At 37.7% G+C, this 260764-nt stretch overlaps 10 protein-coding genes across 18 annotated transcripts; 3 read left to right on the top strand and 7 right to left on the bottom strand.

The window, feature by feature from the left end:
* Positions 1-33354: 33354 nt before the first annotated feature.
* On the top strand, positions 33355-159693 carry igsf3 (immunoglobulin superfamily, member 3). Its single transcript, XM_043249536.1, has 9 exons — positions 33355-34443; positions 62896-63276; positions 110680-111099; positions 117883-118269; positions 123710-124117; positions 131699-132106; positions 152734-153144; positions 155906-156328; positions 156698-159693. The coding sequence occupies exons 1-9, from the start codon at positions 34404-34406 to the stop codon at positions 156946-156948; spliced, it is 3129 nt and encodes a 1042-aa protein (XP_043105471.1). The 5' UTR covers positions 33355-34403; the 3' UTR covers positions 156949-159693.
* A 7731-nt stretch (positions 159694-167424) lies between these two features.
* On the top strand, positions 167425-178544 carry ttf2 (transcription termination factor, RNA polymerase II). Of its 3 annotated transcripts, none has more exons than XM_043249501.1 (23): positions 167425-167667; positions 167855-167966; positions 168121-168207; positions 168639-168708; positions 168795-169754; positions 169893-170013; positions 170640-170819; positions 170921-171078; positions 171504-171585; positions 172489-172587; positions 172737-172887; positions 173080-173185; positions 173315-173496; positions 174025-174178; positions 174387-174478; positions 174577-174656; positions 175401-175537; positions 175618-175788; positions 176155-176207; positions 176475-176628; positions 176767-176849; positions 177947-178021; positions 178225-178544. In XM_043249501.1, the coding sequence occupies exons 1-23, from the start codon at positions 167640-167642 to the stop codon at positions 178367-178369; spliced, it is 3480 nt and encodes a 1159-aa protein (XP_043105436.1). In that variant the 5' UTR covers positions 167425-167639; the 3' UTR covers positions 178370-178544. The 3 variants fall into 3 exon arrangements, with proteins under 3 accessions (XP_043105436.1, XP_043105437.1, XP_043105438.1); XM_043249503.1 differs by having other exon boundaries at positions 167651-167667; positions 168036-168207; XM_043249502.1 differs by lacking the exon at positions 168121-168207.
* A 27-nt stretch (positions 178545-178571) lies between these two features.
* prmt2 (protein arginine methyltransferase 2) lies at positions 178572-183291 on the bottom strand. Its single transcript, XM_043249505.1, is given in 10 exon segments — positions 178572-179940; positions 180031-180193; positions 180334-180470; positions 180560-180689; positions 181016-181191; positions 181486-181650; positions 182380-182459; positions 182462-182540; positions 182658-182831; positions 183100-183291. Coding segments are annotated over 10 exon segments (1251 nt in total). The 5' UTR covers positions 183214-183291; the 3' UTR covers positions 178572-179907.
* Positions 183292-184321: 1030 nt separating this feature from the next.
* LOC122351877 (UDP-glucuronosyltransferase-like) lies at positions 184322-208333 on the bottom strand. Of its 4 annotated transcripts, none has more exons than XM_043249259.1 (5): positions 207303-208333; positions 185900-186031; positions 185715-185802; positions 185350-185569; positions 184322-185091 (listed from the first exon to the last, which is right to left on the bottom strand). In XM_043249259.1, exons 1-5 carry the CDS (start codon positions 208155-208157, stop codon positions 184812-184814), a joined length of 1575 nt encoding a protein of 524 aa, XP_043105194.1. In that variant the 5' UTR covers positions 208158-208333; the 3' UTR covers positions 184322-184811. The 4 variants fall into 4 exon arrangements, with proteins under 4 accessions (XP_043105194.1, XP_043105195.1, XP_043105196.1 ...); XM_043249260.1 differs by lacking the exon at positions 207303-208333 and adding an exon at positions 203831-204926; XM_043249261.1 differs by lacking the exon at positions 207303-208333 and adding an exon at positions 189067-190503.
* LOC122351878 (UDP-glucuronosyltransferase 1A1-like) lies at positions 186038-194250 on the bottom strand. Its single transcript, XM_043249262.1, has 2 exons — positions 190498-194250; positions 186038-186738 (listed from the first exon to the last, which is right to left on the bottom strand). The coding sequence occupies exon 1, from the start codon at positions 191538-191540 to the stop codon at positions 190503-190505; it is 1038 nt and encodes a 345-aa protein (XP_043105197.1). The 5' UTR covers positions 191541-194250; the 3' UTR covers positions 186038-186738; positions 190498-190502.
* On the bottom strand, positions 195913-197570 carry LOC122351881 (UDP-glucuronosyltransferase 1A1-like). The gene has a single exon (XM_043249265.1). The coding sequence runs from the start codon at positions 197497-197499 to the stop codon at positions 196618-196620; it is 882 nt and encodes a 293-aa protein (XP_043105200.1). The 5' UTR covers positions 197500-197570; the 3' UTR covers positions 195913-196617.
* Positions 197622-199556, bottom strand: LOC122351879 (UDP-glucuronosyltransferase 1A1-like). The gene has a single exon (XM_043249263.1). It carries the CDS (start codon positions 199127-199129, stop codon positions 198092-198094), a length of 1038 nt encoding a protein of 345 aa, XP_043105198.1. The 5' UTR covers positions 199130-199556; the 3' UTR covers positions 197622-198091.
* LOC122351880 (UDP-glucuronosyltransferase 1A5-like) lies at positions 200236-203794 on the bottom strand. Its single transcript, XM_043249264.1, has one exon. The coding sequence runs from the start codon at positions 202881-202883 to the stop codon at positions 201993-201995; it is 891 nt and encodes a 296-aa protein (XP_043105199.1). The 5' UTR covers positions 202884-203794; the 3' UTR covers positions 200236-201992.
* A 2446-nt stretch (positions 208334-210779) lies between the features above and the next one.
* On the top strand, positions 210780-225928 carry nxph2a (neurexophilin 2a). Of its 2 annotated transcripts, XM_043248972.1 has the most exons (4): positions 210780-211266; positions 211367-211510; positions 222169-222922; positions 225174-225928. In XM_043248972.1, exons 2-4 carry the CDS (start codon positions 211466-211468, stop codon positions 225263-225265), a joined length of 891 nt encoding a protein of 296 aa, XP_043104907.1. In that variant the 5' UTR covers positions 210780-211266; positions 211367-211465; the 3' UTR covers positions 225266-225928. The 2 variants fall into 2 exon arrangements, with proteins under 2 accessions (XP_043104907.1, XP_043104908.1); XM_043248973.1 differs by lacking the exon at positions 225174-225928 and having other exon boundaries at positions 210781-211266; positions 222169-225098.
* A 272-nt stretch (positions 225929-226200) lies between these two features.
* On the bottom strand, positions 226201-234961 carry spopla (speckle type BTB/POZ protein like a). Of its 3 annotated transcripts, XM_043248969.1 has the most exons (13): positions 234804-234961; positions 234013-234139; positions 233267-233403; positions 232331-232452; positions 232105-232256; positions 231832-231959; positions 230393-230570; positions 229904-229959; positions 229692-229814; positions 228312-228362; positions 228094-228236; positions 227942-227995; positions 226201-227464 (listed from the first exon to the last, which is right to left on the bottom strand). In XM_043248969.1, the coding sequence occupies exons 3-13, from the start codon at positions 233342-233344 to the stop codon at positions 227320-227322; spliced, it is 1230 nt and encodes a 409-aa protein (XP_043104904.1). In that variant the 5' UTR covers positions 233345-233403; positions 234013-234139; positions 234804-234961; the 3' UTR covers positions 226201-227319. The 3 variants fall into 3 exon arrangements, with proteins under 3 accessions (XP_043104904.1, XP_043104906.1, XP_043104905.1); XM_043248971.1 differs by lacking the exon at positions 228312-228362; XM_043248970.1 differs by lacking the exon at positions 234013-234139.
* Between the last annotated feature and the right edge of the window lie 25803 nt (positions 234962-260764).

The raw sequence follows: 260764 nt of genomic DNA, 5'->3' as shown, positions 1-260764 counted from the left end.
TGGCATGTTATTCTTACAGTTTTCTTTCTTTCACAGGTCATGCAACAGGGTGTCCGCTGCCATTGAGATGATGGGAATGCTAATTGACATCTCTCCTTGTATAGCAGGCATATTATAAAGTATAACCAGCCAAGTCCTCAAAAAGCTTATGAACCAGTTGACAAGCAAACATTCTCTTTTCAGCTTAATTAAAGAAAATTCACAACTTAAAAGACACAGAAATGCAGATATACAGAGGTACAGGAGGCAGTATTCAGAAAAAGTCACCTATCTCTCTTGGCACTGTACTCTGTTCTTCTCTATCTCCAAAGACGACACATGCACACAAGCATGAAATCAAAGCTCATTCTCTCTCATCTTTTCTCAAGGCCTTGATCCTTTTTCAGTTTTTCACTCACATACTGCCTCGCTTCCTTTATTTTCTCTCTCTGCCTATGATTTCACCCATATATTTCTTTCTATTCTCTTTTCCCTCCAAATCACGTCGCTCCTCTCTGTCATATTTGCTTTATTTCCTCTAGGAATATCCGCAACAGAATTTGCAGATAATTCGCTAAATCGGTCACATTTTATCACAGCATTTGATGCATTAATATATTCTTTGTTTAAATATACATCTAAAAACCTTGTGACTGATTGGACATCTTTGTGAGTTGTAACTGAGCACAAAGCAGTAATATATGCAAAAGCATTTGCAAAATCCGGCCTATTGCATAATGTTCTGCTGTCTTCACAGTATATTTACAGAAAGTCTAAAAAAAGCTCTCTTTCTCTCTTTCACACACTCCTCTTCACACCTGCATCTACACATTAACACAGGTCATTATCACTTATCTTTCTTCTCTGTTTCCTCTTGCATTTTCCTCTCTGCCAGTAAAAATCTTGCTTTTTATTTCCAGCTACATTTTGAAAGCATTTCCTTCATTTTGCCACCAAACACTCATGCGCCCTGTTTAGCTTCACCAATTTCTTAAATCTTTTGCAAAGACAGTCTAGCATCCCCTGAGACACAGCTTGCTGGTAAAATTGAAAAAAATAAAATCACAGAAAAACAAAAACTCTGCGTGCAACAACATCAGAAAGTAGTTTGTAAGTTTCAGTCAAGTATACATAGTGTTGGTTAGTGCGACATGCCCTTGTTCTATCTACCTGGCGTGATCAAACTCTGAAATATTTCTATGCTCAGTAACAAAACTCTCTCAATTAAACTTGCAGGAACTTATTTGATGAATTGTAAGGAATGTATTTTTCTTTCTTTTTCCTCTGCTTTCATGACATCTAGTATGTATCCATCCATTTAATCGTACAAATTTCATATTTACACGTGTGTTGGCAGTGAGTGCACACAACCACCCTGTAATGATAAAACCCTCCTTTGAAATCCCCACAGATAATAAGTAGAATCTGTAAAATGTGACATCACTTTTTCAGGCCCTGCCCACAACTGTTGACAGACACTGGCATATTAACACAGAGAGCCTGCCCAGAGAGAGAGCTAGTTATACAATTTATCTTCATGCGTTCAGGTAAGAAATGTCTTCTGAAGCTAGGAATGATATTCAGTCCAGAGCAGTGAGGATTTTCAACCTAAAATCAATGTCAACTGACATCTGTATTGGTTAACAATTTCACATTGATATTAGGCGTTGAATTTACGATTAGTTTTGGTCACTCAACATTGTAATCAAAATATAAAATATCACGTTGATGTTTATTGTCCCTGCTGGTATATTTGGCTGCTGATAGATCTAATATAAACATAAAATTACACCTTCACTGATTGTTTTTCACACTTGATCTTGTATCTTTAATACATTTGATAGTTTAAACATACTAAGATAGAGAAAGTTTAGTACTCATATGCCATGTGATGGCGCTACTTTCTGAGCATGCTTCAGATATGTGTGATCAGGAAAACATGCGAGAAAATTAACATTTTAGTACGATAGACTTGATGATTAAAACTAAAAATATGCACATATGTAAGATAAATTTGTAAAGGTATCAGCTCTATTCTGGAAAGAGGGTAGGAGTCAGAGCTCATTTGCAATTTAAAGAGACATGCAAGAAAACAGTGTGTTTCTTGTTCCATCTAAAATAGGCCTTTTCATATAATATATTAAAATATCAAATTACATATAATAAATGATCTGTGGAGTATGAGCTAGAAGCATTTTAGACACATTTTGGGTCACGATATCTTTGACTTGGAAAAGGGGGCATAAAATATTACTGTTAAAGTAATAACTGAAAATATGTGCTAATGTAGCATTTTTGAGATGGAAAAGCTCATTTCAGTTCCTAACATGCTTTGTACAGTTCTGAAAGAGAATGTTGCAGTTTTGAGGGTTACCATTGTGGATCTTGGACTGAAATAATTAGAAGATTGGTCTGTTTGTTGGTTCACTCAAAGAGAAATTTGCCAATACAGCGAAAAAAGTCTTGTTATCTTTTGTGCTTCTTGCCGACATATCACATACTATCCTTGCTTTTGCTGCTTGTAAAAGAAAATTGCATTTACCATGGAACCACAATCAATTAAGTTCCAGACAAAGAATCATGTATTTCTTTTCCAGAATGTTCATCGGAAAGTCTTCCCAGAAGAATGGAAGCTTTTAGGGATGTTCCTCTCAGGGGATGATGGGAAGGATAAGATACTAATCAGCTAATGAGGCCCAGGAACATCCAGGGGCTGTTACCGTGACAAGCTTCTTCCAAGGAGCCAGAGGCCTTTCCAAAAGACATTTGCATTACACTCCATATCTATGCTCATGTAAACTCTTATTCTTCCTCTTTCTTTTTCAATCCCCTCTTTTTCCTGTAAATGTGCCACTTCCTGTATGTGTAAATGAATGCATGTGCGTGAATCACTAGCCTTGTAAACCTTTTATAGCAGTTGATTCAGACTGTTTGCAGGGCAAGATCCGTAAGAAAGCATTTTTGTAGCCTTTATTGCTTGCTTTTTTTAAGCATTAAAAACCTTTGTTGGATTTTCACTAATTTACTCCAGTTGGTAGTAAATTAATAGGTAAACACATTGACTTAAACACGCAATTTTGAAGAAAAGTTCAAATCTTAATTACAGTTCCACTGTTGCGGTCTCGCATCTTGGGTCATGCTGTACAGTAACTATCGCGAAACCTTAGCGGGAAAAGTTTTAAATAATGATTTGTATGAACTAGTCAAGTTTTTATTCACAGTCTGACGATGTATTAGGTAGGAGAACAGTGTGTTAACTAATCAGCTTGCACTCTGCAGATTTGGCCTATTTTTTTTTCCAACTGGCACTTAACACTGAATAATGTGCATTCACTGGTTGAATTACAGAACATGTCCGAGCTTCTCTCAGCCATCGAACGTGAGCACACTAATGCGTTTCTGCTAATGAATGCGAGTTCCTAGCATCTTTGGTCACTTTGTTATCTCATGGTAGTTGCTGTGCAATAAATTAGTAGGAGTAAAATTAATGCTGTTTTGTGGCCAAGTGCAACATACAGTATTAAAGTGTCAGACACAAATTAATAATTCTCATTCCGACCTGCAAGAGTTGTTAGCAATTTAAAAATAGTGCGGCCATCACTTCCTGCAGTGTTATTCACTCTGACAGGACGGTATTGCTGTGCTTTCCACTGGCAGTGGTATTAGTGTATGTACTTGCTTTTAAACAGTGTTTGCCTGTAAAATAAACTATAGATTTTTATGAAAAATCCAAACTTCAGCACTTGTCCTTCCTGACAGCTTCATAATGGGAATATTGATTAATGCATGTGAATGTAATTATGTTTGATCTTTATTTGTGCTTTTAAGCACAGACCGGCTGGTTTAATTTGAATACAGACCATAGAAGAATTTCTTTGCTGACAAAACGGTTCCCAACCTTTTTCAAATGCGGCAAGGACATTCTATTATAAGGTCATCATGAATCATTGTCAGCCTCTCTGCTGTGTGTGTCGTCCTACTGACTATTCTGTGAAAAATTAATATTACAATTAATAATCTTGCTATGGTCTCAGGGTATATATATTAAGTGTAACGACACACGTACCGTGTATTGAAGGGTTCACAGGCATTTCCCAAATCAAAGTGATCATCCTTTTCCCCTCGTTAGTGGACACTTTAGAGTAGAGTGTGTGTCAATTTTTAGTGGTTAGGAATGCACTTGTCAAAAGGAACGATGTAATTTCACACAATCTTCAGCTGGTATGTTCCCATGACAACGCAGTCAGCAGATTCACTAAGGGGCACCTGCATAAAAAAATAATTTTTATATTTATATTTTATAAATTTATTATTTTTATACCTATTCGTTTAACAAGGGAAAAGGATGATCACTTTGCCCGTGAATCGCTCAATATACTTATTGTTAACAAGTTACTGATTCAAACCAATCATTTTTATGCATATAAATACACAAACATATATTATATATTTTGAAAATATGTACATGTATATACATTTATATAGACTCCACTCCAAAAGTATTGGGACAGTGAGGCCAATTCCTTTATTTTTGACCGAAAATATTTGTGTTTGATGAATATCATACAAGAGATTTACATGCCAGCTTTTATTTAATTTAACTTAGAAGATATCACATTTTGTTTGAACTCACCCATTTTTCATGTAAGCAAAAGTATTGTAACTGAATTAAAATGTTAGTTGTAAATCCTTTGCTTTTAATAACTGCATGAAGCCTGTGTGACCCACTGACATCACCAAACTTTTGCATTCTTCTTTGTGATGCTTTTCCAGGCTTTCAGCTCTTTCAGTTGTTGTTTGTTTCTATTGTCTATAGGGTTTAAGTCTGGAGATTGACTTGGCCAGTCTAAAACCTCCCCACTTCTTGCTCCCGATGAAATCCTTTGTTGTTTTGGGTCATTATCTTGCTGCATGATGAAGAATCTTCCAATAAGTTTAGTTGCATCTTTCTTTAAATTGGCTGCCAAAATCTTTAGACTTCTGAGTTCATTTTCCTACTGCCAACTGTGTTACATCATCAGTGAAGATTAATGAGACCGTCCCACAAGAAGCCATGCGAGCCCAAACAATGACGTTACCTCAAGTGTGCCTAAATGAGCTCGTATGCTTGAGATCATGAGCTGATCCAAACTTTCCATCACTTTGGTAAAGGTTAATCTTTGTCTCATCAGTCTATAAAACTTTGTCCCGGAATTTTTAAAGGCTCATCTCTGTACTTTTCTGGAAAATCCCAGCCTGGCCTTCCTGTTCTTCTTGCTAATGAGTGGTTTGCATCTTCTGGTGTAGTCTCTGTACTTGTGATCATGAACAGTAGGTTGCGATACCTTTACTCCTGCCCTCTGGAGCTTGTGTCTGATCTCACTTACAGTTGTTTAAGGGGTTTTCCTGACAGCTCTCACAGTGTTTCTGTCATCAACTGCAGTTGTTTTCCTTGGTCTGCCTATTCGATGTCTGTTACTTAGTACACCAGTAGCTTATGTCTTCTTCAGGACACTCCAAATGGTTAAAATTGCTATGGCCAATGTGTGCAATGGCTCTGATTGATTTTCCTTCTTCTCTCAGCTTCACAATTGCTTGTTTTTCACTCATAGACAGCTCTCTAGTTTTCATGTTGCTATAACTATAAATGCAGTTTGAACAGGCAAAAATCTAAGCGTATTTATATATACATAATAAATTTACACAGTGCACACTCATACATTATGTGTTGATGTTCGTGATGTAATTAATCATGATTTAATCATTTAGACAGCAGTATAATTTCATTATATTATTTCATTTTCTCATACTCAGTTTAAATCTTTAATTTAATTTCATTTATATAATGATCACTGATGGATAATTTAATATAATTTGTATGTGTGTGTATATATATATATACCTTTGCTCACTGATTTCATTTCATTTTATACAAATCATTTTAAATTAATTTAACAATTAAATTTTTTTCTGTTTATTTGAAGCCAGTGCATTTCAATATCAACAACTGCTGTAATTCAAGACCTAGAGAAATAGACCAAAACATTTTAAAACTCTGGAAAACTATTAAAACGAGTATAATATTTACAGTATATAAAATACAGTATAATATTTCCAGGGCATTCAGTTGAACATATGAGGATATGTCTGCCCTGTTCAGGATGGATATATAATTACTGGAACCTAAAACGTAAAAAAAATTGTCACTGTCACTGTATATAAAGTGAAATCTTCTCCATACAGCTCCAAAGTTGCGCTATAAGCTTTTCAAATTCTTACTCTCTAGGCAGGTGTAGCTGGTAATATGAGCTTTGCGGGCTTGTGTAACAGCACGACCATTCTGCCCAAACAGCAGCCAATTAGCAGATTGTAGATGTTTCATGATGGAGTACAACACAAAACAGGACAGCAGCGAGAAGCATTGCTTAGCAACTATAAGTCAAGACACTGGGCAACCGGCAACATAATGGACACGTTTCATTTTTTCATCAGTTTGCAGGCCTGTATGTTCAACAATCTCCATCAGTGGGGACATTTAGCTTCTCCCAAGTTATGTTGTTTTGGTATCTGGTATCATTATTGTCATACTTCATTGTGGAATTACTCAAATATGTCTTCAATAAATCATTTTGCATCCCTGTCAGACAAATAACAGTGACAGATACACAGAGAGCGGATGAATTAGTAATGAGGAGACATACGGTACAAATGCTCTGGGATTTTCAAGCATATAATTTTATGCGGCACCCGGCGAGGGAGCCACTTTGACGGCAGACGCTTGGGATGGCTGGCACAAATATTGTTGAAGCAATGGCATCGCGAACAAATTTGCACATAAGAGTTACTCGCATTTTTTGTGAAGGACAGACAAAATTCATTTTTGTTGACATTTGTACTACACAATACTAGGCTACATAACTTAATAGAGTTAGCTTTCCACAAAACATGTCATATTACAATAAATATGTCACATTATAGTGGAAATGTTTTGTGTGTACCAAGAACACAAAAGTGAAAATGTCATTTAGCACAGAGCAAGAGCAATCTTTGGGTATTACTGGAAAGCATTAGGCTAGTTTAAACAATATTGCATCCAGTAGCGCTAAGAAAGCTTAACTTTTTTTTTTTTTTTAAACGGCACATTGTATCAGTCATAGACAAGATAAATATATCAACCACTCAATCTAAAAAGTCTTAACACCCAATGCTCTTATCTGAAGACAGCTCACACATTCACCTGCACTGCTCAGTATTAATAATGGAATCGCAGGGAAGAAATGCCACAGTCAATATGACATTTTCCCTTAATGCTCCTAGGCGAAGTTTTTTACGTGAGAGCAAAACCCAGCACAAGACAAGCCGTCTGCACTTATCACACAGCTAATGACAAAACATTTGTACCAGTGTGGCAAAATTTGGTTTTGTCCTGTTTATCTCTGTCAGCTTGACATTTTCACCTCAGAGTGTTTCTTTAAGTCTCTCTTTTTTAATGACATTGCAAGACAAGCATTTCTAGAGGCACGCGATCGTCTCGGCTTGTTTTCCTATCTCTGAAAAACAGCTTCTTTAATTCATCCCATGCCTCGATTCGTTGTTAACGCTCCGACATGTTCGACAGTGACAGGTGCTAGCAACGGATCCACTGAGCTGATGACTTCATTAAATCAATTAAACCCGTCACTGGGTCGCTTCATTGCCATCCACGCGCTCGCTGCACCAATTAGTTTCTCTCTCTTGGTGTTTTTGAGCACACGTCTCCCGTTTGCCACAGTGCTGCTCCACAATTAGCGACCAAACAAACAAGATCTTGCAGCTTCAAGACAGCATCAAGCTCTTAGTTTGTGGCTCAGTGAGAGCTTTGTGTGGGCGGATATTAGACTTGCTGCAATCTGTGATTACAACAAATTATTCAATTATCATAACTGAAACATACTGTATATGCAACCACCCTGAGCTGAAGCGGCTAGTTCGTAAACGCAATGGTGAAAAGATAAACCTTTTATGGATTGCTCCTCCTAAGATTTATAATCGTTGGGTCTCAAGACCAGATTGCACCTCTTTCTTCAACAACATCTGAACCTTGGTCAGCTGCTTGAATGATAATTATTGAATAAATACAATGACACAGTTTAAACTTTATGTACTAATATGTACTGTACCTACTAATAAGTTACTATCCCCCAGTTACAGCTTTTGTAGCATTTTTTTATAGTGTGCAATATTAATTCAAATAAAAAGCTCAGCTCTTTGACAGAAAAAATAACTTTCTTAACCACTAAGTAAATGTTTAATTTTGTCAGATTTTTCTGTTAAAACTTGAAAACAACATAATAAGACTAATAGTAAAAATATATATTCATACAATATATCTTATACTAATTATTATAATTATTATAATTGCATTTTAAGTGCCTTCTCAAATTGTTATCATTATGTTATAAATCACAAATATTGCCAAATTGTATTGTGCTGAATTAAAAGTATATATACAAAAAATATATAGAATATTCAAAATAAATATATTTAAGATTGAAAAAAAGCCAAAGTAAGTTGTTTTAATTATATATTTTGGCTGAAGAAAAAAAAATATATATATTGACTTGTTCATTTATGGATTGGCCTGGCTGATGTGGAGTCTGAATATCAAGCTCAATCTCAGTGCAGTTGTGGTCACGACTGATGAGACCTGAGGTGGCTATCATCAATCCGTGGCTGATGAGTGATGAGAGGAGACATCTGCTTCTCATGTTCATCCTCTCACCCACATCTGGCTGACATTCAGACCGGCACAGCTTGCTGTCACACACCATCAAAGGCCCGTGGACACTGACAGCGTGTGACATGCAAGAACAAAGACAGCCAAGTGCTTCATACTGTACATCCTCGGAGCGAGATACAGAGTTCACAGGATCAGCGTTGGAAACTGTTTTCAAAGACCATTTCAGAATGCACTCTGAAATTGTTTTATATGGCAGGTTTCTAGGGAACCCTCCTCAGGGGGCCAGACCTGCACACTCACTCCAGCCAACCTGACGCTCAGTCATAAAGCAGCATACTAAATCCTTATACTACAGTCCAAATGAAGAAGATAAACTCCACTATATGGCCATCATCAACAAATCTCAGTGTGTTCTGGTACTCTTTGCCAGAGCCGTCATGCCCACTCAAAAAATTTTGCTCCAATTGGATTTTGAATGCAGTTTCCAAAAAAAAAAAAAAAAAGGCTCATATTTTTTACGTTTCAAACAATCACACAGACATTATTAAAATGTGCAGTGTTGCACATCATCAGCTTTAAATTCAAATCTGCGTTCAGTCGTGTTTTTACAGCTGCACATTTTAACAATTCACACACGATTCCGATGAGCTTATGAATACAATGACCAGATGAGTAGGAAACATGAAAATGCTTTGTTCAGTATGTGCGTTCGCTGAAGGAATTCTGCTCTCTGATGATTTTTAAACAGAACAAATAAGCTATATATAGCTTATATCTATATAGTTTTTGGTGCAAAAAGTGGGAACGTCTGTCTGTAGTCAAAGAAAGGTTCATCTGGTGAGAAAACCCCTTAAATTAGCACCTACATCAGAAAAGGCTTTTGCACCGTTTTAAGAACCCAGTAGCCGACAGGGTGGTTTAGTAACCAATTTTCCCCTCAGACAGTTTTCCTGGTTGCATTCACACCAGCAGCAGGACCTCTGAAACAGCCGACAGTGATGTCTTTATTCATGGCTTTTTTATATACCGTATGTGTAAACAGGGTTGGACCATAAAACTGAAAGACCTGGCTTAAGACAACAATAATTTATTATTATGGTATGGGACCTCCTTTTATGGCCAGTACAGCAATAATTTGTCTTGGAAATGACAGATACAAGTCCTGCACAGTGACCAAAGGGATTTTGAGTCATTACTTTTGCAGGACAGTAGTGAGATCACAACATGATGCTGGTATAAGAAAGTATTTTTTTGACTCACTCTTCCAAATCAACCCAAAGTGGCTCAATGATGTTGAAATCCGGTGACTGTGAAGGTCATGGGAGATGTTAAACTTCATTTTCATGTCCATCAAAACACTGTCACTAGTCTTGCTGTGTGTATTGGTGCACTATCTTCCTGAAACACAGCACCACCTTCTGGGTCCAATGTTTGAACTATTGGGAGCACATGATCCTCCAGAATGGTTCGGTAGTCATTGGGGCCTAGAGAATGCCATGATATTGCAGCCCAAACCATCACTAATCCACCCCGTGCTTCACTCAACAGTCCGGGCGATAAGCTTCTGTAACTCTCCCAGGAATAGACAGTAAAGTTGGACTCATCAGAGAACAGTACAAGTTTCACATTGTCCACAGCCCAAGATTTCTCTTGCTAGCACCACTGAAACCGACATTCAGTATTGGCACGAATCACCAAAGGTTTGGCTATTGCAGCCCGGCCATGTTTATCGAGCTCCTGACTAACAGTTTTGGTGCACATTTAGTTCTGCAGTGAGTTAGGCAGCTCTGTTGTTATGTGTTTTTTTTGGTTACGGTCTATGTTATCATCCGAACACCCCTTTTAGACAGCTTCCTCTTGTGTCTACAGTTACTCCTATTGGATGTGGTTTATCCTTCATGGTGGTATGCTGACATTACCCTGGATACCGTGTCTATCGATACAACACTTGCTGTCCTGGTCACAGGTGCACCAGTGAGACACACACCAACAATTTGTCCTTTTTTGAACTTTGTCTCACATTATGTTGTGTCCATTGCAATATTTTATGTACTGTGCCATGATTCCTCCAACACTATTGGTCAGTGTTTCGGTTTCATTGCCCAAGCCCTGTATATATACGCTGACGTCACTATTGGCTGCTTCAGGGTTCCTGGGGCTTTTGGGGTTATTGCTAGTTTTGCTTGGTAGTTGCAATTTACAATCTGCAATCTGAATATGCAGTGATCAGCACACCTCAAACTTATATCTCTGTGGATTCACTTTGCAGATAAACTTATTTTTAGATGAGAGCTTAAATCATCCCTGAATTCTAGTTTCATTGGAAGCTTTGAAAACAGCTTGTTCGGCCAGTCAAACACTGTTAGTTTTATTAAGTCATAATCAATGTTGAGAAATACTGAGCATGACAACACGATGTGGTTCATTATTCCTGGTTACAGTCTCCTTGAGCTGGCTTCTGGTGTTCAGGTGTGATGTGCCAAAAGGAGATCTGGTGGATCTGAGCCACTGCACTGGGATATTGCACTTTAAAACGCTAAAAGCTGACTTTTTAAAATGTAGTTTATGGAAAAATTATTTTCACTCATTCGGAAATGCCGTTTGAGATATTTGTAATTGGCAACCTCTGACATTAGGTTTTGTATTTCTCCTGGCTAAACTACAAGACTACTAATCCACTCATAGTTGTGACAAATCTGTGTATGCAAATGGTAAAGAATAAAATGGAAGCAAATGGAAAAACTCAAGAATGTTTCAGTGATTTGTCATCCACCTCATTACAGCATGTTCCGTTTCTGTGCATTTCATTTTGTATAATGGACTTAGTCACAGACCAATGGGTGGGCTTAGTCACTCTAAATGTATCCTGGCCAGTCTCTTGTTATAGATTTGAAACATTTCCTTGCAGTAATCACCATAGATGCCTGTTCTCCACTGTTACAGCCCTCTGACTTTAGCCCTGTTTGGATGGGTCTCATTTTCTCAGAGGAGGTTAGGTTCATTTTTATTTTACAGAACATCTCTTTGTTTTTCCTCAGCCTTTTTGATAACCTCCTAATATCGTCTGAATCAGCATGTGCATTCCATATTCATAATTGCAGCAAAATAGTAGTTTGGTAAACCATGTTGTTCTACAGAATGAAGAAAATCATACATGTTTGGAAACAACATGTAAATGACGATAGAATTTTAATTAGAGTGAACTGTCTGTCCATCCTTTCATAGGCTATAAAGTTGTAAAAGGACAGGATCACCGGGTTAGAAATGATCATTTATCCCAGAATGATGTATCCTAACAACATCTTATTGGGATATAAACGTCATTAACCTGTACTTTTTAGCTGCTGAAAAGAGATCAATATTCTTTATAGAGATATCATCACAAATATCACCAAAGAGACACACAATCAATCGACAAACAGAGCTCTAAAGAAACATTTAGAATTTGAATTCTCTCTAACAAATCTGACTCTGACTCTACATTTTTGTTGCATTCAGTGCCAAGAGAAACATCGACCTTTATTTTACTGCATCTTAGTAAAAACATTGAATCCTCGAGGAGCATCTGTGGAGATGCATCCATTTCCATCAATTAAAACATAATATTTAAAACGACACACACATCAAGCATGTTCAGTTTTGTGCAGCTGCTTACACGTGTTCGAAAAAAATAAATAATGAGTTATGTAGATTATTTACATCTCATCCATCACTTCTTTGTGGCATCACCGCTGTTTGACGTTATTTACACAAGACTGACTTTTTCAGTCATGGGAATACAACACTCCGCTGCAGTATTGTCTTATTGCCAGCAATTGAACTGTCATCTGTGAAGCTGTTTATTGATTCTCTCTGTGACCTACAGTGAGAGAGTTTACGCATGATCTGTCACTGCTCAGGTGAAAGATTTCAGTTTGCAACACCAGAAAGAAAAAAACTGCTTCCTGAGGGAGGTGCTAGGCTTCTGTTTCTGTTTCAGATTTGCAGGAGCTTTTATGTCAACTGTGTGAAGGTATCTGATACAGTGTTTTACACTTTTGCTCTACACATTAACAAATGCACACATAGCATTTTGAAACGCAAGTGTGTTATTTAATTTAATGTTAAAATACAGCACTTTACACTATTATAAAAAAGTTATTTTGAGAGTGTTTTTATGATTAACATTTGTCTAAAATATGTATCTTATGCCTATTTAGGCTACATTTATGTGATCAAAATACAGTAAAAAATATTTTTGTTAAATGTTATTGCAATTAAAGAAAAAAAACAGATTTCTATTTAAACATATTCTAGGGCACGATAAATGTATCAGTAAAGACATGTTACTGTAATAAACTTGTGCATTTTACATAATGAGGGACCAGTTTTATTAACCTTAAACTAAAACCAAAAACAAATGTAAAATAAAGTACAATAATTAGCTAGGTGCAATTAATGAAATTACAATGAAAATATTATAATAAATAAAATTGTATAGATGCAACAATTATGTTAAGAAATAATACTAGTTTAAACAATATTAATTAAAAAATAGAATTAAATGAAAAACTACAAACTGACTAAAAATGGCAAGGTTATGATTAAAATGGGACATGTAGAGTTAAGTTAAACAGTTTAGCTTCATTTATATTATGTTTCTCTCTTTTATCATTTTATTTTGTTTTACGTGGTTAATAACGTTACCATTTCTATTTTAAAAGAAAAGTTATTCTTTTGAACTTCTGTTTTGAACACTGACATTAATAAGAAAACACTGCTAATTTTGAATGCGTATTATTGTGAAAAAAATGTGTTTTTAGCAAGTCCAAACATGCTAATTAGCTAAACCTGACTCCCCTGTGCCAAAACAGCAACTTTGGCTCAACCAACGATGCACATTTTAAGCTGGGATGAACTGTTCTCGTGTGTGCCTCCAAGAAAACCTATTTATAACAATCATATTTTTACAAATAACAAGCAAGGGAATGTGGGACAAAGAGAAAAAAGGTCGTAACCTCTGTAATCAGCCTGAGAGTGTCCGTGTGGTTACCAGGTTATTGTCATCCTTTTGTTGCAGATATTAAAGCTAACATCCACATGACCTGAGCTAGCGTCGCTGCTCTAAGGGTGTGTATACAGTGGCAGCCAGCAGACACAGACTACAGGGGATAAAGGCAGTTCTTTTCACACTTAGTAAAATCTGATAGATGTTAGTATGTGCCCCTGTGGAGATCTCCATGGTAACTGTTAGCATTGAGCTTGCCGAGCTTAACTGGCGGCCACTGTGAGAGCTCTGCTGTGGATCTAAAATAGTGTGTGCCAAAGTCTGAGTCACAACTGAGTCACAACTCAGTCCTCCCTCACTGGCCTTTGAGTACACCGACATGTCTTTCTCCCCACACTGTGATCTACACACCTCACCCATCAAGCGCTCTGCAGGACCTGCGGGGCACAATACGCCGCTCTGCCTCCTTCTTCCCACATCTCTAAACACACACTTTTCCTGTGGAGTGAATCATCTGTTTATTCTAATGTTCTGTGATATAGCATAGGTTTGGAAGAGACAGGCAAGTTAAACAAATATATTAAGCGTGAGTTATATATGCCTGCATTTATATAATGACGTTTTTAAGCTTTTTTTTAGGAACAGGACGGAGCAGGGACCTGTTACAAGAGTGCTTTGCCTTTTTAACCTTCCTAAAATACTTTGTGCATAGGATTGAATTGGTGTGTTTACGTACACTGCGGTGCATAGTAATCATTATTGATGTATGAGATCATAAACTTGTGCATTTTACATAATGAGAGACCAGGGCCAAAGATGCATGTACTAAATTAGTTGCAAAGCAACATTTCAGATTTTTATTTAGCTTAAATTGATGTACTCAAACTGTAATTGATAAAAAACTGCATAGTTAAAAATGTTATATTAGAAACGATTGCATAGATATAGTAGCAAATTATTTTAAGGAAATAAAAATGTCAAAGCACAATAAAATGACAGTTAAAATGGAACGTAGTGAAACATTTAGATAAACATTGTACAACTTTAATTCATGGCAGTGTTTAATTAAACTGATTAAAAGCAATGATTTACTTGAATACATTTATTCTGAATTCATAACACACTAAAGGTTAATTCAGTTGTAATTTGCATCTTACGAAACACACTGAAATATTGTTTTCAGTGTACATGTAAATTACTGATAAATTAAAATATAAAGGAACAAATTAATTAAATTAATCATTGATAAATTGTTAGCTTCTATGGTTTTGTACCTCAATGTTCGGAGAGTATACTCAAAACGGTTTTTCATTGGTTTTTCAGTGGCTCTTTGGAGAGGTTAAGGTGCTATGTAGCATTGTTACAGTATAAAGAACCGGTAGAGCGCCTGCATGGTTCTTCAGCGGTTCTTTGGGGGTGGTAAATGTGCTATACAGCACCACTTGCCATATAAAGAAGCCATAAAGCCAGCCATTACATTTTTAACTATGTTTGCACTTGGATGGGATTAATGCAAAACACAAATCCCAAATATGGGTTAGTGTACTTGGTTATACCTCACTTCATTATACTTCAAATTTCATTATTGCAGAACAATATGCAATCTTTTTTTATTTAATGAACACAAAATAAACAAGAAGAAGAAGTTATACCGGAACCTCAAGTATACTTCAATACTTTGCACGCCTAAATGGGCAGAACTTTTCTACATGAGTCATCATTTTCTATAATGAAGCTTGTACATTAAGTTATTTTGATGCTTCGATTTACTGGGTTTGAATGCTATTTAATATTCATTTGAAACTCTTTACAGTATATTCAAACTTTCTATACTGAGAGAGTGCATTTTTGTCACCTCACAAGATATGACACGTGACTTATGTAAGGCTACTTTTAAGTTTTTGTGGGTGCTTTTTTAAGGAATATGTTTTGTGAGTTTGTTATTACATTATTGAGTAAATTATTCCTATTGTTGTTACAGATGCTTCTGGAATCAAAAGGAAATGTGTTTGAGTATTAAACCATCAGCGCATTGTCAAGACCGATGAAAAGAGCTCTTGTTAACATTTTATGACACATAACAGACATGAGTAGGCCACATTTCCATATTTAAGATTACTGATTGTCATGCGTAACTTTTTGAATGTTAATATTTGTTATTTGCCTAATAATAATTTAGAAGTCTGTGTACTCTTTCTAGTAGGGCTGCCCTCGACTATATTCATTTATTTATTTTTTTACATTTTATTGGCCCACATTTTTTTACATTTAACTACTCCAATAGGTTAATGCTAGAGAGAATAACAAAAGCATCAGGGAACATCTGCGTGTAATGAAGGAAGAAGGAACATTAGTCCAAACCTGGAAAGCCTCAACGGAAGGATGGCATAAAATGCTATAGTAAATGTCTAAATATAGCAATGAGCAGACTTTATATGAATTTCTGTTTATTATTACCGTCCAAAATGCATACAGCAGTATGTTAATTGCCTTCTTATTTCATTTTATTGATTATTAGAGTTATGACTGTATTTTAACACATCTTTCCTCCTTTTCCTTCCAGCTGGTTTATCGATGGTATTAAATTATTACACAACTAATGGTTCTGTGTAACACACATTGACAAATATGTTAATATTCTTTCCTATTTTAAAAAATATGTGCTGTACCGTACCAAAAGAGGTTTCCCTATAATAACAAGATGTACCTATAATTATGGTTCTACATATCAATATTTGACAAAGGTGATTACGGACCAAAAAACCTCATTTGGTGGTACTTTTCTTTAGAGTGTATAAGCGTGGTATTCACATATTGCATTTTCTACAAGGTTGTATGCAAAAGACAACATGTGAAAAAAAAACCACCACAGATGAATGTTTGAGCAGGAGATATATGATCTATTGTAACCAGGTTGTGAACTTTCAAGGCTGGAGTGTGTGGTTAACGTTGGGGAAGGAAGGAGTGACAGCTCTCCTCCCCGATGCCTCTTTCAGGCTGAGCTGCTGTCATGGTGACTGACTCCTCTGTGTGCTCTACACCTGAGACGACTTAAGCATTGAGAAGAGAGAGAGAGAGAGAGAGAGAGAGAGAGAGAGAGAGAGAGAGAGAGAAAGAGAGAGAGAGAGAGACAGAGAATGAGGGAGGGCTGACCTGCCACACACACACACACACACACACACACACACAATATACTGTAAGCTATTAATGCTCCAGCTCTTGAGCAGCTCTGAAGAGATGTATGCTGTGTGTATTAATGCTCAGAGGTGACTGACACCGGCCCTCCCTCTCATCTCTGAGCATCATAAATATGCTTTAAGCATAAGCCTCTGTCATAACTGTCACTTGTCTAACTAATTATCACCAAACACATTCATTTTGCCTTACTTCATTTGCATGACGCATGCGTTACCAAAAATACATATGAATATCTTTGCTAATTACACACATTTATACACTTACCTAAATGTCAGAGGTGTATGTCATCTTCAATATAAAGCTCATTGTGTTCATCAGGAATAAATTCTAAGAGTTCTGAGTTTATATAAAATAGGTTATATTATGTGTGTTATATAATCTGACCACATGCTGTATGGCCCATTATGTAGCCAATATATAAATAACTGTGAGAAATAATTTAGTAGAGAAATGAGTAACGTCTTGGCAGAATATTGCCAGTACCTGCTTGTTTACACAAGTTAACACAACGCTATGTTATGAATAATTCAAAATACAGGTAAAACACCTGTAAAAATAAATCAGTAAAGAAAATTGCCTCATATTAACACTTATTTTCACTAACTTTTATTACACAACACTTTTTCAACATAGGAGAAAATATTTCCCATATCGTTTGTCATTGACATCAAATTCCACTGTTTTTGGCACAAGCTTTTCTGTCACTTGGTAAAAGCAGCCAAATGATACAGATGCCAGCAGACATGTTGCGCATAATACAATATTCACATTCTGAGGATCTGACTCAGATTTTCTATGTACAGTATGTCAGTTTATAACTAAGAATGTCCACAAAGACAATTGTTTTTCCCATGGTTTTCTGATTTGCATTGACTTCTATTAAATTTAAACTGAGCTAATGATACTTTGTTTTTCTTTCTTTTCCTTTTAAGAATGCACCATATAATTGTAAAACTCTTTTTTTTTATACTTCGATTACACATCATCTCCCATCTCCCATCATCTAATGCTCACTTTGTTAATCTTTAAAAGCACAGCAGTTTAATAACTTCAGCCTATCGAATTGAATATTACCATACGGTAATTAATAATATTTTGATATTATAATATTAATGACAATGATATTGATGGATAAAATCACATTTAAAATGGTTGATTTGATTTATTTATTTTTATAAAATGTATTTAGATATATAAAGTTTTTGTATTTGTAAATGCACATTCAGATCCTAGCCTACAAACCTTTTTTCTTTTTGATATTAAGTGTCACAAGGTGAACATTGTGTGTGTTTTTTTGTGTGTGTGTGTTTCCCTGGCTGTGTTCCTGTCCATTTTTCATGCCCTTCACTTACTAACTTCTCCGTCTCATTTAGGCCTATTCAGATGTACATCATCGATTACATTGCATGAGTGAACGCTACTGGCAGAATCCTTAGCATAGGCTGAACTGGAACATCCTAAACCCTTATCACTTAGAATCCGCTATAGAGTTGGTTCCCTCTCAGTCAGTCACTATGGCGTTACGTCATTTGACTGACATCAAGGGGTCCCATCTGGAAACCCAATCACCTCTGAACTGAATAAAAATTGGTGACGGAATTAGCATGCCAAGCCACTCCCCCGTACATACGGGTTATATAAGATGGCGTGCAATCACTTATTCAGATTTTCTGCTTCAGAGCCGATTGCATGCATGAACTCAGAAAAAAAGGTACAAATTTGAACCAAAGGAGGTACAAACCTGGGGCAGTACTTTTTAAGGGTACAGACCGGTGAACTTTCCCTTTAAGGAATCCTAGAAACACCTTGAATCAGTTAGTTAAAGCATGCATTGGGCCAGTTAACTGAAATAACTGAAGAAAAGAAGAGTTCATTATAATTATTGGTAATTCTTGTTTGTGATTGTATAAAATAACAATTTCCACAGTATTTAAGTATTTTACACGACCATAGTTATTCGAGCATGCCCATGATGAACAGGCTTCTCTCGTGCACTATGGAGCTATATGTCCAATATAGAGCTAGGGCTATTGTAAGGTAAAATGTAAGATGTTCAGTAAAAAAAAGACGAAAAGTCATTGAATGTCATTGTTTACTCACCTTCATGTCCTGCCAAATCCATAAGACTTTACTTTCTTTCCAAAACACATAAAGATCTTTTGAATGAAATCTGTCAGATTTCCGTTCCTCCACTCACTGTCCTCACAGCTGCCACTTTGATGCTTTAAAATTCATAAAAATAGTACAACTAATCCATTTGAACAGAGCAGCTTACTCTTCAACTTTTCTGAAGAGACTCAATCACTTTATATGATGAAAAAACTGAACTTAGTCTTTTATTCACATATAAACATTGAACAATTGAATATCAATCATACTTGCTTGACACATGAGAACAAACTTCAGTGTTTTTGTGGAAGCTCAAACTCAATGTATAACACAAAAATAAATCTTATTTTTTAAATTATTTTGTTTACCATATCTGATGTGTGTACTTATATATGTTTATATGTGAAAGCATAAATTCAATCTGATTTAATCTGGGTCATAGAGACTCCATGGCTGTGTAGTCTAGCAGCAAGTGAGACCTGAGAATCAAAATCAGGAATATTTTGCTGGGTCATCCCCCACGGACTTCCAACTTCTCCAAACATTGCCCTGTGGAACTCCCCTGAGAGCTGATGCCAGACCGTCCCGCAGCAGACCAAGTGTTTTTTTGTGGGGGCTCCAGAAGAGGATAAGATGTATATTGCTGCCTCAGAGTAGAGGCTGTCATCTTCTTCAGCTGACGAGGATGCTGCACAGCTCCACCCAGCGGCAGCTGCTCAGTTGGAGTCAGAGAGTTGATAACAATGCAGCTTCAGGCCGCCAAGAGCATTGGGCTGGAGGTACATTCCCTGCATTCTCCCGATTGTTCCAGGTCCAGCTAACTTGAGACCCCAACCTGGTTATGTGTCCAAGGTTTCCACCACTCCTTTTCAGGATCAGGTGGTGAACTTGCAAGCGCTGCCCCTGGAGGAAGCAGCATTGCGGCCCTTGCATTGTTGAGTCCCATTCGCACATTGCGCTTTTACGTGGATCGCACCCAGAGTTTCAGGAACTCAGAGCAGCTCTTTGTCTTCTTTGGGGGACAGCAGAAGGGGAATGTTGTCTCCAAACAGAGGTTGGCTCATGGGTGGTGGATGCCATTACATTGGCGTACCAGTCCCAAGGTGAGCTGTGCCCCCTAGGAGTGAGGGCTCATTCCACTTGGATTGTTGCCTCCTCCTGGGCACAGAAACATGGTGTTTCGCTAGCAGATATATGTAGAGCTGCAGGCTGATGTAACATCATAGTGACTGACTGAAAGGGAACATCTCAGTTGTGTTACCCTCGTTCCCTGAAGGAGGGAACAGAGACATTATGTCCCTTTTGACACTTGAACTGCACTGAATTGTTGGGTGTGACTCGGCTCCTCAGCTTAAACCAGAATGAGTGGTTGCACACAGCCATCTTATATATCCATATTTATAAGGTAGTGGCTTGGCATGGAAATTCCATTTGCTAATTTTCATTGGCCTTTTCGTCTAAGCTTACTATTTCTGCAGTATCCAGTATGTAAGCTGTGCATAGCATGCAAATCTTCTGTATGCATGAAATACCTGGATGGTCTAACTAATTTGCCAGAATCTGCTAAATGTAACTCAAGTCCACTGAAATCAGTACAGAAGCTGTGTTCGAAATGCCATACAACTACAATAAATTGCACATAATTCTACATAAAATTGTACTTTAGCACGTTTCCGATCAAGTCAAATGATGTCACCTTTATCTGTACAACGCTTTATACAGTATTGATTATTTCAAACATATTAATTAATGATAATCCTAAGATTGCAGTATTATAACAAAGAAATAAAATATAGAAATTACAATAATACTGTTAATATTAATGAAGTGATCGACCAGTGTTCAATCTGCCTTTTGTCAAAATCATGCTATTTCTTTTCCCCATCACATACAAGATCAAAAAATTGTCAATATTTGAAAAGAGGAAATAAAAAGCCTCCTTTATAATACAGTGATTAATAATGCTTAGATGTAGGTTTTTGGCCCAACAATTTGGCATTCATCTAATAAAATGTACATGATAATTTACACTCAATGAGCACATTCGTTGGTAGGGGAAACAGCCTCAACAGCTGTGCTGAATAAATGTTTGTGTTCTCATTTGACAATTAAGCATATTTCTCTGAAACATTAGTTGCATATTGTATACTGTTTCACACACTATTCCTTAAAACATAGTTGGCAGTATACACTGTATTCTGGGCAGTAAGCAAGTATGCCATTTCGAACCATTATTCAGTCTTGGTTTGTCAGGTTTCTTCAACGTATGTGTTTTTCCAGCCTTCCCTGTGTGGATTACTTACGTGGATTAATTAAAGACTTCATCTTTGTGCATGTTCATTCAACACAGTAGCTTATACGTGACATTAAGAAGTTATTTATTTTTCTATAAAGCTGTTCACCTCCCCCACGTGTACGCACACGCACATCTTTGACTCAAATTGGCTCATTTATCTTTGACTTTGATGTATCTCCTGAGACCCGGACATGTAATATGGGAATGATTTTGAATGACATCTATTTCATAATCAACGATTGAAAAAAAATGAAAGACAGACCCCAGCTGGCATGTGGCTCTCATGAATGTTTGTGATGTAATATGTATTAGACGACACAAAACAGCATATGTATTGTACCTGCATTAGACAAGATTATGATTTATTTATTTACCCGTTTCATCTTCAACAACAGTTTTGCTTTGTGTATCACCATGTTGTTTGTCTAAAAGGATTTTGGAGTTTTGCATTTGGCCGTACGGAGTGAATTTTGGACAGTTCTGCCCAAAGTGACATGATTGTTGACCAGGACACTGCATTATGGATGAGAAACAGCCACTTATTTCTCCCTGAGCAACCTCTTCCTGTCTGTCTCTCGTTCTTCTTCCTCTCTTTCCTCTGTGAGTTGCTAAGTGCATTATACAATTGTCGAGAGTGAGGGGAACAGAAAGAAGATGGGAATGTGACTGCGAGTGAGTGGGAGAGAGCCAGAACTTTGAAAAGAGAGAAAGAGAGAGAGAGAGAGAGAAAGAAAGAAGGAGAGAGGGGCACACTGTGTCATCCCTTGTGACGAGCTCTCACACATGCACACAAACACCGCTAGTGAGAACACTAGCTCAGTGTGAACCGAAATCTCTACCAAATAAATCCGGCCTGTGAAATTGCCAAGCACCTGAGAAAGTCAATGAAAGTCATTACTAGTCCACCTGGCCAGAACACAGTCTGTCTCCCTGAGTTATTATGCCTTTTTTTGTCCTCTGTGTAGTTTCTTATATCATATAGCTTATGATACGTGCTAGCGGAACACATTGATTCGGTGGCAAGAGACGTCAGAAGTATTTCTGTTTATAGAAAATCAGTATACTTTTTTTTTTTCTGGTGCGCTTTGATGAGATCTTTAGTTTGAAATTATGTCTCTTTCTAAAACCCAAACGCTTGAGTGTTTGATTACAGCATGTTGTTTGTGCTTGCCTTTGTAGAACTTTATTTTAGTACCCAGTAAGCCCACATGCATACGGAAGACAGCGAATTGAAGAGCGTCTTAACACTTTAATTAAAAAGTACAAACACATGATAAACATCTTAAGAACAGATGTAGCACATCTTAAAACCACATGCAGTGGCACTTTAAACTGGATATAAGTATACATTTTACAACTTTAAACACTTTCTTCTTTTTCACTTTAAAAATTTTAAAAAAGTCTTTTTACTGTAACAATCAATTAAATGTCCCATTATTTATTTAAGTTTTTCATCGATATAGTAAGGGACGTACCATCTAACCATGTTTTTAACTTAGCATTTTTACAGCCATTTGCTGTTAAATTTCCACTTGGTTTTGCTCTGTGTGTTTGCTGATGATTTACAATTTAGTTTCCGTTCAGTCATTTTGACATCATTTACTCACCCTCGTGTCATTACAGTCTTTTGTGACTTTGTACAAACCTTGTGTAACTAAACGTTCAAATAAAGTTCATGCAGGTTTCGGAATGATATGAGGACGATTACATTTTGACATTTTACCCCATTAAAAGGATAGTTCATCCAAAAATATTAATTATCCCACGAATTACCCACCCTCAAGCCATCCTAGGTGTATATAACTCTTCATTCAGATAAATACATTGGGCGTTGTTGTATAAAAAAATGTCTTGCCTCTTCCCAGCTTTATATTGGCAGTGAATGGGGTTTCAGATAAAGTCTAATAAAAGTGCAGAAATGTATCATAAAAATTGCTCCACACAGCTCCGGGGTGTTAATAAAGCCCTTCTGAAGTGAATCCATGCATTTTTGCAAGAAAAATGTCCTTCTTTAAAAACTTTATAAACTGTAATGTCTTGCTAACTGTCGCATATGCATTCATGAGAGAGTGGTGTTCCAGGGGAAGACGTAGGATGCTGGGGCAAATCCAAAAGTAATACATAAAAAACTGGACAGAGCAAAAACAAAACACTGGTCACTAAATAAGGCTTTGTAAAGAAAAATGGCAGAGAATTTATAATGTTTTTTTCATGAAAACAAACCCCATTTCAACCCATTAGCCCTTCCCCTTTTCCCTAGCCCTCTGTTTGGTAAGGATGTTTAGATTTTCTTTTCGTTGGAGGGGTAGGGGTAAGGGGAAGTGCCAGAAACCCCTTCAAATGAAGATTTTTCAGGAGCACACTACAAACGAAAGGGTATGATTTTTCCTTAGCATAACCCGGCTACAGCAGCAACATGGCTGCATAAATGCATAAATGTAAGCATTATTGACATTAATAAAGATTTGAATGAAAAGTAATCATTTGTTATGTTTTATTCTATTGTGTTCAAACTGCGGTCGTGTTATTCAAAGAAATATCTGCAAAAAATTGCTAAGGTTTGCTAACATTAAACCATTAACATTACTGACTGCATGATATAGTGGAACAACATATCTTCATGTTTTTTTTCAGGGGACGATTACATCCATAGACATTCACATTCCCTTTTCTGAAATATTCCGAGGGAGAGAGAGAGAGGTTGCGTGTATGTGCGTCTCTCTTCACAATTTTATCCTGTCGTTGCAGGATAATATAATGAAGCAATTCGGTATTTCAGTATTTAAATAAAGTGGGGCAGAACTCACAAATGGTTGGTGCAACTCTACCCAGGCACGTAGATGAGGCCGCCATGTTGAAACGGTGAACTTGATGTCATTTATCATACTATAGATTCACACAGAGTCGTTAACCAGTTGTCTGCAGGATTGTGGTATCTTTTGAATATTCATTGATTACTATGGCGAATGACGTCAACTCAGACCGCTACAATATGGCGGACGATTTGCGTAAAGCAGCCCATGAAAACAGCCACTAATGAGTTGTATATATATATATATATATATATATATATATATATATATATATATATATATATATATATATATATATATATATATATGTCTATGCACATTCATACAGACAGTATTCTAAACTCAACTGTGAGCTGTGTGAACGAGACATTTCGAGACTGTAAAAAAGAAATATGGTTGTTGATCCCTGTTGACAGTTAGTGGAAGATAGAAATTTAGTTTAATTTAAGTTTTCAATATAGACATTCTTCTTACGAAACACAAGCAAACAAAACCCACATTTATTCACAATTACCACTAGAGCAATGTGGAACAGTTTTTATTCTGGATTTAAACACATTTTTTTTTACTTCATCTTAAACCCCATTCACTGCCATTACAAAGCTTGGAAGAGAGTTTACCTCCAGAAGAAGTATGTCCAGTATATGATGTTCATGTATAAACATGTATTTTTAATTTCATTTATTTAATTAAAAAAAATAATAATTCTTTGTTTTATTTTTTTTAATTTAATTTCCTTTTATGTAAAGCACTTTGAATTACCATTATGTATGACATGTGCTCTATAAATAAACTCGCCTTGCCTTAATGCACAATGCACATACCTATGACATCACAAATTTGCATTTTTGTAGTGTACATAAAGACAATAATGTTTTGGTTTTCAAAACTGTTTTTAAAAGTTTGCATTTTCGGGCTCAGGTTTAGTTGACAACTGCGCTGTGTAAATGCCTCATAATGTCCATTAGAAATCTGTTCACCTTTTTTGTGGATCCCAAAATATCTAAATATATCCTTTCAAGTTCCATTGAAAAAAAAACTAACTGCACACGGGTTTGAAACAAAATGAGGGTGAGTAAAAAATAAAGGAATTATTCTTTCAAGTGAATTTTGCTCACTATAACACATTAATCATCAGCACTCAACCCTTCCTTTCTCCCCGCTCAGCACTCTGCTTTTCATCCTTCTCTGTTTCCTCCTCCACCACTTCACCTCCACTGCGTGTCCCAAACCAGCCCACTGTTTTCACACCCTCTCAAGCTCGAAAAAACAATTACATAACTCACTGTTGCTCAATAGAGCTGATGCCACTGCTGTGAAACGTACAGCACCGGGCATGCAGCGGGAGTGATTAAACTTCAGCGTGTTCATCAGCTCCGAGGCTGTGTCTGTGCCAGCCTGTGGCCGCTCCGGCAGCTGCCCGGGATCGTCGGGTGACGAGTGATTGGCGTTGTGCTCAGAACAGGTGGGCTCGGTGTGCAGCTGGACCCCTCGTCATCAAACCCCGCTTGATGAGAGCAAACAATTCATGGCAGCGACTTCTGGAGGACAACGCGAACCCAGCAGGAAAAAAAAAAAAAGAGATGGTAGCAGCTGAACTGTTAATGATGATGATGATAATGACAATGTTGAAAATGCATGTGGCTACAGCTGGGATGTGGACAAAAACGCTGAATGTGTCAACTACAATGAGTCACAAATTCATTTAAGCTTTGAGCTGCAGTGTGTTTTTGTTTGCTGAAGGATAGTTTAGAAATGTAGAGTGAGTTATCTCCTCCGCTCTCTTTCTACAGCCCACTTGTGTGGTGATGAGCATCCTCTTTAGAAGTCGGAGGCTGTTTCTGAAACCTGCCTTCACAGGAAACATAGAGGTAGGGAGGCATTAAGGCACATCCAAATCCAAAACACTGACGTTTCCTTTCCTGTCTATTACATCACACAATCCTGTGTAGCAGATACTGTTGAGTATAAGTATAAAATTATACTGTTTAAGTATAAAAATGCTGTCGGGTGGAATACTTTAAAGAATTAAACGCCCATTTTTTGCAGAGTATCTATTTACAGTGAAAATAGACATCTTATTGGCTATTACACTAACTCCGCCCACCATTTTCTGCTCGAGACAGATTAAATAACACATTACACCAAACTGTAGTGGTGGAGAGTATAGACAGTGGTTCGAATTTTTCCTCTCATTTCAGTACATTTCATTTAGAGATGATTCTCCTATTTGTTTTCACTGCGCTAGGAATTGAGGTAAAGGTCTATGCGTTACAAATAGCTTTAAAAAACGTTATAATACGTTGTATCATCTCATGAATATTAATAAGAACATTTATAACATTTACTTATTTGTGATTACAGCCTTTAAGATTATGATCATTTATAACACGATTCATCCACTTAAGTTACAATGGATTATATTTTGCATGGTTATAATGCATTATAAGTCCCATATCTTGCCATTTTACTTAAAGTGGACAAACATGACTTGTATACCTCTTATAAGTAATAACGATTACAATACTATCTTTTTTAATCAGTCATAAGATCTCATATCAGATCGGATGAAGTAACTGAGCACAATAACTGTTGCACTGGACTGCAATTCCCATCATCCATTGCACTGACGACACACACGCCTGACTGACTCGCTTGTTTCTCTGACTTCTCACTGGTTTCCTCTTAAATACGTGTTTGCCATGATTTTGACCATGTTTTGCAAGAAAAGCCTGCAAATGGATCCAAACGCTTCCTCTGTTCCTTCCGTTACAGAATATGTAATATGGCACATTTGTTTTAAACACTTTTTATATATATGCACTGTGCAGCACTTAAATAATGTGAAAATATGATATAGTCCGTTATAAACGAAGTAGATTTTCTATGGTGTCCATTGTGTGTTTAAATAATAAAGTTATAATCCCAAATATGTAAATGTTATAATGTATCATAATTGTTTTTATTTTTATTCATGAGATGTTATAACACATAAGGTTTTGTATGATGCATTATGCGTTCAATATAAAGTCTTAAGGATACACTTGTGTTATAAATATGGACTTCATAGAAAGTGTTACCAAAAAAGAAATTCGTGCTATCCTCACTTTGATCGAATTGGATCTGTACAGTTCTTTTTTGCACAGAAAAGCATGCACAAATCTGCCAACCTTTACCATTAATGTAATGATTATGAAGTTGCAAAGCAGCTCATCACAATGATCACCTTTATTATAGAGCGAGTCACAGATTACCAAGATTTAATAAATGGAAAGAACAAAGACCGTGTCTGATGACCCTGCTGTCATGAGAATAAAAGCCTGCATTAGAAAAGACTTACTGGGGAATGAATCTTCATGGATTGCACTTACCCTGGACCAATTTACATTCACCATTCACAAAGCACTTTAAAGCACAGAACATTTTCCTTTTTGTTTGATTGTTTTCACTCAGAAATCATCATTCAGAAATAAGCATCAAGTTATCACATGTCATATTTATGGGGGATGATTCTAATTCATATGTATACTCTAAATAGTACTTTATACAACCGGTATGCAACCTGTTTACTTTTTTTATGGGTGGACCATAACATAATGATATTTTCAAATTCACATCATACAAATTAATGCTAAATAGCCACCTCATAAAATAGCTGTGTTCAGGATGGTAAAATCTGCAGCTCGTGTGAACGTCTTTATGAGAGAAAAGAAGAGTAGAAAAGAGTCATTTTATATTAATACTTTACATTAAAAGTCTCTCTGATGAATAATTGATTCAAAGAAAAATGTAGCAGTTTGACATTCCTGTGTACTAATGAATCGGTGTATTATCTTTGTCTTGTTATACCCTTTAGTCAGAGTATGTAGCTGCACTCTTTTATGATAGCCACGCTTCATACAGTTGTCTTTTTGCTGTTTATTTTTGTCTCCGCATCTCTTTTTTCAGCAGACACCGTGAAAACTCATATAAGCATATTCAAATATGAGTCCATTTTCACAGTCTCTCCTTCACATGTACGCTGATATGCAAGTAAAGATGCGTCAAATCATTCACACATAAACATCCTTCACATAAACTGATATAAGACAACATTATACATAAAACGCAACAGACTTTAACACGAATTAAGGCCATGCATATAAAGTAACTCTCGTCAGGCTGTATACCATCTGCTTTTCTCTGCCTTCATGTTGGTTCAACCCATAATGCAACGGTCCCGCGCACGACATGTGACCTGTTACTCTTCAAGAGTGCATCTTTTTTAACAAACCCCTACCTTTAAACATTTCAAAGGAGCACCTTTACTGCTTGTGACTTTGAATGCCGCGTTCATACATTTAGTCAAGTATTTTTAAACAACAAATGAAGTCACGAGTTTCTAACATAATCAAACATCTCTGACATTTACAGGGCACGTGAGTACAAGTTTGCAGGCAAACCCATTCTAGTGTACACTTGTTCATGGAAAGTACATCATTTTTAGTCTGACAGGAATATCTACCATTTGTTATAATCGTGTTTGTGACGAAAACCAAGTCTCTGTGAAAAATGACATCTAGTTTTTCTCATTTATCTCTCTTTGGTTCCTATAATAATTCACTACAGGTCCTGGCAACATTATCGAAATGAAGACAGTTTTGTTGGACATCTGAGGCGGTGTGTCTGGTTTATCCTGTCAGAATCTCCCTGGGTCCTCACAAGCTGTCATACTCCTCTTTGTTACATCCATTTACACATCAGCTCCTTCAGGAGTTGTAACAAAGAGGGATTTCTCGCTCTCCAGGTCGTATATTCACCCATCACACAGCCTGGACAGTCTGTGGAAGATGAGGAAGAATTGGCTCTCCAATGACAATCACATTGTCATGTCAGAATGTTCTCATATCCTGTTTCATTAAACTCTGATTTTGGTTATAAGAGATATTACACTGTCAGGTCCTATTGACCTTGCCGTTCTGTTGTCGGAGCTGCTCATATTAGAAAAAAGAAGGCAGAGGAGAGGGAAAAAATAACAAAAAGCACGTTTTCTCATTCTTACAGCTCATTAATACGAGCTTTTCATCTCTGAAGAGTTATTCCCTCACCAAAGCCCTTTTTGCACTGGATGTCATGTTTTATTCAAATAGGCTCCGCATAAGACATGAGTAAAGTTAACACAATATAATGAAATATTCAATAATTCTTTTGTTTTCCATCGCTTCCTCTTTCCGATAGACTCTACATGTCTGGCTTCTTAACGTCTCTCAGTTGGTCTGGAATTAGTACTTTCAGCCAGACCGCATGTTTTTGCTGCTCATAGCTTTTTGTCATATAAGGCATATACTGTACGAGAGAATGAAAACGACACACGGCGGTTGGTATTGCATGCAAAAGTGTGAACATATTTGATTGTTTCCTATTTAAAATAGCAAAATAATTACTGTCATTAGCAGCAATAATAAAGCAAAGCCACTTTGGGTGACTTGGGGTATTTATCAACCCCAACTGTGAAAACAAAATTGCTTCAGACGTAATTATTGTCCCAAATTTGTTTTTGATACAATCTGCTAAAAAGAGAGCATTCAACCAATGCGGCACATTACATCCCCTTGCACTTTAATTACTGTGATGATGATGATGGTTTAGTGTTTCAGTTGGGCTCTCAACGCTACTCCCCAGTGTTATTTTGGGTATGCATCAGGCACTTCATTACGGATGCTTCAAAATACAAGCCTTTCTATTTGCAAGAGGAGCCTGTGCTGAACATCAGCTCAAAGGAATATTGAATTTGCACAATTTTCATGAATTTTTTACCTTTTTTTCCACACAATCACATCCATATTTGTAGAAAGGTAGATAATTAATCTAATAGTATGATTACAATAAAAAAACAATAAACATAAAAACAAATATGCATGCCAAATTAAGGGTAAACTATATTAAACGTAAAAACAAAATTCATTTGCAGCAAGGATCAGGGTGGTTTGTACTGACACAATATATACAATAATACACACAAATTATGGATTTTTATTTATGCATTTATTTTTTACAAAGATATTGATAGATGAACTGGAATCATTATTATGATGTTTTTACTGGCTGACGGCACCCATTCACTGCAGAGGATACATTGGTGAGTAAGTGATGTAATGCAAAATTTCTCTAAATGTGATGAAGAAACATTTCATCTTCATCTCGAACGGCATGTCATTTTTTTTAGCACATTGTTTTTTATTATGGGTGTGAAATTTTCCTTTAATGCATTCCAATGTTTGATCTACTGGTTATTTTAGTAGTTGATGTCTAACGTAAAAGTGCGCCCTAGTTGAGAAGTGGATTCGCTTGCAGACATCTTTTATAATTCGTGAACTTATTTTACCCAGTTGTAGTGACTACAGATATAAGCAATTTTATATTCATATGTGTATGTGTGTGTGTTTTGTTTAACACTTGTTATGCGTGTGCGTGTTTTTCTTTGCATATGTGTGTGTGTGTTTGTGTTTGTGATTGTTCACACTGGAAGAGATGAAGGGAAAGAGAAAAACTGCTCTCACATTTTAGCTCAGTATCCCTTATGAGCTCCCAAAAGAGCCCCAGAGACACGGCAAATGGAGGAAATGAATGATTTATTTACTTTTTGAATGCGCTGCAAAATATGCAAACGTCAGATGAAAAGCCTAAGCAAATCTATCTCCCCGAGGCAACAACACAGTGTTAAGTTGCTCCTTGAAGTCGTCATAAAGCTTTAAAAACTGACCATGAAACCATTTTTCCTTTCCTCATTATGGGACTCGAAACTATTAAACAGATGCCTCACTTGTGCATTTTACATATGAGGTTTGGAAATGGATTTAAGTAGATGAACTGCTTTCATAAGTAAGGTAATATAAGGTATCTGAAAGTGCCTCAAGTTGCAATCTGTCATTGAAAATGTTCTGTATGTTTCTGGTTTAACAGGCCTGTCAATGGTGAGGCTTTGTGTAACGGATACAACCAAAAACAGAATTTAACAAATATATAAACAGCTGTTGAACATTCAGAAAACCACCCAAAAATTTCAGATACTACTTAAGGGCACGCTCAGTTTTACACATGAATGAATATCAAAATATAAAAAATATCATTACAACTCCAGCGAAAAGCAGTTTTAGTTTCCATGCGAGAACTGCCGCATGTGGGTCGAGATCACATGACCTGCCAAATACTACCGTATAAATGGAAATGGCCCTGTTGTACGTAAATAGGATGTATTAACGGGAATTTTGGCTGGTACTAAAAAGAGTTTTATTGTAAGGATGCCATTTTATGAATAATTTTGGTTCCTCAAAGAAACAGATTTTTTTGGTCTAATATTTTTGTTTATGGACAACCATCAATGCCAAAAAAGAACCTTTATTTTTAATATAATCTCTCCACCTTGCAGTTAAAAGGCACCAATCACCTTTTCAGAGACACAATGCTTATTGCTTCTTTTATTTTCTTTAAGCTGCACTGCCATATAAACAACATTAACATTTACACACAAAGACTTCTACATTATATTAAAAAGTTCTGGACAAGCTGTTCATAATGAATCTGTCAGATAATTGTAATGAAACATTGGCAAGTTTATCATTTTTTTATCACTTACTCTATTATAAAACACTTAGCCTTCTCTTTGTATAACAAATGACTGACAGGAATCTTATCTCTGACCTTTAAGTGGGATTGGGTTTGAATTGATTTTGTAAAGCCTCATCTTTGCGGATGTAGACGTTAAGTGCCTTCCTTGGGGCATGATGGTGGCGCCTGGAGCAGGACTAGTGAAATCCGCTGGGAACCGCTTCACTCACAGTGATGGAATTAAGATGCTCAAACGTCCTGGTTTTTTGCGCTTCTGAACCAATGTTCTGTTCCAAAAAGTGGAAAAATAATAAAGTGCGACTAAAACTATTTTTAATAATGGGTCTAAATGTCAGAGCAAAGATGTTATACCCACAGTTTTCACTAACAAAACCCACGCAGAATAACTGAGTGCTTCATTACAGTGAACAGTGTGATGATATTGCACGTGACTTGTTTCCTCATTAGATCGTCTTCCTTTAGATTAACTCCAATATGTTTTCTGCTCCATGCGCTGTGACGGTATAACAATTCCCAATTAAAAACAGGCCAGTCTCGTACTGTACATGCAGCGATATCAATAGAGTGATTGTCCTCATGGGCCAGAGAACACTATCCCTCCACATCCACTATCCCTGACTGATGATCAGACCCCAAACTTTATCATACACAAGATCCGTCTCTGGCTGTTCTCTGACTTAGCCTACATATCAAGAAAATATTTTTACACGAGACACTGGTGTGAGTTGTAAAACCATCAGTTTAACAATTCATACATGAGCAGGGGTGAAATTGTACATTTAATTTCATTTCACATCTGGCTTCTGATTTGATTTGTGACCGTTAAACGACACAGCTGATATCATCTGAGGTCATTTAATATAAAACTCATTCATTCATTATATTATGGTTTATCATACGAAGAGGGTTATGATTTTTCAATGTGCATCCATAGTAATGCCGTTTTCAATTTAACTTGCTTTTACAATTTTACTTAAAATGAAATGGAGGAGGCTGGGTTATACACTAAAATTATGCACAAATCTGAATATGCCCATGTTTTCAGCTGTTTGATCATGTTTACAGTTCAGTCTGGTGTTAGGGTAGTTAAATGTTTTTACATAAATATTGATATATTGTAAGTATTTTACACACTTTAGTCATATTAGGTTTTTCAAATGAATTTGTAGCAGATACACGCTATGGTTAAAAAGTTAGGGGTGAGAATGTTTTGAAAATGCTATTGTTTTTTTAAATAAGTGCATTTTGCTCACCAAGGTTGCGTTTCTTTAATCGAAATACAGTATAATTGCGACATTATTGGAAGCTAAAATAATTCATTTTAATATATTTGGTCATATGCCCCCCTCCCACCCTTTTAATTTTGTGAATTTTAATTAATAAGAACAGCATTTATTTGTAATAGAAATCTGAAACAGAACGTACACGTCCCCATAACACTTTCTATTCTTTAGGGACTGATTTCAAAACTAGGGGGCAGATGTTACCTGGTGGTTTAGTGTGGCATTACGCCAAGAGGGCGGGGTTACGTACCGGTAGGTGGGAGGAGTTATAGTTTGAAAGTGCAAACGCAGGACAGCAGGAAACAAAAAAAAAATCTAATTCCCATATTTAAACCTTCCACCTGCGGCGGCGTACGTAAACATCGTAATAACAGCAACAGCGCTGGCGCTCTCTGACTTTAAAACCAGAGGCGATTAATGAAGCGTGTCGTTTCGTACAACACGCTACTTAGCACGTGTTTAGCGTGCGCTGTTTAAAAGGTTATTCTGGGGTGTTGTCAAACAGACTGTAAATGAACTTGATTAGGTTATAGTTAAAACGAAACCGCGCGCTTAAAGATGAGCGCTGTCTCGAATTCTATCAAAGTAAACGGCGTTTGCGCGGATAAACTGCGCCGTCGCTAGTGACAACTGAATCTAGGCAACATACTACTCGTGACAAAAGCGATTTAGCCTTCCGAAACTGAGTAAAGCATTTTTTTTGGACCGGGACACAACTATAGTGGTCTCTGGTAGGATTCCCCCCATCTGTTATCCTCGCGCACCCATGATTGAAAGTAAGAGATGGGCTGGGCCGCCTCTTTGTGACAATAGAGAAGAGCTGAAGGTGATCGCGGGAGCGGCAGCATCACCACCGTATTGCTCTTCACGGAGAAGGGACAGGGGCACCACGTCTGCTCAAATCCGTCTGAAAAAGCTACCGCAAGTTTACCAACGACCCCAGTAAGCTGGTTATTTGACGCGAATTGGACGAGCTGGTCTCACTCCTCCTCCTCCTCCTCCTTCTCCTCCTCCTCCGCGCGTGGGCTGCTCGCGCTGGGAACTGGAGAGCGGCACGAGAGAGCTCAGATCCATCCCAGCGTTCAACTCGCTGTACCGGATTCATTCGCGAACGGCGGATGTAATTTATCGAAGGAAACCCCCGAAAAGGCTTTAATCAATCGCACAAGCGTCTCTCAGCGAACGCGGCCGTTGCTCGGGGGCTGGATATCCGTGTTTTAGCCGCGCAAGACGCGTTTGACTCGGGAGAGATTGAATCGCCGTGGAGTCGGTATACGCACTTTCGCGCGGTCCGAACAGGTGCACGCGTTCATAACTCCATCCCGACTCATTTCTGAAGGTCTGAGTGGCGATTAGGAATTTATAACCACATTTGCATTTTCCCCCCCCTGCAATTTCTGGACTTAATCGGCAGTGCTGAAAGAGGAGAACTATGGATATCAAATGGCTTATTATAGCCTTTGCTGTTTTGGGTAAGTTATGTTTTTACTACACATTTCATCATTTTGCGACCTCCCCGTTTAATTACCCCCAGAGCTGATTGATAAGACGCCCTTTTAATTCATTACATGAACTTGTTGCAGTTTTGTGTCGTTTTTGATTAATGGTCCTGGTATTTGAGATACATTGACGCGTAGGCTGCACATTAATAATCTGGCGATGCTCGTTTTTCTTCTCGTCCACGTCGAGATGTTTCTACGACTTGTGGACGCATTTGACCCAAGTCATAATTCTATGGAAGTATGCGTAGTGCATACTGGAATATTAAGTAGTCTTTGATGCGGTCCAGCGACTAAGTTGTCAGCGCTTAAACACTTGACAGTGATAGTAAATTGATATTTTAAGTTATCTCATTGTGTGTTATGCTAGACGTAGAGAACGATTCCGTGTGTCCCTTAAATCCTTTTAAAGTTGTCATTTTGGCTACATACCGCGTAGCCAAATGTTCACGATTGCTGTGTACACTTGTGTGGATGATGGGGTGCGTTTACACCCTGTTGCAATGAAAAGATGTAGACTCTGTGTGAACACAGATTGAATGTGAGATGTCAATTGCTTAGAAATCTGTTTGCTTGTTTAACATGAATGTAATGGTGGCTGAGTTGATTGACCCAGCGGCGTGCTCTGAGTTGTTATCTTTGGTTTTTCTTCACACTTTGACAAACAGGAGGCAGCTGGGTCTCAACAGCTCTGGTCAAATGAGTGGGGTTTGGTTTGGGGTTAATGTTGGTTTGGAAAGCCCAGCAGGAGATTAATGTTCCTTTAAGGGGACATTAAATCAAGTAAACACTGCAGCACATTGATTGATTTGAGAACAATTTCACTCTTAAAGATGCACCCAGTATTCTTGTTTCTCTTTTTTTAGTGTTTAAATGCAAAGATACTAACAATACTTCCAGGAAATGCCATTGGTGATGTTTACTCTCATGATGTGAAGACCTGAGGCTTCTCCGTCTTCTGGAAAAATCCGTTTTTGTTTTTTTTTGGAGCGGGTTGCCTCTTATGGGTGCCATTATGTTGACATCATATGAGCAGCTGTGTTGTGAAATTTCTTTTGATATAGTTTGGAAAGATTGCATTTATGAGATGAACAGCAAAAAATTGTTATATATATATATATATATATATATATATATATATATATATATATATATATATATATATATATATATAAATATATATATATATAAATTCAGTTTATAGCACCTTTATAAATTAAATATAAACAAAAACAGCAAAAACACACCTGGTGCACATTCTGTATTTATCATTTTGCAGCAGTTTAAAACCCTTGCTGTATTTGTCTGTAGAAAAGGTAGCCTGCGCTGCAGTCTTTCTCTGTCCAAGGTGATTTGAACTCGCAAGACCTTGTAAAATTATGACTTCCCAGCTTATAAATATGAACTTCTCAAGACAATTTAAAAAGTGCATTTACTGTGGCTGCTACTGCTGCTAATAATGTCAATATATATAACAAAAAAAGCGTGATGAACAACCGCTAAATGTATGCTTACGCAAAAAAACGTATTGAGTGCAGCTTTGTCTTCTAACAACAGTTTTAAATCTTGACCTACTGCTTGAGGGCAAAGACAAGTCTGTGTCATTACAAGTTTATGACAGTGAAAAACACACCTTGCTCTTTTACACGCCAGACATCACACACACACACACACACACACCTGGATTCAGACTCACCTGTGTGAGGCTGTAGTGTGTCATTGGGTTAACAAGCAACAGGGTTCGCGTTGATGATGAAACTGTTGTCTAGTTTATACACTCAAAAACCGCTGGACAGCTGGTGCTGTGTTTGTGTTGTGAGAAAGCATGTTTTGCCAATAAACTAGGTTAATATGACATTGAGCTTGGACTCCCGTTGGATTATCCCAACCCCCCACAGATTGTATCCCCATATCCATGTAGATAAGTGGAGTCAGGATAGAACAGGCTGTTATTTCATTAATCGACACTCTTTTCCTCATGCAAAACACTTTTCAAGCTGCTGTCAGTGCTCACTCGCAGTTTTCCCCTAGTGCCAGTCACCGAGAAAAACCATTAATGTGCACATTTACATATTCTACTCATACCTCCCTCCCCCGTTCGCTTTTGTCCCTTTTCTCTTCCTCATCTCATAAGCAAATACCGTCATACTCATTCACACAAACTCTCTACCTCCTAACAAACAACAGATGGCTGTACCATCCTGGACAAGAGGCATGTTAGTTCTGCAGGGAGGGGTCTGGGTGAGAACGGAGTCTTGCTTATAACTTTTGATATAAAAAGGAACGGTGTCAGTAAAGTTGCATGCTTTTGCGTTTGCTCTCAGCAGGATGATTTGATCAAATGAGTGTGAGAAGTACAGCTAATTTGCACCATTTTGGGCACCATTTTATATCAAACCAGTTCCCTAGGTTATCTTTGATAGAGAATCCTACTGCTCCGTTAGCATTGAGGTTTTATTAAATTACATGCAAATGATCAGATTTCAATAAAGAAGATCTTCAGAACACTGTGGGTTTAAACGCAGGGGAACTCAAGGGTTTTTGAGGAAACGCATGAGCATTTTGATATTCACACAAGCAGGTGAACTGTATTTGAGTGAGTGAAGCAAACCTTTCACGAATGGAGCAGAAAATATTTTGTTTCTCGTTCTAAGTGAACATCTCCCTATCCCCCGTTTTTGTGTTATTCTCTAAAACCGCTCACAAAACAGCAGGAGAGACCATAAAACATTCTTCGTTCACACAAAGTTAATAGGCCCACAAACCGGTAAACACAACCATAAAAAGCTTTTTTATTTTATAGTAGTGTCACTGTTGTATTCATAATTAGCTTTCCTCACTCTTGGGAAAAACTTATTTTAGAAGACCGCGTGGTGTAGGGCTATATAGGCAATATGGCCAAAAATATTGTCTCGCTGTGATTTATCGTAATATTAATTTACCATTATTGTGGAAGAAAATGTTTGTTAGACCTGGAGAATGAAGGCAAAATGAACTGTCTGACCACAATTAAACTCCATATATTAGGGTTTTATTTTTCTCTCAATTCTGTGTTGTTGTTTTTTCCGGATTTTATATTTTATGGTTTAATACAAACTTATCTATAAATCCAACAGTTTAATCAACCTTTTAAAACACAATCAAATTAAAATATGAGTTATTTCACAATTTGTGTAAGAATGACACCACACCAGTCAAACACACAGACAGACAGACAGACAGACAGCTTTTGCAGTTGTCTTGCTTATTTCGTGTTGTTTAATTCTCTTTAGATGAACCCATTTCGAGTGAAAATGTTAATAGCTTATCATCGATAAACCAGTTTTATCACAATCTCTATATGATATAGTTTATCGCCCAGCCTAATGTAATGTTCATGCTTATCAAGACGTTACACTTGTGGTATTGTGGTCTGGAGATAAGGCTAGTGTGTCTGTGCTAGATAATGTTTTAGCTTGTTTGTCTGATCGCAGTGTTTGTTTATGCAAAAAGTGTCCCCATAAGCAACGTTATCCCTTTTTTAGAAACACACTAGCCTCATGGTATGCTAATTTTAACTACTTTTCATCCATTTTAATGCTGCTGTTTGAACACCGTAGAGGAAGCTGTCATAAAGAGAACGACAGAATGGAAAAAGTGAGTGCTAGAGAGAGATTATTCAAGGTGTTTGTCTGAAGCCTTTATTAGCCTCCCACTGACTCAGGCCCATTAGCTGAGCTTAGCTTCCCTGCATGGAGTTCACAAAAAACAATGCTCTCATTTCCTGACACTCAGGCTGGGCTTAATAAAGCCTCACTGAGTGGATTTTGGTTTTATTAGAAATACGGAGGAAATTAAAGGCGCTGTAAGCAATTTTAGACATTATTCTAACTTTGTTTTTCTAACATGCCCCTGTCATGCAAGACCCCCCTTGCAGCCTCCTATCCGACCTTTGCTAGGTCTGTTACCTTAAACCATAGCACATTATTTTAGCTCAATAATTATGCTGTGCTGATGAATATGCTTCAGGAACGCAGATGAGATTTTTTTTTTTTAAACTGAGTGGAGACCAAGCTGTCAGCAGTCCAATTTTTTCAGTCCAGAAAAATCACCAGCTCTGTCATAGACAATTGTATACAATCACAGTGGTTAAAACTACAGACACGAGGGTCATTTTATGGAAATGTCTGTTTTTCTCTCTTTAGCCTTTACAGAAATAGTACACTTGAAAAAACACTTTAGTAGAGCTGTACAATTTGGGGGAAAATATCTACATCTACTTGTGATTTTTTTCTTGTGATTGCGATTTGATTTGCTTCAGCTCAATATTGTAAATAATGTGCAGCACAGTATGGGTATTGTTATGCTGCTGGAAAAAAAAAACAATAGAAACCATCACAGAAATTCTTAAAGCTTCCATTAAACCATTACAACCATTTGTTTTGGGCATTATTCAGTAGAAATGACTTTTGTTCTATTGGTTGCCATCTGCCATATTACGTCACACCAAAAGAGCCCATCAAATACCAGTAGACGTTAAAACCAATACAATTCCCATTATAACCCTTAAATCCATTACATTTTCTGTTGTGCTTTGGAAGAGAATCCAGATTATAATAGTCTAATTTACTTAATTATTGAATTTCACAGAAAAAAGTTTTTTTAAATATAAATAAAGTTTATAAATAAAATTTTCCTCTTTTTTTTTTTTTTTTATCTGCCATCTCTCTCTATTGATCTGCTGATGTCTGTCCTGTGCACTCAAATTGAGTGCTCTCTTCACTCTTTCAGTACAAGACATGCCTTCTTACTGCTGATTGGCTGCAAGTGTAGTACTTTTTCTAAAATCGTTTAGAAGCGTTTAAGAAGCGGTGAGCTGCTAGTGTACATAGTGTAAAATCTGATTAATGATCAGTCCCTCTCACTCAATCAAAGGCGACCTTACTATGAATCTGGGGGCATCGTGTCTCCCTCATCCCCAGTGCCATCTGCACCCTGGATAACTTGCTAAGCAAATGGTACATTTTTAAGCTGTGTTTATTAAAATGTCACAGATAAACACTTAAAAGAAACTTACATTCGAAGTTACATCAGTGAAAATTCATAGAAGATTAACCAGACTTTTTCCTATTTCTAATTACGAATCACATAGTCTACCTTTTGTTGATAATGTTATCTTGCAGTTTAGTAAGCGAGTGAGTTAATTCAGGCAAGATCAGTGTTTCTCAGTGTTTTTACTCCAAGGCTCTCTGTTGTCCAAACCAATACTGAAAAGCTGGCCTCAGACAGTCTAATTTATTTATTACTATAAATATGACAAAGCTTCTTGTTTTCAAACTTTTTATGTATTACCATGAACTACAAGTATTAATCGACCATGATTTATTTAGTGATTTAGTTTTTTTTTCTCAGAACTTTGTGTTATTAATAGTATAGCAGGGGAAAGGGCATTATGGCCCTTTTCACAAGACCGATGACTTGTTTAATGGTCATCAGCATTGTAAATCCGCAGAAATTTGTATTATGTTACCTTTGCATTAAATTATGAAAAAAATCGTTTACGCTAGTGTGAGGGTGTTTCTAATGCAGCGTCCATGGGACAATTTGACATTGTTCGATGCCGTTATCAGTCTCTCAGTTTCCTTTTATTGAAAGTCATAAAGACACTAGTTGTCCTTTTGCTATTTAAGCAAATGGGAATGCAAAAATTTATGACGACTTCCGCTGCTGAGAAACCCAGAAATGTGAAAAGGGTCAATATTTGTACACATTCTGATTTGATATTTTTTTTAAAGCATTTTGATTTAAAAAGTATTTAATTATATTTATTCATTGGAAACTTTAAATTCATCCTTTGGATGTTTGCAGCATCCCAGTTTGAGAATCATTGCCGTGAGTGCTTTTGGATGAAAGAAATGGCTCATATGTTGAATCAGATTACAATGATTTTGCAAACATAATTACATCTTGGGTACAAAACATAAATAAATAAATAAACTGACAAATTATTTGAATTTAAGCAGCGGTTGTGTTGATTCAGCGTTGATGGTCATGAAGGAAATGCTGGCTTTCTCCAAAACCCCCATTCTCCATGTCAGCAAAATGATTTACAGACAGTGTTTCTGAATGGCTACATAGCCTACGGCTGTCACAAAGACAGGTGTCATTTCTCAGGACATCCATTTCAGTCATGTCAAGTAGAAGAGGCATTTTAAGTGTGGAGTTCAGAAAATGTGGCCATCACTGTTTGAAGCAGGAAACGATGGTAATTTATTTATACGTACTAATAATTTATTTAGACTATTTTACAATAAAATAAATAGTGTGTGAGGACTTTGGTCAGATGGGGTAAGACTGACCATTTGACAAGTTGCAGTCGTCATTCTATTCTAACCTGGCCATGTTAGCACTCTACTGGCCATCAGTGCTGTTTACACCCAGCGTTCAACTTCAACACAATGGGGTTAAGAGTCCCAGTGATGTGTAAGATTCTTGTAGAACACACACAGACACACATTGCACAGATACACAGTGTGTTCATAGGAACATGATCATTGCACTCTTTCTGAGGAGCCTGTTTACACCTCCCACACAACACTTTGGTATCGCTCCATGGCTTTTCAGTCAGTCGTTGCACCCTGTCATAGAAAATGGTTGTCCTTCAAAACCCTGAGAATGTCGCTGTAGTTAGAGGGGGGCTCTCAGTTGCTTGACTCCTGAGTGACCCATTGCTCCAGAATGCTGATCCATGAATGTTTAGCTGTGAGCGTCTAGCTGGGGTCTCAGGGCCCTATTTGTCATATGTCTGATACATCCTGTGTATGTTCAGGACTGCCTTGAAATGAGACCAGTGCTACACATGTTTATACATTCATGGCATGCTGTTCATTTTCCACGCTTCAGGGGATTATTACCGTGGTGAAGATCTGTATATAGATTTAAAAAGCTATTACTTTACAGAAAGTATAGTTTTTGAGTTACAGATAAGGAATTATACTCTACTCTTTAAGATTTTCTTACATTTAGGGGAGATTGCAACTCATCATAGTGAACTCACAATATCAACATTTTAATGTTGAACTCTAAGTTCTGGATTAAAAATGAATGAGAATTGACTCTGCATGTATTAAATTGTCAAATGCAGTAAACTGTCCAAAAATAAGCCACAGCTTATATGTTTTATCCCTTGGCATGCTGGAAGCTGGTTGTGCTATCATGAGTTAAAGGTCAAGAAGGCATTTAGTGTGGGTGTGTCACTTTCCAATTGTTCACTTTTATCAGGTCTACTGCTGTGATACTTTATCAGCTTAAATTGTGTGGCACTTGAATCACCAATGTTTGTGTGTGTGTCCTCTCAGGTTCTTTGTAGTTTATTTTTGGTTCCTTCTCTGTCTATTTGTTCGTGCAGGTAGGTGTGTGCTTGCCTGAAGTAGCTCAGATTAGATCTAAACAAAATGGAAACATGTAGCAGGGGGTTGGGGTTAGTAAGCTCATTTCTGTCCCCTTGGCTATTATACAAGATCTCCGTAGTTGGCTCTGATCTGTGCCTGGTAACTGCCTGTGGCTTTTCCACACTTACAAGAAAACAGACCCCCTCTCAAGATCTGACCAAGAAACTAAGGATTTTTCCTGCATGTTGGACCTCATTCAAGTAGCTTTAAGTGTTGCAGTCACTTCTTTGAAATTCTGTTCAAGAGATCCCCCCAACCCCCCACACACAGCAGCTGAGCACACACACAATTGCATGACCCCCATACACAACAAACGCCCACACCCCTGCAGAGACACTTATTTAGACATTTAGATCATTTACTATATTTAGCAACATTTATATGTTCTGTAGTAACACTTCCCAATAAAATCTTGAATTTTGAGACAAAATGTTTTGGATTTTCAATTTTTTTTGTAAAAATACATAAAAATGTAATTAAATTATCATTAAAATACAGATCTAGATCTGCCATTGTAGCTCTAGGCCCTATATGATTTGTAACAGAAGAGGCAAAGACACAGAAAAGGCTAAAGGACCTTAAATAGTTTAGTGGACATAGCTTGGGATTTCTAGAAGTTTTTAAAGGCAGTAGTTTTCAGTGGAAACTTACAGGGTTTTGCTTCTGTTTGAGAACTTGACATACAGTAGCTTGTAATTTCTATAGGATTTTGCTCTGCGATGAGAGTCTCTGGTGAGTCCAAGTACTCAGAAAAGATATAGAAGTTTGGGAGCTTTAGGCTAGACGGAATTACATTCAGAAGTTTTCAATGGAAATCAGTTGGGAAGAGTGCTGCTCCTGTCCTGTTTGAGACTCCATAGATGGAAAGCGTGAGTATAGTAGGTTAGTAAAGATGTAGTAGTTTTGAGACAGAACAGTTTTGAGTCTTGACTGTAACAAGTTTGGTGAATGTAGGCCGAACCATGTTACAGTGCAGAATTTTGTTTTTGTTTGTTGTCTTTATCATTTTAACTAGATTTCCTGTTTGCCCCTAAAACCAGGCACTACCAATAGTCCTGACATCTCTCTGGGGAAGGTCCTGAACACCAGTGATGAAGCCAACCCTTATAATTAGCATCTGTCATGCCTGAAAACTGCTTTTGAAGTAGACGAAAGCCTGACTCTATTGAGAGACACTGCCATTACTGCTTTAGCAAACCCAAGGAATCTGAGTGATCGCACTTAAAACGACAGAATAAAGCAGTCAATCAGGAGCAGTGTGTTGGCAGGGCTTCATTAACTCTGGTCAGATGCCTGCTGTCTGATTGTTTTTCTTTAGAACAAAGGAGCAAGTGGACGGGCAAAAATGGTGGAGTAGGAATGAGGGATTAGAGGATAAAGGCTTCTACTTTTCTTTTAGGACACGCTGCCATCCAAAGACAGAACGTGACTGACAATTGCTATAGAAGCCAGTCAGAAGAGACTAATTAATTGTTAATTAGCTTTCTTTCTAATGTTGTGCTGTGTGCACAAAGATGGAGATGGAGATTTTGATTTAAAAACTAAAAGCTGTGATTGACTCGAGACTCAAGTTGAGTTTAGCTTGGGGTTCCATTGGGTTGTCTTTGACAAGTACCAGTCATTAGTTGACTTATAATGATTTAGTGCTTTAAAGTGTATACATACAAACAAAGGAGGCAATGGAAAGGGGGTAGGGTGGGAGAAGTACTGAGAAGCAGAGACAGTCAGGGGTCTGTGGGTGGCTAGACTAGACACTTAACAGGCGCGAGTGGTTATCCCGGTGGGATGTTGGAGCGCAATGGAGTCGCCTGGTCACAAACACTAAATTTTTTAGCATGTCCATGGAACTGATGGATGAAATGGTGGAGTGGGTTGTCTGCAGCCTGCTCATGAATAATTCATAAGGGCACTCGGGGACATTGGGAAAGGCGGGTCAGTCTGTGGGTGGGGTTGATTGCATAGATGGAGTGATAAGATGGGGTCCAGAGAAGACACAACGATTGTACTGTTCTGAGCGATTGACCGTAAGTAGGACATTCTTGGACAACACATTTTTTTTGTGGTCTTGGGCAACTTTTCTGTTGGGGTTAACTGCTTCACTGCATTGTAAACCATCATTTGCCAATAATTGTGTCCATACATTTTATTTATAGATTTCAGTTTCAGTGATTGATTCAGTAATTGTTTAATCCCAATTCCCAGGGATCCAAAACATGTCATAAATCAATCATACTTGGTATTAAGATGTCTTTAGTGATCTTATAACAAGTGGTAAGTTACTGTTTACGCCAGCTATTAAAGGGATAGTTCACCCAAAATTACAAATTAATTTGTTGATTAATTGCTTACTTTAATTAATTTCTCCCTCTCATTTTGTACAAAATCAGTAAGACCTTCATTCATCTTTGGAACACAGATGAAGATATTTTTTGTGAAATCTAAACTTTCTGATAGCAATGCAACTGACACGTTCAAGACCTAGAAATGAAAAATACATTAAAATAATCCATGTGACATCAATTTTAATTGCATGAAGCTACAAAATGCTTTTCGTATGCAAAGAAAACAAAAATAATGACTATTCAACAATTTCTTTTTTTCTATGTGAGTCTTTAACAAGTGACAGAATTGTAATTATTGGATGAACTGTAGCTTTTTTTTTTTAGCATTTCAAAAAGCATCTTCAGTGACCACTTGTGTTTTGATTTTGTACTCCTTCTTTTGTCACTCTACATCACTTTCACAGGAGTGCTTAGTATGAAATGTAAATTCAATTGAATTTATATATGTTGGGTGAAAAAGAAAGTCAAAAAAGCATAAGGAGGGCAACTGCAATTTCAAATGCAGTGGGTTTTATTTTTTTGCCATAATTCTGCAACATTTCAATGGCATACTTTTATGCACCTTCTCTCACCATGTCTAAGAATGATCATGTGTGGGCAGCGAGTAGGCAGAGCTTCACTTCAGGCAGGGAAGCATTCGGGACTGTAGTATTTCCACTACAAAATGCAATGTGATCACTTGAATTTTTGACTGCATAAACATGGTTTCAGGCATTCAATCACAAAACACTTTAGACCCAGTTTCCACCTGTATTTAGCACTGATCACTTGTGATTGGATCTTCTAAAACGCATTGCAGTCCCAGGTGGAAATGGGGCTTACCACGATGTTTGCATTTGCTATACTCTCAAACACCTCTGTTACCACCATTTTTAGCCCGCTCTTTTTTTACTCTGTAAATAACTTCAGGTGAGGTTGCTTCTGAAGTAGTACAGCATCGGTCATTAATCTGGGGTCATTAACCTGTTTGTGGCACACGTAATGTAAGGCTTCTCGAGAGAGACCCCTTTATACTCTCTGGCTGGAAGAATGAAACATGATCTCGCATACTAATAGAGGGCAACTTAGATTAAATATGTGAAAGTATGGTTAATGTTGCTCATCTTGTAAAATATGATGTAATGTCACTATGATTTGTACTATGATTATTCCCTGATTACAATGTAGGGACTCGCTTTAAGATGTTTTGTTGTCTCCTCTCCATTTCCGATGATACAGTAAAATTAACAAGTGGAATCTAAGATTAATATTGATCTACTGAATTAACTAGCAAATGAACTAGCCAGATCAATAAACACTATAGCTACATTTAAAGCATGCAGCATGAATCACTGCTGACAATTTGAATCTGTTTGGCTACTTCCTCTGCCTGTGGTTCTAATGACATTCACTGCTTCCTCTGCCTCAGGATTAAGTGAAAGCTGAGGGAAGTATCCCTGTTGTATTGCGAAATATGGCTCTGGTGCAATAGCTTCCTCCATTTATCTTCTGCACTCTCTTATACTATGATGCAAGAAGTAGTTTTTGGAAAGATCTATGTGTTTTGTTTCTTGTTTTGGTAATTAGAATAGCCTCCATAGCATAGAGTATATAAACAACATTGGGGGAAACATGACTCAACTCTGGTGAGATACATCAGAAGATTTTTTTTCTCTTGGACCTAAAGGCAAGGTGTACTAGTCTGGATAAGGTTTTTATTACTTTTTTTCATTCTTATGTACCAACCTCTTGGTTTCTTTTCAATACGCTAGGTTAGTGGTCTGGATCTTGTCTGGAAATCTTAATTGTTACAAAATATAATGTTCCCTTTGAGTGGGACTGCGTCCTAAAATATGCAAAGCAGAAAAGCAAAAAGTAATTATATTAAATAATATAAATGATTATGTTTATAGTAATCCATTATTACTTAAAATTATTTTAAATATACTAACAAACTAAGAGGAAAGCCAGGCAGTTTACAAATTATTTGTTAATGGTTGTCACAGTATAAAATTTACCACTAAAGATGTGGATATGGCATGTTAGTATGTGTGCAATCAGTGTGTTTGCATTCCATATACATATGCATGTGTCATCCTCTGTAAAGTCTTTGCAACATAAATGGTCACAATGAATATTTAAAATGTGTGTATGAGATGTGTAGACGTCAACCTCTTAGTCTCACCTTTGTGCTGCACAGTAAAGAGCAAAGTGTTAGATGGGTTCATGGATTATTGATGGAGGGAACAGTGCTAAGCAGAGCAGCAGATGGTTGTGTGGCCTGTATGCTCCTGCCGGAGAGGAAAGAGAGAGCACTTATTGGCTGAGTTTGCATGTATGTTGTGCTGGTGTATGTATGAAGCTGGTCTTTCCAACCACACTTTTGTCTTTCGGCATATGAATTCTGGACTGCTTTTGCATTTTTACACTGGCCAAGAACCACTTGATTTGTAAGAAAAAAACAGTCTGTAAATGGCCAACCATAGTTTAGTATGTTTTTATTTATATGGCATTTAGGGGTGGGTTTATCTTAAATGGCAGGTATACATTACATTACATCTAATTAATATATTGTTTTATTTTGACACAAAAGGACCAATTCTCTTTTTTTGTCAAGCACTCCTAATGCACGTTAGAGCAACCTAACGATCCTGGTTAATTTCGATTAATCATGCAGCCCTAGTAAACATTGGCTCACTCTGGACCGTGTACTATAAATCAGGATTCGACTGATATATGGGATTGCCTATGCGCTGGACCTTTGCCCCTGACTCTAGCTTCTTATGTGTTTTAAGTATCCATCAAATGTAACAAATTGCCTCTGCGTGAAAGGAATCGCATGTGCAGTCACACACATGTTTTGAATCAGGCCCAGACCTTTACTTATATTTAGGACCCTTGTAATTCTGAGTCATGTTGAGTGTGAGGTGTCTTGTCATTGTACACATGCAGTGTGTAGTGTCCAACACCACCTGTCTCCGTGTCCCAAGGATATTTAATTTGTATAGTTTACGGACACTCAAAGGCAGCCTAGCACATGCTCTCCGATTCATCGAAGACCCTGACCCAGAGTCTAGAGGAGAACCGCCTCAGCCTAACAAAGGGAAAAGAGCTTCAGAGAGCTACAATAAACAGCTAACTGCAAAATCCATGAACTGTCTTATCTTTAGGGTCGATGCTTTTGCTTCGGCACTGAAAATACTCTGAATGGGTAACTATAGGTTCACAGCGTGCTCTTCTCTTGAAAGAAATGAATCCGTGTTAAACAGAGGCCAGCTCTCTCACCTATTGTGTTCAGCAGCAGGCTTCCTTTTGAAATGAAAGATGGAGTGGCTGTGGAGGGCTAAATTGTTGCCAATTACAGGGACGGGCCACAGAATAGCCTTTACTCTTCTGTTTGTGTGATACATCCATTAAGGAGGAAGGGCAGAATGCTCAATCCTAATGACTGGCTTGTCTGTGTTGGCCTTATAAGTGCTTTTTTGCCTCACATTGGCTAATGCATCAGCATTTTAAAAAGCACACGCTAATGTAGACTTCAGTGCCTAATGCAGGATGCTTCCTTCACAAGTGCCATGCACTTTCAGAAGTGTGTATTAGGGGTGAGCTAAATAACTTATTTTCTGAACGGACTAGTCTGTGGGTTGACAAATCAACTAATCTATTAAACTCAACATGTGACACAATGTACAATTTAAGGCACAGAAAAAGCTGACTTTTTTTTTCCCCCAAACCAATCAGATTAATGTATGTTAAAATTCGCATACTCCTTTTCACCTGTATTTTCATTTAGATTAACTCCTATATAATGATGATAGCAATCAGTTGAAAGCACTGAACATTTAACACTGTTAAATGCAGTATTTAGCTAAATTAATATAATATAAATTAATATAATTTTTATTCTGTACGTTGTGATAACTAAATGTACTGTAAATGCATCATTTATAAATATAAATTTTTAATTATTATGTTTTATTCACAAGTGGTGATTTTAAAGTGCTTTTAAAAATGCTTTAAAGTGATTTTTAAGGTGATTTTGGGATTCCCATACCAGAAGTTGACATGCATTTTTTTATAAAAAGCATTTATTTTAATCTTTTTTAATTTATTTTCAGCAATTAATTTTTGCAAATTGGTCCATTTCCTTTAAAGCACAGTTTGTGAGCTTGGTGTTTCGAGTTAAAGGAATAGTTCACCCAAAAATGAAAATTACACCATAAACTACTCACCCCAAGCTATCCTAGATGTATATGACTTTATTCTTTCAAACGAACACAGTCTGTTTTTTTATCCTGGCTCTTCAAAGCTTGTTAAACGTATGTAATGGTGATACATTGGTCCATCTTCTTGTTGATGATGAATTCAGAAGACATATGAAAGGCACCTGAAGATTTCCGGCCTCTTGTTTTTTTTCAATTGGGTTCCCTGCAGCTGATGCCTGTAGGAAATTGCCCTTTAGGAAATTGAGTGGAAACAAATTCATTTGGTAGCGCTTGAGCCTCTATTTAACAGGAGGTCAGTTGCTGAGAGAGCCTAGCACTGCAGCGCTGACCAGAGACCCCTTTCGCCTCATTCGCTCAACACTTCACTGACCTGCTCCATTACCAGCACTCCCACGGCTGGTTTATTCCCCTTCATTCACATAAACAGGGAATCGGCAGGCTCGCTCACTCATGACATGTTTCATTTGAGAGCTGTGTTCAGTGTCATACACATCAATCTGAATGCAGTAGTCAAACACTTTACAAGCATTTACCCTTTTTGCTGCTGGCCTTTTGATGTGCAACCAATGATTATCAGATGTATCTGCGTGACGTATCATTAAGTGAGTGCTGTCGCTGCATATAGTGCGGTATGTATATCACACTTCCTGCTTTCATGTCAAATTACATCCTCATGCTATTCCAAATAAATAGGACATATTTTTCTGCAGAACGCACAAGATACATTGAAATTCAGTGATATCGTCTAGTTTATTTTGTACAGAGGAAAAAAATACTTCTTATTTTGTGTTAAAAAAGAAAGTAATCCAGGTTTGGAATGGCATGAAGGTGAGTAAATAATGTCAAGTTCCATTTTAGGGTGAACTATTAATTTTTACATTCTAAAAAGCAGAAAATCAATTGCACCATTGTTCAGAAATATCTTATGTTCATCAAGGTTGAGTTTTTGTCCAAAATACAGTAATAACAGTGCTTTTGAGTATTGTTTAAAATAATTTTCTATTTGAATGTTTTGACAGCTGGTATCAAAAGCTGTAATATTTTAATGAAAATGGTTCTTTTATGAATAGAAAGTTCAATAGAACAGTATTTTTTTAAATAGAAATCGTTTGTAACAAAAGTCACTTTTGATCAATTTAATGCATGCACACGGAATAAACTCATACTCTGTTTGAACTAGCCGTTTGAACGGTGTGCATGTAAGGAAAATACCTATTAGCCTTCATTTTATTGCTGAAAGAACAACCATAGTAATCAAAATAACAGAGACAATAACAGCTGCGACATTGCTCACAGCAGAAGATATAAAGTCTACAAATTTCAAGACATTTATTGTCTGAAGACTGTGAATTCTGAAGCACTTTGGTGGCTTTAACTGCATTGATTTAAAGGACTTGAATTTAGAGACGCCACTACTCGAGATGACTTCAGCATGCTAAAACACTGCGTACAGATGCTGTAACTGCATACTTGTGTCTCTAAATTCACCCCCTTTGTAGCACAGCAAAGGGAAAAAATCTATATAAATTAGTCAACTTCACCAGTGAACCATCCTGACCCATTTTTACTAGCAACCTTGTAAATGATCTTTTCCATGATACTATTTGCAATGCTTGTCATCTGGAGGTCAAAGCCACTTGTGTTGAGAGGTGCGTTCAGGCCTCAACAAGAGTCTAATGAAGGGGCCTCGGCTGTCTGATGTAGTTTATCACCTCCTATGACATTTACAGTATCTATGCCTGCTGGGTTGAAAGATAAAGCTCTCAGGTATTATTATGACTATATCGTAGAGCGAGAGTGATTTTTATGGTAATTGCACTTCCCTGTCCTTTCCTGGAGGGTGTCTGTCCTCGCCTCTGTTTGATTTAAGTGGAGCACGTTCAGTGGATTTTCTGCCCCGTGCTTGTTATCCTTCTCGGCCAGCCGTGTCTGGCGTCACAGGTGTTTATTCAAGCACAACGCACCACTTTGTGCGAGCTCTTTTCTCTCGTGCGTGGATAAAACCCTGTTGGAACATGGCAAACGAGGTTAACTCTACGGATCTCCAAGTTTTGGAGCTTGTATCACGAGAGCGTTTGAAGTGACTTCTTTGTGCACCTAAGAGGGAATGTTTGACACAGAAACAGATCTTTCTTGTTAACTTGTGCGAGTTATGGTGAGTCCCAGACACGCAGAGGTGCGCAGGAAGTGGGATTATCCATAGCTGGTTTAAGAACATGGTGTCACATTATAATGAAGCAGTGAGATTGTTCCTCTGTAAAGGAAACGTGGCATGCTTCTCACGGATTAGTTCTTTATTCCCCTTATCTTTGTCGTGTGCATAATCCGCACACAGCCGTCCCGTATGAATGTTTGTCCTGGTTCCCACTCTCAGTGGGACACTGGAGCTCCCAGTCCAGCAATCACAAGCAAGATAGAAGGGAGCAGTTCGCCTGCACAGTGGGTTGAATACATTTATATTGGCAGCAGAAGCGGTGCAGGTGAAACTAGATATTAGATGTGGGTTAATGCCGTGTTAGGACGGGCAGCTGTGGTCAGAACGTAGGTAGAACGCCTCTGATGAGGATTTAGGACCTCATTTTCAGCCTACGTGAGCCTTGGTTTTACTTTGAAGTCTCACTGAGCCAGTTAAACCTCGCTGAAAGGGTTCAAAGATCTCTGAGACAGACACAAGCAGCGGGGATTCTCACATGTGGTCACGGGCAGAGCGAATGAACGGAGAGAGCAGAAAAGGGGCTTGCAAGGAGAGAAAAAAAAACAAAGGAAATCGAAACTGAGAGAGTGATGTTGCTGTCTGAAAGGATAAAATATGGTGTTTGACTTTGTTTTAGGTTGCATCAGCTCCCCTGAACATATGTTTAGCACTTCAAGTGATGACATTTTTATGAGCAGTCGTGTGCGGACCTCAATTTGCTGCAATCTTCTTACTGACTGAAGTCAGTGTGCTTTCCAGCTCTTCAAGCACAAACAGAACAGCTCTTTGAAGGAGTATATGGGTGTTATGTACTTAAAGGGATAATTCATCTCAAAATGAGTCTGTACTCATTGTACCTCTTGTCTTTTGAAGAGTTTCTTTTTCTTTTATTTGAGCACTAGTAGTTATTAATGGGTCAGTGACTTGAAGACTGTCCATGATTAACTAACCATGATTAAGACAGGTTCTGGCAAATTATGAAAAATACTTTTTGTTTTTTTGGAAGTTGGTTGGACCATATGGTATTTTTTTAGCTGCATTATTTGATTTTCTTGTGCACAATTTTTCTAATTAGTCTGAATAAGAAATAAAGCATTTTGTTATAATGTTTTTTTTTTTCTTCTGAGGAACAATAATAAAGGATTAGATTGAAAGCTGTTTGTCACTTTTGATCAATTTAATGCATCTTAGCCAAAAAAAAAAGTATGAAAAAAAGATTCTCCATGGCATTGTACAATGAAAAGGAATGGAAAATAGGATGATCTGTGAATAATGTGTGAATTTCTATTTGTTCCTCACACAAAGCTGCTGTATTTAGATAAATTACAAGACACATTTAGTCTCTGTCTACTTTTAATATATGAAATATAACATATTGTACATTATGCTACATGTCTTTGATGTTTCATGGAGTACAATACATTTGGAATGACTTTAGGATGAGTAAATCATTTTACTGTACTGTTTGAGTAAACTATCCTTTTAAATGTGTATATTGTGTTCTGTCCTGGAATACATCAAGTCACGTCAGTTTTATTTACAGCCTGACTTCAAGAAATTGTTAAATTAAATAAAATGAGAACTAAAAGAATTTCAAATCACATGAGCCAACATTTTATTCACAATAGAACATAGATGACAAATGTTTAAACTGAGTCATTTTACAATTTCTTTTCAAAACAGTTTGAAGACATCTGGACATTGGGGTTAGGACTTTCTGGTGTTTGGTGTTGGAATTTGGTTCCATTCTTGCCTTATATACGTTTCCAGCTGCTTTGTAGTCATGTTTTTTGTTTAATGATGCACCAAATGTTCTATGTAGGTGAAGGATCTGGACTGTAAGAAGGCCATGCTATTGTAATAGTTGCAGTATATGGTTTTGCATTGCCCTACTGAAGTACACAAAGCCTTTCCTGAAATAGACATCATCTGAAGGGGAGCACATGCTGCTCTAAAGCCTTCATATACCTTTTAGCATTCATAGCTGCCCATACTGTATTCACTTATGCACCAGATAAGTGCATCAGAGATGCTGGCTTTTGAACTAACCGCTGATAACATGCTGGAAGGCCTCCCTCCTTATTAGCCTGGAGGACATGGCGTCTGTGATGTTGAATTTGTACTCATCTGACTATAAAGCACTTTTCTATGGTTGGAATTGTCGTGGGGGGAGTGAATATCCAGCGCTCTCTCCACCCTTAATACCATGACTGAGGGGGAGACCCTTGAGCAAGGCACCGGACTCCCAACTGCTCCCCAGGCACCGCAGCATTGGCTGCCCACAGTTGCAGGTGTGTGTTCAAGGTGTTTGTTCTATACTCACTGCAGTGTGTGTGCGCACTTGGATGGGTTAAATGCAGAACACAAGTATAGGCCAGAATTCCTTTCCTTTCCTTTCCTTTCCTTTCCTCCACCTTTCCACCTCCTTTTTGCACAATAGAGCTTTAGTTGGGATCTGCAGATGGCATAGTGGATTGTGTATATTGACTGGTTTCTGGAAGTATTCCTGGGCCCATTTAGTAATGTCAATGATAGAATCATGCAGATGAGTGATGCAGTGTTATCTGAGGGCCCCGACACCATGGGCATCCAACAAAGCTCTTCGGCCTTGTCCCTTACGCACAGAGATTACTCCAGTTTCTCAGAATCTTTTGATGATGTTATGCACTACAGATAATGGGATTTGCAAAACCTTTGCAATTTGACATTGAAAACGTTGTTCTAAAAGTATTCTACAATCTTTTAACACACTCTTTACAGATTAAAGAGCCTCTGCCCATCTTTACTTCTGAGAGACTGCCTCTCTTAGACATCCCTTTTATAGCTAATCGTGTTACAAACCTGATGTCAGTTTACTTAATTAGTTGCTTGATGTTCTCCCAGGTGAATCTTGTCAATATTTTCTGATTTTCACCCTTGTGTTGCCCCCATGTCAACTTTGAGACCTGTAGCAGGCATTAAATTACAAATTAGCTCTTTTAGTGGATAGTGTACAATTTCTCAGTTTAAACATTTATGTTCTCTCTGTTTTAATGTGAATAAAATATTGGCTAATGTTATTTAATAAAAAAATGTCCCAACATTTCTGGAATCCGGTTTGTAAATAGCACTTTATACAATACAACTACAGATTGTTTCAAAGCAGTTTTACAGTATTAAATAGGTAAATAGTGTGTTGATAATGGAAGAGGAAAACTCATGTCTCATCTTAAAGTCTCACTTTTTAATAAGTTTTCTCTTGTCTGTGATAGTTAAATTTGTAATGTAGAGGCAGACCATACACTGTGCCCACAGTGCTTTGTTTCTGTGGTCTTCCTGGTCAGACAGAAAGGCGCGCATGTTATGTCCTACAGTGGTTCTTGTTTGCCCATCTAAAGAAAGACTTTCTTACTTGCCTGGCAGACAGCACTCCAGAAATGTATGAAATTGTGAATGCCATCCCACAATGCACCAGTACGCGATTAGAATGAGGTCTAAAACCGCTTGCATTCCTTAGGGCCTCCTTTTCAGAGTCGTGCTTATTGCATTTAATTCATTTAAATAATATCAACAGAGCTGTTGGAGTTTATGGGGAGATTTTGTCTCATCTTAAGAGCCTTGAGCAGTGATGTTTCTGAAATGATGTCACACTCAGAATGCAAATCCCATTAAACTGCGCTTTTGCAAAAAACAGAGTAAAAAACTGAAAGAAATTCAAGATATCAAATGGATTTATGAGCTCAAGGAAAAAAAAAAAGTATCCCGAGACTGAAGGCCTGACAAAACAGCACAATGAAAGCGCTAGAGGGGTGGGGAATAAAGATGGAGTAGCTTTGCATATATTGTAAATATGGCTCCACACAACTCAGAAATTAATGTCTTCTATTTCATATAGTTTTTTCGACTGGATGGGTGCAGCTCGGTGTATGAGGCCGTTCATTTTTCATTTAAATAGCCTTTCCGGGCATGCACGTTACTGCTAGGAGGCACAAGTCCATTGACAGCCAGGGTGATGGACGTGAATGAGAGACTGTCAGAAAGAGGCCAGCATGCATTAACTTAAAAAATGCTACTATGGTGATTTATTGATGAAGTGAATTGTGCCTAAAGACACACCGTTTGTCCTAATGTCTCACTTGCACTTTATTTTTCTGCTAGGATGCATTTTTGCACCGACCCAGTGCCTGCAACCACTGGTTGCACAAATTACATTCATGGTCTACAGGCAACGTGTTTTTCAACTGCTCTGTGGTCCTACAGTCTTCTGATTCACAGACATTTTACCTCCTTTGGTTTATTATGAAGCTCTGTGAACCTTTCTGTATTTCTTGCTGGCCTGTTGTGTTCTTTACCCTAGAAACCATGCAGCAAGTCTCCACTTCAGGATTATACACATTACATCTTTTCTACAGACTCTACATCTGCATATGACCCTCTTGCACATCATGCTGTCTCTACATTACATCTCTGAATATAGCTTTCTCTCCTATTTTAAGCTTAACCATGCAGCCTTTTCAGAGCTTGTTCTTACCTGTGGCATAGATGCAATGTTGCTTTCCAAAAGAAGGCATCTTAGAAGGCATCTCGTAATTACGCTGCATAGCTTTCACCTTGGGATCACACCCAGGATGCTTTAAAATGTTATTGGAACAGAGCCTTAAGGCTGAAAAACATGATAAAGAGGTAGTTTGGAAAGTCTTTCTAAATTAAAAATAGCAGAGTCCACACCACAGCTATAGTGATAACAACACAGAGGAAAGATATCAAAGATATCATATGCTGTGCATGCTTATAATAACCAGAACATTGTTGTGCCTGGTGTGGCTGCTAATATAGTTGCTATTGTTTTTTTTGTGTGAATGAGCCTTTAGTACAGTGGCCAAGTAGTGTTATTGGCTAATTTCATTTTTGTGTGCCAACTTCATTGTGTTGTGCACTAATTTTGCTGTGTTACGCAAATTTTTTTTTGTAGCTTGTTTCCATTTTCTTGTGCAAATCGTCTTGTATTGCGGCTTGTTTCTGTTATGTTGTGCCAATTGTGTTGCATTGCGGCTTGTGGAGATTGTGCACTACTGGGCCAACGTACTTTAGTCTTACCGCAACTCACTCAACAGAGCAATGAGACAAGGATTCTCCTCTGACATCCCCACAGAGCAGACATCAGGACTGCTGTGGTCATGTCTTGCTCGCTGAATGATTTTGTATTGATCCAATCAAGCCAAGAGCATGCCGTCTTACTACTCATTTCCTGTCCTTTTACGGGTGCTGTAGCCCACAGACCCCTTTCTTCCTGCCATTGGACAGTTAAAAAAAAACTTCTTTATTCTTAAATATAGTTAATACTTTTTAAATACTTTTTAAAAACTCATTCACTGCCACACACACACACACACACACACACACACACTCACACACAGACCAGTACAGCTGTGCCTCCAGCTGCTCACCCGCACACATACACAGGAAGCAGTGTGCCACCCCCCCGTCTGCCTGTACTAAAAGAACGGTGTTGTTGTTGTTTTTTTTTTACGCTGCACAGCTGAGGTGCTGACTGGAGTCCCTGTCCTGGCCTGGAAGAGGCAGTGCATATGCTTTTCTCTTCTTTCACACTCTTTCACACACACACACACACACACACACACACACACACACACACACACACGTTTACTTGGCTAATTGGGGGCATTCCTTATACTTAGTTGTTAGTTATGAAAACAGAAGATTTTCTACCCTTATTTTACAAAATCTCCCTTCCTTTTTATTCATTCTAAAATTTATTTGTTCATTCTGTTTTTGTTTATTAATTTGTATGTTTTGTCTTCCATTTCTTTTTTTTTATTAAATTTCTTCCTAGTTTATTTGCATGCTTTGGTTAATGTCCTGAAATGCTTCTGATGATGTTTTTGTTAGTTTTAAAATGATTTGAAGTTGAACATAAGGAGGCCTCAGCTGTGTCAAGAAAGGCGTGACATGTGGAGTATGTAACCTGTTTTATTGCTTTAATGTTTGGTCTAATTACAATCTCAGAAATTCACTCAGTAGCCAATAGGCCTGCTGGCTTGCATTTCTCTTAGTTTATGTATTTTGGCACAGTAACTAGATGCACAAGCTCTGACTTCCTTGTTTTATGCAACTGTAATCTTGCACCTCTCCTGTGAAACCTCATTAGACCCAAGTTCCTTCTTATCTCAAGTGGGGACAGGCTTCTTAAATCTGTCTTTTTACTCAGCCGAGCTCTGTTAAACCTTAAACGTATCAAAAAGCTGCTTGTCACTTTCTGGTTCAGCTCAGCTCTTAGATAACAGACAGAAAGCCAGCACCCTAAAGTATTACTGTATGTAGAAGTGAAGTGACCGCAATCGCAAAACAACAGGAAATGCAAAAATACACAGATTTTTACAAATACAAGCTTAAAATGACATGAGATTGATAATGGCAGTTTTCATTTGTTTTGCTTCTCTTAAAGCTCACCTTGAATTCTATTTAATATTTTTTTTTCACTCAAATCTGTTTTTATTGGTTTGATATTGTCCGCTTTACATTTACCACAAACTCAGATAGACGGCCAGCGTAAAAGCAACCCCATTCACACATTTACTAAATCAGTAAGTCACGTGCACTGCTTATGTGTACATAACAAAAAAATTGGCGTCAAAGAAACCATTCAATTCCAATCTGATGGTTCACGCTTGGGTCACATGGCCATGAATTGGACACATAATCGGATCAAGGACCACATATCAAAGCTGCCCAAATCGGATTGAAAAGATTGGATTTTTTTTGTGTTCACACTGCTCTGAAAAATGTGATCACTTTCACACTTAGACAAAAGAAATTGGATTTTGGGTTGCCAAATGCTGTGAACTTGTATTCCTTCTCAATATGATCCCCTCCTCTGGTCATTTGCCTTGCTACATCCTCCTCTAATTGGCTGTGGTTTCCGCCAAGCCCTTTTACTCTCCTTGTGAGAAAGTGCTTACACTCTGGCCTGCATCAAATGAGCAGAAGAGATTTTGGTAATTGCTCCACTGGGTTTGGAGTTTTGCGAGGTGTGGTGATGGTGGTAATGGTCTAGGCCAATTTGCTCCGTGTGTGTGTGTCTTCCTGTTAAACACCAGAGCTGTGTGTATATGAGTATGTCTTTTGGGTATTGCGTTACTCTCTTGGGCTGTGAGACACGGCATCATGGCTTCTGTCTGTATACACAGCAGCTCCATTAAAGTGCTTTTGGACTCCATGTGTGAGAGGCAATTAAAGCAAGACAAACAGCAGGCTTGGGAAAGTGGTTGTCTTTCATGTACCAGTATTTATCAGAGACTTTTGTGCTGACCAAAGACTAGACTATAGTCTCCTCTTTCGTTGTTTTACTTGCTCATTCTTGTATTCTACCTTTAAACAGGTTTTCTTTTGATCTTTGCCCACATTTGATCTAGTTTGCTCTCTTTTTCTTTGTCTATCTACTCGCGTTGTCTTCTGAATTTAATTGTTGTCATAGTGGTTTTGTTCTGTTCGTCTGTTCCCATGGGAGTCTCTTTACAATGATTTGTGTAGTAATAATTATGGTTGGGAACTGAGAGTTAGCCTAATTCCTATGATCTTTTACTTGTCTACATGACATTTAGTACATGTAAATGTAAATAAATGTGTAAACTTTTAAACTGTAAACTGTCTAAATTAACAGGGAACACTCCACTCACACGCACAGAAGTTGTGTGTATAATGACTTGTTCTTTATGTAAACGCAGCATGAAATGTTTATTTATTGAATGTCTCGACATCCACCTTAGCTCTTTTTGCAGAGTTTGTGAGAAAAGTTTTGTTTTTAGTGAATTGGTTGGTCTTGTTTACAGTGTGGACTGTTTTGGGATTGTTTATTTTTGTATTTTTTAGTTTTTTGAGATATTATCAATTGCATAGGAATCAAAATGCCTTTGGTTCAGTGGAAAAAATAGTCATGCAGGTTTCCTTCAACAAGAGCACGAGCATTGACGATGTTTTGAGTTTCAGTCTAATAACAGACATTCTGGATTGTTGAAATGCAGGGAAGTAATGTAATTATAACAATGAAGATTCCATAGTATGGGGGAAAAAAACTATGGAAGTCAATGTTAACAAACAAAAATTGGGCAAACATGTTATAATTGGGTAATAGTTTAAGTCCATTAAAAAAATAAGTACTAGAGGAGTAGACTATTAAATTCACTAAAAATAATACAAAAATTATTGACTTATTATTTATATGATTAGTTTACACTGCTAATTAGCATATATTAGAGTGAAAATAGTTTAAATAGTTTAGTGAGGTTTATTGTTGTCAACAGTATAAGGTTGCTCAAGACCATGATAGAAGCTAGGTGAAATAAAACTTTCATGAAATCTCTCTCATGCTTGGCACCCAGAGGACAAACAACTCCTGTGGTGTACTTTTAATAAAGTATTGTAAACTGGTATTAAAATGTATTTGAAACAGACAAAACTCTTATGCCGTCCTCCTCCTCCACAGGAGAGAGAGATCACGTGTTGTTAGAAACGCATGGTGTTTTATACAGTATGTGATCCATATTTAATGCTGCAGAGCTGATGGCAGGCCAGAGCTGGTTATTCTGGGGAAGTCTTCTGTGACCCACATGAAAACACTACTTTCATCAGCCGAGCTCAAAAAGAGGAATGAGCCTGACATGAATGTTCCAGTTAAATATCTCTGAAATGTCTCTGGATTTAATGTGTCATATGAAATCTTCATCCTGCTGAAATCATACTGATGGTTTATGGTCTAGCAGGCTGTCGCTTTCATCTGTTGAACGACAGGGCTTAAATGCTGGCCTGTCACTCCAGGCGTGCCGGAATTGCAAAATGGACCCTGGTGCACTTAAAAATCGAAACCCGGTTTGATGATATTTCATAACCACATACTGTACCGTAAAGACTTTTTTTTTTTCTTAAACAACGAGACACCATTGTTTACCAGTGGATATCCTGCAAATCAATCTAACAGATGTATGAACTAATTCAAACTTGGATTGTATGGACAGCTGTGTAACAGTCAGTGCTCTTGCAGTGGTCTGAGCTGACAGGTGAAGTCTGGTTTTCAGGGGAAATGTCTCCCAGCCAGCCTTTGAAACTCAGACGCCTGAACAGTGGCTCTGAGGACTTTGGCACAGTGAAGCAAACTTCAGCAGACAGACCAGGGGTCACATCTTCAATAAGGAAGATGGTTAAAATGAAAATACCAAAAGTGAGGCTGAAACCGATATAAAGTGGGTCTGTGGAATGTAAACGGGACAGAGACTTGGAAGAGAGTTAGGTGCTAGCATTAGACGTAAAGTTGCAGAATGCATATGGAGAGGTAACTGACTGTCTGATGTTGGTTAGTACATGCAAAAAAGTATATTGTATACCATAATGTGGTCAGTGGTTGTTGGTTGCTATGCACCTATGATGGTTTTTGTAGAGACAAATATGCCAAATCATGTCATGATTTGAGATGAATAGAACGTTCCAAAGAACAGTTTTTATCTGAAATAGAAGTCATTTATAAATGATTACTTTTACTGTCACTTTTGGAGATTTTATTTTCTAAATATAAAATATTTTAAATGGTAATAGAAATCTTTGTTTTCTTTTTCTTGGACTAATAAAAGGTATTAGGAATTTCATTTGAGGCAATTCTGTATTATAAATTCTGTTTTTCTGAAGCACATTTATTTTGCTGTTATGTCTGTGTTTTATAATTTAATACAGTAAGTGATTTAAGTGTCATAATATTAGTAGTGTTACAGATAATAAGAAAACAGAACTCTATAAGTACTTGAGAGAAGGCATTTTTATCGTCCTCATTTGTACATAATCTTCAATTACTTTATATTTCAACTGTGCGGACTACGCATCTTTATATAGTTAATTATTGACTTAAAATATGCCTCAATGTGGTCCAGACCTCATGCTTTGCTCCGAGACTAGTTTGGCTCTATTGTTGAGCCATAATACTGACTGAATAGAGAACAATTTACTGCACATGAAAGTGTTTATGGGGAGCCAGGTTGGCAGAGCGTAAACACGGGTCTCCTACAGAGCCGGATGTCATGGAGAGAGAGAGAGAAATGCAGGGCTTGACAAACATCAGATCACCTTGGGAAGTGTAAATTCCCATGTGCACGCTCGTGCCATAGTGCAGCAGTCAAGATAACCCAGCTGTCTGCTGCCGTTCTATAGAGCTGTTTACCGACATAGCACTAGGTTGCAGTTTCAGTGGTGTTTTCTGGAGTGTCTGTGTGTGTGGGCAGCTGGCTTGAGGAAAGCACAGGCGTGTGTGGGTGTACAGGGGTTACGAGAGGGAAGGAAACAGATAAAGTAAGTGATAAAAGCCACTTTCAGTTCACCATGGGATGGCCCAGAGATGCAGATGCACTTGCATATTTAGAAGTAATTGAATCACTGACGTCTCTTCTGAGGCGTGGGAAGCGTTCACCCACACACACACGCTCACTCATTGTCACAGATCCACACCAGACGGGCCGCACTAACAGATGGGCTGCGTCTTTTTTCTGTTACCGATTGGACAATGACATCCGAGGAATGACTTTCTCCCTGTTCTCTCAACTCCAAATGTTCACACTTGTCTTCCTTTTTCCTACGTCTTTGTCAGACATGGACAGGCTAGGACGACGTTAGTTTATCAGTTAACATCTTTCATTGTGTGCAGAACTCTCATTATTCTCACAGAGGAGGTTTTGTGGCTGTCTCAGAGATGCAGATGCTGTAAAACTTCTTAAAGTGGCTTGGGAGAATCAAGTAGTAAATACAATAAATACTGTTACACTGTAATAAAAATCTTGTTAAATTCACGGTTCACCTTAAAACTAACCTTAAAAGTCTTACATTGTGGGTTATTTTTTTTTTACAAAATTGGTTAAATTTATTGGTGTGATCGTTATGTTTCAACAGATACTTTTCTCAGTGACGATATAAAAGCGCTGTTTATATGTTGCCTACTGTACTGTATGTAAAGTTGGAGTTTGTGCCTTTGCTCATTAAAAATGACTGATTAATTATAATATAATAATAATAATAGTGTATTATTATTATTATTATTATTATTACAATTCCTGTTCTTAAATTCAAAGATTTCTGTATGAAATGAATATGTATGTAACGTGATACGTCACTGAACAAAAACTGTTTTCCACATATTCTCTAAGTATTCAACAATATAAATGTATTATGTTATAATTTTACAGGAAAGTAACAACTTTATACACAAACAAATATGAATAATTGCCACTTTCACACGTGAAAGCCATTAAATTGCACTAAAATTGGCAGATTACCTTTTCTATGAAAATGTTCCACATCTGCTACTCACATTTTGCTACCATTTACTGATCTGCACAGAAGTACTACAATTTTATTATGTGATTTGTCTTCGGTCCTGTGTGGCTAGTTTTTTTTTTCCTATAAATGAGACAATCTTTAGATTCAGTAATCAGTCGACTAATTTCTTCATCTGCTTGCATGGAGAGAAGATTTTCCATTTCAAAACCTGTCCAATTTGACAGCATTATTTTCCACGTCATTTCCCAATCCAAATATACTCTTAATTTAAGTCTTAGACCTGTTTAGGCACATCTCGCTAAGTGGGCTTATTTTTATACGTAAGACCTGAGCTGAGTGTATTCATAAACTCATTATATGCTAGAACTTTGACCTTCTATAAGTGTGTTAATTGTATTATTTACAGTTAGGGCTGGGCAAAATATATATGCTGAACTTGTCAGTAAAACCAGTGCCTTGATTGCAGGTGATGGAGATTTACCGTTACAAAGCAACCGGCTACTGACGAGATGCACATTAATATATTGTACGATTTTTTTTTTTCTATTTACAGTATATTTTTTTTGATTGCCGCAGACACGCTGTGTGTGTTTCTCAAAAGGTGATTCTATTGAGTGGCTGTGTTTTCTGTATAATGGGTCTCTTGGCTGAAGGCCACTTGATTTCTTGAAGAGCCGATGATTCTTCACATGCGGCAAACTCCACATGCACTCAAACACACAAATTTCAAGCACTCAAAAGCTTGAATGTTTTCTTAAAAGACAGTATTGGACTTTTACATTAGGATTATGACTAGATTATTGAGAAATACCTTTTGACTGGTTATGATAGTTGGTTGATAGTTGATAGTAAAAACAAAACACCATTTTAAGTAAAAAATGTAATTGTTTTGATGTTTATATCGAATATACTCAGATTTTTGACCCCTTCTGTCTTTCTTACAGTGGTCTCATGCTCGGCTCAGCGGCAGGTCACAGTTCAGCCAGGGCCCTTGATCCGAACAGAAGGCTCTCACATCACCATCTGGTGTAACGTGACCGGCTACAAGGAAGGGGTCGAGCAAGACTTTGAATGGTCCATGTATCTTTACACCGCTCCCGATCGAGAGATCCGTATCGTGAGCACATCGCAGCACAACTACGCCTACGCCTTGTACTCCCAGCGCGTCAACAGCAAGGAGATCTACATCGAGAGGCTGAGCGGAGACTCTGTCCTGCTGCACATCACCAAGCTGCAGGCCACAGACCAGGGCATGTACGAGTGCTACACTCCTAACACAGACAGCCGCTACCTGGGCTCCTACAGCGCCCGTACCAACCTCACCGGTGAGCCCCCTCTGAACTCTCACTTTAGCCCTGATTTATAGTGTAGTATGCTTCCTACAGCACTGTTTTTGCGTTCATGAGCTTTATTCAGACTGGACAGGTTTTCCTGCAGGAGGCTACATAAATGCGTGTTTCACAGATGTACTTTGTGTTTTTTTTTTTTTTTTTTTTCCCGTTTGAATCAAACACATCTGTAATTTTCTTTCACAACCTTGGTGCGAATTACAGAGAAAATTACCTACTGTTTTTCAGATAACTCAAGGGTCCTCTGAGAAATCAAATTCTATCCTGATAGCAATGTCTGTGATTTGTGGGAAATTGTTATTATATTTTTCCTCCTCACAACTTCTCATTTTTTTTGACCTTTCATTAAAAGCCATAACTTAAGCTGTCAGTCAGCACATGGAGAAAGTTATAGTTACAGTATTGTCCTTGAATTTAGACCTTTTCGCCCGTTTTCTGTGTAAAATGTTTGGTGGTTCAAGAACGAGTGACAGCCCATCCAATTTAAAAGAGAATAAAATCAATAATAGATTAAAAATATGATTTAATTTTCTCTTTAAATCATTTAGAGGCAACCAAGTCCTGTCTGAATCTGTACTTGAAATGTCAGGCATCATATGTTAATAGTAGGAAGAACTTTATTGGTCTGCACAGAGCATAGTTTTTCTGATATGACTTTAAATGACAAAAACCCATCACCAAACACCAATGACTTGCACGTAGACTGTATAAAAGTATTAGGACACATGCTTCTTTAGAGCAGAAAATGGCACTTCCAAAACTGTGGCCACAAAAAATGGAAACATAATGAATATATCTTAAAATGGTATATCCATCTCTTTTGCAACAGTTTTGGAAGCATCTAAAATGGCTGTACCCTTACGTATAAGTCATTAGTATTTGGCCCTTTTGCCTCAAGGTCTGCATTTAAAGTCACACCAGAGGTGTTCAGCTGGGATTAGGACTTGGCTTTACGCAGACCAGTCAAGTTCTTCCACACTGACTCAATCAGACATTTCTTTTTGAAGCCTGCATTATAAACAGAAGCATTGTCATGTTAGAATAGAAAAGGCTCCTGCCTAAACTTTTGCTATAAATTTAGAAACACACAGTTCACTAGAATATCATTATAAGCTTAAACATTTAGATCAGTTCTCATGGAAATGACTATAATATATATATATATATATATATATATATATATATATATACCAGTTCACCTATTTACCATAATCTTAATTTAGCTTTAATGTTTGAAAACTCAAACTTATTATATATTTTTAAACTGTACATTGTAATGTTGTAATTCACTTCTAGCATTTAGCCTAATTTTAGTTTTTATTTGTAATTTCTTTAGGCAAATTGTTTATGTGTTTAAATTGTCCTTTTTGAGGATCCCCGTTACTAACTGTCACTAAATACACATTTAATTTGATTAATTTGAGTCTTAGTAACTGATTTCTTTTCCAAGCAGTTTTTAGCAATGTAAGTTTGGATTTGCTTGGATAGTCACTTTTGGGAATTTTTTTTAAATGACATTTTGAAATGCAGCTTTTTTTTTTTTTCTTTTCTTTTTTTTGGAGCCGTCAGCCTGAATCCTCTCCAACTCGTCATTGCTCAAGTTAATGGATCTACGCTAATTGGTGGACTTTTAATGCCTGAGTGGATTTATGCAGAACAAATCAGTCACTTTTCTGGTGGAGTAACAGAGAATCTACCTGACAGAATGCCAGTCCATCTGTGTGCCAGCCCACCCTATTATTAAGTAGGGCACAGCCTTGTAATGCTGCCTTGCCACCTGCCACCATGATATCAGTATCAATAGTCCTCTTAATTGCAATTGTAATTAAACTTTTTATCCTTCCAGCTCTGATCACACACACATACCGCTGATGTCTCACAGTCACATGAGCTTATCAGTGACTGCTACTTATTACAAAAAGCTCATTGTTAGCGGTTCGGCTGTTGATTGTGACTAACCGTGTGGGCTGAGTTGTCAACGGCAGGCGTTGCTGCATAGGCTCACATGCACCGCATGTCTTGAGAGGCTGAACAAATGGACATGTGGACCAGCAGGAACAGTTTTAATATGGGATCTGTGAGTCATGAGTCGTGTTCGGTGTGGGCTGGGGAGCATCACACAGAGAGCCACCTGTTTAAGGACAGGCATGTTGCTTAACGCCCCATTCTGACATCCCTGTCCCTCTTTAAACACACCATCATTCTTTCTGTTGTTCCTACATGCTAACATACCTCTTGGAAGCGCTACTTTTTAACTAGCATCCTATTCACATCATCACATAGCCGTTCTTGTGGAAAAATAACCAGTTACAATGAACCTGTAGCAAACAAAAGGTTTTTTTTTTTTTATGTTGTGCTTAGTACATGATGTAACTACAGAAGAGCGGAGAGCTTCTTTAAGAATATTTCATGAATCCGGACCCAGATGACTGGTTTAAAAAAGTACCCTGTACGCTAAATTGAGTTCAGTTACTGTCTTTGAGATGCTAATGCTAGTAATAAAATACATTTATACTGTTCCATGTGAGTTACTCTCCCTAATGCTGCAGGATTTCATATTCCTAATGAAATGCAGTGTTGATCTCAATTTAATTCTTTCTTTTAGAACAGGGTGAAACAGAACTGTTGGAGCATTTTAGAAAAACAAACTGTTTGTCTGTGTGTCAGGGTGCTGTGACCTTTGCATCTTGATCTTTTCTCACATCCTGAATTTCCCACAGTGCACTGAGATCTGCTCTAAAACCTCCTTCAACCCTTTATGTCTCTATCAGGCAGGATTATGCTTGAAAGACAAGTTAAGGTCAGAAGTAAACGTGGCTAAATTCAATAGCTCTGGCAAACTCAGATAACAGCAGGTATATTCCAGCATATATATATAAATGGAGCTGCTTTCCACAAATAAAGCTATGTGTCTAAAAAGAGAGACCCGATTAATCAAAAATGCGTTTTACATTAGCACACAATGCTAAGCTAACAAAGCAATACACTAAAGCATAAACATAGTTCATACCACACATATATTGAGATCACACATATATTGAGACATATATGTCAAATTGTCACATTTAAATGCAATTAAACTGCAGGATGTCTTAATGCTATACTGGGTTTAAGATGAGGGTATAGGTTATGGTAAGGGGTTAGTATTTGTTTTAACAATGTGTAAGCAACACTTGATGATTTTTTTTTTTTTTTTTTTTTTTTTATAGAACTGACAAGGTAAAATAGTCCAATTTAATAGATGATCTGCTATTTTTGATCTGCTGTTTTTTTTCTGTAATGTGGCTTTGATTCCAATATTGTCCAAAACTAACAGAGCAGAGGTTTGCTACCCACCTCTTTAGCTTAGGAGTGCCTAAAAATACAGTTAGCATTTGGAACAAAGCCACTAAAAAGACACAGCATATGTCTGACCTTCAGGGATATTCTAGTCATTTACAGGAATAACTCAACTAATCAAAAATGTCAGCCATGCTCAAGTGTTAGTAGGTATCTGTAGGATCCTGTAGACTGTACTGAAGCTGCGCATGTTTAAGCTAAGCTAACAGCTGAAGCATTGCTATATATACATCCTTGGCCTGTGTAATAATTAGCATGTGTGTTTTCATAGATTAATGAATGATCAGTATGCTTCATAAGTGGGTTAGGAATGTGCGAGCTGAATGTAGGCCATGACTGGGCTGCTCTCAGCTGCTGACAGGAGTAATGGCTGTGCTCATTGTGGGCTGTATTTTTAGGCAGTGTACATGAGGTGAGGGGAGGAAGCACATATACTAACTGAAGCCTCTGTGTGTCTCTAACCTCTTAACCCATTTCCCCACGGTCTTACTCATATTACAGGACAACCCTTGCATGCTTTTCAATGCCTCGCCGCCTGGCAGCTGCGTGCGTGCTGTCATCGAAAATCATCTAGCCCTCTCTTTCTACCTCTTTTTCCTCAGTTATGATTTTTCCCCCTTAATTCATTCTGTAATCACAGTTAAACTCAGTTTATATACATAGCCACAGGCAATTTTGGATAAATATCAGTATTCCTGTCAAGAACATGTGCAGATCGTCTATCACCCCAAAATCAAAATAATGAAATAATTATACAGTGCTTCACAGGCAGTTCATATATATATATATATATATATATATATATATATATATATATATATATATATATATATATATATATATATATATATATATATATATATATATATATATTTAAAAATAAATAAATAAAAAATAATATATATATATATATATATATATATATATATATATATATATATATATATATATATTTTATTTTTTTTTTTTTTTTTTTAAATAAAAGCTTACTCGCCTAATAATTATTTGTGTATCTATACAAAAAAATGAATTACATTTTTAGACAGTACAACAAAACACACATACACAAAGTATTCTTGGACTGTCTAAAATGTAATTTTTTGTTTTGTTTAATGAAACAAATCCTTTCCGAATGCAAAATTATTGCCAAATTAAAAACTCACAAAACTGTAACTAATTAAAACATTGGTAATAATTCTATTTATTTTTCTGTTTTATTTATTTTTTTAGAATTAAAGAGTAATGGGGGTTTCCCCCTATGAAATGTAAAAGCTGAGCTAATAAGAAATGTCTGGGTATATGTGTATAACAAAATCAAAAATATGTATTTTAATGTAAAAAAAATATATAGGTTCAGTTGTCTTTATACAAAATACAATTTTTTTTTTTTTTTTTTTGGGACAAAATGCGACCAAAGCATGTTTCTTCAGATTCACCCTTCTAGTGTTGTCACTTGTATCTTCTGTTCTTTACCTTCTGTTCTTTAAAAGCTGTGTCGCTGATGTTTATTGTGCTCGGCTATATCTGGTGTTTTGCATGATGGAATGATGAAATAAGATGATAAAGTTCAGTTTTCCTAAATAAACGGCCATTTCTATGCATTTCCTTGGCGGCTTGCTGTTTCTGACGTCAGTGGGCAAAAAGGAAGCTCTGCTCAGTCCTGCCAAAGAAAAATGGTTCAAGCAAACGGGCGAAACATCCTCTTTTAATCTGCTTCACTCAGCGGCAATGATTTATTTAACAGTTTGCTTCTGAAGAAGATTTAGAGTTTTGTAGTTGTACATTTCAAATGGTTTCTTCTCTTCTTCTAGCTTGGTGCTTTTTTTCCCCCAACCCTGTCCCTAGTGATGCAACTCTGTTCAAACATGAGCGATACAATCACTACTGGGTGTTTGGCACTGTGTTGTTTTTGTTTTGGGTATAATTTATTTATGTATTTGTTAGTTGAAACATTTTATGGCTTTGAGCTTTCAGGCTGAAATCCTCTTCCTCCGACACTTTACTAAACTAGGCTGCATTTACTCTGTCAACCAATTTAGTGTATTTTTCCCCACGGTTATCTGGCACAGACCAGATTTGGTTACAAAATAGCTTTTTATGTGGACCACTTTCATATGTTATTTTCAATCCACTGCACATCCAATATTTAAACACTCCTACTTGATAATAATTTCACAATTGTCTGTATTTAATATCCACTGTAATAGATTTTGAGGTCTGTGCATGTCCAGACATAGTAGTTTTAAACCTTCAAGATGTTAAGCAATTGTGAAATGTCAAGCATGCTTTTTGCAGTGAGGAGATGCATTTTTAAGATGAAAAGAAATGAGTATAAACCAATTAAAAGTGTGAAAGCACCGCAAGTCGCTCTTATGAAGTTCTACAGTACACTGAAGGCTGGTTGTGTATGCACATTTTAACATAATTGGAAGGACATAAATGAAAATTCATTATTTCAATAAATTACTGTGCAGAATTGGCGAGAACAGTGTAATGAATGGTATGAGTAAGCATCTATTATTTCCAAAGGACAAACGTATGCAAAGAAAGGGCATTTCTTACTTTATTCTGCATAGCATGGGATACTGTACCCGAGTACTGAAAATAAATGAAGTCTTAATGAAGTTAATTGAATTCCTGTGATGTTTAGTTGACCCGCTTACGATTTTTGAAAGAATGTACAGGTTGAGGTTGTATTTGATGGAGTGTAGTAAAACATTTAAGGACAGCTAGTGTATCTTGGTGTATCATAAATGTAAACATGTCTTTTACTGACCTTTTAATTTGTGTCTTCTTTTTGATGTGTTCTTTGAGCTTAGGCTCCTTTAGATCTCTCCTATTTAGTGTGTGTGTGTGTGTGTGTGTGTGTGTGTGTGTGTGTTAAAAATGGTATCTTCATGTGGCAAGGATTAGGGCTCATTTTGTCATTCAGTGACACCAAGCTTTCTCTCTCTCTCTCTCACACACACACACAGACACACACACACACACTCTAGATTAATAGAAAGTTCTCATTTGAAATGTGTTGTTTTCACTTAAACTAATTATAATTGAATTGAAATATGCTGCTTTTGTCCCTAAGGGGAAATTTGTCTTGGACTACATGGAGCTGTGCACATGCATAATATATTATCATCACAAATCTTACAAATGACAAATTAGCGAAATACACCGCGATGCAGTGTAAAACATTTGTAGGAATACAAATGGCTTGGGCATTTTTAAGATATGGGTGAATCTATTATTCTCTTGTCAAGTGACCTTTATTTATTTAGGGTTTTATACAATACGGATTGTTTCAAAGGAGCTTCATAGCAGAGAACAAAAAAACAAAACAAATCGGTGATGCAAATTTCATCATATATGAGGCAATTCTGAATTCTGCTGTAAAACGGCTCTAAAAAGACAGTAGTTTTTTATTCAACTGGAGTTAGTTTAGTGTTGGTTTGGTTTAATAAATGTGCAAGATCATCAATTATAAAACAAGTTCAATTCAGCTATAAGCAACCCTACAGAAATAATGGAGTCATTATTCAGCTCGAGTCAGTGTTGATGCGTTTCTATGACGGCGTTTGTGTTGCAAAATATAAAACGACTGTAGCAGCTGGACTGTATCTAAGACTGGTTTGCTGGAGAGCTCAGCTGATATGCATGTAGAGTGTTCTACATTCCTCTGAAGTTTCCACTGGTTGTGCATGCCAGCATATCCCTCTTTTTCTGCTGTCCTCTAAAGCCCAGATCAGCTGTCCTCCAAGAAGGGCCCAGTCCTGAAGTATGTCTAAGCAAAGTTTGAATTAATACCAGTGTCTAACGTTTAATTGGACAACATTTCAAACACTTAGAAGGTAGAGAAATTGAAGATGTAGAGCACAAGAAGTGGAGATAGAGAGAGAGAGAGAGACAACTGAATGTCTCGAACCCTTGTGGTTACACACTCGATTAGATATATCTGTATCTTTTTTTTTATAATTTGTTCTCTATTAAGATGTTCTCAGAGTAGTAAAACTAATGTATTTTATTCTTACATTTTATTCTTAAATGAAGTCTGACATGCAAAACAGGAGCATAAATTAAAAACTAAGACTCCCAGTCAGAAGTGCGACTGAAATCTCATTTGAAAGCATTGTTAGCAATTATAACTTTTAATTTTCCACAACCTTTAGTCCTATGACCTGAATTAATACTTAAACAAATTAGCATTAAATTATTAACTGTATTTTACCTTGGAGCAAAAGTAGGTTTTCTTACTGATGTTGTGCATGTTCATTTGGGAATGAGGGATCATACATTTTAATCCACACTGTAGACTACTAAAATAACCTTTTTTGTCTTTAAAATGATATAAAGCTATCCAAACTCTCAGATCCTCCTTAGATGTGCATCAAAAAAAAAAAGAAAAAGAATGTGTGATTATGTGGGAGAGTTTCTAAGGTAGAATTGCTCATAACATTTTAAGGTCATGGCTTAGTGAAGGGTCAGTTGTAATGCTCTTTCACGTGCTGTTGTTGTTCAAACTGCTACGTAAGCAGTTTCAGGGACAAACAAGGTCTTATCCTCTCCAACCTGACGTAATTCAGGCCCCTGGCACAAGATCACCTTAAACAACCTGAAATGTGAGTAAGGGGAGTTAAGAGAGAAAGCCAGAGTGAATATAGTCAGCAGTGAGTCAGGCTGAAACCAGGATGTGAGCTGGAATCAGTAGCGTATCATCTGAGGTGTGTCAGCTTCATGAAGAGGGAGAAACTGTATACTTCACTACAACTATAAACAAGAATCACGGTCTCAGCACACCTGGACAGGCTGCAACATGATACATCTATAAAACACACTCGCTTTACCCTGCAGGTTTCTGCCTGTAGTGATGAAAGGCACTGTAGAAATGAATCTGTAGTGCCTGGGATTTTTAGAGTGACAAACCATAAGAACAAGGTGATCTTTCTTCTCTTGTCTGTCTGTTATCTGTTCATGTCCATATAAGGCAGTGTTTTGAGCCCTCATCGCCATCGTTGTAAACACTGGTGCTTTCACTGTAATCGTTGTTTTGGTGACCTTGAGAATGGTGTGTGGAGCTTTTCTCAATGAGTTACTGCCTCTGTGTCCTTAGTTTGTTTGCCTGATTTAAACATTAGACATTCTGAATATTTTTTGGAAGCTGCTTTTAATGCTACTTTTTTTTTTTTTCTTTATATTTGTTATAATACTGCAAGCTTTTCTTTTCCAAAAATAGAATACCAATTCTTTTTTTTTCCATTTTCTTTTTCTATTTCAAATAAATGCTGTTCTTTTGAAATTTCTATTCTAATAATTTTTTAGTAACTACTTATATTGCTCTCATTTCTTTATATTTATCACCAACTAATTTTAGTTTTCAATTATTTTTATATATTTATATATTTATATATTTTAATATATTTTTCTTTTAAGGGGAAAACAGGTTAAAATTACATATGGCATATGTTACCAAACTAAATTTTAAAATTCATAATGGTCTTCAAACAGGTCCCACCATCTGCCATCGGTTGGACTAACACAGTGATGTAACATCATTTGCTTTAGAGGGACTAATAATGTAATGTTACATTACAACATGTTAACATTCCCAAGTGCTGGTTGCAAAATGTGTCGTCAGCATGTGCGATAGTAGCATTTGAGAGGAGGTTTTGAAACATCACTTTCCCAGCCTCTCCCAACAGAGTGGGAGAAGATCTGGAGCTGAGCTTTTCAACCTACGCACCAGCCCTCGCAAGAAACACAGAAAAACGACAGCCTGCACTTTACAGCATGTGTAGAAGGGAGTCCTCCACCCCCAATAATCACATGCTCACTACTCCATATTACACAGAGAGTGATATTAAAACCTGAACCAGGCTATCAGTGCCTGTGAATGCCAGCATGTGCTGTGAGCACTCGTTTGAGCTGGCAATAAGAGACCTCCCCTCTCTTAATCATGGCAAAACACATGAACAAGTTGGGCAGCAGCGCCTGAGTCATAAAGAGCTACGGCGCTAGCCCTCTTCAAAGCTGTCAGCCAGCGTATTTTGACAGCAAGGGGAGTCCAGAGGGGCGTTAGTAATTTAGGAGCCGAGCTCCTGCTTTAAGAAGTGTGCTAGCGTGAGTCAGAGGTTGCAGGCTGGTGTTTGGCTCAATACCTCATTAGAGTGTGAGGAGCAGTGCTGTCTGGCTTGACTTTCAGAGAGCGCTGGACAGCAGCCTAAACCTTTGAGTAAAGCCGTCACATAGGCTTGAGAAGTTCTTCGGTTTAATGAAGTTCAAATGTCTTAACCTGCTGTGGTGTAAAGCTGAAATGTTTTATTTCAGAACCTTGAAAATGCCAGTATCTTCACAACATCTGAATAGCAGTGAACAGTTTTAACTATGCTACAGATCTACAAATATCATGTTTTATATAACACGGAGGGCAAGGAAAATGCTTCCAGCTTTCTGAGATGTTCTGTATTCTCAGAAAAGATGAGATTAATTTTTAAAAAAAAATGTTGAGGATCGAGTTATGGACCTGCTGAGGAGGAAATGAGTTTTTATGAGAATTTAGGCTATTGTGTGAATAATGTTCAATACAGTTAGATATGTTTACTCTAGCAACATTCGGCATGATTCTCACCCTGAATAATATTGTCTAGAGGCATAGTTGGTACGTTGTTACTTCAAGCCCAATTCTAATTTGAATAAGAAAGGAAAGTTGCCTCAAATAAGCAATTTAACAAGTACAGTGTGTTTTTCTGACTACAAGCTAGAGGACTAGTATGTATTTACTTATTTATAAGGGGGTGGGGGTGGTTGGACTGGGAATCATTGAGGTTTTTTTTAAGTGTTTGATTGACACATTTTGAGTTACTTTGGAGAGTGTCCAAATAACTGCATCTCTCTTTATAGGTTTTAGTAAAAAGATAAATAAAATAAATAATCATAATAATAATACACACTGGCCACTATTAACTGCACCCCTTTGTCCAACTATTTTCTGCAATTCTCCAGCTGTTGTCCTTGGAGATACTTTATGAACTGTACATTATGACAGTACAGGCAAACATCGTCTTCCAGGAAATTTTGTGACATTTTATGTTGATTGGAAATTCTTAATTATTGCCTTTATCTCTTTTCTTAAAGCCACGTCACTAATTTGTAAAGCTTAATTATCTTTTTCTGCACATCAGAAATATATATTCTTTTGTTTTGTGTTTTTATTGTTATGGATAATTAAAGGAATTTGGGTTTTGTTTTCTCTCTTATTTAGATTTCTGTGAAATGATAGGAAGCCATGGCTGGATAATTTCATGTTCATAACCACCCTGCAGTGCTTAACTCAAAATTGATAATATGATTGGGAATTTATACTTCAGAGATCTATTACTCTTTTAGGGGTGCCAATAATTGTGTCCACAGTGTATTTGAGAAAAACTTTGTTTCATCTTTCAAACTTTATTTTTTAAAAACAGATATCTTACAGATATTTCCCTAATTTTAAATTCTTATCCAATGCTAGATTAGCTTTTTTGTGCATTTAAAAAAAATCAAAAAGATTAAATAATTTATATTAAATAAAAAAAGAAATTCACAACCTTTGGTCATATTTAACATATTTTTAGCCATGACTATATGACCAGATGTTTGACCAATGTAGATTTCCCAGATGCTATAATTGCAGTTTTTTTTCTTGTTAAGAAAAATTGATATTTATATTTACTGGTACAGTTTTCTGTTTTTCGTTTTTTTTGTATGGATGTACGCGGTTCACATAATTAGAAACTTTACAACAGTCACAGTCTCTTATCTTCACCAATGCTGCATTTATTTGATTCAAAATACAATTGTCAAAAAGCTTCAGAATGTTGGTTAGCTGATGAGAATTAAGCGTTCAAACATGCTGTGGTTCGAGAACGAAGTCATATTAAAGAGTCAGCTGTATTCCTCCTCATGAAGAGGACATATCATTGGAATGATTGTGCTAAGAGAAAGGGGTGAAGAGTTCACTTGGAGTCCTGTAGCGGGGGTAATGTAGCGTAATGGAAGCATGTTTTAAACGCAGTTCTGCTGAGATCAGCGGGAGAGCTAAAACTGGAGATAGCTGTTCCTCTCATCTCTTTTAGAGAATCAGAGTAGAAGAAAGCAATCTGTTTCTCCTTTTATATTTTATCTTTAAAACTCTTTTCAGCCAGCTAAAATGTCCTTTCCCATTATTCTGTGACTTCAGTACATTCACCTCTATGAGGGAAATTGATTTGAGTGGTTGCGAAGTGCTAAATCGTCTTGCCTGCCATAGTTAGGTAGACGTTTGGTCTTTTCTTGTGTGAGGAGAGGGGTGAGGAATGTCACAGTGAGAACATTTTTCTTACGCTGTCTCTATTCCTTTATTTTTCGCTATGTGTGTGCCACTTTTGGTTTGCACTGATATTTCTATGCCTGTTCTGTGAGGTTAGTTTATATGGCCAGGCTGAAGTCGGAGAACTAGAGCTGCACCTCCTGTCTTAGAAAGGACACAGTCTTCGTATTAAAAGCTCTCTGGGAGTCAGGAAAAGCTGCTTAAACCAGCCAGACAACAGAAAGTATTAAAATGAGAAAAATGGAGTACACGTTGTGGAGACCAAAGGAAGAGGGGGCAAGAAAGAGACTGTCCAGATGACAACAGAGGAGAAGTGAAGAGGCAAGCTGCTGAGAGGGGATGAGCCGGATGTGTAGTGGAAGAGTGTTGGAGGCTATTTTTCGCCCTGTTATCTGACTGTCAGAGTGCTGGTCAGTGTCTGCCATATCTTCATGTCTGGCCTGTGCAGCCTGCAGATTTCATATTTCAGAGTTAATGATTTTATGGTTTGTTTTGCTGACTGTGTTTATTTGGTTGAATTTCGTCAGAAGCATCTGGATGTAGTTTAGTGTAAACAATTAGTTCAACCATAAATACATAATGTGGTTCTATTTACTCATGCATTTCAAGCCCTTATGAGGTTATGTTGCTGTCAAACACATTTCAACATACATAATTTCATATTCTAAGTGACTCTTCTGAAATCATACGGTAGCTTGGTCTTTGGTTCTCCAGTATAACCAATATAAACCAAATAGCAATAGATTTTCTTAGCATAGACGCTATTTACACAAAGTGCAAATAATAGTGGATTCCACTTACACTGTGTAAATAGCAGAGTTATTTAAGTGCTAATAGCATAATTCTGCTATTAATGCTACTTATTTCATGTGGCAACTATCTGCACCTCAGTATTGAAATACATTTATGAAAGCGAATGCAACTTATTGAGCGTAAATGTTAATTTGAATTCAAATTATTAAATAGATGCTATGGTTGACACTCTTATTGGGACTATAAAGCCCTCCCTACACCTACCCTAACCCTACCCAATACTTTATTTTCTTTTTTATTATTTCCTTAATTTTTATTAAAAATAAATGCTTTTCTGATGCGATTTGAAATTTTAAAATTTTAATCATCATACGTTTTACCATCTGTGCAACTAGATCTGATATCGAGCAAATGTCTTTTGTAATGATAACTAGCCCAATCTCACGTTGGTAGGTGGAAAATAATTAATTAATTAGTGTAAATAGATAATAAGAGAATAAATAATTTTCTTATAAATAATTATTTATAAGAGAATAAATAATTTGATTAATTAAATTTTGGGGTTAATTCTTAATTTAAATGTTCTCTAAGAGATTCAGAAGTTTTTCAAACTTTGGTCACACTTTTTGAATTAGATCATCCTTATCCACAAGTACATGTCTACCTTCCTAAAGCATGCACAAAGAACATGCACAGATTGACAGGCAAACGGCATTTCTGGTCATTTTTTTAAAAGCACAAACAGCTCCCTCAACTTTTTTCCCACCTTTTTACAGAGGCTTATGCTGTCACAGAGAAAAGTGTGATTTCTCAGGACACCTATTAAAGTGATATCTGTCAGGTAGTAGAGGCATTTTATATGTGATTTTCCAAAAGACGACTCCCAGAAATCAATTGTTTTGATTTAAAACCTGAAAGTGCTGACAATATAGACGGTTGCGCCTAGGTGTGAACAGTCTTTAACACATGCTTTCGTTGCGCACATACAAATTGCGGTGTTTGCACTGTAGGAGAGATTTCTTCCTTTCCATTTGTCTGACAGTCCCATAGGCCAACAGAGGGGCTCGTGGAGTAATGACATAATGGTATAAAGTGTACTGAGATGCCTCCTCCGGCACGGCCAGATTGGCTTTAGCAGTAATTGAAAGATATTAGAGCTGTAATTTGCTCTGAACAATCTCCACCGTTACCAGCCAGGAGCTGCCAGAAGGCTATCAGTAGATTGAAGTGGACTGAACGGTAAGTGGCTAAGAGACCTATTAAGAAAAAATGCATAAGGAGAGAAGAAAGTTTAACAGCTTGATGGAAGAAGAGTGAGACTACAGTTAGTCAACGTATCCTTCTGCTATCTTCTCTCTTACGACTATTGGCTTTGCGTGATCATACTGGCACCATGAAGCTGTTCTTCAAATATTGGGTGCAATGAGGAGAAAGGCCTGTGTTTTAGCCATTTGCCAACGTGTGATAGAATTAATGGGACTTGGACTCAACATGGGCCTGAGAACACGAACAATAGCAAGCTCCCGTCTAATGAGAGTGGCTTAACGGGTTTATATTTTTCGACAGTGTCAACCAGGTTATTCTTTACATTGGGAAATTAGGCCATAGTATTCCTCCACTGCGTTGCTTTAGATTTGTTTTGCTTAAACCACTAAACCCCAGGCATTCTCTCCTCAGCAGTGTCTAATGAATGCAACAAATCCTCTAGAATAAAAAAAACCGAATATGAATATCGTTTGTAAATGAATACAGTGGCTGTTTCTTCGCTGTGCACCACGTTCAGACATCCTATTGACAGCGTCTTGTGCGTGATCTGCGTTCCCGCAGAGTTTACTTCCAAGTCTAATCAAAGACAACTCAACCAGCTAATCAAGGGTTTGAATTTAACTCCGCAGGAATGTAGATCTCCGTGTGAAGGATTGAACGCCCCTGGTTGAACGCAAATGAAGATATTTCTGTTTTCTTCCTGTGCGCGCATGTTAGCGAGACGTTCAAGGTGCCCTTCTCTTCTGAATGTGAACTTATTTGCATACAGCCCATCAGTACATCTTTTCCCTATCTGCTCATCACCGCACATGCTTTTATGATGCTCACCAAGGCTTATAATTATTCACAGACGGTTCACCTTTCTGCCTGCTGCTCCTTCAGGTCAGCTCAGAGTTATGAAGCAATAAATGAAGCTGAAGAACGGATGAATAAGATACCTATAAATCAGATAAATCATTTTGGTCATTTCTGACTCCCAGAGTCTGCAGCAGCCCATTAAAGCCTGTCATGCCATGATCATGTCCTTTGAATAAGCGTAGCGTCTTCTGTTGGGGTGACCTTGCCGTCACAGACGTTTTGTTCGCCAGGTTATTTGCGACATTGAAAATGTTAATGCCTCTATAAATTCACATCCCATTGTTGCAAGCGATCCCCCGCCTATTGTCTTGTACACAATTGCATGCTCACCTTTGCGTTGAGTGTGTGCGCGCACGCATACGAACACCCATGCAAATACACACTTGCATAAGCCATAAAAAGGAGGCTGTCGAGGTGCACTGGTGCGTGGATAACGGCACTGTAGCCCTGAATCAATAATCAACTTTCCCCTGAGTTAGTAAAAGATATTACCATTTCACCCAGCTCATTAAAATGTTAATCACTTTTCTCATTATTTGGAATTGAAAATTTTGATTTACTTAAAATGTCTGACATAATTAGTTTAAATTTGAATTAAAGGGCCACAGTAGTCCCTTTTCTGTTACTCCAGCATGAGTTGCTTTTAGAAGATCAGTTAAAAAAACCCCCAAAAAAACGATGACAATAAAATATACTTTAGGTATGTGATGTTTATCAATGTACTTTATGTGAAGACAATTTGTATTTTTAAATATTTTGTTTATTTTGTATTTAAAAATTCCTCGTGTTATTAATTTTATATTACTGTAATTTAAAATTATATTTTTTCCTTTTTTCTTTTTATTCACAGTGAGTATTCATGGAAAATGATCTTTTCTGTTAGATCAACAGACACTTAATTATTTATATTTGACCAAATTCCGAACTGTATCTAACTGCACTGATGCCTTAAGCAGATGAAAGTGAAACAAGTAAATGCAATATATCGCAATTTTGAATGACTGTGCACTGAGCATTAAAATATTCAGTAGCGCGTATTGTGACCCAGATGTTGGTATAATATGGTATTACTGATTCTCACTCTTAGCAGTCAGCCTGTAGCTCATTTAACTGTATAACCGGGACAACACACTCTTAAACCCCTCTTTATCTGCGGCCCAGCCAGCCAGTTCTTCAAAGCCCTGAAGATAAGTGCATCATTTACTCAGTGCAGATGCGTCCTCTCTGCTTGCATCACACCAAGCATTTATGCACACTTACTGAAAATCTCCAGCCTGTCTCATTTTCTTGAGGTAAAGAGCTGGGTGAGTGTGCATTCGAAATCCAAATCAACCATGTCCAAATCCAAACCCGCTATATTCATATCCTTAAAACCTGTCCGGAGATTTTCATCTGATGCACATTTTAACCCACTCAACTCGAGACCAGATTTTGGAAAAGGTACAATTTACATTCGGCTTGAAAGAATCTAATTAAAACGAGAGAGGGAATTAGATGAATTAATTAACGGAACGTCTACCCATAAAGCTTATTCAGCCACTCAGGATTAAGTATTTAATTTTTAATACTTTTATGTATTACAGGTCATCTTGCAGTGCCAGCACAGGGCAAAGTTGACAATCTGTTGTTTTTAAAATCCAACTCATTAAAGCAACGTCACGCTCATGACTTATTCTAAACTCCTGCCAATGCTGCTTTCCAATTTCAGCTTTTCAACATGAACCTCAGTGGCCAGACAGCAGACAAGGACAAATATCAATCCATATCATCCTTTTAAAGCCCTTCAATTAGGTACTGGACAGGCATCTACATCAAAATGTATGTAAATATTAGCATTTTATATCTAGCTTAAATGATGTAGAAATTTGATCTTCGAAACCACATGGTATGGTTAAGATGGCACAAGCTCAAATCGTGACCCATTAGCCAAAAAAAATCTTATATAATAATATTTTACTATTAAATAAATTCTAAAACCATTGTTTTTAATGTACCATCTATATTTCTGTACAATAAACCAATATGTTCATTATTTTAACAGCATTAGAATACAGTTTGTGTTGAGTCTAGTCACTGTCAAAGGGCCTTAAATAATGTACATTATGCATCTCTCTTTCCTGGTCCCTTCTGCTGTAGTGACATAATAGAGGTTGTGTATGCTAATCTTTTCAAGCTTATGTCAGCCATATTCAATAGACCAAGACAGGGCGCACATGCTGCCACCTGTGCCCATTCACAACACGCCTCCGCCCAGCCTGCTATTCTGTAGGGAAAACTCATTCACCCCATCCTTGCTATCCCGCCTTCTCTGGGGTCAGATGGAACTGTGCTCTTTGGTTGCATCTGCTGCCCACCTGGATGTGTGCCTCTACACTCCCTCTTCGTTTCTTGCGTCTCAGCCAGACCCCTGGGCATCCTCACACTCGCAGACCCTGCCATTCAGATCCTCTGCTGCTGCCCTCAGCACCACCCATGATCCTGCAGTCTGCCTAGGCATTAAAGGAGTAGGTCACCCAAAAATGAAAGTTCTGTCACTGTTTGCTCACGCTTCTTTCTTTTGTGGAATACAAAAGAGGATAAGCTGCTCTTTTTCAATGCAGTGAAAATTAACGGCAACATTTTGATCTAAATTACATGATGACTTCAGAAGTGTGGAATGTAGTGTATGGGTTGTATACATTTGTCATTTTTGTGCACTTGGTCACCATTAAATTATTAAATACAACATAGGCTCATTAGAAAAATGTTCCTCTACCTACAAAATTCTGAAAAATACTCTTCTGAAGTAGTAAACAGTAGTTTGTACAGCATTTCATTTGTGAAGTGGGGCAATCAAGGATAACTCGCATAGAACATGAATCACAGTAAAACAGCTCAAAGACTTCTAGAAGAAAGCTAAAATGCCATGGTTACTTCAGCAAATGTGTTTTTATCTGTAAATGTACAGTAACCCACATAATACAATGTTGCCAGATTTACCATAATCTGTTTTGGGGTTAAGACGATTGTGCTTTAGTTGAATGCCACTCAGTCACTTTTCACTTTGAAAGTGTCATAAAACACGGCTCAAGCGCAAATTTCCAATGAGTCTAGGTTGGGAAAGGAACAGTTTGGACATCTTGCTAAAATCTAAATAATTTTGTGTTAGTAGACACATTTGATTTTTGGGTGAAAGCTGCATCCTGCTTATTTTGCCCCCACGGTCCAGCTGAAGGCATGCCCTGTTTGGATAGCTTCCTTCTGTTTCTGTTCACCCTTCGTGGCCAGTTATGATATTAGCTTGGCTCCTCGTACGGCTGATTTCTCACCGCGAGTCCATGGTGGTTGCTCAGTCTAGCAAATAAATGGATTTGACCTCTCCTGATGACTCTTTTGTACTTCTAATGTCCAGACTGTCTCAGTCTCTATGGTATTTGTGGTTGTTTAATCAGAGGGATTTTTTTATTGGCTTGTCATGAAGGATATCGCGCCATTCCATTGTGGTTTACAACCAGCCGCCGCATTAGCGCTGTGCAGCCTTTGTAGCCTTTGTAGCCTTAATCCTTCGGCGAAGCCTTGGTTCTCCCCACGCGTGGTTTACGACAGCTATTCCTCACCCACACGTAACGCTGTGACACACAGCACAACTAACTGTTAGTCACACACCATGGCACATGTAATGAATCATAAACTCGTTTATTCTCACACTTTCTCACAATGTAACATTTCATACACTCATTCACGGGCACATTAAACACACCTCAACAGACTGATCAGATGGTAAAGCCTGTAACTGTGGCCATCCCGAGGAGTTGTTTAATTGGTCACTGGGGTTGCCCATCTGTGGTAGGCGGCGCTTTTGAAAAGACAAATGGAACAGTTAGGGGAGACGTGAACAGGGGTGGGAGCTGCTGAGGGTGCGACTGAGAGATGGGATGGAAAAAGAGAAGCAGAAGAGGACGGAGAGCGAGCGACAGAAGGACTGAGAGGGGGGCACGCTGATAGGGGAGGAAGTACGTGCCAAAACCCCCAGAGCACATGGGGCAAAATCTTTGTCCTCATACCTTTTTTAATTTTTTAAATCCATGTCATCATGCTTTGAATAAGCTAATCATGAATTAATTCATTTTATTCATTAATCATGATTTTCTTCCCTCATTATTTGACTGCAGAAGGATTGTACAAACTGGAACAAAAGCCTGCTCTGTTTCACAAAACTGTAACAACATCTATTACATTTATTAACATGGAATAACCTTGTATAATCTTTTAAAAAGCATAGCACTTTATAATTGTTTATAATGATGGTCTGGTTTGGTTTTAAAGGTGAAGTTTTTAAAGTTTTTTTTTTTATTAACAAGGAATAGCCTAATTGTGTATAATAATAGTCTAATTTGGTTTTATAGGTCAAGTGTTGCAATGGAAAAAAACACATGGATTTAAAATACAGTGTTTGTTTTTAAAGATATTTTTTGCAGTATTCTAATTTTTGGCATGAATTAAATTAGCAATTTGCCACTTTTGGCTCAGTGTCTGGCCAGTGGCGGATAAGGGCAGTACTTAGGAATCTGTGAAAAAACAACCATGATATTCCAACAGAAATTTTGAAATTTTGCACTTAACCTTTGTCTAAATTACTGCAAATAAATCACTCTTCTTTTGTTAGAGAAAATTCAGAGCTCCTTGATGCGCGGAGCAAAGTTCATTGGTTCTTATGCATTAAGCAACATTACCTTGCTCAATGTTTTATATGAGAGTAAAACTTACCGTCTGACTACATGGCTTGATTTATACGGGTTAATTATATTGATGGCTTTATATACTTTATTGATTTTTTTAATTTTAGCTGCATAGTATTTTAATGAATAGACAAACCTGCTGAGAAAGCCTTTATAGGTTTGGTTTGAAGGTGACTTGACTTGAGGTGAAGTAAATTTTCATTTTTTTTATGTCTATGTCTTTAAACAGACCAGATAAAGGCATGATATTACATGAATAGTGCATCAAAGAATAACTGGCCATCTCTTTTTTTTTCATGCTAATGCAGAAGCAGACATCTGCTCACTGTAAAGGCAGCACTGGAACTCATTTAATAGCCCCAGTGCTGCAATCTGATTGGTTCTCTGGATACGGTTACTGTGTTCAGTGTGTTTTGTGGGGAATAGTAGTAATCACTCTCCTGTGTGTCTCTATACCTTGTACATTACTGCTGATCCAAGCAGTCGTATGGCGGGGCGGTCAGCAAGACTCCCTGATAAACCTTAGCAGGACAGCTGAGTTAGAGCTTAGAAAGAGAGACGGATTCCCAGAGGGGGTTCAAGTTTATCAAGAAATATATAGAAAGAGTAAAGAGAGATGTACTCACTTCTGTCCTCTACAGTTTACTTCTCTTTATTTAATTCTCTTTTTGTCTTCCTCTTGGATCCATTGTTCCATTGTTCTGCATCAATCCTTTGTGCCCTCTCATCCTTCCGCCTCTCCATCTTGCTTCCCTTCCTGCTGTTGTCGTGTCGTGGTGTGCGTGTTATTCTCTTTCCTCCTCATTCTCACCAGTTCCTTATCTGCGTCTTTCTTTGGTGTGTCAGGGCCTTTCTTCAAGTAGGAACATCAATTGTCTGATTCATTTCTGAAAGGGCCTTGGAAGCCACGACAACACACATTATGGTAATGAGACGGTGACTAGATGTCACAGATGTATTATCAGTAATTATTTTCGTGCTATTTTTCTCCAGTGTGTTCAATTATAGCACTAAAAATTCTTGATTCGTTTGATGAGATTTACAGATTACTGGTTGCCTATTGATTTGTTGCGGTCCCTCTTATTGTTTCCTTCTTCTGGAAATCAAATTGAAGAAGTTTGCTTGATGTTTTGGGGAATAGAGGTATGGCTAATGAGCTCATCGCTGTAATCGGATTACAGGGCTCTTGTACCCCTAACATCCCATTAGATTTCCCCCTTAATGATGGGCTGATTATCCCAATGATAAAGAGCTGGTAATGCAGCACTAATCCCAGCTCCGAGAGCGAACAGGGTCCAGACATGCAGTCAGACGCTCTTGAAAGACCTCTCCATGTTTTACTCACATTTTGATGGTATTTGGAATAGTTATTTATGGTGAAATTATCATAAACAGTGCTTCCATCAAGGTTTTAGTTAAAAGGAGAACTTCCTGTGACTGTCGTTGGCTCATCGTCACCGTACGGTTTGTTCCTCAAGCTGGAAAAACTCCTTGTGATTTGTTTTTCTTTTGATGTGTAAAAGAAGATTATTACTAGCTTAGTTTAGCCTTGACACATTTTAGCAGAGTGTAATATTTCAGCCATCATCACTTGACAACAAAGCTTGTTTACTGGCCATGGCCATGAAATATAACTGATTGAACAGCATCACTCTTAAACTTTGACTTAATAGGGTAGGTAATCTGCTACTGCGTGTCTTTGATTAGATTTAAAGTTAACGTGTTTCATCTCAAACCATGACTGTTTTCAAACATGTCTTGAACATTCTGTCTATCTGCCAAATAGATAGTCCTGACTCCTGCCCCAAAGTCATGCCATTGGTTGAGCCAGTGTTGTGGTGTCAAGCTGAGTCCTAGTTCTAATAGTTCAAATTATTATTCAGTACGGCGGTTTCTCAGCGATCTCAAATCAATTAATTAGCAGAAGTGCTCCACAACATTAACAACGGTCCTATATTGTTGAAATAGAATGATTTAAATGAAAGAATACTGTATACTATACAAATAAGTCTGTGTTGCTGTTTGTGAATGTTTGTTTGAACTATAAATTCGGGAAACAACGGACTCATAGAATTTTGCTATTAACAATGGAACTTGACACCACATTTGGGATTTTTTTTTGGAATGGAACAATGTCTGTAATTGTTCATTCTACATATGGATTTTGTATAAAAGTGAATATATGTGCCGATACAATCGTTTACAACACCTTCACTTGTTTGAGATATCATATGTTTTATTTATTTATTTTTATTTTTTTTTACTTTTGCCTAATTTCTTTTTTTAAATTTAAGTTAAAATTTGCACAACTTACCTCTCTCTCACCTACATAGTTTAATTTTATCCCGCTTGGTGCAGGTCAGCTGCCACCCAAAACAACCTATTTTCTCTTTCTCTCCTTATTTCTTTCTTTTCCATCCTCTTTCCTGTTAAATTTGGGGTTTACATGGAAATGTGACTCCTGTCATTGTTCACGTCATATACAGTATATAATAGATTTTTTATGATGTTTGTTTGGAGGTGGTGGACAAGCACTAATAAAGTCCAGACATCTGCCAGCGCTCTTCAGTGCGTCGGGATCTGCCTGCCTGTTATTTGAAAACCCCAGACTTCCCTCACTGACTCAGCACTCTGGTTAACCATGTTATAGCTCCAGTTGTCTGTCTGGCATCAGCATTTTTTCCACTGAGGCGGACCAGTTGTTCTGTCTCTGGTCTACAAGCATCATTTTTCCATAAAAGTTTTTGCAGTAACTGAAGACACACAGTTGTTCACAAGCTGAGACTGGGGGAAAGCCCCTGTACGTCCTCTCAGATCTTTTCCCTCTTTGTGTGGCGGCAACAAAGACGGCAGACAGAGCTGACCGCACTGCTGTGTCAGGTTGCTCTCTGCACTCATATAGACACACATACGCGTATGTACGCAAATACACGGCTGTGTGCCCAAAGGCTAGGATTGATGGCATTTCTAATTGGGGATTTTCTCTTCTTTCTATTGTTGTAGTCCATTGTACTAATGGGAAAAAAAGAAGAGCTGTGCCCCCTGGGGTCAAGGAGGGGCAAATCAGGGTGTGGTTAGCAGTTGATATGTGTTTGATGGGTATTTTTTCACTACTAGCCTGCCATTACCATCAGTTTCGGGTTATCTGATCACAAGTGGTCAGATGAGACAGGTTTAGACTTCATTTCTCAATTAAATCTCCTGTGTCTGCTTGTGATCTGATTTTAAGGTGATGGCCATTATTTTGTGACCTCATTTGTCATGTAACAGTGTGCCTATTCAGAAAAGAGAAAACACACACACAAACACACATTGGTATTTGTAATGGTTTTTATACTGTACAAACTGTATGTGCTAACATACACACAACCACACAGAAACCTATAATATTGCCCACAATCATATTCAAAGGCTCCTTGTTTCCATAATTTAAAAAGTAAATAAAACTTAAATAACTATAAATGCAATTGTCAAAATTCAATTTGAATAGTTTTAGGAACTGAATGTTCTTCAGGCATTACACTCTTTTTAACACATAAATGTACATGACCTTCCCTGTTATTGTGATTTATTTTTAGATTTGGCATTACGAGAAAAATGTGATTCATTATAACATGCTCATGGGGTTGCAAGATTTTGTTATTTACGTTTACTTTTTATGTTTACAAATCACATTTTTAAAATTAGCCAACCTCTTTTATTTAGGATATATGAGAGAGAGACATTTGTTTGAAGTTGAAGAGAAGTTGCGCAGGACCAGATATTTTCAGAGCTGTTGTGAAAGTAAAGCGAGATTATTTATAGTATCTTACTGTTATTTTTCAAGTTAAAGATTTGATAGAGCAATTGAACAGATTAAGCAGCATTGTTGTAATATTAAATGAAAGTACTTTATTTTCTAGTACATACTGTACTTCACTGTTGAGGTATATAGATATTTCTCAATTTGTGTTACGTCTTTGCTAAGGTGTTCTCTGGTAAGCACAAAAGAATGGACATTCCCTTGTAAAAAGCAGCAGATATGAATATTAAAACATTAAAAGCCATAGAGTTGCTATGGACACCCTTTCCCAGCAGTGTTTGTGTCAGGAATGATGTGTGCAGAGGATTATATTATAATTAGCATGACATCAGCAGGAAAATGAATGCTGGGTATAAAAACATGTTCTGGAGGATTTGGCTAACTCACTTTGCAGACCTTTCACCTCTCACCACACAGGTTAGCTTAGCTTGCCTGTACGTCAATGAGAAGCAGGGTGATATTTAACTTTTAAATGTTTAGAGTCGACTGTAAGTTAATATTATGAGCTTGTTATTTTAATGAAAAAAATAAAAACAACCTAAAGCATAACGTGTAGATCAACTCCCAAACAAATCAATTCTTTTAGTGAAGCAAAACCATACAGATATACTAGGTTGGTTCGATTTTCTACATTTTCAAAAGCTTTACCAGTGTAGTACAATTCCCAAATGAATGAATCTTATTAGCTGATTCTTTTTAGGGAATCAGAATCATAAATTATTACCAGTGTTGTCTGATTCCCAAACAAATTATTTTTACGAGTCGGCTCTTTGTAGCGAATCAGAACTGTACAGCTGTAGCTTGGTTCTGTTCTCAAACAAATACATTTTATGACCCAATTATTTTTTTAGTGAATAAAAACCATCAAGTATAACCAGTGCAATGACTAATACTGGCAGTTATTTTTAGTGAGTAAAGAATGACCATTTAAATCTAATTAGTAATCATCTAAATGAATTATATACATTATTCAGTGTTTTAAAATGAAATTGCATTTCCAAGGAGTACTAAAATTGTTAATATATCCATTAAGCTGCTGTGGGGAAAAAAATACATGACAGTGTTTTTGTTGAGTACGTATTTGAGCCTCTGTATGCCATTGCTCAGCTTTATAGTATTTGCTATCCTCACGCTGCATGCTGATAGTTTAAGGGGAGTATATTAATCGTTCGTCTCTCTTCAAAGGATGCTTTTTGCATAAAAGATGGTATCAGAGTTGCTCTGAGGTCATGTTTTCTCCGTCAGCTTCACTGCAGATTTCATCAGCTGATTAGCCTGAGTGGGGAAATCAAAGTGATTTTGTGTCTTCCGTTGTCTTTGATTCGGCCCACAGATGCATCTCATCTGTGAGAATGTGTGGGTTTTTCTTTGCAGCATGTGTGACTGACTCATCGCGTCACTCTAAGTATCATTTTTGTGACTAGGGTGGTAATAGATGTCATATGCTTGACAAATGTATATCATGTACGTTTATTTCGCAATGGTTCAATTGAGTGTCAAGTTGATACTCAAGTCATAATGTGGAGAAGCTTCATGTGTAGGTGGCGTTATGTGTTTTATTGTTTTACCTTTTGCTTTCGTTATACATCTGTGGTAAATTTAACTTCAGTGTCATGTGGTGTGTGTACAATGACTGTTCGATTTTTACTGGCTGTACAGTACGCCTGCACGTTAGATTAAAATGGCTTGGTTTACAGTATACGCTACACAAACAACTCCCTATCTACTGCGAATTTAGGTTGCTTATAATGTGGATTTGGGAACACAACATACAGTACACCAACTGTCTTCCTAAACTTGTACTGAGAACCATTTTTGAACCATCTGTTGTCAGCAAAAGAAAAGTTTAGAAGGGGTCCCTGCGGTTTTCCATCACAATAAAAGTGCAGTGGTTTAAGAAATAAAGATGGCCGATGAAAATAAATCTAATGCTTTTCATTACATTTGTAATTTTAAATTATAAGTTGTTCTTTTTTTTCAGTTACAAGGCCATTTTATTATTGTTTTGAACTTTTTTCTTTTGTAGAATGATTTCTAATCAGCCGATAACAATAAGAATGATGACGACATTGAATTATTTCCCTGCATGGTTTTGTTCATTTTATGCTGTAATATGTTGACTACCTAGTAAATAAAAAATAGGTGCATCCCTATGTAAAGCTAGTCCCATTGTTTTACTGCCAAAGGTTTCTGCTTCATTTGTCTGCCCCCTCACATTATGCAAGTTTAGTTTAACATGTTTGGACAGCAAACGTTGTTATGGTTTAACACAAACTATTTCTTGAGCATCAGTAGTGCATCTGTCATCTGTGGCACACTATGTAATGTATTTGTCTTTCTTCCTGTAATGCCTCAATACACAGATCAGCATTAAAACGCATGGCGTCTCCAAGACGGGACACAGCCATTTGCAGTTGTGCAACGGCTGGAGACAGATGGCTGCATGCTGCAGCGTTTGATGCGAGGGCTGTCTGGACCCCTGCAGGGCAGCCCCGTCTCTGGGGACACGCAGGCCCGTCTCAGCCTGGTGCCTGTCGCTTGTCTCCATCTGCACACAGGTATAATGAGCATGTATATCCACAGGGGTGCATGCATTTAGATGTAGCAATACTGTGCCGAATTGTAGATATGTGTACGAACATACATGTAAAACCAGGAAGTCACAAACTGGGAAGTTGGGCAATTGCAGATTGTAATTCTAGAACCGGCAGCCTGTGTATGGATGGGAGAGATGAAAAAGAGAGAGAAGGATCTAAATCTTCACATTGATCTGATGGATGTGTAGATAAATGGTAATGGAAATGAGAGTGCCGTGACTTTGCAGATGTTGTTCTTCTTCAATGCAACATGGCCATCACTCTTTCTCCGACAGCTCAGCCTTGCCCCATCCTTGCTGAGATGTGCACAGATGAACACGCAAGGGATGTGTTTTATAGAGAGGTTATACAGATTGTGTGCGCATGCATAACTATCTTCAGCGAAGGTGTCTTAAAATGCACCTTCTGTGTTTATTTGAAGTAATGCTCTGTTATACTATCAATAAATCCTGCAGTAGGTGGTTCTAGGGTCATTAGTGATGGACTTCTGAGTTAACAGATGAACGCTAGGGAGCTCCCTTGCTGTCTACTGCCTACATAAGTAGCTACCTTTTGAAGCTGAAGCTGAAGTTGGACCTCAAAAGGAGCAATGGTTTTGTTCAGACAGACAGCTATATATATATATATATATATATATATATATATATTTATTTGTAGTTTCAAATGAAAAGGGCACATAAAGTCTCTTTCAAGCTGATTTAAATTCTAATTGTAAATGATTTAAAAACTGTTTTTTATTAATGCATCTCAGTCCGAATGAATGTGACTTTTATTTTTTTGTGCAGTGAGAACAAAAGCACTGCATGCATAATGCAACTATTTCACTTGTTTACGGTGATTAATGTGATCAGATTGGGATACTGCCATCTTGATGAGAAACATAATCAGTTGCGAAACATTCATCATAAGTTCACACATGGTTAACCTTTCGCAAACTTCACGCTGTGAATAACAACCAATGTGGACCTGCTAACAAAAAAAAATATGTCTGATATGGCTACATAATACTAGCCTTTTAAACAGTTTATATTGGAATGGTCTACAGCGGACCCCCAGTGCTGCACATTTTGCATATTTCCTCTGTTTCGGGTCTCGGAGTCTCTAATAAACTAATTGAACTGATGACCAGAATCTGATGTGTTTGATTATGGAGACATGCGGACAGGAACATGATTGATAATTGTTGGAGAACATGGACAGTAAAACAGACACACAACAGAAAACATGCAAACAATTCAGTTGAATAGTTTGTTAATAGAATGTTGCTAAGATAATGATATGGTACACTCATAAAAAAAGATACAAAAGCTGTCAAAGGGGAGGTACCATTTCAAAATGTACTAATACATAGCTTTTGTTGACTGATATGTAGACTTAAGGTACTAATATGTACTTTTAAGCTACTATTATGCACCTTTGAAATTAGGTACAAAGGGAATAGTTCGCTCAAATGAACTTTCTGTCATCATTTACTCTAATTTTGATCCAAACATGACTTTATTTCTTTTGCATAAACCAAAAGAACGTTTTCTGAATGTTGTTCGGTAACCAAACATAATACATTTCTCAAGGTATCTTCCTTTGTGTTTCACAACATAGTAAATCGTACAGATTTGAAATTATATGAGGGTGACTAAATTATGCTAAATTGAATCTGTTTAAATATAAAATACATTCCACACACAAATATCGGTGAAACAATCTTTTAATTAGACTGAACTAGACACACAGTTCATAACCATTTCTCAGTAGGTCTTCCTTTCATTGTGCCAGGAGGAAGATGTATGTCATTCCTGATGAATGACCATGGTGTAAAGGAGACATAACTGAAATATAGCTATAAATCGCTGTAACATACTCCTCTTTGAAGCGAGACACACTTTTGGAGCCTTTGAGTGACTGCTTGATGAATTTGTGCGAATGGAGGTTATTCAACTCTTAGTGTTGATTTATAAAATATTGTGTTTGAGTTGGTGATGTGAGAGTTGCCTTTGTTGAAAAACAATGATGTCAGGGTGCCAGCGCCGCTTCGTGATGGAGAGATCTTGGCCTGATGTGTTTAGCTTTCCGACCACTGCTTTATAGCTACTCAAGTGAAGCATTTTCTTAGCCTTCGTGCTCCACTATAGCCATAACTCTACCCTGACCAAGGTTTCTTTCTCAGTAGGGAAGGTCAGATTCCTCACAGTTGTATAGCCTGCATCGGACTGGCACACATTTATACAGAACTGGAGAGTCTTGAGTTTGTTGTGGCTATTGATTAGTTAGACTGATTTAAGGGAAGTGCTGACGTGGCCAGATGGAGTGCGGGTAAGAGTGCATCCAGTTACTTTCACTACTGGAAAGAGTTTTCTTCTGTGCACCTCACAGCCGAGAATAAATAGCGAAGAAATGGGATAATTGGATGTTGAGGAACAAAGATGGAAAAAGGAATGGAAACTGAAGAATGGAAGGGAATTCAGCTCGAAGACTGATATTGTGACAGGAAGAGAGAAGAATGAGGTAGATGCACAGCGAAAGGGTAACAGTGCCCAAGAGAACGAGGGAAGACAGACTTCCTGCCAATCTTGCAATTTCAGGTTGATGAACCCATAAAGAATAATAAACTATAAACATGTTTTACCAAAAGTCAGTATGACTATTATATCTACTGATGCACAGATTAAAAAAAGTGAATTAAGGCATCATAGCATTGTAATATGTACAATTATACTTTTAATTTTGCTTAGGGTGACACAATACTGCTTTTAAATTATTACTGTTTTTTTACATGTAAATAATGATATACTAAATACAATATATATATAATATTATTAAACCAATTGGTTAATGCATTCGATTTCAAAGACTGTGTTTTCATTCAGTAAATTTCATATATTTCATTCTGTTCGCAAGTAGCTCATGATTAATTTTTCAGGAATAAAAGCCTCATGGTTTAATAATACATTACAAATTTAATAATATAGTACATATTGCTGTTGGTGTTGTTGGTGGTAGTGTTTGTACTTTGTAGTCATATTGATGTAAAATAACAAAATTTGGGATCAAATTGTGCATCTCTACAAACAAGTGCATCAAAAAGACATGCTCTGTCATGATACTGAGATATGGTCCATTGTGCCGAGCGTGCAGGTGTTCCTTTGCCTGATTGTGGACTTCAGTGAACAGACAGCTGAAAGAGTCGCAGACAGAGGGACGATTACTCCCTGATGGGGGTTACAGGTGGAGGCTTTAAGGACCGTCTCCACATCTCGGCCCCACAGAGCGTAGCACTCTAAGTGCCTCACAATTGGGCCTTCTGCCGACAGCAGGGCACAGTCTTGTCGTGCTCTCTGTCATTATGAGTCTCTTGGCAGTGAAAAGCCTTTTAACCTGTGTCATTTCTCTGTTTGTCAGGTTGAAGCTATATGACACATGTCTTTTTTTTTCTTTTCCCCAGTTGAGAATCTACGTGAAGGATCAGTAGCTGTTTATATAGTGTTCATTATTATTACTCTTTTTAATGATTAGAACAAATCTATAATGGCTTCTGAAAATAAATGTTTCATGTTGGAGAGCGAGAGAATATTAAATGTTTTGTAATTGCTGCTTTTTTAATTGTGTGTTCTTATCTCTGCCTGTTTTTTGCCACCATCAAACACTTATCTTTAAAACCAGATTGCTTTAACACTGTTAAATGTAGTCTTTAGAAAATCTTAATGCATATTTGTATATTGTACAATGTTGCATTTAATTGGAGCATTTGAAGTTTAAAATTATATATATATATATATAATTTTTTATTTTTTTTTGCATTGTACTTAAGTTATACATTTAGTTATTTTTGTTTTATTTATAGCTTAATTTAATTGTACATGGTGGTATAGAATTATTATTAGACAAAAAACAAATTGTAAACCAAATAAATTATCCTTACCTATGTCTGCTAGAATTTTAACATGTATAAATTATACTCTGTTCCCTAGATACTTGTATTAAAAGTCATGGTAATGGCTTTAATTGAACCTCTGACAACACCAAAAAAAAAAAAAACCTTAGCAACAAGCTAAGAACCCCTTAGCAACATAATATTAGTACACTGAATGTCACTCATAACACTGTACAATCATGCTGATGGCTGACAAGCACTGTTTACTTTTTTTCCCTTTCAAAACATAAATATGCTACATCTTGAGCAGAAATGTATGAGTCTGTGTGGGCTAACAGGCAGTTTTTGTCCACACTATGTCTCAAATATTCACAACTTCCTCTGTCACAAAGAGGTATTAGCAAGGATGCTTCTGCAATCTCTTTCTCTCCCTCAGAAAGCCAGGCGGACCCCATGCTGTTGAGATTAGTGACGATTGGACACGGTGTAATTTTAGAGAGAGTGTTTCTGGGTCTTTGCATGAAGATGTACGCGTACGCGGGAGAATTGCTACGGTGTGAACGGCGCAGATGCTACAGAACCACAGTGACCTTTTTACAGGACTGGATCTAATGAAGTGCGAACGGCAAAGTGAGATTTAAGGAGCTGTTGGTTTTCGCTGTGGAGATGCTCATGCACACCCACACACACACATTGTGAAGATGCTACACCGTTGCTTCTTACGCTCTCGATTTCATTTTGCTCTCTGAAGACTGCATGCATTGTTTAAGAGAGCTCCTTGTAGTAGTTCATGTTTAAAGGGAAATATTAAAGTAGAGGGGCCAATAGGCCTGTAGATGTGAATGAGGATTGACAGCAGCTCTGACAGCACCGGGGATGCTCTCTTTAGAGGGATGGCTAATAGTCTCTCATTATAAAGGCTGCTATGAATTATAGATGGAGCCGGAGAAGCCTGCCTGCCCTTAACTACACGACTATCGATCCCCGCTGCAGCGTCAAGTGCCAGTACAATTAAGACCTCGCCAAATTGATGTGCTATGGAACCTGTGTCAAATTTTCCATTTTCAGTCTAGATATGCTTTATCTGATGGGGGGAATTACCTCAGGCCTCTTTAAAACTGTGACCGATTACTTCAGAAACTGGTTCAGTCTGATTAGTGAAGCCCACTAGTACTATGCATAGTACAATTATATGGATAAAAACTGTACTCGGATGCTGTATCCTCACTCACATACAGTAAAAATATACATTTACATCATGTTAATAGTTACGTGATTACATGATCCAGTTCAATACAAGTAGCTATTTCTATTTCTGTTCACAATAGATATTTAGGCTGGCATTACTATAATACTTAACAGTAAGAATATAGGTAAAGGGGAAAACATTTTTTATTCTTTTCCCAAACATACCTTTTTAGTAAGGTTTTTGCATAAGACCAGTTCAGACCAACGTGAATAGGTCTTTTAGAATGATGCATCAGAAATCGCATGCTCTCTTGAGTAGGTACAGTATGTAACTGGGAAGCAATGCTACATTTTCAAATTATTAGTAGGATAGTAACTGTTCATTTGCAAACTTTTGTGTTTTTGTGCGGTTATGTAGCCGATCAGGGCATGTGACTGCAAGCGCTAATCTAATTGGTTGACTAGTCCTTTTTGCAGCACGATATAGAGGAAATTAGAATACCTCTTCGTAAATGTGTTTGCATCGACGGTGTGCGACAGTGCAAAACAGACGCATTAACAGCCATTGATTGAAATTAAAATGTTTATCACATCATGTTATTCAACAAGTATTATGGAAGACTGGGAATTGTTTGGTAGATCGCTGCACTCACCACTTCATTTTGCAATGGGGAAGTAAGCTTGTTTTTGTAAATGTGAGACTTTTTTCCATTCGCTGCTATATGTCAATGACTGGAAGAATAGTAAGTTAGAGATAATATGTTACAAATGAGGTGGATGTTGTATTTAATAGTTTTGTTTGGTTCTGGTAATGTTGCAGAAATTGCTTTTTTTGAATTTATATGCAAGGGACAAGAAACGTGTAGAACTTAATGACATGCATTCAGAATGTGCTGTAATCTGCAAGTTTCTGTACGGCTCTGTCAGTGCAGATTGTGTGCAAGCCCAGCCTACTCATAAGTCCAGCTGCGGAGTGTTATATTATGGATAGATCCCCCGCTGTGTCGACTGCTCTCATACCAACTCTGTGGGCTAAAAGCCGAGCCAACTCACCACTCCAAACAACATGAGAGCATTTGGTCTCTCTCCTTTCACTTCGACACTCATTTTTTCATTATCTAGGTCTTTTTCTCATCTTTTCTTTATGTAAGGCTCTGTTTAGTAGCTTTCTGTGTTTTTTTTTTCTGTACATCTCAGATTATGTCACAAAAGAAACTTGACATCACAATATGATGAATTGATGCAAACGAATATCACAGTAACACTTTTGGATCTGTTCTCAACGTAAAGCCTCGAGGGATGGTTAAAAATACATTTCTTTAGATATCCTATGGAAAACCGACAGCACAGAACTCAGAGAAAGGAAGTTAAAAACATCTGGTTTCTGTCCACAGAGAGACACTTCCTGCCTATCTATCACTTTTGATAAACCCCTGACTAAGGTTGCAGAAATCAGGAACTTCTCAAGAGTTTTTACCTGCTTGTGAAAGTATTCCCACAGTCCCTTCAGTAGAAAACGGATTAAATGCTGCAACAAGTTCCTCAGAAACTTTTACACAAACACTCGCGTTCAGGCGCAGCTCTCTGCGAGTCATTGAGTGACATGATAAAAGTGGTGCATTCCCTATTCGCACTTTACTTTGCCTAGTCTTGAGAGATTAACTGAGATTGCTACTGTGAGTTTGCACACTCTGCTTTTGTCAAGTCTGGGTGGAGTCCCGAAAAAAGACATGAATCAGTATGGACATGCAAAAGAAGAGTTCAGTATTTGCTTTCAGTGTTTGATTTGTGACTGAATGAGCTTTCAATCTGCCTATAAAGGGCTGTGTGAACTTTTAGAATTGAGTAAACAGTGGTGCCCTATTGAGCAGTAGTCTGACAGAACCTGAACTCCAGCTGCTAGGTAGTCGATAGACTTGCGTGGCCAGATGGCAAAGGTCTGGTCCGCCCTGACCGCATATTCTGGTCAAGAAATGTCCATTTAGACAGGAGGTCACCATATACCTGAAATGTAAAACAACCAATAAAAGTTGGACTTATAAAAAGCCTGTGTGCCTTAACTAATGGTAGTTGTGTAATACCAGCCAATCAGAAGAGGAAACAATATTTTTGTGTGCCGTGTGCATCAGACGGTCACTGAGCGGACTGTGGGCGCGCCACCTAAGGCTGAGACTAGGTAGTCGAGTACTGTTGTCAGTTTGTTTTTAGACCTCTTGATCACGTTTCAGAGCTGCTGGATTTGCCTACTGCAACATAGTTTTGGCGCTTGCTTTATGTGAGAGACTAGAGTTTTATTTTAGTTTGCGAGAGTTCAAATTCACCTTTTTCTTTCTGTAAAAACGGGCATTATAAACTCTATAGGTCTAGCTTGCGGACTCATTATGGCTGCACAATTTTAAATGCAGTTACAGTTACGTATGGCACAATTACATAATCATTCAAAGTGGCAATTAATTGTTCAAAATGCACATGATATTTTGTGTGCTTAAATTGTGTTCTTTTCTTTCTACATGTTATCTGAAGGGATAAAGGGTTTTAATTGTTTTAGTATAGCATTAAAATCCTATGCTGTGTATAGTTCACATTTTAGGCCCAATACTATAAAAAAGCAATACATTTTTAGCTTATTTTGGTTGCTTTAAGCAATGGTATAAACATCATTCATTGTAAATTGTGATAATAGTAATGAAAACGTTTTGCCATAATCATGCATCCCTAGGTCTCATCCATGTCCAGCTATTTTTACTTTTCAAAGTTCTTCAGCTTATTTTGCTGCTTGATTTTAAAATTGGGTGTGTTTTTCCATATTATTTTAATGTATTATCTTAATAATGAGCACACTAGTTTGTAGTGCAAACAGATTTACCGTTCACTGCTTGTGTTATTCTTCTCGTAATTTTCCTATAGCGGCAAATGAACCTTTTGAAGAAGTCTTGCCTATAGGCTTACTACCGTGTTGAAGAAAAAGTTTTTTGGTCTCACGCTCACCAAGGCCACATTTGTGTGCTCAAAAATATTGTAAAACTAACTTTCTCTCTTTCATTTTTTTTTAAAAATGTAATTTATTCTTGGGATGGCAAAGCTGAATTATGCAGTAGCCATAACTCCAGTCTTCAGTGTCACATGCTCTTTCAAGAAAATCTTTTTATATGCAGATTTGCTGCTCGAGAAACATTTCTTATCTTCAGTGTTGACAGTTGTGTAACATTTTGTTCAGGAATCTTTCGAAATTGTTTAGGAAAATTTTGAAAAGAACAGTATTTAAGTGAAATATGATTATTTCTCAAATTCTAAATGTCTTTTATCACTTTTAATCAATTTAATGTTTGCGTGCCGAGTAAAAGTTATCTTAATGAACCCAAACTTTTGAATGGTAATGTATTCCTAGGTTTCATTTGGTCTTGCATGAATGCATTTAAATAAATGCTGGTGTATTTAGGTGTATTATGTCTATTGTTATTTATTCTAATCAGTTCGGTTTTGGGGTTTGAAAAGTTTGTGGTGGAAGGAGAAATGTCTTTGTTTTTCATGGGTTATTTTTAAATTCGGGAAAAACACTGTTTGAGATGCAGATTATTTACAGATCATGACTGTATACTGTACTGTATGCTGAAGTGCATTTCCTTTATGATTTGCACTTCCTCTTCCATGCCTCCCATGACCTCCACCCCTTCCACACACATGCACACACCATGCTTTATCTATTCTTTCCATTCTCCGCCTCCATCGTTCTTTCTTCGGTTTTTCTCTTTCCTCCCATATCCACCCGCCATCTCTGCTTCACCATCCTTTCAATGACTATAGCCTTTCTATTCCTGTCATTTGAGATTTTGTGTGCAGAAGCATTTGTGGGGATGTGTGTGTGTGTGTGTGTGTGTTCCTTCCCTTGGCAGTGTATGGTGATTTCTTCATAATGTTTCATGGTGATTAGAAAGGACCAGATAATAGTAATTACTAGATTTTGACTTCTTCTAGGCAAGAAATTGGCCCGTGCAAAACACACTAACGAGATGCTGTTATTATTGAACAGGTTGTTAGGTTGTTCTGAATGGTTGCTAGGGCATTTCTAAACATATTGGTCCCCAAAAATACATAAGAATACCAGAGACAAAAGCATATTTGGTGATAATGTTAGATTAAGGCCATAAGGTGCTGGGAGAGTTGATGTAATGTTTAATTATAGCTCATCATGGCATGGCAACAACAGACAGTTTTTTTGACATTTACTTTGATGATGACTATTAAAACTACTGCGAATCAACAAGTGTATTCCATGACTCGTACATTTAACAATGTTAAAAATGTTTAATATTTATGAATAAGGTTATAAACATATCCACTTTGCGAGAGCAGTGCGCTTCCAGAGAGAGATAAATGGCTATATATATATATATATATATATATATATATATATATATATATATATATATATATATATATGGACTAATAACTAGTTGTTATTCTACGGGTATTCTACATCTCTAATCCAACCCAATACCTAAACCTAACAATACCTTACTAACTATTAATAAGCAGCAAATTAGGAGTTTTATTGAGAAAAAAGTCAATGGTTAATGGTTTGTTATTGGCAAAAAAATGGATGTTAAAGTACACATTTTTTTCACACTTATTAATGCTAAATAAATCATGCTAATTACAAAAATAAATAATAATAACAATAAAAACATAAAATACAACAACATAGTTCTTTTAAACAGTATAATGAAGCAGCTCAGTTGCACATGACGGTAAGCATTTGTCACACAAAGCGAATATGTTAATGTTAGATTGCTTTTCACTATTTTAATTTTTATGCACATTGCAAACTGAGAATTCACTCCAGCAGCGGTAATAACACATTTCAATTAACCTCAGTAATATTTACCTAGAATGGCCCTCGATCCATCTCTAACAGCCATTAAACATATTACTTTTCTTCAGTTGTGTGTGTGTGTGTGTGTGTGTGTGTGTGTGTGTGTGTGTGTGTGTGTGTGTGTGTGTTATGATTGCATTTTTTTTGAGCATCTTGTATACATGTGTACTTGCCTCACCCCAACACTCATTTATGAAAAAGCTGTATTGTTTCTTGGGGGCATGTACAAAAAAAGAGCCAGTCACTGAGGTGCTTTAGCCTTATTTACTCTGTGTTTCTACTCACCAAACCAATTACTGCACTCTCATTGAGTTCATATTGTTTGACCTTTATCAGAGAGTGAAAATGAGAGCGAATCATAGACCAGGAGAGACACTGTGTGTTCCTGGAGGAGAAACGAGCTGCGTTCATTCTCATATCCCTATATTCAATATTTCAGAATGCAATTAGAGGAGCTAATTATCTTAGCAGCCTTTACAATGGCTGCGGCTCTGATGGTCTCTAATTAGATTTGGAGTGGAGAGAAACCCCCAAAGAGTTCCCACATATACTCCAAAACAGCAGAGAAAGTCGTAATTCTTCTGTTTCAGACATGGGCGAAATATGTTCACCGAGGCGTATCGCAACACTGTTCATTCTTTGGTGTTTGTTCTTTTCATGTCAGTCCCCTGTTGTTGTGTCGGTCCATGTGTCACTTGCTCTCTCGTCCTCGTCAACAGTATACACAAGTGCAGTGTGCTGGTGGTTACTGTTGTCATCTCTGAGTGCAAGGAGTCAGGATCAAAGACACCACAAACACTGGCTGTAAACAAAACCTAACATAAAAGCCCTGCCCATGCAAACAGTGAGTTTGGATTTTGACTCTTCTTTTGTGTTGTCTCCATCCATCTGTTTCCCTCCTGTTTGTCGCTTTAGGCCTTTTGATGCTCCGTTCTCACCATCTTTCGTTTGTCACTTTTTTTTTTCTTCTTCATTTTCATTTTGTCCCTGATCAGCGGCTTAATATAAAACACAAAATACTGGTGTTGGAAAGGTTTATTATAGAGCGACTTTAACACAGCTGACGATGATGATGATGATGATGATAGTAATAATGTTATTATTGTTATCATCATTTTGTCTAATATTGTTCATTCTACTTCAGCAAAATACGCTGAATTATAGTATATTTGTAAAACTAACAACAACAATAATAATAATAATAATAATAATAATTTACGGAAAAGAAAATGTCTTATTAATAATAATTAGCATTTTTTTATGTCTAATTCAAATTCAGCAGATTTGCATTGCCTTTTATTAAGTGACAAACATTTTTTAAATAATATTAATACTGCAAATTTTTCTAAAATAAGTATTTATTTTACTTTATTTTTTGTCTCCTCTGCTTTTATATATCGACTTTATTTTGGCCATCAGCCAGCCTCTCTAGATATGGTTATGAATCAATAAATACCCCTTTAAGTTGACTACTAACTCAAACTCCCACATATACTATTTCTTGCTGAACTTCTGCAGGTCAAATATTGTTCCTGTGTGTGCATTGATAATTCATCTTTGGAGACAGTGGGGCTTAATTTAGTCGCTGCAAACAGTAAGACTGAAGAGGGGCAACTCACCCTGCAGTCGCTTACACTCAACCTAGAGCTTTATTTCTTTAGCAAGCCAATGGAAGTGACATTTACCTCTTTACTGTCTAAACAGAGTGAAGTATATTTATATCTCTGGGAGAGAGACAGTGATTCAAGCTTGATAGGGTGTAAAAATGTAAAGCTAGTTATTCTTCCTTCCTCGCAGCTCTGGAGATTCATTAGGTATTCTTGAAATGTTCATGATTGAGTGTTTGAACTCCTGAATAAGCAGTAAGTGTGGGCTCGAGTGGGCTTGCGTTTCTGCCACGGTACTTGAGCTGGTGTGTATCAATCGTTTTGTCTGTGTTTCCACAGAGGGTCGGCTGTCACACTGCTCTCCCCAGAACCTTAACAGAACTCTGCCTTAATGTCCGAGTTTAAAACAGGAATCGCTGCTTTCCTCTCTAGGGAATGGGCTGAATGTTTAGCTCTTTAAGACGGTGTTTTCAACCTTCAAAAAAGGAAAGGGAGGAAAAAAAAAAACGGCGGCTGGTTTTGAGAGCAGATCTCATTTGAGTCTGGCATACTGATGTCTTCCCCTGGGCAGGGTGGGTTTAATGACAGCATGGAAGCGCTTCCAAATGCTCCCAGCACTCTATACTCTGAGCAGGCTTCCGGAAAGCCTTGTGTGATTGCGCATAGATCACTGGATAGTGACTAATGACTCCAGTGGTTTGGAGTTTTTTTTTTCTCTCAATGGCTGTTATGAATCAAGAGCTCTTGAACCTGATTCATGTGAGTCTCTGTTCCCTCTTAAGACCGATTCTCCACGGCTTTAATTTGAAGATTGTGTGGTGCTATGTGATCTCAATCTCAGGCTTCTCTTTTGTGTGTGTGCTTGTGTTCTCTATTGATTGTGTGCTGGTTTGATCATTATCTGATTCATCCTGAAGCTGTTCTCTGTTTTGGAGACTAAGAGGTCAAGCTTTTTCTGTTTAGCATGGTCAGTTAGCCTCTGCTGATATAATTACGGTATCTAGTTATTACTCTATTCTATTCAGGCATCTCTTTAACCCTGCATAGGACATGTTTGGAAAATGGGTGAATGAATGTATTGTATGTATATATATATATATATATATATATATATATATATATATATATATATATATATATATATATATATATATATATATATATATATATATATAGTCATCACATTTCTGCAGCTAGCGATCAGTCACATGACCCACACAGCTCAGATGATTGGTCCCAAAGCAACCTGTATCTACAGCTGAGCACCCTTAAACAAAGATGGCCTTGGTGGAAACCAATTATGTCTCTTTCTCTCTCTCTAATATTCAAGAGGTCCTTTAATCAGTGCTTTCTACAGCTTAAACTAGAATAATGAACCACATAATCAGTGCAGGAGAAAGAAAAGGAGCAACAATGACCCCTAGCATTACATTTATCGCATCTCCTTGACCTTTTTTTCTCCTCCATCCTCCAATCCATTACTCTTCTCACATAGCTGTTCATGTGCTTGATGTGTAATGGGAAGAGCGTATCAGTGTGTTCCAAAACATAACGTTTTTTTCTCATCCCATGATGTTCCTCTGCTCCCTTTCACATCCAGACATCTAGAAACATTTTAATTCAACTGTCCACTAAACTCAAAGAGGCTTATGTGGCTGTTCAAATAGCAAGAGAGAGAGAGAAAGAGCAGAGTTGTGGGGCAGAGAGGAAGGGACGAGAAGACAAGGTTGAATTGAAAGAGACTATATAAATAAAAGTCTGGTGGTGCACTGGGCTGACAGACAGTCTGATTTGGTGTCTTTGCGTCTGTCAGAGAGAACGAGAGACAGAGAGTGAATAGATGTACCGTTTTCTTCCCTTTCTTTCCCTCTCTCTCTTTCCACTGCTCTTTTGATGTGACAGTGAATTGCAGCTCTCCCACTGAGTGAGGGCTATACAGTTGTTGTTCTGACGACCTCTTTAAATCTCTTCTGTCCCTGTCTATCTACTCACCTCTCTGTGTCTCTCTCTCTCTTTCAGTCACGCTTTGCCAATTATTTTGCTCTCAGCAGCTGTGTGATTGCACTTAAAACGCTGGCCAGAGCGAGAACTGCTCACCCTTTGAAAGAGGGCAGAATGAAGGGAAAAAAAAAATAGAACGAAATTTGGTAGATAATGGGATCGAATGAGTCAGGGCAGGTGAAAATCTGGAGGGCGGAGAGGCGTTTTGTTGACACAAGCTGCAAAACCTAGTGTGCTGCCTACATAGCGTCTGAGACCTCATACCCTGCTGAGAAGAAGAAAAAAAAAACCCATCAAAATCAGACTGTTTTTTGGTTTATAAAAAATAGACTTGACCACGCTGACATGTGCCCAAAACCATTTTAAAACCAGTTTGATTCAGTTTTTTTCCCCTTTTCCTTATAAGATAGATCAGAGGTTAACATCAACATAGTTTCCTTGACAAAAACAGCAGGCTTTTTCGATTATTGGAAATCAACAGCTGATTTCATGCTTTTTCACTTTTATACTTCATCAAGATAACCTTTAAAATGAAAGTTTGAGATAATCCCTATTGTTTCTCAGGGGGAAGGAAATCATTTTCACCATTTAGAGGAGGTAGTCTGTGTGAATTGTCCAAATCCAGAATGTTGTGTTTATCTCTCCCGACCCTGTAAAAATCCCTGGCTGAATTACCTACTTTTTTTTTTCGACAAAAACCCAAGGTCGAGTGGTAATTTAATTGCCTTCCGAATCCACATCTCTGAGATTATAAGAAAAAAATCAATTCAAAGGTCAGTGTTTAAACCCTTTTTGAGCACTCCTGAACACCGTATGGTACAGTAAGTATTGTACTTTGCTAAAATTTACATACATTTTTATGTCTTCAAATTATTTAAAAGAACAGTACTTCATAACTGCCCTACCCCTGAGGATAGGAGCAGAAAGAGAAGAAAAGTGTGTCTTTATTATGGCTGCAGCATTTTTAAAATAGTGATAAGTCAATAATATAATTAATTAAATTAATTCATTCAGTCATGTGACTGACCATGTGAGCAGTGGTTTCCTGGGTTCGTAGGATCACAGAACTCGCTCCTCCGCTGTGAATAATTCGCCATCTGAATCCATGAGTTTTATGACTAAAGTACATTTATTTTTACAGATGTCCATATGAGAAATAATTACTGTTCGAATCTGGCCTTAGAATAGTTTTCAAGAGCACAACTATAAACAATGACACTGTAAAGATGAAGTAGCGAATAAGATGACCTTTCTTGTTAGCATAATGATGTTAAATGACCCAGACAACCTTGGTAGTTCCATTTAGCCACCTGTTTGCAACATCCTTTTTTGAGACATGTTAAAGCTTAAAAATATATTTTTGTATGTTGTAGAAAAAAACATGAAAATATCTGGTGCTTAGTATTAATGAAAAACTTATTTTAGGTATTACTGTTTAAAAAAAAAAAAAAAAAAACTATTACTGGAAGTGAAAAAAACTTATTTCTGTGATTTTAGGACTTTATATTGTTCACTCAACTCATTTGAAATCATTGAAATCAATCAGTGAAATCAATTAAATGGCTAATGAAAGGACACAAAATATTTCATTCAATAGTCAATAGTTCTCATTAAGAATACATCTGATTAAAATGCACTGGTTGTCCAATTTTAGTGATCATGCTAGGCATTTTCTTTCTTTATAGTGTTATTAATTTTATTCAATATACTTCACACTTCATTGGTTTGAAGTTTCAACCTCTGTAGAATGTTCCAATTCAGTCACTTTGGAAGTTCCTTTTATGATTTCTGATGTAAATGTTCAGTATGTAGGTAGTATACGGCACCCTAGCTCACTAGAGTTTGGAACAGAGCCGCACTTGTCTCTGAATTCAGAACACACAGGACTTTCCATAGGCCCGTTATAGACTGCATGTGAGCAGCTTCTCTTTGCTATTACGTGTCATTCTCCTTCATCTCATGTTCTGAGGATGTTGCTGCATTATTGAGAGGAGAAAGGTGTTCCCCACTTAACCTTCCTCCACTCCTCTAATTGTTAAATGAATCCTTAACTTGTTTGCATTTGCATTAACTGCTGGATTATGTTAATTTTCAGGCTTCACTTGGCAGAGCGGTGTGTTTGATATTGTAATGGAGACAAGGTTAGCAGAGAGTAGTTCATTTGCTGGAGTACCAGGAGGGATGAGCACTCACTCTTTAGCATTTGTCTTCACTCTTCTGCACTGCAAATTGAATTGCAGTTGCCGATAAGCGAATGTAAGTTAGAGCTAGTGTTAACCTCTGATACCTATTGCTTACTGGTTAAGCGCTGCATGAGTTTTATGGTTGGCAACTTACCTTAGAGCGCCATCACCAGCACTGCCAGCTCATTCACACCTAGGAAAGCCAGGTGTTGCAGAGTTTTATGGGCTCCCTGGGCTCTTTTAACTGCACGCTTTTATCTGGTAAGAAGAAACCGAGAACTAATGGTTCATTAACTGACTTTTCCCACTCACAATCTTTCAAAAATGACCAGTGGGCTCCAGGTTACACTGAAGTGAACTGACAAACCACATTGTCCATGCATTTGCATGTGGGTCTGCTCGTATTTGGGTGAGATTTAATTTGACTTGCTGAAATAATTAGGCTATAGTGAGAGAGAGTGTTAAAAGCTGTTAATTAATTTATCACCCCTGTTGTGAGTCTGTGATAAGGGTAACACAAGTGAGGGTTGGTAGAATTTTCCCAGCACTTCTTTAGCTGTTATTTGTTGTTAAGTGGGCAGCAGGATCAAGGACGTCTTTGGGGCACCTGAGTCATGCCATCTGCCCAAGTCAGGGAATTCACATAAAATTTAACAAGGTTTAGCTGCACACTAAAAGAGAATTTTGCTTGTCTGAGCTTTTAAGTGAATAGATGGCACAGACCAGTGGGATAAGAATGGGCTGAACAGAGATCTCAAAAAGTGCAAGCCGGATCTAGATTTATCATCTTGTCCTGAAGGCTGCATCGCATTTCAGAGTTTGTGCCGCTGGCATCACACCTGCATGTTGGCCCTAAACCAGTCCAGATGTCATAGAATCTGAGATGCCTGACATCAATACTACAGTGACAATATATGATGTAACAGTAGAAATGTCAAATATTGTAATTACACTCATAAATGCAATCATTTTACAGAGGGATATCAAAAATCTGACATTGAACAGAGATCTATGACACATTTCCCAACCTTTTTTGACTTGGGTACAGCCACAAAGCAGTAAGGCTTTTCATTTGGTGCAACACATGTACTTTTTTCTTTTTTAAAAGTAATAAATTCATCAATTGCCAAAATATCTGAGATTAATAGCAAAAACGGACTTCATTGTCACATGATCCTTCAGAAATCATGTCATCATATTTATTTTTTGTGGAATCCGGGATAGCACTATTTTGATGAATAGAAAGTTCAAAGAACAGCATTTATTTAAAATAGAAATCTTTTTCCTGCATTTTATAAATGTAATTTGTCCTTGCTGAATATTATTTTCATACAAAAAATTACTGACCCTAAACTTCTTTAATTTTTTCAAATGTATTTTAATTTGTAACTTTTGAACAGTAGCCTCACAGAAAAGCAAAATCAAAGACAGATTTGCTTATTTTAATGTGAACGATAATTCCTTAAACATCACACCATTGTTGACAAGGTGTATTTTCTTTATGGTTTCCAAGCAATGGCACAATTTCACACATTAAAATAGAATTCAACTAAATGTCCATATTGACTGTTTTACGGCTTTGAACATGGCTCATCCAGTAGCATTTATAATGTAAAAGTGTTTCAAGTCTTTTATTTTTCACTCACATTATGTAATGTGAGGCAGCACTGATGCCTGATCCATAATTTATTTATTATAAATAATTTTATCTTTTGGCTTTCTTCCATCAAGCTAGTCCAAAGCACATTTATAAAATATACACCTGTTTGAATAATCTATAAAAGTGTGGGGTTTTTTTTTTGGTCATACCACCTTTTCATACCGCACATCAGCTGACTTCTTATCCCAGAAGGATATGACTCTTGAGTTGTTCAATATTTGTAAGTCTCAAATTTTGAGCTCAATTGAATTACGGTAGTGTTAAACAACCATCACCTACCGAGATCCCTCTATTTCTCTGTCAGTCCTGGCGCGCTTGTGATTCGAGTGCTAATAGAGTGAGATTAGCGCAAGCTTTGTGCTTCAGGCCTGATTTGGTGACTTAACTTGGAGAGCCAATAGTTTGATGCCATCAATATCTTTATGCCTTTACAAGTTGAGGATTTAATGTTGGCATGGAAACAGCTAGCTGTTTCCATGGGACCTTGTTGAGTAGTTGTTATGGTAACGAGCTCGTTTCTGTAGAATATGATATCTGATATTTCAGTATCGATCGTGTTTCCTCCAGAGACTCTGAGTTTATAGTTTGTTTAGCATGCGTTTATGCTAAATCAAAGAACCCTTATTGAATTTTCCCATTACTTACATCATAATGCAGGATGGTTCTGTGGAGTCGACGACGAATGCTGGGGTGTACGTGGCTCCACCGTAGTGAAGATTGTCCCTCAGGTCCTCGCCTACATACCAACACACACTCCTCCACAAAGGAATCTGTGTTAGCGGTTGATCTCTTTCACACTCCTACACCATCATCCACTCTTCGAGATGCAAACAACATAAGACTGGAAGAATAATCAGATGCCCAAATGGAAAAGTCCCTCTATTTTTAACCTCGTGTTTCCCCACCTCGGTTGTGATCGGTGAGGGTGTTGTTCTTCAGTGTGTGTGAGAGACACCGTGGGCTTTCTTATTAAAAAACCCAGCGGAGGGCCGCCACCTCAGTCTCTCAGCCCTCCCTTTCAGCCTCATTTCACTATTTTGCTTCTTTATTCTCACTTTCTGTCTTTGTGTCTAACATCTGTGCTTCTTCAAAGCGGCGCTGAAGTAACCTGCTGTTAAACAGTGCCGTCTTTCCTCTGGTTCTTTCATTTCTTACCCCTCGTTTCATTTGCATCGCTGCCGTCTGCTGTTCCTCCTCAGTCACTCATCTCTCCCTCACGCAGTCTTTCTCCCATTTCATTAGTTTTATATAAGCCGTGTCCCCACCCCACCCCGCTCGCTGTTGTTTCATTAGCGTCGCGTACCTTTTGTGTGGCTCGTGCTCTCTAGCTCAGGAGTGATAATGTGCGAGCAAACATGAAGTTGAATAATTGAGCTCTCGTCCGCAGATGGCCTGCGCAGGTAAACCAAGGATTCATTTTCACAGTGCAGAAATGTCGAAGGAGTGTATGTATGAGTCCGCTCGCTCAGTTCAATAGGTTTTCATTTATTCAGGGCCTTTCGCACAGAGAGGGAGAGAGACAGTCTGATTGATTCATAAAGGCTTTTATGAAGCTCTCTGTAAAGGCCCATTTTTAGAGTGAGTTTGAAGGTCTCTGTTTAAGATTATAATGTCATCAAGTGGCCCAGATGAACCAAGTTGCACATTTTGCAGTTCAAAGCTTAGTTTTATTTAGCAGTTTCTTTGCTGATTTTGAAGAAAAGTATGCATTAAATGGAGCTGAGTGTACTGTTCTCTTATTGCTACTGTAGCTTTAGTGATCATATTAGGGTTTGCTTTTATGCTTTTAGAAGGCACTTTTTGTCTACGTCTATACCAATTTAGTTTTCAGTCAGTACTAATATACATATGTGTACACACACACACACACATATATATATATATATATATATATATATATATATATATAATAATTTTGCTGCCATCTAAAACTCACTTTTCAAAATAAATGTACAAATTTCATAAATACTTTTATTGGAATTTTCATCATAGAAGAAAAAGTGCAATGATAGCAAACTTAGATTACAACACCATGAGTTGTTGCCAATATTATTACCTCAATTAATGACACCCCAACAAATTGCATACAGTAAAATTAAACACCCAGCAGTAAAATAAAATCAGTAATATAATTTTTTTTATTGGCAGCCCATGATTGACAATAAATATTTTGGTGTTTAGCTTAATACAAGTAAAAAAGAAAAAAAAGAAAAAATGTTTTACGCCAACAGAATGTGTTTCAGGTCTCAAGTAGACAGTTACTGTCACTATAATCTAATATATTATAGTATAACATAACCTATAGTAATTTGATCTTCATTCTTTAACCGGATTGTTGCCAAGCAATCATAAGCCAGGTACATGCATCAAGCACTTGGAAAACCATTTTACCAAGGTGACAAGGTGCACAGTGCATCAGGAACATTTCATTAGATGCTATTCCAAGCACTGGCTGGATGCATTTACATTGGACCTGCTTCAGTGCTGGACACATGCAATGCTGGACTCATGGAAGGGGTGACAAGGTGCAGAAAGCACCAGATGCACCTCATCACACACTGCCAGCAGGATTGCATTTCCATGCCACTCCTATGATCAGCCTGGAACTGAGCCAGTGATGTAAGATCCATCCATAACACAGTTTTGTGTTATACCTATTACCTTTTATGGCCAGGCTTATTTTTGGAAAGTCATTTAAATAAAGTTTCATCTCTACTACAGTTGAGCAAAATGTTTGATTGGAATCTACAAATAGTCATGCTTAAATAACTATAAAGTTTCCTTTATTTTGTTAAAGGCCTGCTATATTTAGGATTTGTAATGATTTTTTTTTTTTTTTTTGTTAAAGTGTCCTGGAAAAGGAGACTTGAAGCATTGGAGACCCTGTCAGCTGTCAGTGCCTCATTCAGATAAATATTGTGGCTGCAGTTTTCAAGGTGTCACACAGGTTTATTTCCAGGATTTTGGTTTGTCACAAAAATCCATTTCTCGCACAGTGATGTCAGAGCTGTTTTTTTCGCAGCCTGTGAGACGCCGTTCCCAGGCTGAAGATCTGACTGGTGCTAATCATTGCTAGCACCGCACAGAGACGTCTAGCGGTAATGGGATGCAGAATATCGTGTTGTGGTGGCTCGGCGCTAAAGGATGGTAGCATGGTGTCAGAGATGTGCTGGAATGCCCTGCTGCTCAGCTGGAGAGTGTGAATGTGGGTTCGGGCCGTACGTTTGCATAGCAAGCTGTCCATGAAAAAAGACATGGACAGCTTGTTTGTTTGGGATGTCTGCAATCACGGGTCTGCTCTCCTTTCATGCTTCCTCAGCTTCATGCAAACATACGTCCATGTGCATCTGCAGAATGTTGTTTACATATAGCACTGTACACAAGAGAAAGAGTAAAACTGTATAGAGTAAACCCACAAGAGCCAAAAACATGCTTAAGGCATGTAAACAAATGCATACTTAATGTGTCCTCTTACAATCTCAAACAGTATTACATTTATATTTAAGTAGATGTGCCTTAAACCAGAAGTTAATATGAAAAGTACACCTGTAGCTTCTCTCATGGCAATGCTGAGAATATAGTGTATGCTCTCTTTGTAGTCTCATAGTAGACACATTTTGGAACCTAGTGTTGAACGAAATTGTTGAACGAGTTTGTGTATTGCTTATTGTAAAACAAAATATTAGAAATCCTTTTTGTGCATTGAAATAAAGCTAAAATAAATGGCAAAAAACAAAAAAACAGACTAAGGCTGGAATAAAACTAAAAAGTTTGGTCTGGCAAAAATGACTCTATATATATATATATATATATATATATATATATATATATATATATATATATATATATATATATATATATATAAACAAAATACTATAAATATTTAATACTGGACATTAATTGGTTAGCAGTCGTAACATGACTTATCAGTTTCAGACAGAATTTTAATACTGATGCATCGCTAGTAGCAGGAAACATTTGCATTTAGGTACTTGTGCAGAGTATGTTTCAGCCCCAAGAAAGCACATACATCTTTCAGTTTGTTCTGCAGTCATACTCTATTTTTCGAAAAATTCTGCCATATTTTATTGGGTAAGGAACCAGAGGTATGACAAAGGGAAAAGAAGAGTGAGGGGTTGTTGAGGACAAAAAGAGGCTTGTTTTTTCTTCAGGCTATAAGTTAATAAAAGGGTTGAGATTGAGTCGCCCTGCAGGAGAGAATCCTGTTTAAATGTTAATGGGACAAGTCCTGAATGCCTTTAAGGGTGTGTTTTGTTGTTCATGAACTCTACTCTCAAACTAACCTTGTGCCCTGGTTTCCTCCACAGTGATCCCTGACACTCTGACGGTGACGGCCAATGCTCAGACTCTCTCGAAAGTGGAGGGGGATACACTACAGCTGAGCTGTGAGGTCACGCGCCAGACATCCCAGCATACTCACGTTTCTGTGGGCTGGTACCTGCGACCCTCTGATGACCCCAATTCTGGTCCTCGTGACCTGGTCACCCTGTCACGGGACTTTGTTCTACGGCCGGGTGGACAGTACCGCCAACGTCTGTCTTCTGGAGACCTGCGTCTGGACAAAACCAACGCCACTTCTTACCGTCTTACCATCTACAAGTTGCAGCCCACAGACCAGGGAGAGTTCTACTGCGAGGCCTTGGAATGGATCCAGGACCCGGATCGCTCCTGGTACGCCATGACCCGGAAAGAGTCAGAGAAGTCATCCATCAAAGTTCAGCCCACAGGTGAGTGAGAGTTGTTTGGGGATTCGTCGCAACATCTTTCAGAGGTTAATTGCCTTTTTAAAATCAAAATGGCTAATTATTCACTGAGATTGATTTATTTTATCACAGTGAAGAGGTGTTGGTAAAGAAAACCAAGTTTTCTTCTCACAGGTGGAAAAACTCAAAATTGAGCAACACTGTAACCAAAAGAAGACATTTGAGGACTTATGCAAATTTTTCCATGTTTTTTAGATTTATTTCCTATGCTGTTGCATGTATTCAATCTTATGCAAATGAACAACATAAAATTTAAAATAGGAATTGTTTTATGAACAGTTTACACCCAGATGTTTTCCATTCATGGTTCATGATGGAGTCATACTGTTGTGTACCTGCGAGTTTTTGTTCAGCTGATTAAAAACTTATTTCCCAGAAAGTTTCCATTGGATAAAAAATATGTAAAGTAGATTGCGAACATTATAATGCAACTGTATAGTTCACCCAAAAGTGAAAATTCTCTCATCATTTACTCACCTCCAATCTGTTCCAAACCTGTATGACTTTCTGCCTTCTGTGGAACATAAAAGATAGGGAGAAATGCCACAGCGTTTTTTTGTCTATAATAAAATTCAACAGTCACTAAAATGGATTGGTTCAGCATTCTTCAAAATATCTTCTTTTGTGTTGCACAGTAAAACAGTCAAAGAGAATTTTCCATTTTTGGGTGTTCTATCCATTTAATATACATTGAACCAACTCTACCTCTATCACTTTCAATGTTATTTCTGTTTATCTAAATGTCAGTTGATGAAAAGTATTTCAAACATTTTACACCACAGAAGTGCTTGCATGTCTGTAGTTCATCCCTGTTAGACAAATGACTCAGCCATGTCATGCTCATGGTCACCTTGCTCTCTAAAACAGGGCACGAATGACTCTGCTTCCCTGCAGAAATCCTTAAATATGCCCTGTGAGCTGATCACTATCTAAAATTAAGCACATTACAGGGCTCCCTGAGCGGTGGCTGCTGATCTTCTTAACATCAAACTCCCTGTCATAGAGTACAGAGCAGGCTCACAGATACCGTCAGTGTCATGGAGGTTATCATAGAGTGAAGTCTCGGTGGTCTCTCAGCATCAGGTAGCAACAAGCTAGTCGCATTGACGCCTTAAACTTCAACACATTAGTTGAGTAATCATGGCTGACATCTGCTTAATGACCAACACTTTTCTAGGGAATGAAATGTCAATTGTGTCATCATTTACTCAGCCTCATTCCAAATCAAAGGTTTTTTCTTCTTTGGAACAAAAAAAGATATTTTAGCCATTTTTGTTCATTAAAGGAAATTCAGTGTAGTCCAAAAAACGGGAAATAAATCCATTCCACTCAACTGAATTAAAAAATTCATTCATGTTTCTGCCCCTAGTGGCAGATGTCAGAAAGCAGCATATGCTTAATTACATGGCAAAATTAATAAATAATAGTTGTATAAATGGATATCCACACAAAATAAATTATCACTAGTATTCTACATTTGAAAGAAAATCCAAGTAGTTTTTCTATTTTTTGTTAATTTTTGTTTAATGATTTACAACGTAGTGCAAAAAGTGTTGTTAATTCCCAGTATGTGCTCATGCTCATACATTACATCCAGTTGGGTGGTCACACAGGGTCTTGCCACAAAAGTTCAAAAAAGTGTTACTTTCCATTATATATAAATGTCTTCTGGTCTGATGCTTGTTGGAGATTATGAAAAGGCAGCTCAAGACAAATCAAGCCACACTTTATGTGAAGAACTGATTGAAAATTAAACCCCAATTCACTCTTAAATCAATGACTATTCACAGACTTTATCAAATGTGGTAATACAATCTGATGTTGAGTAACATTTTCATTGGTTCTTGTACATCACATGACTACACAACATCATGGAGTTGTGTTGACATATTTTGTTTTGTCTGTGGATGTATATGATGATTAGTGTATTCGTATATATGGACTTTGTATATGTTGACTATTATTGTATAGAAGAGTAGATGAAATATTCTTCAAAAAAAATTATTTTGTGTTTCTCAGAAGAAAGAAAAGACATGAAAATGAGTAAGTGATGATAGAACTTTCTTTTCTGGGTGAATTAGTTGTTGTGTAAATTGTGCCAGACGTTTAGCAATGAGAACAAAGGATGTTTAATGTCAGTGTCAAATATGATGCTTGATGTCTAGTAACCCAATGGTTTTGTTTTTCGACTCAAATTTTACTCTGTCACACACTGCAGTCGAATTGGGCAAACTATTTTTTAACACAATGCCATAACTCTGAACTTTCCCCTCTCCCTTTCTTCAGAATAGCCATATTTCACGGGACAGAGGCTGGGGCAGAAAAATGCCTCCCTCATCTCCGGCTTTAGTCCATTACTTTCCAATTTATTACAGAGCCGTCACTCCGTCCTGAGCATAAGACAGCATGTACAGCAGACGCGAGTGCAGTCTCTCTCTGACTGACTGAACACACAGGGCTGTAACTCAATCTCAAAGCACATCGGCCCAGCGGTTTGATGGAAATGGGAGGTGACAGCGCACCTCCTCATCAAACGCGCTGCAGGACAGGAGCTGCAAGTGGCATGTTAATTCAGCCCTGTTATTGGTCAAGAGTCCCAGGGGGTGGGCGGATTGGACGAGTAGAGGACAGGTTGTGATTTTAGGGTGTGGATGTTGGATGGCTGTCTCCCAAGGGCACCTCCACAGAGTCAGGCTGCAGATGGGGACAGAGCCTAATAGCTTGATGATTTGTAGTCTTTAGTGGTGTAGGATCAGGGTGAGATGAATGCAGACTAGGCAAGTTCCACAATGAGACAGATTGAAGACTCATCTGTTTCCTTTCAGCTCAGTGACCAGTGATTCTTGATATATGACCATGTAACACTAAATAGCCAATGAAACCTTGAATGGAAGTAGAAGAGTAAAATGAAAGAAGTGCAGACATATAAAATAGAAACGGTTCAGTGATTCAGTTACATTTAATGCTTGTGAATCACCCAAAATTACAGCTGACATATTTCTCCTGCGGAGCATAAAAGGATATATTTTAAAGCATTTTGGTTAACAAACTATTTTGGTGGCCACTGACTGATATTGTAAAGAGACGGAAATATCTTCTTAAATATTTACTGCTTATTCAGTGTGAAACAATTCGGTCCCATCTGATGATTAAACGTGGTCACATTAATGCATGCAATTGGTAAGTGGTGTAGCAATATATGAAGTACATTACATGAACTGAATTAGTAGTCTAACTGATCGTATCATGTTTAAGGTGCAATAGCAAAACTCCTGCAGCTTCAGAGGGAGTGAAAGAAATGGTCATGTTACAGTAAATAGCCTTGTTTTGGTGCACATATCCTTGATTGTAAGTGAACATATTTGGAAAAAGTCCACTAGATGTTGAGAAGAGCTTAGAGTGGAGTTGAAACATTTCAGTGATTTAGTTGCTTACAATAAACTCATTTATAATGTTTATCGGTAAGTGCCATTTTGAAAGTCTCAGTATGTGGGACTATTTACAGTAAATGGCCTTTGAAAGCCTTTAGAGATAGTCATCTGTTTTTTTGATTTTGTTTTTTTATAAGCATCTTCCAGTCAAGTGTTCCAGTTTTCTTACGAGCTACACTTACTGAAGATATTCAGTTTGCTGTAGCAATTTGTCAAGCAGTATTGTTATTGTGAACTAAAACTATTAAAATAATTTTTGTTAATTGAAATGAAGCTGCAAATAAAAATGACTAAAAGTACTACAATTGTTAAAACTAAATCAGAACAAAAAATAAATCAAACCTGCTCTAAATAGAAATAATGGTAATAAAACATCACTGAGTGATCACTATCAAGACTGAGTGAATAAAAATCATAATAGTAATAGCAATTATTCTAAAATAACAAGGCTATTAAGGCCAAGTGAACAAAACTGTATCTAAATGTTATTTTAAGAGTTAGACACATCCTCAGTTTCCTCAGAGATTAAATTTTAGTAATAGACATGTTTTGTGCACTCTTTAGGTCATGGACATTTTTTTCACTCCTTGTCTTTAAAAGATGCTGGTAAATTCCATACGGGAAGGGCTTATTAAAAAACTGAAAACTTTATTACTAGGTAGTTAAATAACATAAATGTTTAATGGATTTTAAAGGGAGTCAAGGTGAAGTCATTACGGACTGATTTTTCAGTATGCAAGCCAGGCTTCACCTGACTGAGATTCACATTAGAAATTCCAGAGAGCATTTCAAGAGCAACACTGAGACGAGAGAAGACAGATTTGTCTGTAATCCCCTTTTCTAGCTGGCTGTGTCCAAGTCCCCTTCCAGCTAGACAACACGCTCACAATGTTCTCTGTGTACTAGCCAGTGGCCTGTTAGGCTCAATTGAAAGTGCACATGTCTGTGCAGGAGTGATTGGGTAGCTGTTTTGAGGGATTGTAGCCAGTTTATGTATTTTTATTTGTACTTGACTGAAGTGAAAGTCTGCTTTAAGCTAGTCGTAGTAGTTTTGGAACAGCTTGTTTATTATCTTTTGCACCATTTTGCAATAGCAACAAACCAATAACCAACTGGCCATGCCTGTTTATGACACTCAAGCTGGTCAACCAGCCAATTACCAACTTGGTCCAACTAAAAACCGGTGACCAAAAAAGCACATTAAACTGGATTTCCAACAGGGGTGCTCAAAGAGGCAGAAGAGAGGCTCTCGATTACGCACTCGGTCATGTGCGATTATTCTGTTTTGCATATTTATGTTGACATTAGCTTAGTGCACACCATATGTCATGCTCATAACACGTGTAAACGTTTGTGTGTTTTCTCTCATCTGTCTGTTAATGTGTTTATTGCTCTGGTGAACTGTGGTGAAAAACAGAAGTTGTGCAGTAAGCATTAATAGGACATCAAATGGCTCATTGAAGCACATACTACAGCAGATCGATGGACTCATTTTGTGACGAAGCTTTTGGCAGCGAATCCCACACAGCAGCTTGTTCACGCAGCCCCCTTCCAGCTACCACAGTTATTACCGCTCCCACTCAACACAATTGTCTCTTTCTCTCTTTTTCTCTCTGGTTAGCTGTCATATAAATCTATTGTGCATACTAAATTCAAATGTAATGGCGTCATTCATGCTGTGAACCCTCAATCCTGACATTTCTTTTCCATTCTAAAATCTTTATTCATGTGGCTTTGAAAGTATCCCTTTCCTTATGAATGCCTGATTTGTCCACAGTCGTCGCATTGTACTGTACTTGACTACATGACAAAGCTGCAAAAGGAGGGAGAACATCTTCATAATTAGATTCTAATAAGATGTCAGCTCCTGAGGTCTAGGGTTCAGTGAACATAGTGACTTTGTGCGTCTTTTGTACAAAGCACTTTTGTACTCCTGTCTGTCAGTCATCTCTACCAGGACACATGAAGGAGAAATGAAGAGTATAGGCAGCAAACTTTCTCACACTAGAACATCACCGCAAGCTGTGGCATCATTGTTGCTGAATAATTTACGTTTCATTTTTAAAGCGGAAACATTTGTGTTTTCTATTTTTGATCTCCTTTGTTTTTGCACTACCATCCGCCTTAAATTTTTTGGCTTTGATTACATAGTACAGTGGGTCATTGATCAGTGAATTCTATATATATTTCTATTTCTATTCTATTCTGTGTGTATTTTTTTGGAGTCATTACTCCTGTCTTCATTATCACTTGATTCTTCAGAAGTCGTCCTAATAAGCTAATTTACTGCACAAGACATATGTCTTATTCTTGTCAGTGTCAAAAACATGTATTTACTGTTACTTTTGATTATTATACTGGCCCAAAACCTTTGCAAGACAAACACATTTTTGAATCTGAGAGAGACAGACCATGGAATAATAATGATGAATAATGAAATTAATTGCACTTTACATTAAAATCCTTGTGTTGCTTTATCCACAATATAATGGTTATATTTCACCCAACACACATTTATACCTATGCATTTGTCGTTCTTTTAAACCAAAATGTACTAGGGCTGATAAAGGATGTTTATTGATATATAATATGTTGATTAGCCATTGATGATAATTATGAAGCACAGATCACAGATCTGATTTCCGTTTTTGATGACCTCTCTTAAACTGCAGTCTGATGTAGAACAGTGAGGTATATGCGTTCACCTAATGTACCCTGTTGTCTTTGCCCATTCATTTCCACGTGCAGCCCTTCATCTCCACTGCTAATTAATCTGTCTGAAGCGTGCAGATTTAGTCCTAATACTCAGACCGGCTCCGTTCAGGCGGGCAGTAATGTCCTAATGGAGCATCACGCTGCTTGAGTACCACAGGAGGAAAGGAAAAACAGCCACTGGCCTTTGTCTCCCTGTGATCTGTGAATTCCTCTTTTAGCACAGGCCTGTTTACTGTGCTGTTATTTTGGAGAGCAGCGCACAGCGTGAGACACAAATAATGGCTGCATGTAAAAACACACATCATCATCATCCCCCTGTACATTTCCCTTTCTCTGTGTCAGTGCCATGTACTTACGCAGTTAGAGCGTTTCTCAGGAAGTGTGTTGTAGTAATTAGAGCCCAGGGGCAATCACCTCTGAAGAAGCCAAATGAAGTGAAGAGTGCTTTTCTGATGAGGCGCACAAACTGCGTATCATATGGAAATTAGTTCTATAAATGAAGATTCGTTTGCTTTTGATGTGAGTGTCGGTTTGAATTTAGTCCAATGTGGACCGTTTTGTCATGGCTAAATCATCTTTTCTCTCTCTTTTTTCTCTTCAGATCGGGACTTTAGTATCCAGGTGACCACTGAGCGCCGGGCCTACACGGCTGGTGAGCCGCTGGAGCTCCGCTGCACCATTGACGCTCAGAATGTTCCAGAGCGCTTCTTCTCGGTGTCGTGGGTCTTCAGCAGCTCACCTGTAGCCGTGATTGGGCCCAGCGCCGTGCCCCTACTGGGACCCAACTACAAGGAGCGGGAAGCCGCTGGCCTCCTGACCGTGCGCAAAGAGAGCCCTTCCGTCCACCTGCTCAAGTTGCAGCGTCTGTTACCGGAGGACTCTGGGAAATACATCTGCAGAGTGACGGAACGAGAAAAGACCCTCACTGGAGATTTCATCGACCGCAGCAAGCGGTCCCGTAACGTTCAGATCACCGTAACCCCTCTCAGTGAGTATCATGGATCTTTATCAGCCCTCTGTTGCTGACCGGCCCCTAGAGTAGTCAGCTGATACCTCTCAACAAACGCTCTTATTAAATTAAATGGTGAACCTGTGGGCCTCAATTTATATGTTTGTTAACTTAAGTGGATTATTCTGAGCTAGTTTAGTGTTTTAAGTGAATGGTTTAAAAAAAGTAGAGTTTAGAAACTCAATAATATTGTGGAGGCAAACGACAAAGTTCTTATTTCTGCTGAAGATTTCTCAAGCACAGAGCATGCACTTAGAGCATCGCCCTTTATTTTCTCAGATGCTTTTCAGTTTTTGTGCCAGGTGCTCTCTCTCCCACTGTTAGAAGTAATGACTAAACAGGAGAAGAAACAGTTGTGTGAAAGCTGCTTTCTAGATAGTAGAACTTTACCATTAATGAGTAGCAGTGTAGTGTGACAGAACACTACATCAATTTTTGTCACATCGAGGGTGTTTACATGAACAAAAAAATCCTGACAAGTATCAAAAATCAGCTCATTATAAAAGCCTGACAAACAAGAAGTAATGTTTTGGCATGGGATTGGCCCCCTTCCCCCGTTTTGATGAAACAGACATGAGTGACTTGAATGTATGTGTTTTTTTTAAATTGTAGTTCCATTTTATTTAGAAAAATATATATATTGTATTCAGCAAGAATGCATTACATTTATCAAAAGTGACAGTATAGACAAAAGATTTATTTTCAAACTGATATTTTGTGTTTTTACTTTATTATAAGAAGTTGATTAGACATGAAGCAGAGAGAGAGAGAGAGAGAGAGAGAGAGAGAGAGAGAGAGAGAGAGAGAGAGAGAGAGAGAGAGAGAGGAGGGCGGGATCGGGGATGCTCCGTGAGCCGGGACACACAGCACAGTTGCATCCCAAGTTTTTGCGCTGCCCACAAAGCTAAAAAAACAACAACAGCAGCACAATAAAAATTAGCCACCATATTAACTGAGCACCATATTATCATATTAGAAGGATTTCTGAGAGATCATGTGAGAAAATGTTGCTTTGCAATCGCAAGAATTTATTACATTAATAAAAATAAATGTTATTTGTGAGTTTTAATTACTCATTTTACTGTATTTTTAATGAAATAAATATAGTATTGGTGCACATTAAAAGATAAAAAAATATGTAAAAAATATATATGTTTAAAAATCTTATAGAACCAATTTGAGCAGTACTGATTGTTTAAAACTTATCAATGATCAAGCTCCTCTTTCAGATGCCCAAATAAAGTAGTTTTTACAGCAAAACACAGCATTTCCAAAAAAAACACTAAAGCGAGAATAATAGTTCTGCCTTCTTTCTTTGTGTAAACCTTTGGGCAGTGTTATGAATATAAACTCATACAGTGACATATACATGGGGCCGTGTTTAAATAAGTCGTTTTAGGAATAAATTGTTGAGTCTTAACTTTTATAAAGAATATCTGTTTGGGTTTGGCAGTTTAGACTTTGCCACTTTAGGGGTCTTATCTATGTACTAACAGATTGTAACACCCCTAAGAAGAAAACTTGAAATCATCTTTAACTAAGCTAGAGTTTTAGAGTAGCTGCTTGTGAGTGGGCAATACAGTACTGTGTCCTGTTTAAAATCATTTAATGCACAGCATTTTTTCACAACTTGGTTTTGTGGAGGCCTGAAAAGCCCTTGAAATAGAATTGCATTTCAAGTGAGAGTTACTTGAAAAGCCAAGTCTAACAGGCATGAAATGAAAGTGGGAACGCCGTCGCCTTCAGCGTAGCCTTGGTAGATCCCCAAGGTGGATGTGATTGTGCCCAGGCTGAGAAACCACAATTGAGCTCAAGGAGTTGATGAAAGCTAGATGGGCTGAGGAGGCTAATCAAAGGTTAAAAATAAAAAATACAAAAAATACATCTGTTCTGTTCGGATTTTGGCCACCCAAATGCAGCCTCTTCCAACAACAGTTCTTTCAAACACTGTAAATTGAAGGAGATCTTTCTTTTTATCTCCTCAGGGGAATCTGTCTTTATAGGGTCTTGAAGCATGTCTGGAAAGTATTCATTACATCAACGCACAATGTTTTTACAGTTATGTACATGGTTTAGCTGCATCAGCATGTTACATAATTCCATAATGCCCACCTACTGGCTGCTTTGGCCCACCCTCAAAAAAAAAAAGTTGGTTAAGTGAAGGAGACATGCTTTTCTGCTACAGGGGCAAACACTTCCAAAGCCCAAGTCATAGTCACCATAGCCTCGGGAGCTGAAACCCGAATGTGTTAAGGGTCATTTCTGACACATGCCTCAAGTGGTTGACCAGTCACAACAGACCAGGTGACCAATCAGAGCAGACTGGGCTTTTCCAAAAAGCACTGATTCACAATTCCAGGCTACGTGCCCTGAAGTTTACTTCACTTTGGGAACATTCGTGGATTTGCGTTGAAAAAATTGTATACTTCAGTGCACTTTGAATGGAACGTATAAGTTTGCCTTGAACTGGACTCATGGCGGCATATCCGGAGATGTTGTCCACTTCACAGAGCACATATATTCGAATAGAACAACTGTTCGTAGCGAAAAGAGAAACATACAAAATGTACATAGCAGTGGGGCACGAGGACTGGAATTGAGAATTGCTGCTTTAAAGTCACAGAAGCTACATTGGATTCTTCAGGCAGAGGGTGAAAAGACTACATAATGAGGGTAAAAATAACTTTAAATTAGGGCTGCACGATACATACTGTATGCAATAGTCATGTGCATCTCGTCAGTAAAGCCGGTTCTTTGATTAGCTGTGAATCTCAATCACCTGTTTTCAAATGGATCGGCATTTAATACACTGAGCCTACAGTTCACTGACAAGCTATGCAATTCGCGCACATAATCACAGATGGAATGCATGCGATAGTGAACGTAATATTGCGTATCGTGTCAATGAACTCCATCTCTGTGTATAAATACCACTCTATCTGAAAACAGGTAATCAAAGATCCGGCTTTACTGAGGAGATGCGCATGACTAACGCGTGCAATATGTCATACAGCCCTCATGTAAATGTTTTTGAGCAGACCCCAAAAAATAAAACTATGAACTTGTAAATGAACACACATATTTAGAATACTAATAAAAATGTCCCAGTTTTTTTTGTTTTTGTTGTACAATGAAGCTCAGTCAGGTCTGATGTGATTACGTTGACTTTCTTTCTATAGGAAAAAACGTTCTGCACAATATCTTCTTTTGTGTTACATAGAAAAAAGAAAGTCGTACGTGTTTAGAACAACATGAAAGAAATGTATTGAAACAGGCAAAGGTTTGTGAATGAGGCACTTTATTACACCGTGCTTTGGTCTTTTCGTGTTTGCCCCCGCAGGAGACCCTGTGCAATATTTGCAGGGTTATTATAGCAGTAGATTGATAGTTGCAGTATGGATTGGAGACAGCACAGAGTTTAGCCCCTTCTTCACCCACTTGCTCACTCTCTTTCCTCAGCTCAAGGCTTCACTGACTATCTATAGATCTTTCAGGCACTATATACGACTGAAGCATATAGAGACACTGAGAGACTGGACTGGGTGAAGCTACCGCCATACCCCAACTGAACATTGTGTAAACTTCTTGTTTCATCTCCTCAGAGAATAGGAGCACATTAGAAATTGAAGAGGTTTTATCCCTAGATGTTTCTCTTTTGTTATGTATGAAATCAAAGCCTCTTGTGTTCGTTGCCTGGTTGGTCATGGTGGGTTTCTTCTCAAGAAGTTCTGCTAGAGAGAGCTTTCGGTGACCCATGGGAAGGGGCGCAAACTTTGTCTCCCTAAAGTCCCATTTTTGTTTTATCACATGCTGCTTTTATAGGGACGTGGTGGTGTGAAATCCCTGTTGAGAACTCTGCAAAGGCTTTGATCTGTACTCGTGCTTATGAGATCTCTCAGGCTCTAGACCTCTTGATGAGAAAACTATTCCCGAAGTCCTGCTAGTCTGAGGCCTAGTCTGCTGTAAAGTGCAGCGGAAAGATATGTAAGAAAAGATGCCTTTCATATATTGATTTTAGTGATATTGTACAAACCTCAGACCAACCATGAGCTCAAATATTGTCAAGTGATTCAGTGTTCTGTAAAAGCAACTTTCAACTTCAATTTAAAAAGAGAAAAATTGCTCTACCTATAGAGCTATAGAACACCTACTCCCATAAACCATTGACTACTTATTACACTTTTAGTCAACCTATGAACATGTTTTTAAATATCATGTTATTTTAGATGTAATCAATGACAATTCATATACTTTTCAAATGTGTGTGCTTTGCAAGATTCTTTCTTTTTCTTTATACTATTTTTTCTCTATTCTTTTTTTCTTCTTTTAATGCTTCTTTCACAAAGAAGCATTAAACTAATCAAAAGTTAATAGAAAACTTTAACAATGTTAAACTTGTGAACTTTGCTGTTTATCATAAACCCTGAAAAAAAACTCACTATTTTCACAAAAGTATTAATCAGCGCAACTGTTTTCAAATCTGCCAGGATACTAATATATTCACATATTTAACATTATTTCTATTTTACTGTATTTTTGATTAAATAAATGCAAATATTATTTTCAATAACATTGTACAAATATTACAGTCTTTGAACAATAGTGTATTTATATTATCCTTTGGTTTTATTTTACTTTTTGTCACCTTTTTTTTACATGGTGTAGCTTTGAATCAAAGGTGGTAACATTGTCATTCAGTTGGGTGCTTGGTTCACATCTTTAATTGAGAATGTTTTTAAATGCATGTGGAGAAAAAATAATGAAAATTACTTCTGAAATCAAGGCCACTTACAAACGTTTTTACCTACAGTGCTAATCCACCAGACACTACAATACTTGAGGAGCCTGGTGCAGACCGGAACTATGTGTTCTTGCCTCAGGCCTTATCAGCATCCATCTTTAGTGTCTTTTGCAACTGACTCACAAGCAGAGACAAAGTGAACTTCAAGTAAACAGACCATTCATAGAAAAATGAATGGGAGAGATTGAAATGCTAAAAATGGTTACTGTAGGTATGGAAGCCTGACCTTAAGTTAAAAAAGAGCTATTGCCCAGCACCTCAATATATTGCTCCAAAATTGTGCATTAGCTTGGCCACCCAGCTGAAGAAACTACGCTGATGATACGATTGTATTGCTAATTTGATGTATGTTGCTGAAACGGAATGATAAGCTGTTTTTATGCACCTAATGTATACAGGGAATTAGCGTTCTAGTGTACTTGCCTTTAAGGGATTGTATTACAAAGGCAGTTTTCAACCAATGACAATTTGGAGAGTTGTTTCTTCTACAGCTTGTCATGACTAATTTACTCATGCATAATGTAAATGTACTCCAATTAATACGATGAACATAGCACTAGTGTCATGTTTCCAAAGATTGATGTTTGATTTCCTTTGTTGCTTGTCTGTCTCTCATAGGAAGTAACATCACTGTGTCGTTATCCAGTAACACTTCCGAGATAATGGAGGGTGAGACCGTCCAGTTGACCTGCGTTGTTAGCAGCACTGTGGGTCCCCTGTCAGTGTCGTGGCTGTGGACGGATAAGGAGGGGGCGGGTCCTGCAGTAAACGTGGCTTCGGTGGATCGTGAGGGCACCGTCACTCCTGGACCCACCTTCAGGGAGCGCAGCAGCTTTGGAGAGATCCGGGTGGAGCGGGTTCGACCCGATACGTTTAGCCTCTTCCTGTATAATGCCTTCCCCACAGATGAGGGCCAGTACAGATGCAGCGCCACCGAGTGGTCCCAGAGCGGTACTGCACCTGACTGGATTTGGCAGCAGATTGGAGACGAATCCTCAACCAAGACCATCACTGTAAAATCAGTTGGTAAGACCACATATGTTATTTGGGGAAGAAATGATAATATAACTGTAAATTGATATTTATTCAGGCATTAACTTGTTTATCTTATATACCTGGCCAGATTTTTATGATTTATATTATTGTAGCTGTTTGAATTTGATGTTAATGTTAAGTATTTTTAGTTATTTATTTTATTACATATGTTTAAAACTTGGGGTACGCAAGATCTTTTTCAGCGTAGACATTTAAAGATGATTTCTATTTCAAGTGAATGCTTTTCTATGAACTTAAAAATAAAATAAAATCCTTAAAAACAAATTTATATTTCTTATGTTGATTAAGCTTACAAAACCATTAAATTAAAATTGATGATGATAATAATAATAATAATAAAAATGTTGTTTGAGCACCATTATAAATGATTTCTAAAGAATTATGTGACACTAAAGACCGGAGTAATGATGGAAATCAACTTCGCAATCACAGGAATAAATTACATTTTGGAATATATTAAAATATGAAGCTGTTGTTTTCAAAAGTACTGATATTTCAAAATAGATCTATTTTTAATGTATTTCACTGCAATTGTAGCCTTGGTGAGCAAAACTTTTTTTTTTTTTTTTTTTTTTTTTTTTTCAAAATTTATACTGACTCCAAACTTTTAACGCTATGTATGTGTTAGTACATATTTGCATTTATAAAATATTCCCTCGTAATGTAAAATGGGCTTGAAGTTCAGCGCCAGAGGACAAATATTTCCCCTTCATAAAAAGTTAATTTCTGACACTGTATTTGCATATATAGTGTATTTGTACTGGTGCCGTGCATTTTTACTGTCAACATCCCATCATATTTATGACATCATAAATGTTCTGCTTCATAACACGCACGCATACAGTATATTCAAACTCACACTTGAGCTCACATAGTGGCAAGAATAGGTACCCACTCAAGTGGAGTAGAGTACTGAAGTGGAATGTGCCCTGTAAAGCTGGATCTCCTCCGTATGAAGTCGATATAACCCACTCTCGCTCGTGCTTACATTGCATCCTGTACAAGAACAACAGTGGAACACTACCGCTGTCAGCATTCCATCACAATCAATAGCCGTGACGTCCCAGTCTGCTCCTTAACTGTGTATGTAATGAGAACACACACACACACACATACTCACACTCACATTGCAGTAAGGAAAAACATGAGTGGATAGCAAGCTGGCAGATGCTCTAAATAAACACATCGTGTGACATAGCATGTGTTGCGTGACAATGAGTGGTTTTTAGACAAGATACTGGATCAGTTCTTGATAACATACAATATGTCTGTGGTTTTGGTGTTGAAGTGTGTAACTTTCTGATACTTAAAATACTTTTTACTCTTGCAACTTAGTTTGTCACTCATTCGTAGGTTTTATTCGCAGAGTTGTCCAAAACATATGTTCCTGTTTGCACAGCCTAGCATAGTGATTTCTATTTTCTATTTTATTCTATTATCTTTTGAGGGAACTGCCTGTTTTTAACAAGATTTATTTTATTTTATTTTATATATATATGTGTGTGTGTGTGTGTGTGTGTGTGTGGTGGTATATATATATATATATATAGATCAATAAAGTCAAGAAAACTATACAGTAAAGTGCTATTTTGAGTTATTAAAAGGTTCATATTTTTGTTTTTGGAGTCCTAAACAACATAAAACATTCATTTCATTTTCTTATAATATGCTTTTATTTTTAGTTTGTTTGTTCCAGATATACTCATTTTTCCAGACCCCTCCAGTCAATTGGCCGATTTAATTTAAAGCAGTTTTTGGGAGCTTTTAAAGCTCCAAATGCGACACCTAGTGACATTTGCATTTTTATTCAGACCAACCCAAAAGATCAACAAGTGGGCGCTAAATATGACACTTGGACTTATTTTAAAAATGATTTAATGATTGCTCCATTCAGTAATTCAGAGTCCTTTGAGACACAATAACTTTTTACATGGTGCACTTTCAGATTTAAAACTTTGTAGGATGTTTTCATTCACTTAGAGCTGTTACACAAGGTAATTTTCAAATTCCATAATAGGGGCACTTGTCAAAAATATATATATTATAAAAACATATATTATAATTAAATTACTATTATTTTGTTCCTTGAAATAAAAACATTTTTATGGAAATCTCTAAAAAGCTTGATTTACATTTTTTAATCTTAAATAATTTTTAATCAAACATGATTGTAAACGTTATTTGTCAAAGATTTGGGTACCCTTAATGCAGCAAGGTTGAAAATCTCATCCAGAATCAAGTCTTCTTGCATCCTGCCTGTTGAAGCTTTGATGAGATGACAAAGACAGGGCTTTTTTTTATTTATTCCTCTTAATTATTTATATCCATGCTCTTCCTCTGAGATGACATTGATCATTTTTACTTCCTCTGCTGTCAGGATCAGCTTCGTTGAAGCGTTTCATCAGCTGTGCTTTTGATTTAAAGCTCAAAGAGTGGCAGCATGACGCTCTTGATGTCTGCTGTTTTGGCTTTTACTGTAAGTACAGACTTCTCCAGGTGTGTTGCAGGAGTCACTTTGCCCGAGTGAAATGCGCACGTGATCATGTCATAGCCGCTCTCGTGCGTCCGTGTGGGCACAGATACTGCTTGTGTCCTCTGCTCTTGCCCTGTGACAGGTGTGTTGGTGGTGCAGAGCAAAAAATAGCAGTGTTGTGTTTTCCAGCGTTGACTCTTGGTGACTGTATGGATGAAGGACCAGGGCCGGGTGTGAAGCAGGGCCCAGTTTGTGGTGTTATTCTGCTGAGAGAGTCTTAACATGCTCATTAGTGTCTGGCAGTGGTGTGGGTGCTGACTGGCTGCAGGCCACCCTGTAGCGGTGAAATCGTTTGGCTGGGTTACACATGACACCCAGAGGTGAGGCCAGACACACATTCTGCCACAATTTACTTTTTTTTTTGATTGCTAAGAAAGCAGTTAGAGCTCCCAGCATGTTAATTGGATGGCAGATAAATATACATTATTAGGTTTAATGATGCATCCGTTTGTGAGCTTGCTATAGGAGATGATTAGGGGGAAATGTATATGTAGAACGTTTTCTGTAACGCAGACTTTTGAGGTTTAAATAAGAAAAAAAAGAAAAGAATAGAAACTCGAGTGGGCTAGGTGGGAGGGCAATAACTCATCTTTGAGTACTGACTGTTGTTCATAGCATGCACAGCCATGTCCACTGCTGTTACATACTACACTTCTCATTCTCATATTGACTGCCATTCGGAAGCATGTGAATTTGGGGGACAAGAAAAGAAGGCTTATGAAAAATTCATTCAATGTTCCCGTTTAATGCAAATTTGTAGAATCTTTGCCTTAGAAGATTGATGTGTCATGGTGTGACCTGTAAGCTGAATTCAAAGAATGTACACTTTAAATCTGCAGCAGTATTTCAGTATTGCGTTAAAAGTGGAACAGATCGAATGTGACAGTATGACGTTGTATTAACACCATTACAGTCTTCATAGTGTAAAATGCAATATGTAAAATCTAGTTTAACTGCAACTTCAGTTTGATCCCCATACCCCCCCCTTCCCCAAGAAGGAAATGAATGCTTTCATTCAGCAAGGATGCATTAAATTGATCAAAAGTGACAGTAAAGACATATAATATTACAAAGGATTTCTAGGTAATACTTGACTTAAAGCTTTTATGTGCATTGTATTATACAGTTAAAATACATTACTTGTTAAGTTACTTGTCATTGTTAAACTTTTTGAAAGTATAATGCATTAGGAAAATAATGCATTTTAACTTTTTACAGTTATTTATATAGAGATAAAATACATTACACTGTACATTATGAATATCTTTATTATACATTTATAATAAGCGTTACCCAATTTCTATTACATTTCTATTAAGTTATCTATCTGTTCATCCACAAAGTAACCTAGAAAATGTTAAGCAATACTGTTTTCAACACAGATAATAATAAGAAATGTTTCTTGAGCAACAAATCATTAAAAGATTTCTTAAGGATCATGTGACACCGAAGAATAGAATAATGATGCTCAAAATTCAGCTTTGCCGTCACAGTAATAATTCACATTTTGAAAGTATATTAAAATACTAAATGTTTTTTGAATAGTTTTAGTGAGCAAAAACGATCAAAAATCATATCACTTGAATTCAATTAATTTTAATACCTTATTATGAACCATAGCATTTTGCGAAAATAGTAATTATTGTGTGAAGAAAAACAATAAAAATATAGATTAAATACGTATGTTGGAAAAACAGTTGTAGCAGCAAAGAGAAGAGAAACCTCAATGACCAAAAGTAACAGGCAGTTGTATAGGGCTGATTCTTGACATGAAAAGGCACCCAGGGGCCGACTGAAGCTCTCCCCTCGTGTCAGTCTGTGAGATTTGAAATCTCTATTCCCACTGAGCGTGAGGGTGGGTGTGCGCCACATGTTTTTCTGAGCATGTCTGTGTGTCTGGAATAATCAAACACGCTACAGTTGTGGCTGTCTGGTTCTGCCTGGACTCGCTCGTCTCAGACGTCAGCTCACGCTGCTCCTCCACCCACTTCCTCAGATGCCACGATGGTCCCTCTGATCATCGATTACATATTGAAAACGTACAGTGGGTCACACAAGGTAACGATGGGAAAAATGTTGGAATGTGAGAAAGACTGTGTATGCGAATGCCCTGGCGATGGTGTCCTACAGCCTGCTCTCTGGAGAAGATGGCATTGATCGTGACTCCCTGCTGTCTGCAGTCAAACACAAGATAGATAGAGAGTAAAGCCTCAGAATCCATCAAAACATGAAAGATATACGAATGTTCTCTCTCTGCCTTCCTCTCTTTATTTCTCTCTTATCACTCCTTGTAAACGTCCTATCATTCTTTGGAGATCTGTAAGTCATACTCCTGTCCTGTATTTTCCATCTTGTCAATTTTTCTTTATACGCCTGATTTCCATTGAACTTTTCATTACGTTTGTACTATTTTAGTAAAGGATTTTAATGTTTTAAAAGAATATTTGTCAACTCCATATTGCTCCAAATTTGTGACATACTTTCTTCTGTGGAACATTAAAGGAGATATTTTGAAACGGTTTGGTTATATCTGACTTCCATAAAAAAAGATGTAATTTCACGTTTCTTAAAATATCCTCTTTGGCTTTCTTCTGAAGAACACAGAAGAAGTAATAGAGGTTTTGAAACGTAATGAGAGCGAATACATTTCTTTCAGGCATGGATTTCCCTTTTTAATTTTTTTAAATGATGTTAATTTTGCGTATCATAAGCTTTTATAGTAAAATGTTTGTTTTAAATGAAAACTATTTCTCCTCTCGCTCATCTGAACATGGGTACATTTAACCTGAGGTAATGACAGAGAAAAGAAACTGCATCTGTAGTTACAGTATTTCAGTTCATTAAATAATAACCAAGCTAAATATGACCTTCGTTATCAGCTAATACGTTTTTTATTGTATGAAATGGCAAAATACCCATAATTATTGCCAATTTTATCAGTGTTGGGACTGATAACAGCATTAATGACATTTGGTATCAGATTAGAAAGAAAATTATCACACATCCCAAGTGACTGAAAGTAAAGACTTACCATTTAGTCAGTGGCTTATTATTGATTTATTCATTGATTCATTTGTCAAGGACTCGTCAGATTGATTCAAATGTTAACTCTTTTGAGTCTCCTGAATTGAATCTCACTAAAAGAAAGCCTTTTTATGACAGCTTAGACAACACGAGAAAGATGTGTTTTCCGGCCATTATTTTGTGATACACAGTCTTTTTATGTGATCACATTCAATTTTGACTTCAAGCTCACAACTCAGGGAAAATCTGATTATTTTCTTTTGTAGAGCTATAGTTTTAGCAGCCGAAGAGCTTTGAGGGAAACACTGCTATAGATCCACAGATAATCCATTTTTGAGGTATTTATTTATTTTTATATATATCTGAGCAAAAGTGAGCTCATTAAATGGTAAAAAAAACATCCAGCTGAGTGGAATTCCTATGATTTTTGCTTGAAGGATTAGTTTGCATGTGCTCAATAAACACGTAATGTGTGCGTAATCTGCTTTTGGCTGCTTTCCGACGTTGCTGCCCACAGGATTGAGTTGGCATGCTACAGGTCACCTTGTCCAAATTTTACCAAAATAACACCGAGTAGATTACCTCTGCCATTCTCACATTTTCCTCCCAAACAGAACAACTCCTGCTAGGCTCTCTCAGCCTAGTGAACACCTGAACTCTGGGCTTTCTCCAGGGAAGTCTTTGAGGCTCATTAGCATGCAGACAGAGTAGTTTGATAATGTAGACATCTAACTTTACTGCCCTATTCCTTTAATAGATAGTTTGCATAATTGAAGGACACAGAGGCTCTCCAAATGAGATTCACTTTCTCAACTCTGCCAGGCCCTGTGGTACTACTACTGAGATCTGGGCAAAGCTTGTGCCCGGCGGGTGTTGCGTTAACCTGCCCTCTGTTACAGCCCAGCAGCGTGGCATCATTAGGGCACTGGCGGGTAGGCTGGAAATGGATCTCGTTGTCTCCGGCTCCGTATGGCCTCCAGCTGCTGTCATCCGCATCAAGCACAAACACTAAAAAGTAGCCAAATGACGTTTTACTCCTTCCACTGGGAAAATTATTTGAGTTTCAGAAATCTCTTGCAGAAATTTGCTTCCTTTTCAAATGGAAAGACAAAACGGCCGGGCATTCCCTTGTAATGAGTTTATTTTTCCCATGATCTCGTGTAGCATGAGCAATGCAGATGTAAATTGCTGCTGAAGGGTGCCAGTAGCGGCTCGCCAGGGAATAGGCTTGTTGTCTATTAGCAGATTCACATACTCATCAGTATCAGCTGTGAATTCACAATTAAGTCACCCGCAGTTCCCTCATCATGTTTACTTGTGTGACAGGCTTGAGCTGAGGGGGCAGCCCTAGCAGTTAACCAGAACTTTGATCTTACTGTCAAGCAAAAATACAAGACGATTTCACAGGAGAGAATAAGCACTTGAACAGTATTGCAATGTTCTTTACACATATATATACATACACATATATGTCACTGTATGCCACATTATATATGTGTGTGTGTGTGTGTGTGTGTGTGTGTGTGTGTGTGTGTGTGTGTGTGTGTGTGTGTGTGTGTGTGTAAAACATTGAGGTAAGGGCTGGGTGCTAAGCTAGTCAATTCCTAGTCAATTCAGTGAAAATTGGTTTGATAATGCTAAATAAATGTGCCGTATGCTATTGCTGATTACTGTTTACTGATTATTGTTATTACTGCTCTTATTACTTATTACCTATTATATTATTATGACTTATTACTACAGTTATTATCTTGATGAATCCAAAACAAAGGATGACACTATTCATCATTAATAGTCTCATCTCAATTATGGGCTTTGTAATAAAAACAAAGACTCAAAAAGTAATACAAAATATAAATCCTCAAAAATAGATATATTCGATTGTAAATGAAGTATGAAGTCAATATAGTAGCTGTATTTTGTGTTTATCTTTTGTGACATTGCAGGCATTTTAAATAACTAAACACATTCTCGCTTTTGTTGTTTTTTTTCAGAATCTTTCTTCTTCGTGTCGGCCTCCTCCCGTACGCCCAGCGTGACCTTTGGTGACTCGTTTGACCTGCAGTGCATCGTGAAGCCACGGCACAATCCCAACGTTCCCGCTGCGGTCACATGGCGCTTCCAGCCAGCAGAGGGCGACGGAGAGTTCAGAGATTTGGTAACGTTCACGCGGGACGGCACTCTGCAGTGGGGCGACCAGCTGCTGGGCCTGGGCACCCGTACCACGGTGGATCGCACGCCCACCAACACCAACTTCCGCCTCAGCATCACCCGAGCCGGACGCAAGGAGGCTGGGACGTACCAGTGTGCTGCCCTGCTTTATCGGAGAAATTACGATGGCACCTGGAGCACGGTGGCCAACCGCACCTCCAACCCGCTGGGCATCAGTGTACTGCAGCCTGGTGAGTCTAAAAACGGCTTCCGTCGCAGGAAAGGTGCATGTAGGCTACCTGACTGCTTGACTGAGGGCAAGAACCAACTATGACTGTTCTGATGGCACTAAATTGCAGATATTTTTCACTGACACCCGTTAAAGTTTGGTTTGTAATGTTTGCTCACGGCTGATGCTGAGTCGCTTGACAATCTAGAAAATTAGCATAATTAAGACATCTCGCACTTTGCTGTGACTACAGAAATAAAGATTTCACTGCTAATACACCGTGTTGTAGTGTGGCCTAGTTTCACAGCTTACACCCTCACCCTCACTAGATCTTTCTCTCTCTCATTCTTCTGTCGTGTGTGCATGTGTGTGTTTCACGAGATATTGGCCTCTCTGTCCTCATAAGAGTAATTGAGGTGATTGGCGTGTGTGTGCAGCTGAGGCAGGCCCTCCTAATGGCCTGGAGTGTGCGAGGAAGAGGTTGTTAATATCCTCAAAAGCGATTAGAAGAGAAGACTATGAAGAGGGAAATGATGGGGGTGAGGTAGAGTGAGGGTCATTAGAGCAAAAATTGGAGCTCATTAAATCTAGTCCCTCTGGACTGAACAATGTCACTACCAAAAGGAAGACCTCCTCACTGACCTCACACACACGTTTGTTTTTCTATTACGGTGGGACTTTCTATTCACTTCTGTTGTTTTAGAATGATCGTTTGTCTCACTTCTAACCCTAAACGTAACCCTCACACATTTATTAACATTTTTATTAAGACATATTATTTAGTAAGTTTTTCGAGATTTTCTGGGGATCACCGTCTGAGACCCACGATGTGGTGATTTTAGGTTTACCTGTCCTTTTTTAGGATTTTAGGTCCCTGTAATATAAACAAAACCTTACTAAAACACAGACTTTTTATTGGACATGTGCTGCTGCCCATAATGAACCTGTTATTATTTATAACATACACTAAGATAAGCTGTTTATTCCTCAGTGTTTCTCAGTCAAGTCAGTCTAATTGCAACCCCAATTTTATATTGCTAATACTGTCAAAGTGCACATATTGTTATATATTTTTTTTGCATGCGTTGTAGTTTTATTTCTTTAATTTACTTTTAAACGTTTTGGGTGGGTAGGGTAAACAATTTTTTTGTTGTCAGACATATTTTATCATCACCAAGACGGTAGCAATAACATTGTGCAATTATGTTATCAGAATTTAAAATAACCATGTATGAAAAAGATGATGTCATTTATTTCTGTGATGGCAAAGCTTTTCTGTTGAATTTTGTCAGGCTTCTTTTATTAAAAAGTTCTAAAAAATATATCATTTTTCAAAAAGAAGAAATCTTTTGTAATACTATAACAAATGTATTTAGTTTCACTTTTGATCAATTCAATGCATCTTGGCAGAACAAAAGTATTCTTCAAAAAAATTTATGCTGACCACAAACAAAAACAAAGTATATGTGTATATACTGTATGTATGTGTATAGTATTTACTTCTTTTATTAGCCAAAGTAATATAACTTTCCACCAGCATTTTGTAACCATGATTATCAAATGGAGTCTAATAAGGTATTATGATATTTACATTTCAAAACCAGCAAGTTGCATCAGTAAGCTTTTTCTGCATTCATTCCAAGGTGTCTTGTGCAGAAGATCTGTAGTGTACCTCATTCCAGCAATGATTTCTGAGCCAGACCATTTCCATAGAGCTCATTGACATGGAAACACACTCCTGTCTGTCCCGTGTTGCGCAACCCAGTCAGAACAGCAGGAGATGTGTTTATTCTTCACCTTCAGTGTTTGTTTTGTGCATGTAGGTGTGGGTGTATGTGTACATGTATATGTTGTTGACATTATTTATAACCTTAAGCCTACATGCCATGAAATTGACTCCAGTGTTTGGATGTATAAGAGCTCATGCCGTTGCCTTCCATCTCTCTCCATTTTACTATTGTCTGACCCGGTGTGGAGCGGCACCCCTTAGTAAGAATCAATGCAAGAACTTGGCAGAAGTTAATGGCTGTGAGACAACCCTGGGGGGGAAAACATGCTCTGCTTTCCCCCGCAGGCCTGCTCCCTGCCCTCCGGCTGCACGCGAATCAGTGCAGCCCGCCGGAGACATGCTTGTAAGGTACACTAGCTCATTCCAGCCTGAGGTTCCCTTGTTACAAAGCATATCTAAACAGCGTTGCGCTTTTGTGTTTGTGATTCCTTTTTGAATGTGAGATGGCTCGAATTACAGAGACAGAAAAACAATGCAATATAAAATGTCATGTGCTTGAGATATATTGAATCCATCAAAACATTTTTAAATCGATTCTGTTAACATTACCATTAGGAGTTCTATTAGCATTAACCATATTACCAGCATTATCTCCAATTTATTCCTTATTATATTTTCCCTTCCTGAAATCAAAAGCTTTATTGCAGCTGACGCATCACTAAAGACTTTCAGACAACAAGCATGTGTGACTTTATTTCTTTCATGGAATGCAAAAGGAGAGGTTATTTTCCATGCAGTTTGAACCCATAGAGACCGGGGCTTCTAAGCTTAATGAAACAAAATTAAAACAAGTGTCATAAGTGTCTTCTGATTCCATTTGATAGACAAAACTATATGTATTATATAATATTACTCTTCACTGAGCATGTGTATCATTGTGCCAGTGAACTGTCTAAATCATTAATAAATCATTTAGGCCAGTTTTAATTTCAAAAACCTCAGTTTCAGTTCAAAGTAACTGCGTTGAAAATTTAGATTTGTATAATTCTTTAGAATTTCCTCTCTTGAGTTACACAGAAGACAGCGAGTCAAACATGAAGGTAAATATACGACAGAATTCAGAATATTCATTTGGGGCCGAAGAATTTAAGAAGCTAATATTTTCTATATGATTTTGCATTTTATTTGTAAAGGTGACGTGAATCTGTGAATCATTTGTTCTTTTCATATTCAATAAAGGACTCAAATTCAAAAAATCGAAAAAAGGTTAGGTCAAATGACTTATGTCATTATTCATTTATAGATACAATATATATCAAAAAAAATGTTTTTCGTGTTTTTGATTTCTGTATTAAAATTGAAAATGGTAAATCATAAAAATGCCTGCACCCTGAATCTGATTTGGATATTTAGTTATCCGGGTTGGCATGACCTGAAAGTGGCTGTGAAAGAGGGTTACCAAGCCTGCATTGCAAAACCAATTACTGATCAAAATTAGCCCCATAACGGTTAAAAGTAGCTCAAATTAATTCTAAAATCACTTGTCGGAGAAGAAAATTAGCACTTTAGTTTGACAAATATTGTGTCCAGGGTGTATTGCATTCCAGGCAGGGAAAGAAGGGAATTGAGTCTGGAAACCGTGTACTTGGCAACACTGATGTATGAGAGCGCTATTGCTGGCCCTGCAACACTGACGACCACAACAGCAAAACACTACTTACACAGGTTATGAAGCTCTTTTATTTTTTTTCAAAGCAACAAAGTTATATAGGAGTCAGCGTGGGGAAACACAATCCTTTGCCCCTCATTGTTAAAGCATGGCATTGACCCAGACTGGTCTACATAAAATCATTTTTGCCGTTCGACAGAGCAAGTTACGTCGAACAACTTGGCTGTATTGAGTCAGACTGTCCGTACGGTATCTGTGACTGTCCAAAGACCCAAAGGAATGACCAGACGTGTCGTTTCCCAACACTTTTTGTTACCTGATTGAGTCTCCAGGTAAGAGACCGCTTACGAAGCCTACACGGGATGGCTTCTGAAAGTAAACATTTGTGGTTTTCTTAGTTTTCATTAAAGTGGTAATGACTAGAGTAAAAGCCTGTCATAGTTTTTTTTTTTTTTTTTTAATTAGAATTTAACATTGACAAAACATAAGTAACATTTAACATGTGCCTTGAAATGCACAGCATTATCTGGTTTTCTAGTAGGTTTATACACTAATAATATTAATAATAAGTATAAACATGTCGCCATAGTTAACCATGGTATTTGTAGTAAAACTGTGGTTATAGGAGACAAGTGTAATAAAAACGCCCAGAAAACATGGTTAACCAAGTATATCCTACTTTTACTACAGTAATACCATGTTCATTTTCAAAAGGGATTGTGCATATGAAAATGTTAATAGATTATGACATTTACATCACAAAATATCAGGGAATGACATTTATTTGATGTAAAGCCCCATCAGATGGGCTGTGCAGATCATTCAACGGTAAGTCTAGCTTATCTGGACTGCTTAAAAATATGAATATTAAGCTTGATATGTTTCATACATTGTATATCTGCAGTGGGAGTTCTGATGTTGTGTGCTACCCACTCAGACTGTGCTTTCTCCATCTACCTATTCGCCAGTGTATAAATCTTCAGATCGTTTTTACTTATTAGAGGTACAGAACACCACACAGTAACCTTTTGGCATTGCACCAAGCAAAAATCTATCGAAATCATAACAAAAATCTAAGATAAAATGCCTAACAAGGTCTCCGCACATTAATTTGGACGGCTTGCTTGAAATTTGTTGCAATCTCTGCATGAGTCTTGCCATTTTCAAATAAGCCTTTAATCAAATCAATGTATTCTTCTCTCGCGCGCCCAGAGTATACGCTCCCTATCTTCTAAAGAAAACTAACTTCCAGGTCAAGCCAACCTGGATAACTAAATATCCCAATCAGAATCAGGCTGCAGGCATTTTTCTGATTTCCCATTTTCATTTTTAGGGAGAAATCGAAAATACAATAAAAAGTTATGTTTTTCTTTACTATTGTATCTGTAAATGAATAATGACATAAGCCCTTTTTTCGATTTTCTGAGTCCTTAATTGAATATGAAAAGAACGAATGGTACACAAATTGAGGTTGAGAGCCCAGGTTCCTTTGAGATCCTTCCTTTGCCGGGTTGGACTTCCTGCTGGGCAGTCTGACACATTGATGTCTGCAAGACAAGAAATTCTTCCAGGTGCTGTGAAATCAAAGTTGTATTGCTTTAAGGTTTTGTTCCAACAAAGGTCATACAGGAAGTATCAAACCAGAAAGAATAAAACAGAATGCAGAAGACAGTGTAGGCAGTCATTGAGCAAGCACTTCCCTACTAAACATACTATTTGAAAATTTTCTATATGTAGTAGGATGGTGGTGTTCCAATAATTATGTTAATAATTTAATTTGGACCAACATCATCCTACTACATTCATGAAAAAAATACTGTTTAACTGTTGTCCAGTGTTTTTATTATAAAAAAGAATAAAATAACAAAAAAAAAACAATGTGAAAGATGCAAACTTAAACTTAACAATTACTTAAACTCATCTAAAAAAATCTATTAAATAGTAGTATAATTATTTATTTAATTATGTTTAGCCCCTCCCACTGGACTTAAATTCTCCGGCATCTCCATAGCTGCTTTGACACCAGCGACTATTTCTCACTTGCAGTATTATTTTCAGCAAGATTCCCGATTCCCATCCCTCCTTACAGCTCCTTGTGTGTTAACGGTTTCGTTTTCACAAGCGTCACGCACATATGTTTAAGATGCAGAGTGAGGCAGAGCTCTTTGCTCCACTAGCTCCGTGACCTTACTATCTCAAGGGGAAAGCCGGCACCCAGACGACCCTTCAACATGCATTTGGGAATCAACTTATCATCCTGAGCACTCGTTTAGTTTCCCTGGTGTGTGCTTCACTGTGTTTATTGCACTGAATTGAAGGCCGTTAGAGAGCACAAACACAGAGATGTTTGAGCAATGGCGCGTGACTTTCCACTGAGATTTTTCTTTAAATCCGTTTGAATTTAAAAGTGTATTTTCTACATTTTGTAAACCTCGTGTAGAACATCGATGCAGAGGTTTCGCAGACGTGCCTCCTGCATTTCCGAGTTAAAAAGGTGCGATTGCTTAACACGGCCCTGGTGGATATTTGCCGTTTTGACATCATAGAGTTGTATCCGACAAACATTTCATAAACATAAACAAACATGGCCCTGCTGTTGATGTTTACTTCATTATTGACATTTGAGAATGGCACTGATGTAGTCCCAGAGTGTCTCTGTCATCTTCTGTCTCTGAATACAGTTTCCTCCAGTCACTCGCAGCTAGAACGCATCGGGGCGTTTGATTGGCTGTGAAGTTTTATAAAGAATTGAAGAGAGAGAGAGGCCTCTCTGTAATCTCACTTACAGCTGCTCTGTTTATAGTCCAAAACTCTGAAGAGAATTAGCGGTTTTGAGTCATGTGTTCTCTGGGGAGCTTCTAATGGGTTTTTGGAGAAGCTGTTTTCTGTTTATGAGTAAAATAAGGTCTGATAACATTACTTTGACATGTTGTTGTACAACACATTTTGAAGCCGCCGAGTTAGCAAAAGTTTCAACAGAACGACTGCATCTACCTTAAAGATGTTTTTTTTCTTATATTTATGAAAAGGACAAATGTTGTAGTCATTATTCATCTACTTCTGTTTCTACTGATCAACTGTCTTTTAAAAGAATAGAAGTCTCTCATCATTGATTCACCCTCATGTTCTTCCAAACCTGTATGACTTGCTTTCTTCTGTGGAACATAAAAGAGGTTGTGTTGTTTTGTCCATACGGTGTAATTCAGTGGGGTCCAATGGTGTTTTTATTGTGTGGACAATGAAATATTCTTCAAAACATCATATTTTATGTTCCACAGATGAAAGAAATTCGTACAGGTTTGGATCAATATGAGGATGAATATTTTTCTGGATCAGCTATAACCGTAGTATTTCTTCAGTGTTAATAAACACATGGAAAGCTACGATGTTTTTCACTTTTTGTAATTTCATTCACTTCAAAATAGCATCATTGTGTTAAAATTTATATTAAAAGATAAGGGAAATTTGATATTTTACTTTTTTGCTTCACAATTTAACTCATTTAGTAGTCCTGCAGTCTTAAATTGTTATGAATATTCCATGTAATCATTATTGCGAGCTTAAAATATGAGGTTAAAATAGATGATGCATAGCTTGTCAAGCCACAGAACATCCCTTAAGTATTTCACGGCAGCTACCCATATGCTTCATAAACAATGTAGGACTTTTTTTTTTTCTCTGCTTTATCTTCATATCTGTTTGTGCTAGTTTTCAAAATGTTAAATACTTCTGGCTAAATGTTGCGAGCTGACATTTGGAGAAACAGGTTGCGTGGAGAAAATTCTCTGAAAGAAATGGAGACTGGAGTGGAGGTAATGATGTGTGAAAACATCATGCATCTGACTGAATGCATTATTGAGAGACATTAAATCATGTCTCCAGAAGTGCCTGTTTAATATGTATAAGGCAAAGCTCCTTCTCACTGTGAGAACGTGAGGAACAGAGAAGCTCAGTGTAAATGCAATAAATGAATAAGTTTTGCAAGGATGGCTTCGTTCACACAGTGAAAACAAACACTGCACATTCCTCGTGGTTTGTAACAGAAGTTTGCTTTGTGTGCTCAGGGAAGGTCTTGCATCTTTCAGTAAAAAAAACCTGATGCTCATCTCGTCTCATAGGACCGGCCGTGTCTATGCTTTAAAGTCTTTTTATTCATATTTAATACGTAGGCCGGTTGGTGTGCTTACCTCAGCACCCGCATCTGGAGTTCCTCGTAGCATCATGGGAACAGACCGGGGGGCTACACTTGCATCACTTGATCTCGTGTCTCAGGAGAAGAAGAAACTCCTTTTCCCTTCGCTCAACCGCTTTTTAAATTACTCTTTAATTTTAATGAATAAAAATCTGTACCTTTAAAACAGCTCATTCACATCAAGAGTTAAATGTCATGATGCACATTTCATTAAAAATTATGAACATTAAAAGGAAAAAGAAGTGGCCCTGCACACTGAAACACTGATGAAAAGCAAGTGCAGTTCATTCAATTAGAGACTTTGTCAAGTGGGCTGTTTTGCTTAAGATCTTTGAGGAAAATTGATGCGAGGTCTTTTTTTTTTTTTACTTGAAAAAATGGATTATGAACAAATGAATATAGAGCAGGTGCTTCGTTCTGTCCGTCAGTTTTAATGAACAATTACAAGGTTAAAAAAAGGTGTGACGTGTGTTTTAAAAAAACAAATGTTCTATAACATTGTCTTAATCTGCTAATAGCGGTCGAGTATGAAATTTTCCTCAATATTCAGATTAAAGATTGAACTATATGAATTTTTCAGTAGCCAGTAGCTAAATATTGTACTCCTCCAATCTTGAACATATGGTCTAATCCTTCATTTCAGGTTGTTTGTGTTCCACATGAGTTATTTGTGGTGTCGGACAGAGAACTAGTGGGATTATTTGCTGAGGTATGGAAGAGATGGATGATTAATATAACAGGCTCTGAATGCTAATCATAGCACACATACTCCAAGCATACTGACTGCAATGATTCATAGTTACCAGTGATAGTGCTTTTCTTGCTGCCTTCACGCATTAAACAGTGTGTAAATTAAAGGACTCGAGTATGTGTTATCCTATAATTGCTTATCATGCTGATTTATTTCATTTTAGTGGAAACCGAGTCTTCAATTTGATGTAATATTTAAATAATGCATGTAGGACGGTATTATGTTGTTTTTCTTCCAGAGACAAGGAAGATCTCAACATGCAGGCGAATTTGTGTTTGTGGATGTGTGTGTGTGTGTAGCCTGCGGGGTGTTTCTGGGGGCAGGAGTTGGCAGTGTTAGAGCCGGTGGTCGGGTGTGTGTGTGTTTGTGGCTATGGCACGAGGAACGGTGTTTGGCACTGTTGTCAGTCACACTCACAGCCGCCATTGATCGCTGGTCCTTCTTTGAGCTGGTATGTTATCGTGGTATCTTCAAAGATGTTAAACTGAGGTCCATCTGTCTGTTGAATTGGCAAGAAGCACTTTTTTTCCCCCTGAGATACGTACATTTTATCTAGACTGATAAAACTGCAACACACACGCACACATTTGAAATATTAATGCGCATCCACATAAACTCCTACACTGGACAGTCGCTCATTCCACCCTTCCTCCTGATGGATTCCAGTCGTAGATCCATATACATAAGATGTGGGTTGTGAAGGTGGTTGATGCGATTCAGTTTCTCTGGAGGAAGCCTGCACTGATGTCAAGTTGAACGTATGAAGTTTCTGAGAGTAGGTTGTTTAAGGCGTTGCTCTGCGTTCATTAAGCTGTCCCTCTGTTCCACTAAATGAAACCGCGGCTGCAGGTTGATCCAAAGCCATATGGCATCGATATTCATCTTCAGTTAGTGCTCACGCTTTTTCTTAAATTAGAATTTCTGCGTCTTCAAGTTCAATAGAGGGAAACTCCTCTAGCTGTGATTTCATCAGAAATCCAGAGCGTCAATGACGAATGCACATACAAACAGTATCCCAGCAGGGGCTAAAATTTGATTTTCTACAGTTTGAGCTCAACTTTATAAATCTTTTTACATTTTAAAACTAGATTCGGCATTTAAATGTGAATTTCAGTGGTTGTTTTCACTCCCGTGATTGCGTTTGTGCTTTTACGGCGCATGGAAATGCAATAAGATAACATATGTTCATTTGTGCCGATCTCGAGGGAAGCTGCCTAACCTTCCAACGCTGTGACACAATCTAATCTGTGTGTGGTAATACCAGTGGATGTTTCCTAATGGGACCATTCCCACTGCAGATTAATGAAGCAGTCAGATGTGGAATATGAACATTTTTTCATTAGTTTCTCAGTCCAAACAGGATGAGAAATGGAACAGAAACTGGATTTAGTGTTGCCCTACATAGAATACTGAACCGAAAGAGTTCACCTACACACAAGCAGATATAAAACGCAGACTGTTTGCACATGCTTTTAGCACAGAAAACAGATTGTCACAGTCAGAGCGTACATGCTGATATATTAGCTCTGTTCGAATCCAAACCTGGTGAGCTCCCTACCAAGGCAGCATTTTAAGGCATCGTGCTGTTTCAGCATTATTATTCTGCCTTCAAAGACATCTTATTTTGGTCACATTTGCATGCAATGCGTGTATCCTTACTAGAGAACCCCACAATGCATTGCAGTGAGCTCAAATATGCTTATTTTTTTATTTAATGTTACAAGGTAATATATGTAAGTTTTAGCCTATCATATTTTTAGCATAAACTACAATTTCTAAAGAGGTAAACTGCAAACGTGTGTGAAAGAAATTTATTTTGGTGTAAAATATCAATATTAATATCACCTTTCTATTCATAGGAAATGTTATTTTCCAGTACCTTTATTTAAATTAACATTACACAAGAAAATTTAACATAAAACTACATGCATGTAGAACAGGACTGTGAGAGAAAATGTTACCGAGACATTTCTTGGGCAGTAGACCAGCACATTAAAATGAATTCTGAAGCATCCTATGACAATCAAGGCCCTCACACTGTTGATGTTTAATCATAAAACATTCAAGCGTATATGCACACAGATAATTAGTTAACCTAACATTCTTTAACACACTGACAAACATGCTATTAGCCTAGGGCCTTTGTAGTTATCGAAGCTTCATCTGCTGAACATTACTTTCTGTTAGCCTTCTTCCCACTGTGTTACTCGCTTCCCCCAGTAATCAGCCATGACTGGATCCAGCCAGCCAGTCTTACAGGGAATATGTGTCACCAGACCCGAGGCGGTAGTCAGCTCAAAGCTTCCTCCTCCAGACACATCCTTACCTTCAGGATTATGCATGTGAAACAGAGAAGAAGACTGTGTTTTACGACTCAGTCATCAGATTTTAAACAGCTTCCTCTTATCTTAGCTGCTCTAGCAAGTATTCCACAGTGCTTCCTTGCATTATCTTATTGTTTGATGTCGAGATGCATGTTATTAACTTGAAAGCAAATCAAAGGGTTATAATTAACAAACAATCAATATTAGCTTCCTTCCCCTGTCTCCAACTCTCTCTCTCTCGCTCTCTCTCTCTCTCTTTCTCTCCCGTTTGCACTTGTACCCGGTTCTGTTGAAACTCTTTCTCATTAATACAGTGCTGTCCCAGTGGCCCTTGTTAAAGTGCTAAGTGTCTTTTACATAAATGGGTCCTGGCAGTGATGGATCAATGCTCTCCCACACCTGTCGTACCCAGTGGGCACAAGTCATCCTGCCCGCTGATGGCTCTCACTATGCCTGTAATTGACGGCATCTGAATTGTCATGGAGAAGCGCTGTCTCTGTGTCCCATGGATGGATCTCTGCTGTCCATCTTCATTAGGAGCACAGTCTTCCAGCATGCACACCGATCTCCCTCCAGGGCACCGAGGATTTATCAGCCTTTCTCTTTCCCATACACATTCCCCGTTCTCCTTTTACGAGACCCTGTAGCTTCACGTTCTGCTTCGGTCTGCTTTGAACCGTCGTTGTCCATCCCGCTTCACCCCACTTTGCCAAACTAGTTCAAGTTCAATTGTCCAGACGTGACCAGCAGCGGTGGTTCTCCTCTCAGAGCAGGAGGTTTATTGGGAAAACCTCCACTTATGACCCATATTTGCAGGTTTCTAAATTCACAGGCTGCATGGTGACACTTTTTGTTTCCAATTTCACTGCTACATGATGTGACCTATAATGGTGGCCCTCCCTTTTATGGAGTTTCATCGCCTGCGTAGTCTTCTGCAGTGTGGGATGTAGAGTAACCGTGTTGATCAGTGTCTTGTGTGCTGCGATTTTATTCCAAGTGCTAATAGAAGAGCAGCATGAAAATGAAGCCATCATCAAAAGGCGAGATATTATTTTGTTTGGCCTCCAAGTAGCATCTAGATGCTCAATTTCATGAAAGGAAGAGGCATTTAAAATGGCCAGCTTCTGACTCTGAAACAACAAGCGCCTCGAGGCAGATGGAAGAGGTTTTAAGATCAAATGCATTTATTTAGTAGCAATATGTTTGAATCAAACTGCAAAGTGGCCATGTTAACACCTGTGGGTGGGTGGGTGGGTGGGTGTGTGTGTTTGTGAGAGAGAGAGAGAAAGTTCTTTTTCATGTGCTTGAAAAAATTCTTCTCTATTCATCATAGTGTGTGTTGGGGGTTACACTATAAAGGGAGTTACATAATCAGATTACTTTTATCAAGTAATTGGTAAAATAATGCATTACTTTTTAAGAAAACATCTAAGCTACTTTTTTCAAAAAAGTAATGGCAGTTACTTTTTAATTATTTATTGACTGACAGGTTTCCTACCCCATGTTGAGTAGAATTATCAAGAAAGTACAGAGGAGTTGTGCGCTGTGTAAACATGTTACTGTATTACTAAACTAAATGTGAACATGCATTAATTTTTAAAAAAAGCACACAGTATTCCTCAAAATGAATAGAGAAATGTAAACTCAGAATATGATGCAAACCTGCAATAATTAAGTGTTAAATAACAAAAATATCCTTTATGTATTTAATTTAATTTTATTAATCAGTATCTTTGCTGCTGGCCTTCGATGAAACAGCTCCACCATAAGCAAAAATTACTTGAACCAACGTTTCTGTTTTTTTGTTTGTTTTTTTTTTGCAGAAGAGTGTTGAACTTTCTTCTCCTGCATTCTAATGTTCTTTTAATGTTCTTTTTCATCAGCCTTAGGCTTATTAATTTCACTTTTTGTTGTGAAAGGGCTTTTACATTTGCTAAAAATAGAACTTTTTAGATGAAAAAAACAAACAAACAAGCCCTGCTCTGCCCAGATTTAAAAACTAATGTAACTTTCCATAAAAAGTAAGTAACATAATTTGTTGTTTTTTAGAGAGTAACGCAATATTGTAATTCATCACTTCTAAAAGTAGTTTCCCCAACACTGATCATGTCTGCATTTATTTGATCAGAAAAACAGTAGTATTCAGTAGTAAATACAATTCAAAATGTAGTTTGTTTTCAATAACGCCAAAACTGAATTTTTAACAGCCATTCGTTTTCAGTAATATGTCCAGTATCTGCCATTTTACATGCTGCTCCTTTAGGTTCCTTCTATAGGTATGCAACAGGGCTAGTTAAGAGTCTGATGGAGGTCTTACAGCACCACAGTTGATGTTCATAACATGAACATTGATATTCATCAATATATGACATTAAAATGCTTGGTCGTTAATCTTGCTTTTAGAGCTGTTTCAGCTAGTCGGCAGTACAACCTGTATCTTGAATGTTCCGCTTTGATTAAAAGTGCTACTTGGCCTGACAAATTTGAGAAGCACTGATCTACAGTATTCTCCAGACCGTATCCCAGGAGCCTTTTTGTGGAGCACCTTATATTCCTCCCAGAGCCCACAAGCTCTTTACTCCTAATTCAATCACTAGAGCTTTTTGTGCTCCCTTATTTTCCATCCCAGTGCCCAGGCAATAGACCTTACTCCATGACATTCACTGACACAATGGAAGATTGATGAAGCACATTTGTTTCTGAAGCATTCATATCCAAAATCATTTCATACGGGTTTGGTAATTAATTACTTCTGAAGTGATGCTCAAGGTCAAAATGTAGGACACTGTCTCCCACCTGATTCACAGAGAACCCTTTCAGTACACACAAACTCACACCCACCTGCACTCTGGCTCTGTTCTAAAACCTAATGAACTGCCTACACAGATAGCATTTTAAGCAGCATAGGCTCATTGAAAACCTGCATCTACCTACATTTTTGCAAAGCTCCAAAAATGTACCTGTTTTCAGCTAAAATGAACAACCATTTTCTTTTCTTCTTTTGTATGTGTGTTTTCTTCCTTTAAACACACACACACACACACACACATATATATATATATATATATATATATATATATATATATACACATATTATAAACATACTACACACACTTATAGCATACTTTTTCAGGATGTCACAAATTCTTTTAATCACTCACTGAGCCCCCTAACTAATGTTACTTGACTTTTCATTCTTCATTTCCTTTGTTTCATTCCTTTTTTTACTTTTTCTAAGAGTTGTTTTTGCCGATTATCATACATATGAGGCTCCGAGTGCAAAACGACAGAAAGGCCTGTGGGCAAAATGACAAGAGCATTAAACAGATGCTATTCAGCCTCATTCCTCACTCCGGCCAAAAGAAGACACTGGATTTAGTTGAATTTGTCCCTCTCTGTGCATATAAACGCATGCCACCGATGCCCACTCTAGCAGACCTAAGTGTACTTACTGTATGCTTTCTGAATTCACACAGCAATCCCAGAGTTCCCTCATAACCGCACAGAGCAGTTTTGCTGCATCTCAGACCAGAACCCGCACATATGTTGTACATTAAGGGAGGGGGGACATGTCTCAACAGAAGTTGGAAAATTAAAGCGGGGAGGAGGCACAGGACACACAGGGCTCATCTGTGGACTCCCTGCCCGAGCACAGATCCACATAATTACAATATAGCCCTAATTGCATTGTGGAAGACTGCTGGAAATCCTTCTGCAACACAAAGGAATCAGAGATGTATCGGCCTCATTAGCATAGATATTAGGCTCCCATTATGTTTTTGTAGCAGACGGAGGGCAGCAGTGCTCAAGCCCCATTCTTTACTGTGCAAGGCGGATCTGCTTAAACTGCTCTCCTGAGGGAACACAGCCTCCCACCCCTCAAAAAACACACATGCAATCTGTTTCACTGGGATTAAGCACATTTCAGAACGTTAATATGACACATTTCAGGCTCTGCTGCTTGGATTAACAGTTAGAAGAGCTCATGGAAGAGCAGTCAAGTTTGGAGCTCTAAGCCAGCCTTCAATGTGCTTGGGATAGTGCTGCGTAAAAAAAGAAACACGTTTTTTGATGTGCTTTCAACTGAAAGTCACTTACTCCACTCCACAGTCCACAATTTCACTTTTTTTTTCTTTTTGGCAATGCTTTGTTCGGTTATCTAACTTATCTCTGTTCTAAGTGAGCGGTTTTGCGATTTAACGATTGCCTCTTAATATTACTGCACCGTTTGCTCACTCCCTGATTCTCTTTTTTCCCCTTTTTAAAGTATGTTACGCTTTTTTCCCCTTCTCTCAGTTTTTCTATCCCTTTTAGGCACTCCTCTGTCTGCTCTTTCCATCTCTGATGATTATCCACCTCCACTTGTCATTGCTCCACTTAAAGCCACTTACATCTGCAAGGCAGTAAATGGATCTCCTCTCCCCCTCTTAAAAAAAAAAAAAAAAAAAGAGCTCCAAAAAGTCTTTTATGTTTATAGGTACACCTCAACCAGTCTCCACTCGTGCTCGGGCAAATAGACGTGCTTGTGGAACTCATAAATATGCATGAACTGGGATATTATTATGTTGTAAGTGATTGACAGTGATAAGGACTCTTCATCTGTCAGTGGGGGTTGAAATTAGCAGCTACCGATTAACTGTTCTTCCCTAATGACTGCTTGTGTTTTTGTGTCATCAACAGAACTCTTGAAAGATCGCTGTTTTAATAATGGAATAAGAAATACTTAGTGGCACAGATCCAGTTTGCATGGCAGGTCACGTAAATGTTAGTTTTAATCTTTGTTCCTGTTAAATCATATAAACATAAAGGGTTAGTTCACCCAAAAATGAAAATTGCCATGTGTTTTACTGACCCTCAAGCCATCCTAGGTATATATGGCTTTCTTCTTTCAGGTGAATCCAATCGGATTTTTATTAGAAATTGTCCTGGTACTTCTAAGCCCTTTCATTGCAGTGGGCAGGTGTCTTTGGGAAATGTTTTAACAAAGTTTTCTTACTTTAGCAAAGGAAAACTCTTCTTGGCTTGTATTGAAATCCTGACTTTTTTTTCTTTACGAATCCTCGCTTTGTCCTCCTAAATCGTGACTGGAGTTTTGTTCTCTCTCCGCGTTTGTCACTATTCACGCAATGCTAAAATTTAAAAATAAAAATACACCAGAACTGCCCCAGCATATGACAAATACAGCGGAAGTGACGGAAAAGATTTTATTACATTTAAAATATGGATATTTTTCTTAAAATAAAAAAAAAAAAAAAAACACATGCATTCGCTACAGGAGGCCTTCAATAACCCCCCCAGAGCTGCTTGAGGCATGTTTTATTACATTTGTGTGCACTTTATTTACCGTATTTTGAACTGTTAAAAGTGCCAGGACTGAAGATGAGTAAAACACATGCTCATATAATTTACATTTTTTGGTGAACTAATCTTTAAGGCCGATTGACAATGCATCGACAAACAAGGTGGACAATCATCAGATTACAGTATTTCACTTCCCGGGCATTCACAACCCCACAAGTTGTGATTCAGCATGTCCAATCAGCCAAAACAAGCCCGACAGATGGCAAAAGACACAGACAAGGGTAAAATACTGATCTGACTAGGTCTGCTACAGTCTGTTGGTGTGGTGAGCCAAGGGTAAAGCCATTTTCTTGATATGGATCATGCCTTTGCTCCACTGTGAATCAGTGATCAGCATTCAAACATGTGATATGTTGTATACTGCACTTAATCAACTGCTCATGTTTGTTGCTGGTTCTAATACATTTTTTGCCTGCTCTGTCCTTCAATAAAATCCTTTTTGCAAATGCAAATTGCATTTGACATTCAAATAACAACCTATACTGTTGAGATCAGACTGTAATGACCAGGATGTTGTTAAAAATGCATTTACAATGCAAGTGCAAAGTGGAAGGTGCTACACCCAGTCAGGAACAGCCTAATAATTATTTAAATTATGTAGTATTTTTTTATCATTAATTCCTTCTCTTTTATTTCTAACTCACTGTGACTGAGTGAGCCACATTTATTGCATCTGACAGAGTTCTGGCAGTGTGGCATTCATGCTGCGTGACTGCTTCTACAAGCTGTACAATCTGACTTTTACCCAAGATCTCACCTGGAATATATTGTTTACCCTTTAGTTTCATTAAATGCTCTTTTAGGACTGGCGAGAACATTTTGTTTGCTTGGAGTAATAGTATGTTTTAATGATAAAAAAAAAAAAAAAAAAAAAAAAAATATATATATATATATATATATATATATATATATATATATATATATATATATTCCTCATGATACAGCCACTTTAAAATCAGTGCATTGGGGATGTCACTGGAATAAATGTTTTCTTAATGTAATAAATAAATGTTTTTTGTTTCTTGATGGGAAGGCTGCATTATCTTTGGAGATTGTGTCATCAATAAATAAACCAAATAAAAGCATCTTTATCTCGGCAGCGCAGCGTGTTGGTAATTAACTGGGGCTAACAAATTGGACACACGCAGGAGGAGGGAACGCGGCTCGCTGTCTTCTTAGAAAATCACAAATGCACTCTAAACATTTTCTCTGTTTGCTTTTTCTGCTGCCAACCTCCCCCTCCACACCTCCTCGCCCTCCGTCTGAGAGCCGTCACAAACTGCTTCTAATCAAGCTCTGAGCTGTTTAAAATGTGCTGCTTGATTTGCTTCATTTTTCAGTCTCTCTTACTCTCCCATCTTTCTTCTCCCTCTCTCGCTTTTCATACATTTATTGATTTTCCTAATTCGATTATACAACAAAAATGAAATGGCTTGCAGTTTTGTCAAGAACAAATATCTTGTTTAATTAAATTGTTTAATCATGCCTGGTGGAGTCGGAGTCGGAGAGGATTCAGTCAGAATTTAATTGGCCGTCTTCCTTCATTAGGACACATAGAGGACACCCTCCGAAGGATTCAGACCTAGTAAGGGTAACCCTAAAAGCAAGTGAATAATGGAAAACCCACGCAAAGAGTATTCATAACTATGGCTAATATGAGTGGGGAGATAATCTTATCTGCTGGAACTCTTGGGAGCTAATGAAAGGGTAGTTGCTGCTGTAGGACAGAAAGTACATAGACCAATGGACCTCATTTCCGTCTTGTCAAAGGCTCCCTGCTCATTTTCTTTATTAGAAAATTGAGTGGTGGAAGAGAGAGAACGTAGCATCAATCCTTCACTCCAAGTCCACTTATGCATCATGCTGAAAGAAAGGCATTGACCAGGAGTGAGCTTGAAACAGAAGGCAAATGTTTCCAATCATATTCGCTGTATTGCCTTTCTGTTGCCCAGGAGACTAAACTGTGTCTCAACTGTGAGCTGCCGTGCATAACTTTTCTTTGATTTCAAAGCCTCTGTGAATAACCTTATGTAAATCTGGGCAATACTGCATGATTGTATTTAATTGTGCAGCAGTGTTAGAGTCAAACAACAGTGAAAATGACACCGTGTTTGTACACATGATTTTCTGAATATCATATAATGCTGAAAGCACCTGTGATCGGTGAAGTAATCAGCGACTAACAAAGTCAAGAAAATTTGTAAAAGATTCAACTTGCAGGTACAGTTTTAAGCTTTCCTGCGTTGACGTATTTCCTGTGGAAAGAGGAAGCTTGAATTGAAGTGTATCAGCATATTAAGTTTAAAAAAAGACGAGACAAGATCATAAAAAATGACAGAAAAATTAGCTGTACAGATGAGTGGAATTGTAAATGCTAACTGCATATATCTGCTAAAAGTACATTTTCAGCATTAATGAGTACACTAGCACATAAATGGCTTCAAAGCTAAACTACATCAACTAAAAGCCACATAACTCTAATTTTGATTTTATGGGGTCTTTAATCCCTGACATCTCTTTTTTCAGCCTTTGTTTTCTGTCAAAACCGGAGAAATTAGAAAGAAAACTAAGAAATCTGTTGTGTGGAAATCCCATCCATTTGTGGTTCTGCTTTAGAGGATTGAAGAGTCATTCTCCTGCGATTAGCTGCTAGCTCGGAAGGGTTCTGTAGAGATTCCCTATGGTATGACTGCCAGCGCTTTGAGAGCATCTTTAGTGTGCACCCAACCAGTAATGTTTTATGTCTGAGGGAGAGCATCTTTAAATGTGCACCCAAAAACCAGTAATGTTTTATGTGTCTGAGGGCAACACAAGATGCCAGTTTTTGCATTTTTTTACAGGATAAATGCTTCCTGGAGCTACATTATCAACAACCATTACTCCAGCAGTGAGGAGCCATCTTCCTTTCAAAGGCTCTCTAACATTTGTAGCATATTATTAAAAGTGAACTTTAATTCTCATAGTGATCTTTCTTTTTGTTATTAGGTAACTTGTTTTTATTTAAAAGCTAAATTAACAGTTAGTTAGCTGGCTTTATGCCAACAAGCACCTGATCTAGTGCATCTACCATCAACAACTGAAGACACTCATTCTTGTCAGTTTTGTTGGAGTCTTCTGTTTTAAAGCTGAACTGTGGGGAGATATTAACTCTGACAGCCCTGCAAGAGTGAACAAAGCTCATTTTGCAGTGTGACATTTTAATTTTAGAAGCTCTTGGCCTGATAGCACGTACAATGACAACAGTATGTCAGCAGATGCCGGTATTACTGCAAACGCACAGCTGTCACATCAAATGCAATTGTGATTATTAATTATTTGTCATAGATTTCTCTGCATTTTTGGAGAAGTTTTCTGTGGTGCGGATTTTAAGAATATGGAATAAAGCCCATATATTTGGTGAGTTAAAAGCCTAAATTGAGGAACAACAATTCCTTTGTGGTTTTATTTTTAGAAATCTTTCAAATAAATAAATAAAAGACTTTAGAGGAACTGTGTTAAATCGGCGATATTTGACATTATACAATTGAGTTGAGGAACTTTGCTGCAGGGATTGGGTTTCTGGCCTGCTGGTTAGAAGCGTAAGAGTGTTCGTGCTACTGTTATTCACGGAGAAGGTCCAGGCTTAGGGATGAATCAGGGGACTTTGCTAGAAGTGCAGAAATGCGTGATGGGGATTACTGGAGCCAAAGTGTCAGTGGAAAATTGGATTTTTAGCAAAGAGCCATTAAAGCAGGAAAAACTGAATGTGAGGTTTCACAGATGCTCATTAATTTGAGGTAATAAAAGATATGAAAAAAAACAATCATATGAAGTCCCACCAATTTTGTATTTTCTTTATAAAAGGGACTGGATGTGTGTGTGTGTGTGCGTGTTGAGGGAAAATGGGAGGAGTAATGCAGTGGCATATGTTTAATATGTTTGAAAGTGTGCCTGAACCGTTTCTACGTTCTGATGCCAAATAACAGGGCCGCACATGTAGGACATCTGCTCTCTTTACTTTTGAATGCTTCTCAGTTGCACATATCAATGATCTACATTTGTAAGTATGTGAGACCTTTTATTTGCTGGTGTAAAAGTGTGTCTCCCGTCTTCATTGTGTCTTCCTGAGATCTTCTGCTGCTCATAAATCCACTCTTGGTGTGAAATGGCAGCCATTGCCGATGGCGGTCACACCTCACGCACCTGTAGTAATCCAATATGTATTCCAAGGATCCCCGTAGCCCTGCTCTCTCAAGAATGTTTGTGACATTTTATTTCTTCCTGATCTAGAAACAAGTGATTCCAGCACTCTCTCAGCAACAACAAATGTCCATTCTGATTAAAAGAAACAGTGGATTCCTATGGATATTCTTTCAAAGTGCACTTTTTTGAATCTGTACTGACAGTGTACTAATTAAGGGGTCTATTATTTTATTAATATGTTATTTTCAAAGAGTTTTTGAAGTATATTACAAGTGTGCGTTTATTGCAATTAAGTGCACTTCTTTTTCACAAGATTACTCACAGACAAGAATATTTTTGCGACTCCTTTGTCTTTTTTTAAATGTATTTTGTCTAAATAATCTGTAAATCTTGGTATTCATTGTTCTAATGTTTCCCATTTTTTGGTTTCTCCTCCTTTAGTGAGTAAACTGAAGGTGCACAAGTCCAACCAGAGTCTGCAGTTTCTGGAGGACAGTCGGGTGCGTGTCAACTGCTCCATCACCTCTCAAACCAGCCCAGACTCTCAGCATGCTGTGCTATGGTACGCACGTAAAGCCGAGGCAGGAGAGCCAGATGAGCTGCTGCTGAAGATCGAACACTCTGGAGCGTTTGAGTATGGAGCGTACGCTGAAGAGGAACGTCTCCGCAGCCGTGTGCAGTCAGAGAGGCTCTCTCCTCGGCTGTATGGCCTTACCCTGCACCGTGCCGAGTCCAGCGACTCTGGAACATACTACTGCCTAGTGGAGGAGTGGCTCATGGACCCTGATGGACTCTGGTATCGCCTGGCGCAAGACTCTTCCGGCTTTTCACATGTGGTCGTGAGACAGCCAGGTAAGAACGTATATTCGTATTTAAAATAACTGCATTTATTAAAAGAAAATCTTACTTTTATTAGGCAAGGACACGCAATATTAAATGTTACAGCCATTTATAATGTTGCAAAAAAATGTATTTCACAAAAATGCAGTTTGTTTTATTTTATCAAGGAATCTTGCAAAAATGTGTCATGCTTTCCACAAAAAAAATTAAGTACAACCGTTTTCAACAGTGATAATAAGAAAAGAAGAAATATTAAAATGAGTTCTGAATGATAATGTGACATTGAAGACTGCGATGACTGAAATTCAACTTTGCAGTAATTAAAACAAATCACATTTAAAATGCATTCAAGTGGAAAACAATTTTCTTTATTAAGTTTTTTATTTAAATGTTGTTGTTGTTTTGCTAGAAAATGAGAAAATACACTAATTGGTGTTGTTAAACTATAGCTTTGAAGCTAAAAATTAATAGACCATTCCAAAACACTGCTTTTTTTTGATTAGTTGTCATTTTTGGCCATTAAATGCTTTAAATTGCAATGTGTTTATTTGGGATTTGGGAGAAATACCTAAACGTAGTAAAATCATAGAAACTGATCATTTTGTAGTGGTCTCTTTAATTTTTAACAGGCTAGCAGAAATTGCTTGAATAAAATAAACAAAAATAAACATATCAGGCCTTCCTGAAATTAACAGTCAACATTTTCTAAAGGTTTTTCAGAAGTATTCCCTGGTCCGTTTTTTGTATCTTGTTCATGGAAAGTGCTGGACAGTGTTTACAATGGCACCCAACTAGCCGAGTTGGCCTTTATTCCTATAGCAGAAGCCTTTGAGATTCAGTTGTAGGTGTGTGTGGCAGTCCCATGGGCTTACCAGGCCATCTGGCATGAGAGGATCGGAAAGAGCAGCATGAAAACATTCTCCCCCTGAGACCACCGTGGAGCGCAGCCATCCTGAGCTCATGCCTGCCCAAACTGAATCATTCATCAGCATGTGCGCATTTATGAGAGGAAGACATAAAGAGAGACACAGGCTTTGTACGCTTCAAATGAAAGCGTATTAGTCCCCTCGGGGAGCCCCCCTCACATGGGCCACAGACCTTAACACTCACAGTGCAAGCGGCAAGGGGGAAGTCAGACCCTCATAACGGACACAATCACGATTGCCAGAGCCCAACGGCTTTACTCCTGACGCCCATCTGAGTGCCACACAGCTGCTGCTCTTCTATCCCCCCCCCGCGCAGCAGCCCGTGAAGACCCCTGCTGCAAAAACCACCTTAGCTCTTCATCTGTTTGTCCCCTCTTTTTCCTGTAATATCATGACCTACCTTCTGTAGGCAGGTCTTGTGTGGTTCAGGTGAATGTCTGTGAGTTCTGCATTAGTCTGATGCCATCTGGCCTCTTTGACAGCACTGAATCAAAGCTTTGAGGAGCCGGAAGGACAGATCGCGCCCCCACATCTCTGCCGCTCTTCAATATTACTGCACTACACTTGGGTCATCGACGTACCGCTGTTACACAGACACGTTTTGTTGTGTAGTTTGTCCTCGGGTCTGTTGAGCAAGTAGCTTTAGGAGCACAGGTGGTCAAGACATCTGCTCTTCTGAAACAAATCAAGGTCAAGAAAAGTGAATTGTGGCACTTTTGGTTGATTTTTAGTGGTCGGATAACTTCAAAAAGTAATAAATTATTGTGATAAATGAATAATGCAAATCTAATGTTCACATGGACATGCTGATCATCACAGAAGCCCTTATTTTGCATATTGTTCATGCATCATGCATTTTCTATTCTTCAGCATGACTGCATTTCCCCTAGCATACAGTATTTAATCTTCTCAGCACTGCTTTAGACAAACTGTCTTTCATGAATTCTGTATTTTATACCTCTTTCTATTTTTTCCTCCTATCTGTGTATATACACAGTGTATATCTCAATAATATATCTAAATATGCACTTAAATTCCAGACATATTTCCCTGGGGATGCAAGTGTGAGTGTCAGACCACCTCCCCGCTGCATGATTGCTCGAAATAGCAACCATATAAATGTATTTACAAATAGATAGTTGATGAAAGGTTCAGCACCTCGTAATCTGCCATCTTCAAAGTTAAATTGCACTGCTTTTACATGAGCAGAAGATAAGAGGAGCCCCTTAAAGTGTGCCGGAAAATGCAGTCTTATTTTTAGCTGATCTCAGCTCAAGACCCTGCTGAAGGAGCTTGTGACTTCTCACACGAAATGTGATGATCCTCACCTTCATCTGAGAGTGACATATTGAACTGCTTGTTCCACATCCATGGATGCTTTATGCCTTAGATTATTAGATTATTTGAGAATAGCATTAATTGTAGATTGTGTTGGAATATATAAATGATTTTTGTACTTGCTAGGTATAGTTATCATTATTTGCTCACCCCTAATATCGACTTTCTTTTATCTGATGATAAAAGGTGCTTTAATGCAACCTGTGTTGTTAAAAGCACTATATAAATAAAAATGATTGATTGATTATTATTATTATTATACACGTTTTGCTGCTTAATAGTTTTGTGGAATTTTTTTTCTGGATGTTTTGATAAATAGAACATTTAGATGTCTCCTTGTGTTTAACAAAAGTCATGCTTTTTGGTTGAATAAATCCTTTAATTAAACTAGAATATGTGGCTCTATATAAATGTAGCAGTGAGTTTGCGACAGATGCTACCCCAGTCTTTGAAGAAGATTAGAAATGTTGTCATGCACTTAATGATTTTTATTATTACTTTTATTGCAGTGGTAAAGTTGCAGGTGGAGGAGGCAGAATCTAATATAACAGTACCTGAAGATGGATCAATCCGGCTGGGTTGCAGCATTCTGTCCCAGTCCTCAAAGGATTCCCGCTTCTCTGTATCCTGGTATGTGTACCGTTTAGGACAAGAGGAGGAGGATGAACAAGAGTGCGTCTTTTCTATCGGTCATGATGCAGTTTTTGGAAATGGCAACTGCAGCCCTACGGAGGAACCTGGTCCAAACTCTCGCCTGCAGTTTGAACGTACCACCTCAGAACTGTACAGTCTGACCATCCAGAAAGCTCGATCCAGAGATGCCGGCAACTACTACTGCCATGTGGAGGAGTGGCTGCTGAACCCACGCAATGCCTGGTATCGCCTGGCCACCAACAACTCTGGAGTCACCATTGTTAATGTTGTGGAGCAGGGTGAGCATTTGCACTTTATAAGCACTAACCAAAAATTACAATTTAAAACCCAACAATGACAATGATCTCAAAGAAAAAAGACATGCTAAAGTCGTATTTTGTAGTGGCTGGATTTTGGAAGTCTGACAGTAATTAGTATTAAGCACTACTGTAAGTTACCTCTGCCCGGTTTAAATGAAATTAAGTAATAAATCAGTTACATTACTTTAATAAAGTAATTGAAATAGTTACTCTACTTACATTTTGAAAAAGATCATTTGTAATCTGTAATTTATTACATTTCTAAAGTAACCGTTAGGCTCTTTTTTTGTTCTTGTACATATTTAACTTCCGTGTTAAATTGTTCTAACGCTTTCTGTCCCTCTCCAGTCTCTACCCTACAGTCAGTGGTTTGTTCCAACGATTCCCTGTTCTACTTCGTCTTCTTCTACCCCTTCCCTATCTTTGGCATCCTCCTTATTGCTGTCCTGCTGGTGCGCTACAAGACCCGCAGCTCCAGCAAGAACCAGGAGGGCAAGAACGGAGCGCCGCTCTTGTGGATCAAAGAGCCTCATCTCAGCTATTCCCCAACCTGTCTGGACCCCCCAGCCCTCAGCCTTCACCCCGGCTCTGTGGAGTAACAGTGACACCAACGTGACCCTGTCTCGCTCAGAGACTCGCTCATCTACACTCTCTCTCTGACTCGATCTCTGTTTTTCTTCTCCTCCTCGTCCGTGATGAGGCCACCAGAAAGTAATCTGGGCTTCTAGCCTGGCCTGTCAATCCGTCCATATGACTGACTAAGACCTTCCTCAGTTGAAGTTGCCATGACTACGGTGGCTGCTGGCGCTGATGCCTAGACATTCGCTTTGCTTTCTTTTTCCTGATCTTTTTTTTTTTTTTTTTTTTAAATATGATTTCATTCATGCTCTTGTGTGAGAACCTTTCTTTTGAGGTGGCAGTATCCGTGAGCCTTGATGTATTTTACCCGACTGACACCAATTCCTTTCCTCTCTGGGATCGGAAACAGCAGTTCCTTTTTGCTTTTTTACTCCCGTCTATGAAGTCTGGTGGAAACCATTACATATTATTTGTTATTTTGTCTGTGCATATTTTTGCTTCAGAAGACTGGAAGGTCATTGCTGGACTTTGAACGTTTCTAGGGACAATGGTGTATGGATGAAGGAAGAGAAGGACAATATTCCCTCAGAAAAACTCTGAAAGCTGACAATGGATGTATATTGATTTTGTTTGTGTGCACGTGCCACAGAACTGACCTGAGAACTGCCTCTGTTTAGATGGATATAGACTATGGAGAGCCCTCATTGCCCACAGACTCATGGATATACACAAACCCCAGCTCAACCTCACTGCCAAAGACCAATACAACTTCAAAAGCAACAAATTCAAAGACACTGAATTGGATTAGATCTGGGTAACATGATGTTGGAAAAGACAGTGAGCTTCCTACGCTGACATGTTTCCTCATCGCTGGTGCTCAGATGTATCTACATGGCCCCAAATTGCCCATTTCATTTCAAAGTCTTCTTGACCTTTCCAATGTTAAGGAGATCCATTTATTATAACACCCTGATGTGTATATGAGTGTGTGCTTGTTTGTGTATATATACGCAACTGAACCCACATTCGGTGAGCATTGGCATCCTGGTATTTTAGTACAAGGTTGAATGGAAACAAAAGGGGGCATGAAAGGGCTTTTCTCTTCCAAGACGGCAGACAGGACACTATAGACTCAAGGGACATTCTCAGTGCCAAGATCTTTTTATCATCATACGTGCCCTGTAATGATCAAGAAGGAAAGCAGTTATATAAGTTATGAAGGGATTTGACATTTTTGTTTTATCTATATTCTAAGTCACATCAAGTGTTGTTGTTCTTCTCTTTATTGGTTTGTGTTTGAAATATGGTGCCCGATCTTTGTGTTACTGCTGAAAAAATTGTGAAACCTTATTGCGCAGTGTCATAACCTGTAACCTGTGAAGACCTACTAGTGTGACTATATCTCTGAGGATGAACATTTAGCATCTAAATTTTCGTCGGTCTCCATGAACACTTCGAAAACACTGCCATATTTTACCATTGAAGATGCTAGGATCCTCACATTTGCTCTGCAGTCCACACTAGTCCCGTTCCATTCAAGAAAGGTTCAACCTCTATACTGAAAGCATTTAGAGCTTAGCTGTAGCGTGAATGAATTTTATGTTAATTTTTCTTTTATTTCAACACGGACTATGAAATATAACGTGTTGTGTAGTAACAGCGACCTGCGTTCTGACACCAAACTGGATGTGTCTCACTTATAGACACCTGAAGATCTGTGAACAGTGCAACTTTCCCACAGAGTATCATCTGGGTCGCTGCCGCCCTCATATGATCTCAACAGTCAACATCGCGGCTTTTCTGTAAATGAAATTTAGATCCATTCAAAGCTTGTGATAGTCTTATTTATTGAATCATAAAACTCCTAGATAGAATACGTGAACCTCATAAATCTGAATAGACAGAACGTGACAGAAATAGAAGCAAACATTTAGGCAACTATAACTTGGCTACTTGCGCGCAGTGGCCTAGAGGATTATGGGAAGTAATTCTGAACCAGTCTGAGAATCTTCATACAGATGACACAGTGATCTAGCGCTCTTTATCTACTAAATTTTGTTGAACTGTACAGTGCATGACGATGAGTAAGGGGGACATTTTATTAATGTCTGAAAGTTGTGTGTCGTGACATCATGTCAGATCAATAGCATCCTCATCATCTCTACCTTGAAGAAGGCCTCGCTGATTCAAAGCACCTGTTCAGTCAGTTTAACACAGCAACTCTCAAATGTAATGCAAACTTCTGTTTGATAAATAGGTCGGCCTTCCTCGAGCAGGAGATGTGTAGTGTGACATTGGGTGTGATATTGCGGTTCTGCTGTCGTTCAATCTGTACAGACTTATTCAGAACTCTAAATAGTGTTTTTGTAGTTCAACATGCCCAGCTGAATCATAATGTTCTCACAATGTTGTAAATGCATTTCGAGGGCTGCATGTCATGGCTGTGTACTGGCAGTATAGCTGCAGAAAAACAAAACAAATAACAAAAAATATTGTGTTGATGTGTGTTCAGTTCAGCCAGTGCTGCTTTTTCAAGTGGTGGTTTTTATGTTCTTTTTTTTTTTTTAAATAACCAAAATAGTGCACTGAATATTTAAAAAAAGAAGTTGCCATAGTTTTTTTTTATGCTTATGTGTTTTGTTGTACTCTGTTCATTTTTTGTGTTTTTTATATCTATACTTATTTTATTAAATTGTAGCAATTGCTATTATGAAAGGCACTTTGCTATTGTCAGTTGATTGCAATAAAACGTTCAGTGCACCACAGATTGTGTTTATATAATGTATCAATTGTATTGGACCAGTTTGCAAATGTTAGTTTGGAGCATCTAAAAAGAGAGTTTAAATATTTGCTCATCTTTTTCAAAGATGTAATTTTCAAATCCACCAACATTGGACCCCATTTACTCTCTTTGCTTCAACAAAAAGCCTCTTAATTCAATACATCATCTTTTGAGTTTCACTGAAGAATTGAAGTCTTACAAGTATGTAATATGAATTAATTTGTACTTTTGCTTGAACTAGCAAATTAAGATAAGCTTCAGCGTTTACAATTATTAGTTACTTTCAGCTTAACTTAGGTGCTTAAATTAGGGTTTCTGTCCCTTTCACTTTAATGAATAACAAGAGCGGTGAATCTTTCCATTCTTGAACTCCAGGGCTTTTGCAGGGAGTGGAAAGTACTGTCTCTTAAGAAGGTGAGAATTGGATCTGACATATCTTGCAGTGTCTTATCTGGTCTGGTAAAGTCAAATGCTTTGGATTGTGGGGTGGATGAGTCGGGTGGCTGTAGGCTGGTGTGTTATTATAGCAGGCCAGAGCTTGTTAACCTCCAGAGCAGGCGGAGGACTCGCATTGAGAGCTGCTGTCCCTTCCAGCTGCTCACAGACCAGATTTAATGGTGGACAGTAGCCAGTCTGAGCATCTGTCTGTCTAAATTAGGATGTCTGGATGGAGACATCCTTTTGTTCTTTGTTTACCTAATGTTTTGTGATATTCTGTAATTGCAAATTACAGCAGTCTGCATGGTGCTTGATGACGTGAAACATTTCATATAGGCTTCTGATGGATGCATTTGTTTTAACAGGCTTCAAAAAGTACTAATTGGTCAAATGTTGTCAAAAAAATTGTGGCATCCCATAAAAAAGAAAATAGTATATATTAATTCTAGAGAGTATTTAAACAGCACATATATCCAAGTCATACTTCAATCTAATGTAAAAAAATAAGTTAAGACAAAAAGCAACAACTGAACTTGGGTTTTTACATTGTTTATTATATATTAAATCTCTTCAGGTACTACAGTATACCAAACTCAAATGTGACAAAAGTCACAAAACTTTATCAACAGTTTTTTAAATCTAGCATCAACACTTCTTGACAAACAAAAACACATTGTTACTCATGTTAATCTCATAAAGCAACTAAAAAGTGCAGCTAAAAAAAGGATCCTGACTGCTTGACAATCTTTGACCTGAAACTGAACAGGAGACCTTTTAAAATAATCAACACTAACTTGACTAAAAGTCTTAAAGGGATTGTTCGCCTAAAAATAAAAATGTGATGTTTATCTGCTTAGTTTCTTTCAGTAAACATGAACAAAGTTTTTTTTTTTTTTTTTTTTTTTTTTTTATTCAAACTGTTGCAGTCTATTAGTCATATTAAGCAAATCAGTAGGTTCACAGTCTTTGAGAGTAAAACAAGTGATTAATGACAAGTTTTTAATTTTAGGATGCAGTAACCCTTTAAAATTCTTTGTGTTCAACTGAAGAAATAAAGTCACCTACATTTTAGATGCCCTGGTGAGCTATCCCTTTACCAGTGCTTCAATTAATAATTATAATTAAAAAGTTTAGAAATAACATTGCTTTTAAGTTTTAAGAACAACTTTAACGTTTAAAAACAAAGTTACCTGTCAGGTAACAGTTGAAAAGTTTAAACTTCTGTGCAATCTGAAGATTACTCCGTCCAAGATGAGAGCGGCGTCCGAAAGCCTCCAAATGCAGTGCTTGTGGGGAATCCCGGCTGTCTTCTGATATCACAGTATCCTGATGGAAATATGGGGTGTGTCACATTCACAGTCCTAAAAAAAAAAAGAAACAGCAATATTACAATTCCTGTTAAATTCAAAATTGCTGTTGTAAAAAAAAAAAAGTGGCTTCTTCTCCAAGGATGTACGGAAGGCCATGAAGAACTGCTGAGCGCTTTGCATTGATATGGTGAAGGGGGAAAAAAAAGATGTAATTACATTTTACAGTGTATGTATAACATAAAATTAAATATGACATTTACAAATGTATGAATCAGTGAATCAAAGTAATCAGTAATGTTTTCTTCAGTCGCTGCACACATTTGCCCTCATTCTTGAAAGTTTCATGAAAATATAAGAATACATTTATGTGCAGCGTTTTTCAGCCGAGATGCTGTTATGAATTATACACAGCTTAATATATTACACCAGCATCCGGTTTTGCATATAGTTTGTTCTATCAACAATTACTGAATGTATAAATGCAGTCACACAGGCAATATTGACCTCTCCTTTTTGTTGAGTAGTTGTGCAGGTAGTATGTGACAGTTTAAATATATTTGCGCAATTTTAGGTAAATTACTAATTCATTAATATTAAAAACGTTTTTTAGAACTATCTTTATAGCTATTGTGTTTGGTGTGAACGGGTCTTAAAACCTGTTTACATTTAGAAAACACTGAAATTTACATCAGAACGAAATGAACAACTTGCATATTAATGCAGGTGAATTTTCAAGAGCAAGGCCAAAGATGCAGTGATAAGTTAGACTGCTCATATTAATGAACACAATTCAGCACAATTCAAGGGAAAAAAAAAAAAAAAATATATATATATATATATATATATATTAAATTAAAATTAGAAATATATATATATATATATATATATATATATATATATATATATATATATATATATATATATATATATATATATTTCTCATTTTAATTTAATGGGGTCTTTAAGCTACATTCATACGTTCATACGAGCGCCAAACTTATTATTTTAATTTGCATCGTTTGGGGTGGGTGTTTTTAAAACATATTTTGCTCAATTTATGAAGCAGTGGTGTGTATGAATGATGATTAACATGTCTTTTTTGTGTGTGTGTGTGTGTGTGTGTGTGTGTTTGTGATGGCCTGATGTGAGTAGCAAGAGGTTGTCATACGGGATAGATGGTCCTGTCCGCTTTTTTCTGTCCTGTCTGCTAACCAAGCATGGCGTGACCACCAGGGGCCAGGACCAAATCACATCACACCTATCATAACTCATCCTGACTCGCCGGCTAAAACTCCATTCAGCTCATGAATATTAATACTTCTCTCACTCCATGATGTATGTCGGATTGTGTTTCCCATTTGTGGTTCTGCAGGAGAAACTGCTCTGAGAATTTGTAAATACAGTCTCCCCGCTACCCTTCATTACATTACCTGTCTGAACAGTGTCGAATCAATTTGCTGACACCACCACCTGTGCTTTGTGTCACAGGACCTATGAAAGCCCTGAATGGAACGGGAATTACTTTCTGATGAAAGCAAACCTGTGCCACAGGTGTGTACCTTTGTGTCATTTGTAATATAACAAAAAAGCGTCAAAGAGGAGAACAGACACCACGCCTCTGTAGGATTGCAATGAAACATGGTTCTGGGCTTTGGGATGCATTCTTCAATAACATCCAGAGCCAGGGTCATGTTTCAGACAGACCACATCAGAAATCACCAAGATGGATTAAAGTAGAGCGGATGTGCGAGCGAGTGTGGGTTTATGTTTACAGGAAATTCAGGTAGTTATTTTGTCTTCTTCAGACGCAAGGTCGAGTTGTCTGATAGGCCTAGATACACTGAAAAACAAAGCAACAGTGTCTTAATATCATATAGATGAGCAGAACATGCATCTTATAGACATGCTTCTATAGTTATACTGTTTTATGAAAGCAGTTTAATCATATATTGACAACATTTATTTCTCAATATTATTATGTTTTTTAACTGTAAACAAAAACCAAAATCACCAAATAGTTTAAACAAGTGTTAATTTTACGCTAAATAACAGTATGTGGAGATTATTCAAATTCATAGCTGAGTGTAAGCTATGACTAAACATGTCTTACATGTTATCAGCTATGCTACAGTTACCGCTAAACATCAAGCAACTGCTGTCTTTATGTTCTCTGATTTTGCTCGGTTGCTGAGCACTCAACTCTCGCCACAATCTACAGCCATCCATAATAGATGAGCTTTAAAATGTGTGGTTTTCTATGGGGGCCTTGCACCGCTTTAATGAGCTCTGGTTCCAGGCAATGTGAAATCTGAAGCATTTCAGGTGAGTATTCATTTGCCTCAGAGCAAGTGTTTAGTTTAGTTGTTATTGTTTACAGAGGGAATGTTCCTACCATCTAGTTTTGCTGCTTGACGTGTTTTAGATTGTGCCGAAGGGTTTCATTATTAACCTCCCCATTAAATCCAGTTTTCAGTTAGCTACTGTTGTGTTAAGTGTTATGTAAATGAAGGGTTTCATTAGAGCGAAAGCGAGGTCATTTAGATTTGTTTTCGCACCAATTTCATTGATTTCTGTACATCACAGTGGTCTCCACTAACCTCAGCTTCCAGGTACTCATGAAGAAGAAAGCATATTCGCACAAACCCTTCTGAGAGTTCACTTCTGAAAAAAACATCACTTGAAATGCTCGGATTTGAATTGATTTACATTCTCACGGATCCTAATTAGTGGTGTTCTCAAGAAAGAAATGCCTTTCTTCAGCAAAATTGCTGTCATTAGGCACTTTAGCTACCCTTTACAGGTACACTGCTAACCCTGTGATTTTCACCAGAGGAGGCCAAAGTAAGCGGCTGAAGAAAAGTATTACATGTATTAGAGACCAAAAACAGAAAACCCTTTTATGTGTTATAGTTTAATTTGCCTCTCTCTGCTGAAAAAAAAAAAAAGCCTTAAGGCAGCCTACAGTAGGTGGTTGGCTGGTCTCCCAGCAATGGCCAAGCTGATTTATAGGGCTATAGCCATTAACATCCACTGTATTTTTTTTTTCGTAATAGAGGTCAGTGGCTACTGGCAACTGTTTGGTTACCAACAAACTTTAATGTTCAAAATAATGATTTCAGAATTTCCATTATGGGTGAACAATTTCCCGATAAGCTAACTAGCTGGTTACCTGGGTATATGGCCAAAAATGCTAATATTTTCAGACACTGAAGGCTGGCACGCTATAAAGAGATAAGCCATTAGGTTTGAGCTTGCTAGCATACCTGAGTAAGATACTTCTCATACTCTGCATGGTGTGCGATATTCAATCAGTGCATGTTTATCAGTTCTTCTGTAATGTTGTTTGTGGTTCATTTTACACTGCTGGCACAAACTGAAGTTATGTTTCTACATTAAATGTTGTCACAACAGCAAACTAATAAGCTGAGCTCTATTTACTTGCTCTTCTGGGACTGGGTAAATTTGAATGAATGTGAATAAGATAATGTGCTTATAATAAATCTACTGATCGCTGTTGTTAAGAGTCTTAATGAATTCTATAATACTACTATAAATATTTCTGAAGTCATTGCTTAGATTAAATGTCTTAATAATACATGCCGAACTAGTTCCATAAGGCTGAAGGAATTACCAATAGTCACTAGTATTTGCTGAGGCAAATACTGAAGCGACTACAGTTTGTGCCTCAGCTGTCTGAATACACAATCATCTGTTTATTTCATATTTTTGAGCATATTCTAATTTCCTGGTTCCGTCAATAAAAACAAAAAATGATGAAGCCGAGTTGTCAACAGCAATTCAGCAGTTTCTTTTTTCGTTTGTCTCTATATAAACCTCTTTTCTCAGCTCAAGAGAAAGCTACATTTCATCTAAGCCAGTACCGGTTCTAAAACAAAATATAATTTTAACCTTTATTTAAGGATGCGCACGCGTTCCATAAATATCACTTTCGAACAGGATGCGTAACTTGCATGATGCATTTTTAATTACGGAGTCAAAGCAAAAACACAAAAGTGTCGTGAGTGTCAGATATGGAAATGAGGAAAAGTGTAGCAAAGTGGGTCAACATGTAAAAATCAGCAAAAAGTGTGAAATTTTATTATAACGTGTAAATAATACACCGTATACAGAAAGGATTTCAACCTGGAGCTTGGGCGGCTGCTGTTTTAAGGGGAATGTAATGCTTTAATATCCTGATTTACACACTCTCGTTTTGTCCTGTCTCTCATGCGCTCCCCAGAGTCGAAGCCAACAATTCAGTGCAGCCTGTGCTCCTCCAGGGCTGCGGTACCTCAGGGAAGCAATGAGTGAGGAGCTAAGCACAGAGAAGCTGAGAGCACTTGCCACTCTCCCTAACAGGATTATCCCTCACTGACGGTGCTGTCTGCGCTCATGAGCGGATCACATTCTTAATAAACGTGTTACCTCACACTCCGAGCGGCCGCGGGTCATGTATATGTGGATGTGGCGGTGGGGGGTGCTCGCTGTCACGCTTAGACGTGGAAACTTGAATTCGTTTCACTCTCATCGAGCACCCGTAGCATTATGGGGCAGGGCTACGGTGGCTGCAATCCCACATAATCAATAATTCATTGACTAACATACACTTGGCTAACTTCTGCCAAACATTCTGTGACCGGCTCAAACTTCAGGGACGTGTTTGGATTTAAAGAGGCAGTTGTTGTTGTTGCGCTGGCGCTCGTGGTCCCGCAGTACAGTAGCTGTAAGCTAAACTGTGTTTTTGTACTTGTCATTTTCCTGTTCTTTCTGGGAGCATCTGACTCCCAAAGCGAAGCACAAACAGACTGCCTGCCTAAATACAACAATTTCGTCACTGTGTCATCACCAGCAGTTTAGCTACACGCAGAGAGTTCTGTTTATGTGTTTGTGTTGCCCTTGAGTACGGTCTCAGGCTAGCAGGCCAGCATTTAGTTGCCGTCAACAATATTCTGAGAGTTAGCGATTCCTAGCAGTCCACACCTATCGTACAATAACACTTAAAGGCCTATCCCAGATGTCACTATGCATGTATCTCTGTGTGTGGGTTTAGCAATTGATAACTGCGTTACTGTTGGGTTTTCACTTCACTTTAGTCATCCTTGAGATGAGTAGCACTCGTCCTCATGTGTCCTTTTCATGAAGCTAAGAAATATTGCTGCTCCAGATGGCATTATACATAATTTCACAAATCTTTAAAGAGACGATAGCTACCTGACTGGTTAGAAGAATCCAGCTTCAGACGAAGTGCAAGCCGAGCAGATGCTTTAATTTGTATTGTCAGCGTGTGCTTCTTCATCTGAGGAGTTTCTACACTCATGAGAATACGAGACTTCAGACGCCTCATTGTTTATACATAATACAAAAATGCTGGCTTGAAAATCAAGAATACTGTCTGGAGGACACATTGATAACTGCAGTCATGTTCTAATGAACTAGATAAACGTCCTAAAAAGATTCACAATCTTCATTAACAGGTATTTTATTTTATTATTTTATTTTTGAACAATTGGAACGATGATATTTATTTATGTTTTAATTGTACCTACAGAAAGAAAGAAAAAGGAAGAAAGAAAGAGTCGCAATATGGATAATGATGTAGGAGCAATTAAAAAAAGGACTATCAGGACTGAGCCTCTAATAAAAGGATCTCTGTGAAAAGATTTTCTAAAGACATCTGGATGAAGATCATTTGAAGATACTTTTTGGGTAGTTACAGCCTACTTTCTTTTTTTCTACAAGCGTACTGGGAGATGATTTTCTTTGAAGCAAAATATGATTGGACATATTTTTATGGAAATCTTTCATCAGGCGTTTGATTTTCCTGTGATTCATGGTCAGCGTCTCACGGTCAAGATGAATCACGGTCAGAACAAAACCATTCCTGCGCCCATGGCTCCTCCTGCTGGAATAGCTAGAGTTTGAAGACCCTTTGGAATTGATATATTAGGTCAGTTTAGGGCAACGTACGTGTACAAAACTTACCTTTGTAAGAACAGCTTTCTTCAGAGTACCACAGTTACTCCTTTATTGTTACTGGTGCAGAACGTCAGTACAGTAGTCTCAGTAAACATTTATTGGCTACAGTGCAGGTTGCGTCATCAAGCCTGCGACAGCGGCGGGTATTTGTGTGCATAGTGAAAGTGAAGCCGGTAATTTAACAGAAACAGGGCGCCGTCGTAAAATGGAAAGAGTCCCGTGTGAAATACACGGTAAGCGGCGTATTCTCTTTTATTCAGACACAGAAGTGTCGCCACTGAGCGGTTTTATTCTGTAAGACGTTTGTGTTCAGGCCGTGTAACGTTAGCTCCAGCTTCAGAGGCGTGACTGTGAAAGAACAGATTTTTTTTTGTTTATTTAAGACATAGACAAAGGGCTAATTGTACTTGTGTCATTCAGGCAGTACGTGCTTACTGAAGACCGGTGTAAAGGAAGGACCGAATAAGGGCAAAAGTTTTTATATGTGTACTGCGCGTGATGCAACACCCTGCAACTTCACACTGTCTACAGAGTGAGTGTACACACCTCCATACACGCATTATGATAACTAATAATTGATTTATTTTTACTGTGCTTATAGCCACGTTGGACATAGACTGAGTGATTTTGCTCATTTAAATGAAATGTGCATGAGCCGGTGCTCTGAGTTCATCCATGCTTTTCAGGATCCCACCATCTCACTGCCTTCAGCATGAGGACGTCATGGTTGAACTTCAAACACTAATATACAATGAAAAACAGGACAAGTACAAGTAAGGGTTACACTGTATGTCTGCTGTGAGAATAAAAAAAGCATAGTGTTGGGAAGCACGGGCCCAGTAGAGACCAATAGGGGGCGATGAACTACTATTATTCATAATAACAATAAAAGTGCATGCAATGGTCTTCTTAATGAAGTAAATGAAGCTTGAGAAGCTCCGGTGTAAAAAATAAGACTTTATTGTACAATGCAACAAGCAAATATGACTTGTTTGTGTTGTACCTGTCATATTGTGGAAATCACAAGTTCATTGGTTTGCTTAAGTTCACTGGTACAATGTAATGGAAAGCACCTAAATCTCACAGTCTGTATTAAGACATCCAGGATTTGAATAATCATCCTATTGATCAGTTTGTTGATTTATAACCATACATCATATTTTTGAGTAAAATAATGTTTATACTTTATTTCTTTCATAATCAGGTTGTTTTATCGCTGTACGCTTGGAAAATCTGAAGGACAGAAGTGGTGTGGTTGCGTTCCGTGGAAAGAGGTACACATGTATTATCTAAAATATTTAAAAATTATTGGCATATTTGTCCACTCGATCAGTTACAATTCACTGCTACCTTCTTGCAGAAAGACTCTGAGAAAAGCACTGATTTGTCAGAGAAAGATCTTCAATCCTCAAGCTTCACTCCTGTCAGAAACCCTTTCAAAGTCAAGACAAAACCGGACAAATCTTCAGAACGCAAGAGGGATCCAGAGGCTGAAAAGGATAAGGGAGAGATAAATGGTGATGATAAACATGTGAACGGTAAAAAGGATAGTAGTGCTAAAAAGAAAGAAGGGCGTTCCAAGACAACAGAGACTGAAAGGAATAACAAGAATGGGTCAGATGGTGAAAGCGGGTTGGACAGAGAGGGGAAAGACTCAGAGTCTTGGAGGAACAAGAAACTTCCCACTGGGATGAAGATAAAGAAGAGAACGTCTGATGATGAGAGACTGAGGAACACAGCAGAGGACGGGGCATGTCCTGAGAGTCCAAACTGTGTGAATGAAAGTATACCAGGACAGAGTGAATCTGAGACCAGCCTCAAACACCGGCAGGAGACGAAGCCTACAAAAACAGGCGGCTCTGCACAAAGCCCTTCAAAGGGTTCAACGGGATGTGATAAGAAAGTTTCAGAAGAGAACGAAACAAAGGATGACCACTCAAACAAGCAAAGCACTGCTAATTCAAAAACGGTTACAGATAAAGCTCAAAGCCTGCAGAGCAAGAGCAGCTTACCCTCATGCTCCGCATCACAGGATCTGCCAGTTTCTGAAAAACCCAAAGCACTTAATGTTCAGAAGACAGTCCAGGATAAGGACCAGAAAGGCATGGCGCGGTTCGGTGAATGGAGTGATGAGGAGGATGATGTTCAGCTGGTGTCGGTACAGCCTCCCACCCAGAAGAGTGGTCCGACTCCAGCTGCACCTGTTCAGAAAACACTTACCTCTTATCCTGGTTTCCAGACTGCTTCTAAAGGCCAGGGGCAGTCTGAGGACCCTAGGGCCCTGCACAGCCATCTCACGGCCCAGCTCAAGCAGAAGAAGGTTACTCATCCTTAGCTGTTTTCTTGTTACATACAGATAGTGTTAGGAATATGATGTATTACAAATATGATTAAGCTTGTTATGTTTAACATTTATGACTCGCTTTTTGTCCCTCTGTATGTGCTCTATCTGTTCTAGGCCACTCTTTCAGTGGTGAATGTGTCAGCTCTGCCAGATAAAGGAGAGCGTTTGAAGAGTCAGGTGAAGGAGCTAGAAGAGGCTCTGGAGTCTCTGAGCCTGACTGCAGGTTCTGTCTTTGGTAAGATATAAGTTATTTAGTATTTTATAAGTGACTTGAATGTACCTCTTTTATTATGAACATGTTTTTATTTACCCAATAAAAATGTATTTTGTTGTTTTCTGGAGAGGCACTACCATTTTTTTTAAATATGCATTTATTCTGCAAGAATAAAAAAGTGACAAAGACACAAAAAGGTTTAAATATTAAAATTAAATACTGTTCTTCTGAGCTTTTTATTCCTACAAGAGTCCTGTAAAAAAAAAAAAAAAAAAAAAAAAAAAAATTCAACGGCACAATTTACAGTGTTTCTTGAGCAGCTTATTAGAATGATTTCTGATGAATCATGTGACACTGAAGGCTAGAAATAATATTTCATGATCCTGCTCTTTTACTGCATTTTGTGTAAAATAAATGCAGCTTTGGTGAGCACAAGCTACTCAATGAATGTCCCCAATCAATGTGTGAATGTATAAATGTTAGTAACAATAATATTTTGAGGATTTGTTCAGATTGCAATATGCTTCCTAAACACACTGATGTTTATGAATTAATAATTTTTTAGAGCTCAATAAATGTAATAATACCCTCATACCGAGCAAATATTGAAGTAGTTTTAAATGAATCATCTCTCTGTTTAAATATAGAGTCCCAGGATAAAGATAAATCAGAGGCCGAGCATAAATCAGCACACAACCATTCAAACCCATTCAGTCGTCCTGGAAGCACCATCCTTCTGCCCACAGCTTCAGCTCCCATGATGAAGGAACCCTCTAGCAACTCACTGGGTCTGAACCTGAGCCAAGGCTACTCCCAGATGTTTGGAGGTATAATGTTTGATCTCATTCTTCTCCTGTAAAATGGTGCTTCCTGTGCCCATTTCATTGGTTAGTGTATTGATGTACTGATTTGGCCGATATCTGTGTAGTGAATCCCCAGAGCCAGGCTTTCTATGGTGGCAGGATGACTGAGAACAGACTGCTGGCAGTCCGCAATGCCACCACTGAAGCCATCGACCATCTGCACAACTCGCTGGAGTCCTGCCCTACAGAAGACACTGAGGCACCAGATCCTAAAGGAATCAAAGTAAGCCAGTTCAGGCTCTAAAGTTGCCTATATATTATAATGCCAACATATTCAAATTTAAATAAATTGCATTATACTGCTGTACTGTCAAGGAGTAAAAGTGAATACCTCATGAGCAGGAATGTAAAATATTTAATTGCAGGATGGAATTTGAAAATGTGATGATTATCACAGTGATAATTATAGATCTTGGGCTGTAAAATAAATATTGTGTAAATGTGTAATTATGTAAGTCTAAATGCAAACTAGTAGACCTGCCACTTATATAAGAAGTTATGTTTTTTTTTAATTCATCAAATTAATTAAACTTTTTTTTTTTTGTGGAATAAATTGTTGAATAGATAGTTAAAGTATACTGTTTTAGTTAGGTTGTATAAAAGATGTCAAGTGAGGTGACTGTGGCACTGTGTTTTGTACTTCACAAGGTGGAGCTGTTGCCACATCAGAGGAGAGCTTTGGCTTGGCTGCTGTGGAGAGAAACACAGAAACCGTGTGGGGGAATTTTGGGTAATAAATAAAACACCCCCACACACACACACACACACACACACACACATATATATATATATGAGAGAGAGAGAGAGAGAATAAAATATATTATAACTGGCTCCAGTATGAATTTCGGAGAGTTTGGCAACATCCACTTTATTATACAAACACTTGCGTAACAAATGAGTGGATACTAAATATTAATTCAAGTTAAGATTAAAAACTGTTGGTCTCACTTTATATTAGGTGGCCTTAACTACACATAAGTACAATGTAGTTCACATTGTAATGTAAAACACTTTTGCTTCTATTGAGGTGGATGCGGGTGAGGTTTGGGACAGGTTTGGTGGTATATGTAGGTTTAGGGGTGGGTTAAGGTGTAAGGTATGGGTCAACAGTGTACATAAAAATTTAATTATTGAAATTAAGTACATATGTAATTACATCCAGTTTTTAACCCTTTCATGCTAGAATGATTAAATCTGAAAGTAGTTTTTTTGGTTTTTGGTTTTAGACCTTCTTCTCAATATATTTAATTTGAAAGAAGTTACAAGTCTGTCCAAAGTGCAAATGGTATGCACACACGCACATAAGAAGACTTGAGAAGTCAATCTGATTTTTATCTTCAAAATTAACATTTGTATCGGGTATCTGGGCTATGTATAGGTTTTCGTCTATGCACTGTTCTTTTGACTGGACCGAGGCTGGAATTTAGCTGGTTTGAAATTAAAGTATTTGCAAAACTATATGCAGAAATCATTCACTCAATATTGTTATCTAAATTTTGACAGTTGTGGCTTTTAGAGGCTTTCGCATCAGAAGTCTTGGAACAATAAATAACAATAACAGAGACAACATTTGAAAAACATATGTGCCTTTTATTTCTGAAGTGTATTCTTTATTTATTTTTTTTTCGTTTAGCTGATGACATGGGCCTGGGAAAGACTCTCACAATGATCTCCCTCATTCTGTCTCAGAAAAAGAAGGATGAAAAACTGGAGGAATGGATCTCTAAAAATGGTATCCATCACTAATTAATAGATTGCAGTATTAGATCTTCAATTTGTCTGTATATGTTCATGTTTTATCTGATTAGAGCTTTCCACCATGTTTATATGCTGTTGTGTACAATAACAAATGAAAGATTTTGTCATAATTACCATCATCAGATTCAACCATAGTGCCTTCCCAGGGGACGTTGATCATCTGTCCTGCTTCTCTGGTACATCACTGGAAGAAAGAAATTGACAAGCGTGTGAAGAGTAGCCGCCTCAGTGTGTATTTGTACCATGGCCCCAACCGACAGAGGAGTTTGAGCATGTAGGCCATACACTTACATTGATCTTTTTAATATGCTACAGCATTTTATAAGTGTCCAAATACTTTTTATGGTCACTGTACAGAGTTTTGGGAATCGTTCATAGTTTTGGTTTGTCTATTTGTGTCTCTCCCTTTTTCTTTTGCTTGTCATCTTGCTTAACTTGTCATCTTTCCAATCTGTGCCTCCACTAGCCTTGCTGAGCATGATGTTGTGATCACCACGTACAGTCTGGTGTCTAAAGAGATCCCAGTGCAGAAGGAGGATGCAGAGAAACCCTCTAAGGACTCTGATCATGTGGTATGAATAGTGATCTCAACATCTGAATGATTCATTTAATTAACTGAGATTTTGAAGGCCTGGACATGTTTTGTCGTCCGAGCACCGCTGGAATGTTTTTTTAAAGAAGTAATTTTCTTCTCGTCTTAGGCCACAGACATGCCTCTGTTACGTGTTGCCTGGGCACGTGTGATTCTCGATGAAGCTCACAACATTAAGAACCCAAAAGTCCAGACATCCATGGCGGTGTGTAAGCTGCGGGCCCGATCCCGCTGGGCTGTCACTGGAACCCCAATTCAGAACAACCTGCTGGATATGTATTCACTGCTCAAGTACGATCGGTTTGCCACAAAAGTCTTTCAGACTGAACAATTTCTTGCTATTCAAGACGCATCACAAATACACCACAAATTGAACAATAACATTATGGGCATAAGGCAGCAAAAAATATTTTTGACATTCAAATCCATTTTGTTTTTTTTGTATCTTGGAGAGAAAAAAAACATGCCTTTTGATGCTTACAGTCCTTATCTAAACTCTATATTGTATTTTTAAGCATTTGGCATTTCATCCAAAGTAAAATTCAATTCAAGGTATAGATTTTATCTGTTCTTGCATTTTCTCAGATATCTAACATGTGATGGACCATGCACTGTGCTCAATAAGTTTACATCTGTGACCTAAATTCAACAGACCCCACTTAATGTGTTTCATATGAAGAAGTATTTGGATATAGCCAGACAGCACTTAAACATTTTTCCTGTATCTGCTGCCTTGAAAATGCAAATACTCTTCAGCACAATGCTTTAATAACTCTGTTATAGTGATTTATTTACTTTTTCTTTGTACATGCTCTGCAGGTTTCTGAGATGCTCCCCATTTGACGAGTATAAGCTGTGGAAGACTCAGGTGGATAATGGCTCAAAGAGAGGAGGAGAGAGATTGAACATCCTCACCAGAACTCTGCTGCTTCGCAGGACCAAAGATCAGCTGGACTCTTCTGGAAAACCACTGGTACATACACAAGTTTTAATGTGTATATCTCATAGATATGAAGTGATTACAAACCTAAAGGACTGAAAAGCTGGCAAAATCAGGGATATTTTAAATTGTGCCCTCTAGGTCTGTAAATTAATATTAAAAGTTGTCCGTAATCACAAATGACACCATTTTACGGAAATGTAATCAAAGGGATCCTGAAACATCTGTGCTTTTGTTTTAGGTGTCTCTGCCTGATCGGACGTGTGAGGTTCACAGGTTGAAGCTGTCTGAAGATGAACAGGCTGTATATGATGTTGTGTTTGCACAATCCAGGTATATCATCTCACTGAACATCCATCTGTTTGTGTATTAAGTAATTTCCATTTTTTGCATGCGTGGTGTGATTGTCCTGTCTCTTTTTTTCTCCTCAGGTCCACACTGCAGAACTATCTTAAGAGACATGAGGAAGGAAACACTAAAAAGGGGGATAGTAGTAATCCTTTTGAAAAAGGTAAGCAGTCTTGCACCCCATACTATAAATGAAAGTCTCATGTTTTCAATTCTTAAGTTTTAGTTTTATGTTCTAAAAGTGTGTTTAAATCCTGTGAAGATTAACCACTTAATCTTTGTGTAGCCTTCCAGCTTCCTTTCTCACTAAATAAACTGATCTTTTTTTTCCTCAGATTCATTACAGTAGTCTGTTTATTGAATGTAAATAATTTTCTCGCTAAAGCTGACATGTGCTCCCAGTGTACATACACCTTTTTATGACAAGCCCCAAAGGGTCAAATATACTTCACATATTTATTAAATCCTTCACAAAGCCCAATTACACCATTACATCAGCACTACTCTTTGGACTTTTTTTTTGGCCAAACCATAAAAGTGGTTGTGTGGTGAACCCCAGTAAATCAGCAGTTTCTGACCTATTCAGATCAATCCACTCGCCATGTACAAAGTCGGTTAAACCATATATTTCATATGTTGAGTGAGATTCACAAACTGAACTGAGTGTATCAGATAAATGTGCAGAGCAATGGGTTCCCATTACTGGAGAGAACCTCTGTGCTTGACGGTCTGTGTTAAAGCTCGGTTTGACCTTTGTAGTCCTGGCCCCAAGCTTGCATTCGTCAAAGGGTGCAGCCTTCAAACTGACCTAATGCACTGGCCAGTGAGTGAAGTTTAGGACTCGTGTGGGACTGTTCATTTACCAGTGCAGCGAAAGAAAGTGATAAAGCGCTTGTTTGTGTCTCAGTTGCCCGAGAGTTTGGGATGTCTCAGCAGGAACCGCTGTCTTCCTCTCAGCAGCCTCAGGCCTCCAGCACCATCCACATCCTGTCACTGCTGCTGCGTCTCAGGCAGTGCTGCTGCCATCTGTCTCTGCTCAAGAAGGTGACGTTCCCTCTTTGTGTCACACACGCTTATTGCGCACTTTCATGTACTGACAAAGTGTGTATGATTTGTTTTTCTAGACTCTGGATCAATCGGAGCTGCAGGGGGATGGTGTAGCTCTGTCTCTAGAAGAGCAACTGTGTGCTCTGTCTCTGTCTGAGCCCTCAGACTCTGACCCTAAAGACACTGTGTCCCTCAACGGCAGCCGCTTCTCCTCTAAGCTGTTCAAGGACACTCGTGAAAGCACTAAGGTGAACATATATCTTCTTGCACCTTGCTGTATGCATTTTTTTTTTCCCCCAATATGCACCTTTTTTTCTACACCCCAATAACGTTTTGAGCAAACTATTTGAGTAACTTCAGGGGGAGTGACCATTTTGTTTTAAAGTGCCATGCAAAATCTGTGAAAGAAATGGTCATTTCTAATTCAATATAAAAAAACAGAAGAGAAGAAAATCAGGAAGAATGGAACACAGCTATTTTAAATTATTTGTTTGTCATTTTGAATGCATATTGCCTCAGTGGAAGTGGCACCCACAATTTTCAACATGGTAGACCGACTTGGTCAGAAAAAGGTGCATGTGAAGGTGATGTTATTATTTATTCATTTATTTCAGATTTCAGCCATTCTGACAGAGTTGAGAGAAATTAGGAAGAAAGACCAAAAAAGGTATGTCAACTGAAGTTTCCGTTTTAGTCAATGATAAAACCTTTAAATATCTTCATATCTCCATATGGGTCTTATCCAGGTTCCAAAAGTATCTCCTGGTTCTGTTATAAATATAAGAGTGTAAATTTCCCACTGAGGTAAAAGTCGTTAGAATACTAGTTTTCCACACTATGCCTTTGTTGTTTAATCTAATTAAACAGTCCATGCACTATATTGAAATTCCTAAAACCAGTTTGTAATTTTTGCGTTTTGAACCCTGCTTTGCAGTGTGATTGTGTCTCAGTGGACCAGCATGCTGAATATTGTTGCTGTTCACTTGGAGAAAATGGGTCTGAAGTTTGCAGTAGTCGATGGCACTGTCAACCCTAAACGCAGAATGGACCTAGTGGAGGAGTTCAACACTAACCCTAAAGGACCACAGGTATATGGCATTCCTTCACATTTCATTCATTGTATGATTTGTTGAACGTCTGTAAATTCACGGCCTGATAATGTGTTTACTGCTTCGCTGTTCGTTGAGGAATGAGGGATATGATCATTGTTGGCCTTGATATTGCAGGTGATGCTGGTGTCTCTGTGTGCTGGAGGTGTGGGAATCAATCTGATTGGAGGGAATCATCTGTTTCTCATTGACATGCACTGGTGAGCCACTTCACAGGTTCTGCACTTAATGAAAATGTAGTTAACGCTTTATTTTAAGGTGTCCATAATACAGAGTAATTTCTTAGTAAGTACTTAAAGTACATAAAACAAAATGTACTTACAGAACATTACAAAGACATAGACATTACCCAGTACTGGAGTTGAGAACCTCTGTGCTAGACATATTGTAGACATTATGTAGTCTTACATAATATTACACGGGCATGAGGTACTTGGGTAATACTTTGTTTTAAGGTATCATAATAGAGAGTAATTAGCTAGTACCTAATTAGGTACTTAGTAGTACCCATTGTATTAGCATGCATTAAAATGTATTTTACATGCAACAACATTATGAAATGGCCTGTAATTACAGTTTGTAACAATGTATAATTATGTATTACACATTTAATAGACAGTTTGTTAGACAGCTACTTATACTTGATCTTATACTTAATTCTGTTATTTAATTCTAATTTAATTAGAATGATATTACATGTATTTAAACTGTGTACTAATAAGTTAAATCAAATTAAGGTGCAGCTAGAGAAGTGTGCTTCGTGTATCTATACTGTACACCTTAAATACTTAACCTTTGTTTTAAGTAGCTTGTGTCTATGTACTTGGAATTTGTACATAGTACATAGAGTAATTATAAAGTCTGTAACACATATGTGACAATATTTTGGTTCCATAAGTAGCTGTGTAACAGGCTGCTACTGTTACACATTTGTAAAAAAGAGTCTATTACATGTGCATACTTGCAAAATGTAGGTATAAACTGTTCCATAACTTAGTTACATGTTAAGTACATTTTGTTTTACGTACAATGGGTACTACTGAGTACTTACTAGGTTATTACTCTGTATTATAGACACCTTTGAATATGGTGTTACCAAAATTGCAGTGTTACACAGAAAATCTTTTATCTTTATTATCTTAATCTCGTTTAAATGCTTGAATGATGGTTACACCATCAGTCTATTTTATAAAATGCCAATGTTAACTGCTTTGGTTCACACTCCAAACTGATTTGCGAGTGGAGCGCCTCAGCGAGATTAAGTGGATGTGTTTAACAACTGGGCATTAATTCACAGGAATCCAGCACTAGAGGACCAGGCCTGTGATCGTATCTATAGGGTGGGACAATCACGGGATGTTACAATTCACAGGTGAGGATCTGATGTTGCTTGTATTCAGTTATAGACAGATAGTTACAAGGTCAAGTAGTGATTCTTGATAACAGGCAAACAACTACACGAATGAGAAAAAAAACCTTTATTAAAGATTTTGAGGTAATATGGAATCTGGTATATTTTCAATTCAAGCGAAGAAGCATTAGCCGTAAGACTGTTTGGGTGTTATCTTCCCACAGGTTTGTGTGTGATGGGACAGTGGAGGACAAGATCTCTTCACTACAGGAGAAGAAGAAGGAACTGGCTCAGAAAGTCTTGTCTGGAACTGGATCCTCATTCACTAAACTGTCTCTGGCAGATCTCAGGGTCATCTTCGGTGTGTGATGTGCTTTTTGTGCCATAAAACTAATATTAATATACAAAACCATCATTTTATCTACTTTTGTTGCTGTTATGTATGCTGTATTGTATTACTAGGAAGATCAATGATTGTATTTCATGAAATCAAAGACTTTTTGGGTAATGTTTATATTGAATAAATTTAAAGTTTGTCACCATACAACTGTCATGTTACATTTTTTTTTTTAAAACCTCAGTTCCTTGCTGAATTTTATTTTTACATGAGCACACTCACCTAGTGAGGCGAGGTTACACAAACTAAGCTAGACAAGAAACATAAGGGCCAAGCACACACAGAAGGCTTTGGGGACACAAGACCTCTTTCAAAATTATTCAAAAGTGCCCTTCTCCAGCAAATAGCAACAATGCTGTGGTTAATAAAACAAAATGTATTTGAATTCAAATTAACATAATTATTACAAAACAGTAACTACTTGCTCAAAAGTCAGAAAATTTGTTTTTACATATCTGTCAGTCTGAGGTATTTTGCTCGATTGACTGATATTGCAATCAATTCAGAAACCAAAGGCTCTAAAGTCATATGGTTCTTTCCTATACCTATATAGGATGGAAAAAAAAATTCTTCCACAAAGCTAGTGTCAGTAGCTTAGTAGCTAATATTGTGAAATATGAAATATTATTGCTATTGTGAAATATTATTACTTAACATTAAATTCAAATTTCAAATTCAATTTCAAATTCAATTATTATTGTGAATAGTTTTTTTTCCTTTTTAATATACATTTATACTATTTTAATCATTTATTTCAAAGCTGAATTTTCAGCATTAGTCTATGATTCAGAAATTATTGTCCCCGAGGAGCTCTGCACATCCCTCCTTGTGGGTCTTGATCAGACAAACAGCGTTGTGAGAAGGGTTCGAGTTTGCAGAGCTCTCTGATGAAAACCAAAATTAGACTGAAGACACGCCAGTAATAAAGTAAGTGGAACGACAAGTGTACAATCTATCTAAACTCAAGGCAGCTAATAACGGTAGGATTTGACCAAAAAAAACATACTCTTACTGAGTTTCTGAACCCTTTGTAAATGCCAGACAACGAGAAAAGAGGTACTGCTGTACATCATCAGATAACATCATCAAGACAGCATCAGGTGCAGTGTAACAAATGTTGCAGTCCCACATTTGAGCTCTTGCTTGGAATTAGCACGTGCAGTCAGTGAGAGTAAGCAGTCATGAACTCACACAAGAATGCAAGCCTGACTGAAAACTACCTCCCCTCACATAACATCCATGTTAAACTATCATGCTTATTGCTTTATTAAAAAATACCGACAAATGTCAAATTATTCACTTGTGCACAAAATCCATCTTTTCTGAATTTTTTTAAATAAAACAAAAAAACCAAGCAAATATTTATGAATTATACTTTAGTCTTGTCAGTTTTTTTCGATCTAGCTAAAAAAATCTGAAAATCTCAGGTGAAGATTTGTAGTGTGATGCATTGTGCACTAAAGATTGTACAACGGCAAAAAGAAATAAGGTTCATGGATGGGTCTTAGGGTCACCTCCACATCGGAAAGCACTTTGTCTGGAACTGCAAAAATATCCAGATAAAGCACAACTAATGAAAAACAAGTAATGAGACTGATTTTGAGGAGAAGAAATTATATATGTAGAAACTCACCTCAGGACCTTCTGTGTTATTTATGTTCCATGAAAATGTGATTGACAAGTGACGTCTCCATATTGGATTTCTCTGCAGACGTATGGACCCCGCAATAATGTCCCCTTCCTCAACTGTCACTGGTGTATCCAACATAAAGAGAGTCTGTTTCCAGTGAGTGATCCTGGGAAAAAAAGGCACTGTTTAAAGATCAAAAAATTCTAAATTTCCACACAGATTTTCCAGCAAACTGAAATTGTAGCGTGAATATGAAGTATGCTATCATGCATGCTTATTTGGTTATTTTCTATGCAAGCATCATACTCTGAAAATGGCCCGGTGTTCAACTCCAGTGATGGTCCATCCTCTTCCAAACTCTGGAAATGCGCACTGAACCAGGCAGTGAAGCCATGAAACGCGCCTGACTTCTCAACACTGAAACTAAACTCTCCTTTGAGTCTCTGAACAGAAGTGAGGAAAGGAAATGTAGTTAGCATGCGTTAGCATAACGGTTATTTCATCCAACCCAAATTTTAACATCAGGGCCCACCTCTAAGTCTGAGACCTGTATTGTGACCATGTCAAGAGTGATAACATCGGCTGGTGTGGACAAACAATCCTCGGGTAAGAGATGATGGCTAAATTTAGGCTTGGAGAAGAACTCCTTCTGTGCAAGTGACCTACGAAACAGTATAAATTAGTACATTTTACAGACTTATCTGTGTTGTTACCGGTGATGCATATAGCTGATAAAATGTTAAGCTGTTAACCAAATGGTCCCAAATTGATTATTAGTGGATGTACGAACACAGGTGTAGGCCATCGCATCAAATATAAACATTCATAAATAAATGTTCCCCTACCATTTGACAACCACAAAGCCTAACAATAACTTTATCTTTTAAGCATCACTTATCAAATATCCTATATTTTTTATTTTACATAATACAATGGCACCACTACAGTTAGGTCCTAAAGAGCTGTATACTAATATGAAATGCCTCACTGTAGGTAGCTGAAGTCTAGGCCATACGGTTTCTCCCAGAACTCCATCTTTTGCCTGTAGTCAGAGAGGGCCTGGCAAGGGACGAGCATCAGACAGGCGGAGGAAGGCCACATCATGCCACCCTCCTTCAGCCAGCGATCACGTGCCAGCAACACTGACTCCACCATATACTCAAACTGAGAAACATTTTTTTGTTGGGTTTTGTTTATAAAGCACATTTAAAAACAACAGACATCGAAATCAAAGTACCGTACAAGAAATGTAAAACGGACTTAAAAACTAGACATGATCCAAAAAAAGGCAAAGCTTTACACTCATAAAAATGGATATTTCAAGAGGATTTAAACATAGAATTGCAATGTCATATTTCCTAGAGAAATGTGACATTATTTATCCACTTAACAGACTTACTGTGCTCTGTGAAGTTGATTTTTGTGTGTGAAAATATGCCGTAGCATCCATGTTCATACCAGAAGGCAGTTGCCCATCCACTCTGACACCAGAACGTCCACTTTCCCGGGCAGAGAGAGATTCTCAGCTCTGTCCTGAAACACCGTCACGACTCCGTCACAGCCGTTCTGCCTCACTAGCTCCTCAGTGTGTTCTGCCATTGAGCTGGCCTCCACAGCATATACCTACAGGAACAAAATACACAAATTTTTGCTTTTTTTAATTAAATGTGCATACATTTTATTTAGGTCAAATAATTTAACATGGATTGTTTTTTTATTTTACTAGATATTTTAGACCACTTGAACTCAATGAACCTTCAAGACCACGGTCCCCATTAAAGGCATAGCTTTGATTTTACTTTAAGAACCCCCTAAAATTATTCTATATAATGATTTGGATTAAATGATAAATACCAGCTGATTATAACCTGTATTAACCATTTTTCTGTGTGTGTATATATATGTGTAATTTCATTAATTTAATTTATTTGTTTTTATTTTATTTATTTAATTTATTTATTTTTTAAATTAAGTAATTAGTTTATTTTTGTAAATTTTGTTTGTTGCCCTTGAGTTTTGTCTTGATGTGATGTTTAGATGGTTAGATGTCTTGTTCTAATGTTCAGAAAAACCCAATAAAATATATTGAAAAAAAAAAAAAAAAAGATAAATACCACGATTAAATGAAAGAATAAAGTAATTAGCCAGGGACTGTGACTATGCTACAGGTAAGTTTCTGCTTTACTTCTTTAGTAAACCAGCTGCAAAAACATTGAAACTGCTTTCAGAATTAGAAGCCTATTTGCATTACAGTATAGATCTAAACAACCATCATGTTACAAATGTCAACAGAAATGTCATTAGATACATTTCTATATGCATTTGACAAAATCAATATTTAGTTAATCTCACCGCAGCAGGCTGTGCCAGACGGGCGCAGAAGAGGCTGATAACCCCTGTCCCGCAGCCCAAGTCCATGACCACCTTCCCCTCAGGGCTGCCCTGTTGCTCAGGATCACCTGTCTGTATGTTTCCGTCCGGGGTTTATCTGACAGCATCTCCAGATGAAGCCTCTGACAGCAGGAAGCACATAATACATGTTATCCATCGTTTTGCTTCTGCGTGAAGAATCACACGCTTTTAATGGATATTGGGTTTTAAACAGACAAGCTTAACATTTTAGCACTTACTAACGTCCCATAGTTGCCAAAGTATTCTTCATCTTGCCAAGCATCTTCTTCATCCTCTCTTTGATGCAAATAGCTGGATGGGACATAACCAAAGTTACCCTGCAGTTCAGCCCACCACCACGAGTCTGAACTCCTGTCGTGGACCTTCAATTTATCACCAACTGAGAAACTAAGCTGTCGGTTAAAGAAAAAAAAAAAAAAAAAAAAGCTTATTTATTTATTCGCGTATGTTGTAAACGCGTGTGTTTTTTAATGGCTCTGCCTAAAGCTACTGAATGGCAAATAATATTGGCCAAGTTAGATGTTGATGAGCCAAGTCATATGGTCAGTCTTCTATCCCCAAAAACGCTAAGGCTGTTTCTCTTAACGCCTCACTCGCTTATTCACTCACAAATTAGTGTTTATTTTGAAAGGCGATCATTGTGTGCACGTAAGCGCGTACCTGCTCATCTCCTTCAGCCACAAAATCCGCAAGTCCCACATACTCTTCTGCTTCAGGGCCATCACTGCTGTCATTTTCAAGCATTTCGGCAGGTAAAAACGGAGCTATACGCATACAAATCACGAAACGCAAGCGAATTAAATCTCTGCAACTAAGAAAGGTGTCAATATCAGAGCTGTTGAATTTCTCCAAGGCGCCCCGCCCATCACAGGATTTTCAAAATTAAAGTCCTGTTGAAATTTGTGACTTTTTAAAAAAAATCGTGAAATTACTGGTAGACAGTTTAGAACATTGTTATGTCTAAAGACAAACAACCGTGTACAAATATCATCAGTCAATAGCACTGATGAACTTTTTTTTTTAATAATTCAATTAGAATATAATACTGGTCTATTTTTTTAATCATAGTTAATCACAACTGATTCCAAAGATATGTCCCTGGTTTCCATTTCAGATATCTGGTAAACTTACCTCAGAGGTGCAACCCAAGACAAATGTTCATTCTCTCTTTTAAGGTGCATTGCTCGTTCCTACACCTCAGTTGTGTAGTACACCTTTGAAATGTGTGTATCAGCCATAGACTTCATAGAATTTTACGAAGCTACAAGAATCATTTTTGTGCAAAAAAAATCGTAATGACCTGATTCAACAATTCTTATCTTCCTCATCATGTATCATGTTTTGTTCTGCATGTAAATAATGCATGTACTTGATGCTGATGTTGAACACACATGCTGCGTCTTGTTTATGAGCAGAGGAGTCATTGTTTTAGTTTTTGTGCAAAAAAAGTATTATTGTAGCTTCATAAAGTTCATAAAGTTAAACCATTGATGTCATATGGAATATTTTACCAATGTCCTTGCTGGACCTGGAAACATTTCAGTTGTGTTGCTGTCTATGCAAAATTAACCTTAAGTTGTTATCCAATGATGAAGTGTCTAAATGACAGAATTTTAATTTTCATGTAAACCATCCGTTTAAATGTTACCCATCCATTGTTCTTTTTCTTTACATAAATACTCCCCCTGTTTGTGAATTAAATGATTACTCAGAAGTTCTAAAATGCCACCATCCAGAAAAATCCACTGTAGTTCAGTAGCATTCACAACATTTTGTAATGTTTTTAAAGAAGTCTATTTTGCACACCAGGGCTGCATTTATTTGATAAAAAAAAAGAAGTAAAACCCCATCTCTTAATTGATTCCTGTGATAACAAAAAAAATATTTTCATATTCAGAATTTATTTGATTAACAGAAATCAAAAATATTTGACATGGTTCTTTTTTTAATTCAGTAAAGCCTTGAAATTGAATGCAGGCAGGTGCCTTGTTTTTTCTATCAATGCTTTGTCAGTGACTTAACAGTTAGCAATTATATGAAGTTTGCCAAGTAAACTTCAGACTTAGCCTGCAAAGCACAATTATGTCATGTTATTAGTATGTTAAACTAATTATCTATAACAGTAAATGAGCCGAGTTGTCTTAAAGAATTAGTTCAAATACTTTTTTACAGTATCTTTTGATGAATTTGTTTATTTTGATTTGAAATAACGGTAACTAAAAATAACAAATTTGAAAAAATGAGTACAGGTTTTGGCAGGGGGTTATTCAAGTCGTTGATCCAGGTCATGGAGGTAATTCACGTTCTATTAAACAAGTCTCTAAACAATCACCCAATAAAAACAGACATTTCAAAATGATGACTTAATATATCTACTCCTTCTTCTTTTTCTGAGTTTTCCTGAAGCACTTCCTGAAACAGAACGTGCAGCTTTTGACAGTTATGAAAATAACAGTCACTAGAATAAGAAGGAGAAAGCCAATGACGTCCAGAGAATGATACTGAATCCAGTTCAGCTCGTGGGCTGCAGGTCTGAGATGTGCTGCCCCTTTGTGTCTCATAACAAACTCAGTCCAGAACACAGCCAGGTCCAGAGGCTCAATGGGGCGGTCTCTGTGAATAGCTGAAAGCTCTGTCATTTTCTCCTTGTAGCTGTTGAGTCAAAGATAGAAAAAGAATGCTTATATTTTGTTGCATAAAAAAAAATCAAGATACTGAAAAAAAAAATCTCTCAGAAATTGCCAGTGAATTTCACAAATAATTATAAAAAAAATTTTATTAGAACGACCAAAATATGTAGAAACATTAATTTGTTTTCGGTTCATATTCCAATCTGAGTTTAATATTAAATATTGCAATAAACAATTACATCAGTGATTGACTGATTTCATGCACAGGCATTATGTTTACCTTTTTTCATTGATGACCTTTCTCAATGCAACCAGCAGTTTTTCTGAGGTCACATCAAAGATACTGAGGGTTTCTGCCACTCCTCGAGAAACTAAGCGCTGAACGTTATCCCCTTGGTCGCCAAACAGAGGAAGCATCACCATTGGCACCCCATTACAAATTCCTTCATAGATTCCATGTGATCCACCATGTGTAATAAAAGCCTTAACCTTAGGATGGCCTACAATGTAGAGAAAAACACATTAGTATAATAGTTTGTTAGCAGTTGGCACGATGAAGGCAGTTATAATATAGCAAGACTTTTGTCAGCAATGCCAAAAAAGCTAACTAATATTGTGAAGGGTTAAAGAAGAATATAAACATACCCAAGAGATCATTTTGTGGCAGCCACTTCATCAGTTTGACATTCTTTGGAGCATTTTCAGGGACTGGTCCAGTGTATCTCCATAGCACCTAACGTGCAAAGAGAATCAATGCCAAGTTTAATAATATGCAGCCACGCAATCCATATTGTTTTATTTATTTAATTATTTATGAGTACATAATTTACCCTCTGAGGTATCTGCCTGAAAGCCTCAAAGAATTCTCTGGCTTTAGCCTCGGGTAACTGTGACACCATGGAGCCCAGAGTGAAGACCACAAACCCATGCTCTCCAGAACCGTTCACAAACTCCTCCAGCTCCTGCACAGAGAACAGATGTCAGAACTGAACACTGGTTTTATGTTCTAAAGATGGAGCGGAGCAAGCTTTCACCATAAATTCCCCCTTTCTTCCTTCCTTCTTTCCTTCTTTTTTTCTGTCTTGCTCACACACACAGATATCCACATCAACTTGCATGTTCAAACTCAAAGCAGCATACTGTAACAATTAGTAATGTTTTTCTTTGACCAAACACTCTAAATCCAAGTGTTTTTAACATAAACAGACCTACCTCTTGGTAAAAGAATCATTTACTTTGTTTGCTTAGTCTACAGTGCACAACCATACAAAACCTGTCTTCTTTCCACTAGTGTTTCATATTGCAAACAAAAATGAGGCACCTCATTTCCTCTTAAAGATAATAGTGGTCAAAGTCGAAAACATTGCTTGCAATTAAATTAAATGTTGGTTTAGGAAATCATACACAACATCTAAACTGACTCTCTGAGAGTTGTTTTACGGAATTATACACATCTTCAAAAATACAGCTTAGGAGCATGGTGGATTAAATATTTAAACATAGATCATGACTGTGTACTCTTCAACAATGACATCACAGACAAGCTCTGCATAAAAAACTGTTTAATAAACATCATGTGATGCAACATGTCTCTTTCAAAGTACATACATCACATGTTCTGTTATCACTTCTCAATTTCAGTCAACCAGTGGATGGAAAAGCTGAGAATGTTCATTAATATCTTACCTTTGTCAGTGGACCCTTTTTAGCACAGTTGATGCCCCCTATTTGGACCATATTTGGCATTTGGGGTTTGGGATACTCAAAGGCAAAGTCGTATCTTAGAAGCCAGACTGCACCGTGACTTAATAGCTCTTTGTATGTAGTTTCCTTCTGCAGATATCTACTGGCCAGTTCATCAGTGCTAGCAAACAGTTTGCGGCATAGTATGGCATCAAAAACTGTCATAATCGTGTTTGTTATTCTTTGAGGAAAAGTCATCTTATCGGTGTAACCAGTGAAAAAGCGTGGAACAAAAGATGGAGGTGAGGGACAATGGGTGGCTTCCACATCAAGCAGACAGGGAATCAAACGCAGGAAGTAAACAGCAGGAATCGAGAAGGAATCAGCAATGATGGTGCCACAAGGCAGGAAAGGATCAGTGAGCAAAACATCGAATCCTGTTTCTCTAAGACTCTTCATCAGGGACTCATCATTCAGCAGCCATTCACAGGCTGTCACATGCATATTCAAGAACTGAATCAGGTTCTCCAAATTCACAATGATATCAGTCAGTTTCGGAGGCTTCTCAAACGCATTCTTCTCCAAGTCATCCAAATTGGCTTTTAGATCCGCATGGGTGAAAGGCACACGAAACGATTTAGTAGTGTAATTACCAGACCTTCCAATCAGAACACTGGTTTCAGGGACCAGGACCACCATCTCATGACCCCTTTGAGAAAGCTCTTCTACCAAGATCTTCATGCTCAACCAGTGGCTGCCATCCACTGGCATGACAAGCACCTTCCCAGCCTGCACGAGCTTCGAGGAGAACAAGCATAGTAAGGCTAGAAGCCCCAGAGCGGGAACAGTCAGTGCTCTCACCATTCTTCTAACACTCATACTGCAGACAGCAGAAATACGATACTTTAAAAGGGCTGGGAATGTTTTCGAAAGAGGAGGGAACACAAAACTAGACAAAAGGGAAACGAGTGTTCATAGGTCACTGGCAGCATGTGTACAACACAACGATTGGACTTTTACGTTGTGTCATGATATCAATGCAATGCAGTTGAAAGTCTAACAAGCAGGTTAAATGTAGCTTTGAGTTAATTATTTCAAAAGCATACAAGCAGACATGAACTGTCATAGTAGTTATCTATAGATAACTTTGTTCAAACAAAAGAGGATCTAAATTCTATTTTAGTAACACTTTGCAATCATGTTAGTTTGTTTTTCGAAAGGAAACAGTAAGATGTTTTTCAATAAATATCTTTTGTGTTTTCAGGAATATCTTTTTTATGTCTTCAGGAATCATCTCTGATATAGGTGTTAGGTCATGACCCATTAACTAATGATGACAAATTAAACCAAGTGTAACTATTAATAAAATATTTTTAGTATTGTTTATAAATTAAACTAAGACTTGTAAGGAAGTAAACATGTATATGTATTCTGTTAAAGGTTAAAGTTATTGCATTTTATCTTTACCTTTGTCAGAGTTTACTAGAGGTTTAAGTTATTGCTTTCATCTTTGACATAAATAGTGACACATTACTTTCAAAACAATTCTGCAAGTCATTATGGACTGGCAGTAGCAGGATCCCCTTACATATTGTGCCAAATCAATTATTTCCAGCTCCTCCCTATGCACATGGGAACACAAGGCAGGCAAAAACCTGATCTTTCAAATACGAGGGCTGGGACAGTCAAAAGATCTCTAAATGAAAAAAATGTTTTGAGAAAAAGGATTACTAAGCACAGTTTTACACGTGAGGACCTGTTTGCTACTGAATCATTCTCGCTTTGATTCATTGGCTGTTGTAAATTGCCTGTAAAGATACTGAGCCGATAATACAATAAAGGAAAAACAATGGGTTGACAACAAGTCTAAAGCAAAGAAATGTGTCTGAGAGTACATGATCCAAGATAATTTTAAATAAACTATATGTGTCTTAACACTTCATGATGCCCTTATGAAGACCATATGAGTAAGCCGTTATGAATTTAGCTATCAATGGTCTAAAAAAGAATGTGGCTTTTTTATATACTTGAGTGTCACCTAATGGTGCATCGATGCAATCTGCAGAAAAAGTCACTAAAATCTCCATCATTAATGCACAGACTGACAAAGAAAGACAAAAAGAAAGTGAAAAAGTGAAAGATCTCAGTGCTTCTGGAATAAATTGCTGAAACTGAAAGACCATACTACTACCTTACGATTTCTTCAATATAAAGACATGGCAGAAGAAAAAGGAAGAATAGTATAGTAGGGTCCAGCATCTGCCATCTGTAGGCATCAGTAACAGACTATTAAGAACTGAACAAAAAGACTCACTTGAGATAGTGGCTTGAGTTTCTGGCTAACAGTTGCTCCAATCATGACCATGTTAGGCATCACTGGACGTGGGAATTCCACAGCAAAGTCAAAGCGCAAAAACCAGAGAGCTGCGCGGCTCATGATTTCCACCATTGATGTTTTTCTCTGAAGTACTTGTGAGGCGATCTCATCTGCACGAGCATAAATGCGCTGACAAGCCATGGGCTGAATCAGAGTCCTTACCAGGTTCACACTCCTTTGCCAAAGATTCATGCGATCAGTAAAGTGAGTAAAAGCTTGTGGAACATAAGAGGCTGGAGCTGGACAATAACTGGAAAGAGTATCAACACCACAAGGATGGTTTATTAGCAAATAAATAGCTGGAACAGAGAGATATTCACCAGCTACAGCTCCAGCGGGCTCAAATGGGTCTGTGAGTATTGCATCAAAGTTGTATTCTTTCAGTCTCTTCATCAAGTCCTTGTTGAAAAGCAGACCCTCTGCATTCCTTAAAGTAAACATCTGCATAACATCCAGTGAGATGATGAACGCCTGAAACTTGGCGAGGTCTGTAGAGATATCAATGCCCACAATGGTGTTGAATTTGTCTGCTAGGCTTGCTTCTAACTCAGCCTTGGTGTAGTTGACTGGATACGTCAGAGTGGTGGTATGCTCTGAAGGACCCATACTCAGACTTGCCTCTGGGATGACGACCACCACCTGGTTTCCTCTCCTCCCTAGCTCCTCCACAATAGGCTTCATCCCCAACCAGTGACTGCCATCTGATGGTATAACCAACAGTTTCCCAGCTTCAGCTGAACTATAAAGTAATAGACCTAACAGCAACCACAAGCTAGCCATTTTATCAGTGCTGCAAAGGACAGGTGCAGTTGAAGGAGATCAAGAAAGAAAAACAGTCATGCAGTGTAACCACACAGGGTAAAGTACCATCTTAAAAAGAGTACGGACAAGGTTCAAAGGGGTGGCGATACTTACAGACAGAAGGATGTGCTCCATCCAAATATGGCACTGAAGCAATCTATGCATCTGAACCACTAATAAATGTTTGTGGATTATTCATATTTATGCACGCATAGAACATAGAACATTTACACCCAAATCACAACACATGTGCACTGATTTGGTTCTTCTACTTGTTCCACTAAATTTGGAGTATTCTAGATTAGAGCTTCTTTGTCCTGGAACATTGAGTGAAGTCACAAGGAGAGTAAGCAATACAACTGTTTTATTGAAGTACACACATCATTTTCTAGTATTAATGCACATGACCTATGACCTACAACTCTAAACTGTCAGGATTACATGGCAGATATAGTCCACTCTAGTTTTCAGAAAATGCAGACGTCTAAATAGCCTTCTGAAAGCATGCTCTAAAACACTGAAAAACCTTTACAAAAGTTTTGTATTTTTGATGGAACAGCTGAGAATGTTCATTAATATCTTACCTTTGTCAGTGGACCCTTTTTAGCACAGTTGATGCCCCCTATTTGGACCATATTTGGCATTTGGGGTTTGGGATAATCAAAGGCAAAGTCGTATCTTAGAAGCCAGACTGCACCGTGACTTAATAGCTCTTTGTATGTAGTTTCCTTCTGCAGATATCTACTGGCCAGTTCATCAGCGCTGGCAAAAAGTTTGAGGCATAGAAACTTTTCAAAACCTGTCATAAGTGTGTTTTTTACTCTCTGAAGGAAAGTCATCATATCTGTGTTACCAGACATGATGCGCGGGACATAAGACGGAGGTGAGGGACACTGGGTGGCTGCATCATCAAGACGACAAGGAATTCCACGCAGGAAGTAAACAGCAGGAATCGCGAAGGAATCAGCAATGATGGTGCCACAAGGCAGGAAAGGATCAGTGAGCAAAGCATCAAATCCTGTTTCTCTAAGACTCTTCATCAGGGACTCGTCATACAGCAGTCCTTCACAGCCTTTCACCTGCATATTTGTGAAATGTACCAGGGTCTCCAGATTTACAAAGATATCAGTCAGCTTTGGAGGGTTCTCAAGTGCATGGTTCCTTATGTTTTCTATTTCAGCATTCAGTTCAGCAAGGGTGTAGGGCACACGAAACGATTTAGTAGTGTAATTACCAGACCTTCCAATCAGAACACTGGTTTCAGGGACCAGGACCACCATCTCATGACCCCTTTGAGAAAGCTCTTCTACCAAGATCTTCATGCTCAACCAGTGGCTGCCATCCACTGGCATGACAAGCACCTTCCCAGCCTGCACGAGCTTCGAGGAGAACAAGCATAGTAAGGCTAGAAGCCCCAGAGCGGGAACAGTCAGTGCTCTCACCATTCTTCTAACACTCATACTGCAGACAGCAGAAATACGATTCTTTATAAGGGCTGCAAATGTTTTTGAAAGAGGAGGAGACTCAAAACTTAACAAATGGTGAGTGAGTTTTGATAGGTCATGTTCGTACAGCGCAGCAAATGAACTCAGACTTCTACGCTCTGTCATGATGTCACAGCAGATTAAAGTCTCACAAGTGGGTTAAATGCAACTCTGGGTTAATGATTTCAGGAATGAACTAACTTTCACAGGACTTATTAGAGATAGCTTTGTTCATACAAAGGTAAATAGGGCCAAATATCTGTAATAGGTTAATCACACTTTTGAAGAGTTGCACCACATGAACCAAACAAATTTTGTCTTATTATAAAAAAGTTAGGCTTATCTGATATTTCAAGAGACTTTTAACCTTTATACACAGATGTGAAGGTCCACAAGAGTCATCTTTATACATTTTTTTCCAGCAAGTAGATTGATCCAAACTGTTTGACTTTACCATGAACTCAAACTACGTTATTATTTTTTGGTAAAAATTGTAGAATATTTACTATTTACTGGACAACCTATCAATTACAGCAATAGCAAATGACAATGACCAAAGATTCAATCAAATAAATAAAAATAAGTAAATTAGGCAAATTTAACAACCTAAACCAAGCATTGCCTATATTTCAGAATGGTTGTTTTTCCTCACAAATGTTTATAAAATCATATCATTCCCTTTCTTTTGTTTTCAAAAGTACACAGTTTGTCAGATTTTACAGTTATTGCTTTTATCTTTACCTTTTGACATAAATAGGGGCACTCTCAAAACAATTCTGCAAATCAAAATGAATTAGCAGTAGTAGGATTGCCTCATATATATCATGCAAAATCTGTGATTATTCCCAGCAACTTTATATACACATAAGAACACAAGGCAGTCACGCAAATACATGAACTTTCACATATGGGGAGGTCTGCAGCACTGCTACTCAATCATGCTTTTATAATTAAAAGACCTATAATCGGTGAAAGCATTGTCATGATGCAGTAATTATTTCTTCTAAAATGTACTTTTAAAGGTCATCATGAATACTCAGAGATCCTTGCTAGCAGTACAGAATGCATAAACACCCTACCTAACATCAAATCTCTCTTTTTCCTTCTGGTTGTCTGTCATAAACTGTTATTATGCGATGTCATTATATTTTTTAATGCTTACTACAAATTACTGCTGTCAATCATTTAAAAACATTTAATTACGTTAATCGCAGTCACTGACTCTGATTAATCATGATCAATTGCAAATTTTAAATACTAGGATTTCCATGCAAATTTGTTCAAATAAAGAAATACATGATTAGTTTAGGGAAACATATCTTTTTACCACTCAACCAGGTATGAGACATTATCATTATTATTCCTTTATCATTATTCTTGGTTTTTATCCAGCTATTATCAAACTTTATACTGGCAATAAAACATTTATCAAGCCACATAGCCACAATCCCAGTAAACTTTTACCTAACTATTTCTTAATAAATAGAACAAAATGGGGTTTTTTTTGGAAACTCGCATGCAGTATTATGACAAAATGCTTTATGAAGAAGAACTGCAACTGATCTGTAGCATTAAAGCTAACATTAGCACCATGCTAATGTACAAACATTATGAAATTAATAGTACACTTTTACTCAAAACTCACATTAAACCACCATTGAGTGTTAATAACCTTTCCTTTTGCAATGACATGGAATTTGTTGTTGTTAAAATATGCTATGTATAGCCTTTTTGTATCACTGTACCAATTAGCATGTTGTTATGAAAATATCCAAACCACATCCCTGCTGGGAAAAAAACAGCTAAAACCAACCTAGGCTGGTTGGCAGGTGTTAGCTGGTTTAAGCTGGAAGTGGCTGGTTTTAGCTGGACTCCCAGCCTGGCTAAACCCCTCTAAAACCAGCCTGCTGACCATAGTGGCATAATAAACAGTGAAGCCTAAAGCACTGAATTCAAAATGCCATACTACCATTTAAAATAAAAAAGTAGTAGGCTATGGTGATGTGCAGCTTCTGCCACCAGTAGGCATCATGAATATTTATAGATCTGACATTCTTTTACAAGTTACTGATGTAATAATGCATGTTTTCTATTTGTTAGACAGAGATTAAGAATTAAGAAATATATAGAGGACTAAGTAAGCATGCAGAACACAGTTCTATTGTCAATTTGAAAGTCCCACCTTGAATAAATAAGTTGCAAGTCACAACATGCTAGTAGGATATGCTCAGACAAATGTGGCATTGAAACAATCAGTGGGTCTCCTTAACTAATAGTTATGCATTTTAACTTAGCTTCGTTCAAATGTTAAAGGAGTAAAACAAGTTACAGCATGGCAGAAGTAAGCAATTTACTTAAAATACATGCCCAAATATCGTTATATAAAGGCTTTCTGACCTTTAGTCAATCTAGACAAAATGTCTAAATACATACTCTTGAATAGAGCACTCTGTGACTTTCTCAAAACAAGAAGCATCTTTTCTACTGTTGTTGGTACATGTAGTTTGGACCACTTATTAACCATGCAGCTGTACATGCACATATTTTCATTCATAGAAATATTGTACAGTGAGCTATTATGCACTTTTCTTACTTTATTACATATAAAAGGAAATTTTATATATAGCTATTTCATTTTAAGCTTAACTTAATTAAATATGTTCAATCTTAACAAGTAATAAGCCCACAGAGAGTGTGTGATTTTTGTATGTATAGTTACATATTAAAACTTACATATAAATCACTAAGAGTAAAACAAATCTATACTTGTGTAATATATTGTCACCAATATAAATGCAAACTATATTAAATATAATTGTCAGTTTGTTTGCTTAATCTATCTGTAGGTTTTTATCTAGTTTGAGAAGAAACAATACATTTTAAAAAGATTTTAATGCATTTAAAATTTTGGAATAAGCATAAGAACTGTGGTTATAACGCACTAACATATCTTCCTCAACACTGGGCTGTAAGGCTATAAAAAGTGTGTAATTTAAAATGTCCCACTCCAACTAGACCCTCTAATCCGATATCATGATAACATGTGCTCACATTACATTTGCAATATTATGACAAAATGCTTTATGAAGAAGAACTGCAACTGAGCTGCAGCATTAAAGCTAACATTAGCATCATGCTAATGTATAAAATTTATGAGATTAATAGTACACTTTTACTCAAAACTCACATTAAACCACCGTTGAGTGTGAATAACTTTGCCTTTTGCAATGACGTTCATTTATGGTTGATAATATATGCTATTTATAGCCTATTTTATCGCTGTACAAATTAGCATGTTGTTATGAAATATCCAGGAAATAGTTAACTGACAGCATATTACTTTGCCTCAGTGTCCAGAAATAGACTTTTTAATATTATTGTAGGTAGAGATGTTTCAAGAGAATGTGTATTTCTAAAATGATTTTGCTCTTTCTGAAAAGACCACATTAGTTTCTGCCTCACCCCATTAGACACTATTAATTTAAACAAAGCACTAAATGGTATGGGTTTTGGTGCAGGTCTGAAGTTTGAGCTTTTGCATTTGCTGGCTATTTTTTACAGTCCATGACAATGACAGACAAGGACTGAAAAACCACATATGGAAAAAAAGAGCTATATCACTGATCCTTGCGGTGTGTGATTTGCATGGAAATTAGAGCTTACTTGTGTCAATAGTTTGGGCTTCTTGGTTGCCATACCTCCAATCATCACCATGTTAGGCATCACTGGACGTGGAAATTCAAAAGCAAAGTCAAAGCGCATAAACCAGAGAGCTGCATGGCTCATGATCTCCATAATCGTAGTTTTTTTCTGAAGTACACGTGAGGCGATCTCATCTGCTTCAGTATGCATGTATTTACAAGCCATGGGCTGCAGCAGAGTCCTTACCAGGTTGACACACCTCTGCCACAAATTCATCTTGTCTGTAAAGTGGGTATTACGCTGTGGAACATAAGAGGGTGGACTTGGACATTGGCTGGCAAGAGCGTCGACACCACAGGAAGGTTTATTTGCATATAAATAGCTGGAATGGAGAGATATTCACTAACAATAACCCCAACAGGCTCAAACGGGTCGGTGAGAATCGCATCAAAGCTGTAGTCTTGGAGCTTCTTCATCAAGTCTTCCTTAAAGAACAGACCCTCTGCATTCCTTATTATGAAGCTTCGAAGAAGGTGCATTTGGTAGAAGAAAACCAGGAACTTGGACAGGTCAGAAGAAAGGTCCGTACTCAGAATCTCGGTTAAATTGCCTTCTAATAGTGTATGTAGTTCAGCCTTGGTGTAGTTGACTGGATACGTCAGAGTGGTGGTATGCTTTGAAGGACCCATACTCAGACTCGCCTCTGGGATGACGACCACCACCTGGTTTCCTCTCCTCCCCAGCTCCTCCACAATAGGCTTCATCCCCAACCAGTGACTGCCATCTGATGGTACAACCAACAGTTTCCCAGCTTCAGCTGAACCCAAGAAGAGACCCAGAAGCAACCACAGGCCAGGCATTTTATCACTGGTATATATAATTTAAAAAAAATCTCTCACTTTTGCCTTTGCAAGCTGCAGCAGAGGTCGGCAAAATCAATCTGGCAATGTGCAATGTAAAGTACTCCAATGTCTCACAATGACTTTATCTCCAATGAAGGTGGACACCACTGCAGGTGGGTGGGACTTCTTCTATCTAAGGCAGTGCGGCAACCAATCGGGGTGAAAGTTGAAAAAAGATGCAAAAAATTGCAGGAATAAATGGATATGAATTTTTAATGTCATAGAAAAAACTAAAGAAAAAGAAAGCAAAATGTAAAAACTGCAAATTGTGATGGCTACTGGCAAAGCTATACAGCAAAAATGTCAAAGCCATCTTAACACTTCATGATGCCCTTATGAAGACCATATGAGTAAGCCGTTATGAATTTAGCTATCAATGGTCTAAAAAAGAATGTGGCTTTTTTATATACTTGAGTGTCACCTAATGGTGCATCGATGCAATCTGCAGAAAAAGTCACTGAAAATATCCATCATTAATGCACAGACTGACAAAGAAAGACAAAAAGAAAGTGAAAAAGTGAAAGATCTCAGTGCTTCTGGAATAAATTGCTGAAACTGAAAGACCATACTACTACCTTACGATTTCTTCAATATAAAGACATGGCAGAAGAAAAAGGAAGAATAGTATAGTAGGGTCCAGCATCTGCCATCTGTAGGCATCAGTAACAGACTATTAAGAACTGAACAAAAAGACTCACTTGAGATAGTGGCTTGAGTTTCTGGCTAACAGTTGCTCCAATCATGACCATGTTAGGCATCACTGGACGTGGGAATTCCACAGCAAAGTCAAAACGCAAAAAGCAGAGAGCTGCGCGGCTCATGATTTCCACCATTGATGTTTTTCTCTGAAGTACTTGTGAGGCGATCTCATCTGCACGAGCATAAATGCGCTGACAAGCCATGGGCTGAATCAGAGTCCTTACCAGGTTCACACTCCTTTGCCAAAGATTCATGCGATCAGTAAAGTGAGTAAAAGCTTGTGGAACATAAGAGGCTGGAGCTGGACAATAACTGGAAAGAGTATCAACACCACAAGGATGGTTTATTAGCAAATAAATAGCTGGAACAGAGAGATATTCACCAGCTACAGCTCCAGCGGGCTCAAATGGGTCTGTGAGTATTGCATCAAAGTTGTATTCTTTCAGTCTCTTCATCAAGCCCTTGTTGAAAAGCAGACCCTCTGCATTCCTTAAAGTAAACATCTGCATAACATCCAGTGAGATGATGAACGCCTGAAACTTGGCGAGGTCTGTAGAGATATCAATGCCCACAATGGTGTTGAATTTGTCTGCTAGGCTTGCTTCTAACTCAGCCTTGGTGTAGTTGACTGGATACGTCAGAGTGGTGGTATGCTCTGAAGGACCCATACTCAGACTTGCCTCTGGGATGACGACCACCACCTGGTTTCCTCTCCTCCCTAGCTCCTCCACAATAGGCTTCATCCCCAACCAGTGACTGCCATCTGATGGTATAACCAACAGTTTCCCAGCTTCTGCTGAACTATAAAGTAATAGACCTAACAGCAACCACAAGCTAGCCATTTTATTAGTGCTGCAAAGGACAGGTGCAGTTGAAGGAGATCAAGAAAGAAAAACAGTCATGCAGTGTAACCACACAGGTAAAGTACCATCTTAAAAAAGTGCGGACAAGGTTCAAAGGGGGTGGCGATACTTACAGACAGAAGGATGTGCTCCATCCAAATATGGCACTGAAGCAATCTATGCATCTGAACCACTAATAAATGTTTGTGGATTATTCATATTTATGCACGCATAGAACATAGAACATTTACACCCAAATCACAACACATGTGCACTGATTTGGTTCTTCTACTTGTTCCACTAAATTTGGAGTATTCTAGATTAGAGCTTCTTTGTCCTGGAACATTGAGTGAAGTCACAAGGAGAGTAAGCAATACAACTGTTCTATTGAAGTACACACATCATTTTCTAGTATTACTGCACATAACTGATGACCTACAACTCTAAAATGTCAGGATTACATGGCAGATATAGTCCACTATAGTTTTCAGAAAATGCAGACGTCTAAATAGCCTTCTGAAAGCATGCTCTAAAACACTGAAAAACCTTTACAAAAGTTTTGTATTTTTGATGGAACAGCTGAGAATGTTCATTAATATCTTACCTTTGTCAGTGGACCCTTTTTAGCACAGTTGATGCCCCCTATTTGGACCATATTTGGCATTTGGGGTTTGGGATAATCAAAGGCAAAGTCGTATCTTAGAAGCCAGACTGCACCGTGACTTAATAGCTCTTTGTATGTAGTTTCCTTCTGCAGATATCTACTGGCCAGTTCATCAGCGCTGGCAAAACGTTTGAGGCATAGAAACTTTTCAAAACCTATCATAAGTGTGTTTTTTACTCTCTGAAGGAAAGTCATCATATCTGTGTTACCAGTCATGATGCGCGGGACATAAGACGGAGGTGAGGGACACTGGGTGGCTGCATCATCAAGACGACAAGGAATTCTACGCAGGAAGTAAACAGCAGGAATTGCGAAGGAATCAGCAATGATGGTGCCACAAGGCAGGAAAGGATCAGTGAGCAAAGCATCAAATCCTGTTTCTCTAAGACTCTTCATCAGGGACTCGTCATACAGCAGTCCTTCACAGCCTTTCACCTGCATATTTGTGAGGTGTACCAGGGTCTCCAGATTTACAAAGATATCAGTCAGCTTTGGAGGATTCTCAAGCGCATGGTTCCTTATGTTTTCTATTTCAGCATTCAGTTCAGCATGGGTGTAGGGCACACGAAACGATTTAGTAGTGTAATTACCAGACCTTCCAATCAGAACACTGGTTTCAGGGACCAGGACCACCATCTCATGACCCCTTTGAGAAAGCTCTTCTACCAAGATCTTCATGCTCAACCAGTGGCTGCCATCCACTGGCATGACAAGCACCTTCCCAGCCTGCACGAGCTTCGAGGAGAACAAGCATAGTAAGGCTAGAAGCCCCAGAGCGGGAACAGTCAGTGCTCTCACCATTCTTCTAACACTCATACTGCAGACAGCAGAAATACGATTCTTTATAAGGGCTGCAAATGTTTTTGAAAGAGGAGGGGACTCAAAACTAAACAAATGGTGAGTGAGTTTTGATAGGTCATGTTCGTACAGCGCAGCAAATGAACTCAGACTTCTACGCTCTGTCATGATGTCACTGCAGATTAAAGTCTCACAAGTGGGTTAAATGCAACTCTGGGTTAATGATTTCAGGAATGAACTATCATATAACAACTTTCACAGGACTTATTAGAGATAGCTTTGTTCATACAAAGGTAAATAGGACCAAATGTCTGTAATAGGTTAATCACGCTTTTGAAGAGTTGCACCACATGAACCAAACAAATTTTGTCTTATTATAAAAAAGTTAGGCTTATCTGATATTTCAAGAGACTTTTAACCTTTATACACAGATGTGAAGGTCCACAAGAGTCATCTTTATAAATTTTTTTCCAGCAAGTAGATTGATCCAAACTGTTTGACTTTACCATGAACTCAAACTACGTTATTATTTTTTAGTAAAAATTGTAGAATATTTACTATTTACTGGACAACCTATCAATTACAGCAATAGCAAATGACAATGACCAACGATTCAATCAAATAAATAAAAATAAGTAAATTAGGCAAATTTAACAACCTAAACCAAGCATTGCCTATATTTCACAATGGTTGTTTTTCCTCACAAATGTTTATAAAATCATATCATTCCCTTTCTTTTGTTTTCAAAAGTACACAGTTTGTTAGATTTTACAGTTATTGCTTTTATCTTTACCTTTTGACATAAATAGGGGCACTCTCAAAACAATTCTGCAAATCAAAATGAATTAGCAGTAGTAGGATTGCCTCATATATATCATGCAAAATCTGTGATTATTCCCAGCAACTTTATATACACATAAGAACACAAGGCAGTCACGCAAATACATGAACTTTCACATATGGGGAGGTCTGCAGCACTGCTACTCAATCATGCTTTTATAATTAAAAGACCTATAATCGGTGAAAGCATTGTCATGATGCAGTAATTATTTCTTCTAAAATGTACTTTTAAAGGTCATCATGAATACTCAGAGATCCTTGCTAGCAGTACAGAATGCATAAACACCCTACCTAACATCAAATCTCTCTTTTTCCTTCTGGTTGTCTGTCATAAACTGTTATTATGCGATGTCATTATATTTTTTAATGCTTACTACAAATTACTGCTGTCAATCATTTAAAAACATTTAATTACGTTAATCGCATGAGTCACTGACTCTGATTAATCATGATCAATTGCAAATTTTAAATACTAGGATTTCCATGCAAATTTGTTCAAATAAAGAAATACATGATTAGTTTAGGGAAACATATCTTTTTACCACTCAACCAGGTATGAGACATTATCATTATTATTCCTTTATCATTATTCTTGGTTTTTATCCAGCTATTATCAAACTTTATACTGGCAATAAAACATTTATCAAGCCACATAGCCACAATCCCAGTAAACTTTTACCTAACTATTTCTTAATAAATAGAACAAAATGGGGTTTTTTTTGGAAACTCGCATGCAGTATTATGACAAAATGCTTTATGAAGAAGAACTGCAACTGATCTGTAGCATTAAAGCTAACATTAGCACCATGCTAATGTACAAACATTATGAAATTAATAGTACACTTTTACTCAAAACTCACATTAAACCACCATTGAGTGTTAATAACCTTTCCTTTTGCAATGACATGGAATTTGTTGTTGTTAAAATATGCTATGTATAGCCTTTTTGTATCACTGTACCAATTAGCATGTTGTTATGAAAATATCCAAACCACATCCCTGCTGGGAAAAAAACAGCTAAAACCAACCTAGGCTGGTTGGCAGGTGTTAGCTGGTTTAAGCTGGAAGTGGCTGGTTTTAGCTGGACTCCCAGCCTGGCTAAACCCCTCTAAAACCAGCCTGCTGACCATAGTGGCATAATAAACAGTGAAGCCTAAAGCACTGAATTCAAAATGCCATACTACCATTTAAAATAACTATAGCTATTTCATTTTAAGCTTAACTTAATTAAATATGTTCAATCTTAACAAGTAATAAGCCCACAGAGAGTGTGTGATTTTTGTATGTATAGTTACATATTAAAACTTACATATAAATCACTAAGAGTAAAACAAATCTATACTTGTGTAATATATTGTCACCAATATAAATGCAAACTATATTAAATATAATTGTCAGTTTGTTTGCTTAATCTATCTGTAGGTTTTTTTATCTAGTTTGAGAAGAAACAATACATTTTAAAAAAGATTTTAATGCATTTAAAATTTTGGAATAAGCGCAAGAACTGTGGTTATAACGCACTAACATATCTTCCTCAACACTGGGCTGTAAGGCTATAAAAAGTGTGTAATTTAAAATGTCCCACTCCAACTAGACCCTCTAATCCGATATCATGATAACATGTGCTCACATTACATTTGCAATATTATGACAAAATGCTTTATGAAGAAGAACTGCAACTGAGCTGCAGCATTAAAGCTAACATTAGCATCATGCTAATGTATAAAATTTATGAGATTAATAGTACACTTTTACTCAAAACTCACATTAAACCACCGTTGAGTGTGAATAACTTTGCCTTTTGCAATGACGTTCATTTATGGTTGATAATATATGCTATTTATAGCCTATTTTATCGCTGTACAAATTAGCATGTTGTTATGAAAAATCCAGGAAATAGTTAACTGACAGCATATTACTTTGCCTCAGTGTCCAGAAATAGACTTTTTAATATTATTGTAGGTAGAGATGTTTCAAGAGAATGTGTATTTCTAAAATGATTTTGCTCTTTCTGAAAAGACCACATTAGTTTCTGCCTCACCCCATTAGACACTATTAATTTAAACAAAACACTAAATGGTATGGGTTTTGGTGCTGGTCTGAAGTTTGAGCTTTTGCATTTGCTGGCTATTTTTTACAGTCCATGACAATGACAGACAAGGACTGAAAAACCACATATGGAAAAAAAGAGCTATATCACTGATCCTTGCGGTGTGTGATTTGCATGGAAATTAGAGCTTACTTGTGTCAATAGTTTGGGCTTCTTGGTTGCCATACCTCCAATCATCACCATGTTAGGCATCACTGGACGTGGAAATTCAAAAGCAAAGTCAAAGCGCATAAACCAGAGAGCTGCATGGCTCATGATCTCCATAATCGTAGTTTTTTTCTGAAGTACACGTGAGGCGATCTCATCTGCTTCAGTATGCATGTATTTACAAGCCATGGGCTGCAGCAGAGTCCTTACCAGGTTGACACACCTCTGCCACAAATTCATCTTGTCTGTAAAGTGGGTATTACGCTGTGGAACATAAGAGGGTGGACTTGGACATTGGCTGGCAAGAGCGTCGACACCACAGGGAAGGTTTATTTGCATATAAATAGCTGGAATGGAGAGATATTCACTAACAATAACCCCAACAGGCTCAAACGGGTCGGTGAGAATCGCATCAAAGCTGTAGTCTTGGAGCTTCTTCATCAAGTCTTCCTTAAAGAACAGACCCTCTGCATTCCTTATTATGAAGCTTCGAAGAAGGTGCATTTGGTAGAAGAAAACCAGGAACTTGGACAGGTCAGAAGAAAGGTCCGTACTCAGAATCTCAGTTAAATTGCCTTCTAATAGTGTATGTAGTTCAGCCTTGGTGTAGTTGACTGGATACGTCAGAGTGGTGGTATGCTCTGAAGGACCCATACTCAGACTCGCCTCTGGGATGACGACCACCACCTGGTTTCCTTTCCTCCCCAGCTCCTCCACAATAGGCTTCATCCCCAACCAGTGACTGCCATCTGATGGTATAACCAACAGTTTCCCAGCTTCAGCTGAACCCAAGAAGAGACCCAGAAGCAACCACAGGCCAGGCATTTTATCACTGGTATATATAATAAAAAAAAAAATCTCTCACTTTTGCCTTTGCAAGCTGCAGCAGAGGTCGGCAAAATCAATCTGGCAATGTGCAATGTAAAGTACTCCAATGTCTCACAATGACTTTATCTCCAATGAAGGTGGACACCACTGCAGGTGGGTGGGACTTCTTCTATCTAAGGCAGTGCGGCAACCAATCGGGGTGAAAGTTGAAAAAAGATTTTGTCATGCAAAAAATTGCAGGAATAAATGGATATGAATTTTTAATGTCATAGAAAAAACAAAAGAAAAAGAAAGCAAAATGTAAAAACTGCAAATTGTGATGGTTACTGGCAAAGCTATACAGCAAAAATGTCAAAGCCATGCTTGGCTCACAGTTCCTAGCACTTAGACTACCCTCTATAGGAATTGCAAGGCAAATGCATCATGCTCATGGAATTAGCTAAGACATTAATTAATGATTTGGAAATATAAACAAAATAATGGATGGTATGACAAAAATAATGGTTACAGTTACATCTACAGTGAGAAAATGGAAATGTGTTATATGTGCTACATATTTTATTAAGCTGAAAAGGGGGCACACTGTCACATGCACAAAAACCGTAAAACTGGTTTGTAGAGTTTTGTAAAGTGATAAAATTCCAGAAATAGTCAAACTATTGTTTCTACTGTTTTCTGTTCAAACAGGTTCTCCCTCCTCCCAACATCTTCTATTAATTCTATTCTATTGATCCCTTACTGGTGCAATTTTCACAAATAATCTAACATTTCTCCAAAACGTTTTTTTCCAGCAGCATATAGAGGTTTTTGTAAGTTAATTCATATTATTAAAGAGGGTTCTCTTCACATTAGAGAGTTAGTATAAGCAACAGCACAGGCAAAATCAGCAGTGGTGCATAACTATGAGTTACAGTAGTGCAAAGTCCAGCTATCAGATGGCTTACCTGTGGCAACGGTTCTGCTTTTTTGTTGTCCATTCCTCCGACTATGACCATGTTAGGCATCAGCGGACGTGGGAATTCTAAGGCAAAGTCAAAATGCATGAACCAAAGAGCTGCACGACTCATGATCTCCGCCATTGATGTTTTTCTCTGAAGTACTTGTGAGGCGATCTCATCTGCACGAGCATAAATGCGCTGACAAGCCATGGGCTGAATCAGAGTCCTTACCAGGTTCACACTCCTTTGCCAGAGATTCATGCGATCAGTAAAGTGAGTAAAACCTTGTGGAACATAAGAGGCTGGAGCTGGACATTGACTGGCAAGAGCATCAACACCACAGGGAAGGCCTGTTTGTGTATAAATGGCTGGAATTGAGAGATATTCACCAAGAATAGGTCCAGCAGGTTCAAATGGATCTGTGAGAATCGCATCAAAGTTGTACTCTTGCAGCTTCTTCATTAAGTCCTTGTTGGAGATCAAACTCTTAACACTCCGGGTTATAAGAACATTAAGCAGATCCATAGTTTTGAGGAAATTCTGAAGCCTGGCCAGATCTGTAGATAAATCTACACTTATCAGAGTAGTAACACCTGCATTCACTTGCTCCTGAAGCTGAGTCTTGGTGTAGGGTACTGGATAAGTCAGAGTGGTAGTATGCTGTGACGGACCCATGCTCAAACTTGCCTCTGGGATGACGACCACCACCTGGTTTCCTCTCCGGCCGAGCTCCTCCACCAAAGGCTTCATGCCTGTCCAGTGGCTGCCATCTGCAGGAACTACTAATAGCTTCCCAGCTTCTGCTGATCCCAGGCAAACGAGACACAAGAACAATACAAAAGCAGCCATTCTAATCAGCAATAATAAGCATTTGTGCTGGTAGTATTGGTAAAAAGTTGTTCTGAAACTCTCCACCCCAGCTGACAGAGGATTTTATCCTGAAAGTTTCAACACCCATTTAAAGGTTGGGTCTAAAAAAGATCACAATCTTCATTCTTCAGTGGTAAAGCATGCTCTTAGAATGAGAAAGCATCCAGATCTCATAAATGAATAAAGGTGAGTGATATTTAGCAAAGATGAAACTGTCTGCACTGACACAGAGTCAAGAAGATTATAAAGGCAAACATTTTTTAAAAGATAACATGCCCCGGTGAATCATTCACAGCAAGACCAGAACATGCTGGTTCTTTTCACATTTGCATTTGACAGCAGTAGAAGTGGCAAAATTACACATATTAGAAATATTATAATGTACATTTAATAGACATTGTGTGTTGAGAAGAGTGTACACTGGGTTTGGTCCTTGCATAGTTAGATAGTTAGTATGTTATACTATTTTTAAAACTTAAAACTTTATCACACCAATTCATCCCTTTTCTCACCTAATTCTCATACTTACAATCAAGATGTTTTTTTTTAACACACACACACACACACACACACACACACACACACACACACACATATATATATATATATATATATATATATATATATATATATAAACAGAAAATACTGAGGAATGTCTTTGAGCTGATGTGAGTAAACTCTAGCAAACAAAGCATATCTACCAAGCACATTTTTGCAAGGTACATCGACCAGTTAGGTTACTCATTATCTCTTGTGCATGGCTATGCTTGCACGGCAGTGAGAACTACATCAAATGTTTTGGAATATGGTTATTTGACAAAAGACATGTTCACTTCATGCTCTGAAAGCACAGGTATGGAAGCATTCACTACGTGAAGTAATGTATATGTAGTTGACATCTGGTGTTTCTTACAATACATTGTAAGGAAACAGAAATAGCAACTAAACAGGTAACCTTAAAAAACTTAAAAATTATGATGAGAAAATGGGTTGAGAAAATGTCCAGTGTCTGCTTGGTTGCCAAACACAATTCAGTACAGAAACATTCGAGACTTTCATTCAAGTTAATTTTTGGTTAGAAACAATGTTTGTTTCAGTGTACAATGTTTATTAATGTATTTATCATTGAAAGACCAGTTAATATTTAAATGAACAGGCTGCCATATTATATCTAAATGATGAATTTTTTTAGACACATGGTGGCACTATTTGGCATGTTTATGTTTATTGTAGGACTATGTTGCACTGCCCACTGTATAACTGAATGTTACTCCAGTAACCCAAACACAGAAGATTCAAAAAAAGTAACCACACACCAACCATTCTATCGGGACAGTGGCAGATGAAGGGGAATGCTGAATGTGACTATTAATGCATACATAAAACTGAAAAAAAGAGTTGGGTATATATTGTATTACTGGGCAAAATTTCACAGCTAAATATCTCTTATAAATGCTTCCTGTTCCTATTAAAAGTTTGTTCTTTGAGCATGTACTGTAAACACAATAATACAATAATGATCAATTTATAACTAATCTTAATTATAATTAAAACATATATTCAAATGTATTTTCCTTTCCTTTCCTTTCCTTTCCTTTCCTTTCCTTTCCTTTCCTTTCCTTTCCTTTCCTTTCCTTTCAAATTGATTGTTTTATTTCCCAAAAGGATATATAGAATATATAGATGGAAACCAATACTATAAATCAGGATGAGGTTTGCCATGACAGAGCTGGATAGTAACTGATTACATGTAATCTGTATTAAGTAATTAGATTCCAAAAAAATCAAGTTCCCATAATTCGAGTAAATTTCATAATTATATGTAATAAATACCTTATTAAATTAAGACATATCATTCACACAATAAACCATTTAGAATTTATTGATTCTCTCTAATTCTATTTTTTCTCTTAAAAAAGTATATTTCTAAAAATCCTGCTGTGTGTCATAACATTATTTTGACTATATTCATTATATATAATAGCCAAGCAAATATCATATACAATTTTGCAATATATCTTTCTGAATTTAGGAAAGAAACAACACATTTACTTGTTTACAGTTCAGTGCCAATTAATGGTCAAAATTACGTGCATGTAAACAAAATAAATATGTTTTAATATATTTTCTTAACTTCTTTATATCAGTATATGGTATGGTAGCAACATTTTTATAGTTTAATAGATATTAAATGTTAGACATAAGAATAGTATTTCATCAACTGATATAATGTTAACATGCCAACATATTGAAAAACTGTATTTTGTAATACACTGATAATCACCAAGAGCAGGTGGTGATGGAAAAGTCACATGATGAACCAAAGCCAGCAACAAGCAGCTTTTTCACAAGCTGAGAAGGAAAATAGCAGAAGACTTCCAAAAACTGTATATTACCATAAAAATAATATGTAATGTCATTACAGTTTTCATATTAGGGGAGCTTACTGTTAACCAGTTAAAAGGTTCTTACTGTAGCAATTTTACTGTCTTTTATCATTAAAATCACAGTGTAGTTATAAAATTATACTTTAAATTGAGAAAATATTTGGCAACAAATGTGCAAATATACACTATATGATTGCATTACAACTGTTAAAAAGACTTACTTGTGTCAAAGGTTGTGCTTTCTTGCTGTCCAGTCCTCCAATTATGACCATGTTAGGCATCAATGGACGAGGTAATTCAAAGACAAAGTCAAAATGCATGAACCAAAGAGCTGCACGACTCATGATCTCCACCATTGATGTTTTTCTCTGAAGTACTTGTGAGGCGATCTCATCTGCACGGGCAAGCATACGATCACAAGTCATGGGCTGAATCAGAGTCCTTACCAGGTTCACACTCCTTTGCCAGAGATTCATGCGATCAGTAAAGTGAGTTAAAGGCTGTGGAACATAAGAAGATGGAGCTGGACATTGACTGGCAAGAGCATCAACACCACAGGGATGGCTTGTTTGCATATAGATGGCAGGAATTGAGAGATATTCAGCAGCAATGACTCCAACAGTCTCAAATGGATCTGTGAGAATCGCATCAAAGTTGTACTCTTGCAGCTTCTTCATTAAGTCCTTGTTGGAGAGCAGACCCTCTGCGTTCTGGGATACAGTAACTTTAAGCATATCCATAGTGAGAATGAAATTTTGAAACCTGGCCAGATCTGTGGATACATCAGCACTCAACAACTTCCCTATGCCTACTTTCATTTTCTCCTGTAGCTGGGTCTTGGTGTAGGGTACTGGGTACATCAGAGTAGTGGTATGTTGTGCTGGTGCCATGTTCAGACTTTCCTCTGGGATGACGACCACCACTTGGTTTCCTCTCCGGCCGAGCTCCTCCACCAAAGGCTTCATGCCTGTCCAGTGGCTGCCAAATGCTGGAATCACCAATAGCTTCCCAGCCTCTGCTGATCCCAGGCAGAAAAGGAAGAAGAGCAACACAGAAGCAGCCATTTTAACAAACATATCATTCACAATCAGCAGTAATTACAAGCCTAAGAGCTGGTAGTGTTGGCTAGAATTGAAACTCTGCAAAGCACTTATGAATTTGAAGGGGTTTATATCCTTCAATGGATGTTGCTACAGCCAATAAAAAGGCAGGGCCACAATCTTCACCGTGGAAAAACCAAACCCTCAGTAAGTCTGAACAATCGTAAAAACTTTGCGCCGGCTGATAAACACCCTCGAGCTGTTATTGGTCCTTGGCGATTACGCAATATGCTCTGGGGCTCCACCTACTCATTCATTTTCTTCAGACAGGCTAATGCGAGTAGAAACATAAATACTAGCACTGGGTTGTTTGAAAATGAAGATGAAATTAAATTTTTGAAAGTCTGATTATGAAATGGTGACACTGACGCTGTTTTTTCAATGTAATACCTCTCACCGCTGTTATAGTTGTTTTTATTTATTTTAAAACTACAGCGCGCACATTAAACGCTCTCAAACAGTACGCTACTGTAAGCTAAGTTTAAAGAGGGGCGAACTGGAAAACACAAAAGGTGCGGCTCCTTTGTATGTATAGATGAACTTTGACTTATTTATGTTTTTGTCGTTGTAATTTTTGCTCTTTTTTAACCCCCAAAAAAGGAGCGCCCAAATACTTTTTAGGAAATTTCACCTAATTTCATTACTAGACATGATGAATCATGCTGAGATAAGAACATGTAGTGTTTACTATACAGTGGGTGCGTTTCTAGAACTAGTTTGCTTTATGCACTAAACAAAATATTAAATATATGGTCATTATGCTGTATATGACATTTTCGCAAAGTCTTAGATAGATTGTATAACTATTAATTGTAAATATCCCTTGTAAGCAGAGGGTAAACTGTCATCTGATATGACTACTCCAGTCAACTCTAGAGGACAAAGCCTCCTAAAGCCTCTCACTCCATTTAACTCTGCACTCGTTTATCTATGACCTGCTTGACAAGTTTTTCAGCGCATATCAGTCACTTGTTGCCTAAATACTATGTGTCTTGAATGTGCATGGTCACGCTTGCACTACAGATCCAAACTGTTTGCAATGTTTTGCAATGTGGATAGCTGACTAAATCTGGCATGTTCTATGGTAAAAGAAACAAGCTATAAAAAAAATATTGTTAATATTTTCAGTCGACATGAAAAAAAAAAGTTGTTTGTAAAAAAAATATTTTTTTATTATTCATCCATTTCCTGATTACTGGTAACTCTTACTGCGTGTAAAGCTGCCTATACATATATTATTTATATAAGGATAAATGCATGTTATATATGTTTATTTGTTAAATATTTCATTTGTTCAGGTCAGTTTTTGTTTGGTCCAGTTACCACCTGCCTACCTTTATTAAATTATTTGTTGTTTAAATCTGAAATAGTTAGTTAGTAGTTAACTGAAATGGCTTAACTATTGTCGCTGTAGGTAAAAGTAACAGAATGGGGATTTTAACTGCAGCTGTCATCTGTGTTCTTTAGACAACCAGGATATTGAGAAAATATTATACCTAAACAATAGTTTTACAATATTTCGCACAGTTCATTTATCGAATAAGCTGCTGAGTAGGCTAAGCCAAGTACAGATAAATGTGGAAACATTTCAGGTTCACTGTAATCAATTTTTGGTTAGATACTTATTGGTAACGCTTTACAATAAGGTTTATTAGTTAACAGCATTAGTTAACACGAGCTAAGAACAAACAGTACTTATTAATCTTTGTCAATGTTAATTTCAGTATTTATTTTTGTATTATTAAAATCACAAGTTGTGTTTGTTATGAACTAACACGAATAAACAACGAACGACTGTATTTTCAATAACTAACATTATCAAAGAAAGTGTAATAAATGCACTGTTCAGTTTGTTAGCGCTAGCTAGCGCATTGTTTACAAATGACGCCTATTGTAAAGTGTTACTACCTACTACAGCACCCGTTTACACTTAAAATATATTAAATGTAATCCAAAGAACAGCTGATATGTGATTGAAAATGATGTTATCGCAGCAGTGTAACTAGTTGTAAGTCGATTTAAACACGCGGTGGCGCTATTGACTCATTCAATATCGACTCGTTGATTGAAGTTGAACCGCTCGCAGATTCGCTGCAGACACAGAGGACGAGACTCGTTGCACACTTGCAATTTTTGCAATGTCAACACTGATCTTTCTGTGTGTGGGTGTAGCTGTAACATTTCACGGTTGTTTTGCACTATATTTGAACTCGAGTAAAACGCAGGTCTGACTCAATCCTTTCTGTCTACTTTTCTCTAACGCTAACAGCGCCGCACAGCCTCCAGCGATGCGGCTATTCATTAAATAACAAACCTATTAAACAAAACTACAAACCTGCTAAAATTACAGCATTTTATCTAGCCTACCCGAGCCACCTTGTCCGTAAGCCTATAGCTTACCTTTTCGGAATCTTTAAACAACTTTAAAAACATGAACGCGGCTAAAATATGTATTATATGTTAGATAGGCGATGTTAATCTGTCTTCATAAAACCTTCACTTTAGATGAAGGCGAGAAAGAACAGACACGTGTCCACAACGGGTTAATCTTTTGACGTCTCTCAGCTGAAAGAGTCCCTCTCAGGCGCTAAATCTGAAGAGCACTTCAAAGAAGGATTCACACCACCACACACACACATACACACACACGCACGCACTCACTCACACACACTCACAAATCAAACTACAGACGGACAAACTGAAATATCGAGCTTTTGGTAAAAGACCGACTCTACTTTGGGGCTGTATAAAACTTTAATCAGAACAAACTGCCATAAACAAGAAGAGCCGCGACGGACCGCGCGCGCGAGGAGTCGCATCAATCACGCGAAATGCTGCGAGGCTTCACACCTTCGCACTGATCGGACCCGGCGCGTTTCGTAAGTCATCGCCGCGTTCCGTCGATCCATCGAACAGTCTCTCGGACGCCACTTTCCAATAAAAAACTATTTCAGAAAACAAGCCTTTCCCGTCCCGAGCACATTTATCAGTTTTACTGACGCCTCCGGGATCTTCTCCAGCTGCGCCGTCACAGACCCCGCCGGTTACCGTCACTTTTCAACATGATCAACACCTTTTGCCAAGGGTAAGCAAACACTTTGCTTTATGGAGTCTGATGCCATTCAACTCTCCAGGCAATCATTTTCTGATAAACGCTTTCAATTTCGTGTCATTTTCTAATTCAGGTAGTTGAGAGCAATGGCACCTTCTTGTAAACCCTGTGAACTGGATATTTGCTTCTCTCACCTCAAGTAAGAGTCAAAAGACAATTTTCTGTAGTCAAGATGCAGATTCTTTCAGCTGTTTTGCTGCTGTTCTGTTTGCACAAGGTGAGTACCATCCCTTCCTGCTTAACGTCTGTGAAAACTGCATTCACTTATGTGTAAACTTTAAACAATTTAAAGTGGTGATGCGATTTTAATGCAGAGCACTTGCCTATTTTAGTGAAACTACTAAATCGAAGTAAAACAACAGTATGGGCTATGTATAATTCTGGTGAAGCAGTCAGTCATGCAATTGTCATTTAAATGTATTTTTATTAGCTTTTCCCTGTAGAAAGCAGAGACATATTTATCAACCTTTTTTTTTTTTATGCATTTTGTTACATTAAATTTCAGATATTGTAATTAAGTAACAGCATGCGTTTAGTGATTTTCCGTAGGAGATATTCCTTCGTTTTTTTTATTTTTATTTAAAATGCACAATGCCATGCTGAATATCGAATATATGGAAACTAATAGAAGCAAGGATTTAATTTTAAATGCTTTTTTTTTTTTTTTTTTTTTTTTTTTTTTTTTTTAGATCTACTGAATTTAGGACCATGCCACTTTAAATGATTGTTGTTGTTTTTTCTTTTAAAAAAAGGTCAAATATTGGAAGAAGTATTTTTTATAGATACAAAAGACAAGTGTGGATGGATAGCAGATAAAGCAAAATAAGTGTAATATTTCAGGTAGCTTATTAGCCGTTGCAACTGAGCATATATAGCTATTACTTATGGAGATAAATCAGAGATGTGTATTATTGCATCTTTTTGCCATGTGTCTTATTAACAAATAGATTTTGATTAGATTGCGCATCATTTTTGGAGAAACGTAATTTAGTTTTGTTTTTGTATAAAACTCTTACAGTCACACAGAACATTTCTGAATCACTTCAAAATCACCAGCGTCACACGACTGCATGCAAATGTAATTTTCAGTCAGACGTATTTCTGCCCAATCTTGCACATTTTATGATTAGCCTGTCCACTGCACTCTTGAGAAACAGTACCTGTGGGAATGGCTTCTGTCTATGAGTACATCCACTTTTGTACAATCCTCCGAAGGCAGCGTCCCGATGGATTAGAGTCCCTACAGTCTCTCTCGCTCTCTCTCTATCTCTCTCTCTCTAACACACACACACACACACACACACACACACCGTGATTCAAATACTGTAGAAGTAGCCCAGCATCTGTGCTGCTCCCTGGGGACAGATAAGAGGGTCAGAGCCTTCACACTAGTAACTATTCATTCCGTGACATCTGCTGCAGACAACCTCTGAGCGCAGGACGGAGAACAATGTGATCAGCACTAAATCCACTTGAGCACAACCCCACGACTCTATTGTTTAGACACATTTCCTTTCATCCCTCATCTTTGTGTAATGATTGTTCTCTGCGTGGCCGAAGTTCAGCGCGGTTGGCCTGTGCTGCCAGAGCGCTGCTCTCTTTAACGCTCCCCTCCGTTGCCCGTCGTTGTGCTTTGCTCTTGTTCATGCATGAGAAGCATAACAGCCATCAATCTCTGCTCAAGTTTTTACGGAGCGCCGCTTCGTGTTTTGAAAGAAGATGATTGAGGAAGGCGGCGCGTAATGTCCACGCAACGGACTCCAGCGGCAGACAGATGTTTGTTCACTATACGAGCGACTGAGAGACACTTGCAATGTTGTCGGTCAGAAGAATGACACATAAACGTCTGCAATTTTGATGAAGTCCTCACATCTTTTTCGTCAGAAACTCGCGGACGAAATCTTAACTCCGAGGGCACGTTTGAGTACGCAGACTTAAATGGTTTATGGAGAGCGAATTTAAAGCCGGAATAATGATGTGAATTCCCTATCGCGAGGTCGTCCGGCTCTCCCGCTGTCTTTGTGCGCAATTAGCTTTGATTTCATTATTTATTTACTGGAGGAAAACTAGCGGTGAAGAATTTACTAAAAATTTACAGTGCCCGGATTAGGAGCCACGCTTTAATCTTATGCCTCTGATAATGCCGCATGGCCTGATTGATTAGTTTTTCAGGAAGCTTATGTCAGAAAAACTAATCCGTCTTTGGATTGTGCCAGCCGTGTAAGGTTCTCCGCTCTGGTGCTGTATCACGGAGGCGAATTACAGAGCTGCTGGGCTGTGATAAGGCCCTCGTCTCTTTCACACACCCGTCCCTCCGGACAATAAAAACGCTGTTTATATTCTTCAGAACCTGCTGCAGCCCGAGTCTTCACATCAAGCCCTCGCTGGATTTGCCATGCGAGGGGAGAACGTAGAGAAATGGGTTGAGGACACAAAATGAGGGGAAAAAGGAGTGCCAGAATGGAATCGTGGAATGTGTTTGTAGGTCCGGTAACCCAGAAATTCCTGCGAGAGAGATTACATGAGGATTTTAGCCAGTGCGTCTGTAAATATGAGCATTTCGCACTAGATTGGCTTTATCAGTGCTGGGCTTATACACCAGTGATGTGTATCTGGCTCTATATTGGGGTCATTGTTGCTTTCCAGATGCCTGCCTTAGTAATCCCTTATAAACAATGTTGTCTGTGACATTTACCACTGTAAGCAGTGATGTTCGATGGCGTGTGCTTTCTTGTGCTTGCTAATTTCACGTGGGGGAAAAAAAACAGAAGAAATACGTCACACCCAAAAGCATTTTTTTCGTTTGTTTTGTTGTTGTTATTATAAATGATTTCCTTTTTTTTCTGAATAAATATATGACAGGCACGTGGGCTTCAAATATTTTGGCCAGACAGAACGTTGCGATATAGAGAAACATGATGATCGAAGTTAATGTTTTTGGAATTCTCATAACCCCAATAATAATAAAACTAATAATGACGACGATGACAATCCTCTGATGCAAGTAACAATAATAATTATTATTTGCATCAGGATTGTATAAATGAATATGCAGTGACAGTTTTGGCCCCATGTTTAAAAAGATTTCTATACTTCGGCATTAATTTAATCTAAAAATGTAACGATTTTACATTTAAAAATTAAGTTGTTATTTCGGGTCATTAGTCACTCGAAGTATACATTTAGTTTCTTTGAAAGGTTCAATAATTTACAAATTCATTCCTGAATGTGTTCCTCAATAGACAGTTTATGTTAATGTTACTTCAAAGTTCTGACTTTTATTTTTTGCCATGGATGTAATGTCATTGTCATCCATTACCTGAGATATAAAATCAATGCGTTTCCACTTACGGGCTGGAAACTGTGATTTCGGAGTGTTGCAGAGCTGAAGGACAGGCCTGTATATTTTTATCATGATAGATGTGTTGTGAAGCGTCTCTGTGACCCAGCGTGTACATTAAAGGCTGGCATGTGTTTGTGTGTTATTTATTAGTATGGTCGTGTACCCACAACCTGTGGCCATTTATTTACTTCACTAATTTCTTTGTTTAGACATTTTTGTTACACCCTGTCAGTGTTAATAGAAATTTCAGACAAAGAAACATACTGAAAGCTATAGTACCCACATATGAAAATGTTGCAATCAAACCTGTGCGACTTCTATGGATAGTGAAAACACGCTCTCTGTCTCTCTCTCTCTCACACACACACACACACACACAGATTTTTCATAAAGTATGTCATAGAGGTTTGGAGGAACGAGGTGAGTAAATGATTGCAAAATGTTCATATTTAGGCACTACTGTATTTCTGTGATTGAAACAAAGATGTCTAAATGAAAAAATAAAAAGAGGATAGATGTAGAATGTTTTATGTGAGCGATCCTTTAAGTGTGCAGATTTTAGTTGGTTTGATTTGAAATGTGTTGATCGTATTATAAGACATTATAAGAATTAAACATTATATTCTTTCACATGCATTTTCATCCCTTTACCTCTTATTCTGTCACTCTGATGTGGTGATGTCAGCGCTCTTCAATGAAGAACCTATCACCTCTATGAGAAACCTAAAAAGACTTCTCTTTTTTGCTTTTTCGTTGTCTTCACAAAGACACTGGTATATCTAAAAACAGTTAAGATTCTTCCTAATCAAAGAACAAAGACATCTGTACTGTCAGATCTAACGCTGCTTTGACAGATGGGAAAGGCTGACTGCTTATGCTTCACACGCATGATTCTCACTATTTATATTTGTATGATCTTCCTCCAAAGCAAAGAGGGAAATTAAGAAGGTGAACAAAGTCCATTTGGAAATGGAACACCAGAAGTGCTCCAATTCAGGAAGTTTAAAGTGTTGCGCAATTTTTTTCTTGACCCGATCGTTACTCTCCAGTGCTGTTTTTGCTTGCGAAACTTGTGATCATAGCTGTTATTCTTGCTGAGGAAATGTCAAACACATTTGTTGGAACAAAGATCAGACAGATGGGTATAATGGGACTGTAGAGGTGTTGATGGGATGATAGTTACACCAGCAGAGTGTGGAACAAAGAACCGACAGGTATTAAAGGGGGAAAGAACAAGAATCGCTCGTCACCTAACAGTCCTGGTCTTGTTAACAAATTATGATATACAGTATAACACAATAGCACCTTGTCTGACTTTTGGCCCTTGATGCTTATTTTGTCAGCAGCTTGATCCCACAGTTGTTGACTTATATTTAGAGAATGTTAAAGCATGCAATTAAACATGTTTAAAACATGTGTTATTCCTACTGTTTCATTCGGCTGCATGCTCTGTCCCAAAAAATGTTTCAAACTATACCCGATGTAAGACAAAAGACGAAGACAAAAAATAATTGGTTAACAATAACTTAAATTCTCGTTAGTTGAATTTAATACGTTAATAGAAATTTTATATGATTTACTTTGGAACAAAAGAAAAAAAAAAAAAAAAAGACAGACTGCCTTTTATATTAAAAGTGTTGAGAGTTTTTATTAGAGGTAGCATGGGCATTATAATGTTAGCTACAGAAAAAAATTAATTACTATATATTATAAGCTTATACCTCCTCATAGGTATTTTTTATTTACAGAAACTAGGAATGTAAGAATGTCCACAGATAAACAAAAGTTTATTTTAATAATTTAATTTAAATAATTTTCCTCATTTTTAATAAATTTAATCAACCGATCAATATTAATATACTTGACTTCTTTGTAATTTGCTTATATATGCAGTTATGTATGTATTTTATACAAAATTTAATCCAATAAAATACTTTGGAGTTAACAAAAATATTTTTTTTTCCGTTACAAAATTTCTATGATTTTATTGCCATTCCAGGTCAAGAATTGAAAGTTTGGCTACCTCATACATTATACAAGACCATGGGAACCCTGAATCTTGTTGTTTAGAGAGTACATTTAATAAGAAACATCTTGATTTAGCCTATTTTAAAGTTTGTTTTGTCATATCTAATCCAGTTTGGGAGATTTCTGAGTTTGTGAACCTCTTATTTATGACGCAGTTACTAAAAAGATTACATTTATAGATTCATGAGATACTTTTTAGTTATACATAAATGATGCATATTCGCAATATGACCAGAGAAAGTACATGAGTGGGTCTTCTTTTTTTTTTTTTAACTTAATCCTTGTTTTGAAATGTTCCGAATTTTACACAATTTAATAGAGTTCCATACAAATGTTCAAGCATGCATTTCATTGGCCTCACATCATTTTAATTGCAAGTCATTGAAAGCGACCGTACCTCTGATTGGCTGCAGTTCTGAGCGGATGATTTAAGGGTCCGGTGACTGAAGCAGCCATGCATGAGCGTTTGGTGCTGTAAGGGTCAGGTGCTAATGACAGGGGGGATTATATGGCATTAGACATGCAGCACAGCGTACAGTGCTACAGCGATCAGTCCCGGCTGAGGGTGAGGATTTCTCTCTTTGATCCTCTCCACTGAACACCTGCCATTTGTTAGCAGCCTGGCTCTTGATTAAGAGTGATGGGTTTCGGGTGTGTGGCTGTTTCACCCATCAGGGTAGCAATCTATTCTGCGGCTGTGTGTAGACTCAGGCCCCCACCTGCCTCCTCCAGACCTTTGGGGCCTTCTCTTGAAACTGCTCTTTGTGTGAATCATTACAAATGAAATGCCATGTAACACCACACAGGAGAAACAGTGGGGGAGACGAAGAGAGAGAGAGAGAGAAAGAGAGAGAGACAAAGGTAGGAGTAAAATGACAGAGACTTTGGGGAGGAACGGTGGGCTGGACAGGTGTAATGGAGAGGCAGCTGCTGCCATGTTCAGTACTGTTCAACAAGAAACTGCAGTTTGCTTGAATTATGGGTGACTTGTCTAAAACAAACGCCCTTTTATGTGTTTAGTGTAATAGACAATTTGGACTGGATGTTGTGTGTTGTGTATAAGATGACTGTACAAAGGAATAGTTTTTGTTTGGGAACATCAGAGAGTAAGTTTAGGTCATCTCAGATGCGTTTAGCATTTGTTTTTAGACATAAGAATCCGTAATAATAATAATGGTGATGAATTATTGAGCAACTATATTCCAGCCATGTCACATTGAATTTTTCAAACAAATTATATCCATTTAACAAAGTAACATAATACAGGTGGAATGGAATAACATCGTAGGTGAATAGCTGGAATGCAATACAGGTCTTTTAAAACACAGGCATGAACAGATTTTTAGAAAAATATGCATCATACACTTGCTAACGTTAGAGAAATACTGGGCATAATAAATTAGGATTACACACCGGATTTTCAAGTTGTCTCCAGGCTCAACTAATTTGCGCAAAAACATGCCTTGTTGAAGAGAATGTGCTCTAAAATCTGATTTTCTGTGAAATCTTTCAACTCTGACTGCCCAGTATCCACAGATTTGTGGCAACTAGCGTTCACTCATCCAGACTACAAATCCAAGCAAAAATCTATGCAAAAGTCAGAAAAAAGCTGCTTGAACTGTCACTTTAAGCAAATGCAGAATATACAATTCAAAGAAATAAATTCTCAAAATGAGGTACAAATCACAGCTGCGCTAATATGCTGAACAAACAGTCTCTGGGGCTGAGAAATAGGGAGACGGCACAAGAAAGAGAAATGGACGGAAAATGACAGGAAGGTGCAGGTCTGACATCCAAACAGATTCATGCCCCGGGGCTGGAGAGCCATCACAGCCATCAGAGGTGTGCTACAGCCAGACGAAGCAAATGCATTTTAACAGCATCCTCATCCATGATCCGCCACTGCGATGTCCCTGACTTCTTAATAACTTTCTAGAGGGCTAGTTCTGGTCACCACGGCAATTACCTTTATGTCAAGCTGTAAAAGATATGTCCACCCCAGGGACTGGCAGACAGCTTGCTCCATAATGCTCATTACAGATGAACGTCTAGACTGATTCTTCTCTCACTTTTTGGATGTCATATTACGGGGCTGTTGCTAGGCCAGCTTTCATTGTGAGTGACTGACACATTGTACAATACGTTATCGAATTACAGATTTTTATCCGATTTGTAAACCATTTAATTATTTTGATGGTATAAACTATATATGCTGATATGTATGTATAGTATTTTTTTTTACTTCTATATATACACACAGACACTACTCTTACAAGGTTTGAGGTCACTAACAATTTTCTTTTAAAGAAATGGATACCCATGCATTTGCAATTGATCATAAATGACAGGGTGACATTTGTTATAGCAGATTTTAATTTAAGATAAATGCTGTTCTTGTGAACTTTTAGTAACGTATAAACAAAAAAGGGATCAGTTTTAAAGAAAGATGCACAAATGTTTTTAGCATTTATAATAAGAGCGCAAAATCAGCCTATTAGAATGATTTGCTCACATATACAAATTTTTAAATAAATACACTTACTAAATACAAATGTACTACTTATATTTGATTTTACATTGTAACAATACACTGTAATATATATATATATATATATATATATATATATATATATATATATATAATATTTTTATTAATAAATGAAGTCTTTATGCCACAGTATAAGAGTTTCAAAAACATCTTTCAAAAAAACCCAAACCTTACATTCGTAGCATACATACATTAATTAAAATAATTATTAATGAATAATTAATGAAACGTGTATACATATACACGCACACACATACAGTATATGCTCTGTATGCATGTATATTATATTATGTTATATTAGATTCTATTGCCCTATTTTATATGTGATTATTTGCAATTAATTATTAACAATTAAATGTACATATCATTTAACGTTAAATTTAGTTTTAAAGGTTAGTTTTAAAATTTGAAACCGTAACAACCATTGAATATATATACTATTAAAAATCATGCCAGAGAGTATCTGGAAAGTTTCGGGTTGTCAAATGTTACCCGATCAGTTTAATATGATAAACTGCGGACATTCGGATAAAACACTTGTGTGAACCTGAGAGGAATTATGCAACTGCTGTTTGTGAAAGCAGAAAATGAAAGGTAAATATCATTCTATTACTCTGATTCTAGCCTGCAGGACAGTACTGAAGTTTAGTTAAAGTCTTAATTAACGTCCTTAGATTTCCCCTTCAGCAAACCTTGTATGCCTTACCTCTACCAAAGTCACAGCTTCAGTCCTTCCCTTGAGTTAGACATCAAACATATTACCAAAATACGTGTAGAATTACTGCCACTCTACGTGTAAGAGAGAGAGAGAGAGAAAGGATTGGGACCGATTGTCAGCACAACCTTTTAAGTTTTCCTCTCAAGGCAGTAAAGCGTTTTATTTCGCCTGTGATCCCTCTACTTGTCACAGCAATTTCCCCAGTTGTTCATCATCCTTTAACTGCTTCCACATTAGCATTATCATCTCCTTCCTGCTTCACCTGAAGTTGTCTCTCACCACAGTTTCTCTAAATGTGAATGGTATTCATCTTCCCTTGTCAAGTCATTGAGGCCTGCGAAATGAAAAATGAAGCGACTCGCAACCAAGAGCGAGAACAGAGATATGAGCGCTCTAGTTTAGTGAACATCGTACAAGACCAGGGGGACTCAAAAGTGAATAAATGTATCATCAAAGACAAAAATCTCTACTTCTCTTTTTCTCATTTCCATTGAGGGTTATCTTCAATCTTTGTTCAGTGGACTTTTCAGGAGGTTTCACCTGCAGCCCATAAATTCATTACGGAAATGTACACTGCATTCTTGCTCTCTCTGTTCTTACATGGAGGTATTGTCTTAATTAAGTTTTGTGAAGAATGATAGATGAACAGAACCTCCAATCCATGGGAGACACATTGATTTCACATTATACCGGGAACTTTCAAATTACTGGGCTATTACTGGCTGCTTGCATCATTTATAATGTTGTGCATGATGCTCTCAAGCCGTTGCGTTATTTGACAATAACATTTTACACCCATTTTAAAGTTTACACAGACACCCAGAAATGTTACTTTGTTTACATACGATTTCCAACCACATTCGATAAAGCACAGCCACTGAAACACTGATACGCTCTGGACCATTTTGGATGGAAATGTCTTCATGAATGTATTCCTTTGCTGACTGAGTTTTCATATGCTGCTGTTAAGCTTACAGCAAAATTAGTAATTATAGAGAAAATACAGGGTTGCTCGTCTGTGCGATTTCAAACAGCCCTACTTTCACATCTGCTTCAGCAAATGATCCTCTCAGCCGTGCCTCAGGATGGCAGCCTGCGCTAATTACCAGCCAAACTAGTTTGGCTTATTTCTACAAATTATTAAGACTTTATCTTAAGTGGACCAGAACTCAATCCTGGAGCAAAAAGGTTATTTGGCACATAGGATCAGCACTGCAGTGTATTGCAGAAATAATTCCATGTTTACCCTTTGCAGATCATTTGGATGTTTTTTATTTATTTATTTTTATTTACAATAAAGATACAAATATATAACCAAGACAGTCATCCTATTAACATCAGTCATGTTTAATGCAACCTAAATTATAGCTATGATTTGGGCGAAGATAACAGCTGTGCTAATATTCCAGCAGAATGGCTGTGACATTGCTTTTATAACACAGCTGTAGAGAAAATCATGACGGTAATATTGAGTAAATTTTAGACACAATATTGATAGCTGTGGTGTCTGTTTTTACTTCCACCAGAGAGAATACACCGTATTCTTCTGTAGCGCACGGTGTTGTTTTGGTCCTGAATGAATCATGAATGATTCAATTACTCTCTCATAGACATCCACTTCATTTATTAGGCTACTGAATCAATCAGTGTCACAACGTCAGACTGATTTTGGAATACCATACTAGCAAGCTAATTAAGATCAGAAATTGTAAAACAGAATAGCTTTTTTCAGATTCAGCCAGACATTGGTCCTGATAGAATCAGTGTTTTGAACGAATACATTGATTAATTCATAAAGACAGATTGTGAGTTACGGGGTTGTTAAATCACAACAGTCTGCATTATTTAACAGTGGAATTCTATAAAGATATTTCCTCCAATCAGAGAATTGTGACTAGTATGGCAAAATATGTGTTTAGTGTCTACACACTCCCATGAAGTAGTAAGATGCACAGTAGAGTCAGCGTCAAAGTATTTCAATATTTCTATGCCTATTATGAATATTCTGCAATGGACATTCACCTTATAGCTGGTTGTTTTGGCTTAGAATCTTTTTAAATGATCTTTTTAAAATCTGAATCGAAAAATTGATGGATAAATAATTCTGGAACCGAGGCCAAGGAAAAAGTGGGTATACACTATTGCACTTTACAGTTGTATAATAACGAAATGTATAGGCTATAAATGTTGCATACAGTATTATGGATCCTCATGTTTGTGCGTTTGTGCTTTTCGCAGTGTTGTTGGAAGGTCACATGCAGAAGAGTCCATATTCCAGAGGTGGGGCTCATGGACTGGGGGGAGGCTGAAAACGAGGAGCACCCCTCCCCCAAAAGCGCCAGCCCCCGCGTTCTCAACCCCCTGCGCCTTTTCGCCCGGGGATCCCCTGGGTTCAAGAGCAACAGGAGGGAGATTACATATTTGGAAAACATAGAGGACTCTTGGGACTGGTTATCTAACCAGACAGATGTCAGAGAGGCGCAGAGCAGGACTAAACGCAGACCCATCGTGAAAACGGGCAAGTTTAAAAAAATGTTCGGCTGGGGCGACTTCAATTCCAACATCAAAACCGTGAAACTCAATCTCCTCATTACAGGCAAGATAGTGGACCACGGCAACGGCACGTTCAGCGTTTATTTCCGCCACAACTCCACGGGCCTGGGGAACGTCTCCGTGAGCTTGGTGCCGCCTTCCAAGGTGGTGGAGTTTGAGATCGCCCAGCAGTCCACCCTGGAGACGAAAGACTCCAAATCTTTCAACTGTCGTATCGAGTACCAGAAAACAGACCGCAGCAAAAAGACTTCACACTGCAGCTACGACCCGTCCAACACGTGTTACCAAGAATCCACCCAGAGCCACGTGTCCTGGCTCTGCTCGAAGCCCTTCAAAGTCATATGCATCTACATCGCCTTCTACAGTACTGACTATAAACTGGTGCAGAAAATCTGCCCCGATTACAACTATCACAGCGACACGCCGTACGCGTCCACAGGTTAGGATCCAGTCCATCCTAGACAGTGAGAACGGTCGACCTCATTTCACCATGTGTTTCATCTGATTTAGAAGCAATTAAAATAAATCCAGATGTTTCGCATTAGGCTACACTACTGGCATCGGCCTATTGTGATACGGCAGTCAGATAGCAAAAAAAACTGATCGGCGCTTTCGTTTTTTGGCTTTGAACGTCTCGCATCCATCCCGCGGTTTGAGTTCCACTGGGAATTTGTTTTCCGAAAACAGATAATCTTTCGCTACTTGTCAAGCTAATAAATCAGAGACCTACAGAGGATAGATTATACGTGAAACACCTTTTTATTGTGAGGTTTATGTGTGCGTGTTAGTGCGTGCGTGTATTTTATTGAGCAGCGTGGCCTCTTGTTCAGCACTAAATTGTTTGAAGCATTTAAGCAGTCGTCAAGATAAGCGTGAACGGGTTAAATCATTCAGCAAAGACATCGCTTACAAATTACTCTTAAGTTATTTCGCATTTCACAAAAGATCTATGCGCGAATTGAGATTTGTGTATAATTTCAAAGAGTAATTTGCCATGTCTCACGAGAGCACAATTCATTGGACAGGTGGATTTAGTGAATCTGGCAGCCGGTTAACAACCCTTTGTCATGGTCTCGCCACAGAGATCCACATTTCCAGGCTCTAATTAACATTAATTATAGTGGGAAATTTCACTTACAAACCATGACAGAGGGGCCCGGAGCCAAAAACTGAAATTTAGCATGTCAGTCATGTAGCAAGCTTCTATTCAAGCCAGTGACTTTGGACCGGAATCAAACTCTTTCGTGTCAAAGTGAAAATGTGTCAGGAGTAAATACAGACATTTATGCAAACGCACATGAGTGTAATTTAATACAATATGCTAGTCTACCTTGCGTTGAGTCTTTCATCATTTAAAAGAGTATATGGAGATAATTTGAAGGATTTGTTTTTGTTTGCACATTATAGTCTAAATGTCAGTGTGTCACAATGAACCAGTTGAAATGCCATACTCTGATAATCAGAACTGGAATTCTCAGGTTCCATGTGTGTGTGTGTGTGTGTGTGTGTGTGTGTGCCAAACAGATTATAGTCGTTTATTTCATTTTTCCCATATCAAGGGTGACTGATCGCAGTTCTGCTCGAATTAAAGAATCAGATGGATAATTAATTGTACTGATACTCTAATTGTCTTGCCACATGAACATTTACGTCAATAACATGTCGATGCAAAGATAGCTGTTTATAATTGTATTTAGTTTATAATCCTGTGTGCAAATTTGTGAATAGTGTATAAATGTGACTATAAAACCGTGTGTATTTTGCCTTTAAAGGATGAATTTGTTTCTTTAATCTATCAATCCTGCGTACACAAATTTCCTACTTTTGGTGTTTGACAGTTATATCAAGTAGATGTAGAGTTGAGCCATCTAGCTTGTCACAGCTTTTAATTTTTTTAGTAAATTGTATGCTTTATGTTTGTCTCCAGTATCTGTAATCTACAAAAAAAACGCTCAAGGAAAATACCTGTGAGCTTTCTTTTAACCCTCTATGGTACTCATTCACACTGATTTGCTATGAAACGAATTTCACTTAGAAATGACTAATGAATTCATAAAGAAACTGCTAGTAACACACAGAATTAAATAGTTTTTAAGTAAAAAGACAAATATTTTTTGTCTTGAAAAATAGTTTCTCCTCTGATTAATAAATTCATTTTTGGGATTTCTTTTAAAAATCATTACACACCTTTATTATCTGTACTTAAATATTTCTCCATTTACCTTCAATACAGCAATTTATAAATCACTTTGACGTGCCTCCCTGTGGCTTAAAAATATATTGCTGGTTTATTTTTTAAAATGTCTTTTTATTTCAAACATTTCTAGTGAAGGAAAAATGCCAGCAAAACTGCACCATAGAGGGTTAATTTATTGCTTTTATTCAGTGCAACGGATTTAAACATGAAGCATATTCAGACCGTTTATGTGAGATTTGTAGTGAAACATCTGCATATCTGCAGTTTTTTTTTTTTTTTTTATGACCGCATAAAACACTTGATTCTTCAGTCAGTAAAATACGTTACCTCTGGATAAAAACATTACACCCTGTGATATGTGTTTCATTTCATCGAGCTCTACTACATGATCATATTCAATAAAAATCTTTCTGATGTATAGACCCGTGTTAGTTTATGTGCATATGAAAACTATGGACTCTTCCACACAATGTTAACCTTTTGTTTCTTACAGAATGGATTGTCATGTTTTTGACTTTCAACACAGACGGCCTCCCGCCATCCGATTCACGCAGAAGAAAAGAAAAATACAAAAGACAAAACTGAATTGTCTTATGGTGGAAAAAAGAACAACTGTATGAATCCGCAACGTCTCATTAGCTCTGTGGTGCACTTAAAAATTGTCTTCCAGATAGACAGGAGTGGGAGAGAGGTTTTCTAATAGTGAGATGTTATCACAGAGTTCCCCAGGAACCACAGAAAATGGTCGGCATGAAGCGGCATGTTGGCACGGGAAAAAGATGTGTGTTTGATAGCTCGGATTACGGACTGCATGCTGTTCATTTTAATTAGCCCTGGTTTCCCCATCATGGAGGGTGCGAGAGCAACGCGTTGCAACCGCTGCAGAAATCACAATGATCGCTTATGTATATACTTATGTTACAGAGCCAGGAAATATCGTGTTTAGAATAACGCTGCATTCAGAATGACTATAATGTTTAGCGAAATGTAATTTGCAGTTGAGCTTGATGGCCGGTTGTTCTTTTTGCCAATTTCATCACCTCTTTTCACCTTCTTGAAATGTGTTGAACACGAATAACCAACCCAAAATGTCAAAACATTAGTCATTTTGCAGGTGACATTTCACTTCCTACTAAACGTAATAACTATAACAAACTCCTCGGGATGAGATCATGAAGTTTAACACTGCTCTTACAGAAAAAGAAAATATATATGCATTAAACTGATGAAAAAAAAAAATCTACAAAAGATTTTGACTTCAAATTTTGCATTTTTAAACTTTAAATAATTACAAAAAAGCAACTGTATTTAATAATATAAGGAATATTTCTCTATTATTGATTTCTGAAGGACCATTTGACAAATTTAAAAATTTATGCTTTGTCCTCGTCGGAAATTACTACATTTCAAAATGTGTTAATGTTTCAAATGACATTATTTGACCGTATTAATCGCGTTTTTGACTTCCTTAAAATCGACCTCAAACTTTTGAATGGAAGCGACCGCACATAAAACACAACTGGATGTTGAAAATGTTTTTTTTTTTAATGAGTTAATGCAGGCATTCTCGCAGACAATATTTTTAAAAGACGGAACAAATTCCAGAATCTTCACAAAACATGTCCTTTAACAGAACAAGTCAGTTTAGCATGACACAATGTAGAGTCCTCTTCTAAATCACTGTCAATTGGACTGTAACGCCACAGCTCAAAACAAATCTCTGATAGATCGATGACAATCAATCTATCTGTACCTCTCAAACACATTCATCAGTTCATCCATATGCCACACTCTGATGCTCAGCATCCAAACATTTCCTGATCACAGAGGACAATGTGTTTAAAGATGGATTGTCTAGTTCAATCAGGATACACAAATGCATTATGGGCCAGACAACTTCAAACTACTTGTCTGTATATGGCAGACCAATTGAAGGGAAGCAACGCTATCGTGTCTAAAAATGTAGTCGCTTGTAAAATTGTGAATAGATGACACTTTAAATGTTTTCACAGGTCAAGGGGCAGGACACAAACAACAATTCCTTGTCACACACATCAATACAAATATCTGAAATGCTTTTTTCCCCCACAGTATGGAATAGTACTAGTACTCTCTCCTCCCCTCCCCGTGGTTTAACCGTGTCTTTACATAGAAATCGTGCCATCAATATGGGGCATAGCTATCTTTTCAAAAAGTGTAAAGAAATGACCTTGCACTCATTGTGTTAACATTTAATTAATGTCTAGTCGCACAACTAAACATTAGGAATATATACTATTTCCCGTGGATCGAACTTCTGACACATTCCTAGGAAGCGCCATATAAAACAGCGAGACTTTGGGAACTAGTGCAACAGGGAAGAGGCCTGGTCTCATGGGACAAGGCAGGCACAGAGTAGAACTGAGAGAATTCAAATACTCCACACAAGAGTCATGGCAGATAGTTTAAGGCTGTTTGAAGTGACAGAAAGATTCGCAAAATAAAGCTCAGATGCCGAACCCATCGCTCAGGAAGGGTGTGAACGGCTTTCGCTGCCGTTCAGAAGCCAGCCTGTCCCAGTCACGTGCTGTCGGGTCGGATGACAATGGGATAGTCTAAACGCCGCAGTTTTCTGGCCCAAGAGAGCAGCGGGAACGTCGTCACGACTGTTTTAGGCGCTTTCTTGGCAGAGCGAAGTGGGGGCACTGCGCTGACGCGAGCGCGCGGAAAGCCTCCGCCACTAAGTGAGGATGAGACTGGATCATTGACTTCCAGCCCGCGGTCTCCATTATGTCCGTGGCGTGACTGTCAGGAAAGGGTGAAGACAGTTTAGTATTAACACAAGACGCATTAAAAATCGATAACAGCAATGTGGATTAATCCAGTCTAACGGAGTTAAAAAAAAAAGGTAAGAGAGGCTCGATTCAATGGCGCATGTGGGAGATTCAAGCAGCTGTCTATTTTTACAAACGACCATTTTCCTCCAAATAAGCATGCACTAATGCAGGAGTTATTGCCGTTTTGAAGAGTACGATCAGCAGGGCGCCAGGGATCTATAATAGCGACTTTGTGATATGTTTATAATGCAGAAATGTTCTCTTTCCTTGACGTTTCAGACAGTCAGAGTCTATTAATAACCGGTATCAGGAGATATGCGGGCTGTGGGTACCAGCCAAGCAGCTCGGCTGCCCAGAACCTAAAACAATGAATTCTAATGCATCTAAGAGAGCAGATAAGAGCACGGTATTAATCTTGTGTCACACATATCAGCTAATTACATACTTGCTATTCCAGTTTTTCCCATCTTTACAGCCCAGCTGTCGGAGGACACTGCACCTATGGATAAGATAGAAGAAAAACACTCTCATTCTCAGGCTGGTAAACAGCCATGGCAGCAGGAATTTATCAAGCAGAGTTTCTCTGGCGGAGCTTGCCTGTTGATAAAATCTATGGCCTGTGCTTTGAGCTGCTCTGCGCTGTGCAAGTCGGCCAGGATGAGGGTGTCTGCCACGTTCTCCACCGAGAGGCCGTTGCAAAGGGCTTCCTCACACATGACCTTTAAGCGCTCCAGAGCGTACTGAGAGAACGACACACATGACTTATACAGAGCAACATTCAAAGGTTTGTGATGCCATTTAAAGCGTTAGCTCACCCAGCATTTGTTCACCTTCATGTTGTTCCAAACCTGTATGACTTTCTTTTCCTCCATACAACACAAAATAAAGCATTACTGATCAATTTTCTGAAGCTTTTAAACGCACCATAAAAACATTACTGTCCATATCACTATATTCTGTTTGTTCAATGAAAATTTAGCTCAACCTGGTGCATTCATGAAAGCAGTAGTGACATCTAAATTATTTTTTAGTGAATCACTTGACTTCAGTGAGCAGTACAAAACTTCTTTTCACACAAAGAAGAAGAAAAAAAATCAATACAGGTATAAAACAACATAAGAGGGAGAACATTACGACAATTCCACTTCTGGGTTTACAAAAATAACTACAACATTGGCTGATAAAAAAATACATATACACTACCTTCAAAAGTTTGGGGTCAGCAGGATTTGTTAAAATGTTTCTTAAAGAATTCTCTTATGCTCACCAGCAAGGCATGTATTTGATTAAAGTGCAATGAAATTAACATTGTCAAATATTAGAATTTGAAATAATTGTTTTCTATTCCATAGAAAAGCTGCATTTTCAGCAATCATTAATCCGGTCTTCAGTGTCATATGCTCCTCCAGAAATCATGATGATTTGGTGATTAAGAAATATTTCCTATCAGTGACGACAACGGTTTTGCTATTGCTGTGAAACTCCGGATTTGTTTTAGTATTCTTTCTCAAAGACTGAACAGCCAAAGAAACGTCAAAATAAAAATAAAAAACATTATGTTTTTCTGATGCAAGACTTATTTTAAAAAATGTGATTTCAGCTGCTTTGTGCAAGCCAGCCAGGATGAGGGTGTCTGCCACGTTCTCCACCGAGAGGTCGTTGCAAAGGTCTTCCTCAGACATGACCGTTTCTATGAGCATGCAACGTGTGAAATAAAAGTACAGTACCAATAAATTACATAACTGGTACTGCGTTTCTTAACTGGGAAGGATTTGCATGAAGTTATGATATTCATTCTTTTCTGGAGCAGTTTCCAAGTTTCATTAACAGTTCATAGCATTGGGTCCTATTTACCATGAGTGTCACAGTAAAAAAAATTAACAAAAGTGTCCAGTTTTTATTAGATTGTTTCTGACCTGTAAGTCAGTCTACACAAGCAAAAAAAAAGTTTGTGTTGTTTCCATAAACAACAAAATATTACAGCAAAATTATATTGATGACCTTACATTACAAATGTACTGTCACTTTTTCTCAATTCAATTCATCCTTGCTGAATTAAAGTAAAATATTTTCATTATTCCTCAAACCTTTGAATGGTAGTGTATCCTCAGATGGATACATCAATGGATGCTTAAAATAGGATAACATTAACATTTAAACGTTATTTAAAGATTTTTATACATCTTCAGACTTACTTTATCCGCTGCGGCCAATAAACTATCAGCCATTTTCTCTAAATTTGGTGCTTTTCCTGTGTATATGAAGCCCATCATTTCTTTGAAAACCTCCGGTTCAACATCACTGATGTCAACTCGGTTCTGCAAGAAAACAAAACAGCTTATGAATGACATCATAATGACATCATATCTAAACCAATATTGCAACATGAACAGTATCAAACGCATACCTTTTTACTTTCCTCCATTTCATGTTCAAACATGGCATTAAAGACCGGTGATCTTGCTGTCAGGAAAGCAATAAATCTGTCAGTCACATTAAATGAGTGTCTCTCAATACGTGCTCACAGTAAAAAATAAAACAAAAGTGTCCAGTTTTCATTAGATTATTTCTGACCCGTAAGTCAGACTACAGAAGCAAAAAAACGAAACCAAAAACAAGCAGAAGTAGCATTCATGAAACCAGTCGTCCTTTGAAGACATTAGCGGTGGGGATCACACTGTGGATTTTCAGTGATGAATCTAGATCTGTCATATTGAAGAATTACGACCTCAGAAAGTAAAAGAAATAAAACACAACCGCCAAGGTCACACAGACTGTCTCCCCACACACAAACACAACCCCTCAGAGGGGTGGGTGCTGAGCTAGCGTCGCTGGGATGAGAGGAGGACATGGAGCTGATGTCGTCAGCAGGGCTGGGGGTCTGGATTAGACTCACCTGCCAGGATGGATTTGTGGGCTTTGAACTCCTGGCCTCCCACATATAGAGTGCAGTCCGTGAAGCGTGAGCATTCCCACAAGTTACCCAGGTCGTCGGACAGCTGGCACTCCGGAACCTTCAACATGTTCATGTTGGACTGTCCGGAGATGTTCACAGAGTCCTGGACAACGCTTACCTAATTAACACACATTACAAGTCCAATGAAATCACTTGGGCAGGCTATACAATGTGATTGACCGAAAAGTCTGCAATCTGGTTTAGTTTTATTCACAGTATGGATCATTTAGTGTGAACTGAGAGATTATATTTATATTAATGTCAGTTTTTTTCCCATTACGATGCAGTCCTATATGTAGGATTGATTTACTTCTCTGAACGCTAGACTGCTTAAAATAAATATTTTGCTTTAATTATGCGACTGCAACAGCAATAGAGACTGGCCTTATTGAGTAAGTACTAATTGACTAAGTGCTGCTATTTATATATTCTCGGTATACAATGTTGACAAACTCATTTAAAGTACTAGCAATTTGGCCCGCTACTAAAATATTCAAGAGTGCTGAGCAAAAAAAGAGGTGAATGAAATGGGTAAGAAAAAAAAAAAACTTTCATGCATAAAGAAAAACAACTGCAGCTATCAGAAACTCAGCTGATGAAAGCATCCTGCAGTTGTTTAATAGTTTTTCTGGTAATAATCATCTACAAAAACTGTCCAATTAATGAGGGAAAACATATTATCTGCAATTTGCATTTAGTTTCAACTTTGCCTCGTGATATTGCCAATTTCCCTGCAAATATTAAACCCTGCAGCGAATCTCAACAGGCATGTCGGCTATTTTTCAAGCAAGACTCATAATTGTGTTACAGTAAATTCATTTGACAACCCATTTCATTTGCCGCTCTAGGTGAAGTCTCTATCCTGCTACGTTCTGAAGAGAAGGGCGAGCTGTCAAACGGCTACTAGCATATTCATACAAACGGATCAGAGCGTGCTACGTGCAGGAAATTCAATCTGCAATCCACTCCAGAAAAGAAAAACACGTTTTGCATGTTCCACATTTCCATTTTCTATGGGGAAAAAAAAAAATCACCCCAATGACCATGTCAGTGTAACTGAAAGACAGAAGTAACTCTGGATAAAACAAATGCAAAAAGATTTGTACTGCAAATGAAATTTAGAATTTAGTTAAAAAACAAGAGTAGATATTTGAATTCTTTGTTGACTTCATATTAAAACGCTTTGCTAAGACATAGCGGGCAGCCCACTTGCACACATTTTTGACTTCACAGAAAACTATTATTGCATAACACCTCAAATTCTTTAAGAGAAATTTTAAAATTATTAATTAGGTGAAGCTGATCCAAACCAATGCATTTATGCATGAAGGATTTGAGTTTGAGGTACCAGGCAGATTATGAAGCGAATGCATACTTGCCTCACAAAATAACGTGAGTTTATCATCTGGTAGCAGCCCATTTGCTTCATCAAGCAGAAAATCTCTCCTAATAAATTTTTTGAAGCCCCAGTCTTTGCCTTGGACAAACCGATAGGCTCTTTGGCTTTCTGCATTGGGTAAAGAAGCAAGCGATAAGTTATAAACCAAAAGCAATAAGCCAAAGACGACTTAAGTTCAAGACACATGACATTACAAATCTATGCAGGACTAAAAACAACATGACTACAATCTAATTAAAGGCAAAGTTCTCACCCATAGCTTTTGTCTCCTCCCGTTTAGCGTTCAGTAAAGAAAACTTGAACTTGGCTCTGACTTCACTTTTTGGACAACTAACTAGTAGCAAATATAGTGATAGATAATCTTTACTTTCATCATCCAGTCCCTTCGGATTGACCCGTAGGCACCTGAAGAAAGATAAAGATGTTTTATGGGCACGACAACATTGCAACACACACAAACACACGCAAAGGCTCCTCACCATTTCATCTTATCATTAGGCCCTGAGGAGAATGTAGAGCTCTTCAATACTTCACCCATCTCTTCTCGACAGAAGCTGAAGTTGTTTATGGTCCACATGTAGGAAAATTTCACTACCTTGACCTAGAAGATCAAAGATTACCATCAGTGAGAAGTGATAACCCTCAACAAACATACCGATGAGCAGTCATTCCTAGACAGCAACAAAAAATGCTACAAGTATACACGAGCAGGCAACTTTCGACTATAAAATGTGACTTTTTACGAACATCCGATTCATTTGTAAGCAACTAAAAAGCTCCTTTTCGACTTTGCATTGCACTTGCCTGAGGTTAAGTGTTACCCGTCGGAAATTTGTCTCAGTATCATTTTACCGTATCTGATAAACCAGCATGACCACATTATGATGCCTGCTTGAGTTTCATTATCTCTTGCACAATAAAGTGTCACCCTATCTACTTTAATGCACTGATTACCCTCCATTAGATCAAACTGTGCACAGCACCATAACAAGCAAGAGATCAAAACATATGCATTTGCTCAAGCTATACTCTTCAGAGAGCCATGAATGAAAGAATGGTCAGATTTATTATCAGCGCTTTCCATTATTTTAAACTAGCCTTACAGAAATTGGAATGCAGAAATACTTTAATTACCTTCTTTATATAAAAATTGAGGAGATAACATTCCGCAATGCAACAGAAAAATTTGCTAGCCCATGTATAATCGCTTCATGTAAGAGTACTGCATTTATGTGGATGAAGCTGCATGCAACACATTCAAATCTTTACATACCTATACTGTGCAATGTGATAATGCAGTTCACGTTTTGCAATGATATAAACAAATCACTCAGCCGAGATCTGCTAAATAAATAGCTTGTAAAATACTTCAGCAAAGCCTGTACATGATTACCTGAGCCATCAGTCCATCTCACCTGGGTATAGCACCAGCTCTCCGCCACAGGCCCACTGGACATCTCCCCTGGAGGAGGAGGGGTTGGGACCCCTGACATGGCCAGCTCACTCCCCGCTACAAGAAGCGCTGACGGTCCCAAAGCTTTCACCACTTAACCTTTATGGAAACACAGTGCAAAGGCATCATTTAAGAAAAATAAACGGCAGCAATTTCTGCCTCTCCTCCTGACCTGAAAATATCAAATCTTTGACTTTGCCATCAGCAAGCCATTTTGTGGTCAAATGAGAACCATTGCTAAACCCAACTCTGGGCGCAGAATCTATCAAAACGCTTTTAGGTGTCAAAGTGGAGGAAGGAAATGAAAGAATATAAGCTTCATGAAACCTATGACACAGGAAGCGTGCAATATCACAATCCAGTCTGCAGTGTGACAGAACTTCATAACAAAAACATGTTTTAAACCCATGAAAACGCTTACGTGAAGCTAAATATAACGGCGCTTGATGATGCCAAAAAACTTCAGAATCAGTTAAGTCCAATGTAGTCACTAAATGGCTTGTTGGCACAAGCCTGATGGGCAGGTCTGAACTTGCCCTTGTTGACAAGGTATAGTCAAGGGTACGTTAGTTGTATTTCGGTAAACCAACAGACAAATACACCTGACTATATTTCACTCTTAACCAAACAATTAAAAACAACAACAACCAAAACTTTAAGGGAACAAAACTTGAGTTGAAATGGTAACTGGACCATCCTCTGACTCACCTAAAGTTCAGTAAATATCTTGAATTTCATTTCTTGATGCCATTGTACAAGTATCAGGTAAATACTGAAGAAACAACCTTGTTTTACTGTGACTTTACAGCATGATCCAAGGGCTCCTCATCCCAACCTGTGAATATAAATGCATATCTTTGCCATTTCGATCCTCCCATAAGCATTCAACAGTTTCTAATTAAAATAAGATCAGCAAATCATGACAGCATCAGAACAGACGATAACTGAAATCACATTTGTAAACACAAACCATATAATGACACATAGCCAAGATTCACATCTACACGACTCCACACTGTCATTATAATAAACATCATTATGATATTTACAACATAACACAAGTTCAGTGAGTTCAAATCTGAAATGCATGGCCCTAAATCGAGCTGACAGCCAACATAACTCAGGCCACCCAAATTAAAAAATGTTAAATATACACCTAACAGATTAGTTTATTTGTGATTCAGTTTGGTGCATGTGTTGAAATCAGATTGTTTTCTGGGCTTGGTCAATATGGCAAAAGAAACTGGTTAGCAATAATGCAAACACAAAATCTTGTGAAAATAACTGTGTGTTCAGCTTCTATTGTTTAATTCTTAACTGGCTACATATCGTTAGGTGAGAGCCCAGTATATCAATGAAACAATCTAGTCTCTTAGGGACAAAAGGAATCAAGTCTTTTGTTTGAGCTAGTCAGATTCTTGTCGGCTAGTTGGCTATGTGGTTAGCAAGCTAAACTATATCCACAACACTGACAAAAGTAGATCAGTTAAAGCACAAACCTTTTCTCGTCATTCTGTCAATACTGTTAAATTCAAGATTCGGGAGGTCCTTGTGGATCTGTTAAGTTTAATCGCTACTATTTACGACTGAAGTGTATTTGTGTCTTTTCAAAAGCAGCCCATCACTGTAGCTTGCAGTGTGCTGCTTATCCTGCCAATGAAGGAAGCGAAAGCGCAGGAGCGCGAGCAGACGGGGCCGCGCTCAACTCCATCCCGCGCCTGTACGTGATTCCGCCAACCGGGGGCGCGCCTCGGCCCAACAACGACCGCTCTCGGTCAAATAAAACTAGCAAACAGTGCAGGGATGTTGCGTTATGTGAGGAATAATATACCCCTTTCCTCATAATACTAGATACGGCGAAAGCGTATATCAAGTTTGTTAAAATAATGTTACATTGCAGTATACACAGACTTAAGAAACATCAGCGTTTACCTTCAGTCGGTTTCAGTTGTGATTGAATCCGAATAGCAAACTTTAACAAAGTTATATATATATATATATATATATATATATATATATATATATATATATATATATATATATATATATATTTTTTTTTATATATATATATATATATATTTTTTTTTTTTCTAAATTAAAATTTTAATAAAAATAAATTTGAAGGTTATACTACTATACTACTACTTCTACATCTATTACTACTATTAATAATAATAACAATAATATATTTATATAGTGCCTTTCAAGAGCTCAAGGAGACTTTACAATTAATATTCAGTATGGTAAAAAACATCAACGATTAATACAGAATAATGTCAAACAACAATACAGGAAATAATGAGAACATCATAGTTATATTGATAGAAGTAATAGGTTAGGACAGATGAAAAAGAAGTCAGCTGTGATAACTTGTAAAAAATATTATTGCCCTTTGAAAATAACCTTTTAGTTATTATATTAAGATACCTTGTATCGGCTACAGAAAGACATCATAATGTTGATAATGTGCATGAGAACATGCATCAACTGCTTTAAAAAGCAAAACAAGCAGCATAAGTAACCTCTGCTTGTGTGGCAAGTTGTGCTTTGATTGCCAGTAGTCGAGAGCAGATGACTCTTTCCTCACGCTGTCCTCCGCAGTGCTCTGATGTCATTCTCCTGACAAACAAAAAGGAGCTTTGGGTAAGCCACTCTGAAACAATGTGCTGTGATTATACCCTGGAGGCCTGTGATAACTAATTCCCATTCACATCAGCATGGATGTGTCTCACTGCCGAAATGATACACCATTTTCACATGGGTTTCATGGTTTCCAAAGCTAGTGTTTCATGGTTAATATGCCTTGATCGTGAGGTTGAGTTCTTTGTTAGCTGTGAATGGTAAGGCATTACATTTTGAGAGCGAACTGAAAGTTAGAGACGTCTGTTTTCCGTTTCATCGCAGACCGGACAAAGTCCTAATACGATTACCACCAGCTGACTGCAAAGACTCGGAAATATTGATTCTGCATTATACTTTGCCTGTGAACATTAAATATTTTTTTTAAAGATTCTCAAGATATGGAAGAGAGGGGGGGAAATGCATTCATCAGCATCTCCAGAACGATGGTTACTCAGTATCCACAAATACTGTAAAGTTGCAAAATGAAAACAAGCGCAAATCAGAGCAATAGAAATGAAGAATAATGTCTTAATTGCACAGCTCAGCCATTCTCTTTTGAACACTTAGCATATTGAAATGAAGATCTTCTGCCGACGAGGGCTAAGGTCACAATGGATGTGAATACAGTTAAATGATCATTATGCAGTTTGACAGGCTTTGAAATGTCTAATTGTGTGTTTTATTCTTGGATGTTGCTTTAAACTTGTGCGGTAGTAATTACAGCCTGAGACAAGGGAAGCAATCTGCAATCTGTATACTGGATAGTTAACAAAAACGCTACAGTCTACAGTCAACAGTGTTTTTGAGTGGACCTTTCAGCTAATATTCAGATTAGTGGTCAACCAAGATGGGTTTTAAAGTTTAGTTTTTTATGTTTTAATACATTTGGTACATCCTTGCCGTTTAATAGTTTTTACTAAAAATACATAGTAGTTAAAGTTTGGGGTCAGAAAGATTTTTAATGATAATTTTATTTAATCAGTTTGAGTATATTTTAAAATATGTTCTCTACAAAGTTACGCCCGTCTTCTGTGTCACATGATCCTTCAGAAATCATTTTAATATGCCGATTTCGTGCTCAAGAAACGTCCGTGTTGTAAACAGCTGCTTAATATTTTTTATGGAAACTGACAATTTTTCTAAAAAATGACATTTTTGCATGATGCTTTTCTTCTTCTGCTGCTAATATTAAGAGTCAACATTTAACCAATTACAGGATGAAATAAGCAATTGATATTAATTCAGCAGTACGGCAGTCAGGCTGAGAAAAACATTTACTGAGAGATATAGAAAATGACAACTCTAAATAAAAAAGTACATCAAACATCTGTGCCACATCCAAACAGGTTTTCGGTGCTATCAAAACATCGCTATTATTATTATTTTTGATATGTAGCCAAAGGCCTCCCTCGGGCTGAATGGCAAGACATGTAATGATGACCGTGGAAAATAGGAGTACTGTGACCAGCTGACCCTGGACCGACCTAATCACGCCAAAGACAGATGTCACACGACAGCGAAATACAGACTTTCCATCAGTTTCAAGCAAACCGAATGAACATTGATGAAATCTGGAATGCTTCTCTCTCTGCCTTCTTCTGTATCCCTCTGTGAGTCACAAATGATGCTGAACATGTAGTCTTTTTTTTTCTCGTAAAAGCTCTGTTGATTTAAACAAAAAACGAACACAAAAACGTTGCTGATGCCCCTTGACCTGTACCTACGTTCCATAGTAAGCCATTTTCAGAGCAATTTAAGCTTGCTGTACTGCCTGAAGTTAAAGAATACATGATGTGCGCTTTAAGGGTTACGTATAGATAGATAGAGAGACAGAAAGATTGCCTGACAGATAGAGAAATATAGACAGACAGTTAAAATAATAAAATTTCACCTGATTAACTGAAGTTCATTGTAAATGGCTTGTCCATAAAACTTATGGCTAATACTCACATATGGACATAAACATCAAAACTCACCCACAGCCCCCCTAATACATAGAAAAAAAAAGAAAAGGCATATTTAAATAAAATATTATCATATGTAATGTGTCGTGCAGGGATTTTATGAGAATGTCGTTTTACTTAATTACATCAGAAATGATATGGTAATGTTTTAATTTAAAAAAATATATTTTACACTATTTTGACAGCATCATCATTTTGACAAGTGAATACATTCAATATATTTGATGAATTAATCTGCATGTCGTGTAATTAACGGTATAAAAAGTGTTATATACTGACAACTGTAAAATCAGTATAAAACAGTCAGATTCAATACAAATACACATTTATGACTCTTATAGGAAAATGAGATATTCCGCTTATTGGAAGGCTAAAGATGAAGGACATAAACAGTTCAGTCTTGGTTAGGGGGGGGGGATTAACCTCCTGTCTACGGGTGAGAGGAAAAAATGAAACTGCTGATATATTTATCCAATACACACACATCTAATTTAGATGGTAGTCTCTGTGCATCCATCATTATATGCAAATAAAGCAGCAATATGTTTCTTTTTGAGTGTGGACAGGCAGTGATGTGCACAGCTGGATCAGTGGGAGCCTTGCAGCCTCTCAGAGCCACACAGAACATTTCACACTCGAGCTAGCAGAGCTGCGTGCACACACACATACTAACAGCTCTCTGCATGTATAATGAGCTTGATCCTGCTAAATCTATCATTCCCAGAGTCCGTGCATGCAGCCCCTTTAATCTCTTTAACAACTATGTTGGCTGTGTAGAAGCATAGCAGTGAGTGGCCCAGTGTTCAGATCATCTGAGTCTTCCTTCTCTCTAATCCACTGACTCCTCAGCTGAACCCAGGCATCTCGACATTACAGATTCCACCAAATCAAGTGTTTAAGCCAAACATCGCAAGTCATTTTGAGACAATTTTAAGCAGTGAAAAAATACAAGGTGTGAAACGAAACAAAATACAAAGATTTGGATGGATTAACACGGAGAACTGTGCACATAACCCTGAACTGGTGTCTTAGGAGTTGTACACCCAAAATCTAAAAGATGCTCAAAATGGATGTTTAGCATTACATCTGCAGTGATTGTACTGTGTTTCTAACTTCCTACTGCTTTTGGCTAAAATACCAAGTTCTTTATCCATAAAATTGCTTTCTCTTTAAAAAAAAGTCATGGATCATGCACAGATTGAGCGAAAACAGTCCAAACTTAATCATTTAATGGATTTTGATGTGACAGGACAACAATGGGTGGAACTGGATAAAGAGTTATTATGATTTCTAAACTTTGGAATTTTTTTGCTGTACTATTTATTGTCTAAATTTTCTTTAAATCAATACAAATTCACCACAATTATATTTCCCTTCCCCACTGACAAAAGTTTGGTTGATATTTATTTTGATTCATTTTCAGAAGATATGTTTTAGTATTTTTTATCTACTCAAGTATCTTCATTCAGGGATGATATTTCCAAGTAATAATGTTTAATTTTTTTCTATTTTTTGCAGTATGGACTGCAATTTTGGCAAGAATTGTCTGTTTAAAAAGTTAAAATGCCTTGCCTATTTCTTTAATTGACATCTGGTGGTTTGACATAAAAGACTCTAAAACTATTTTTCAAAACATTTAGATTTTATACGGAAATGTATGAGTTAAAGTTATAGCTATTACTTTTATTAAAGAAGTTCAATTTAAATGCTGTTGTTCTCTGGTGTCTCACACATCTTTTTTCCCCTGTCAACCTTTAGCTTTTTTTGGGCTATAACAGGGCTGATTATGTAGCATGAAGAACCAGAGCAGATGCTCTATCACGATGAGATGTCCACTGACAATTACAATCATTCTTCATAGCTCATTTCCCATAGAATGATGAGAGAAATTGCACATATTGCTCCCTATTATTAATAGAGCTGCTTCATATGGAAATTAGGTACTAATTTTACTAAAATGCAGAAAAATGAAAAACTAGATTGTTTTAGTTGATATTCTTAGTGAGAAATTCTGCACTTCCGAAACTATTTTACCAAACAATACATTTTTTTTAATTAACTGAAATGAAGGGAAATGAATTTAGAGATGTGCTAACAGTATTGTTAATGATTTAGGTTAAGCACAGAGAACTAGGTTAAACACCAAGGGATTTGAAAATTAACTATTACATTTTTATCATCTAACATAGATACCTCATCAGTTAATTAATCCATTTATCAAATCTGTTGATCAAATAAAGGGATAAATGCATGAAACGCACCTACTATTTCATCAAGATGGGAACATTTCTTCTGGGGGTGTTAGCTGCTTAGTTAGTGTTAGCATGTCTGTATTGAAAGTATCTCCACATTTGGCACTTATGGGGAGCAGAAATGTGAGCAGTTCGAGAGGAGAAGATGGTAAATCGGAGCCATGGCAGGTGTACATCTTATTACTTAAGAAGGAACCGTGAGATAACGTTCCTTTCTTCTGGCTTGACTCATGTAGCTGCTTTCTGCTAGGCTGACTACACTCTGACAAGCTCCTGTCGGCTCCTCTTTCCCTCTAATCTCACACTATGACAGGTTAGCTCAGAGCCTGTATTTTATTTGTGTCTAAATCTGTATTTCCACCCTGGAGCGAGGCGAACCAGGTAGCTTAAAGTGTACTGTATACGCCACAATGCTGTTTATCGAGAGTGAAAATCACTTCTTGCCTTAATTTTTCTTCAAGGATAAAGCAAAGATATATAACAAAATGTTATTTTCTCTCTTGCTCTCTTATACGTAATGCCATTGTTATGTCCAACTTAAATATGTTAAAATATATATATGTTTTTTTACATGCAATATTACTGATTTCAATTGGTAGATATACGATAAACAGCTGTTTTTTGGTACTATATTGTATTTTTGGCATGCCTGTAAAGCTGTACTGACCAATCAGCATTCGGAACTGCAAATATCCATTTTGTAAATGCTGTCATCCACTAGCTTTCGAGATTTAAACTTCAATTCCAGATTCACATGAATGTTCTTTGGTGAATTCGCTCAGCATTGGCCTTATCACAGGGAGACGGTCCCTTATAAAACATTCCTCCTCCCTCTTCACAACAGCTACTGTATTAGACTTTTCCTATTGTGTTTTCAGCGCTTTGGGAGGACCGTGGACAGCTCTTCAGACGGGATGCATTAATGTGAGAGTGGTCAGTGAGCGATTGCTGATCCTGGAGGGTGATAAAGAACAGGAGCCGACTGCAGAGCTGAATAACGAGGAGTCAGTGTGCAGAGCAGGAGACAGATCTGGAGGACACAGTCTGCAGAAAGAGGTCAGAGACGGTCTCCGCTGCACCCTTTCCTGATAGCGACGTACGGTGACCAATGGCATTTTAAGCCAAACAAAGTTATTCAGAGGGCAAATTGAAACAACAACAGGCAATCCTGAACATTAGTTTGAGATGGTGCTTATCACAAAATTCCCCGTGTCTAGGACTGGACTGCTTAGTGGTCAAATAAGTTAGACCTTCAGTATTTATGATAAACATTCCCATTTAAGCAGTAGGAACATAATTGCATTATGATGAAACCTGTTTGCAAAGATAGCAGTGTACTGTACTGTACAGTGTACTGTTTTCTATTAATATGAATGCAAAATAAACTTGCATGGCAGTATTTAAACATGGCATAAGGCCAGCTACGGAAAAAAGGACGAAACGTCTTTGCTGGACAACTATTTATTTAAATATTTTAATCAATACAAAACAATATTCCATAGCCTGACAATAAGTGGGATAATGTTCAGTTAGCTTGTCAATGTCGCAAAATAACGCCCTTCAAGAGCATATAAGACCCCTCCACTTCACGTTGGGATCCTGATCACCCGGCTGAGGTTTATTTTGAGATAATGACCTGCTGACAGGACAGAACTGCCTTCCTTGATTGTCTTGTTGGGAAGTACAAGCATAGCTGGGATGAACATTGCATAAACCAATCTGATCACACACGAGAAAGGGACAAACACGTGTATTGATTAAGAGACATGCAAATCGATTAATCCACACTACATCTTCATTATGTGGCTTTTGTATACTGTACAGGGACAACCTTATCTCCCGCTGCAGGGTTGCCTCTTCTTGCTTTGTCAATACCACCTTTTCAAGAGTAGAATTACAAACTCTTTCACCAAATATAATGGAAAATTCTACGGAGCAACATGGCCCTGGACTAAACTTATCCCAGCTGTCATTTTTAACAATTTAGCTTTTTTATTACTTTTTTTAAGGGGCCATTAGTGTGAAACACTACATCTAAAAATCTAAACTATTTCATGCAGATGTACACATTTTGTGTTATGTCTCGAAATCATTGCACACAAGTCAATTTTTTGTTAAAACTTTTTATATGTTAAAAAGTAAATACACATTGTCTCTGGAAGTTTTGTCCTTTCAGATCAGTGCTCGGTTAGATTTTTTGTGTTTTCACCCCCGTAGTAAGCAATTTCATAGGAAAACATAATGAAGACAAAAACAAACGCGTATAAAAATTTAAGAGTAATTGTGGAACTGTGAGTAAGTCCTTTATCTCATCAGAAAATACTGTTTAATACAATGAATTATGTCATCATAGCAAACTATACATTCAAAAAAAGCCAACAAAAATATTTTTATACCGTGCGAATCATAATCAATTACTGCGTCTATACTGTAAACACATACCAGTACATTCAAAACTTTAACATGCATTAAGAATTTTAGAGGAAGCTAATGCAAGGAACGCAAAATACAGCTATTCTGTATATCATTTATAAATGGGATTGACAATTTATCCTCCAGTGCTCCATAGAAGTTTTAGCAGGTGAAGTCTTGCCCTGGGCTGAAAGCCATTCCTACATCCAGCTTATCACATTTATGGGCAGGTGCGCGACTGCCCTCTGCAAATTAAATGTGGGCTAATTTCATATTGATTAATGCAGATGCCTTCTTTTTGGCCCATATTTACTACCTGGAGCCTATTTTGGTGAAAATTACCGGTGCCATTTCAGTGCACAAGGCAGCCCTTTCCAATAAGGTACTGGCTCATGTGTCAACTGGGGCTCCAAAAGTACCGCTCTGCCTGCAGGAAGCACTAAAGCTTTTAATTGCCTTCTGTGCAAATGGTCCTTTTGTATTTTATCAAGTGTCGGGGAACTTGGGCATGCCTGGAGTCGATCTTCCTCTCTCTCACACGCAGGATATGTCTACAAGAAAACGGCTGAATGGAAGACAGAAGAACAGAAAAGCAGAGAAAGAAGTTTTCATTATTATTTCATTTTCGACTACTAGCAATACAATATTTTCTCCAAGAAATATGGTGTATAACACTAGCGATATGCATCCTGAAATAAACAGGCTCTCCTCACCTTTTTTTGCTTTCTCTTTTTAAGCGTTTACTCCAGTACCGTGGCACGATAACCTGGGGTGAAGCGATAAACAATCAAAGTGCAGCTTCAGTAGAAACGATTGCGGCCAGTATCCCAGCCTGAGATGGGAGCCATTATTAACACCGGCCCTGTCCTGACAATGCTATTTTCTGGAAGGTAATTGCAGATTCAGATCTCTGAGAGAGCCTGACTGGGAGTAAATGCCACCTCTTTAATTATTGTCTCCTCTACGTCCCCTCTATTGAGTGTCAGAGATGTCTATCGGCCAGCGGGATCTTGGGGAAAATGACTCTAATGGGAAATGACCAGTGTCTGGGAGGCTGTCGCAGATTAGAAGCGACAATTCTAATTGATAACAGCAGAATTCCCTGGATGGATGACTGGGAAAGTCACTTTGGAGCAAACCTAATTGGACTGATTTGTTTCTAAATGAGGATCACTGAATAATTCCCTCTGATGCACACCTCAGTTTTATTTAAAATCCTTTAAGTTAAATAGTCCTGCTGGTCTTTGTTAAATATGACATTGCGGATGATAAATAGTTGTGCCTTTTCTATTTAACGCATTATCAAGCCCACAATGAAGAGGTGAATTCAGGTCAATGGGGTCACAGTTTGGCATTGAGATGTCAAATATTGACCCCAATATTTAGTCCACAAGGATTTATTATTGTCAATAACTTCATAATGGTTTCATTTTATTGACTCTGTAGGTCAGTATCCATAGGTACCACGTGACATCAGTGTTTTATTGCCGTCATTTTTGTAGCCGAGCTGCAAGGTCTGTCAGGCTATGGTCACAGCGGAGGCTACCAGAGAAAGATTGACTAAATCTGGATATGTTGTGCTGTACCAGCAGTCGTCAGAAAAACCCAGGACTACAATTTTATTTCATCGCAAAGAGATTAGATCGGCGGAATAAATTGTTGGCTTCAATAAGAAGGCACCACTGGCAGCTAACGCACGACAAGAAAAGGATAATAAGGAACAATTGTGATTCTTTACAGGAGAATGAAGGATGTAATCATTTAGGGCATAGCCTACATACGGCATACATTTTGAAAGCATAACAACTGAAAGTCTGAAACAGCACGCAGTAAAGCATTAATGTCACTGCAGCCATGTAACCTATGGATAAATGAAAATGCATATTTTTAACTAAAGAGGGTTGCTGAATTTGTGCTTCAATAATGAAATCCAGGTTTACAAGAATACACTAGAAGCGAATGATGTTTTCTCTCAGGTAGACTGCGTGTTTTCTTAACGTGCTGGATGTTTGGCTCATGATCAGTTGTGTTTGCATTCACCAAAACTGTTGAAGTCAAAACATGGACGGAGAAGGGAATCTGAGTTAGCGCGAGTCTCTCTTACTGTGAAGCAGGACTGACCAGCCAATTCAAATAATAACAGACAATGATTCATTAAAATAAAATTGTGCTAATATTAGGTAAATTCACATTGTGTAGTAAGCTAGCTCACGTTATCTTGTTACGCTGTCATTGACTCAAAAATGCTTTGAGCTGATGTCAGTTTTAAATTCAATTTAAGGCATCAGTGTGGGAAATGCTAATAAAAGGTAATATATTATTTCAATATATTAATATTATGTACTAAACCTCATATAGACGTGCTGTACTAATTGTCATATCGGACACAATTATGTTGATGAGCACAGTGGAAGTGACCCATGGATAGTGATCATGTTACAATCTATATAAATTGCGTGAGGACAGTTACTATAAGCTAAATACATTGGCGCAACCTGGCGCCATAAAAATTCGTACCCCTGTGCACTTTTTGTGCAACACCGCTTTTGCACACGTGTGCAGTTTCAGAGAGAAATGTCCACTGAGTGGCGCTAAAACAGGTTCAATATGTGAAGCCCAGCACGTTTTTTTTATTTGCGGCGGTTCAGAATCGAAATATCCGTAGGCAGTTGATAAAAGTTAATGCTCTATCATTTTGGAAACGTGCCCTACACCGAATACCAACCGGATAGCGTTAACAAATGCCGATGCCACGCCGTTTAAACTTCCTTTTACACAGATTCGAACCGTTTTGTCGAACTGTAGTTACACAGGATTCAAACCAGAGTGACTTGGAGAACGCATTTGTGTTTTCTGCACAGTTAAGTTAGTCAATTACACAACACGCAATAGTGCACAGTTAAGCAAATCAATAGCACAACACACAAAGCGCTTCAACATAATAGCTGTTCAATAGAGCGCATGTGTGATGCTCAATATTTGTGCACAGCTACGTTTCTATTACTTCAAATGCTCTGAAAAGGTAATGCCGTCTGGCTGTCCTAGTGTTGGCTTCCGTCTTAGCTTTTCGGAGGTTTTGATGGCGACGTTTCAGGAGTCCAAGAAAAATCCATCATCTCTGTTTGTCAGTTGCAAGAAATATGGTGCTCTTTTCTGAGCGTCCTCATATTAGGTGACATTCTTTTGCTGCTGAGATGGGCACCGCGGATCCCAAATCTCCTGCTAATGTTGAAATGACAAAACAATAACAACATTTGTCTTCTGTCAGCAGGTATTGACATAGCATTACAGGTGCCAAATTGTTTTGTGTTGTGAAGTGTGTCTCCGAGAGCTCATGAGTTACCAGAGTGCCATTACCGACATGCATTTCTCTACTAATGTTTGACTCAGAGCAGCAAGCACAAAAGATGATGGACAGAACTCGTATGGTCGGCAGCATCTTAACACATCGATTCAGAACCTGAAAGTGTTTTATAATAATCATCGGTGCTTAATTTTCTTTAAATGATTCCCCTGATAATCAATAAGCAATTTAAAAACAATTCAGGTGCAAAGCATCTGTATGTGCTCAGCTTAAAAGTCAATCCTATAAGCCTGTTGTGTGTTCACATATAGGAATTAAAGACTTATTTTAACTCCTGCCTTCAAAGGTCAACATTCACCTCCTATTCAATAAAAATTTACTGACCTTGTCACCTACTTTGTATAGTTTGTGGAAGAGCAAATTAAGATTCAGGGCCAGGGTAATGGGAAAGTGTTTTAATTTCCGTGTGACATTAAGATGTTTGTGCCCCACAGGCATGTGGTGGAGCGGGGAGCCGGTGTTCCCTCCCCCGTCTGCGTGTTTTACTTCAACACTTCAGTCACAGGGAAAGATCAAACGAGCTGTTAAACTAATCAAGGGGAGACACTGGAAATATAACTTTAACTGTGCCTCTTTTTTCTTTTTCTGCACGGTAAAGCTCTGTTCTCTCGTCTGTTATGGTGCTGATGCACAGACTCATGGGCTTATTTCACAACCAAATATCTCGACGAGACTTCCACAAACCAGAACTGTAAAAAAATATTTTGCCTGGGAGATATGGCCGAAAAATTATAACTATAAAATTGTCAATCAATATCGGTAATCATCACTATAAAAAAAGCTGTAGTAAGCATTGCATACCATTACTACAGTTAAACCGTAGTAAATCGTGGTGATTTGTAGATTGAAAATACTTCTGACTGCGTTGTTGTGCATAATATGTCAGTGCTGTTTCATTAGGAAACTCTTGGTATTCTTTTATTTCAATAGTCCACATTATATTAACTAAGTAACTTTGTAACTTCATGTCACTTACAAGCATTGATGGAAAAAACGGCGTTACTAACGGCGTTACTTTTTCCAATAACGAGTAATCAAAGGCATTACTGTTTCGCCGTTACTGATAATAAAATGTAGCGTTCCTATAAATGACTAAAGGCTAATATTATTAGGCCTCATTTTTTCAGTTCATCTGAATGAAGGTGCAGTGTGACATACCTGTATTTGACGTACCGTAAACTAGTGTGAAGGTCGCACAGGTCGCCATATCTTTGTTACACACACAAAGAAAGATACTGAGAGATTTCCTGCTGAAATTCTTCAGCTGCCGGTTTCTCTGGAAGTGGGCGGAACTAATGCGCAAACAACGATCTCATTGGCTAGCGCTCACCTGTTGTCGTCCCTGTTCTGATTTCAGCAAATCAGTTTGAGCGACCGCATGAACGCAGCAGCTCATTAATCCTAGTGCATTTTATATTGTTATTAGTAGAAGAATTTATCCTACCTTTTATTTTATTATTATTTTTTAAAGTAATGGAATAGTTACTTTCCCTGGTAATTAGTTACTTTTATAATAATGTAATGTATTTTTGAGAAGTAACTATATCTCATTCCTTTTTTTTAAATTAGCTTGCTTAACACTGCCTACATGTCTACTAACACGCAGAGTAGTAGTTAGTAGAATAATTTGACATATACTTACAGTTTTTCATAGTAGTTGTACGTTCTGGACCCACCAAAATAAAGTGTTAGAAGTGATTAAGCATGTATTAATTAAATTAATTTTGACAATATAATTTCCACACTTTTTAGGTTAACATTTTATCAGTGGTATATATTGTAAAATAAAAAGGTATCTAAAAATATAAAACTGATTTTAGATCAAATAAAAATAAATTGCATAATATTTTATGTGTTCAACCATGGTCTTGCTTATTATTACAGATATTGCACCTTTATAAACCTATTCTATGAAAGAACTTATTTCCCAGGAATGTTGTTTATTTTTTCCAGAAACATGCATTTCTTTGGCTTCAAACTGTAAGAAAAAAATCTACTAACATCTGTGTATCTATTGCTATCATAACACCGCATCCCCCTCGTAAGGGGTTTAGTGCATCTCAATTATATAAGCATAACCTTTTCTTCAATATCATGGGATTTATTGTTCTTTCAGCAGCATATGAGAAAGCACGCACACCACATGAAGTCAGAGCAATGCTCACACTCGACACAACGCAACACAAAACAGCAGGTCCGCTATGGTTTCATGTCCGGGACCCGTATGATTCCCTTCAAACCACATCTTAAAATAAGACTTCTGCACAGGCTGAGGGGCAGCTAAGCATTATCTTGTTACCAAGCAACAACAATAGAGGTGTATAGCGAAAGGTCACAAGGTGATCCACCACTCATTTCCTACCATTAGTCTCAGCATCATCCGCGCAAACTTCAAATAAAGCAGTACTTACGACACACAGAGCGCCTCAATACCCACTATTCTTCCTGCTCACAAAATATCTGAAAAGAACCCCAGTGCATAGGAGCATACAAAAAGATGTTTTGTTCGCTGTATAATTATGCTCAGTGGAAGCGTAATGTACTGGAAAGGAGGTTAATTTGATTAGATTCTGCATTTTATTGGTAATTAACTGAAGGTTTCAGATGGGCATGATTGTTAAAAAAGAACGAAAGAACGAAAAACAATATTGATAGCTATAAACGCATGTCAGGACTAAAATAAACAAAAGCAACATTACTGAAATGATGCAATTAGTCATCAATGACAGCAACTCATTACTCTAATGGGACAATCAGGGCGCTAGTGACTGTTTAATAATGGGACAACCGTGGACGCATGTGTCTGTTTAATCTAAATGTAGTTAAAAACGCAATAAGTCTGTTTGATTAGACAAGCTCACTTTGTGCACTTCGGCGATCACATCATGACGACACACACTTCACACGACATGATTTTTTCATAAAAAGGACATTTTTGTCTTCCGCATATCCTGTCTTTCTCTCCCCTATTGTCTGTTTATCTCTCCTATCTGTGTTTTTGCAGCAGAATAAAAACACACTCGTAGAGGAGAGAAGCAAATAAGAGAAAGTTTCAATCTAATTAATATGGAAGGCTTGGTGGCACATCAGCTCTTCCCGAGTCTGCTTTGACTTTCTCTATGTCAGTCCTTCCAACAGGAAGTTAATGATCCTGGCAACAAGATGAATCACTCCAGACATGGCGCAGAGCAGCTCTGACAAGCCAGCGAGACGGCTCCTGACACCTGCATGTGTCGAGCTGGAGAGAGAGAGAGAACGAAAGAAAGAGACAGAGACGGAGTAAGAAAGGCTTACCTGTTGGAGTTGAGCTATGTCTGATCTAACCAGAACAATCATTTCAGTTTGGAACGAGGGAAAAAAGAAAAACACTTTGAGATAAAAGTGCTTGGTGGAACAGAAGTGCGTTTAACAAGAAAGCATGTGTTATTGCTGTTGGTACGTTATTTTTCAAAAGCTGCCAGGAATAAAGCGTCACAATCAGAGGAAGCATCTAAAGCAAAAAAAAAAAAAAAAAAAAAAAAAAAGAAGAAGCCGATAATAAGGTATGAGTTAACAAGGGTGTTGATGTGAGTGGCATATATTCATGATGAAGAATCACTGGCCCTCTGAAGAATAATAGTTTCTTTCACAGGAGTACACCGTGGATAATTGGAGTGGATCATTTCAACTTCAACAAGTCAGGGTTATTTAAATTAACTATTTATATGAATTTAAAAGTATACATGTCACGTCATTAGTTTTAAACAGACACGAATGAGCTATGATCAATATGTGAAATCATCAAACATGAACGGTGTGAAAGATTTAACAAAAAAATGTAGTAGAATAAAAATGAATTTGCAACATCCATTTTGCAACATAATAGTACATTTTTTTTAAATCCTGTTTTATTTAAATTAATACATTTAAAAGGACGCTTAGTTGTTCTTTCAGTTAATTTAACCAATCACAAATGAGCTGGAGGGTGAAATCGTCAATCATATGAGAAATATGATTTTAGGACTTTAGTAAAGAAATATTTTATTTGCAGCATTCCATCATAAAAAAATAAAATAATTTTTTTTTAGCTGCTGACACAAAATACAGCAACAATCACTGGTCTCTCTATTAAGAAGCACATACATAACTCATATCCCATAGCGTTACATACTAGGCTCAGTGAATGTGGTGTTAACATGGCTTTACGAAACCTAAAATATTTAGTCCTTGCAATGAGAGCGCCCTTAGATGTGTCCAAAAATGTTCAGAGTGATATACGAGCCAAGGCCAACGTTAGTGCTGGGAGTCTCCAGTGGAGCATGCTGGGATCTATCATTTGGTGCTCCCATATTAATGATGAGATCATGATTTTGAGGGTCATGGTGATACCGATAAAAATGCAGTGTTAGATATTTATTACTGTCACCGTTTGAGGGATCATAATTCTCTCTGGTAAGGGGTTTTATTTCTGCTACATTCTGTGTTTTCTAGGTCTGTTTTTTAACATGAATAAACAGTATAAAGGAACGCGGTTTCTGAATGCAATAGAGAATAAAATGGAGTCTTAAGAGAATAAAGCAGATTACACATCAAACTTGGGAAGGTCAGACTAAAACTTTCGACTTCAAGCATTGCGCCAAAAAAACTCTCGCTCCTTTGCAGTACTATTTTTTTTTTGCACTATTGACAATTGGGGATGCAGATATCCCATTTCTCTCTCATCAAAGTCCTGTTAATGCAGTTTATCAGACAAACATCAGGGTAATAAATGAATCGTAGCTATCTGTGGACACATATTCCATCATTTAGATTACCCCATTTCCATAAGAGTGAGAGCTGTGTTAAAGCTCTGGTCATTAATAAACAGCGAGCAGGACGCAATGGGATTCAGGATTCACCTGAGGAGAAGACAGGAAGGAAGTCACCACAGGCAGGAAGTCTAGATTAGATCAAGAGGCACTTCAAACGCATGCTCACTTTTTGTAGTTGAACATGTAGGCAGGCCTGCGTGATTTGCAGACATTTTTACATTTTCTGAACTTATGTTGAAGGAAAATGCACAGTTTTAAAGCATGGATTTAAGCAAGGTTTAATTGACTAACTAAAGCACAGTCAAATTAGAAAATAATAATAATAATAATAAAAGGACACACAGGTGTTCGGTATGTTACGAATTCGTGAATAACTGGCATATTAATTATGGAGCTTTTAATTGCATAATAACACCAATACCTTAACAATTACAGCTAAATTCTGGCAAACACCCTAGATTTGTGGCACCACTCAGAGAGTGTAAAATCTGCTGTGAAGGCTCTGAGTGTGTGTGTGTGTGTGTTTGTGTGAATGACTTAATGAGCCACTAGTTTGGACACATGTGACCTTACCTTCCTCCGCACTTCCTGAGACGGCTTCTGATTGACATTTAAGTGGAACTGAGTAATGAAAAAGGAAGTACAGGAAGCATATTCGCCAATCACATTTCGAATGCCACCAGAGATAATAAATTAAGCTGTAACTCTGTGGCCAGGCATGAGCCGGAGGTTCACACGAACAATAGGCCTGACATTATCGGCCCTTTCATGACTGGATAGTTCAATGATTTGGTCAGCGGCTTAGAACAGGAAACACAAAAATCAATACTTGTGCATCCTCGAAAGGTGCATCTATTATGTGGCACGCATGACTGTCGTATGCGGAGACGGTTATTTTGTAAGCTATTTCGTAAAGCCACGAACGCAGACAAACAAAATTATTCTGACCCATCATTCCCCCACCTGTCTCTATAATAGGTTTTCATATCTCCCATTCTGGAGCGAGGAATGTAAACCACACTCTCCTGTCCACTGGACCATTACTGGGATTTCAAGCATGAGAGAAATCATGCAGCCAGCTTAAAGTGATAGTTCACCCAAAAATGAAAATCCTGCCATCATTTACTCACCCTCATGACTTCAAAACTACATGCTGGTATTTTTCTGCTGAGCATAAATTGGGGAATCTTTATGCACCTATATAATGACACAGTAGATAAAAGTCCTGTAAGGCTTTAGTATACTTATATACTATAAACTGTATTATGGTTCTTTTAGTGTTTTTACTCCCTGATTGATGTATAGAAAAGACCTGCATGGACATCCCTCATACTGTATCTTTTTGAATTTCGTGCCTGATTATTTTCACATAATGTGTACATTTTTGTACATATGTGTGTTGTATGTATTGCATGTAGATTTACTTTATGTATTAACAGCATCTAAAAAGTATTTATATATGCACATATAGTATTTATAGGATAAAAACATCATAAAGAATTTGCATTCATTTAACATTTTTAAGTTAAATAATTAAATCCTTTGATGCAAAACACACACACACACACACACACACACACACACACACACAAACACATTATAATGTCACGTGCAAATATACAAATGTGTTAAATAAATGTAATTTTATCTGTATGCTGAATGACTTGAGGGTGAAGAAATAATGACTACATTTTTTGTTTGTTGGCAATCTATCCATTTAATTAATGGGAGCAAAGATGAATGTGACTAAAAGAGAGGCAAGATGCAAAAGAGAGGAAAATAAAATGAGAGCCACAGAAGAGGTAAAAGATTAAAGAGGGTTTGGATAGAAAGGAACCGAGTTTAAAAGAGAGAGAAAAAAAGATACGGTCAAGCGAGAGAGGCCAGAGTGATGCGGGAGAGAGAAAATAAGCCGTTCTGCTTCATTTGTGCCAGCATTACCTGAGCAGCACACGAGGAACGGATACCAAGAAAAAGAGATCTGTGAAGACCAAAAGCCACATATAGATAAAGTGGCTGAGTGAGGGATGGAAAGAGAGAGAGAGGGAGATGAGGAGACAGATATAGGTGGGATACAAAGTGGTTGTGAGTGAGTCCAAACAGGTCACTCTCTTTCCTGTCTTTTTATTAGCAGCCCAGTCACAGTGACTCAGTGAAGCGGATCTTTTCAGGGGCCTGTGGGGACCATGAGCGGCTCTGACGGGGAGAGATCACAGGTGGACCCTGAGCAGACCTGCCAGAGATTAGCATGTCTCTGGCAGAAGGAGGAGGGGCTCCTCTGGTCCACTTGTCCTCAACTGATGAGATAATTTTTCTAATTAACCTTAAGAACAACACTTGATGTCCAGTCCTGTTGTTCAAAAGCAGAGAGAAACTCATCTCACGGCATGCTGAAAACAACAACAGTTTTCCTCCATAGATCAGCCCGAGGAAGCGGCTGGCTCTGGATAATGGATGTTTGCTGGAGATGCTCAGAGAGGGCAGATGTTTGGACGAGTTCCATGTTTCAGCTCGAACGCACCATCCTTCAAAATAGCAAGAAAAAATAGTATTGATTTAACAGTAGATCTATGCTCTCTGTGCAGAGCGGCTACGTATCAACAAAAGTTTCCAATAAGGAAGTGTTATCAGAACTGTCTGGGGGCATAATGGCGTGTATTCTAGGCTGTTGTGGAATATTTGACTATATTTCTATTTTAAGATTTAAAAGGTGGGGGCTTGGTGCTCTTCACCAGTAGTTAACTGGATGGAGGAGGATCTTAATGCAGCCGACGTGTGGATTTAGTGATGGATTTAAGTTGGCTAAACGATAATGATTAAATGCATTATACATTATACAGTGTTTTGACATGTTGACCAAAGCTCTACCATGCAATAAAAAAATGGAAACTATGGAAACTAAGAATAGCTATTTTAACTCTGCTGTTCTATAATGCTTTCTTCTTCTGCATATGTATCCTGTCACACTACTGTAACATTGACAGACAAAGCAAAGTTCAGAGATGATGACATCTTTTAAATTTGGACGAATCCCAGGAGCATGTTATGTGCGCACTCTTATGCTATATTTTCCAAAACATCCGACCCTGAGGCTAGCAGTACATACTTAGCAGCAAATAAATCCAGAATCGAAATTCCAAGAAGATTTCCCCAAGCCAGAAGAGGTTCATGGTTTCGATTAACAGTGTTCGGCTCTGTAGGCATCTGGCTGGAGAGCAGGAATTTAAGAATTTAATGCCAGTTCTGTTCCTCTTCTTGCAGGGGGTTACTGCTTTCCAAACGGCTTCAGGCTATGGTTTCTCCATGTATTTGTCAAATGGCTTTAACTTGTTTCTCTCCCTCGTTTCTCGCTTAGTTTAAACGTAATCTTGACTCCAAGCTGGCTGATATGATAACAAATCTGAACTGGGTCAAGGACTAAAGTCATTCTGTCATAATTAATGCACTTGTTGATGCCGCCAATAAACAAGAGCTCATGAGCTTACTGATACTGAGACTAGGATTTACAAAATGCAACATGCTTACTTCAGTGTCTTTGTTCCAATAAGACTGGCTGCATTTTAACACATTCAAAAGTCAGGTTTATATGGCCCTGGTTGTTCACTTTTCTTTGTAGTTTTTAGACAGATAAAAACTGCACAATGGCTCAGATTTCATCAACAACAATCAAAATTATATTGAATTCTGTGACTTAAAATACCCTAGTTAAATTAAAACATCACATTTGTAATGGGGTTGACCAGACGAGAGACGTGCGGATCCAAATGCAAGCTTTTATTAGTTTTTATACATGCTCAAAACACACAGGGTCGACAATAGCAAACAGGTATGGCAAAGGCAAAAAAGAGTAGTCAAACTATATCCAGATATCCAGGGTAATCCGATAATGTTAGCAATAATCCTGGTAGCGCGCAAACAGAGTCCGAAACGGCAAGACAAGGGTTAATCCAAAACAGACAAGAAATCCAGGGCACAATGCTAACAGACGAGGCGAGATAATCCGTGCAAGGATCTAGACACAAATGTAACTAGAAAAACTAGGAATGGCTCTGTAAAGTTGTTATCGCTGAGAGAGTGATAAATGCTGAGAATACTCAGCAGTTAGAACAGCCTCTGAATCCAGTTTAAATACTGTGTGTAATGTGATTCAGGTGAGCATGTGATTTGTGGCAGATGTGTGTGTGCAATCAACGTAATGGCTGATGGGAAATGCAGTCCAGGTTGAAGGTTTTAACGTTCAGTGTGGTGTGAGAGTGAGAATAATGGGAGAGTGACATCTGGTGGTGAGTAGATGAAAGTCCATGGACTGAGTTCATGACAACACTAACATAATAAAGACTATTGACAAATTTCTTATCTGCATAGTATGGCTACTGACCAAATATTTGTAAAAATAAAGGTCACCACTAATTGTAATTAACTGTATAATTAAATTATGGCCAGGTTTAATAATGTTTAATATAGTGATATATAATATTCCCCCCTACATCTTATAAGACAGAGTATCATAACAACTCTGTAGAATCCTGAAGAAACCTTCTGCAGGTTTTTGACCTCCGATTAGCGTTGTTTTGGAACAGTATGTACAGCCTAGAGCTCTTTCAAAGTGAAACCGATTTTCATGCTGATGTGCGATGTTGGGTTCTCTCTAGTGAACATATTGGCTCATGCATCACCTGCTCTCCGCCGCTGACAAGCCTCACTGATAGTGGAGAGTGAGAACCGAGCAATTCCTTTAATAAATAAACAAATTTAAAAGTGTTACTATCACCTCCAAATGCTTCAGGCATCACGGTGCACGGCATCATATGCCATTAACATTAAAATTTGATGTGGTTCAATCAACTTTACTGCCACCCTACTGATTTCATGATTATCTTTGCCTAAAATACACCAGTATAATTAGAACTTCAAATTAGGATTTATATATAAAAATGCCTCATATCATAATGTTGGTACAGCAATAAGCCAGTATTCTGCGTTTTTTTCCTTGCACAAAAAATTCAAGCACTTCCTGTCCATCAGTTTCTTACTCATATTTATTCAATTAGATGTCATACACAAACAAATGTGTGTTGTTATTTTTTTTTTGACAGTAAACCTTTCACAATGATACAAACGATTGCCATTTAAAATAAACACTGTTCTTTGCTGAACTTTCTATTAATCAACGGCACAAAACATTTATAGCAATAAGAAGAAATATTTCTTCAGAGCAAAATCAGCATATTGCAACATTTGTAAAGGATGACATGACACTGAGACTGGAGTAATGTTTGCTGAAAATTCAGCTGTGGCAAAATTCAAGAATAAAATAAAATTACATGCATTGTATACTTTTAATAATATTTGACAGTGTTATTAGCTTTTACTATAGATAAACTAAATGTTGTCTTGGTGAGCGTAAGATGCATTTTAAGAAATACATAAAATCATTTCAAGAAATCTTACCTCCAACTTTTGAATGGTAGTGCAATTCATAAAATATTTAGGTTCAGGTTTTTTTCCTTCAGAATCCAATTTAAAGTAAAGATCAGAATAATCAGAATGAATGAAAGGTGAACAGTCAGCGTTCTTGAAATGAACATTTGACCATAAGTTAAGCAAAGGACATAGTTTTCAGACAGAAGTTATAGTGTAAAAAGAAGAGATGAATTATCATCTGGTTAAAAAAGTATTTCGTGTTCTCTGAATAAAATATCATTACACCCCATTGCATATTAGCCATCATTACCTTTCAATATTGCAGTACTGCTAGCGCTCACGTTTTGAATATTAATGATACTGTACATTTGCATAATGTGTCGCGTAGGTATAATATAAGCACGGTCTGTACATTTCTATAATTCTACTAAGACGGAGGATTCCTGTCCACACTACAGACGTCCAGTTTTGAGCTACGACTGTTGAAAAGCAAAAGAAATTGTGCTTTATTGAACTGGAGCTTGTCAGCATTTTCGGAGAGCTAGTAAAGTATAATTGTGTCATCCTTTACAAAGCAGTGTTGGGTTGACAGCAGCCACAGAAGCCTCATTACTCTGTGTTTTATAGGGCTGTTTGAGGATGGCAAGATCGTTTGGTGATGAATAATGTCTTTCTCACTGGGAGCTACAGTAAAACATACAACAGCACCGGCTCGTCTAAAGATACATGGATCATCTGGAATGAGATCAGGTCCACGGAGGAATTACGTACGGTTTCGGTGACACCCCTCGACATGCATACGGGCAGGAGAGAGTGGATGAACAGAAAATATTTTGAGCCGCGTGTCAAGATAGCGGCAGACAGACAAATTAAAAACAGCAACACCTGGATGAAAAAAAACAGTCACCTGCTAAATAAATTTTCCCATCCTAAAGGGAATAAAACACCGGGATATATTTGTTTATCACAGCTATTTTGATTAATGGCAAGAATTAGTCAAATCCTTTCAGTCATACAATAATATATAAAAAATGCTGTAATAAACAACAAATTATCGTAGCTACGCACAATATCATAAATTATTAGTGCATTGTCATTATGTGATTACCATTTAACAATGCTTGCGAATAAGACAGTAAAAGATTGTTGGATGTTGTAAAAGCGTTTTTTGCTGTGTCTCAGACCTCAGCGGAGTTGCAAACAGGTCATATAAATCCAAAACAGGCTCATTTGACAGTTTAATGGAAGTCTTCATTAATTTTCTCTTGGAAACACATAGCGGGCTGAATCAAAAACGAAGAGCAGTGAAACTTTATTAGATGTTATTAAGGCAGGGAGCCACTCCTGAGACCCCCGACTTCAAATAATGTATTAAGTTTGAAACTTAATTTTGTATGCACAATTGAACGGGGGGTCCCAAGAGGAAGAAAAGATTTAAGATCCACAGAATGGATATATAATGGGAATGGTTTTTAATATTACCAAAGTTAAAACACGATATGATTAAAAGAATGAAGCAGATCCTTCCATTAATTTGCTGAAGGAATGGAATCCTGGTTATAAGATCCTTTTAAACTGATTTGCCCCAAAAGTTCGCCTGAATAGACTCTGGTTTTGATAGACAGGCGATGCCAATGAATTAGAGTATAATGAAATCTGAAGCGAAAATGAAAATGTCATTTCACAAGAAAAACGATCCAGTGAACATTATTTTGAAGCATCATCAGTACAAGGCCTGTTATACAAGACACGATTTTGGGGGGAAAAGGATCAACGGAGCATTGTTAAGGAGGCCTGCAGCGTTATATATTGACTAAACGAACATCTGACAGTGAGTCTTAATTAAGCCAACACACACCGGTCTGCCTTAAGAGCTGCCTTATGGCTCCTGTTAATTAACTCCAGCAATGCACCATCGCTCAGCCCTTAAACGCGCACAAAAACCTGCAAAAGTTTCCGCGCAAATCATTCATTCACACAGTCAGTAAAATAACAAATTGTTCCAGTGATATTCAACGATATTTATCTCTGACAGAAATCAAAAGATTAATTAGGTTAATTAAAAAAATGCACATAATGATTCCATTTAAACTGTCCGATTAATAACGTTTTATAACCGTGATGTATTATTAACAAATCGTAAATCACTGCAGTCTGAGTTAATCTCCCCCATTCATTCAAGCCATCCTGGAATAAATGTTTTTGCTTTTATGCTCCCACAGTCTTGTTTGAGATTAATGAGCAAAGCGAGTCTAATCTTGATTATGGCGCTATGAACTCCCATAATTCCTGCCTCCATTTCCTCAGTCACAGTCAGGAAAACTTATTTTGACTCTTCAATCTCCTGCAGCATTTCCAAGCGCCCGGCTGGTTCATGAACCCAACTGCACTGGAGTTACAAAGAGAGTCTGGAAGCACCGGCCCATCAGTGTGTGATTTCACTGGCGTCCTCCAATAGGTAATAGAGGCAGAAGGCAGAAATCATCAATCAAAAGGCGGGTCACCCATTCATAGCCATCTCAGGACGGGCACTATATAACCGCAGCTGCTAAACAGCACTAATTTCCCAGAATGAAATACGTTGAGGCCACAGCGGCCATTTGCAGGATTTGTATCGGAGGCCATATTTCAAGGTCATGCTTCGGCTTCTGCCTATTAAAGCCTGTTTGAAACATTGAAGGGGCAGTTTATGTCTTGCTGGCTTCTCGCTGAGGTCTACGCACCGGCGTGATGGCTGATGTAAAGAGCGCTGAGTGATGAAGGAGGAGGGAGAGAGGAGGGAAAGGGAGGGAAAGAAATGATCGAAGGAAAAAAGAGGAGGAGGGAAGGAGTTCCAGTTAAATGTGGATTAATGGACAAGGGCCTTTTTTCACTGTCAGTGAGATTCGAGCATCGCTGGGATGTACGTGTTAGTCACAGAAAAGCCAGATCAATGCGGTGTAATGCTTAAAACTCAATGTGAGTTCAAGAGATGTCATCAGAAGACTGTTTATGATTGCTCCCTCTTTCAATAGTCTATATATCTATCTATATATATATATATATATGCATATATTAGAATTATTTAGATATTTATCATATAGCAATTCAAATATTATCACGTATTAGTACTTTAGAAATGCATGTAAGCTACTCCCTGTTGTAAGAAAAACCCCAATAGAAACCTGCCCAAAAACACAATAGAAAATGTAATGGGTTTAATGATTATAATGAGACTTGTATTGGTTTTAAATGGAAAATAAAATTGTGCCTACTGGTATGTGATGTATTCTATTGGTGGGATGTAAAATCCTATTGGAAAATTGCCCAAAAAGGAATTTTGCAACGGTTTTGCTGGAAAAAGTTAATAATGGTATTTTAATGGAAACCGCTAGTATCTGTGATGGTTTCTATTGGGCTTCTATTGTTTTTTTTTTTAGCAGGGTCATCATTCGGACACTGAAAAATTGAGGTGCATTCACAGCCTTAGGAAAGCAAGTGCAACAGAAATACAGGTCAAGATAAATGAAATGTTTCGGATCGGTAATATCTTGTTGAGTTCAAAAGTTTTGTCAAACTGATGCATTTAGCCATGTAGCTGACGCTTTTATCCAAAGCAGCTTACAAATAAGGACAATGGAAGCAATGAAGATCAACAAAAGAGCTATGATGCGCAAGTGTTATAACAAGTCTGATTTAGTTTAACACCGTACACGTAGCAGGGTTTTTTTTTTTATATTTTTTTAAGATTTCCCAGCACTGTTTTATCAGCGTTGTCACATTTCTCAAAACGTGTCAGCAGTTGCAAGCACAGTGAGGTAAATACAAATTAGGGAGACTATCTTTCCGGGGACAGGTGTGTATTACAATGTTAGGGAACAATAAATGCTGTCTAGCTTTTAAATTCTTTGCACTTGAATACTTAGTCAATTCACTGCACACATGCGCACAGCAATTAATCTGCATCATGTCCCGAACTTCTTAATTCATCCTACTGTTGTTTTCAGTTAGGATATTGTGTTCATTACTCTGATTCAATCTGCGAAGCGCTGGGGAAACTCGGCTGAACTAGTGGCAGGTGTTGTTCTTATTGGAAAATGACTGTCTAATTCTTCACATAATTTCTACTAATGGCGTCTGGTTTTGGGTGAAGGCATGAGATCGCAATGAGCCTCCTCCCATGTTTACCCTTGTATACCGACTACAAATGGGGCATGAACACCGTGCTCAGCATGAACGCTCGGCCTTCACTTTTTTGGATTTAAAGTTTGGAAAAACTGCAACGCCACCTGCTGGCTGACTTCGTAATCTCGCCTCTGCCAGACCGCCGCCATATGCAAACATATGGACAAGTTACACTCCACTCATTCCAGAACAACTGTGCTCATTCATCCGTACCTCTGAGCTGAAGTGTTTAGCCCCTGCCGGCAGAATGACCCCTGCACTTCTGTGAAGACTTGATCACTGTCAGCTTTCGGCTGCAATAGGAAAACTAACCTCTGCAGAGCTTTTCAGACTGAAGACAAAGGAAAAGATAAACAAGTCACGGCACATTAAATGCACTAAAATGAGTCTGTTTTCTATTTACTTGTACTGTATCTTCACATTAGACTGTACGATATTACATGTTTTCTGCAGCACCAGTACAGCCAG

Source organism: Puntigrus tetrazona, chromosome 9 (genome assembly GCF_018831695.1).
Source record: "Puntigrus tetrazona isolate hp1 chromosome 9, ASM1883169v1, whole genome shotgun sequence".
Lineage (NCBI taxonomy): Eukaryota > Metazoa > Chordata > Actinopteri > Cypriniformes > Cyprinidae > Puntigrus > Puntigrus tetrazona.
This window is presented reverse-complemented; position numbering and strand designations above follow the sequence as displayed.

Excerpts from the sequence above, each read along its gene's own strand:
- igsf3 (XM_043249536.1), top strand. The coding sequence starts at position 34,404 with ATGGATATCAAATGGCTTATTATAGCCTTTGCTGTTTTGG. Across the intron at positions 124,118-131,698 it reads CATCACTGTAAAATCAGTTG|AATCTTTCTTCTTCGTGTCG; the intron begins GTAAGACCACAT and ends GTTTTTTTTCAG. Across the intron at positions 156,329-156,697 it reads TGTTAATGTTGTGGAGCAGG|TCTCTACCCTACAGTCAGTG; the intron begins GTGAGCATTTGC and ends GTCCCTCTCCAG.
- ttf2 (XM_043249501.1), top strand. The coding sequence starts at position 167,640 with ATGGAAAGAGTCCCGTGTGAAATACACG. Across the intron at positions 167,967-168,120 it reads AACTTCACACTGTCTACAGA|GATCCCACCATCTCACTGCC; the intron begins GTGAGTGTACAC and ends CATGCTTTTCAG. Across the intron at positions 172,588-172,736 it reads GGAATGGATCTCTAAAAATG|ATTCAACCATAGTGCCTTCC; the intron begins GTATCCATCACT and ends TACCATCATCAG.
- LOC122351877 (XM_043249258.1), bottom strand. The coding sequence starts at position 187,631 with ATGAGTGTTAGAAGAATGGTGAGAGCACTGACTGTTCCCGCTCTGGGG. Across the intron at positions 185,803-185,899 it reads TCAGGCAGATACCTCAGAGG|GTGCTATGGAGATACACTGG; the intron begins GTAAATTATGTA and ends TTTGCACGTTAG. Across the intron at positions 185,570-185,714 it reads GCCACAAAATGATCTCTTGG|GCCATCCTAAGGTTAAGGCT; the intron begins GTATGTTTATAT and ends TCTACATTGTAG.
- LOC122351878 (XM_043249262.1), bottom strand. The coding sequence starts at position 191,540 with ATGACAGAGCGTAGAAGTCTGAGTTCATTTGCTGCGCTGTACGAACAT.
- LOC122351881 (XM_043249265.1), bottom strand. The coding sequence starts at position 197,499 with ATGGCTAGCTTGTGGTTGCTGTTAGGTCTATTACTTTATAGTTCAGCA.
- LOC122351879 (XM_043249263.1), bottom strand. The coding sequence starts at position 199,129 with ATGACAGAGCGTAGAAGTCTGAGTTCATTTGCTGCGCTGTACGAACAT.
- LOC122351880 (XM_043249264.1), bottom strand. The coding sequence starts at position 202,883 with ATGCCTGGCCTGTGGTTGCTTCTGGGTCTCTTCTTGGGTTCAGCTGAA.
- nxph2a (XM_043248972.1), top strand. The coding sequence starts at position 211,466 with ATGCAGATTCTTTCAGCTGTTTTGCTGCTGTTCTGTTTGCACAAG. Across the intron at positions 211,511-222,168 it reads TGCTGTTCTGTTTGCACAAG|TGTTGTTGGAAGGTCACATG; the intron begins GTGAGTACCATC and ends TGCTTTTCGCAG. Across the intron at positions 222,923-225,173 it reads CACGCCGTACGCGTCCACAG|AATGGATTGTCATGTTTTTG; the intron begins GTTAGGATCCAG and ends TGTTTCTTACAG.
- spopla (XM_043248969.1), bottom strand. The coding sequence starts at position 233,344 with ATGTCAGGGGTCCCAACCCCTCCTCCTCCAGGGGAGATGTCCAGTGGG. Across the intron at positions 232,453-233,266 it reads AGAGCTGGTGCTATACCCAG|GTCAAGGTAGTGAAATTTTC; the intron begins GTGAGATGGACT and ends TTGATCTTCTAG. Across the intron at positions 228,237-228,311 it reads TGAAGGTGAACAAATGCTGG|TACGCTCTGGAGCGCTTAAA; the intron begins GTGAGCTAACGC and ends TCGTTCTCTCAG.